Source organism: Myxocyprinus asiaticus, chromosome 6, assembly GCF_019703515.2.
Source record: "Myxocyprinus asiaticus isolate MX2 ecotype Aquarium Trade chromosome 6, UBuf_Myxa_2, whole genome shotgun sequence".
NCBI classification, from domain to species: Eukaryota; Metazoa; Chordata; class Actinopteri; order Cypriniformes; family Catostomidae; genus Myxocyprinus; species Myxocyprinus asiaticus.
In genome coordinates, this window is record NC_059349.1 from 22,110,789 (window position 1) to 22,399,146 (window position 288,358).

Below are 288,358 nucleotides of genomic sequence, written 5' to 3' on the forward strand. Positions count from 1 at the left end.
CTCCTTGTTGATTGGAAGGGCTCTGGACTGGGCTACCGCCATATGGTCTAACGAAGGGGCAAGGTTCACCACTTTCAATAATTTCCTCCAGTGCTTCCGAGAAGTGCTCGAGCACCCCAAGGGAGGAAGGAACGCTGGTGAACTGTTACTTTTACTCCGTCAGGGGAAAGACACCGCTGCCGAGTTTGCGATTTCATTTCGCTCTCTCGCCACTCAGACAGTGTGGGTAGAGGACACACTGAAACTACTGTGCTGAAGAGGACTCAACCCGGAGCTTCAATCTGAGCTGGCATGCTGCAATGAGGGGAAAACCCTGGACCAGTTTTTTGATCTTGCCATTCGCCTAGATAATCTCATCCGCTCACAAAGACCAGTCTATTCCCCACCTGTCACCTCACAGACCACATTCAGCACAGGTGAAACAGAATCCATGTAGATCGGGCAAGCTCATCTGATGATGGAGGAGAGAGAACGCCACATTAAGCAACGTCTGTGTTTGTATTGCGGTCAGGCCGGATATCTACGAGCTAACTGTCCATCACGGCCAACCCAATCATCTAAACCGGTGGTGAGTAACGTCATGACTCCTGTTCTCCTCTTCCCATATTAAGGTGCCTGTCACTATAACAGGTTTTCAGAATATTATCACTACTCAAGCCATGATCGATTCTGGTGCTGCAGGCAGTTTTGTTGATAAAGGGTTAGCCAAGAGGTTCGAGATGCCACTAATCCGCTGTGACTCTCCTTTGGCAGTGGCAGTGTTAGATGGACGCCCTCTGGGGCCCGGCCACATTCATCACACCACTACAGACATCACTCTCCAAGTTGGCACGATTCACACAGAGAGGACACACCTCTACGTCATTCAGTCGCCACTCAACCCTGTAATATTTGGATTACCGTGGCTTCAACAACACATCTCTTGGCGTGAGGGGCAAATTTCCCAGTGGGATGCAACCTGTTTCTCCAGCTGCCTTAAGCCCATTTCACCTGTTTCCATCGGAACCACTACTGTCACGGAGGACTTCACATCAGAGCTCAACCTAAGGATGTGTTTCTTTCTAGGACTTCTGTCTGCTTGTTTACATCCATCGTCTTCAGTCAGTTATTTAAATACTGACAAACAGCCGATTTAAGACGCTTTTTTTTTTGATGGATATGAATCTGGTAGATCGAATTCCTCTGTTATATTTTGGAATTTGTGTGTTTAAGCTTCAGTTTAACATGAATTGAAAGTTCACGTTCAGTCTGCGACACCTGACCATTAAAGCACCATGCCAACAGCTTCAGTATCACCCATGCACGAGAGTTTTCACATTTAGGCTTAAAAAATCTCATAAAAACTCTTTTATATTATATATTTATACATTATATATAATATTTTGCCACGTGTAAACAGGGTTGGGAGGGTTACTTTTGAAATGTATTCCACTACAGATTACAGAATACATGTTGTAAAATGTAATTTGTAATGTATTGTTAGATTACTCAAGGTCAGTAACATATTCTAAATACTTTGGATTACTTCTTCAGCATTGGTAGATTTCTTCAATTGTTTTGACTATAAAAACTCTGCCAGTACAGTAAGACAAAATACACATGTTAAAAATACATTCTCTGAAAAACATAAATATCTTATGCAGTGTTGTTTCTAAAACAAGATAAATCTAACTGATCTTATTTTAAGGATTTTTAGATAGTTTTACAGGAAAACAATACAAAAGTTATACGATTTTTGCCCTAATATCAAAGGTCTTACCAAAAAAAAAAAAAAAAGACATTATGATCACACGTGAATTTTCTTGATTAAAAAAATATGATTGTGCCTGGTAACATGTGCATGTAAAATGGCTAGAAATCGCATTTTAGCTTAGCGTAAATCTGACAATTTACACAAGGTTTATTTCTATTTCTTCTGCTCCAAACTTACTTCAAATTTAATTCTCTGTCTGCTCGTATGAATGTAACACATCATAACAAAGTGTTTCACTGCTGTTCAAATGCACTTTGTATCGCATCATTTATATGTATAAATGTTTTCCATCTGAAAGGACTAAATATTAAATGAAATAAATGACAATAAAATGCAAATTAATCTCTTCAGTAATCAAAATACTTTTTTAATGTAACTGTATTCTAAATACCAATGATTTAAATTGTAACTGTAGTGGAATACAGTTACTTATATTTTGTATTTTAAATATGTATTCCCGTTACATGTATTCCGTTACTCCCCAACCCTGCGTGTAATTAAAGCATTTCACAGTTTTTAACTCTTGATTCAAAATTCTTACGGTTAAATTAACCGTGATATTTTTAATTGCGGTTAATAGTAAAACCGTATAATCCCGTCATTCCTAATTCAATGCATACTCTTAAATATTTGTACACTGTATCATATCAAACATTTAGAAAATGCATTAGGGTTAATGTTTCATAAACAATTTACCCTTTCAGAAAATTACAATTCTTACCTGCTCATCTGAAATGCCTGTCTGCTTTCCTCACCATGAAAAACAACTGATCATTTCTATAGACACCTTTAACATATCCACTGACTCCACATATGACTCATGTGATGTATTTCATGTTTTCTAAATTCATACGAAAGTTTTGTGTGGGTAACAGACCTACAGACCTAAATTGCAAGTTGACAGCCACAGACAGTCTTGGGTGTTTTATTCCTGCAGGGGGCGCTTGACCCTTCAAAACCGAATCTTCCCTTCATCTGCATTTAAATCTAAGAATGCTTTATATCCATTTGGAGACATTTTACACTGGATAGATCTTTTTTGACTTCACTCTGTCTGTCACTACGGTCTAAATAGGATGGTAACCTTCGTTCCGCCTTTCCTCGAGATCTTATGTAAACAAAGTCATGCCCATGACCCCGGAGGTACTTTATATATATATATATATATATATATACACTATATTGCCAAAAGTATTCGCTCATCTGCCTTTAGACGCATATGAACTTAAGTGACATCCCATTCTTAATCCATAGGGTTTAATATGACGTTGGCCCACCCTTTGCAGCTATAACAGCATCAACTCTTCTGGGAAGGCTTTCCACAAGGTTTAGGAGTGTGTTTATGGGAATTTTTGACCATTCTTCCAGAAGCGCATTTGTGAGGTCAGACACTGATGTTGGATGAGAAGGCCTGGCTCGCAGTCTTCGCTCTAATTCATCCCAAAGGTGCTCTATCGGGTTGAGGTCAGGACTCTGTGCAGGCCAGTCAAGTTCTTCCACACCAAACTCGCTCATCCATGTCTTTATGGACCTTGCTTTGTGCACTGGTGCGCAGTCATGTTGGAACAGGAAGGGGCCACTTCCCAAACTGTTCCCACAAAGTTGGGAGCATGGAATTGTCCAAAATCTCTTGGTATGCTGAAGCATTCAGAGTTCCTTTCACTGGAACTAAGGGGCCAAGCCCAGCTCCTGAAAAACAACCCCACACCATAATCCCCCCTCCACCAAACTTCACAGTTGGCACAATGCAGTCAGACAAGTACCGTTCTCCTGACAACCGCCAAACCCAGACTCGTCCATCAGATTGCCAGATGGAGAAGCTTGATTCGTCACTCCAGAGAACGCGTCTCCACTGCTCTAGAGTCCAGTGGCGGCGTGCTTTACACCACTGCATCCGATGCTTTGCATTGCACTTGGTGATGTATGGCTTGGATGCAGCTGCTTGGCCATGGAAACCCATTCCATGAAGCTCTCTATACACTGTTCTTGAGCTAATCTGAAGGCCACATGAACTTTGGAGGTCTGTAGCGATTGACTCTGCAGAAAGTTGGCGACCTCTGCGCACTATGCGCCTCAGCATCCGCTGACCCCGCTCTGTCATTTTACGTGGCCTACCACTTCGTGGCTGAGTTGCTGTCATTCCCAATCGCTTCCACTTTGTTATAATACCACTGACAGTTGACTGTGGAATATTTAGTAGCGAGGAAATTTCATGACTGGACTTGTTGCACAGGTGGCATCCAATCACAGTACCACGCTGGAATTCACTGAGCTCCTGAGAGCGGCCCATTCTTTCACAAATGTTTGTAGAAGCAGTCTGCATGCCTAGGTGCTTCATTTTATACACCTGTGGCCATGGAAGTGATTGGAATACCTGAATTCAATTATTTGGATGGGTGAGCGAATACTTTTGGCAATATAGTGTGTGTATATATATATATATATATATATATATATATATATATACATATATATATACATATACTTACATACATATATATATATATATATATATATATATATATATATATATATATATATATATATATATATATTATACATACATACATAAATATATATATATATATATATATATATATATATATATATATATATACATATTCATATATATATATATATATATATATATATATATATACATACATACATAAATATATATATATATATATATATATATATATATATATATAAATATATATATATAAGCTACCATTGCAATGTTTGCTGTATTACCATAAGCTAGTTATAGTATACTAGCTATTCACTGTTGGTGGTAATTTCTGTTTTCTTTTGGAGTATCCACCAGCAAAAATACAGTGATTTACTTCATTGCAAAGTTTGGAAAGTATTATAGCCCTACTGTGCCCTATATCACTGTTTGCAGTAGATTGGGTTTGATACAGGACTGCTAAGTACGTTCGCGTACTGGTGCGGTCCATTGTCCCGGGGTGGGACAATTTTATCCTTTACCACTGTTCGCAGTTAGTGGGGTTTGATGTAGGCCTGCTAGGTACATTCGCTTACTGATACAGGTCAATTTGTTTGTTTGTTTGATTTAATTGACCCTTTACGGCAGTTTGCAGTCGGTGGACTTGTTTGCGGGGACATCATGGCTTCTCCATGTTGCCGGTTTTGCCAATCAGCAATGGATCCCTGTGATGGACATCGAGAATGCCCCTTATGCCTGGGGATTGTTCACTTAAAGGAGGACGTGGATAATCCCTGCAATGCAGCTTGTGACCTGCCTAGGGAGGAGCGACTATGCCGTGCTACCAGGGTTCACAGCTCTGTGCCTGAGCATGGTAGGAAGAGAGAGAGATCTCTAGACAGGACTGGTGATAAGCGATCTAGCAAGCACACGCATGATCATCGTCATGAATCCACTCACAGGTCAAACCGTAAGAGTGTGCATGAAGTGACTAAGTGTCCGTCTCCTGCTCCACCAGCGGAAGGGGGCAGTGCAGATGTGCAAATTCAGATTCTGACTGCTTTGCCAAACTTATCACAGAGGATGGACAGATTTGAGGCTCACCATTCCTCCTCCTCCACATCCCTGCCCCCCAGCCAGGGATGTGCTCCTCTGCTGGTGCCTCAGCGCCATCTTGTAGAAGATGACACAGATGAGGTTGAGCCATCAGAAAGGGAGAGCCATCGGGAAGATTCCCATTCAGATAATACGGAGGTGGATGAGGAATCGACAAAAGTGGAAGAATTTTATGCAAATACTCTTATTAATAGAGTATTTAGCGCAGCCAAGATTGTTGGTTTACAACCACTCGTGTCTGAACCAGTTCCTATGGGAGGTGTCTGGGAGGGCATATCTCAGACTAATACCCCACCTTCCATTCCGGTGGCAGATGATTACATTCCCATGCTGAGAACAGCATGGAAGAAACCATCTCAAAAGCCCCAATTTAATGCAGGCTGTAGATGATTAGCCAATGCCCATTACACAGTAGAAACCGGTCTTGGGGATATGCCACCGGTAGAGCAGTCAATAGCATCATGGACAGCCCTGGGGCCAGCCCGTGTATCTGCTAATCCTCACTGTCCTGGTAAGGAGTGTGCAAAACTGACCAAAAGATCTCACATTTTTTTAATGCTGCTGCACATGCGGCTGGTATGGGAAATGTTTTGGCTATCCTACTGGCAGCCTTTTGGAAAACAATGGGTGCAGAGGATCAGGATTCCAAAACTCTTATTGATTCAGCTTTGGCAGCTCACTCTAAACTGACACATGATGTAGGGGAGAGTATGTCATCAGCTGTCTTATGTCGCAGGCAAATATGGCTGGCACAGATTCCTTTGCCAGATGCCATAAGGAATGAACTGATGAATTTGCCAGTAATGCCTGGTCAAGTCTTTCATCCAGATTCTCAGGATGTGCTGGATAGGGCTGAGCGCTCCATTAAATCGAGAGAAACTGTCCAACGGGCTTGTTGTAAACCAACCCAGGCCTTCAGACAAAGGTCTAGAGTACCTCAAAAGCCACAGCATTCTACTTGGTCTAGGCATGTGAGTGGTGGTCCTGCTGGTGTTCAGGAGCAGAGTTTTTGTACCCACAGTCAAAATCCCACCACACATTCACAGAGGAGACCTCAGTCCCGAGGGGGAGGATAACAGAGGAAGGAGGCTGTATTGATGGAGGAAGTGCAAGGTCTGCCAAAAAAAGGAGCTATTGCTGAGGTGCCTCCCAGCGCACAGCAAACTGGGTTTTACTCAACCTACTTCATAGTTCCAAAAAAAGATGGAGGTTATGGGCCTATTCTCGACCTCAAGCATCTCAACAAATACCTAAAAGTACTCCCTTTCAAAATGATTCACACAAAGACCGTAATGCAGTCCATAAGTGCAGGAGAGTGGTTTACATCCCTTGACTTAAAAGATGCATATTTCCACATCCCGATTTGTCCAGAACACAGGCCTTTTCTTCGCTTTGCTTTCCAAAGCCAAGTTTTCCAATTTCAGGTTCTACCATTCGGCCTGTCCCTGGCACCGAGGGTCTTTACTCGGGTGGTCTTGGCGGCCTTAGCCCCCCTTCATTTACTAGGTATCAAAATCCTGCCATATCTGGATGATTGGTTAATCTGCGCCCCTTCTCGAGATCAAGTGGTACTGAACACAGAGAAGGTACTGGCCCATGTTCAGTCTCTGGGGTTTACAGTGAACTGGAAGAAGAGCAGTCTCCAGCCTTGTCAGCAAATAATCTTTCTTGGACTCCACTTCTATTCTGTGACAATGAATGCATGTCTCACTCCTCAGAGGGTAGACAAGTTGGAGAGGGCATTAAGACACTTTCAGCCAAGGAAACTGGTGACTACTCACAAGGTTCAGAAACTGCTGGGATTGATAACAGCAGCATCAGTGGTGATTCCCTTGGGACTGCTGAAGGCATGTCCCATACAGCGTTGGTTCAATTTGTTTCATCTCCACCCAAAAAAGGACAAAGGGGTGAGGTTGCAGGTGACACAGTCCTGCATATGGGCCCTGCTCCCCTGGAGAGACAGGGACTTCCTTTTGAGAGGAACCCCACTGGGAAATCTTCCTCACAGAAGATCAGTGATCACTGCGGATGCATCACTGACAGGTTGGGGAGCAGTCTGGGAAGGCAGATCAGTAAGGGGCACGTGGAAGCCCCCTTGGTTATCAGAACATATAAATGTACTAGAACTGAGGACCGTGCATCTTGCTCTCAAGGGGCTGTTACCATTCATACACCACAAGCATGTACTGGTGAGAATGGACAGCACCTCGGCAGTGTACCATATAAATCACCAGGGGGGGAACAAGGTTATTACGCTGTCTCCAAATGGCGAAAGAACTACTAACATGGGCATGGCCCGAGAACCTTTCACAACCCAGGTGTAGCAAACAGAGCAGCTGACGTTTTGTCCAGGACAGGGCCTCTCCCAGGTGAGTGGCGATTACACCCGGAGGTAGTGGCCCAAATTTGGGCCCGATATGGGGTAGCCCAGGCCGATCTCTTTGCATCCAGGGAAACAACTCATTGCCAGGAGTGGTACTCCCTCATGATACAGAGGGGCAGCTTAGGCCTAAGATGCTCTGTCACAAGAATGGCCGACAGGGTTGTTGTATGCTTTCCCCCTTTCCTCTGATTCCTCAAGTACTCAGGAGGGTCAGGGAGGGTCATTACACAGTTCTGCTGGTAGCTCCATGTTGGTTAGGAAGACCATGGTTTCCAGACCTGATTCAGCTGATACAGGGTTACCCGTGGCAACTACCATCACAAGCAGATCTTCTGTCACAAGCAGAGGGACAGATTTGGCATCTAAACCCAACTTCCCTGCAATTATGGGTTTGGCCTCTGCGGAGTGTGTCTCTCAGCAGTTAGACGAGACTGTCCGTGAGACACTGAGCAATGCTAGAGCTCCATCTACTCGAGCTAATTACTCACTAAGGTGGAGAATCTTTTCAGACTGGTGTTTGGGCGTAAAAGTTGACCCAGTAGTCTGTCCTGTGCCACTTGTTCTTCGCTTCTTGCAGTCTCAATTGGATCAGGGCAAAGCAGCTAGTACAATTAAAGTTTATGCTTCGGCTATCTCAGCATTTCATGATGGGGTGAATGGCCTGCCATTAAGTCGACATCCCTTAGTGGGTCAGTTCCTGAAGGGAACTTGTCGCTTGTGTCCAAGCCATGCATTGCGGGCATCAAGCTGGGACTTACCTCTCATTTTGAACTCTCACACTAAATCTCCCTATGAGCCGATTTCTGAAGCAGATTAGAAAGCTTTATCACTCAAGATGGCTTTTCTATTGGCTCTCTGTTCTGCCAGACGAGTAGGAGAACTGTGCGCTCTCTCTGTTAGTGAGGATTGTTTAAGATGGAAAGCATATGGCTCGGGGGTGTCACTTTTTCATCCTGCTTTTTTGCCGAAAGTGCTTAATCCCCAGTTTATAAATTAAGTACTAGAGGTGGTTCGATTTCAACCCTCTTCCTCCTCACGGGCAGAGCAAGAGGGGTTACTCACTCTATGTCCAGTTAGGGCATTACGTACCTATTTGTACGTAATGCCCAATGCGTTTGTCGTATTGGTTGATTGATGTCATCTCCCATGCGTATGTAGGAAAAGGGTTTCCAATTCCTACAGGAATACGAGCCCACTTAACCAGAAGTGTAGCTACTTCATGGGCTGCACTGAAAGGAGTTTCTGTGGGAGATATTTGTGCTGCAGCATCATGGTCCACACCATGTACATTTACAAAATTTTAGAGTTGACGTGACCTGTGCAACACCTGTGAGCAATGCAGTTTTGATGTCTGTTGCCCAGCGAGGTTTTGATCATGTAGATATTTCGGTTCCTCGTGACCCTTTTGGTATGAGTCATCCTATTTAGACCGTAGTGACGGTCAGAGTGAGGTCGAAACAGATAGAAAATTATGAATGTAACTATGGATCTGTAAGACTGAAGGATGACCGTCACTATCCTTGTCGCTCGGAACACTGGGGCATTCAAGGTAAGAGGACGAGCCGGAAGTTCAACCCACTTTTATAGTACGGGAAGTTCCGCCTCCAGGGTCATGGGCGTGACTTCGTTTACATAAGGTCTCCAGGAAAGACGGAACGAAGGTTATCATCCTATTTAGACCGTAGTGATGGTCATCCTTCGGTCTCACAGATCCATAGTTACATTCATAATTTACGTTATTTTTAATAAAAACTGATAATTGCAAGGATTTATACCTGTGAATGAAAATCCGCCTCAGCATTATCTACAAAAGCATTTTTAAAAATCCTCACCCAGTAATAATAAACTACTATGAGTTTATGCATCCTGGCCAGTGCTGAGAAAACTAACAGGTACCACTTGACACCGCCATCTAGCTGGGTGATACCAATTCATACAACGGAGGGGGGTTTCAGTGTTTTGTCACAATATGTCAGACTCTCAGCCACACAGTTGCAAGGTATCTCATACGAAATTATATTCAGCATTGATAAAAATATTTAAACAAGGAGAGATGCATGATTGGGGGGACAAATCACCCCCTTCACAGCATTGGGTGGGATGTGTACCCCCCGTCTCCCCCAATTCTACGCCAGTGCGTATGATACATAAACAAACACATTATGGTGTAATTAAAACCAAGCAGCGCAATGTTGAGAGCTGCGGAACAGTCTCCTCCCCGGAGAGGCCACGCTGAGCGCTCACAGGAAAACAGAGCAACACACTTACAGTACATAGGCAAGAAGATCTATGACTAATGCCAAGTAGATTGTATTGTAGCGGTACAGCTTGTCAAATTTGCCAAACAATGGTGTCATGTCCTGGTACAGTACATCAAACATCAGACATCACAGCGCAAATCGGTGGATTTGTGAGGCAGAAACAGCAGAAGTAAGTTTAACAGCCGCTTCTCCAAGCTGACACTGAGCATGACATGCAGAGCAAGATGCTCATAAGTTATGAGTCATAACTATCAAAAAACTTCTTATTCAAAAAACTGACAACGTAAGAAACCCATGATTACATGAGACTTAAAATTATATGCTTTTGACTTTGAAATGTAAACAGCTTTTTAGAACAACACTTGCGCACATGTTATAAGCCAGTAAATAACGCCGGTAAAGTTTGCATGCAAAGTGAAATGGGGAAGAGGGCAAAAAAAATTAAGTGTGCCAATCAGTTCAAGCCACTAAATAATATTGGGTTATGTACATACAGTATATCGTAAAACCAGACGTCAGGTTCCTCTTGAGTTTTTTATTTTCCACCACTAAATAACACTGAAAGGAATTTTTTTCCCTTGCTGCAGTCACTTCAGCTTGTTCACAGGGGGATTTCAGACAACAAGGCATGATTTACTATAAATCTGCTTTGAAACTATGTGTATTATGAAAAGTGCTATACAAATATAAATGACTAGAGTGTAGACAAACTTCTTTTCTCAAGAAAAATCAGAAAATTGTGAGTTCATATTAGTTTTTCTCAACAATCAATCTAAATAAATGCAGTGCTGTTGTTTAAGTTACTTAGAGCTCTGCTTTTTGTTGCCAGTGTCAGACACTTTTGTGGCATTTATGATTTAAAAGACATTTATGTCGAATCCTCTAAGTTTGAGCAAAATATTTGTGGTTCCTGTATCGTATTTTTTCATATCTTATCGTGAAATTTGTGTGTCATTATATGACACACAAATTCAGAAGATACGCACTAAAGAAAAGCTAATTATTGAACTGGGGGTGGCGCTATAGAGTTTGTTCTAGAGGTCTCAAATTTGCTATGGGGACTATTCATGCCTACCCTTATCAGTGTGCCAAATTTCATAATTTTCCTATATACAGTTCTATTTGCTGCCATAGACTCCCATTTGGAGAGGAATGATAATAATAACATTAACGTATACAATATTTGGCTCCTAATAATAAAGAAATCTGGGACTGATCAGTAGCCAACTGACGTTACTCTGAGAATAATACCTCTGGCACTACATATGATGAACCAATAGCCACTTGAGCTGTTTGAGCACTCTAAAAGTAATGTCAGTCTAAAAAAAAGTCACTGTAAAAGTCTTTGTCCTTGAGCTTGTGTGATACATCTATAAGAGGCATATGTGCTCAACTCAATTGCTATATCAAATCCAATCACATTATGGTCACTCTAGTGTAATAATGATTTAAAATGTTGTGTGTGGTCCACACACACACCGCAGTCATGTATATGCAGGGTTGGGGAGTAACGGAATACATGTAACGGGAAATCGTATTTAAAATACAAAATATTAGTAACTGTATTCCACTACAATTACAATTAAAATCATTGGTAATTAGAATACAGTTACATTCAAAAAGTATTTTGATTACTGAAGAGATTACTTTGCATTTTATTGTCATTTGTTTCATTTAATATCTAATCCTTTCAGATGGAAAACATTTATACATATAAATGATGCAATCCAAAGTGCATTTGAACAGCAGTGAAACACTTTCTTATGATGTGTTACATTCATACGAGCAGACAGAGAAGTAAGTTTGGAGCAGAAGAAATATAAAATAAACCTTGTGTAAATTGTCAGCTTTACGCTAAGTTAAAATGCTATTTCTAGCCATTTTACATGCACATGTTACCAGGCACGATCATATTTTTTTTATCAAGAAAATATACGTTGGATCATAATTTCTTTTTTTCTAGTAAGACCTTTGATATTAGGGCAAAAATCGTATTCTTGATAATCATTTTTGTATTGTTTTCCTATAAAAATATCTAAAAATCCTTAAAACAAAATCAGTTAGATTAATCTTGTTTTAGAAACAACACTGCATAAGATATTTAGGTTTTTCAGATAATGTATTTTTAACGTGTATTTTGTCTTACTGTACTGGCAGAGTTTTAATAGTCAAAACAAGTGAAAAAATCTACCAGTGCTGAAGAAGTAATCCAAAATATTTAGAATACGTTACTGACCTTGAGTAATCTAACACAATAAGTTACAAATTACATTTTACAGCATGTAATCTGTAATCTGTAGTGGAATACATTTCAAAAGTAACCCTTCCAATCCCGTGTGTATGGAGAATGAAATATATGCAGTGAACAGAATAAATACAGAAATATGTGCAATATATGCGTAATATACTATAAACACACAGATTAAAAAATTTGCAAGGTACTTTAAAATGGTTAGGATAATTTACAAATGTGCAAATGTTTAGACAGTTTTCATAGGAATGTCAATAAAGGTGAAATAACTGAGTTTCTTAAAATATAGGAGATGGTGGAAAATGCCCCCTTTAAAAACAATGTGCATTGACTATTAAATTGTAACATACATATTTAGATTTACATTTACAGGATGATTATGCATCATCCAGTATATTATCATGGGAGATAAATAGAAACATTTGCTAATTTAGTAGTCAAAGCACAAAATTATAAATTATGAAAAGGGGCCATCTTTCCCCACCACTAGGTTAAAATTACCCTCTACCTGAGGCAAGAAGCCCCCCAGGATAAAATAAGGTGTCATGTAATTTTTACAAAATTTATAAAATACATCTGATATCATTCTTAATGTATTTTTATCATTTAATATAAAATAAAAAATTAAATATTCTATGTAATTATATATTTTCACAATTTACTGTAGTTTAATAATTTAATAACAGAATCCCAGTCAATCCCAGATTCATCTGAAATGTAAACTTATTTTATTAAATACCGCATGATTGTATATAATTACATACTGTGCAGGCCTATGAACATATAGATATTTAGGCATCCATATTTTCAATTGAAGGGATGTTATAACAGCAATAGTGTAAATTCAGACAGAATTTCACTTTATTGGGTAATAATGAATAATTAAAATGACTGAAGTGTACGTCTAATACATGGAATTATTCAACATTAATCCCATAAATTATAATAATTATTATATTAAATAGTAATAACACCAGAAACAACATGTCACTGGGGGAGCTTCTGCCCCAATTCTCAGGGTGGGCATCTTACTCCAAGGGTCTAACTTTAGCTTTATACTTCAAATTAAAAACTTTTTTTTTTACTCCACAAATCGAGAAAAAAACAAAAACAAAACAAAAAAATATTACTGTGTCCACATCCCCTATTAACAAATAGATATACACATTTTTTTATCCAATGTAGAATGTCAAAGATCACTATTTTCCATTGACATAAAGTTAGATTAACTATAGAAGCCCTGAACAGCAAGGTGGAAAAAAATTCACTAGGTGTTTTTTTTTTTTTTTTAGGTGTCTTGGTGCCTTCCTGTCTTATTTCACTGGTGGCCAAGTGTTTAATGCAACTGCCTTGCATGTTCTGTCTTAAACACTTATTAAAAAGACATTTACACATTCTAAAGATTGTAAATTGTATGCATAACTTACACTTTAATTTAATTAATGAATGAATAAATACTTGGACACCTCCAACTTTTTGGAATTTTTAGACGGTCCCTTACAAGCACTTGTTAATGAAAGCACAGAGGAGCATTTTTAGGCATAATTCTCCAGCTACAGCAAGCGTTGACTGCTTGAGTTCAATGTTTTATGCCTGTATGATGTAGTGATATGTGTTCTTTAACCTAATTGTGCTAATAATATTGTTGTAAAATTGTCGGGTAAGAGAAACCGAATGTCAAATGAATAATGAGCCAACAACTAACTTCTGGAGATAAGATAAAAGTTTCAGTGTTAGTTTTGCATCTTTGGACCTGCCACCTCCAGTTTCAGTTCTACTTAATGTGGATTATACATGCTGGTGTAAATGTAAGTGTAAGTTAAGTTACTTTTATAGCACAATTTCCCACATTATCATCACGAAACCCAATCTAGGGCTGTGTCTCGTTTGGAACGATGCGTCCTCCAGGGTGTCTCGTTTCAGAAAAGCGAGTAGGACACTTCGAATGCAGCCTTCGAATGCGACCTTCTTTCATTGGAATTCGGAGGATGCATGAGGTGTATCCTTCGTGGGCACTCACAACCCACAATTCTTTGCCTCAACGGAAATATCTTAAAAAAATTATGCCAATTTGCCGTAAAAATTATGTTCAAATGCAAGGAATGTTAATTCCCAAGTTGAAGTACCTCAGTAGATGGGTGCAGAGTATATAATATGTATAATTATATTAATATATAATTAAAATAAAGTATTAGACTAAAAGTACACCTGTAAAATCTATTTTCTTTTCTCTTTACATCATTATAACTCTCCTAAAATGTACATCATACATTCCCTTCCAGAGGGACTTTGTTCCCTTCTCACTCAAAGCGCTCGCGCTTGTTAAAGAGTGGCGTGCTATCATAGCAACCATGTTACGTTACGTTTCCGTTTGTCCTACGAAGGCCATCTCATTTAAACAAGGCTTGTTTAAAGGAGGATACTCGGTATACTGCAGCCTTCAAAGGACGCGTCCTACCTAGCATGCAGCCTTCCTAGATCTGATTTTCTGCCTTATTGAATGCACCTGAGCCCAACTCGTTAGAGATCGCTTTTAATTGGCAAGCATTCATTATAAAATATTTTTTGTATGTGTATCTGTCGGGTTTTCATTTCTGGAACAACATACAGTACACACTTATTAGAAATAACATAAGGTATTTTTTTCCACTGTCTTTAATTTAATAGATTTTTTTTTTTTTTTTTTGCACTGTACAATGCAGAAACAAGACAAATGTAGTGCAACAAGTTTGGCAAAACAAACAATGAAGAGACTCTGAAGAAACAGCAGATAGCGTACTGCAAACATGCCCCTTTGGGGCCTGTGAGGGGCCACTGCGGGCAGAAAATTGAGCCCACAGTGGGCAGCCCACTATGGGCCCTGTTACCAGTGTGAAGCCCCAGTGGGACAGCCCAAAGTGTGGGCTGAGTGTGGGCTGCCCACACTAAGCAGAGTATTCCCAGACTTTGGGCTGGGTGTGGGCTGTCCCACTGGGGCCCTACCTGGGCCCCATATTGTGGGACCCACATGTGCCCCATACGGGCCCCAAAGCCCGTGTGGGGCCACTGTGGGCCCGTGTGGGCAGCCACCTGCGCTTTGGGGCCCATTGAGCCATGGGCACACTTTAGGCATACTGTGGGCACACCCGTGGGCATGCTCTGTGGGTCCTTAACAAATAATAAAATTAGTTTGGTCCTACTTTATACCTGCAGAATACCACAACATTACTATTAATGCATATGCAGAATAATTGCACTTGTTTTGAATACTTTTATTCACAGCCAGGTTAAAAGAAAAAATGAAGAAAATATATATTGAAAATTGAGTATAAAACTGAGCATGTGGATTGAATACTGAATAAATGTTTTATAAAACAGAACAATGACTACATACAACCACATTAGAACACAATAAGTACATTATAAATCAATCCCCTCAGGGGCACCAGTGGATCTCTGCCATTTATCTTTTGGTCCTCCTGCTCCTTCCCCCATCCCAGTCTCTAACATTGCGGAGCCACGTTTTAATCTAAGCTTCCACTTTGGATGCTGTGGCCTGGATGCTTTTTGTCACAGCATCTCAGTGAGAAAGAAAACAACAATTGAAATGTAAAAAAAACAAAACAAGGGTTGCCCAAGTGCAAAGTATACACATGTGTTTTCCCTACTGTTAGGGCATATCCACCTGAGGAAGTTTCCTAGGGCACCAAGAATCTTTTGTGGAACTCAGGAACTAAACCTGCATTTTGACTGGAGGAATCTGAGATTAATTTGAGTTCCTGGAGAATAGTTCCAGATGTTGTTTATTAATGTTAAAAACAAAGTTAGGTTTTGTTGTTGGTAGAGAGAAAGAGAGAGAGAGAGAGAGAGAGAGAGAGAGAGAGAAAACGAACAAACTGAGAGCATCATTGAAAGAGACAATGAGAGAGCTGCGGCTGATTGAGCTAGAGAGTGAGTTTAAGGGAGTGGCATTGAGAGAACACAGTGAGTGAATGAGTGAAATAATTTATATATAACATTTTCATATTTATGTTCTGACAACATGATGACTCAGTGTTGTTTCCTCATATATAAAACCCTTTTGTTTTTGTAATTTGCCTAATCTACTACTTCAGAAGCTGTGGAAACGGAAACAGGAATGCACAAAAGGGACTTTTAGTTTCTAATTTAACTCCTGAGTTTAGTTCATCTGGTTCCATAGTCCCTGGAACTTACTGGTTGAAAAGGGCTATATGACAAGCTAAAATGTCAACTGTAAAAAAGGTCTAGCCTGGTTGAGCCACAGATGGAGCCTTTAAACTAGCCTGGGAACAGAAGTTAAGGTCAAGTTAGATTAAGTTAACTAGTTTGGCTAATCTGTCTTTGTGAAATACCACAATGCCTTTATTTTCAAGTATAATCAGAAACACAAAACTTTTATATTTCATAGTCACAAAAATATTCTGTAATTTGGCCTTTACAATTAAATTCAAACTTTTGATTTTGTTCTCCTTCTAAGGTCTTATCGCATATGAACATTACATACTGTACCTATGACTGCTCTGCAGACCACCATATCCCCAAAGGCCAACTTCTGGCCAGAGCCCCGCCAGCACAATTGATGGGCCAGTGGGATGGTTAGCATGCGGACAAGGATGCGTCTTGTGATGGCAGATGGGTTGGGACCCCCAACTGTTTGCCTAAATGTAGGTAGTAATATATTAGTGTATTCACAAGACAGCAACAAACTGTAATGGAAGATGTAATAAACTTGTGATCATAGAATATGATATTAGAGCAAACCAAATGTACCATTTCACTGTAGCATTCCTCCTCCTTAAGCTTATTTTCGACCATTTTGAGGTCCTGCAAGTTGCTCAGTGGCAAACGTATGCCCTCTAGCATGACTACAGCTGGAGAGGTGTGATTTGTCAATGATAACAACAGCTGCTTGATAACAGCCACTTGTTCTTTAACATGTTACAGCTGACTTATTATGTGCTGTTCTGTTGCCACAGTAAGTTATAACATGTTATATATAAAAGCCCACTGTACTACCACAGTAGTAAGCAGCAAGCATAGCATTTTCTGTTGTAATTTGACAAGTTGTTTATAGGCTCTATAGACTGTGCTTATGTCCATGCATCAAAACTACTATTGGGAGTAACTCATGTATGTAAACAGTAAATGCAGTAATTTAATATCTGAGGCTTGCAGGTGCTGAGAGAGAGAGAGAGAGAGAGAGAGAGAGAGAGAGAGAGAGAGAGAGAGAGAGATCCAATGGCAGAGAGAGAGAGAGAGATCCAGTGGCAGTTGGCAGCAAAAAATATCAGCTCCTGCTGTAACATTTTTTTCCAGAAAATGTATGTTTTTATCACTCAAACAATACTTAAATTATTGGAAACTAAACTAAGATCAAAAGAGGCAGAAGATTTTTAAGGTAAGACCTCTAAGAAACGTAAATATCAAATAAAACATTACATATAACCTCAACATCAAACTGTTGAGCACAGCTTGGGCCTGGCTAAGGCAGTAGCATCTTTCAAAAATGAAGATGAGCTGGAGATAATATCCAGCAGAAGTTAAATCAAACAAAGACAAGAAGAAGATGAAAGAGATGATCCTGAGAGAGATCCCAGAGATGCTGCTGTCTGACTACAGTGGACCAGAACCTACCAGAGTCTGGTGTAACCTGCTGTTCTTCACTGATCAGCCATCAGCCTGGCACAGCACTGCATAAATGCCATGAACTGCAGCAGAAAAGGTGGCATCAGTAAAGGCAGACAACTCAGTCTAGAAGGTGAAAAAGAGATAAAGCTGACTGTAAATGTGTATCAAAATGATACAGTCATGGTCCAGGGGTCAGAACCCAACCTTGATATATTCCAGAAGAATATCATGAACTTTAAAATGGAGGTTCAGAAGTTTAAGAAAGATCCTGAGGCGAAGGTCAGTTTAGAGTCCTACAACATAACAGCCACAAACACTGACCTCAGCTCAAGCACCCCTGTAGCACACAAACACACTGTCTCTCCTGCATCTCCAAAGATCAAGGCCTTGAGAACAAATATTGCTGAGCTGGAGCAGGACTACTTCCTGTTTAAAGAGGAAACTACCAACAACCTCTGCCAGCTCCAAAACCAGACAAGCCACCTCAGCATACAACAACTTCAACAGCTCTGCTGTCAGACAGCTGGAGGAGAACAACCAGGAGCTGCAAGAGGAGCTGAAGTGAGTGAGAGAGGAGCACTGATCAAGAGAGATCAACACAGTAATATGCTGAAGAAACACCTGGAGGAGATGAGACAACAGCTACACACAAGCACTGAACACATCACACCCACAGAACAACAGCAACAGTGTTCCAGCACAGAAACACTCAACACCTCTACTCCTGGACACATCACAAACACACAACACCAGCAGTATGTCAACACACAAACATACACCATCCCATCCCCTGCAACCCTGCAAGTTTCTCAGGTCTCTGAAGCTTCTCAGAACTCCAAGAGAAAAGACATCATCACCAGACAGAAATATCCACAGACCACAACAACATCTATCAGCTGCAACAGAGAAGAGACAACACAACATCGTCATCCTCTGTGACTCTAACTGCAACCACCTCGACTAGAGACGACTGTTTCCAGGGAGAAATGTGAGGAAATTCTGGTGTCCAACCTCTCACTCTGCTTTAAAGCTGCTGAGAGAAGGTGAATTGGGCGCACCCTCACACATTATATTGCACACTGGGACAAACGACCTCAGCACCAGGAGAGTGGACCTCACCAAAGCTCTCATTAACGTGGTGAAAACAGCTAGAGCGATCTATCCCAGTGCCAGAGTCATCATCTCTACATTGCTGCCTCACAGAGATGTTCCACAAAACGTCATCAATGCCATTAATGCAGAGATAACAGATGTGTGTGCACTCATGACGAATGTACATATAGCAAATCATCAGTGCATCACTCATGAGCATCTATATGACCGTCTCCACATTCATCGAGAGGGCATGAGAATATTTGCTTAAACAATCAAGGATGTCACACTGAAAAGCACTCATAACACACCCCCTGATCGTGAGGAGAGGGTAAGACAGTATCCCGGCAGATAGACAGACAGCTATGCTGCTGTTGTGACAGGAAGAGGTATTGCAGACATCAGATAAAAAACATGCTGAAACTTTTATGTGACAGTCTATTAGGCTAATTAGCAGTCTGTAGAGGGGTTCGAATAGGATGGACATGGGTGCTGGTTTAACAGTCCACATTAGTCAACTTTTAATGCAGTTGTCATCAGCTTCACAACAAAGTATTGGCTTTTGAGCTTCACAACAAAGTATTGGCTTTTCAGCTTCACAACAAAGTATTTATAGAACACACATAGCATCTCTGGTCTCTCTCTGCCGGTCTGTCACTCTGGTGGCCTTTTAAAGCCCACCTCTGTCATCACTGAAATGAGACACAGGTGTTTAATGTTAACAATCGCCAGGTGATGGCCCTTAATGCTTCCTCTCTCCCCGGTGACAGACACATGACCATGTCCTGCTCCACATACCCCCACCGCCCGACTCAGGCCCGGGCCCCATCCGGCCTGCTAACCCCCCCAATTCCTGGAGAGAGAAGTTAGGAGCATGTAGAAGAAGTCCGCCACAGAGTGCAGATTTCACTCTCGTAAAAGCCTGTTGGCACACCTCCGTCCACTGGACCGGATCTGGCACCCCCTTTTTAGTGAGATCAGTCAAGGGGCTGGTGACATCACAGAAACTAGGCACAAACCTTTGGTAGTAGCCAGCCAGCCCCATAAACTTCTCACCTCCTTTTTGGTCTTGGGATGTGGACAGGAGATCGCTGTGGTCTTATCAATTTGAGGCCTTACCTGCCCATGACCCAAGTGGAAGCCCAGATACCGTACTTCCACCCGTCCAATTGTGCACTTTTTCGGGTTTGCCATGAGCCCTGCCCACCTCAGGGACCTCAGGATGACTCTCAGATGCTACATATGCCTCTGCCAGTCATTACTGTATATGATGATGTTGTCTAAATATGCAGCGGCGCATGCAGCATGTGGCCGGAGAATCTTATCCATGAGGCACTGGAACGTGGCGGGAGCCCCGAACAAACCGAATGGAAGAGTTGGTGTAATCCGAACGGTGTGGAAAAGGCAGTTTTTTCTTGGGATAATGGAGTTAAGGGGATCTGCCAATACCCCTTTGTTAAATCCAGTGTCTAATAAAATTGAGCTGCACCCAACCGATCGAGCAGTTCGTCAGTTTGGGGCATTGGATATGCGTCAAATTTAGAAACAGCGTTGACTTTCCGGTAATCTACACAGAACCTGACTGACTCGTCACTCTTAGGTACAAGAACAACCGGGCTGGCCCAATTGCTGTGTGATTCTTATATTACCCCCATCTCGAGCATTGCCTCTAATTCATCCAGAATCACTTTTTTGTTATGTTAGGGCAAGCTGTATGGCTGACTATGCACTACCACACCCGGTGGGGTCTCGATATGGTGTTGTAGAGGTTAGTATGACTGGGCAGAGGAGAGAACACATCTACAAATGTAATTTGCAATTAGGCCATCTCCACAAGGGACCAGGGCAAATGATTGGCTTTGAACTTCAAAGAGCTCTGGCTCTCCAGAACTACTCTCTCCATATTTTAAGGAGGTTGAGGTGGTAAATTTGACATGCTCCACCTCTATACATTTGTTTAACCTCATAATCAAGATCTGTGCCACTTGGTGAGTAATTTTGAGCTCAATGTACAATATATTTTACGTTTTTTTTTTTTACATTTATATTTGGCAGACGCTTTTATTCAAAGCAACTTACAGTGCCCTTATTACAGGGACAATCCCCCTGGAGCAACCTGGAGTTAAGTGCCTTGCTCAAGGACACAATGATGGTGGTTGTGGGGATTGAACCAACAACCTTTTACTTACCAGTTCAATGCTTTAGTCCACTATGCCACCACCACTCCGTGTGGGGAGTAATACAAGTACTTTGTCTCCCTGTGCAAATTCCCGTAGCTGGGCACCCCTATTATAGAGCCGGCTTTGTGTCTCTTGAGCTTGGAGCAAATTTTGCTGTGACAACCGACCCAGTGTGTGTCGCTTTGCTCGAAGATCAAGGACATATTGAATTTCATTTTTGCTTTGGGAAGGTCCCACGCCTCCCATATGACGTCAAGCACTCCGCAGGGCTGGCGTCCATACAGGAGCACGAAGGGGGAAAACCCCGTGGAGTCTTGTGGGACCTCCCTGACTGTGAATAATAGGGGTTCCAGCCATTTGTCCCAATTTTTAGCTCAGCGAGTAAAGACGCTGACTACCACCCCTGGAGTTCACAAGTTCAAATCCCAGGGCATGCTGAGTGACTCCAGCCAGGTCTCCTAAGCAACTAAATTGGTCTGGTTGCTAGGGAGGGTAGAGTCACATGGGGTAACCTCTTCGTGGTCGCTATAATGTGGTTCGCTCTCAGTGGGGCGCGTGGTGAGTTGTGTGTGGATGCCGCAGTGGATAGCGTGAACCCTCCACACACACTATGTCTCCGCGGTAACGCGCTCAACAAGCCACGTGATAAGATGCTTGGGTTGACAGTCTCAGATGCGGAGGTAGCTGAGATTCATCCTCCGCCACCCAGATTGAGGTGAGTCACTACGCCACCATGAGGACTTAAGAGCGCATTGGGAATTGGGCATTCCAAATTGGGGAGATGTTTTTACATTTGGGGGAGAAATTCTTAGCCATGTTAGATTTAGCAGCGGAGTATGTGTCTTCTTGTCATGATCTGAGGGAGAGAGGGTGACCCCTCACTGTACTGAAAGTGTCAGTTTAATTTACTGTTACTCATTGTTCTCTGTAGTTACTTTTCTTTACAATTTGTGCACTTACCTGTATGCTTATTATTATTATTATTATTATTATTATTATTATTATTATTATTATTAATAATATTAATATTTTATTATTGTACTTTTTTATGCATGTAATACATGTTTTTTTCTGTTTGTTTATGTTTTTTTGTTAATGAATGCTTTGGCAACATTGTACATTGTATATGGTCATGCCATTTAAGCTAATTTGAATTGAACTGAGAGAGAGAGAGAGAGAGAGAGAGAGAGAGAGAGAGAGAGAGAGAGAATATAATCTTTTAGAAATAATTTAACATAAAAACATATGAGTGCTAAATAATTACTGTTCATTTACAGTTGTTGTGTATTTTGTTTCATTTGTGCAATGTAATTTGTTTACTTTAACTTGTGCAACTAATGCAACATATCAAATTTGTTACAGTGATACACGAAAGCCTAAAACCAATGCTTATAAGTAATTGTTGGCCTTCGATTGTTCGATTTGTCAAGCACAGAAGCGGCTGGTGGGGCTGGTGGAGATGGTGGAGATGTTGGAGATTGTGGGACTGGTGGAGATGGAGATGTTGGAGATGGTGGGGCTGGTGGAGATGGTGGAGATGTTGGAGATGCTGGGAATGGTGGAGATGTTGGAGATGGTGGGACTGGTGGAGATGGTGGGGATGGTAGAGATGTTGGAGATGGTGGGGATGGTGGAGATGGTGGGGCTGGTGGAGATTATGGAGATGGGGGGGCTGGTGGGGATGGTGGAGATGGTGGGGCTGTTGGAGATGGTGAAGATGGTGGGGCTGGAGGAGATGGTGGGGATGGTGGGGCTGGTGGAGATGATGGAGATGGTGAGGCTGGTGTAGATGGTGGAGATGTTGGAGATGGTGGGACCAGTACAGAGTGCTTCCGATGTTTGATTATGTCATCTTCTTCAGAAGACTGGCACTCTGGATACTGTGAGTTTGGTCTGGTGTAAAAAAATAAATAAAAATTATGTTACACACAAAATTTTACGATAATGAAATATCTTAATTATGTATGTTAGTGATTGTAAAAGAGTATGTAAGCACAATGTTAATTAGTTTTAGACAGAGAGAGAATGTAACTAAGTACATTTACTTCAAGTACAATTTTGAGGTACTTGTACTTTACTTGAGTATTTTCATTTTATGCTACCTCTACTTTACTACATTTCAGAGAGAAATATTGTACTTTTTACTCACTACTCTTCTGCACTAACTGATTTTTTCCACTTATTTTCATTTGTTTCGATGTCTCACTATGGTGATACTCCATGCCCTCTTGCGTATTCACAGAAGCACTTAGTCTGTCACAATCTGCTCCTCAGTCCCTCCCTTCAGCCACACTCTCTCCCCCAGCCCTCTGCATTGCTCTCTGTCCCTGTCTCCAGCCCTCACTTAAATTAGGTATGGACATGCTCCCACCTTATTGGGCAGTAGGTGCATGAAGTTGTGTCAGGGTACTGAGGTGGAGCTTTATGGGATTAACCTTTAACTCGATAGAGGGTAGAGCCTGTACAAAACAGGGTCCCTGTTTTTGTTTAACTCACAACAGAGGCCCCTGATCATACATTGTGTGTGGTATTTGTGTTAGGGTACACAGTCAAGGGGTTCACAGACAGCTATTTATTGTAGTTCATCAATGATAGATGTGTTGTATGACTGATTGTGACCATTTGCTAAAAGTCTAGCAAAACTAGGTAACAGCTTTTAAAATTCTGTTTCACCTTGCTCTACCTTAGACTGTCTAAGAGTGCCTGAAGAATTTTTCATTTGTAAAAACATGATAACAAAAGTTCAGATCATCATAGTTATGCCAATCAAAACAAGCCAAAAACTGTGCATATTGACTGATGCAGGGTTCCAGGTTTCAGGTGAACAGAAAACAGATAAACAGAACACAGAGGCTAGAAAGAAAAGGCATGAAGCACATGGCAACTTCAACAATCTGGCAAGAAGTGAGTGGGAAAGGGCCGGTTAAGTACTGCAGGGCTGATGAGAGAAGTGGGAACAGGTGTGTAGATGGGTGGGTCAGTCAGGTGATTGGGAAAGGAAGGAAAGTCAGAGGGGATCTGGTGGACAGCTCGAGGATGGCAGGTCTGGGGAGTTGGAGGAAAGTACATGGCCTGGGAGAAGTTATGGTAGGGGTACAAATTGAGCTTGCAAGAAATGGCACTGGCACTACTTCAAAAGAGTACTGTTGCAGTGAGTGCACCTCAAATGTAACAGCAACATTTTCTAAATGACTTAAGTGTTTTGTAGAGTGAGCGCACTTTGTATGTTTCCCAGTCAGCTCCTGGTTTCTCATGCTGCAGTTGAATTCACTTTATATAATTGGGCAGTTTCTACGGAGGCCAATAGCAGGCATCCTCTCTAGCCATCCACATACTGCTTATAACCTCCACCTCTCCCCATCCCAAGAAATCCATGACATGGAAAAAAGGTGAGTTAATCTTATGTAATGAAGAAAAGATAAGACATTGATAATTAGAATGATTATTTAATATTGTATATTGGTAAACACTTTCAAAATATTATATGCAAGGTAACGTGTCAAGCAAGACAAATGAACAATTGCAATATATACAGTATATCTGTGTGTGTGTGATGAAGAGGAGGGCGTGGCCAGATGGAGCATGGCCAGCGCTGAATCAGCTGATCAGCATGAGAGCGAGATAAAGGGCAGTCGGAGACACCATTTGATTACCGCTAATGATTACAAACTCCACAATTTTACAAAAATTGTCAACAGAATGTGAAGAAATAACAGTTTTGACGTTATGTCAAAGATGTTTATGTATTATGTTGCAGAAATATCTACTGAAGTTAGCATGCTAACCAGCTAGCCCCAGCCTGTCGGTTATTTAAATGAATGTTATTTAACCTGCTGCCGAAATGAGACACACAACTTTAGTTAGTCATTGCTGATTATGTAACATATAATAATTAATTACAATCGCTACACAGCTTTTTCCCTTGTAAGAATCCTACCGTTATTTCTCTCAATACTCCTGTTCAAAAGAAGTTGACAAAGATGGTAACATTAATGGTATTTATTGTTTACATTTGTCTTCCCACTGTCCAGTTTTGGTGGGAGTCTTCCTTGTACTTGTTTACTGTTTGTGTGTTTGCAGTTGTTAAAATTCTGACTATAGACTGTATAGTCACCGCGAGACTGGCAGTTCGAATCCCAGCTCCGCCTGTCCACATGTCGAAGTCCTTGGGCAAGACACTGAACCCCAAATTGCTTCCTGCCCTCTTTGTGTGTTGAGGACTAGGTATTTATGTATTCACAACATGATATTCTGAATGTATGTATGTCAACTTATTGTTTACATTTTACTGTCATTGTTGCAGACCTCTGACTTTATGCAACATTCGCATGTAGACCATAAATAAACATTTTTTAGTACACCTGGCCCTAGAGCATCTATAATCTTAAAACGTCTGGGTTACTTGTGTAACCCCTGTTCCCTGGTGGAGGGAACAAAACGTTGTGTCGATGTAGTTAATCACCTTTGCTTAAAAAAGAAAAGGCCAATGAGAATTGGCGAGTGAAATTTGCATGCCACTCTCCGCCCCGGACATACGGGTATAAAAGGAGTTGGCGTGCATCACTCATTCAGATTTATGGAGCCGATAGAGAGTCCCAGCCTGAACCATGTCACGAGGTACGTAAGAGTGGACACGGGAAAGCTGCTGCCTGCCTCGCAGTGAGCGCTCGACCACGTCATGACCTTCCAGCGAGTTTAGGTAAGGCATCTCCCTAGTCCAGTTAAGGGGGGAGGAGGCACTACCCAAGGAGGCTACAGTGGTGGCCTTTCCTGATATTTGCTGTTAAGCAATTCCCCGCTGAGCACCTTCTAGAATAACGCTGGGAAGTGCTCTTCCCTCTCCAGGAGGGAGGGCAATATGGAGACCACATCCTACCGGAGGGAGTTTAACATGTGGAGCATACCTCACATGGACTTACCAACGGGGAAGTTCACATATGGAATGATACCACTGGGAGGACCCTATCTACGGAGAGGGTACACAGCAACAGTGGCCGAAGCAGAGCAAGGCTCTGATGAGGGGAAACACAGGGTTCACCAGAGGGGAAACCGAACAGTGGAAATGCGTCACACGGGATTACCCAGAGGGGAATCACCATGTGTGGAACACTGAGCCCAAGTACACGGGCTCACCTGAAAAGGGGCATACCATGAGTACTGGGCCTGGTGGCGTCACTCCTCTGCCAAGTTCGTCAACGAACAGTGCCTAAGATTTAGAGAGGCATCCAGGTTTCACCAATTACGGAGAACTGTTGTGGACAAAACAATGCACATTATCACCTTGAAAAAGGGGAAAGGCGTAATGCAAGCGGTACACCCAAACGGCTGCCCGGCCTACCTGCTGTTACCTCATAACACTCGGGACGAAACCGGTTCTATGAGTAGGTTGTAAAACCTTGCAAAGGTATTGGGTGTAGCCCAACCTGCAGCTCTGCATATGTCTGCTAGAGAGGCCCCCCTTGCCAGTGCCCAAGAGGACGCAACACCTCTAGTGGAGTGTGCCCGAACTCCCAAGGGGCATGGCAGGTCTTGTGACTGGTAAGCCAAGGAAATGGCATCCACAATCCAATGGGCCAGCCTCTGTTTGGAGACAGCTTTCCCCTTCTGCTGCCCTCCAAATCAGACAAAGAGCTGCTCCTAGCATCTGAAGCTCTGCATGTGGTCCAGATAGATACGCAGGGTGCGAACTGGACACAGCAACAACAAGGCCGGGTCTTCCTCCTCTGAAAGGAGCTCTTGCAGGTTCACCACCTGGTCTCGAAAGGGAGTGGGCACGTAACTTTGTCTCGAAACTTTGGGCACGTAACCGGGCCGGGGTCTCAAGATAACGTGAGTGTGCCGGCCCGAACTCCAGGCATTCGCTGGTGACAGAGAGCGCCTGTAGGTCCCCCACCCTCTTGATGGAAGTGAGCACCACCAGGAGGGCCATCTTCAGTGACAAAGTGCTGAGCTCAGCCTGCTCCAGGGGCTCAAAGGGGGCTCTCTGTAGGGCAGGTAGGACCACAGAGAGATCCCAAGAGGGAATCAGGCATGGTCTAGGAGGGTTCAACCTCCTCGCACCATTGAGGAACCTGGTGATCAGGTCGTGCTGCCATGAGGGTCTCCCATCCAGTGTATTGTGATACGCTGCTATAGCAGCCACGTACACCTTCAGGGTAGAGGGAAACAGCCGTCTCTCCAGACTTTCCTGTAGGAAAGACTGCACAGACCCGACCGCGCACCTCTGTGGGTCTTCCCCACGGGAAGAACACCAGTTCGCGAAGAGACGCCACTTCAAGGCATACAGCCGCCTCATAGAGTGATCGTATTTACCACTGCTGGCGGAAGATTTGCTAGGTCTTCCGCGTCCCGTCCAGGAGCCAGACATGGAGATTCCAGAAGTCTGGCCACAGGTGCCGGAGCGTGCCCTGCCCCTGAGTGAGAAGGTCCTTCCTCAGGGGAATGCGCCAGGGAGGGGCTACTGCCAGGAGTATCAGGTCTGAGAACCACGTCTGGTTGGGCCAGTATGGCGCAATGAACAGGACTTGCCGCCTGAAGGTAGCCGAGTCACACCATGGCAAGATATGTTTGAATGCCTCCGTCTGTTTCCTCACCGTCGAGAAATGTTGTGCAAAGTCCTCGACAGTGTCACCAAAAAGCCCCCCTAGGGAGATGGGCACATCGAGAAAGCGAACCTTCTCGGCATCACGCATCTCCGCAAGGTTAAGCCACAGGTGTCGCTCTTGGACCACGAGAGTGGACATCGTCCAGCCCAGGGCGCGCGCCATGACCTTCATTGCCCGTAGGGTGAGGTCAGTCGCGGTACGCAGCTCCTGCATAAGCCCCGGGTCGGTTCAATCCTCGTGCAGAACTTTCAACGCCTTGGCCTGGTGGACCTGCAGGACGGCCATTGCTTGCAGTGCAAAAGCGGCCTGACCCACGGCCTTGTAAGCCTTCGTCATCAACAAGGAAGAGAACTTACAGGCCTTGGAAGGGAGCCTTGGTTGGTCCCTCCAGGTGGCTGCGCCCTGTGGGCATAAATGCACCGCTACGGTGTGCTCTACCTGGGGAAGCTCGACATATCCCTTAGCCGCTCTGCCATCAAGGATAGTCAGGATGGGCAAGCCCGTGAAGTGTGTACGGGCAGAAAAAGGTACCTTCCATGACTTCGTTAGCTCCTCGTGCACTTCCGGGAAGAAAGGCACCGGGGCGGGGCGCTGCCGTGAGTCGCTCTCCGAGCCCAGAAACCAATCATCCAGCCATGAATGCTCAGGGCAGGGTGGAGGGTTCCACTTTAGCCCGATGTTCGCAGCCGCCCGGGCAAGCACAGCTGCCATCTCAGCGTCAGCCTCATCCTGAGCTCTACCGCCCGTGGGCGGGAGCTCAGAAGATTTTTCCACTTCCGACAGCAGTAGCCCACCCTCTGATGCTGCAACTGATAACTCATCCTCGTCAGGAGCCCCGAACGAGATATTAAATCCGCCCTGAGGTGGACCACCTGCATTGCTCGATAGCTCTTCCATGTAGAACGAGCGTGCTGAGGAATGGGAGGTCCGCTGGGGTTGAGCCGGCGGAAATGCTCCCATGTCCACATCCAGATCGCCCGCGGCGCTCGCCGACCCGGCCGCATGAGTATCAGCCCAGGACGGACCGGGCTGGAAAGCAGGCATGGTGGCTCCCTGCTTCACGAAGACGGAGGTGAGCCGCGACCACAACGTTCTCATGGGCAAGTTCTCACAATGAGAACATGACCCCTCCACAAAAGCTGCCTGGTGTGCTGGCGCTCCAAGCACTCGAGACAGATCTCATGGGAATCTGGAGGGGAGAGATAACGGCCACATCCAGTAGCACAAAGGCGAAAGGCCATCTTTAAAAAGATGCCAATCGTTTGTGCGAGATCTTTTAGAAGAAAATATACTCTTTAGAATATACTCTTTTAGCACCTGCAGACTCGGCCGCCGAAGCGCCCAGGGGAAACACAACACTCGACCGTGCGAGGGTGACTGCTGATATGCGGCATAAATCCAGCAGCGTAAGCGTTGGTGACACGGACGAACACACATGCGTTCGGCTCCAAAGAAAAAATCTGAATGAGTGATGCACGGCATCTCCTTTTATACCCGTATGTCCGGGGCGGAGAGTGGCATGCAAATTCCACTCACCAATTCTCATTGGCCTTTTCTATTTTAAGCAAAGGTGATTGGGGCTCTCAAGATCGAACCCCTAGTGTCACTACATCAACACACGTCGAGTGAGTGACAGACAGGGAACAACATTTTAACTGTCCTGTGATGTTGACACAGGGGGTTGCCCCACGTTATCGTTTTGCGAATAAACCGTTTCCATCACTTTAATGCGCATTTAACTAATGTGAAACTCTAGAAAATCCACCTCCTCCTAGCGCATGAACTTTTAAGCGAATTTAGAAAGTTTATTCGCATATGAAGCATTTCCATTCAGGATTTCTTATGCACAATTTCAAAATTTCAAAAAACCCAGCAAGTGAAAGACATAATAAAAAAAATGCAAAGCTATCTTTTTGGTCACTTATAATTACGATGCATGCAACTTTTTTAAACTCATAGTAATTGAGATAGATACATGCATAAAAAATTTACTTGTTACACTGGACCATTTAAAATGAACTAGTGAATTTAAAAATGTGCTTAAAAATACTTAAAAGAGTCTTAAAGGAAATGATGACTATTTACAAGACCTGTACATGCTGATTATAGCATACTGATTAAATTCTAACCTGAAATCTTGATGTAGCCTATCATTAATTTTACTTAAGAATTTTACTGCATTGGTCATTCTAACTTCATGGCAACATGGCTTAAAGTTTGAGAGTAATACCAGAATGTTAGGGTGTATTGACTTATTGAAACATTTGTAATGAGCCTGTTTGTTTATATATTTTTAAATTAAAATAGTAACATATTTACTCAAATTTGGTGAATCTTTGGTTGTCTTTAAAAAATTGCATGTCCACAAATATTAAAACAGCAAAACAATATTTAAATGTGTGCAGGGGACATTTAAGGTATAATACAGTTTGCCCCTCCAAAGACCCCCCTGTCAGGAAGGCATTAAGATATTTGCAAGAAAAAAAAGTGTTTATCACTGTGAGGGAATGAGGTCACTGGGACAGGAAGGTTCAGGTCTCAGGCGAGCTTTTAATCACAAACTTAGGGATAACACATTCACAACTGACACAGTAACTTCTTCAGCTTTACAAACTCTTTAGCGTCACAGGCTCCTAGTCAATGCCTCTTAATCATCACAAAGTCTTTATCACAACTCTGTAGCGTCACAAACTCAGTTGCTTCACCGTGAGACTCTCGTGCCAGACTCTCTCTCTCTTCTGACGGTGGCGTGGCTGTTTATATGCTGCTCTCCCCAAGCTCACTGGAATTAGAGACAGGTGTTAGACATTATTTATCTCAGGTGTAAGCGCCCTTACCACTTTCTCTCTCTCTGGACGGGCGCTCAACCACGTCCCTGCTGCCACATACCCCCACAACCCGACTCAGGCTGGGGAGCCATTTGACCTGTCTACCACTCCCTCCCCCCCCCCAATTTCTGGAAAGGAAGTCAGCAACAGCCATCTGCGCCCCCGGTCTGTGGACCACCTTGAATTTAAAGGGCTAGAGAGCCAGATACCAACGGGTGATCCACGCGTTGGTATCCTTCATACGGTGGAGCCATTGGAGTGGGGCATGGTCCGAGCAGAGGGTGACGGCCCGCCCCAGCAGGTAGTAGCGGAGGGTGAGGACCGCCCACTTGATGGCCAGACACTCCTTCTCCACAGTGCTGTACTTGGTCTCCCTCAAGGAGAGCTTGCGGCTGATGTACAGCACCGGGTGCTCCTCCCCCTCCACCACCTGCGAGAGTACGATCCCCAGTCCTCTTTCTGAAGCATCCGTCTGTAATAGGAAAAGGAGAGAGAAAATAGGTGCATGCAAACGCGGCCCCCCTGTTAATTTGCATGAATGCCTGTTGGCACTGCTCCATCCACTGGACCGGGTCTGGAGACCCCTTTTTATTGAGATCAGTCAGCGGGCTGGTGACATCCGAATAATTAGGTACAAACCTCCTGTAATAGCCAGCCAGCCCCAGGAAATGTCTCACCCCCTTTTTGGTATTGGGTCACAGGCAGGTCACAATCACTGCAGTCTTGTCAATTTGGGGACACACCTGCCCATGACCCAAGTGGAACCCCAGATACCGTACCTCCACCCACCCAATCACGCACTTCTTGGGGTTTGCTGTGAGTCCCGCCCGCCGCAGCGATCTCAGGACCGCCCTCAGATGCTGCATGTGCCGCTGCCAGTCGTTACTGTAAATTATAATATCGTCTAGATGGGCAGCGGCGTAAGCCGAATGTGGTCTGAGGATTCGGTCCATGAGACGCTGAAACGGAAGCGTCACAAATTGGTGCAATCCAAACGGTGTGGAGAAGGCTGTTTTTTCATGGGAAATTGGTGTCAAGGTTATCTGCCAATAACCCTCTGTCAAATCCAATGTCGAATAAAATCGAGCAGTACCTAACCAATCAAGCAACTCATCAATGCGGGGCATCGGGTACACATCAAATTTAGACACCGCGTTGACTTTTCTATAATCCACACAGAGCCATACAGACCCGTCGCTCTTAGGCACCAGAATAACTGGGCTGGACCAATCGCTGTGGGATTCCTCTATTACCCCCATATCAAGCATCGCATCCAGTTCCTCCCAAACTATTTTCTTTTTGTGTTCGGGCAAGCGATAGGGACGGCTACGTACCACCACTCCCGGTTCGGTCTCAATGTGGTGCTGGATGAGGTTTGTACGACCCGATAGAGGGGAAAACATGTCTGCAAATTCTTGTTGCAAGTTGGCAAACCCTGCGAGAGGTGGTCTCCGCAAGTGACCGGGGTGTTATGATTAGGTTTTATAGCTCTGCCCTCTCCAGAACTACCATAGCCAATGTCACAGGGACCGCCTCCCTCCACAATTTCAGGAGGTTGAGGTGATATATTTGACGTGCGCCCCCTCTATCGGTTCACTTTACCTCATAATCGAGATCCCCCACTCGTCGTTGACCTCAAAGGTTCCTTGCCACTTGGCGAGTAATTTGGAGCTTGACGTGGGTAGTAACACAAGTACCTTATCTCCCGGTGTGAATTCCCGCAGCCGAGCACCCCTGTTATACAGTCGGCTCTGCCGTTCTTGAGCTTGGAGCAAATTCTCCTGTGTTGGTCGTCCCAAGGTGTGGAGTTTTGCTCTAAGATAAAGAACGTACTGAATTTCATTCTTGCTATCTGAAGGTTCCTCCTCCCAGGTTTCGCAGATGACGTCAAGCACCCCTGCCCATACAGCAGCTCGAACGGGGAAAATCCAGTGGAGGCTTGCGGAACCTCTCGTATTGCAAATAACAGGGGGTTGAGCCATTTATCCCAATTCCTAGCATCCTCGTGCACGAACTTACGAATTATGTTCTTATAGGTTTTATTAAAATGCTCCACCAGGCTGTCTGTCTGCGGGTGGTAGACACTGCTGCGTATCGCCTTAATGCCCAATAATTCGTAAAGCTTGCGTAGTGCCCGTGACATAAAAGTTGCACCCTGGTCGGTGAGGATTTCTTTCGGAAGAGTGCCTCCGCAACACTACGTGCTGAGAAGCTGCGCAGAGGCACTGCTTCCGGATATCGCGTTGCATAATCAACTAGGACTAATACAAAGTGATGTCCATGTGCTGACCGCTCTAATGGCCCGACGAGGTCCATGCCAATTCTCTCGAAGGGGACCTCGATCAATTGAAGGGGGCGCAATGGCGCTTTTGGGGTGGCCGGTGGATTCACCAGCTGACATTCACGGCATGCCGCACACCACCTGCGGACATCACCACCAATGCCCGGCCAATAAAAACATGCTATAAAGTGGTTCAGTGTCTTCCTTTCCCCTAGGTGTCCCGCCATCGGATTACAGTGAGCCGCCTGGCATTTCCCGGTGGCTCCGCGGTATTAAGAGCTGGGTTGTATCTTCTTTTGTTTGAGTGTCCTGCATCACTCTATACAACTGCTCATTTATCATAAAATAGGAATATGACAGTGCAACACTCAGCTGGAGCGGTTGACCATCAATTACTCTCACTTGGTCGAAGGCGTGCTTGAGGATCTTGTCTCGCGACTGATCCAGAGGGAAATCCCCTTCGAGAAATCCCCTGAGGATGGGAGGGGCAGGAGCCTCTCCCCACCCTCACATCATCTTGACGTGGAGCTGTCAAAGACAGCCCTGGCTCCACACTCTCGTGCAGGACCCATCCGTGCATATTCCCTTTAATACGTTTCCAAATTCAGGCCAATTAGTCCCCAAACTCAGCGGATGGGTGAGGCTGGAACTAACCGCGGCCTCCACTCTATGTTTTGTTCCCTGAAATTTTATCACCAGGGTCACCATAGGGTATTTGTGAATACCCCATGCACATACCTCACCCTCACCATTTTAGCGGTGCCCAATGCTTCGTGTTGAACCAAGCATTGGTGGACCATGGTTTGATTACAACCTGTGTCCAGCAACGCTTGGTTAGTACCCCCCTTGATTCTTACCAGTATCCAGTACGCTCCGGCTCAGTCGGGGGCAGCCTGCGGGGTGTCGGGGATCCGGACCACCGTCCCCAGCTCCATCACGGGTATTGATCCCGGAAGTGCCCCGGATCCCCGCAACCCCAGCAGACCGGCCCAGACGTCACGCCCTCACCTGCGTTGGCGGGCACTTCCACCTGAGGGGGAGAGCGACATGGCACTGTAGAGGTAGGGGGTGGTGTCCACCTCCTCGGGCGAGGAACTGGCCTTGGTGGTGGAGCTCCCTGCCTCCGCGGGGCAGGAAAGGGCTCAGGGGAGAGAGCAGAGTGAGAAGGATTGGGGGAACACACAGGGGGGAGAGAGAGGAGGGCTCTTCCGCCCTTGGGTATGCCACCAAGTGGTCCTCCGCAAGCTAAACAGCTTCCTTCAGCGACGCCGGGCGGTGGCACTGGACGCACTCCGCTCTCCCCTGCTGCAGTCGATGAATCAGCTGTTCCAGTATCATCTGGTCGATCACACCCCCGATGTCACGATTCCCCGCCAGCAGCCATTTCCAGCACATGTCTCGGAGCCCTTGGGAAAAGGCAAACGGGCGGTTGGTCTTCCCCAGCTTCAAGGTCAAGAACAGTTGGTAATACTGTTCCGGGCTTTGACCCACCCGCTGCAGGATGGACTTTTTCAGGTCATCATAGGCCAGGAGTTTAGCCACCGGCAACTGTTAAGCTGCAATCTGGGCTTCCCCGGACAGTAGTGGGAGGAGCCTGGCCGCCCACTGGTCACGCGGCCAGGCCCAGATCTCTGCGGTGCTCTCAAATAAATCGAGGAAGGCCTCGGCATCGTCCTCTGTGCCCATCTTCAGGAGTGTGGGGGGAGGTAGTTGGCTGCGGTGGTCCGGGGTCGCCGCTTGCTCTCTCTCCTGGCCGAGGAGGCTCCGGATCGCAAGCCAGTCCTCTGCTTGAGCTCGCAGGATCTCAAAAAAACGTTGTTCCTGGTCTTGGCGTAGCTCAAGCAGGGATTGCTGGTTGGACTGATGCAGGCTGGCGAGGGACTGGAGGATCTCGGCCACCTGGGAGGACTCCATGGGGCGTACTTCGATTCCCGGGTTTCGGCACCAGTATGAGGGAATGAGGTCACTGGGACAGGAAGGTTCAGATCTCAGGTGAGCTTTTAATCACAAACTTAGGGATAACACAGTCACAACTGGCACAGTAACTTCTTCAGCTTCAGCTTAAACTCTTAGTCACTCCTAGTCACAGCCTCTTAATCATCACAAAGTCTTTATCACAACTCTGTAGCATCACGAACTCAGTAGCTTCACTGTGAGACTCTCGTGCCAGACTCTCTCTCTCTGTCTTCTGGTGGTGGCGTGACTGTTTATATACCGCTCTCCCCAAGCTCACTGGAATTAGAGACAGGTGTTAGACATAATTTAGCTCAGGTGTAAGCTCCCTTACCGCTTTCTTTCTCTCCGGACGGGTGCTCGACCACGCCCCCGCTGCCACAATCACCATGCATTTTTTTTTTAGGGGGGTGGGGGGGGGGTGTCATCTTACTCCAGGGGTGTCTTCCCCCATCTGCACCTACACAGTATACATAATATCCATGTCTGTGACTATTTATGTGTGTAACATTAGTCATAAGGCTTAGAGAAAGAAGCTGTCCCGCAGCCGAATGGTTTCTAGTTATGCATGCTATTTCCCTACCAATTTTTTTTTTTTGACATCCTGAAAACACACATTATTATTATATATGGGTTAATTATATACTGATGCTTTCAATAGATTTAATGTGCGATTTGCTATTTTTGGTAGTTGGCAACTGGTGCAATGGTTTAATCAGTGTCATTAAAGGTGCTGTGAGCTATATTTTTATTATTTATGCTGAATACCACACGTGTCCCTATTACCTGACAGATAACACTGAAATAGGTGTTCTTAGAAACCATGCCTGTCTGTTTTGATTTACTGATTTGATTTACTTCAGTTCATGATCAGAAATCTTATATATCACACACAGTGAGAGAGAAAAAAGAGAGAAAAGGGAGAGTAACAGATTTAGAGGAGGAGAATAGAGAAAATGAGGAGTCTGTGCACATGACAAGGGTGTTTATTTGTCAACTGTGAGTCACTGCTCTTCACCAAATCTGGAACTTGTTTAATCATCATTAAATTTTCCATTTATTCATGGCCGATATATTTTATAGTAAGCTCATTTCACAGGACACAAGCTTCTGGCAGAGGCTTAACTCACTGTCTGTATTCATCTTGCCTCTTATCATAATTCTTCAAAAAGAAAAAAGAAAAATTCTATCTTGCACTTCAAAATGCTCTCCATCCTTGAGTATTGATGGTATTATTTACCACGTGGAATTGACTAAATACAACATACAATATAAAGCTTTACTGGGAGCATAACAGCAACCCTAATATCCTCTAAAATTTATTTATAGCCAAATGTTCTACAACCAGAAAGTCCATTATCTTTGGCTTCCCTGCCGCCTCCATGTTTGATGTGTCTAAGTGTCTAAAATAAATCAGCAAAACTTATTTGCCTTTATTGAGACCGCTCCTGTCTGAGTAATGACTGGTGAGTCAGTCCAGCTCATGAATAATGTCTGTTTGTAAATGTTCTGTTTTGTGTGTGGGTGTGTGTTAGTGGGTGTGTTGTGTGCCTGCATATGTGTGTGGATGTGTCTGGTGCTCTGCTCGTTGGGAATAGCTTTCATTCAGCTCTATCAGGCAGCAGCTGTGGCCAGCTGCCAGACGCAAACGTGACTGGAGTTAATGTACTAGTGTGATGCAAGCAGTGTACATTTCAACCCGGAGGGTCAGTGTCTCAGTGTGTATTAGCCTCTTTCTCTCTCTGCTTCTCTCTCTTTTATTTACTCTCTCTCTCCTTTAATTCAAGCTCTTTTTTCTTTGCTTTTTTAAGGCTGATAAAACATGAACTGCAATCAAAGGCAGAAGGCTATTAGTGGAGACCTGTTGAGGGAAGCAAATGTCCTGCACTCGCACTGGTAAGATCTCTGAGCATCTCGTGGAATCAAACAGGTGTCAGGGAGGAGACCATTCATTAAAAACCCTGTGAAATCAGAAAGCAGAGTTTATTAACCACAATGGTTGAGATGAAAGTCTCTTTCTTCTTAAAAGAGACGTGCCCTTGCTGGAAGTAACACAGATTCTCCAAAAAAATAAAAACTTTAAGGAAGTGAATATTCACTTAAAGCATAGGCAAAGCATAGACTTTTGACATAATAAAAATACTTCTAAGAACTAAGAATGGAAGCTATTAAAAACAGCATCTTTAACTGGTATAGTGTTACACTGAGACCATTTCTTCTACTTTAATGATACTGTACATTTGTAACACTTGACAATAAGGTTTTATAAGGTTGTTACGCTCATTCAATAGCATTTGTTGCATAATGTTGATTACCACAAAAAATATTTTCTTTTCTTTAAAAAAATAAATAAATAAAAGCAAACATCTGGGTTCCAGTAAGACAGTTACAATGGAAGTGAATGGGTCCAATTTGTAAAAGTTAAAATACTCACTGTTTCAAAAGAATAGCAACATGACATAAGTATCATAGTATAGTATGCGTGTGAACATGATTTCAGTGCAATAAAATCAGTTACTAACCTTTTCTGTGTAAAGTTATATCCAATTTTTTGTTGCCTTGATGATGTAACACTGTAAACCATAAAACCCTAAAACAACTATAAAAATTACAATTTAAACTCAAATAATCAGCTCAAATATAATACAAGTTTTAACAGAAGAATAAATATGTGCTTTTATAAAATTATATGATTCACATTTCTGCCTGTAACCTTTAAGCTCAGATGGGCCCACGAGCAAAAAATAAATAAAAATGGTCAAAATATTAATAAATACAGTCTTGACCAACACAAAATAGGTATCGTTTGAAAGCTTAAAAGCTCTACTTTTCAATGCATGTAGGCATTAAGACCAAAACTGAACAAGTGCTTTTGCAGACAAATCAGAATATTCCGTTTTGATAAATTATAAATAAATTTGCACCTTGCATATTATTGTAATTGGTAAAAACAGCAAACTGATCAAATAGCCATGTATTATATGTTGTTTGAAAGCTCTCAAAGAGTAGAATACAACCATACAACCTATTCGTTTTACTCCCAGACAAAAATATAGCGAGTAATAGCTAAGTATGTCTTTGACAATTATGTTGGTGTTACTTAAATGCCGCGTTTTCACTTATAACTTCACGAAAAATTAACAAAACATAAAATATCAAATACCATTACTTAGAGGAGTAAGTAATTGATTGTCTTTCAAATGAGCCCTCATAAGGTAATATAATTCATACATAGATCATTAGAGAATCTACACAAAGCACAATGTTACATGTGGCCACCAGGAGATGGCACCTAGTACATGACACAGACTCGATGTAGTCTCATTGAGTCAAAAGACACTCACTCTGTGAAATCACATTACTAAAATCATGTCTGCATGCTATAAAAACCTTCAGTCATTGTTGTGTTTGCATGTGTAATCAGTTCTTATGTACAATTATTATGTTTTATTTGTTTGAAGAGGCTTTTGGAAACATGGAGACATTTTTGGACACTATGATAAATGATATTTGTAATTTGTAACTTTTGATTGCTTTGTCGTATCAACACAAAATTTTCTCAGATACAGATGACATGATTGGGAACAAAACAAAAGCAGTTTTTTGGAATCAACTTATTTACACTCAAAGATATATAATGTCAAATCAGAAAAACAAATAATAAAAAAAAGTATATTTATGGCTCAGGTTTTTTTTTGTTTTTTTTCAGCAGTTTCTTAGGCTGAGAGTCTCAGAATGTATCAATATCTATATCATTAAAATATTTTCTTTTTTCTTCTTTACAATGATACCAAACACTTGACCCTCCTTGTTTTTGTTGTCAAGTTATAAGCCTTTAATTTTGGTATGCCACTGAAGCAAGAAATCTTCAAAAACACCTTCAGAGCTTAAAGGTTTAAACTCTCCAAAAATTGGCCCCATTCACTTCTATTGTAAGTGCCTCACTGTAACCTTGATTTTTGCTTCTTTTTTTTTTAAGAAAAGGAGGGACAAGTCGAAATATTATTATTTTTATTATTATTATTAGTATTTTGTAATAGACATTATGCCACAAATGTTGTTGATTGAGCTAAACTTGTATTGAACCCAGAATATTCCTTTAAAATTAGTTAATGCATATAAGGAACTAACAATGACCAGTATTTTATTAAACTCGGTTAAGGTTAGTTTATCAAAAATACTTTTGTACATTGTTTGTTGATGTTAGTTCAGAATGCATTCTCTTATGCTAACATACTAAACAACTTTTAATTTAAAATGTATTAGTATATGTAGAAATGAACATTAACCAAGATAAGTAAATGCTGTAAGATTATTGTTCATAGTTCATGTTAATTTTGCATTAACAAAATGTAACAAATACAACCTTAATGTAAAGTTTCCAATGCAGTTCTGCTCATACATGTTAGCTGACATTAAATACTTTTGGAAAGTTCCTGCAATAACATGCTATACTCCATCTAAAACTGAGAGACTGCATAAAATATTTGCATGTGAAAATGTTAATTTTTCACAACACAGGACCATTTAAAATTAACCAGTGAAGGCAAAAAGGTGATTTAAAAAAAAGACAAAAAATGGTGACCAGTCGTCTTTCTCTTATACTTTCCAAAAACATTTCATAGAAAGTCTTGATGTTGATAAAAAGAAAAATCCATTGACAAGTTATGCAACAACTGCCCATATACTAATGAGCAAGATACTGTAAAAGAGTGTTGGTGTGTGTTCATTGGGGCATGGATATTGATTTCTTTCTCTCTATTCATTGACACATGTTGGCTTGTGGTATGAAGGCGGTCTCTGAGGAGCGCTGTCTGCAGCTTCTTTGAGGTTTGATACATAGCTTGACTGATGTGTACACGGGGGGTGGGCATCTCCTGACAAGACCAAGGTAACTCCTGCAGCTTCTGCAAGTTCTTGTAACAAATAAAGGAGACTGGATTTTCTTTAAATATACTTAGAATGAGTCCTTCAATGTCCTTGACAATCTAAGATTAACTCTTTAAAAGGACTTTGATGAAAATACAAGGTCATAACTGCATTGCTGCAGACACTTTAGAATAGATTATTGCTTTGGATAAAAGTGGCTATTATAAGCAACACACAAAATTTTTTAACTACTTACAAATGTAGACCTAACACGACTACAACACAGGAATACCCTGCTTATCCAACCATGTTCTTCTGTCCCAGCTGGTGTAGTTAGATTGAAATGCAGCCTCCCTAGCTTTAAAATTAAAGTATGCATCAAGTTCAAACCCTAAATACTTTTAACTGCTTAGTGATGTCTAAATGAGGCTCCTCTAAACGACTGTCATTTCACATCATCTACTGTAAAATGATATGAAATTAAAGTACTAAAAAAAGGCTGTCTCTTTTCATAAGGGAACGGATATTCACGTTGCCAAGCAACTAATTGAGAGTGTGATCTACAGAGGTGCAGTGAAGTTTATACACTAACTTCAGATGAGGTAGTTTTAGCATATGCAGGGCTATGTAACCGCAGATAATATGCAGTGATGTTTGTACACTTCTGTAGAGTAGTATAGGCAACACTTTATACAGTATTAGCTAATGTAATAACTAACATTACCGAACATCCAAATAGTTAAAGTTTGATTAATATATATATATATATATATATATATATATATATATATATATATATATATATATATATATATATAGGAGATACTCTGAGAAGCTAAAAAACAAGTTTTCAGCTAACGACCCTGCATCAGTGTGGAGTGGCATGAAACAACTCACAAATTACAGGACTCCTACCCCCAACCCTGTAGCGAACCAACAACTGGCTGATGACCTGAATGTGTTCTACTGCAGATTTGAAAGGCCCAATCTCACACCCCACACCCACTCTGACCTTCTCTTCACACAAACACCAACACCTCCTGCAACCCCCCTCCTGCTACTCAACCTGCACTTAAGATCTGCGAAGATGATGTGAGCTGCGTCTTTCAGAAACCAAAGACGAGGAAGGCTTCAGGTCCAGATGGCGTCTCACCAGCATATCTTCAATCCTGTGCTAACCAGCTGGCCCCCATCTTCACACAGATCTTCAATAGATCACTGGAGCAGTGTGAAGTCCCATGCTGCTTCAAACGCTCAGTCATTATTCCTGTCCCAAAGAAACCAAAAATCACAGGACTTAATGACTACAGACCTGTTGCACTGATGTCTGTGGTCATGAAATCATTTGAGAGACTGGTGTTGGCCCACCTGAAGAACATCACTGGACCCTTTCTAGATTTCCGTCAATTTGCTTATCGAGCAAACAGGTCTGTGGATGATGCAGTCAACATAGGATTGCATCATATCCTGCAACATCTGGGCAGACCAGGGACATATGCAAGGATCCTTTTTGTGGACTTCAGTTCAGCTTTCAACACCATCATCCCAGCTATACTCCAGAATAAATTACACCAATTCTCTGTTCCCATGTCTGACGGACAGGCAGCAGCTTGTGAGACAGGGGAAACTCACTTCTAGCACCTGTACAATCAGCACTGGTGCCCCCCAGGGATGTGTGCTCTCCCCACTACTCTTCTCCCTCTACACCAATGACTGCATCACCAAGGACCCCTCTGTCAAGCTCCTGAAGTTTGCAGATGACATCACTGTCATCGGCCTCATCCGAGATGACGATGAGTCTGCATACAGAAGGGAGGTTGAACAGATGGCTGTCTGGTGCAGTCAAAACAACCTTGAGCTGAACACACTCAAAACGGTGGAGATCATTGTGGACTTTAGGAGGAACACCCCAACACTGACCCCCCTCACCATTCTAAACAGCACTGTGGCAGCAGTGGAGTCATTCAGGTTCCTGGGCATTACCATCTCACAGGACCTGAAGTGGGAGACCCACATTGACTCCATTGTGAAAAAGGCCCAGCAGAAGTTGTTCTTCCTTCGCCAGCTGAGGAAATTCAACCTGCCACAGGCGCTACTGATACAGTTTTACTCAGCAGTCATTGAGTCTGTCCTCTGCACTTCAATAACTGTCTGGTTTGGTTCAGCTACAAAATTAGACATCAGAAGACTACAAAGGACAGTTCGGACTGCTGAAAGGATTATTGGTTGCCCCCTGTCTCCCCTTCAAGAACTATACACTTCCAGAGTGAGGAAAAAGGCTGGAAAAATCACTTATCATGACTTCTGGCCGACGCTTCAGAGCTCTGAGCACCAGAACCGTCAGCACAGGAACAGTTTTTTTCCCTCAGGCTATCCATCTCATGAACAGTTAAATTGCCCCATTGAGCAATAACTATGTGCAATACACAGTTTAGTCTTTTTTGTATTTATCCAACACATCCAACCTCTTCTGCCATTTCATTCCTCTGAAAAAAACAAAAAACATTTGCACTGTACATAACAGATTTGTATTTGCACTGTACATAACAGATTGTATTAGATTTGCACTACCCATGTGTATGTGTGTATGTATGTATGTGTGTGTCTGTACGTATGTGTATAATTAGTTGTATTTTTTATTATTATCTATGTCTTGCTGCTGTTTTTGTATTGTTTTTGTATTGTTGTACACTGGAAGCTCCTGTCACCAAGACAAATTCCTTGTATGTGTAAGCATACTTGGCAATAAATCTCATTCTGATTCTGATTCTGATATATATAGATATATATTAATCAAACTTTAAATATGTTCGGTAATGTTAGTTATTACATTATGCTGCAGAAGTTACCTTGGTTATATTTATATATTTATATGCAATGCGGAAGTAAGCAGCGGCTGCATTTCCGGCGAATGTGTAAAAGTTCAGCTGTTATTGACTGCAATATAAATAAATAGAAGGATAATAATACCAGAATTTAATGATATAAGTTTATAAACTATCACACAACCACAGGATATACAGCAGAATTATGTGGCAATGTCTGATAAATTCTAACGTCAGCATTTATAGTAAAAGAGTAAGTAAATCATTCACTTGTTGCTGTGGTGTTGTATTGAAGAGACGGTAATAAAATCTGCTTTTTACTTTACCGAGATCGTGACGATGCAGTCTTTCTTGTCTCCATGTAAATCTCCATTTATATATACCTGCATAACCTCCAATGATACCTTTATTTATTTATTTCCAAAGGCGATGTTTCATAAGCCATGCTGGATGTGAGATCTGTGTGTCTGTTTACTATACACTGCTAAGAAAGAGAGAATGCTCTCTGACAAACGGAGAGTAAAATAAGTTTGTTAATTTGCCAAGATGAAACAAGATGCAGTTTTGGTGCAAAGAAAGTTAAAGCAGCATTTGCCCAGCAACTTTCTGCTCTCTGCTGGTTGTGTAAAGTGCAGAGGACTGTCCTGTCAGCGCCTGATCTCTCATTCATTCTGCCTGTGCAACAGTGTGTAATTAACGATGGCAAAACATGATATACAGTAAAACTATATGCGTTCAAAACCAACAAGTTTATGAATTTCATGATTAATGATAATAATATGATGACATATATTGCCAGCCTGTAATATAAAGCAGCATAATGTAGTATTTTGTATTGCTAAAATAGCTGGAAGTGGTTGATACCGGAAGTGGACCACATTCAAGGTTGATAATTACGGCGCCCTAGTTTTGCTGAAAAATAAGGTGGATACTGTGTACATATATATATATATATATATATATATATATATATATATATATATATATATATATATATATATACACACAAACACACACACACACACAGACACACACAGTACTGTGCAGAAGTCTTAGGCACATAAAATGTTTCACAAAAACATTTGTCTTAAGATCGTTGTTTATATCTTCAGCTTTAGTGTGTCAATAATAAATAAACATTTTAGACTCCCAAACATTCCTTTTGCCAATAGAATAGATTAGAATAGAAGAACAGGGAGCCCTGCATCAGATGTCATGGCCCCCACAGAGCCCCCCACGGAACATCGAGTCAGTCTGGGATTAGAGACAGAAGTAATTGAGACAGCCTAAATAGATAGAAGAACTGTGGCGAATTCTCCAAGAAGCATGGAACATCCTATCTGCCAAAAATCAAGAAAAACTGTGTCCAGGTGTAAGTAGGAGAATTGGTGCTGTTTTGAAGGCAAAGATGGTCACACCAAATATTGGTTTAACTTGTTTTATGTTTACTGGACTTTATATGATGTTAAGTGATAAATGAAAACTATTTATGGCATTATTTTTTAAGACATCCTCACTATGCAACATTTTTCACAAGTACCTAAAACTTTTGTATAAACTGTATAAGTAATGTATATAGTGTATATACTTTCATTGCACATTGAATACACATGCCAGGCTGTTGTTGTAAATAAGAATTCTGTTCTTAAGTGACTTGCCTGGTTAAATAAAGGTTGAATAAAAAAAAAAACACACAACTTGAGTGTATACAACCTTATCATTAATTTCAAAAAAACATATTTATCATGAATCATGAAGTTATCTTAGGGTTACTACATTTCACTTGAACAAAATATTCCTGTTCATAAAAATGTCAAATTATCTGATATTTAATAAACAGATAAGGATGTCAGTCATGAGGGTCTTGTTTGTTTGTTTGTTTGTTTGTTTGTTTGTTTGTTTTGGTAATATGAAAAAACAAGATGTTGGTAACACCACCTGCCTTTGATTTGTTGGATAAAAGTTTTTCAAAAATGTATATTTTAAAGGTGCACTTAGTAACTGTTGTCTTTGACTGACACCTAGCGGCTTGGATGCAGCATTATTTAAAATCAATAGTTTTCAGTTTCAGATGGCATTGTAGAAATGTAGTATTCACAGACAGCCATGATTACTTTAATCAGTGAGTAAAAGTGTCAAATAACTATGCAAGTAGTATTCGGCTGGTCATGTGATTCAAACATGGCAGCCCCCATGTGCGGACCCTCTCCATGTAGAATAAAACAGCTTTTATAAGTTTACTGATATGACTGGAGTCTTTATTTTAATGTGAGTGCTCATGATTTCCTACATGCATTGCAAAATTACAATTCATGTCTTTAGGAGTTAAATTTTATAAATTGCTGAGTGCACCTTTAAAACAAAATGTTAAGTGCTTACTGTTTAAAATAAGTTATATTAAATATATCGTTTTCAAACTACTTATTCCAAAAAAAATTTTTTTTTCAAGATTCAGCTTTTAATGAGTATTTATTTTTTTTTTTTTATTGTCTCGGTTACAACACTTAGACATTTTTTTTACTTAAACACCAGAATAATGCAGACTTTGAACTTGAAATTTGAAAACATGTTCATCATAGTTAATTGTTTTGTGTTAATTGCATTTTTAATATATTTCTGAATAACTAAATAGATCCAGATAAAAAAAATAAATAAAAAAAATTGTGTTACGACGTTGACCAACAGGTGTATGAACTGTTAAGCATTATATGATGTTTGTTAATGATTTATAAAATTTCTCGTTAGATTCTACCCGAATGAGATGTGTGAGCAGCATCTAATGGATCTTTTACAATGACAAGATTTAAAACCTTTTATCACTAATTCAGTCTCCAGACATGTTTAAGATTGGCTAATTAGTCTGACCCTTGGCAGAAATATTGTTAATGATGTAATATCCGCTGAGAGAGTGAGCACAGATCTCTCAGCGTGAGCTCAAACTTTTCTGCTCAGAGTCGCTGCGCCCGGAATGGCGATGACAGCGCGCACTTTCAGCGGCTCTAGCGAGGGACTGACAAGAAGTTCATTCTGAAACATGAGAAAATAAATCTGATTGCAATAAACAGACAAGGAGGGAGACTCGAGGCAGAATGCGGTTCGTGGTGCTGAAACCGCTGTGTTTCCTCGCGCTGCTTGGCTACTGCCCATCCGTGGTGAGTGCTGCACTGTCTTTCTTTACTTACTGAAAAACTTGACATATTTGAGTCCAACTCGAGTGACTGAACAGGGTATAAATATGAAAGACTACATTGATGTACAAAGTGACATATTAGGGTATGAGTGTCCTTGTATGATGTCTTCTTATTGCAATATTCGTTCTTTCAAATATCATTATTTTAGTGTCAACATCAAAAGAGAGCAAAGGGAAAGGAAATGTACTGTAATAAAACTAAAGTTCAGATACAAAAATGTCGGTAGATGTGGACGAAATTAATTCTGGGACACTTTCACTAATAGAAAAAGTCACATTTTCCATTTTCTCCAACTTCCTCTGGTTTTCTTCTGGTAGTAGATAACATAATAAGGTAATTTGTTCTATTATAGTGAATAGGTTGCAGAATGGGTTAATGTAGGCTACATTACAACATTCAGCATGCAGTCTTATTTTCTGTTGTTGTTTCAAAGGTTGTAAATATGTCCTGTGTCGTGTATTAAACATTGGCTGTGTAGAAACTGTAGGTTTTTTTTTTTTTTTTTTTTCCTGTTATTGGCTTTATAGCTTTTGGTTTTGATTTGTGAGAGTGTGATGAAGATGAAATCCCTTATCCAGTCCTAATAAACCCAGCTGCAGATCTTATTTGGATAAGAAGCAGGATCCCTCTGCTCATTTCTCATAATGGTGGTGAAATAGCACAAAGAGCCCATCCAATCCATTGGATATGTTACAATTTGCTGAAATTGCAGTTAGTTGTTAGTTGCAGCAGCATCAGTATGTGTGTTAGAGTGTGTGGAAAAAGTCTCTTTTACAGCCTGCCTGTAAAAGGCTAGTCCCCAGAGTCGGCCTTTCATAACCCGCTGAGAGAGAGTAAAAAATGAATCTGGATGTTTACAAAGCTCTTTTGTTATTGCAGACAATCTAGGGAAATTTCAGGAGAGAAATGCTGTGTGTGTGTGTGTGTGTGTGTACAGACCATCAGGCCAAAGGAAGGTTGGCAGGTGTACAGTTCAGCGCAGGATGCGGATGGTCGCTGCATCTGTACAGTGGTGGCACCAGAACAGAGTTTGTGCTCCAGAGACGCCAGGAGCAGTCAGCTCCGGCAGTTACTCGAGAAGGTGTGTAAGCACACATTCATACTGAATGCACACACAGTGTGAAAGCCGCTTTATATTGAGATGTTGTAGTTTGGATAACAAAAGCTCTCACTGCAGTGAAAGTCTGTCTCAAAGCATTATGCTAGACTGCTCTCCATTGTCATCTGTTAAGAATGCCACAGGCTTCTCCGCAGCTGACTGAAGAGGAGCATAATGATGTTAATATAAAAAGGCCTGAAGGTCTGATTCTTCGGACTCCATTTGTTCTTGTGCCTTTTAATGTGCTTGCAAGGCAGTGCTATAGTGATATTCCTCAAACATTTTGTTTAGGGGTTTGTTTAAACCAAAATGAATTGAACACCCAAAAATGGAAATTCTGTCATTATTTACATACCCTCATGTCATTCCAAACCCAAATGACTTTCTTTCATCTGTGGAATACCAAAGTATTTATTTTAACCTCCTGAGACCCCTGCGTGACTGCTGTGTGCTTTTTCCAATCCCCTTTTTGATTTGTAACTAGTAGCACCTAAGAAACATGCAAAAACAAAACAATTTTTTTTTTTTTTTTTTTAACCAAATAGATTTCCACATATGTACAGTGGGACTAAATTGTGACATTTTAACTAATATCAAGCTATAAAAAGTCAGAAAATAATTCTAAATATATTCTTTAACATTAGTATCATATTCACTGTACATATTCACTATGAGAATCAATGGGTTCATCCAAAAGCTGAAAAATTATGCTTTCAGAGGCTGTATACAGAGTTAGGATGAAAATAAGGTGGATTTCGAACTGTTCTGAGACCAGTGCAGACAGACAGCATACTGGAGGTCAAGTCACTCACTAAATAGGTAGCAAGAGGAAATCCTATAGCTTTCTATGCAGCTAAGTCTTTCTATGCAGCTAAGTCTGACCAAAAGTTCAGTTTCAGGCTGCAGATTATGTTTGGACCACTCAACATGTTTGGCAGATATGAGACAATGGTAATCAGTACATAGCTTCAGAATTTATAATATTTTATTTTAACGTGGTTGGCAGTGATTGGATGATGCTGTCCATTACTTTGAATCAGAATTAATTATGCTAATTTCTGATGTAATATCTGTAACGTCTCAAAAACATGAATAACCAACACTCCTGGAAACATAATAAACAATTTGATTAAAAAATCTGACTGTCTTATTGGTGTGGACATCAATTTTAAGGAAAACTAATATATATATATATATATACACACACACACACACATACATATATAATATATATATATTTTTTTTATTTATTTATTTATTTTTGATGATTGTATCTTAGGTGCTACTAGTTACAAATCAAAAAGGGAAATGGAAAATGTACACAGCTGTCATGCTCGGGTCTAAGGAGGTTAAAGCTACAAAAGCACCCATAAAATTAGTCCATGCAACTGTTTGTCATATTTCAAGTCTTCTTCAAGTCGACTAAAATAAATGATCTTTTAAGAGATTTATAATTTAAAGTTCCAAAATAAATCTTCAATTGATTTCCATGGACTTCCATGTTCATCATTCAAAATGTAACCAACGGCGGTGACCTAATGACATATTTTTTTTTGCATACTGCATTACGATTTATTTTACGGTTTATTTTTTTTTACATAGATTTCCTTACTAAATTGTGATAGGTCTTGTATTCCTTGTATATTTTAATATACAGTGCTGTGAATCCTGATTTCTTCTGTTTTTGTGTATATCTCATACTAAATTGTTTCAAAAATTAACAAAATCTACCATAAAACAAAGGCAATCTGTGTAAACACAAAATACAGTTTTTAAATGATAATGTTATTTATTGAAGCAAAAACGTTATCCAGTACCAACTGGGCCTGTGTGAAAAAGCATTTGCTAAAAAGTATTTGGTTACAAAATCCCTAAATCTATGAAACTGCATTCATAATGGGGTTCAGTTGGACTAGACACACCCAGGCCTGATTACTGCCAGCTCTGTTCAATCAAATAAACACCTAAATAGATCTTTTTCAGCAGCATGAAGTTGGCTAAAAGGTCTCACCCAGTAGCACACTATGCCAAGGTCCAAAGAAATTCTAGAAATGATGAGGAAAAAGGTGATTGAAATACATCAGTCTGGGAAGGGTTACAAAGCTACTTCAAAGGCTCTGGGACTCCAAAGAACCACAGTGAAAGCCATTATCTCCAAATGGAGAAATCTTGGCACAGTAGTGAACCTTCCCAGAAATGGCCAACCTTCCAAAATTCCTCCAAGAGCACTGCGACGACTCATCCAGGAAGTCACAAAAAAGCCAAGGACAACATCCAAGGATCTGCTGGCTTCTCTCGCATCAGTAAAGGTCGCTGTTCATGACTCCACTATCAGAAAGACACTGGCCAAAAATGCCATCCATGGAAGTGTGGCGAAGCGAAAACCACTGTTAACCCAGAAGAACATTAAGGCTCGTCTGGAATTTTTCCAAAACACACCTTGATGATCCTCAAACCTTTTGGGAGAATTATCTGTGCACTGATGAGTTGAAAGTGGAACTGTTTGTAAGACAGGGGTACGTTACATCTGGTGTAAATCAAACGGAGAATTCCACAAAAAGAACATCAACCTATGATCAAGCATGGTGGTAGTGTGATGGTGTGGGGATGCTTTGCTGCTTCAGGGCTAGGGCAACTTGCAATAATTGAGGGAAACATGAATTCTGCTCTCTAACAGAAAATCCTAAAGGGGAACGTCCGGTCATCAGTCTGTGAGCTGAAGTGCAAGTGCAACTGGATTACGCAGCACGACAATGATCCAAAGCATAGGAGTAAGTCCACCTCTGAATGGCTCAAAAGAAGCAAAATTCAAGTTTTGGAGTGGCACCCGATTGAGATGCTGTGGCAGGACCTTAAACGGGCAGATCATGCTTGAAAACCCTCCAATGTGGCTGAACTAAAGCAGTTCTGCAAAGAAGAGTGGGCCAAAATTCCACCACAGCGTTGTGAAAGACTGATCTCCAATTATCGGAAGAGTTTGCTTGCAGTTGTTGCTGCTAAAGGTGGCACAACCAGCTATTAAGTTTAAGAGGGCAGTTTGTTTTCACATGAGTGATATACAGTGCATCCGGAAAGTATTCACAGCGCTTCACTTTTTCCACATTTTGTTGTGTTACAGCCTTATTCCAAAATGGATTAAATTCATTTTCCTCAAAATTCTACAAACAACACCCCATAATGACAACGTGAAAGAAGTTTGTTTGAAATCTTTGCAAATTTATTTACCTGTTTACTCAGGTTGCCTTCGTTCTCTTTTGAAGAAAACAAGATGCACACTGAATGTTTTGCCAAAAGGAATGGTAGCTCTAAAACTGCAATTCATATACACATAACTAAAACTCCTAAAATTATAACACTATTAATTTCCTGCCTTGCAAGCACTGATATTATTTCTCTCAAGTAATGCAAATCAAGTCTTCTCTGTTACTGTAAGAGGTCTGTAAAAATGAGTGATAGTTATTGGCCCATGAAATCTCTGTGCCCTTTTTGTTATGTGGATGGTAGTGAATTTGGTAGGATGTAGTCAAGTTAAATTATACATAGGAAGACGGAAGACATGTAAGCTTTGTCAGTTTGTGGTATGTCTACAAGATCTATCTGTCATTGCCTTGCAATGTTAATTGGAATTATGGAAATTTAGAAATCCTCAGAGACATGGTGTCAAGGCTGATTTACACCAGTTAGAAATATCATTTAAATATATCACATCTCCCTTTTGCAGTTCAAAGAATGATTAATGGAACCTAACTTCATTTTGGCCTATCTTCCTCTCTTAAGATTCAGAACATGTCGCAATCAATAGAAGTTCTGAACCTGCGCACCCAAAGGGACTTCCAGTATGTCATGAAAATGGAGAGCCAGATGAAAGGACTCCGATCAAAGTTCAGACAAATTGAGTCAAACCGAAGAACGTTATTGACTAAAAACTTTCAGGTGAGCTACCCTTAGAATCATGCCTCTGAGAAAATCAATGGCCCTTTCTCATGTGAAAAGAATGGCCTGAAAGGCTACATTTGTGCCATTTACTCAGCAAGAATCAAATGCAGCTTAATAACTTCTCATCTTTACCCTTCTCAGACTTTGAAAATGTCATGTGTAGTTCAACATTCCAGGAAATCTTGCATACCTGTAAAGGTCATGTTCCATTTTAAGGGAGTCATATCATTCCAAAACCTCCCCTAAGCTATATTTACCAGTCAAGCTGTGCTATTCACTTGCATCTATTGTTAATGCAAGTAAATTTCCTTTAATAACATTTCTACTTAAATGTCTCCCTGTTTTCGCAGGAGCTGAAGGGGAAGATGGATGAACTACAGCCACTGATTCCAGTGCTAGAGCAGTATAAGACTGATGCCACACTCATTTCCCAGTTCAAAGAGGAGATCAGGAACCTGTCTCTGGTGCTGACTGCTATCCAGGAGGAGATAGGAGCATTTGACTATGAAGAACTGCAGCAGAGAGTTCTTGGCTTAGAGGGAAGACTGAGGAACTGTATGAACAAACTGAGTGAGTTTCAAAATTTCTCAACAACATAAAACTTAACATGACTTCAACATTGAGGTATAGTATGTGTATTTAAACTGAAAAGTCTGGGCTAAAAATTCTCTATGGTTGAAGATGTTGACAAGATCATGTAAATTAGTAGTTGACATCAAATATTTTTGGGAAGCTGACCTGCCCTGCGTTGACATGGTATAACCATCTAAAATACATTTTTTACACTCAAATTTAAAAGCTCACCATTCACACATACTGTGGACAGATTACAAAAAAATTGGTCTCATTTTTCAGAAAACATTCCAAATAATAAAAAAAAAGACTCCAATTATTCATAAATAATATAAAGTATATGTTTATAATCTTATAAGCAGAATTTTTTTTTTTGTCCTAATTTTGTAGGCATGTAATTCTGGTTCTGTTTGCTCTGTCTCCCACAAAAAAAGTCTTATATCATTCCACTAGATGGAAGCAAGTACTAGGAAAAATATTTTTCTCCATCACAAAATGCAAATCTGAAATGTGACGCTCTAACGCATTTCAACACTCACACCCTAAGGGAATTACACTGAATGTCCATAGACAATTTTCAGTTCATGCACTACCCCCATTGTTTCTTTGAATATCTCAGCATCTGAGTGGACTAGAAACATTTTATTGAGTAGTCGATAACATATATTTCCTGATGATTTGTTTGACATGCTTGTCCTGCTGGAACGCATATTTTGTTCTGGACATCTAAGATATTACATTGGATTATTCACCCAAGCAAGCTTGGAGACAAATAAAAAATGGCAATTTTTTAGAAAACTGCCTAAGGTAAGATATAGGTAGATATAACGTTTTTGTCTACTTTGAACTTACAGCAGCAGTGATCCGCACATAAAAGACACGTTTGTATTTGAAGTCTTACGGAAATCAAATTTCACTTTGTGATTCTTTTAAAAAAATTGTGGTATTAGGGAAATATGGAATTAGTCACATTCCGGAGAATAAGAGCTTTCATTTGATATATGACTTGTCTATTTAGGTGCTGTGTGAAAGTTTTTATATTAATATTTCTACTACATTACCTCTAGGTGGCGCTTTTTTCAACACAGATTTTATCAGCCATTATTTTGTTATTTTATATAACATATATGCAAAAGTGATGGTGTTCTATGAAAAGTTCAGATTCCAAGCTTTCAAATGATATTGAATATGCCTTTTCTTGTTTATCAGCGGACTTTAACATTTAAGTGTAAACTTAGTTTGCAATATTGTGCCCCCCTTATGACCCTCCAGTGGATCCATTGAGTTAAAGGGTTTAATTCAGAGAATACATGGAATATTTGTACCCAGGACCATTTAAAATGTACTAGTGAAGGCCAAAAAGTAATTAAAAATGGTGAAACACACTTTCCCTTATACATTCATATAAAAAATAAAAAAAATACATTATATGTCAACTACCCAATTATGAAAGAATTTGCTTTTGGCTTTTTTTACATTATTTATAATTCTCCATTCTGTCAGCCTGTGGTAAGCTGATGAAAATCACAGGGCCCATCACTGTAAAGACATCAGGAACAAGGTTTGGAGCATGGATGACAGACCCTCAGGCTTCACCAAAGAACACCAAGGTAAGATATGGATATGCACGTAATGCCACATATAGATCATGTATTTGAGTTATTCAAGTTATTCATTAAATTTGTGATGATCTGATGCAGGTTTGGTACATGGACAGCTATACAAACAACAAGATCGTCCGTGAGTACAAATCGATAAGTGACTTTGTTGCTGGGGTTGAGTCAAGAACCTACAATCTTCCGTTCCACTGGGCAGGCACTAACCATGTGGTTTACAATGGCTCACTATACTACAACAAGTACCAGAGCAACATTATCGTCAGATACTGCTTTGAAAGTGGCCGGATCACGACACAACGAGCACTTGAGTCTGCTGGCTTCCACAACGTCTACCCCTACACCTGGGGCGGATTTTCCGACATTGACCTGATGGCTGATGAGCTTGGTCTGTGGGCTATATATGCCACCAATCAGAACGCAGGGAACATAGTGATCAGTCAGCTAGATCCTCTGACCATCCAGGTCCTGAACTCTTGGAACACGGAATACTCCAAACGGAATGCAGGTGAGTCCTTCATGATCTGTGGAACGCTATACATCACTAACTCCCATCTGACTGGGGCTAAGGTATACTACTCCTATTCCACCAAAACTTCTACCTATGAGTATACTGACATCCCCATTCATAACCAGTACTTTCATATGTCCATGCTGGATTACAATGCCAGGGATCGTGCACTTTATGGCTGGAACAATGGCCACCAGGTATTGTTCAACGTCACGTTGTTCCACATTATTAAAACTGATGATGAGTCCTGAGGGATTTACGGCGAAGTGAGAGTAGCACTTTCTGGAGAGCTTTGCTGACACTATTCTGTAATTACTGTGGTCCTGCTGTGATATGTTTTGTATATTTCAATCTAAAGATGAGTATTATGTGCTTAGTTTGAGATTACATTTCGCAGAATGTGCAGCATTTCTCACTACTGTTAGTGATTAAATTCAAAGCCGTACTCATAACAAGGACAATACTGAACTTTTTATGCTCTATTTAAATGTTGTGTGTACAACTTTCAATTTGGGAAAAGATGTAGAGCAGAATTTAACAAAGTTATCACTGGAAAAAGAGAAACATTAAACGAAAATATCTATATATTATTAGGGATATGTATTGTTGATCCATCAGGCTGCTGCTTTTAGTTTTAGCTAGAATGTTTCAAGAAACTAATGATGCTTTTTATGACTTTTATTTAAAGCTTTCAAATTAGTCCACGCTGAAAACATTTCACAGTGTACAGTGTAGTAATTAAAATAAATATCTGTTACATCAAGTGTTCAAGGTTTGGAGTTGTTGCCTGTAGCTATATCAACCAAATACTGTATATACAAATCATCTAAATATAAAAAATCATTTGTTATAATACTGTTGCAAATGCATTGCATTCAAACACATCTCAGCTTTCACATAGAATAATAGCAGTCACAATCAGATCTAAGGTCTTTTTATCTTTCTTTTTATATTTCTATGTCACGTTACATTATGTTACCTCTGTATGACATCTTCAGAAATAATGCTACAAAGTCTTTGCTCTCTGTTCTAAAATTTACTAAAGCTTTGGAGTTGTTCACTTTCTGTTATTAATGAAAAGCTGCTTTTTATGTTTCAGAACATGTTCACACTTTTCGGCATTAATGGATTATCCCTAAGCATGTGGATCAAAGACTATTTATTTATCAGGCACAATGATTTGAAAACAACAACAAAAATAAAATTCTTGTGTTCTGTTCATACACATTCAAAGTTTCAAAAAAATCTCTTCCTGCTTCATAAAGGCAGTGATGAGTATTCAAAATAAACACATTCACACAAAGCGTTACGCTGGAATTTTCTCAACACATTTGATTCAATCATTTCTTTGCCAGAGGTTGTTCTACCAGTATGAATCATACATTTTAATGAAAATATTTAAAAACACAATCAGTATTGTTTTCCCTAAACTCTTTCGTGTATTTGAATTTCTATCCTGTGTTTCACATTACATCTGCTGATACAGAAACAACCCAAATGACACTGAGGGTCATTGAGAAGTGATCCTCCCAGTGCCCTATTCCCTTCGAAGACTTTACCATCTACTTTGAGAGCTTTGGAGGGCTGAAAAGTGTGAGGTTAAAAACAATGTTCATTCAGAACACCTTTTAAGTAGTTTTTATTGGAAATTCTGTTTGAAGCGATTCTTACAGCATGGATTTCATAATTGTCATAATCATAAAAGTGCCCTTTGGAGGCTGATTTATCCCAATTGGAATGCAGGGTGATAGTCTATCGGAACATGATTACACAGGAAATCTAATTTTAGTCCAATCCAAATTCAGACCTGATGTGCTGAATTCCGGAAAAAGCGTCTCCATGCGCCCAATGTTCATGCCCCGAAAATGTATCATGATGTGCCATTGGCATCACATCCCTTTTGAAACTGTTGTGGTCTAAGTATCTAAGTACTGTTAGGATTAGGTTTAGAGTTTCTTTCAAATAATGTTTGCTCATGGCTAGGGTTGCCAACTTTACGCCATATGAATGCGGAATGCTTGAGCATTTTGAGCGCTTCAATACAGGACAATTAGTCATAAGTATGGGGGGAGGGGTTATCGGCTCTATAATACCAGGACAGTCATGCGTTGTTGTGCTTGTGCACGACTGTAGTTCCAGCTTCGGCCTCTGAGGAGCAGTTCGTAATTTGGGAAAGCAAAGAGCAACTTTAGTAGACAAAAAATAGCAAGCTCCTGTCGCCAATTTTTCAACATTCTATATCTTTGTAGGTCATTATGATTTAGAGAAACATACTGGTCAAAGGGAGAATGTATAAGTTTATCTGTGGATAATATATGTGATATACTCAGAGGTGGAAAGTAATGAATTACAACTATTCTAATTTTTGAGTAAATTTTTCACATTTTTCAACTTTAAGAATAAATAAATAATAGTACTTTTATTTTTACTTGAGTTGATTAAAAATGAAGTATTCAACTTCGCTACAGTTATTTTTCACCACAATTACAAAGTACAAAAAAATACATAATTTTTCAGAATTTTTGGGACGTTTTTTGCGAAGAAATCAGCAAGTTATAAGCGCTAAATCTGTTTATAAGCAAAAACGCGCTGTGACGGAAGCCCTAAGGGCACAGCATCATGAGCACAGCAGCTTGCATAAACTGCCGCCAATGTCCTCTCTTCTCTAGCTTCTTCAAGACTTTCCGCCCAGTCACTATACAAGAACTATAATACTGTGATTTTCTGCATATTTCATTTTACTCTGGAATGGAGCCATTCATTCAGGTACGAGGGAACCGTCTGAACACGTTTAACCACTGATCAAACTTCACTTGTTTTTAAGGTAGGCAAAGTTTTAACTGTACATTAACACAATGTAGTTTGACATATGTGGGGACATCTTGTTCACTTGCTACTATATGTCTAAAACAAACTTTTAGAAAAATACAATGCCAAGTGTCGGAAATTAACGGGGACTCGGGGCAAAAATGCCACCGAAATTGGCAAAAATATCCCCAAAATTCAAAATATGGGGGCAAAAATTGCCCACGCAGCGAGTTCCTATAATTTATTAATAATATCTGATATAGATACAATTACTTACATTGCGAAGCTGCAAGTTTAGGACCTGTGAGGAGTCTGTTTCTCAAACTAGAGACTGTGATTTACTTGTCTTTTTGTTGTGCATCTGGCTGTCCACTTCCCTCTCTATCCTGGTTAGAGATTGTTTTTTCAAAACAGTAATGCATGGAATAGCCTCAGTCTCTCTAAAACAGTAGACTTTAGGAGAAAATAGAATTTCAGGAGAAATGTGTTTCTTTTGCCTATTTCTAAAACCAACATTTGACTTGCAAGTGTAAAGCAATTTGTTAGGACTCGATACACAAATGGGGGAAAAAAAACAAACACTGTATTGTGATTTCCGCATGGTAGCACAACCATTTTCAATTGTTCTAATAAAAAGAACTATTTCTTGAGTACCAAATTAGCACTTTAGAATGCTTTTGTAAGGAATAGGTGAAACAGTATATGTTTGCCATCACGGGTAAAGAAAAAATTGAATAAATATCACTTAAAACAATTATTTCAAAACGTAATAATAATTTGCAATAAAATGATTTTGGCAGTATTTCTGATCAATTTAATGCATCCTTGGTGAAAGGAAGCATCAATTTCTTTCAAGAACAAAAATGTCTTTGTGTTCTAAAAATGGAAGCGTATATACACTGAAAAAAATGGAAAGCAGCTCTGCTGAAAATACTAAACCAGTACACTTAAAATCAACTTAATACATTTATGTTTGAGATGAGAACATAATCATATTGTGTAAAGTCCAAGTAAATGTCTCCAAAAGAGGTGGAAATATTTCTCAGTATTTCTACTTGTACTCAAGTGAATTATTTCTATAGCAGTACTTTTACTTTAAAAAAAAAAAATCAGTACTCTTTCCACCACTGGATATACTACAGTTAAAGCTTAAATAAAAATAGGGATTATCTTTTTCTTGGAAGAGATTGATAGATATCAATACATATTAAATCACTGCCATAGTTAATATAAAGCTTATAGCTTTTACTACAATTTATTGGTGCTGTAATCCACAGTTTTCCTGAGCAACCACTGTGCGGTGCCATGATATTTCGAATCACCTGTTTTCTGTTTCTGGTCTTGAGGATAAGGGTATAGCTGCAGGCATAGCTCCAAAAAGGGGCGGGAGATCCAAACTGCCAGCAAAGATATAGGGAGCCCCTAACCTTAACCATGAGTGGAAGTGATGCCCCCTTTTGGAGTTGGTGCAAACCCCTTTTGAGTAACCAAGCCCCCTTCTGGAGTAACCCCACCCTCTTTTGGAGATTCCGCCCCATTTGGAGATCTATGGCCTGCAGCAATACTACTTGGTCTCCAGACGCAATGTAAAACCAGAGACTATTTAGCAGAGACAGGTCACTTCTTTTAAAATGAATGGGAGAAATTGGAGCACCCAAAGGTCAATGGAAGTAAAAGAACCAATCACCTTTTACATACAGACAGTGCTTGTCAAACGCGCATGTGCATTAGCCATAAAAGCTGGGAAAATTGTGTTTATTAGCATAATCTGAGGTAAATAAGCACAATATATTAAACCAATGTTGTCAGATTTGACTGCTGATTTTAAATATGTTCTAAAATCGTAATCTTGACCAACCGTTTTGGAGGTTTCATTTTTCTCATTCAAGTAGATAGGAGCTGCAATTTCATGTCTGGAAATACCTTCCTGGGAGTGTTCTAAAGATGGCTGCCAGTGGACTGACTTGCTAGAAAGACTTTTGTAAAACTAACCAAAATGAGCGATCCAGACAGAGAACAAAAACAATTTAAGTGTTGTTTGGAGTAAAAATGAATTTCATGCCCAACTTGTGCAGTTGTTGGCTGTCATAAAGACTCAGTGTAGTTAATGATATCAACGTTACTAACCTCCCAAATTCTTGACCAGTCAAATAGCTTTCAGTTTCAGAGTAGTAAGTAGGTTAAGACCCAAGATGTGCTAATCCGAAAATCTGAAGCAAATAAAAAAGTAATTGTCTGTCAGTCAGTCAGTCACTTTTATTTATAAAGCACATTTAAAAACAACAACTGTTGACCAAAGTGTTGTACAATGCCAACGATTAAACAAGACATTTAAAGACAACATCATTTACAAATAAAAACAAAGACGAATATAGAAAAACACTGCTATTTTTAACATTGATCCATAAGCTACAGAAAAAAGGTAAGTTCTTAGAAGTGATTTAAAAGCATAATTTGTAGGACAGGTTCTAATATGGACCGGCAGACTGTTCCAGAGGTGTGTGGGCCGAAACCGAAAGTGTTTGATCACCCTTACATTTCAATCGGGACCTGGGGACAGACAACAGCATACAGTTTGAAGATCTTAAAGCAGTAGCGGATTTAGGCATGGGCGACGTCTTGCCGGGGGGGGGGGGGATTCCGTGCCGCCCCCGGCAAGACGTCGCCCATGCCTAAATCCACTACTGCTTTAAGATCTTCAAACTGTATGCTGTTGTCTGCCTCAAGCTAGAACTGCCACTGCCTTAAAGGCCTTGAGGTCTGATACTGAGAAAGGAGATCGGATTTGTAATGAGGTGCCAAACCATGAAGTTTCTTATAAACAAATTATAGAACTGGATTCTATAATTAGGAGAAATACTGTCTCTCATCCTGGTTCCAGTCAGGAGCCTAGCCACAGCATTCTGCACCAGCTGAAGGCGAGACAACGAGCACTGAGGGATTGCAGTATATATAATATGTTGGAATAATCAAGTCTGGATGAAATGAAAGCATGAACAACAGTTTCCAAATCCTTGAAAGACAAGATAGGCTTAAGTCTGGCAATGGCCCTGAGCTGGAAAAAAAAAATACTTTTGACCACAGAATTGATTTGTTTGTCAAATTATAGTCGTAAATCAAAAATAACTCCTAGATTTCTTGCTTGTGTGCATAATTTAAAAGATAAAGAGCCAAGTTATCTGGTATATTTTCAGTATTGTGTAATACTGCAGGACATAATGTTCAGCAAAGATATTTTTATTAGGCCTATTTATTTTAAAAAATTAGCCAAATGTCTTTCCCTTCCTCATGTGTCTTCTGTGTAGTAAAATTGCATTAATTCTTTCTGAAGCAGCAGAGCTCGTATCTGATTTTTTTTTTTTTTCACCAGTTTGCACCCATTAGTGTCTCATCTATTAATCAATTAAAAATACAGCAATAGAGCCCTAATTCAGTGTTTATTTTTTTCAAGTGATAAAATATTCACTCTACATTTGCTCTTTTCAACATAAAAAGACGACATGAAGTATTAACTTGGAAAGGAAGCCGCAGCTTAATCTCTTTTACAAATTCACTCACACATTGAAAGTAAGGTGAAATTTGGCTTGGCCCCCACTAGCCCATTCAGTTCCTTTCACACATCACATTAAAGATGTCTCTGTGACAGACATTATAATCACTAACTCATTATGGGAAAAAAATTAATGAGGGTCTCCTTGTAATTTGTCATCTGTGACCTGCCGCTGGTTAGCCTGATGCTATGGGGTGTCCTACTCTTGACTACAATGCCCATACCTGCCCGTTTGACAGACAGCACCTGGGCAGATGAATCAGGCTGAGTGTCAACCCATATCAAAGCTAAGGCAGGTGCTGACTGAGACAGGCCAAGCATAGCATATAAGGCCAACACTAAAATTAACTTTCTCAGCAGGCAGCCAAAGATGCAGACTTGAAACGACAGAATAAAGGAAGATAAGGGAGATGGGAGCAAAAAAGACAGAGAAGAATAAAAGTTAGAAAAACAGAGTCAATGGGCTTTACTCTTAGTGACCCAGTAGCATCTCAACTTGACTCATCTCTTAGATTGAGTGCCAGAGTGGATGGGTTTAAATACGTTAGGCAGGGTGCAAAGAGAATGATATCATGTCACATTGCTCAAAATGTGCATTTATTAGTGTTGATCATCATGCTAACAATATCGAGGGAATATTTTAATTAGTCTTTTAAATGAATTGCTATAATTTAGCTTTCCATGTGCATCCAACTGTCTATCAACTAAAATAGCAATACATCGTTCCCAAAAAGCATTTGGACTCTTAAGTCACCCTTAAAAATATAGGAATGTCATTGCATTAGAAAACAAAATATAAAACCAAGTGGCATATGATTTAAAAAAAAGATGGCACAAGCACATTTTCAAAGAAAACTGTTTGTTTGGTAAATGCTAAACTAAATATGAACTGTTCAAAATGAAGATTAAAAGTATCTGGTTGTCAAATTTAGCAGAAAATGCCTGTATAGTTAATGTGATGAACTATATTAGTGATTTCTCTGCCAGGGCTGACTTCATTGAAAAGCACTTTGACAAGTTTAAAAAAAGTAATTGCAATAATGGCTCAAAAAGAATTTAGTTCTGAGAAAAGGTCTAACATTAAAGGGATAGTTCACCCAAAAATGACAATTCTCTCATCATGTTCTCACCCTAATGCCATACCAAATGTACAATTTTAGAAGAATATTTTAGCTCTGTTCAGAACTTTGAAGGTCCAAAAAGCATATAAAATCAGCATAAAAGTAATAAGACTCCAGTGGTTAAATCCATATTTACAGAAGCGATTTGATAAGTGTGGGTGAGAGACAGATCAATATTTAAGTCCTTTTTACTATAAATCTCCACTTTCACATTCTTCTTCTTTTGTTTTTGGCAATTCGATTCTTTGTGCATATCGCCACCTACTGGGCATGGAGGAGAATTTATAGTGAAAAAGGACTTAAATATTGATCTGTTTCTCACCCACACCAATCATATCGCTTCTGAAGAGATGGATTAATCCACTGGAGTCATGTGGCTTACTTTTATGCTGCCTTTATGTGCTTTTTGGAGCTTCAAAGTTCTGGCCACCATTCACTTGCATTATATGGACCTACAGAGCTGAGATATTCTTCTAAAAATATTTGTTTGTGTAGAATAAAGAAAGTCATATACATCTGGGATGGTATGAGGGTGAGAATATGATAAGATAATTTTTATTTATGGGTGAACTATTCCTTTAAATGTTTGCAGATGCCAGGTTTGATATCCTGTCATCTAATGCAATGACATTAATAAATGTTTAAGTATCCAAATACTTTTTGGGGCCACTGTACTGTATATCCATTAAAATATAATATCGTATGTATATTTAATAACATACAGTATGAGGATGGTGTACATGCTATTACCACACTGGTTGTAAATAGTTGTTGTGGATGATTAGCCATAAAATGAAACTGTTAATGTCCAAAAATAGTGCAAGTGAGGCTTTGCTGTCTCTTTTTAAATGCTTTCAAGATTTAAGATTCCAAATACTAGTTGACTCAATAGAACATTTCCCTTTTGGCTAAACCATCTCAGAGCTGTCCTAAATCATTTTCAACATATCTGAAAACGCTCTTCCCCTTTGGCCATAGAAATGAAGGTCAGTTGAAAGAAATGCAAATTTAAATCTCACATATCAAGGCTTCAGAACCATCTGCATTTTATGTGTACACTTTAAATGCAAATAGCTGGACAAATATCTTAGTGGGGTAAAGTAGTCTTAGGGTGCCGTTGACAATCACCCCAGACAGACCCTCTCAGATTGATTCTGATATCAAAGTAATCACTTCCCCATTTACCTATAATCATCCTGGAGATAAATTCATTTTCATTTGCCTTCTTTAATTTATTTATTTTTATATTGTCTTGTGTATTATAGGTGGTAAATTCTGAGTTTAACAGGTTTGCCTTAAATTTTGCGTGTCCTTGCATGGGATCACAAATGCTGTTATTAGAAAATGTAATCAATGTCATCAATATATGCCAAGATACTTTTATCCCCTTTATAAAGAATCTAGGTTGTTGTAATTATCATCAGAAAAAAAAAAAGTTTGCTGATCTGGAATCAGGCTGCTTGTGATATGCTATGTAGCAATATGATAAAATTAATAATTGGTAAATTGATTCTAGATAAACACTCTGAGCCCTTGTCTGTTTAAAGCACCAATTCTGCAACATAAGTGTAAACATGCTGTATTATCATCACACAACAAGAGCTGTTCTGTAGGCTACTGTAAAGAAAGAGTGTGCTGCCTCCTAGCGGCTAAAGACTGCATTAACAAAAATGAAGATCACAGTAAAAAATGATTCTGTTTTCAACAACAAGGGTCATCGTCAGACTTATCCATTTTTTATTTATTTATTTATTTATTTATTTATTTATTTTTAGAAAGGCAGGAAAATAATGCAATAGCAACAGAACAAATCAAGTAAGAAAACCCTGAACTCATCATTTAAAATGTAAAAATGGTCTGGCTTATACGCTGATAAGGCAAAACCTTATGACCACTCACAGGTGACACAAATAACGTTGATCATCTCTTAACAATGCCACATCAATGTCTGGGTAGATTAGATGGTACACGAACAATCAGTTCTCGTAATCAATGTGTTGAATGCAGGAGAAATGGGCAGGAGGAAAGACCTGTGCAACTTTGACTAAGGCCAAATTGTTATGGCCAGAGGACTGGGTCAGAGCATCTCTGAAATGACAAGGCTTGTGGGGTGCTCCCATGTCAGCAGTGGTGAGTACCTACCGACAGTGGTCTGAGGAGGGACAAACCACAAACCGGTGACAGGGTGTTGGGCGCCCAATGCTTGTTGACGCGCGAGGGCAATGAAGGTTATCCAGTCTGATCCAAACCAACAGAAGGTCTACAATGGCACAGAAAATTTTAATGATGGTTATGGGAGGAATGCGTCACAACGCACAGTGCATTGCACCCTGCTGCATATGGGGCTGTGTAGCCTCAGACCAGTCAGAGTGCCCATGATGGCCCCTGTCTACCATAGAATGCGCCAATGGGCACGTGAGCGTCGGAACTGGACCTTGGAGCAGTGGAAGAAAATCGCCTGGTCCGATGAGTCCTGTTTTCTTTTACATCACGTGGACGCTGTTTACCTGGGGCAGTGATGGCCCCAGGATGCACTGTGGGAAGTCAACAAGCCAGTGGAAGGAGTGTGATACTCTGGACAATGTTCTTCTGGGAAACCCTGGATCTGGCATTTCAGACCAGGTACACCCCTTCATGGCAATGGTATTCCCTGATGGCAGTGGCCTCTTTCAGCAGGATAATGCGCCCTGCGACACTGCACACATTGTTCTGGAATGGTTTTAGGAACATGATGAAGAGTTCAAGGTGTTGCCCTGGCCTTCAAATTCCCCAGATCTCAATCCGATTGAGCGTCTGTGGGATGTGCTGGAGCAACAAGTCCGATCCACGGCGGCTCCACCTCGCAACATACAGAACTTGAAGGATCTGCTGCTAATGTCTTGATGCCAGATACCACAGGACACTTTCAGGGGTCTTGTACAGTCCATGCCTCGGAGGGTCGCCACTGTTTTGGTGACACGCAGAGGACAAACAGCATTTTAGGTAGGTGGTCATAATGTTTTTGCTGATCAGTGTACAAATCCGTTCTGCTTGTATTTCATTAACAAGGCCCATTTTGAGTTGTGGCTATAGCTCACAATGTCCAATTACAACAGCACTTCCTGCTTCCTTATACTGGTCAGTCATGTCAACTTTAATTAGCACAGTTGTCCCATTCTCAGCACTTTTTGATGGATGTCCGATTCCTTGACTAATTACCCAGTGTATTGATCACTTGAGACAGCTGTCTGTTTATTTGCAGCTGTGGAGAGCAGTTACTTCCCATTTGACATCCTCATTAGGATTTTGCATGTTCCTGTAGGGGCTCAATACAGCAGGAGGTATTTAGTTGGCTCATAACTTCTCATTCAACAAAGGCAAGGTTAAATGAGGAGTTATGGTTAGTTCAGCTAATATGGACAGACTGGATGAAAACAATGATTCTGTCAGAGGTTGGGCGACTATAGTATGGCATGGTTTTCACCTGGAGGACTGGAGAAGACATGGAGCCATCAATAGAGTTGCCTATTTTGAGGTGAGTAATTGGCTGTTTCTTCAACTACTGTATGGACAATTTTGGACATGTGGAAAATATGTTTAGAAAATAAACTCTCTAAAAACACTTTACATTCCCACTAGTTTATTTATTTCGTCCATTTAAGCTATTTTTTCATTGTTCTGAAAATATTTCAACCATGATTTCCTTTCAATTCTCTGGTTGAAATGTCATTTTAAACATTTTGGAATATAATGGCTAACTTTGTATTATTAAGGCTAACGTCATAGCTAGCATTTAATAGATTCATAAATAGACCCAATTTTAACACTTTTTGCACAATCTGACAGAATTGCACCATGACTGGAAATGTAACAAATTTGATATAAATTGTTTTCACACAATAAATACTGAAATGGTGTATGATTATTTCCTTCTTTGTTTAGGCCTAGATTATCATAGTTTTTAAAATGTAATAATTATTATTATTACTATTATCATGGTGTATTTTCATATTTTATGATTAAAAGTGTGTGACAAGTGTAAAAAATATAAAATGTGTACTGTAGCTATGTAAAATACATTTTTAAAAAGTAGTAAAAATAAATGAAGGTGTGGAAAAAAGTTTTAAATCAAAATTTTTATAAAAATCAAACCCTGAGACAGTGCCCGTAGTTGAATAAACATCCACACAGAAAAATGTGACTAGTAAGATTTATTTAATTTTTATTTTCACAAGCTTTTGCACACATTTCTTTTAAGTAAATCTTAATGGTATAAAACATTCTTTTTTTTTTTTTATTCTTTCATAATAGAATACAAGTAAAATCAACTTAACTTTATGACATAATATTGATTAAAGTGAGTGAGTAAATTTAAATTAAACATTTTAGTAAATTCAGTAACTTTAGCTTACAAATATGATATACTTTTCGTGTGTGACGAGGAGGAGGGCGTGGCCGGGCCGTGCGGATGCACGCCCGACCCTGAATTGTTCTAATCAGTCGGGAGGGGGATAAAGACGAGCTGGAGGTGCCAGTTCGAGAGAGAGAGAGAGAGAGAGAGAGGCACGTGGCCGCTGTGTGTGTGTGTGTGTGTGTCTGTGTGTTGATTTAAGTTGATTTATGTCATTAAAAGTTTTGCTGACTGCTCAGCCGGTTCACACCTCCTCCTTGTCCATCCTTACCTGTTACAAAATGGAACAAACTTAGTAAAATATAAATAAACATCTTAATATAATATGTCACTTTTTGAATATTCCTTACAAACACATTTAATCATTTACTACATGACATGTGGAAGCCTCCTACAGGATAACTTTGTGCATGCTATGTAGTTTTTGAGACAACATCAACCTGCATTACTTATTATTGGCAATAGAAACAATATGTAGAGCTGCGCACACAGAACTCAACAAAACACCACGACGTGACAATGTGTAATTTTGAGTAGAAAAAGAACTTCAGGCTGCACAAAACAAGAAGTTATCAAACATAACAACAAAATTTAATGATAAACTGTGTAAATAAACTTGAAAAACAGATAAAACATGCAAGCTCATTAATTATTAAAGCCCAGTGCATGCTGGGAACACCAGCTTTGAAAAGTCAAGTAAAATGTACTTATTTTATTTACTAGTCAAATTTACTCGAATTAACAAATAAATATAACAAGGTTTTCTTCTTTAGGATTAATACATGATGACAAATGTTAAAAAATACCAAACAATCAGAAATAATATTTACTTATAAGCTAGAGCATTAATTTTAACATGTTTGAATGTAGAATTTACTTAATATTTTCAAGTTCATGCTTTAACTTATTCAATGTAAAAAGTACTTGATCTTTTGTTCTATATTTACTTAACCACAAAATCATTTTATTTATTTTTCAGTGAATATACTTATTGTGATGTTGTTTGTCAATGTGCTCTGCTTTTGTACATAATGATGTTTAAAGGTGAAGTGAAACAGTCTGAAAACGTCCTGGTTACTTTCGTAACCTCCGTTTCCTGATGGAGGGAACCAGACGTTGTGTCGATGTAGTGACACTAGGGGTCACTCTTGGGAGCCCCAAACACCTCTGCTTTTTTTGAAAAAAGGCCAATGAGAATTGGCGAGAGGAATTTGCATGCCACTCCCCCGGACATACGGGTATAAAAGGAGCTGGTATGCAACCACTCATTCAGGTTTTGTGTTGAGGAGCCGAGACCAGGTCCCGGCCATTTCAGCAGGTAGTTCAGCATTGTGGCAAGAGGGACAGAACATCTCGTTCCCTCCATCAGGGAATGGAGTAACCAGGACGTTCACTATCTGTCACTCTCTCGACGTTGTGTCGATGCAGTGACACTAGGGGTCCCTATACAAAACGCCACAACTAGCTGAACTGTGTTACGTGAACTGGCGGTGTGTGACTTCTGTGTGCCTCGTAGCCTGCGCACCAGGCCGTCACGTAACCTCCCCCAACGCTCTTATGAGTGTCGAACGGTCCTTCAGGAACAAGTCGACTGCCCAACTATAGGGACAGGCTAGCCCAGCCGAGGCCTCTTTTCCCTCTCTTTTTCTCCCCAAAAAGAGTGGAATTTGTTAACTGACTGGGAGCCATAAGTGTCTGCGTCGGGGGGTGTCCCTCCCAAGAGGAAGACACCGCGGAGACCACACCCTGCCCAAAAAGGTGGGGGGGGGGGTATTTTCAGTGGAATATGTCACATGGTCTTACCGAGTCTTGTCGGAAGTATGTCATGTGGAGAGGTCCCATGGTAGGTCCTACCCGAAGGGGGAGGAGTTTATACAGAGCATGGCGACCGGAGGCAGAGGGGCCTCTGCCCAAGGAAGACGCAGTTTGCCGACAGGGAAACGATTTTGCGGAAGATATCTCATGGGGTCGCCTTCGGGGAACCAGCACATGTGGAGCACCTGCCTCATTACAGGGGCTCATTAGCGCACGTACTGGGCCAGTCAGTGAGTTTCTCCGCAAACTCAACTGCCAGAGGGCTAAGGAGGAAAGTCATCCAGGGATCACAGTCTGTGAACATGACTGGGAGTCAAGAGCGCACATCTTCACCTCAAGGGAGGGGAAAGGCACTATGTGCAAGTGATACACCCAGCCAGCTTTCCTGGAACTTACCTGCTTGTGCTTGCCAATACACGGGACGAGACCGGCTCAACCCGGATTGTAGAACCTCGCAAAGGTGTTGGTTGTTGCCAAGCCCGCTGCTCTGCAGATGTCTGCCAAAGAGGTGCCGCTGGCCAGGGCCCAGGAGACCGCCACACTCCTGGTAGAGTGGGCTTGTATTCCCGCAGGGGGTGGCACGTCCTGAGCCTGATATGCCATTGCAATGGTGTCAATGACCCAGTGGGCGATCCTCTGTTTGGAGACAGTGCTTCCTTTCCGCTGTCCACCAAAGTAGACGAAGAGCTGCTCGGAGCTTCTAAGGCTCTGGTTTGGCCGCCGCTGAAGATGCCTTATGCCCCAGGAACCTCTGAAAAAGTTTCAGTGGAACCGCTGTCCTCCGTCTGAACACCTTCAGACAGTTCAGCACTGACCGAGAAAAGAGATGCTCTGAACTGGGGAGAGCTTGCTCTTTTCCCAGTTGACCCGAAGCCCCAGTCGGCTGAGGTGCCGGAGCACGAGGTCCCTGTGTGCACACAGCAACTCTCAGGAGTGAGCTAGGATTAGCCAGTCGTCGAGATAGTTGAAGATGCGGATGCCCACTTCCCTTACTGCAAGGGCTGCCTCTGCGACCTTCGTGAAGACGTGAGGGGACAAGGACAGGCCGAAGGGGAGGACCTTGTACTAGTACACCTGGCCTTCGAAGGCAAACCGCAGGAAGGGTCTGTGTCGAGGTAAGACCGAGACGTGGAAGTACGTGTCCTTCAGGTCTACCACCGTGAACCAATCTTGATGCCGGACGCTCGTTAGAGTGCGTTTTTGCATCAGCATCTTGGACGGGAGTCTGTGCAATGCCCGGTTCAGTACTCGCAGTGCAGGCCACAGTCGTCAGGGACGACATAAACCTACAGTCCCTGGATGGGAGCTTCGGACACCCGCGCTAGGTGGCGGCGCTCTGCGGACACAAGTGCACCGCGAGTGCCTTATCCACCTGGGGGATCACCGAATACCCCCTGGCCGCTCCACCATCGAGGGTAGTGAGAGCGGGGGAGCTGAAAGACTGGGACCGGGCAGTAAAAGGTGCCATCCACGATCTTGTCAGCTCCTCATGCACTTCCGGGAAGAAAGGAATGGGGGCGGGGCGTGTCCATGGGCGGCACCCTGAGCCCAGGAACCAATCGTTGAGCAGCGACCGCAACCAGGAATAACACACAAACGGAAAGGCATCTTTAAAAAGACGTTCCGTGTGTGCCGCTCTTTTTGTGAATGAAAATATACTCTTTTAGAATATATTCTCTTATTTTCGCTCTGCCGAAGCACCCAGAGGCGTGAGAAGCCGCTGAAATGCACTATAAATCCAGTAGTTTTGAGGTGCGTCTTTGGAGGGAATTTAATTCAGTGCACTGAATACAACCGCTCGGCTCCGAAGAGAAAATCTGAATGAGTGGTTGTATACCAGCTCCTTTTATACCCATATGCAAATTCCACTCGCCAATTCTCATTGGCCTTTTTTCAAAAAAGAGGTGTTTGGGGCTCCCAAGAGTGACCCCTAGTGTCACTACATCGACACAGCGTCGAGTGATTGACAGATAGGGAACAGTTGTTATTTCTGCAAATCCGATTTGAGACGCTAGTGGCGCAAAAATTGCACTCTTCCCCTTTAACGATTATAATCAAGCAAGAATATCAATGAAAGGCTGCTCAGGATATGTTTAAAGCTCAGTGGGGGGCCATATCCTCTTACCAAAAGGAATAAAATCAAATCACTTGATGATTTGACAGTTGACAGAGTTATGGAGTTTCAGAGGCCGGTGCACCAGGCTGCAGCATAGCCAATCAATCACCCCACTGTCAGAGACAAATTTAGACCAGCCTGCATATCAAAATCCAAAACATGGCCCTCACGTGTTTGCAAGGGTGTGCATCTATGTGCATGTGCCTAAACTGTATGTTGCCTATATGAGCCACATTTGTCTGCAGACATAGTTTACAAATACTTGAAATAGCAAAGGATAATGTACCAGGCCTGTATTCTGTAAATGTAAAAAGTAGGTCAGTGAGCTAACCAGTTTTTTTTTTTTTTTTACACAAATATACCCTGGAATGACCTTGTATGAAAAAGCCCAAAATATGGTAACTTGAGATAGTTTGGCGTACCATGTCAACAAAAAACGCCGGTTATGATACTAAACTCGATATGCTAGTGAGGTCATTATGAGCATGCCATCTCTAACCACGTGGCTGTAAGGGTCTGACAACTTCACCCCCCTGGCATCAGTACACCAACCACCAAAAACAGGGTTAACCACCAAAAACAGGGCATCATGCAATGTCTGGAGTTAAGGGATCTCTTCACCGTAGCCCAATTCATAAAGGCCAGGTGTGATCATGGCTTGAAAGCTGGGCCCACGAAGGATAAGAATTATGTTTTCTTTGAGGTGGAGATACTGGATCCCAAGAACAAGGCACAACTCTGCTACCTGGATAAGGTGCGTCAGCTTGTCAACTAAAAGTGTTTGCATTTGGCCACAAAGTTTATAGCTGATTATTATATCACTATGATATTTGAGTCTGCTAAAACTGTAGGGACTGAAGTGTCTCATGTGAAAATAATTATGGGAGTCACAGCTGAAAACAGTTCTTGGACTCTTTGTCTTAGGTGGAACCCAATGCAACCATTGCAGAGATTAAGACGCTGTTGCACAGGATTTGTAAGTGAACTTTTGGCTTTGTACTACGTATATCAAAGGCTAAATTGTGTGCTGATTCACTAAATACACTAAGCTTACATTTGTGCAATCTGGGTATATGAATAAGCTATAATAAAATATTATAATTAATTTATTGTTGTAATTCCTTCAGACCCCAAGTTTTATCCATCAAGACAGGCGTTGAAGCTGCATCCTGGTAAACCTTTTATTTATTTTTTATCCTAAGTATTTAAAATAACATGTTAAAGTCTTTTCAAAGCTAGAAAATACATTGACCAAAACTTCAAAGGAGAGGGTAAAACACACACACAAAAAGTAAAATATTAAAGCCTTACACATTAGCCAGATGCTATTGCAATCTTAGATCTGGAACAGCTGTGGCCCATATGTGTGTGTCTGCACTTCTCCTGCCAGAATATCAGGCATCATTTCACACCAGGCAGGGCAACAGTCTGAGAAAACTGCAGCTATAGAAGAAAGGCTGTCAAAATTTCGTTACAAAACAGTGATATTTTTGCAATGCATTTTAACTGAGGTGAATTTCTTTAGTTATAGTATTGTTAATGACTTCGTAATGGTGGTCTAAAACCTTATTTATAATACGTTTCCATTAGGGAGGCCATTAGGATTACATTTTAGGCCCTAATTTAAGAGCGCAAGTATGCGCTAAGTCTAGGAGCAAGTGTGTTTGGCGAAATTGCGTGCACAAAGCGCTAATGAGCTGGGTGGGTGCAGTTTTATTCTAAGGTTCTTCTCCAGCACCATCTGCATCCTATTATATAGTCCATTCCCTGTCAAGCACCAGCAATATAAACAAAAACAGCACATTCATAAGTTGGTAGTGTAAATGGACTGTATGCATTGAATTAGAAGAATAGAAATATGGACTTGCGTTCAGGCATATTTCTTTGACAGTGACACGCTCCTTTTTATATGCAGTGAAAAATGTTTTTCTTGTCAGGATTTTGATTACATTAATGTAAGTATTATAAATAATTTTTATCTACTGGCACACAAATCATGGCTAGTATTAACAGTGACTATATCAAAACCCACTTCACTTTGGTTTATTTTGAAAACATACATTCATTTAATGGAACATGAAAAAATGTAACCAAAAATATTTCTAAATTCAAATTGCACATCAAACAAAATGTTCAAAGTACACTTTAAGAAAATAATTACAAATCTAAGCATTTTTCTCCCTCCAACTTCTACCACTGGCCCCTTTTGCAGTGACTTAATAATCACTCTAAGACAACAGGTGGAAAAATACCAATATACAGTAAATTAGATCATAAATACAACTGTAAATATAAATAATAATAATAATAATAATAATAATAATAATAATAATTAAAAAATAAACCACGACCTAAAAATAGTTTAACACAAATCTCATAAATATTTGCTTCATAAAATGGCTACAGCAGTGATCCTCATGGAGCTAATTTGATGTTCCACTATATTTTCAGAGTTTGGACATTAGCTTTATTTCCATCTGCTGGTGGAATCTACAAACTGCAAATGCAGGAACTGTGTTAAAATTTGCACTGAGATCATACGTGCTTTTGAAATGTCTTAGTGCAATTATCTATTTCTCCGGAAAATAGCAAATTTTGCTTTGCGCCACTTCATTTACATATAATACACTCACAGTTTGTGCGCATACACCTACAAAAAGCACAAACACTCCCACCCATGCCCAATTGCACTTTGCGTCGGCACGAAAATGACACTTAGCACTCTACAGAAAATTAGATAAGACGTTGCAAACGGACATAGCGCTGTGCTTTGCACACTCTCAAAAATAGAGTCCGAAGTGTAATAGTTTGTCAAACTGTCATTTTTATTTTATTTTTTCAAAATAAATAAAAAAAAACTGCCTAGGACTATCCCTTTCTTATTCAGCAATTAATGGGTATGCACTTCATGTGTATTATTGTCATATGATCCTAAAATGGAAAAAAATTAAGTTACTTAAAAATGTCTCATTGAAATATACAAAATATCAATTTAAATAATATTAACTAGATGAGATAAAAATAAAAAAAATTAAAAAAACAATATGAAACTATTATGAGGTAATTATAGCTCTAACAGACTTGATTCATTCTCAGAGGGTAAGGCCCTCAAGGATGATGATGTACTGGAAGATCTACCGGTAGGGACAACCGCAACTATGTTCTTCCACGACCTCGGCCCACAGTTAGGATGGACTATGGTAAAGCAATCTGATACATGCTCAATTACAAATTCTGACAATTCATACACATATGATGATAATGTATGTATTAACATGATCAACTTGAAAATGGGTTTTGTGGCTAATTTTAGGTATTTCTAGCAGAGTGTCTTGGGCCACTTTTCATTTATCTACTGTTCTACTGTCGTATTCCATACATCTACAGTCATGAGTATGAATATACCCGAAGTCCATTTAAAGTTGTCAAGTAAGTTCAGAGTTAAAAATTTTATTCAAATGAGCTGAAATGTATGTATGACCATTATAAAAATAATTCTAAATTAAGAAGACATGAAACCATTGGCAAACAGTTTACAGGTGGTTTATATTTTACTCTCGTGATGTAGGTTAGCTTGCTGGTGCCACTCTCTCCATTACATTAAGAGGATTGGAGAAACTATTTTTATCCACCGCTTTTCAGACGGAACTTTACCTTTACGGACCATCATGCTGGTATGTTTATCTCTTATTTTCTTTTTCATAAATAATAATTGTCAGATTTTTTTTTTCTTATTATACTATATATTTAATATGCCCCTTTCTGTTTTTAAGAGCTAAGATAAGACCGACAATAGGTCATATGCTTTCAGAGTGAGCTGAATTATATACTAGGGCATATTTTAAAGCAGCAAGTGGAAGTTTAATGGAAAGAAGCCAAATATCCTTTTCATTATCAAATGTGCCGGGACAGGCAAGATGACAATGACACTTTGGAAAGCATAGCACCTGTTGTCGATTAAGCATGCAAATAAGGGAGCTTAAAGGAATATTCCAGGTTCAGTACAACTTAAACTCAATTGACAGCATTTGTGCCTCACTGAAATATATTTATTTTATTTTTTATTTTTTTAATAAAAGGAGGGACGAGTCAATTTATTTTGTGGTAATCGACATTATGCCACATGCTTTTGATTGAGCCAAACCTGTATTGAAGCTGGAATTTTCCTTTAAAAATCCCAGCAGTTTTGTGGCTTGTATTCTACATCTATTAGCTATTGGCCATCTATATGCTGGTGTACAAAGTTGACAAAGATGAGCTTTTAGTGGATTTACTGTGTACCTGCAAAATATTTCTTTTCTGGAAAAGAGACCAAAAATATTGATGACTCATGTTGCACTACACAGATTGTTGTCCAATCAAATGCTCTCTAAAATACCCCAGTATCACCTGCAACCAGTTCATGGATCACGAGCCCTTCGATATGTCCCGCCCAAACTTCCTGTTTCAACAGGAAATATATCAACACATGGGGAAAAAACATGCTCCAGACAGTTGCATGGGTTCTATAAATCAAGTTTTAAAATATAGAATGGTTTGGCATAGACTTAGGTAGTTTTGCCTTTAAGTCTAAAAGGGATAGTTTACTCAAAAATGAAAATTCTCTCATCATATACTCGCCCTCATGCCATCTAAGATGTGTATGACTTTCTTCCTTCTGAAGAACACAAAGATTTTTAGAAGAACATTTCAGCTCTGTAGGTCCATATAATGCAAGTGAATGGTGGCCAGACCTTTCAAGCTCTAAAAATCACATAAAGGGAGTATAAAAGTAATCCATATGACTCCAGTGGTTGTCCAGTGACTCCTGTTGATGTGCATGCCCGCATATGTATAATTTGTCAACATTATGAAAAATTTTGAACAGCACACTATATAATAAATGTGAACTCATTTAAGCAAAGTAAAGTCAAACCCATGGGTGGGGTCAATGAGCATCAGCAGGTTTAAAATATACTGTATGTCTTCTGAAGTGATGCAATCACTTTGGGTGACGTCAATATTTAAATCCTTTTTTACTATAGATCTCCACTTTCTCTTTCACTTTCAGAATGTGAAAGTGGAGATTCATAGTAAAAAAGGACTGTTTCTGCACCTATCATATTGCTTCTGAAAATATGGATTTAACCACTGGAGTGGTATGGATTACTTTTATGCTGCCTTTCTGTGATTTTTAGAGCTTGAAAGGTCTGGCCACCATTCACTTGCATTATATGGACCTACAGAGCTGAGATATTCATCTAAAAATCTTTGCTTGTGTTCTGCAGAAGAGAGAAATTCAAACACATCTGTGATGGCAGGAGGGTGAGTAAATGATGAGAGAATTTTTATTTTTGGGTGAACTTTCCCTTTAACCAGTTCTTGAGAAAATGAATGAATTATTATTTTGCAGTTACTGTACTATAAGCATGTTATATGAGCCATGATCCTTACATAAATTAAAAATTTCATTCTTTAGCTCTGTTTGTACTACTGGGGGTTTGCAGCATGGCAGGCGTATTACATCAACCATCCACTCTATACACCACCAAGTAAGTGCTAATTATTTAACACATTACAAGAATATGATTGCTTTTTCTCATTTTAACAAATGACTATTTTGTCAGCCTATGGGAGACTCCAAATCTACTGTGCACTTGCAATGTTTTTGGTATGTATGCCAAACAATAACCAATCACTTTTTATTTTATATGGCTCTTTTTCTGTGTCCTCATCTCTTTGTTTGCCCCCATTTTATTCAGGTTTGCGAGATTGGAAACCTCTCAGTTCACCTGATTCTGAATCGAATAAGCTGTAATGGTGAGTTCTAATAGCTTTAATCTCTCCTGTCTATGTGTGGGTGTAATTGAAATAGATAAAAAATGAGACAATTAATCCCAGGGATTGTGATTAATTACCATTTTTATGAAACACAATTGTTGCATGCTTTGTTTCTTTGACAAATGAATGTGTCGGTGTGTGCTGGCTTTCTATGTGAAATTCTCTCAATCAAATGAATACCTGGTTCAACGTCTATGCATTCTATCTGATGCCTAAACTGTTAATTCTTCAGTTACTTAAACAGTGTCCAGCTAAATTAAAGTAGGATTATTCAATGTCAAATCAACCAAATTTCAGAAACTTCCCTGGCTGAAATTTTTTTGTTAACTTTTCTGAAGAAAGATAAACATAAATGATGATGAAAGCCAAAGTATTAAATACCATGGATCAATATTTAGTGACTATTTAATTGTTTTGTAGAGGGGGGTTAAAAATGACCATTTTCACTTATGATTTTAGAGCAAAACTACAGGTTAAAAAATAGCCTTAGAAAGGTGACAGCATCATTATTTAAATTTTACACCGATAGGTAGATTGAGTACTAAAAACTCTTGACTTCAGCACACATTGTTGCATTATATGCTAGTGCTGTGCATCCAAAAATAGGGGGAAAACACTTTATTGTGTTGTTTTTCCAAAGTTGGATTGCCCATAACTCCAGAAGTATTAAATGTATCTTAATATGCTTTTAGATTCTGGTTCAGAACAAACTTTTCTTTCTGTGTCTTCTTTTTTTAAAGCTCTGTATAGATAAATCCCAAAGATATGGGGCTCTAAATGTGACTCAATGAGTAAATTTTACATAATTTCAATGGTCGAAAACCAAATGTGGGTCACGGAGTATGAAACTGGGATTTAACCATATGCTGTAGGGCCTTAAGAAAGAAGATACAAAAAGGAATGTTTGTTCTGAACAAGAATTTAAAAGAATATTAAGATATCATTAATACTTCTGGAGTTATAGGCAATCCAACTTTGAAAAAACAACACAAAATAGTGTTTTCCCATTTTTGGAATCCACCATTGGCATATATTGCAATAAGGGTGCTGAAGTCAACAGATTTAGTAATAGACTTACCCATCTCTGTGTAAGAATAATGTTGCTGCCACCTTTGCTCCAAAATCGTAGGCGAAAATTGTCATTTTAACCTCACTCTACAAAATAAATGGGTTACTCAGTAAATTTTGATCCATGAAATTTTATTTTGGCTTTCATCATCATTTATGTTTATCTTCCACCAGTAAAAAATAAAAAAAAAGTTTGAGCCAAGGACCTCTGAGTTGACATGGGATTACCCCAGTACAGATATTTCCACTACTGCATAACCTCACATTTCTCTGAACTATTCACAGGGTCCAGGCCAACAGAGATCCCTTATCCCACAAATAATCCCTTCACTTGGCTCTTTTTTTTCGTGTCCTGCCCAAACTACACATATGAGGTTTGCTGAGTTTACAAAGTAACTTGTTTCATGTCAAAAAGCAATAAGTTAAACATTTGGAACAACTTGGGTTGTGTCCACACCTATGGAGAGCAGCTATATCTCAAGTTTCTGGAAGCATTCTTGTGGAATATTTGGCTGCTTTACATGCAGTAATGTAAAAATGGCAACCTGTACTTTATTTCCAGGTGGGATCGTGGCTGAGCTTCACAGTCATGACACAGTGTGTTCCAGGTACACAGTGTTCCTTCATACACAGTAAATTCTGCACACACATACTGTATATTTTGATATCTGCTGCACCTGCATGATAACAACAGTTAGTCTTATCTCCACAGTTGGAGTTTTCACATTTTTGGGTTTCGTTCAGATGACTATATGGGCTCGGACAAAGCATAAAACCTATACGCAGGAGGTCAAAGGCTATCCAGAACTGAGAACGGCCATCATTCCACTCTTTCTGTAGAGCTATTGAACAGAGGATGAAACTACATGCACTTTTGCCATTGGATGCCTAACCAAACATCAGCTAAATAAGGCTTATATAATTTTTTTCTCTGCCAGGCCTGGTAATCTTCTTTCAGACACAACTCTTTTTGTGTGATGTTTTCTCTGAAGTGTGAAATGGTTATTACTAGTAATTACAATAATTATGAAGAGTTGAATACTGAGGATAGAAGCTGTACTGCAAGGTTGGGGAAGCTAAGACAAAGTACTTAGTAACTTCTATTTAAAAAGTTTTATGTCCAGATGGAGTACAGTACGTGTCTTGCAATCTTAAACATTTGCTTGATATTTGATGTTCATGATTGTGAAGGTCTTACGACCATCTAGTACACATTTTTTAACACATATGAATGAAAAAGAACACATTTGGTTAGACCAACAAAACTAATTTTAAGAGTTAGATTAGATAAAAATAGCTCCTTAAGGTAACAATTGCAGTTTACCACTTTTGAGAACACCGTGCACAGTGCATTCATGTTTTATTGATGTTGACTGTTCTTTTTCCTATTCCATTAAAACATTTTGCAGATGAAAATGTTTCCAGGAATATTTTGCTTTCAGAAAATTGATTTTCAATTTCTAAATGTCAAGACAATATTTTCAATATTTTCAAGACAAGGTAAAACAACTTATAATAATTATTTTCTAACAGAATAGTGTTTATTAGCCAAATGAATGTATTCGTTGTATTACTGCATGTTAGGCCTACTGAAGTGACTATGTCAGGTGGACAGACACTGCAGTCCACAGCAAAAAACAAAAAACACCTGCAAGCCGAGCATAGCACTACAGTTCCTGAAAAGATAGTCCAAGCAAGCTGACCTTGACAAAACAAAAGTAAATGTAACTATCATTTAATTAATTACTTTTTTTGAAGTAACGCAAAAATATGACACATTACTTTAAAGAAATGCTACAGTACCCCAACACTGAACTGATTCTACTCCTTATTTTGTATGTTCCGAATCCAGTTTTCAAATGGATTTTGGGCACAGTGTGCTATTAATGTTTAAATTTTTCAAAATGTTAACACTATCAAAGTTGTATGTTAAAATTACATTCAAGAGTTTCAGTGAGTGTGCGTGCATTGGCAAATACACAGGCACAGCTTTAGCAGATGGACTTTGAGTCTATAACATAAAACAAGATTTGTACAAAAAAGAAAAATGGCAACACTGATATTTACAAACGTATAAACATTTAAACACACTACATAGTTTAGGAAAAAAAAAAACTAAAAGCAACCAAGGTGTTTGTATCATCACTCAATGTCAATGAAGGTCAAAAGAGGTCATGGAGAGGTCAAAAATATTTATAATATCTATGACATTTTGGAACCGAAATGAGATACAGTAAGTTTTATGTACAAATACTTGTATAAAAGGCTTTAGAAAGCTTTATAAACAATATGGTATTATATGATGTTAGCCGTGAGTTAATTTATCACAGTCTTTTTGCAGCATTTGAGCTTATTTTATCTGCTTTTTTTCATGACTTTTCGTAGCGGTGAGACCTTTTTATCTCGCTTTGGCCCTGATGCTCTGCGAGGAGGGGGGACATTACCATCCTCAGCTGACTGCTGCTTGGCAAAATTCACAAACACCTGTAAGGCAGTGGAAACATTAGCTGTTAGTCCTGTCAACTGCACCTGCTGAGCCAATCAAATTCAATCACAACATGGGAATTTAGACCAATACAGTGGAAAGAAATTATGTGAACCCTTTGGAATGAATTGCATTTATATATAAATTTGTCTTCAAATCTGGTTTGATCTTCATCTAAGTTTCAATAAAGAACAAACACAATATGTCTGAACTAATAACACACAAATTATTAATATTATTGTTCTTGTACATCTTGAATACATCATTCAAAAATTCACAGTGTAGGTTGGAAAAAGTATGTGAACCCCTAGGCTAATGACGTCAACAAAAGCTATTTAGAGTCAGGATTTGGCAAACCTGTCATCCAATTAATGAAATGAAGGTGTGGGTTAGAGCTACTTTGACTTACAAAAAGCACTCAAACATTTTGAGTTTGCTATTCACAAAAGTATCTGCTGACATAAACTAAGCTTCGCAAAAAAGAGATCTCAGAAGACCTACGATCAAGTATTTTTTCTTTGCATAAAGCTGGAAAGGGTTACAAAGTTATCGCGAAGAGCTTTGATATTCATCTGTCCACAGTAAGTCAAATTTCTATAAATGGAGACGATTTAGTACTGTGGCTACTCTCCCTAGGAGTGGCCATCCAGCCAAGATGAGTCAAAGGGCACTTTGCAGAATGCTAAATGAGGGAAAAAAGAAAAAAAGAGAGTGACAGCTAAAAGCTTGAAGGAAACATTGGAACTGGTTAACATCTCAGTTCATGAGTCGGAATATACAAAAAAACATAACAGGCATAGTGTCCATAGCAGGACACCACAATGGAAGAAAAAAATTAATTCCTGAGTTTATCAAGATATCCTACAGGATAATGTCAGGGTCGCTGTGTGCCAGCTGTAGCTCAGCAGAAGTTGGGTGATGCAGCAGGACAATGACCCTAAACATTGAAGAAAATACACTACAGAATGTCTTAAAAAAAGAAAATCCACCTTTTGTAGTGGCCCAGTCAGAACCCAGACCTTAAATAGAGATGCTGTGGAATGACCTCAAGAGAGCCGTTCACACCAGATATCCAAAGAATATGGCTGAGCTGAAGCAGTCATGTAAGGAAGAATGGCTTAAAATTCCTTCTGAACGTTACAGGTCTAATCCACTGCTACCAGAAATGCTTGGTTGAGGTTATTGATGTCAAAGGAGGATTGACAAGTTATTAAATCCAAGGGTTCACTTACTTTTTCCACAGCACTGTAAATGTTTAATGGGATGTGTTCAATAATGACATGAAAGATTATAATTGTTTGTGTGTTGTTAGCTGAAGCACACTGTGTTTGTCTATACCTGTGACTTTGATGAGATCACATTTTATGACCAATTAATGTAGCTAATTCAAAAGGGTTCACATACTTTTTATTGCCACTGCATTTCATTTCCAAATGTCTTTATACTCCAACTTTATGTCATATGGGTTTGGAACAATATGAGAGTGAGTAAATGATGACAGAATTGTCATTTTGGGATGAACTACTCATTCTTGGCATACTAATTTCTTCTATTAGAAAAAAAAAATGTCCCATGATTTGAATGTGGGCCAATGGAAGATTTGGCTTTTTTAGCTGGTAAGCGCCCTCTTGAGGAAGACCCTATTGTGTTGCATAGGAAACAGTCTTTAGGTTGTGTCTAGTTCGAATAAAAACTCAGATTGACATTTATTGTTCAACGCTTTATCGCATTGATCCTGGATAGGACTTAGTGAGAACATTATTTTATATTTTTCAAGTTACCTGGTCTAATGTGGTCTGAGACACAGAATAGTCTTCAATATCCAGCCTCTCTTTGTTGGCCATCACTAGCTGGAAGACTCGCGCTAGTGAGGCAGCGGCAATTTCATATTGCAAAGTGTTGTAGTGTTTCTCTCTCTGCACACATCCTGGGAAACTTCTTTCCATGAAGGACTCAGCAGGAACCAGGTCAGGAGACAGGCCTGCTTTTGGAGCTTTGATCTTCAATGTGACAACATAGCCACCACCAAACCTGTCCACATTATGCAAAATACATGTACAAACAGGCATGCACTATTTGATGGATAACCAGTTTATCTGTGAGAGGCTGGAAGAACATGCAAGCTGATTTATGGTAATACGGCAACTGTATCCTTGACTTATAAAAGGACTTTTCAAGACATATTACATACTCACTTGTATTTCAGATGCTGGATTGTGCCCAAACACTTAAACGTCCCATTGACCATGATGGCCAAGCGAGTACAAAGGGCCTCACACTCTTCCATGCTATTATTGGGGATAAAACCACAACTTTGTTATAGAAAATATAGAGGTAAGCCTCAAATTATCATGAACATTTAAGTCACACTTAAAATGTATGAATTTCATTGCCTTGTCCTCGTGCGACCCTGCGAACACATGTGTGTACATTGTATTTTGGCTTTGCTATACACAATGCATCATTAAAATTAATTTAAACTGACTGAATACTGTTCACAACACTAGACCAGGGCTACTCAACTTTGGAAAGCTCAGGGGCTGCAAAGTAGGACCCCTAAAGCCTTGAGGGCCGCACTCTTAATTTTAGTAATTCTTATAGCCTATATAAGATTTATTTATTCATTTTATGGTAAGGATTTTATAGTAGGAGTTCATTTTTAAAGTATGAAATATAAAGTAGAGGTGTAACAGTTTCATTTTCTCATGGTTTAATTTAAATTTTTCAAAGAGCCACTTTTTCACTACATTCATTGCAATATGGAAAACAGATATGATCAGTTTTTACAAAATAATTAAATATGGTTTTCCAAAGTAATATTGTAGTTACCATGACTGTAATAACCATGGTATTTTGGCAGAAACCATGGATTTACTATAGTAATGGTGTAGTAACCATAACTGTATTAATGTTTTTTTGGGGGGGCAGGGATCATGGTTTTGATACTATTAACCATTGTTTTACTACAGTAATATTGCATTCATACAATAACCATGGTTTTACTATAGTAATATTGTAGTAACAATGACTGTAGTAACCATAGTTAATTTAGTGGTTACTATGGTTTAACTACAAATACCATGGTTAAATTGTGGTTACTATAATAAAACCATGGTTAATTTTCCAAGGAAGACATTGTCAACCAATAGATAAAGAGTGTTCAGCATCACACAAATTTGAGATACATTCAAAAACAAGAGATACATTTTCTGTACTTACTCCAACTGCTCCAGTGACAAATCATTAGGATTTGTTCACCCTCTTTAGTGTTTTGCTGTGAAGCTATGCAGTTCATGAATAATCAATTACATGATTATTTACGTCTCAACGCTGTTATTGTAGGATAAACTATTACTTTTTCTGTTATTACTGTTATCATGATGATCATACATATATATTGAGCTATTCAAACGGGTTTGAAACAGATTCGTCACTGTGATCAGTAACTCTCGAGCACGTGCATGTTTGAATGACAGAGCGCACAAGTGCGCGACTGTGCGCATTCTGACCACCGCTCTCATGTAACATCAACTATACTATATATTCTTTGTTGTTTAATTCATTCGTTACATTCTTGGCAGTTGTTTTTTTTTTTGTTGTTGTTTTTTTTCACACTCTAACTGTTCAGTGATTCAGGGATACAGAAAATTACCGTAAATATTCTTGAAAATGCGCACCTCACAAATCATACACATTTGATATTGATAAATATATTTTTTGATGATGTCATCATAATGTGGGCCACAAAAAATATCTCAAGGGCCGCATGCAGCCCGCAGGCCGCGTGTTGAGTAGCGCTGCTTTAGACTGTCATTTAAGGGTTAAACTTCTGATGCACTGAGTCACGTGACACAACAGCATGCAGTCAATTTCCGTGAAGCGTTTCTACGGGCGCAGAGCCAACAAAAGTGCCTCTGGTAAGAAATCTGTTTACGTTTTTTCATTGAAACCTGTTTGGGTGTAAAGAGTAGCATCTTTAATTTCATTTGAAATGCCGCTTTAAGAAATTAATTTATTTCTCGCATGTCAGCACGATGGTAAACATGAATTCCACATACGTGTATTGTGGGACATTATTCCCACAAAAGTTAAAAAGTTATTTTGAATGTAATGTCTCTAACGTCTCAAAAACATGAATAACCAACACTCCTGCAAACATAATAACCAATTTGATTAAAACAAATCTGACTTCCTATAGCTTGGTATTATTTACAATGTCAAAACTTAGTCCCTCTGTACACATATGTGGACATAAATGTTTAGGAAAACTATTTGCTGTAGAAAACATTATTTCTTTGCTTGTTTATTAGGTGCCACTAGTTACAAATTAAAAAGGAAAATGGAAAATGCACTCAGCATTCATGCTCGGGTCTCAGGAGGTTAAAGATAACAAAGTGGCAATTATTGTAAATAAAGATACCACAAGCATTTTTCAAGCAAAACAAAACACTTTTGTAGGTTCTGCATTAAAATACAATAGATATACTGTTCAAAATTAAGCTAAATATGTTGTGACACCTTCTGGTTGTCAAATGTAGTGGAATATATGCATGGTTAATGTGGTTGTACTAGAGGGGAACTAACTTCATACATACAGTACACTAAAAATCACCACTAACCAAAAATGGTTTTATCATCAAATGTAAGTGCTGGTCTTACCTGTGAGATGTTAAAACGACTGCTCTCCCATCATGGATGATACTCACAATGGCGGTCCACAAGAATCGTCGAGAGTGAGGGTCCATGCCTGTAGTGGGCTCATCCTGCACAGTCACATGCTTGAATTAGACCAATTGATTTTTCATTTTTGCACAATGCAAGAGAATGTTGAGGAAAATCATACCAGGAGCACCAGAGGAGGACAGCCAATCATGGCAATAGCAGTAGATAGCTTCCTCTTGTTGCCCCCGCTGTAGGTACCAGCGCAACGGTCTGCATATTCAGAAAGACCCAGCTTCTGAATACCCCACTCTGCCACCTACAGAAAACATACAGTCATACTCATTATGGCATGAATTATAACCACGCTGAGCCTCAATATGAGTCATTATGACAAGCAAGCTGTCTTGTGTGGAATTTGTTATTTTCCTAAGCAGTCATTTATCATTTAGTCTGACTAAAACACGAGGGGTTCAGCTGTGAGACTCACTCTGCCGATCTCAGACTCGGGGATACCGCGGAGGCGAGCATACAGATAGAGGTGCTCTCTCCCCGTCAGCAGCTCATCTATGGCATCAAACTGAGGACAGTAGCCCATGTTCTGGTGCACATCCAGGATGTTGGTGAGAATACTGAGGAAAAGCATTGATTATGTGTAAAGAATCAGAATGAGCTTTATTGCCAAGTATGCTTACACATACAAGGAATTTGTCTTCCAGTGCACAAACAAAACAACAACAAGACAGAGATAATAAAAAAATAGAATAAAAAAAATACATTGAATATGTCAAAGCATTAAATATTATAAAGTACTTTTATCAGTACTTTTATCAGTATTATCGTTAATGGTTGCATCAGGAAGGGCAACCAGCGTAAAACCTGTGCCAAGTCAAATATGCGGATTACGGATGGTGCGCTGTAGCGACCCCTAACAGGAGCAGACAAAAGAAGAAGAAGAAGAAGAATTGTGTTTGTAGTTTTAATATTTCTGTTTTTAGTTTGTATATTACCTGCATCCAGCTACTGATGCCTCCCCAGAGGTCACATCTGTGTCTCCTGTCAGCATTTTAAAGGTTGTTGTTTTACCTGCACCATTTACACCAAGAAGCCCAAAGCACTGCAAGAAACATTTAGGCTGATTATCACATTTAACTCTAAACGCTGTGTTTTAAACTTTATGAACAGAATTTTACAAATAAGAAACACTGAAGATTATTTTGTGATACCTCCCCTGCTGGAACTCCTGCACAGATTTTGTCCACTGCTGGTCTTTTTCTGGCCCTGTATGTCTAAGATCAGACAGTAGACTTTAGCATGGCAATTACGGCCCTTTAAAATGCTGAAAACACTCAATTTAACTGTGACCTGCAAAATATATGCTAAAATAGATGATGCAGAGTATAGTCCAGTAATTTTTCCTTTTTTTTTTTTTTTTTGCTGGCTGGTCATTTACTTTTGACAAATCTCGGATCAAAAGGATGTCATTCTTGTTTCCTCCTCTGTAAATACGCTCTCTCTCCTGAGCTACATCATCGTCTTCATCTTTGACTGGATCCCTCACATAGTCGGACACCCTACACAAATAATAAAAAATAATAACAGTGTCCAACTAGGAATTTTAATCATGAAGTAATCATACTGTGAAGTAATATTATAACAGATCCCATTTTAAAGCTAACATTTCTTTTAGGCAGTGGCTATTTGCACTATGTGCAAACAGCAAATAGATGCTGTTTACACTAAGTGTAAATAGCAACAAAAAGCATCTTCTTTGCACTAAGTGAAAATAGTGTTAGATGCTATTTGCACCCCTAATTAAATACTAACATACAGTATAGAATCATCACTGTAGCATGTTTATTGTGTTTCTGTAGAGTCCCACAGACACCCTACACCAATCCCTACCCCTAAACCTAACCCAAAATATAATGCACCAGCAAAATATAAATATCTAAATAAAATAAAAGTTGCTCAAATTTATTTTATGTTTTTAAGGTACAGAATGTTATTCGTGTTATCCATCTATTGCTCAAAAGCAAAAAAAATAAATAAACTATTTACTGGCGCAGGTTTGGTGACTAATTCATACAAAATCTTCCTCGAGCTCCATGCGGTGGAAAGTGGCCTACCACTCTGAGGCTAAATGTCTGAGCATGAAGGCAGATCCCTTAGTAGTGTAACAGATTTTACTGCTTTATTAAAGAAAGGTAAATACAAAACTTTGAAACCAACCAAAGGTAAAACAGATATTTTGCAATGTTAGAGAGCTAACAAAACATGGAGGTTTTTTTTTCGTTTCTTTTTCTCTTTCAGTTTTTTTACGGGTGGGAATTGGAAAAAATAGCCTATGACAATGGAGCGGGACAGAATCTTACGGGAGCGGGACAGAAAAATCCACGTAGAACTCTACCTGTGGGCTTATGTGGGTGGGAGCGAGATAAAACGTGAAAGTTGCGGGCAGGAGCGGGACAAAATATGACATATTTTTGCGGGAGTGGGTAGGAGCAGGACAGAATCTCACGGGAGAGGGTCTGAAAAATCCATCCCGCGCAGGCCACTACCCCACGCAATTGCAGCGACACTAGTGGCCACAGTTTGTCTTTAATTTCTGTGTACCAGACTATCTGAGTGCAAATAGCCGCACTGTGTGGAAGATGCTATTTACACCTAGTGCAAATAATCACTCTGTTTCTTTTAACATTTCTTGTGCAGTTGCAGAAAATGTATGGACATGGATGTTAAAACTGAGCAGATGATATACAAAATTTCTACTTTTTCCCTTTAGTTTCTAAGTTTAACTAGAGTTATGTACCACAATGGGTTAAATTCTGTTAAAATGTGCTTTGTGAAAATGCATGACCTTTTTTGTCATTACATTTTTATTTTGTTTTAGATGGCTCAACTCACCAGCGATCAAGGAAAAATTTGTACTGGATGAGTAGATTAAGGAGGAAATACATGAAACCCTCCACAGCCATACAGACCAGGTTCTTCCCCACAAAGTCCCATCTGAATGGATCCATATTAAACTCCTCCCCTGTGCCAAGACATATGACATTTTTTTTTTTAAAGACATTAGAAGGTTACTGACACAAAACTTGATGTATTGCTAATAGATAGATTTCACTGAATCAATTATGATAAGTTTAAAAGTTCACCCAAGAATAAAAATTCTTTAATCATTTGCTCATCCTCATGTTGTTCCAAAAATCGCATGGCTTTATTTCTTCTGTGGAACACAAAAGGAGATGTTTTCAGTCTTAGTCACCCTTCATTTTCATTATATGGCAAAAAAATGCAATGAAAGTGAATGGTGACAGAAACTAACATGCTGCCTAAAATCTCCTTTTGTGTTCCACGGAAGAATGAAAGTCATACATGTTTGGAACAACATGAGAATGAGTAACTGATTGATGACATCATTTTTTATCCCTTTAAAAGTAGTTGGTGCAACAGTTTGTCTGTTATTTGACAGCACAATGACATAAAGGACAGACTTACCAAATCGTGCATAGACGTCAGTCACGGCCTGGTTCATGGCCATATCAATGAGGCCTCGACCGAGACAGAAGTGAGGAAAAACCAGTAACAACTTCTTCAGCACCTCATTAAACATTTGCAGAGACTGAAAAAAGAACATAAGCAAATACTATAAATTAAGCAAATTAAAACCTCTCCAAACAGTTTGATTTATCTGTAAACATGGATTTCAAACAAACATGTTACTCTGTGTAACTTAAAGGCATTTTTGAGAACATCAAATGATGATTTGTATGCGAATTGTGACCCAAGAGGTTGTTGTCACTTTACCCTATTGTTCTCAAAGAGCTCTAGGATGAAGGTGATGGCGCTACTGTTGATACCGATGAAAAGGTTGATGCAGGAAAGGGACACGTACGCTGTGCTGGGGATGCTGAACATGTAGGACACTGGGTACATCATGGGCGTCACTGACCACCTGCATAGAATAGAGTACAAAAAAATCACTGCTGTGCTTTGCTGATTTTCTTCAATTCAGAGCCACCCTACAAAATCCATTAACTGACCCATAGAGACATAGCAAAGCAACCAGCGCTGGGAGATTGGTGGGCGATGTGTAGCACTTCTTATCAAAACCCACAAATATGGCCACAACCATCACTGTGCTGATAGAGTAGTTAATCTGGGACAAACAAATGAAAGGGTCGCAAGCAATCAGATACTCAAAATGACTAATCATTGACAATGAATCGTCCTTGTTAATACACAATGCTGATGAATCTCACCATGTCCCAGAAGAAGTTGGCTACCCAGTAAACCAGAGGGCTGACTCCACTAACAAACTGCAGATGTTTGGCCTTGGTGACACGCTCCTGAATGAGGTAGAGGACAAAGCTGGCTGGAATAAAGGACATGGCAAAGATGACACAGATGGCGACCACTGCATCCACTGATGTGGTGAGACTGTGGGAGAGGAAAATGAGAGAGTGGCAAGAGAAGCGGTTCAACAACACAACTTTCAGCTGAAATCAGAACACATTAGTGTCATTATATTATGTAAATATTATCCACAGGAATTTAAGTGCAAGCGTAGTTCTAACTGGAAGATCTCGGGATTCATCTATCATGCATCTCATCCAATCACAAAACTGCCTCCGCTTTAAAAGCCTTCCAGCTGTCTCTCATTGTTTGCATACTTCTGTGTTTTTACCCCCCATCCCATCCCATCCCATCTCCACCAGTTTAGGCCATGTCCTGGGCGGGGGGTAAGCTCCGCTCCCCTGCCATCATCACCTCCGTCAGGATCTGACGGTTCAAGCAGCATCTGAGCGTTGAACCGTAGGATGGTGCTTACGCCAAATGATACAAGTATTTTTTCTTTTGTATTACTTCCAATAGTCTCGAGTCTTTCTGATAGAACTGTATTTCTCTTTAGGTAAAAAAAAGCAAGTGTTAGGGTGCCAACACTAGCTTTAACGAGAAAGCTCTAATGGAGCGTTTGACGGACATGAATTCAGAAGCTGCATTTTGAGGGTGTGAAAGAGCCAGGTATGTTTGAAATCAAGTTTAAATACACAATTGAACCCACCTCTCTGAAATGTTCAATTGGTCAACAAATATCAACTGCAAAAAATTAGTTGCATGACATAAGTATTGTTACGTATCATCAACATTAAAATCAATGGATTCGCAGCGTTATCTAAAGACGTGTAAACTCTTTTGTGTAAGCGTCATAAAGCTTGAAACTGCCAGTCAAAAAACATCTGAGAGATTTTATATGACATCTGACACTCACACAGTGACTTCAGAGAGCTGCTCTTTGGTGAGGTTGAGTGGGTGGTTGATAACAGTAATGCCATATTCTGATGGATTGGCATGAGGTGGCAGGTAAGCTCGCAGAATGGCATTGTTTGCTACATTCATGAAGGAAACCATGGCGTGCCAGCCTTTGTTATTAAACCATACCTGTGACAAGTGACAGAAAAAAGAGCAAAATAACATCAATACTTAAAGATTATAGATTTATTTTTATATTATTAATACTATTTTTCATTTTTTTATAATTTTTAAACTGTGGTCTAACATACCTTAACATTGTACTCACTCTCCATGTAGTGTAGGAAAGTTTCTATTTCTTTCATAGCTGACTTTGAATAGCGGCCCTAAGGGTAAGCAAGACAGCGTATGTGTTGTGTGAGTTAAGCAGACAGTATTATTGTTAAATGCCCACCTAGTTACATTTCAAGTAGAATAAACACAATAGCATACCCCTGAAATATTCATAATTTGTCCAAGCTGGGAGAGAATGTTCTGGATCTCTTCAGGGTCCACATCAAGAATCGGCAGCTGTCCACCAACAGAGAGTCCACCATACCTGAGAAAGTTTGTTTAATCAAGTGTAATTTTAAAGAGGCCACAGTTATTGTGCCCACAAAGTGTCACTTGGGTATATCTTAAAGAATTGTGCACATGAGATTACTGATAATAGATTATTGTAATGCATTACTGGGAGGATGTCCTACAAGTTCAATAAATAAACTCCAATTGGTTCAAAATGCATCAGCCAGAGTGCTGACTAGAACCAAGAAATATGATCACATTAGCCCATTTTATCATCGTTACATTGGCTACCTGTTATATTTCGTATTAATTTTAAAATTCTGTTAACTACGTACAAAGATTTGAATGGTCTAGCTCCACAGAACTTAAGTGACCTTCTACCATGCTATATTCCATCACGTTCATTACAATCCCAAAATTCTGGCCTGTTAATAGTCCCTAGAATATCAAAATCCACAAAAGGAGGTAGATCCTTTTCATATTTGCTCTTAAACTATGGAATAGTCTCCCTAACACTGTTCGAGATGCAGACACACTCACTCAGTTTAAGTCTGGACAAAAGACTCATCTATTTAGCCAGGCATACACCTAATTTATCCTTCAACTCACAATTAGGCTGCTTTAGTAAGGTCTGCCAGAACCAGAAACATTTATCATGCAAAAAATGTAATGGCATCTATGCTAATATTATTCTATTTGTTTCCTTGTCTCAACAGATACCTTACCTTTGTTCATTCACCCAATATTTGCTCTTCAAGCTGCATATGAGGAAAAACAGCAGTCATTATAAGGAAATAAAAAGAATACAATAAACACTACTAACCCATTGTAGCTTGTATAATATCTCACCTGGTCTTGATGAGACTGGGGTAAGTCTTCACCAAATAGTCAGAGATGTTTCTGTTTGTCATTTCGAGCAAAGTGTCCCCTGTCAGCTCTTTCCTCTACATCAGCGCAACACAAATACATTTCTTATCATTCCAAGGCTCTTCTGCATAGATCAATTTTAAAGGTGTACTCAGCAATTATTTCCTCATTAAAAGTTTTACCCATAAATAAATAAATAGTACTTTTGAAAAATGTTTAAAATCATGCATACACTCACATGAGATGAAGGCTCCAGTCATATCAGTAGCCTAATAAAAGCTGTTTTATTTTACAATACATGGAGATGGGCTGCCTCATGGCTGAAACCTACTCGCTTTATCTTAGTAAACTCCCTGTTATTAGACACTTTTGCTTGCAGAATAAATTAATAATGGCAAACTGCAAATAGTATGGCATCAGTAACTGAAAAGTATTGCATTTGAATAATGCTGCATCTATGTCACTTGGTGTCAGCATAACTCCAAGAAAACTGCCATATCGGTCAGTGCAATATAAACATTATAAAAATTATTGAGTACACCAATTAAAAAAGTTCAGTCCAAGCTGACATCCTGACCTGGCGTGGTGGCAGTCCCCCTGCTCCAGCGGGACAGACCGGCAGCATGGTAAGCTTTGTTTCGGTACTGCACTGACAGGAAGGTGAGGGGTTTCTTGCATGCCACTCAGGACTCAATAAGATGTTGCTGACCTCAGGAGACACTGGAGGAACTTCCCAATCAGAGCTTGTGTTTAAGCAGGTAAAGAGGTTCCTGTGCACACATTTACACACAGTGACCACCCACTTTTTCAGCCGCCTTGGTTCCAGAAGTATTTTTAAATTATTATAATTTTTTTTTTATAGGGAATTCCTATGAAAGAGTTCTAAGCCATGAACCAAACCAACCAGCTCCGAGGTGAATCACAACATTGCAAAAAAAATAAAAAAATAAAAATAAAAATGAATATGAACAATGGATAAAACAAAAAACAAAGGTACAATATTTTGTACTTAAATTATTTTATGAAAGAATTAACTATGCATCCCATGAAGCATTGTGAATGATGTAATTGAATCAGAAATTACAGTATACTATTATTGATCATAAGTATTAAAACAATTCATTTAAAGTTCAAAATATTTAAAGATTTAAGCAGTTTGAGAGTGTAGGGAGACTGACTCAATTATGCCACTGGCAATGCGTTATGAGATTGGCTGGCCACTGCTGAGCTCTTTTGCAGTGATTTCCATTTAACTGGTGACAGCGAATTCCTTAATTAATGTATCTCTCCTCAGAATTATTGGTAGTGTCGTTCTTCACTGGGAATTTGGCAATTAAATACAATCTATTTATTTATTTTTATGAATTTGAAACTACACTGTCTTGTGGCTTCTACAGAAGAATATATCATCAGTTTTATATACGTTTATATTTTATTGTAAAAAACAAAAAAACAATGGAGAAAACTAAAGGGATATTTACGTCCGGAAAATTATAGAAGTGTAAATCACATAAATCAGAATCTGTTTACACTGTGTACAATTATTTTCACTCAGCACTACAAAGACAACTATACAATGATTAAAGCATGCTTCAAATCAAAATTCTACAACTCACTCCAAGGGCTGATTCACCATGCAACGTGTTCCCATGCCAGGGTCACTCAGCAACGCCTGTATAAAGTGCTTCATCTTTGGATGAGATGGCTGCTCATTACTGAGATGCAGAAAAACAGCAAGAAATTAAATTAAATTTTCCAGGAAGACTTACTGATTAATTTGTCATATTTTGAACTTGTCTGTTTATGAGAACATTTCTCACCTGAAGAAGGTAAACTGTGGTCCATACATCCATGGAGTGAGGGTCAGACTGGGATACTCTCCAAATGGTGGGACAATCAGGGTGAAGATCAAAGCAATAAAGACAAAGCTGGCAGGCAAAACAATCTACAAAAAAATAAAAAATAAATAATAATAATAATTAAGAAAACATCTGCTTATTTTCTGTCCTAGTTAAGCCTATAACATAATTTTGAGCTGTTTAGGTCCCAAAACTAAATCTTAATATAATATAATTAGAGTTGTCAAAATTAACGCGTTAACGCATGCGATTAATTTAACATTTAATATTTACGTTTTTCTTAATCATGGTTAACGCATTTACAGTTAATACAGCATAAACCAACATAAACACTGGTTAGAAGGGCAGAACCTTTGCGATGTGTCTGTCTAGAGTCATTAGACTGATGCACACACCACAAACACAACAGCCGTGTCAGTGATCAAATGATGGGGAAGGAGCTCTTGACACTATTTGTTGTACATAACAAGTATTTTTCAGCCTAAGTAAGGTGCATTTTAATTACCACAGAAGCACGGCAAGTCTTAACTATCACCAAAACGCAGAATGAGATGTTTTTGTCTGCAAGAGCTTTTCATGTGGAGCTCAAAGCGGCACTTGACGCTGACGCCCTGACTCGAATCATGAACGTGGCTTCACGATTGCTGCACAAAGCGGATAGCCAATGTCTACCGGCTGATTAATATTGTGGACTTCAGGAGATTTAATGCCTGTTGTAATGAATATGCAATCTATGGGGGGACTAGTTCTTTTAATTATTCAACCTTCCACTTAAACTTTGGGAAATGTTACTTGAATTGGTGCTATTTTTGTGCATTTCTATCTTTATACTGTGTAAGGCTTTGTTTGGAAAATGTTAATAAAGCATTATATTGTTAAATATTGTTTTGTTTTCTTTCCTTAGATGGAAATAAATGCATTTTGACTAAAAAAAGAAGTATAATGTATATAGTGTCAATTTGCAGCACTTTTAAAATCTGCAATTAATTGCGATTAATTACGTGATTAATCATGATTGAAAATGTAATCAACTGACAGCACTAAATATAACATAATATATAAATGTGCATGTTTTTAAGGATTATCAAATAAATAACTCAATATAAATAAATTCTGACAATTGCCATATTTAACGCAAGGGTAACCCTGCTCATTTTTATAAAACGGTGTCTTGTCCACATGCAAACTTCACCTTACCTGTGCAAGGAAATCTTTGTGGCTGCGCGTAGCATGGTGCAATCTCTTAACCAGAAGAGCGTGGAACTGCTTAAGTACTAGAGTAAAGCCTTTAACCTGCCTGGAGGCTCTACCAGCACTGTTGTCAGAGTCTGCTGGGTTCCCCACACCATTAGCATCTGTAAACCAGGGCAAATAATGAGGGAAAATCTTACTGACTTGCAACAGAAAAGCATCACCGACATGCTAGACTTGCTGTTAAAACAGCACAGCAGGTCAACAGCCTAAGTTGTGTTTGGGATGCTGGTTTGATGGTTTGTTCCCACCAGGACAATTAAACTCAAACAACTAACCTGCTTAAACTTCAAAACCTGCCACAAAACATTAGTTCAAATTAGATCAGCACAACTAGGAAGAGCCTGCTACTTCACTAGCTTAACAAGGAACCAGTTTCAACCAGTCAACCAGCATGGCTATGTTGGTTCACCAGCTAGACCAGCACCAAACCAGCATAAACCAGCCTGGACCAGCATGGAAATTCATGGTGATCTAAGCTGGTTTTTCAAGCAGGGTGCAAAGCCACTGCTGTCAAGATCTTTCTCAAGAAGTTTTAGCTCTACATAAAGCATAGCACCTCATCTTTTATACTTGAGAGTTTGACTCTCTGTTAGCCTCTTAACATGAGCGCTAAGCAAAGCTGAGCTCTGGAATCTCAATTCACCTTCAGTTCCAACAGCATTATTCGTAGCCTCCCTGTCTCTCAAGCAACCATTGCCATTTTTCCTCTTTTGTAGCAACCATTGCTCTGAAGGCGTAGGGGGCCACACAGTCAAACACAAGGTTACAGACTACTGGTTTATGAAAAGTGTATGCTGTCATAATTCACAACAGTTGCACTTAACTTTAAAGACCATTTAGCATTACTAAGCATTCCCTAAAAACTTCGACTGAATTCATGTTTTAGTGTTATGGCTGTAGACATTGAATATATGAGGATATTTACCAGGTGTGACAGGGTTGTTGGCTGCCTCTCCGTCTGCAGTAACCTTCAAAAAGATCTAAATATACACAAACACATTCTTCAAATCGGTGAGTACAGACTTATAGTGACAATATTACACAGACAGTCATATCAATATCTATTTATTAATTACAGTTGTATGCGATTTTATGTCATGTGAAGTGTGCTGTGTTATACTGCTTGAAATGTGCAAAATAAATATAAAGTTATTACAGTATTATTGAATTACTGAGTCAAAATTATACTAAAGCACATACATGCTGCACAATCCTTAAAACACAAACAGCATAATTCTAAAAATTACACAGTCTCTGGACTGGTAAAGAGTGAAATTTCTGATTGTTATGGTTACTAGCTTAATTCAGAGAAGAAAAAAAGATTGTCGAACCTCCTCCAGTGATGTGTCGGATATGCCAAAACTACTGAGGCCCATGTCACCCAATGTCTCCTCCAGTTCTCGAAAAAGACTGGCGTAAGCACGATGTTTAAAACCTTTATTTGGCAGCAGGTAGGTCATTTCCTGACCAATCATTTCAATAAGCTTCGCCTCAGGTACATGGTGATGAATCAGACTTGTGATGCTCTCAACGTTCCCTGTGTAGAGTGATGAAAAATAAAAACTTTTTTTTTTGAAGAAATGAGACAAAAAACTATTTTACGTTTTTTTTGTGTGTGTTTTATTCACTGACCGTCCAGAATTCTCTCAGGCTGTATTGTCTGACCCTCTTCTTTATGTCTAGTGCAGGTGGAGCAGGTGCAGGAGCACTCAGATGCACAGTCACACTCATTCTACAAGACCATTAAATCAAATTACAGTAAAGAGCCAAAACAATCTTAAAGAATACAGTCAAAGCATTCTTATTGAGCAAGTCAAAGCTTTCTTAAACATTATTAATTTATTTTATTTTTGGCTCATAATATTGATAACCACAAAAATTATTTACGTATCGTCCCTCTTCTTTAAAATAGTAAAAGTGAAGTGTAGCCTTAAGAAGCACCACTAATTATTGGGGGAGAGAGAGAGGGAATGAGATCAGGAAACTGCAGGCCAGTCTCAAACCTGCATCACCTGCATGAGCACCACAACTCAACGTGTGAGGAGTATGTGTGCTAATAGCTATACCACAGCTCTGACAATCAGGCTGTGGCTTGTGGTACAATATAACATAAAAATGCCACAAACTAGATAAAAGCCTCCAAGCAATTCATCGTTAAAGGCATAGTTCACCCAAAAATGAAAATTCTGTTATCATTTACACACCCTCATGTCGTTCCAAACCTGTACAGCTTTCTTTGTTCCATGGAACACAAAAGGAGATGTTAAGCAGAATATTAGCCTCAGTCACCATTCATTGCATTGAGGGTGAGTAAATGATGACAGAATTTTCATTTTTGGATGAACTATCCCTTTAATTTACAACATAATCACAGAAGTTTCTTCTCACCTCCTTCTTGCGCTGGTCTTTCATGCGACGCACCAGTGTGAGGTAGAAGCCCACTCCAAAGCAGTTCTTCAGGAAGAGAGGAGAGCCACTGCAGTGTAGTTTACCTTTAGAGATGATGGCAATTCTGTCACTTAGCAGGTCTGCCTCATCCATGTGATGAGTGGACAAAATTACTGTGCATTCTGGATAAAAAAAAGTGTGGTTAAGAGAGAGAGAAAGAAAGAATGAGGGAAAGAGAAGTTGATATAGACATTTAAAACAGGAGGACAGTTCTTCAATTTTGCATCTTATTTCATTTGGAAACTGTTCTCTGTAAAGCCTCTAGCTTTGGTTGTCTTTTTATCCCTGCAATATTTTCTTTGGCCAGAAGGTAGCAATACCTGTGCGGTACTTGAGCAACAGGTCCCAAATGGAGCGTCTGGAATAGGGGTCCACTCCTGAAGTCGGCTCATCCAAGATCACCACCTTAGAACCACCTACAAAAGCCATAGCAACTGACAGCTTCCTCTGCATACCCCCTATAAAGAGCATTCAAAGTTTAGGTAGTCTGATAAAATCACAATTCATTAACACATGAAATATATAAAGCAAGCATGGAAAATCAACATTAATGACACACAAGTAAAAAAGACCCCTAAATTTTTACACTACAGGGACAGTCTGAATGTTTTATTGAAGGGTCCAGGTTACCATTGTTGAAAAGGTGCTATTGTTGTCTCAGCAATGAACCTGGCTGTTGAAGCCTGTGTGATTTAAATACAGCTTTGTTTATTTTAGCATGTGACTTTTGGTTATCTGTGTGATTTTTGCGTTATATTCCAAGTCTTCTGAAGGCATGCGATCACTGTGAATGATGAACAGACTATAATAAACTCAGAGTTAATAAACTCTGTAAATCAAACATGGCAACACATCAATAACATCAAACCTTATTGGTTCTTGTGTTAGGATGTTATAACGCTTGGTCACGAGATGTGCAAGAACCAATGAGATTTTATGTTACTGACTGTTTTCATGTTATGTTATTGATTTACAGAGTTAAATAATGATTCAATTTGATTTGAGAGTGAATAATAACTTAACTTATCAGTGTGTTCATCACAAAGTGACTGTATGCCTTCAGAAGACTTGGAATATGATGCCTAAGTTGTATAGAATATTTGTATTAATTAATAATATATTTTTATGAACACTTTTGGGTGCTTTTTTAAACTTTAAAGTGAGTCACTATCAACTGCTTTTGTATGGAAATCAGCACTGCAACATTCTTTAAAATATCTTCTTTTGTGTTCCGCAGTAGAAAGAAAGTCATATGGGTTTGTATGACACGAGGGTAAGTAAATAATGACAGAATTTTCATTTTGGGGTCAACTATCCCTTTAACAAATGTAAAGAAATATATTTTAGTGGATCTGTTGTATGGACAAACATTATTTAAAACTGAGCGCAGAGGGTATACAACCAACAGGGCAGCATTTCAGGATTAACCCCCAGAGAAGATTAATTTGTATCCCTCACCCCACCCAGATCATCCAGATAAGGCTTAGCTTCAGAGTCCCCCTGTCTCTCTTGTTTTTTAAGTATCTTTCTAAAACACCAATCCTGAGTAAAGAAACTCTAAAACCCTTTAATCTAAACAGATTATTTTCTCACGTTTGCATTCAGACCCACCTGAGAGGTTTTGTGCTTCCTCATCTCTTTTATGAGGCAATCCCAGGTCCTCCAGCATGTTATCGACCTCCTGCTCAGCCTCCTTGCACCCTCGACCCTTCAACAGAGAGTAGAAGAGTATGTGCTCCTCTACTGTCAGACTGAGAGGAGGGAGGATTCATACATCAGAACAAGAATGGAACAAACATGTTTAATAAAAAATTAATTTAAACAAATAAGGCAGTATCCTAACTGAAATGGAGCCTTGTAAGTGACTGTTTGGAATGCTGTACATAGGCAACTCTTTGCTTCTCATTCCAGTGAATTGTTCAACTCACAACTGATTTGAATAGGTTGCTATTAGCATGTGGCTAAGCTAACAACAAGATAAGCCAATATGATTCTATTAAGTATAATAGCCTATTTTTACCAATAGTTTTCAGTTTTAAATGAATTATAACTTAAAAGTTTAATCAACATTTATCTCGCTTTGTCCGCCATCTTGGATGGATTGCCTTCTCTGTAAAGCAGGGGTTCTCAACGGGGGTGGTATCACCCCACCCAGTGGGTGTTCAGTGGATGCCAGGGGGCGTTGAGAGCAAATTAGTAGAAAAGGAAGTGTTAGGTTACAAATGGGGGGCGTCTATCAGCCATGTTAATCAAATATATCATCAAGTTCCTGTTTGCATTAAAATGTTTATCTAGACTCCATTATACGGGTTGGTATGCGTTTGTACCACAGTTCATCTGATTCTGAAGTCTAGCGACACATCTGAAGTATCTGGTTTAGCAGCGTCAAATAGATAGGCGAAGTCACAAACTCCGTTAAGCCAACTGTGTGGCTCTGTAGGTGGATACAGCTCAATGGACAGAGCAGCGAGATCGAAAAGCAGGTGCGTTTTTACTCACTCGAGCTCTTAAACACGCACCACTGATCATTGCAGCGCTGCAAGAACCAGTGAGAAGCACAACGCAAGATGTGGAAACCACTTGAATTTGGCAAAGAATTCTACATGACCACCCTTAGTAACACTAACTGTACTTTAGGCAGAAATAGATTCATAATACATATTATCATATCACTACATATCACAAGGATACATGCGATGCTGCCTCAGAATTTGATCAAAAGAAGGTATATTAGAAGGCAGCATAATCATGCTTTACCTTTTGCAACAGCCTTCAATTTGGGAATGTGTCTACGCCTATAATGCTGTCAAGGTGGACATCTTACTACAATAGGTTTATGTTATGACCACTTTTAGAGAAAGAGCACTCACTGGTTGAAGAGAATGTTGTACTGTGGGCACATGCCCAATGATTGTCTTATGGTGTCCATTTCTGTACGAATGTCTCTCCCATATATGTAAGCAGTTCCAGAGGTGGGTGGAAACAAGCCAGTCAGTATAGACCTACAACAGTGTAAGTACATACTGTATGATGTGACATGAAAAATGCATCCAACATGATACAAACTAGATGGGATTTAAATGTACTTATTACATTGCTCTCTAGAATACTTGATTCTTATTGGTCAGTTGCTGCATTCTGCTGTCATGTTTTTTGTATAGTGACCACTAAACTGTATAAATGACCATTGTCCTTGGCAACTGATTTCCCACATAGGTGTGCTAGTTTCATGTCCCTCATTTCACTCTGCCATCTCTTTCTTCTCATAAAATGTAATCATTTCAATTGAATTGTCTATGACAATTAATGTATATTTGGGAAAATGTACCAATAAACCCCTTTGTGTCTGGGTCCTGATCACCCTTTCAGGTTTTCTTTTTGCAATAATGACTAACTGATAGGACATTATCCCTTACATACTGCATCATTAACAATCAACAATAAAGAGATTGTATGGACTCACAAGGTGGTGGTCTTCCCTGCCCCATTGTGACCCAGAAAAGAAGTGATCTGGCCCTCATAGAAGTTCATGTTGAGATGGTCCACTGCAGGCCTTGAATTTCTAGAATAGACTTTCACCAAGTCCTGCACTGAAACCCCTATTAACAGACTCTCTGGCTCCGGTTCAAAGAATGGATTCCCTGCAGGCAAAAGACACGTTAGGACACTAATTCAGCAAGGCAAAGTGACAATATAAAAAGTTTACATCAGGTTCACATAAAGGTACTAGGGGTCACACTGACTTGTCGATTTGTTCGGCCATTAGTCGATGCCTTTTATCTTTCTGTCAACTGAGAATGGTCTGTCTGCGTCCTGCAAGAGTACTACAAGGCACACCACTACATGACACGCCCACTACAAGTTATGACCCTTTCAATGAACTTGTGAAATGCTGAGGTCTTATTTGCTGACACATTTCCTTACCCCTAAACCTAACCTGCCAAATCACTAGGTGGCGACTGTGACGAGATGTTTGAAGAAACTATGCTAAGCCAATAGGCTAACCAGTTAGCTTGTAAGCTAACTGGAGAAAACAGAACAGAGAAATATTTAATTTAACAATTTGTATCTTCAGCATAATAATATATGTGACATATAATTTAAAAGTTATTTTTTTGTTATATTAACATCCTGTAGTTAAGACAACATGAATCATAAAGCAATTGCATAGGAGTTTAAAAGTTCCTTCAGCCAACAGAATAGTTTTGTGTTCCATGGGGGTTAAACTTGTAGTGGGTGTTTCATGTAGTGTGTGTTCCTTGTCATCTTGTGGGATGCAGACAGATACACTTGGGTCAACTAGTCATGAATCACATGACTTCAGCTGCACTTGGTGATAACAGAAAAAAAGTTCCTGTGTGCACAAACTGCATCTTAGTGTATCTGCATAACATTCTTTATGTATAATAACTTGTAACAGCCAATTATATTTGGAATTATGTGAAAATGAAAATAAAGGAAACATGACATGCTTTTCGTTCACAAAGCAGGTTATAAGTGAACCACACTGGTGCTGCAGACATCATAGATGGTTTAAGTGTTGACATACAAGACAAAATTCTTGGGAACCACCCTGAAGCTAATTAAGTGACGCCCACTTTTCTGGACAACTAGTTGACCAGTAAATATGTGTAGCCATGCAAGCTCTAACAGATCCTAAAGCAGCAGACCAGGTTTTTTAATTGTAAGTATTCAGAAATCTGTAAATGCATCACTTTTTAAGGTTGTGGTATCCTTACCGGTCTGCACAGGCTGGGTCTCCTCTTCTTGAATCTGTTCCTCCTCCTGCATTTTCAGCTGCTCCTCACGCTCTCTGTCTTTCTCCAGCCTCTCTCGTTTCTCTCTGTGCTTGCATTGCTTGCTGCTGCGAGAGCCGTTGCATTCCCTGGGCTCCGGAGAAAGGCCACACTCCACATCCTCCTGCTTCTCCATGTTATCTACCAGAGGTTTCTCAGGTTCTAGAGAGAAAACAAAATCTGTTCTCAAAATAAATCTAAAGTAAACTGGGTTTATGATCTATATATAATGTGACAGGTTCAAGTATACCAGTATAAGGGTTCTCTGAGGATGGCGGTGGCAACTTCAGCCAGTACGAGGGCTGCAGGGGAAAGTAAAATGGCCGACCGATGCCATACTGGCCTGAAAATTCCACGGAAAAAGATCATGAGCAATCTTATAATTCCACTTTCAAATTCATGTTAACTTTCCAACAGATTTAGTAACATTCAAACCAATAGGCAGAATAACTGACCTGGAAAGACGTTGTCGAGATACCAAGCCAAAAAACCATAGAGAACTGCGTCTAATAGCATCATGTGAATAGAAGTGAAGAAGGAGTACTCATCACCCTCCAGAGGGCTTGTACCAATATTGTCCCATTGGAGCCCCAGGCCTTGCTCCTCATAACGGGACAGATACTCTGTACCAAAGCCAAAGGCCACTGGAGAAAGCAAGCTCTGGAAAAGAAGTAGCATTTCACAATACATTAAGAACTAAACAGTATAGATGCAAGGAGTCTAACATAGTAGGAGCCATTTTGACCACTCAAAGTCATTCAATTTACTGATATTTGAGTTTGGATGGAATTAAAGGCTATGTTTGGAATGGAATACTAAATTACTATATACTCAATGCTGTGACACACTGAAAATGGAAGGTCAAGACAAGCGTATTTCATTGTGGGTTACAGTATTCCATGCAGTGTGCTCTTTTGTATACTGAACATTCTGGAAAATGTAGTAGGTTAATCGAGAATTCCATGCATACAGAAGATGTGCATACCATGCACAGCGTACATACACTATGTAGTCAAAAGTTGGTGGACACCATATGTGCTTGATGAACATTTAATTTCAAAACCATAGGTATAATTTCCCTCTTTGCTGAAATAACAGCTTCTACTCCTCTGGGAAGACTTTCCACTATACTGTGTCTGTAAGTAATAACATGGATGCAAGGATTTGCTCCCACTAAGACACAAAAGCATCAGTGAGGTCAGACACTGATGTTGGACAATGGGGCCTCGCTCACCATTGGCATACCAATTCATCCCAAACATGTTCAGTGCAGTTCAGGTCTGGGCTTTCTGCAGGACAGTCAAGTTCCTCCACACCAGACGCAGTAAACCATTTCTTTATGGACTTCACTTTGTCCATAGAGGCATTGTCATGCTGCTGGAACAGAAAAGGGTTCTCCCCAAATTGTTGCCACAAATTTTAAAGCACTACATGACCTAGAGTGCCATTGTTTGGAGTAGCATAATGATTCGTCTTTACTGGAATTAATGGATTAAACAAATTAGTTCATTAGAAGGGGATGTCCACAAATTTTTGGCCAAAGAGTGCATTACAGTATATACTGCAGAAATAGAATTATTTTAGTATGCTATTCTAAACATAGCCAAGAAAACTGGAACATTATAGTGGCCTCACCACAGCTATTTTCATGTCCTTTGTAATACGGTCCTGCCAGGCAAAGCAGAAAATGTGAGGGAGGTAGAGAGTGAAGTAGATGATGCCACTGCAGGCTGCAGCCAGATTGGCCTTGTTGAAGAACACGCTCAACAGAAAACACTGCATGATAGTGGCCACAGTGAATGTCAAGAGGAACAGGAAAAGAATGATAGGATTGCTGTAATTGAGCACCTTGCCAACCTGAGAACACAGAAGCAAGAGCACTAAATGTATTATACTCTTCTATTTTCAAAGTGTAAACTAGATTTGCATTTACTGAAGCAAGTCCCAGTGTTTGCAAGTCAGCAAAAGAATAGTGTGAAAGTTTTAGTTTTAGCTTAGGTTTTAGACTTTGGTTTTGTGTAAGCCACTTTGCTCTTGTCATGACAATTCTATTAAAATGAATAGGAGAAATTGGAACTCCCAGCAGTCAATTAATGTAGAAATTGCCGCCTTACAGGTAAAACCTTTTAGATACAGACATTGCCGATCAATGGAGTGGTGGTGGTGTAGTGGATTAAAGCACTGAACTAGTAAGTGGAAGGTTGTTGGTTCAATCCCCACAGCTACCACCATTGTGTCCTTAAGCAAGGCACTTAACTCCAGGTTGCTCCAGGGGGATTGTCCCTGTAATCAGGGCACTGTAAGTCACTTTGGACAAAAGTGTCTGCCAAATGCATAAATGTAAATCAATCAACTTGAGACTGCTCATGTGCATTACCTATACAAGTTGAGAAAATTGTGTTTTTTGACTTTAGATGGTTAAATAGATGCAAGAAAACTACTGATGAGGTAATGACAAAAGAGAGCAGACATCTTTACACAATTGTTGAAAAGCAATTGAAGCCAAAACTGTAGGACCTCTTTAATGTTTATGCTATTCTCCAGAGAGAGAGAGGCTGAGTTTGGAATGCCATACTACTCGTACTATTTCTGCAATATGTAATGCAGATATGGATAAAAATGTAAGCGTAGTATGGCGGTATGCCATTCTAAACACAGGCAGAGGAAAAACCTCCATATGTGTAATAACAACATACATCCAGAAGAGGTCACAATAAAACAATACTGAGGACACAGTTTCGAGTAACAAATGTACATAATGCTCCAAGAATGTGTGGTATGCTATAAAGTCAACACATTACTCCCTCACCATGATAATGCCAGTCAGCAGAGCAGTGCTGGCAGCCATCATGAGGAAGCTGTCAATGAACCAGGTGTACCAGATCACACCATTAGAGACGCCCATGGCCTTCAGAGTCTCCTTCAGCCTCATCTCCTTCTCCAACACAATGCTCTTCACCACCATGGACACCGAGTAGATCCAGGCCAGCACCATGAAGATGGGGAAACAGCGGTTTAGGGTCAGCATAAACCTGGGTGACGGACAAACCAATAAGTTCCACTGCAAGGTAAATACAAGGTTTATATTGAATTTATCTGCATTGTTTTATCTACCATTTGACATATTTCCTAATGTTCTATTCTAGGCCTATCTAGTTATTGGTTTAGTGCCTATACAGACACTGCAGCTGTCAAATGTTTGTATTCACTGTCTCAGAAACAAGTGTTGTTGCACATTTAGATAATAAAATGTGGTTGAGGAAAATATTCACAAAAACTCTAAAACTTTGTGATCAAAATCTGTGATGGTAGACAGTAGAAAGCTGTATAATCTAAAAGGAATAATCAATTCCAGAGGGCAAATATTGCCTCTTAGTTAAAAAAAAAAAAAATCATTTCTGACTAACTGAATCTTATATCACACTTCTTAGTCTAATTGTTCTCACTTTTGCCTTTAGTGCAGTAGGTGAGTTTACAGTATATGGGCAGGGAACACATTTTCTTAGGCTAGCCTGTTTTTGCCACATAATTTCCCCCATCACTTACATGTCGTCCACGTAGCATGGGTAGGGCATTTGCTGCAGGTAAACACCCAGTGGCCAGTCATGACCTGTCTGTAACTTGAGGATGCCATGCTCAATCATGTCCTGCAGGTAGGCAAAACCTCCCCAGATGTAGCGCAGGTCTTCTACAGGGTCTGCCCGGGGGCCAGGGTCCCAGTACCTGAGAGAGAGAGGGGGGTGGTAGGAAACTTTTGATGAGAATATAGACCAGTCAGCCCGTGGTTTATTATTCTCTCCATCACATTTATTTTAACAATGAAAGCATTAATGAAATAAGTTTAACTAAAAAATTTAATAAAAACAGAAGAGACTTAGAACCTGAAAAATCTCTGCCCACTTGCAGAGAAACATGGAAACTTGCTTTTCAAATTATTAAGTTACAGTTATTTGTGTACGTACAGTGGCCCCAAACAGTGTTCGGACACTTAAGTCACACTTAATAATGGATGACATTCATTACTAGACAACAAAATATCAAACAAAAATAACTTTTATTTTAAAGAAATATAGCACAAGCACACTTTTAACGCAAACATTTCATAAAAAGAATTTTGGCAGGTTTTTCTTTTTTAAAACATAGATATACAGTTCAAATTGAGACAAAAAGTATTTTGACACTTTTTGTTTGTCAAACTGTGTGGAATATGTCCATAGTTAATGTGATGAACTAAACCTGTGGTTACTCTGCTAGGACACCTGTGTGAACTTGAGGAGAACTGACTTCATACATCCACTAAAAATTATCTTGGGGCCAGTTAGTTAAAAGTAATTGCCAGAATGGCAAAAAAAAGTGAAGCTAGCATCATTTGTTTCCAAATGCTTCCTAGTTTGTAAATTCTGTTATCTGATTCAATGAAATTCATACATGTTTTTAAGTGTGACTTAAAGGAATAGTTCACCCAAAATGAAAGTTCTGAAAATTCTCTTATCATGAACTCACCCTCATGCCATCCCAGAACTATATGACTTTCTTCTGTTGAACACAAATTAAGATTTTTAGAAGAATATTTAAACTCTGTATAAACTCTGTATGTAAATTAAAATGAAGCTCCAAAATGCACATAAAGGCAGCATAAATGTAATCCATAAGACTCCAGTGGTTAAATCCATGTCTTCAGAAGAAAAATGATAGGTGTGGGTGCGAAGCAAATCAATATTTATGTTTTACTATAACATTTCTTCCCTGCCCAGTAGGTAGCAATATGCATGAAAATGGTGAATCACCAAAAACAAAAGAAGAAATTGAAAGTGGAAAATGATAGTAAAAAAGGACTTAAATATTGATCTGTTTCTCACCCACACTTATAATATCACTTTTGAAGACATGGACTACTTGGATGACTTTTATACTGTCACGGTCCTATCACTCTGTCAGTCTGGGTTTTGGTCTGACAGGACCGTGGCATCATCATCCCATGTCTGTCTTGTGTTTCGTTGTCTGTCCTTGTGTGAGCGCACAGTTTCGGTTGTATTCCCTGCTGTGCACTCTTTGGTCCGTCTTATTTCATGTCGGGAGCATGGTGTCTGGATCCTGACTTCCTGTCTGGTTCGGTTCGGTCTGTGTCAGGATCCAGACACTCGTGCTCCATGTCTGTCTGTTATTGACGTGGGTGCATCGCACTTATGTCATCTTGGCAGCATGCACTTGCATCAATAGTTCGTCTGTCTCTCGTGAACACGGGTGCGTTTCGCGAGACCCGTGCTGGGGTTCGGTCACTTCGGTCTAAGGTGTCGGGTGTGTGGCCAAACTCTCACACAGTTGTCCTGTCTTGTTTTGGTCATCTGTTGCGTGCATCGCAAGGCAAACGCCATGCGATGTACACTCAGGTTTCGTTTAGTGTGAGAATGCATGGCATCGCTTTGTTTGCCGTTACTACTCATTAACTCATCTTGTTTGTCGGTTGGCATGGGCGTATATAGCCTTACTGCTTTGGCGATGTGTGCTCATGCCATTCTGGTGTTTTGTCTTGTGAGAGCATGTGGCTTTGTTTTGTTTCTGTATCGCCGTGTGTCACTCTGTCTTACGTCATATCCTGCCTCCTTATTTGCTTATTATTAGTTCATTTTTTACAACTGCCCTGCATTAACATGTTTGATTTTCTACCCTATTTTATTCTCCTTGTGTGTGCTGTCCAGTGACAGTTCATCTTGTGTATTCAGTCGGTCCTGTGTTATCCAGATGGTCTTGTCTGTTGGTCAGTCCCTGTTGGTTGGTTCGTGTTTATGTTGATTCTCTATCCTTATCAACCAGTTTATTCTCTATCCTGCAACCAGTTTCCCCTGCCCAACCTGGATTGCCTTTTTCCCCTTCGGGGTTGTTTATGTGTTTTCCCCCTCGTGGGAGTTTGTTTTATTTTTGCCTTTTATTTTCTGTATAAATTCCTGTTTTTTTTTCCTCTCATTCCCTACATCCTGACAGAACGAACTGGCCAAGATGGACCTAGCAAAGGTTTTCTTTTTGAATGGTTCTCCTGCTTGCCAGCATGCAGAGCACGCCAAGAGGCTGCACGGGGTAAGGCAGAAGGACAAGTCTCTGTGGGGATATGCCCTAGAATTTTTGTCACTGTCCTCAGGTCTGGGATACAATCAGACCTGCCTAATTGATCTTTTTTGGGCAGTTCTGAATTAACCTAGTAGGTCCTGTGTCCCAGAATGTGGTGAGGATGAGTACTTTCTCGAGGCAGTAAGGCAAGCCCTTAAATGGGAAGAATTTATCACAGCCAGTGCCTCGGGAGACTTCCTATCCTCATCCCAACCCGAGGATGAGGGCACTCCCCACACGTAAGTGGACGCCTCGGCCGAGCCCACTGCTGCTGACCACCAGGAGGTGGAGGCTGCTAAAACAGCAGTACTGCCACGGTTAACGAGCCAGCACCCACACCTGCCATGGTCAACGAGCCAGTTCCTGAAGCCTCGTCCATCCCTAAGCCAGCGCCTGAAGCCTTGGCCATCCCAGTGCCAGTGTCTTCGGTCATGACAGCCACTCCCACAGCAGTGTTCCCGGCCACCCAGAAGAGGAGGAGGAGAAGGGCTCCTGCTCCACAGTTGCTGCCAGCGCTCCCGGCCACGGAGGCCATTCTCCAGTCACTGCCAGCGCTCCTGGCCACGGAGGCCGTTCCCCAGTCACTGCCGGCGTTCCCTGCCACAGAAGCTGTTCCCCAGCTGCTGCCAGTGCTCCCGGCCACGGAGGACGTTCCCAAGTTTCTGCCAGAGCTCCCGGCCATGGAGGCCATTCCCCTGTCACTGCCTGTGCTCATAGCAATGGAGGCTGGTCTGCCATCACTGCCAGTGCCCACAACCATGGAGGTAGTTCCCCTTTCACTGCCTGTGCTCACAGCCACTGAGGCTGTTCCCTTGTCCCTGCCAGTGCTCATGACCAAGGAGACCATTCACAAGTCTTTGCCAGCGTTCACGGCCATGTAGGCTGTTCCCCTGCCATGGCCAGTGCCCAAGCCTTCCACAGCTCCGCCCCTGAACGTTCCCTCCTGACCCCTGTCCAGTGGCCTCCGTCCAGTCCTCTGACCTCTGTCCAGCAGCCGCTGTCCAGTTCACTGTCCCCTGTCCAGCGACCGCTGCCTAGTATTGTTCCACCTCAGCCCTGGGGCTTCCTCCCAGGCCGCCAGTCCCTGCCTTTGCCTGGGTCGTGAGATGTCTTCATGTTGTGCTGGGGTTCGTTCACTTCGGTGAAGGTGTCGGGTGTGTGTGTGGCCAAACTCTCACACAGGTGTCCTGTCTTGTTTTTGTCACCTGTTGCATGCATCGCGTTGCGTTTGCATCGCAATGTACGCTCAGGTTTTGTTTAGTGTGAGAATGCATGGCATCGGTTTGTTTGGCATTGCTACACATTCTCTCATCTTGTTTGTTGGTTGGCATGGGCATATATTGCCTTATTGTCTTGGTACTGTGTTTTGTTTCTGTATCGCCACATGTTTCTCTGTCTTACGTCATACCCCACCTCCATGTATGCTTAATATTAGTTCATTTGTTACACCTGCCCTGCATTAACCTGTTTGATTTCCTTCCCTATTTTAGTCTCCCCATGTGTGCTGTCCAGTGCCAGTTCATCTTGTGTATTCGGTCATCCTGTGCTATCCAGTTGGTCTTGTCAGTTGGTCAGTCTCTGTTGGATGGTTTGTGTTTATGTTTATTCCCTATCCTTACCTATTCCGGTCGGTCCTGCAACCAGTTTCCCCTGCCCCAGTCTGGATTGCTTTTTTCCCCTTTGGGGTTGTTTATGTGTTTTCCCCCTCGTGGGAGTTTGTTATGTTTGCCTATTACTTTCTGTATAAATTCCTGTTTTTTGTGAACTCTGAGCTTGGGTCCTGAGCCTCTCTCATTCCCTACATCCTGAGATATGCTGCTCTAACAGTTCGTGGAAAGGAGGAAGCTGGGGCCGCCTTGACAAAACACATAGACATTTATTGTTGCACTTTTCAACCATACACAATAGCACACTGCTTCACACTATGTTATGCTTTTCAGCTTATCTGCCGCTGTCTCCTCTCCTTAAATACTCCTGCCGCCCCTCACTGGAATGCGAGACTGGTGTGGCACACTGGTGAACCTCATTCACCACTTATCTTCCCAGCCTTGCTGTCCCCAGATGCTGCTTGGGCCCACCCTGCTCACCACATACCCCTATCACCAAATTCAGGTTGGGGAATTCTCCGGCCTGTGACATACTCCACCCCATTTCTAGGGAGGGAGCGTTGATGCGTCAGGATGGTCTCCGGGTCCAACCCGCACATTCCTGGGAGTGGGAACAGGACGAGGGAGAGGAGAGGGGGAGGGGGAGAATAGATAGAGGAGAAAGCAGAGAGAGGAGAGAGAGACAGGTTCACCGGACATGCCGTCAACTGGCCCTCAGCTTGCTGTACTGCTTCCGTCCGCGACACCGGGCAATGGCATTGGACCCCTCAGCTGTCCCTATCGGTTGCCAGTTGATGCAGAGCACCAGCGCCACCGGATTGAGCACTCCCTCAGCATTGCGATCCTCAGTTAGCAGCGAGGACTCCTTGATGGCGCATCCTTCCTCCTTCCTGGATTTTGGCACCAGAGTAACTGTTCGTGGAAGGGAGGAAGCTGGGGCCGGCTTGACAAAACACATAGACATTTATTGTTGCACTTTTCAGTCGCACACAATAACACACTGCTTCACACTACGTTATAATTTGAGCTTCACTACACATAAACTCTGTTGGCTTTTCAGCTCAACACAACACACAGTCAGCTTAGTGCATCTCTCTCTCTCTCTCTCTCTCTGCCACTGACTCCTCTCCTTAAATACTCCCGCCGCCCCTCACTGGAACACGAGACCAGGGTGGCACACAGGTGGACCTCATTCACCACTTATCTTCCCGGCCTCGCTCTGCCCAGACGTTGCTCAGCCCCACCCTGCTTGCCACAGCTACCTTTATGTGTTTTTGGAGCTTAAAATGTTTGATACCCATTCACTTGCATTGTGAGGACCTACAGAGCTGAAATATTCTTCTAAAAATATTCAGCAGAGGAAGGAAAATCATACACATTTGGGGTGGCATGAGAGTGAGTAAATTATTTTTGGGTAAGCTATCCCTTTAAGTGTCCATATACATTTTGTACCTTACACACTATCTTTGTGATAAATATTCAAAGTATGACACTTAAATGTGAACACTGACTTCATGTGTTCAAAAAAGATTCAATAGGAGTGCCAAAGATAAAAAAACACAATTTATAATTCAATTCACATTATTTGTTTATGGTGTCTGCACTCTGCGGTATGCCCACATAATGAAAACACAATGAACCCACAGGCCCACAGAGTCATTCTATCCCTGGCTGTTTTTCTTCTTTTGAATCTCAAAGCAGGACGGCTTCAGTGAGATCTGACCAGACTAACACCTGCAGGACTGTTTTGTGTACCAGAGAGGATCTCAGTAATGAGTGGTGTCACTTTGCAGTGCAAAACACACAGAAGCTAAAGCACATGTTATTGTCCCTGCTCTTTATCTTTACAGTATCTTTCTATTATGACACATTAACAAAAGTGTGTTGAGTAACCACACCTTAGATGAGATTCATTATAAACACTTTCTACCCTTCCCTAAAGCCATAAAATCTCATTATTTGACGGAGAGACAATTTTTACTGCTTTGCTTTACTATGATCTGGCATGGATGTTTGATGGCTGAGGAGGCAGTCTTTCTCCATTGAGGACTGAAATCTTTTTTTTTCTTACAAATTTAGGGAGTGTTTGCCTGGGAATAGTATTAATACTGAAAAGATTCAAATTTACTCAGTTGTTGCTTCAATTGCTTCAGTTGTTTAATGATATCTATTACACTTACATCCAAATAAGCGTTATTTCCTGGCTGCTACACAGTGTGAAGAAAGCAGTACGTCAAATTAGTAGTAAATGTAAGCGTAAGCATAGTTCTAGCAGGAAGATCTCGGGATTCATTCTATCAGGCATCTCATCCAATAACAATACAGCCTCCGCTTTATAAGCCCACTCAGCTGTCTCTCACTGTTGGCATACTTCCAATGTTTTCACCCCCCTCCACCCCATCCCCACAGGTTTAGGTCCTGTCCTGGGCTGGGGTAAGCTCCGTGGTAAGCTCTGACGGTTCAAGCAAGTATCCGAGTGCTGAACCATAGGACGGCGCTTACACCAAATGATATAAGTATTTCTACTTTCGTTTCAATCCCAATAATCCCAAGTCTTTTCTGATAGAAGTCCAAATACTATCATCAGTAGTGTTTATGATACAGTAGGCGAACAATAACATTCTGCAGTGTAGACACTTTGCAATCAACTTTCTTGGTAGAAAGTAAGTGGTGCATGTATTATGTTAACATGTTGGATGTATTATGTCTGGGAATGTAGTTATACTACACACCTGCATACACACCTACAGAATGTACTTCGTCACTGTTCAAGAAATAAATTCTTCATTAAATTTAATACATAATAAATGTATGGAAATTCTGAGACAGCATTAATCTGCATCTCGGGAAGCACAGTAGGCTATATGAGTCTCATTGGACAACCCTTTGTAGATCAGATATAAACTGAGGCGGTCTGTCACCAAAAAAACACTGAATGAATGATGTTTATCACCTGTCTTTGATTTTGTTGGTACGTTCCACTGCATCAATGTCCATTCTGATCTTGAACTTGACGTGATGTGGCAGGTCTGTGGTCCAGGGGTACATGTCCATGAAGACCAGGCCTGCCCAGAACTTATTCTCCTCCAGCAGGTGCAGAGCTTGATGGGTCATCAGATTCTCATCCATGTGACCCACAAACTTATCCAGGCTTATACACTAATAAGATAAAGGCAGAGTGTAAGTATGAGGAAATAGAAGATAATATATGTGTTTGAATGTTGGATTCTGAAGCTGTATGAATATGTTTTGTTATGTGCAAATGTTTGCACTGATATGCGATATGTGTGTGAGTGGGTCAGGGGGTTTTTTAGCAACAAAACAGATTGTCCCTAGATATGGCTTGAGTCCCTCCTTCAGTGTAAGTCTATGGGATTTTTTTCACCCATTATACACCAAGATGTGTACAAATTTCTCAAAAGTTGCATAAGAATGCTTGAGGTAGATACATTTTGTATTCAGTAAGAAGACATACACTACAATGGAAATCATTTCATCTGCATGCTTCCAAACTGCAAGTCATTTATTACATTTAATAAAAAAAAGAGGCTTCCCCAGTGGCTACAACTTTCCATTCTCCATTTCTATTTCGCAGCAGTTTCCCCAGAAGTAAAATTTTTATTCTATTTATTCGCAAATAGTTTTCATGTTATTCCGATATTTCGCATAAATTAAATTTGAAACTTGACTAGTGATGTTTACCTTTGCACACACTAGCAATAATTTATTAATGTATGTGTGTGTTTGTGCACAATGATATGTAAGAGTGTCAAAGTTACAATTGCCGAAGCATTTCTCCATATAGCAGGCCTCTTGTTCTCAAAGCGTTCCATTGACATGGGAAAATCACAGAGCCGGTGCTGGCTCTTCACTGGAGAGCTGCTGTACAATAGCTGAGTGAACAGCTCCGTCTCACATGCCATCGCTCTAGAGCCGAAAGGCCTCCTACTTCATGTACACCATATCCAATGGAGTCATTCACAGTACTGTACAATGCCACCAGAGGTCCTGAACACACAACTGAATGGAAAGACTGAATGGGACCCCCTGCTGAACTCACATGTTCTCCCAGGGCACTACACATGTTCTCAATACATTCAGAAACATTCAGATTCAGAAACTTTCAGAAACACTCAACTTCAAGATCATTGTCCCACAAAACCTCAAACGAACCAAAACGAGACAGTTAGTACATATTTCTTCAGTAACGCACAAGGGCAGAGTTCTTCACAATAACAGTTTACGGTAAGTTTTAGCCAGCCTAAATGGTGACAGCTATACCTAATAGGCTAAACGGGCTGAGTTTGTTTGTAAAGCATGAGGGCTCACCACTCTGACTGAGACAAAGCAAGGCTGAGTTGCCTATGATAGCCCTCTCCCACCATCACCGTCCCACTCTAATCAATTTGCGGCAAGAGGCCTCCAGCTTACGGGGGACGATTGTGGCTCGGGAGGTGAGGTAACAGGGTAACAGAGCGAAGCTGAGTGTTTTGTCCCACAGTGAAGCCACCGTCCACAAAAACATGGCGCTGGCAGAGGGTGGCTCTCCCACCCACTGCCCACTTAATCACAGCCATACAAAAGAGGGGCCTGCATGTTGTTGACAGGTTGCTTGTTCTTTTCCCTTTCACCCATCTGGACCTGTTGGGCTCTATATTGCCATGCTAAGTGGTCTTTCTTGTGGTGATGTGCTGAGAGCAATCAGCACTCTGCAGAAAAAGGGCTGTAGTGCTCAGAGTTAAAGAGACACTTTTTGTCAAGTGAGGAATATCTCAGTGCTGGTTAGAGGAGATAATCTACATCATAGGTTCTTGATGGTGAGATGCAAACCAAAAATGGGTTGCAGACAGTAGGGAAAAAATATGCTAAATGCAAATGATCAAATGCAACTTGCCATATAATTGTGCATTGTTAAGATAGCAAAATAAATAGGCTTTTCAAATTTTAAAAGGGAGGAGAAAATGCTTTCCACATCTTTTGTTGTAGACATCAAAGTCTGAAGATTTGCCAGCATTCAGCATGCATTACAGCATGAATAAATAATGAGGTTAGTGTTTTAGGCTTATTTTTTATTTATTTATTTATTTATTTATTGCGATTTGTGGACTTTATTTGTGCTGTTTTTGTTGTTTTTGTCATAACTGTTAGTTAATAGCTTATATTTTATTTAATGGTGTTTGTTGAGTGTCACCATTACTCAGCTTTGTATTGAAAACTATGTGACTCCCGTTCAAAGGACTAGATGTTCAGCTTTTGTTGGTGTTCATAAAGTTATTTGATAAGAACTTAAACATCAAAAATATAGGTGCTGCAATGCATCCTGAGTACCCTTGTATGTCACAATGGCTGTGTACAAAACCAGGTAAATGCTGCCTCCAGAGGTTGTATACAAAGGTAGGAAGGGATCGAGGTACATTCGGATCTGATGTTCGAGTTACATCCTGTCTAATGAAATGCCTTCATCTGATCAATTTCTGAAGGCAGCATAGATGTATCCTTCGCTGCCTATGAAATACCACAATCTTGTGCGTGCGGATCCACAGCGGTTGAGCTGAAGAAATAAAATGGCGGCCGAAGAGGCAGTTGATAGCCAATTTCTGTTTAATGTAAGTTTTTTCCAACTTTTTTTTTCTAGCGAGAAATGAGTGTTGTAGTTATGAAATATACACTTGGTTATCGCCAAAACTCTCTTGATTTTGTTCTAGATTATTAGATCATTTTGATCGGTTTGATGAATGAAGCAGACGCGTTACCTTTAGTGGGCACCAGATGGCGTTAATCAGTTGCTGGTGTCCTAGCAACAAGGTGAAGTTACACTGCCTCAGTAGCCTGTCCAAAATCAGTTTCTAGAGGTGCCTTCATACACAAATGCTGTTTGTTGAGTGATTGACTGGTAAGGCAGCAAGGCAACAAGACAGCTACCTTTGGTTTCGGATGCAGCCATTATGGAAGTTATTTGAACAAATTCTGTTAAATCCAGATAACTAAAAATAAACAGTTTTGTCAATAGATTAGTTAGTTGCTTGACAAAACTTCTTAAGTTGAAAAAACTTGATACTTTTTGTTAATGTATCTTAACTGAGTCAAAGCAAAAAGATAACTAGCTTAAGTTAGGTTGAGTGAATAAATTGTTTTTTTTTACAGCGAATCTAGACTACATTGCACTACAAAGGCAAAACACAGTAACTACACCAACACTGAAGTTGAGAAAAATAGTTTGAAAGTTTTATGGTTTACTGAAGATTTAGCAGTTACTGCAATTTTCACACTCAGCTTTCTGAATCTGAGCACAGTTGAACCAAACCCAATTTCGGTCAAAACTAAGAAATTGACAAAATGTGTATTTACTGTGTTTTGGTTATGGTTTGTGTTGACCACAATATGTTTTGAGCAGTGAATTATTGGTTGCGGAGAGCATGAAACCATTGAAATTCAAATTTGTACAATAAACAATTTTTGTACTGTGTTGGATCTTCACTTGAGGCCCAATCTAAAATCTGCATCCTGAAGCACAACCAGTTGAGAAGCACTGCTCTACATATTGGAACTTACACTGTTACTATGTTAACATTAATGGTAATTTAACCCTTAAATGCATGGGTGTTTTGGCAAACATTATTATATACTCGGTCTTTAGAGACCCAGCACATATATCTATCACAAATGGATCTACAAAATGCCCAGACAGTGTCACATTTGTAAAACATTTTCAAGACAATTAGAAAAGAATAGAATAGAATATACTCTGATGTATGTTGATGTTTTATTTTTCATAAATCAAAGAGATGATGCTACAGATATTGAACAGGATTCATTATTTCAACACTGAAGTTTCATGAGACGCAACTGGCTGTCAAACACATATTGAGTTACACAACACATAATCTACACATATGTATTTTCTCAGGCACTTATTGAGTCCAATTTCAGTAGTTCACCCAAATGACAATAGTCATATCATATTTTTCATGTGTTACATTTGCTATAGTTTACTTCCACATTGCATCTTCGTCAAATAGTAACGTCAAATATAAATCAAGTCAATCACTGACACATCAGCAATACCTTAAGGGAAGAAATAGTATGTGTAATATGTATGCATAAATGCATATGGAATACTGATAATTCACCATTGTCACACAGAACATCAATTGGACATAGTACTCTTTTGTCTTTTAATAAACAAAGCAATATATTTTCTCTGATGGTAAAATTATATAGATACTGTATGAAAGAATCATAAAAATATGATTTTTGGAAGCACAACTATTACACTGCAAAAAATTATTATATAAGTATTTTTATATTTATTTTCCTGTAATATTATCGAACCATTCTTAAAACGTGATTTATTTACTTGACAAGTGAAATGGGATAAGATATTAAGTCTTGTTTTAAGATAAATCTGACAAAATGTTGTGAACTTTAGACTTAAAACGAGAAAAAAAAATCTGCCAGTGCGGTAAACAAAATAAACTTGTTTTCCCTTTGAATTAAGTTTATTTTGCTTCTCCCATTCTCCCTTGTTTTAAGCATAAATCTCATTAAATATGTTTAGTTTCTCTCAAAACAAGACTTAAATTCTTATGACAGTTTGCTTGTCAAGTAAATAAATCATGTTTTATGTTTAGATATTTTTACTGGAAAACAAGACAAAAATAGAGTGTACACAGACACTCATATATCTATGGTCTTTAATGACTCTATGCACTTTTGGTAATTAAGCAGTTATAAAAAAAATAATAATACATATATATTTTTTGCAATTTTGCCCTTTTTTTTCTTTTTTTTATTACAATATTCACAAGAGAAAGGTTGAGGAATACAAAAGAGGTATTCATAATTTTAAAAAATGGATGAGGTACAGGGGGTGGAGTGAGGCCTTGAGTCACTAAAAACCCGAGGTATGCATTAAAGGGTTAATAAAGTATTGTTGCAAAGTGAGGTAAACATGATCTTCAGAGATTTTCATTGGACTCACCTCACTGTACTGGTTGAACATTCGTATAGTCTGATCTGTCAGGCTGAAGACATTTCTCCAATCAAAGTTTGATGTGTTCATATATCTATCATCCTCTGGGCCATTGTGCAGGAAGTTGAGGATGTCTTTTGTTGTGAAATCTGTCTCTTTAAGACGTCTGTCCAGGAAGTCCATCACTGTGGGGTTTCTAAGTGTGTCCTATGGCCGGGAGGAAAAATAGAGAGATAGGCTCAGAGATACATATGACAGACAGCAACAAACAAGGCAACAAAACATTTCAGCAGTGTTATTTTCCAGTTAACATAAATAGATAAATAAATATTAAAACATCCCTAAAATAAGATTAATTTACCTCTAAAGCTAAACTGCCTGTGATAGAGACTTCAGAGATTGTAGTGTATATTGAATATCAATTAGCATCAACCTCACAAAATTTCATTACAAATATGCTTTGGGTGGTTCACCCAAAAATTACAATTATCTCATGATTTACTCATCCTCATGCCATCCTGACTTTCTTTCTTCTGCAGAACACAAATGAAGATTTTTAGAAGAATATCTCAGCTCTGTAGGTCCATACAATGCAAGTGAATGGGTGCTAAAATGTTGACGCTCCAAAAAGCACATAAAGGCAGCATAAAAGCAATCCATACAACTCCAGTGGTTAAATGAATGAACGTTATATTTATATAGCGCTTTTCTGACACTACACTCTCCTCAACCACCACCAGTGTGCAGCATCCACCTGGATGTTGTGACGGCAGCCATAGTGCACCAGTACACTCACCACATACCAGCTATTGGTGGAGAGGAGAGTACAGTTATGTAGCCAATTCAGGGATGGGGATTATTAGGAGGCCATGATTAATAAGGGCCAATGGGGGGAATTCGGCCAAGACACTGGGTTTACACCACTACTCTTTACGAGAAGTGCCCTGGGATTTTTAATGACCATAGAGAGTCAGGACCTCGGTTTAACATCTCATCTGAAGGACGGTGCCTTTTTATAGTACAGTGTCCCCATCACAATACTGGGGAGTCAGGACCCACACAGACCGCAGGGTGAGCACCCTCTGCTGGCTTCATTAACACCTCTTCTAGCAGCAACCTTAGTTTTCCCCAGAAGGTCTCTCACCCAGGTACTGACCAGGCTTAACCCTGCTTAGCTTCAGTGGGTAACCAGGTGAGAGCTGCAGGATGATATGGCTGCTGATAAATCTATATCTTCAGAAGTGATATAATAGGTGTGGGTGAGAAACAGATCAATATTTAAGTTCATTTTTACTAGAAATTCCTCTCTCTAACCTGTAGGAAGCGTATGCATGAAGAATGTGAATCACCAAAAACAAAAGAAGAAGAATGTGAAAGTTTTTTTTTGGGGGGGGGGTTCCCTTTTTCCCCCAATTTGGAATTCCCAATTCCCTATGTGCTTTTAAGTCCTCGTGGTCGCGTAGTGATTCGCCTCAATCCGGGTGGCAGAGGACGAATCCCAGCTGCCACCATGTTTGAGACCGCCAACTTATCACGTGGCTTGTTGAGCGCGTTGCCACGGAGACATAGCGCGTGTGGAGGCTTCACGCCAAAAAAGTTAAAAAAGAGATCGACTGTACAAGGAGGAGAATTTATAGTAAAAATGCACCCACACTTATCATATTGCTTCTGAAGACATTGATTTAACCACTGGAGTCTTATGGATTACTTTTATACTGACCTATGTGATTTTTGGAGCTTCAAAATTTTGGCACCTATTCACTTGCATTGTGAGGACCTACAGAGCTGAGATATTCTTCTAAAAATCTTCATTTGTGGTCTGCTGAAGAAAGAAAGGGTGAGTAAATGATGTGAGAATTTTCATTTTTGGGTGAATTATTCCTTTATTTATACACATATTAAAGATGCATTCTCTGATTAAAATCTTAAAATCTTTTTATTTATTTATTTTATTGCTGTTCAGGTAAATGTATCTTGTTTTAAGGATGTTTAAATGTTATTATTATTAATTTTAGATTTTTATCTTTTAAGACAAAATACTGATTACTAAATGATTTTGCATTGCAGTGCATATATATATTCAACAGTAGACACAAAAGTAGCGAGACATAAAGTAAATTGAGCCACTTTTTGCATTTATTGTTAATAGTGTATAGTAATCAGTGTTGGGTGTAATCCAAATACAAAGTGTTAAATTCATGTAATCTAATTACTTTTAAGTCAAAAGTAGTGTAATACATTACATTTTAAATTCATGTAATCAGATTACAGTTACTGACTTTCAGTTAATTTAATTACTTTTAAGTACATTATAGGGTTATGCTTATTTCTAATATATTATTTATGTAGAATACATGAATTATAGCCCTGTAATGAGTCATTGTGAAGGAGAAATGTGAGGTGCTGAGTTTATGACTTGTGTGTAACAATGAACAAGAAAGAAATATAGACATTATTTTGAATTTGTTGTGTAGAAAAGTGAACCGTCAGGATGTGATTACTCTTTCAATGCAGTAATTAGTAAAGTAATCTGATTACAGTTTAATATAAATAATTATTAATATGTAGTGGATTACTTTTTTTAAGTATCTTACCCAAAACTGATAGTAACCATGTAAACTAAGCTTATTCATATTTTGCATATGTAGTATCTGTCAAAGAATCGTCAATTGAATTGAACTGAAGTGTAAACAAAATAATCTTCAAATATATGTGGGAATGGATTCACTTTTATAAATTCCATATCATGACAGATAATAAACTCTGAATACCTTAACCCATGAGAGATAATAAGGTAACAAAAAAGTACAATGAACTTGATATGTTCATGATATTGTTGGCTTTGTGGAATGTGAGCAGTGACAAAGAGTAAGAAGACGTCTGTGTATATGAGATGGAGAGAAATATAGAAGTTACCCGTAACATATTCATTTGGACACTGCTTTGGAAGAACTGCCACAGCTGGGGTCCCACCTCCTCCCAGACCTTCCCTATTTTCTGCAACCTCTCCAGCTCTTCAAAAGTAGTGTTGGCCTAGAGAACACACACACACACAGATCTATATGCATTGTCTGATTCATATGCCTTCAGAGCACCTTTGGGGTGTACAATGAGAAAATAACTGACTCAGCAATGTTCCGGCTAATTGAAACAAAAACAACCATCCATGTAACCCTGAATTTTCAAACTTAACAACCATTAATCTCTTTATTCCAGCCGGTTGATTCGTAATCAAGCATTTGATATAATCTAAAATATGTGTTGATGTCATACAGCTCTGCAATTCAAACAAGAGTTGCTTAAGGTCACGTCTACATTCAAGGATGCTTGTGTATGATTAATAGAGTTAGAAATAGAATGACACCTACATTAAATTCCTGCATGTAATTATCAGTGGTTATGGGGACAATGCATGTGAGCGAGGTGGTGGATATTTATGTCTTACACTCTTTAATATCTTCCTGACAGCAGGGGAGTCTGGGGTGTACAATATCTTTCCCATCAGCAGAGGTTTCACTGTATTCCACATAATTTTCGTAACAGGGTTCGACTCCAGATTCTCCATCAATGCATTACAGAATGGAGCTGTGGGCGACAGAGAGAGAGAGAGAGAGAGAGAGAGAGAGAGAGAGAGAGAGAAAGAGAGAGAGAGAGAATGATAAAGAGAGAACCGGAGTAAGAGAAAGTGAAAGCAAAGCAGATAAAGAAAAGGAAAGAAACGGACAGAGAAAGCGAAAGAAAAAGAAAAAAGAAAGAGAAAGAAAAGAGTGTAGCAAATGAAAGAGAAAGAATTGATAAAGGGAAAGAGAAAGTGCAGAAAATAGGACAACAGAAAGCCCCTCTATTCAATATGCACAGCATTTAGCCTATTTTAGTTCATAGTTAACCCTATTCACATGATTCATATGTGAACATATTCTTACATCTGACACAGTGGCCCTGCATTGCATTAAATAGCATCTTATCAAAACAAGTGCCATTTATTTTAAAAGACCAAAAGCCCAAGTATTCTTTTCAAGCAAAACATTTATAAAAAAAAAAAAAAGTAGTTAGGTTAGAATATACAGCTATGTGTGGCTTAAGTGGCAAACTACTTTTGGGGCCACTGTTTGTCATATGACTAGATGACCAAAAGATTAAAAAGCAAACTTAAGTATAAAAGAGGGAGACTGGAACAGTTCTCACTTGCGGTCTTATCATAAATGTAGCTGCCGTGGCCTCTGGTGTTGTTGATGCCAAGGAAAGCCTTGTAGTTGTTGTCTTCGTACCAGTTAAAAGAGGAGACCCGGTTGCCCTCACCCTCAGGATAGCCACAAAACAGATCTGACACAGTGGACATCAGCTGACTGAAGGAAGAGGGACCCCCTGGCTGGAAGATGGAGTACATGACCCGCATCAGGTCTTTGAAGCTCTGCCTCTCTGCAAGCTGTAAGAGAAATGCGATTTTAGTACAAAACTTTATATACAAAATGTAACTACATATAATAGCTATAGTATGCACAGGTTCTTCAGATTTAGAAAAGATAAAGATTTTAACCTTTAAGATTTTATTTGAGAATCTTAAAAAGTATCTTAATGGGAATGCTTTAAGAGAGCTGAGACAGAAGACAGGACTTTCAATAAATAGTAAAATCCTAAAGGAATAATGAGGGAAATTCCACTCCATTCCTCACACAAAGCTACAGTATCATATTGTTTTAGAACACTTGTAATATAGTGCAGAAGTTGCATAAAATAATTTTATGATATTTTTGTCTGACAGCCTGAATCGCAATCCACTTTTGTTGTATGGCTAGGAGAAGCTTGGACATTCTGCTTAATATCTCCTTTCATTATCCACGGAAAAAGAAAATTATTCAGGTTTAAAGAAAAAGACCATTATGGCTTTAACAGTTCCACTGTACCTCACAATATCTGATGGACTACATTTAGCTGGAATAAATATTGAAGCATTGGAGAGGGTTGTTGTTCAAAAAAGGAATATAGGTTTAATACAAGTTAATCTGAATCAACAGCATTTGTGGCATAATGTTACCACTAAAAATATTAAGAAAAAAAACGTAGTTACTGTAATGCATTTAAGTGAACAGGGTTAGTTCATAAACATTCAAATACATAGTTTCAAAAGTATAGCCACAAGATGTAAAAATTATGTGTTAAAATAATTTTAGAGTAATAAAATCACTTACCTTATCTTTGTAAAGTTATATCCAATATTATAACACCATAATTTTACATATCATCAGTAAAACGTAATCTGGAAAACACCGTAACTAGTAAATCCCTGATTTTATCATACTATAGTGTTTAAATCTTGTGGGTATACTTTTGAAACAGTGTGTATTTTAATGTTAATGGACTGGCCCCATTTACTCCCATTACTGTAACAGTGATTTTTGTTGTAAACAAATAAACAAGTAACAACAAGGAAATAATTTTTTGAGCTAATCAATATAACTTGAAGTGCACCTGGAACATTCCTTGAAAGGTTTTTCTTGTTAAAACTCTATTAACAAACAAATAGTTGGCACAACTGCAGAATGTGACTTTTAATCATGTCAGATTTAAATACTACAGTCATTCAGCTGCAATGTGCAATTAAGTGCACTACTAAAAACAACAACTGAGCCAAAGAGTGAACCTCTTCATCGAGGCCAAAATCTCTCATATGCCAGCTCTACTGACACACGGCAGCCTAAAATCCTTGATTAGGACATGCCTAAATTTACCCTTATGCTTAGTTGTTACTAAATTTGGCATCCTAACGGTAAAATAAGGTGATAACTACATTTGCAGTTGATCCGATTTAAGTTCAGCCATATAAACTTGTCTCAAAAAGTATCTGGACACACTTATCAGCCACACTTAAAAAAATATAAAACCATTAAAAAAATAAATAAATACTCAGATACTCTTTTCAGACAAAACATTACAAAATAAATTAGGTTTCAAATGACAAAACAATAAATGTGTTGTTATATCTTGCCATTTCTGGTTGTAAAACATTAGTGGAATAAGTCCAAAGATATTGTGATGAACTACTTGTGAACTTGGGAAACTGACTTCATACATCCAACTTCATAAAAATCACCTTAGGACCACTTGGTAAAAAGTAATTGGCTAAGAAAATGTCTAAGAAAAGTTAGTTCTGAGAAAAGGTGTGCTTGGTCAGGTATTGTTGAATGCAACTTTGGTTGGATTGTTCATGTCATGTTTAGTTTATGTCAAGTCAAGTTTATGTTAAGTCAAGTTCATGTTTATGTTTCACGTTTATAGTTAGGGTTTTTTGGATTTCACGTTTGTTAATAAAATTACACTTGGGTTCTTCACTCCATCGTCTTTGCCAGTGCCAGCAGCCCATCATTACAGAATACCTGACCTACAATGAACCCAGCAATCCAGCTCCTCCGCCTACGTCAGGGGAATCGTCCCCTGGAGGACTATGTGGAGGATTTTTGCACTCTAGTGGATTTGAATGAGGTGGCCCTCAAGGACTGTTTCCGATGCTCTTTGCTGATGCTAGGCGGTCAGAGTACCCACAGCCTGGCTCAATATATCGACCTTGCCCTGCAGATTTTTGGTTCCACGTTCACTGTGGGGGAGGCAGATGCCGAGCCAGAGTTCCACGACATGGCCGCTAAGCAAGAGTTCCACGACATGACCGGCAAGCAAGAGTTCCACGACATGGCTGCCGAGCAAGAGTTCCACGTCATGGCCGCTGAGCCAGCGTTCCTCATCATGGTTGCTGAGCTAGCACCATCTTTTGTCACAGCAACGCCTCAGCATGCTCCATGCCACGTCACAGCAACGCATCAACCTGCTCCATTCCACGTCACAGCAACGCCTCAGCCTGCTCCATGCCATGTCACAGCAACGTCTCAGCCTGCTCCATGCCACGTCACAGCCACGCCTGAGCCTGCTCCATGCCACGTCACAGCCACACCTGAGCCTGCTCCATGCCACGTCACAGCCACGCCTGAGCCTGCTCCATGCCACGTCACAGCCACGCCTGAGTCTGCTCCATGCCACGTCACAGCCACGCCTGAGCCTGCTCCATGCCATGTCACGGCCACGCCTGAGTCTATTCCATGCCATGTCATGGCCACATCTGAGCAGTTGGACCTGAAGATGGTTCCCGCCCTTGTACCCACCCTTAGTTCTCCTGAGCAGGCAAGGGGATCTTTCAACCCTCTGACCCCGTCTGGACCCTCCGAGCCCTGGACTCCGTCTTGGCCTGTCGGTCCCTCGATATTGCCTCAGCTTTGCGTTCCCTCGGCTCCACTGCGGTCCTTCAGCCTGTCGGCTTTGCCGGGGTCCCCCGTCATATTGGATTGTGAGGTCATATTCCTAGCATATTCCTTTCCAAGAGAGTATTTTAAAAAAATTCTTACAACAATATCATGAAACAGCAATTAAAAACATATTCTATATTTGTGGTGGTGGGGGCGTGGTTAAGCGCAGGTTTGTGAATGGAGGGTGAGATCAGGAGATGAGAACAGTAAGGATCATCACCTGGCAATTATTGTCTCTAACAGCTGTTTGTCATTGCAGTGAGAGTGGAGACAGGCTTTAAGAGCGAGCCGGACGCCAGTGAGGGGAGAGAGAGAGAGAGACACACACTGAGTTATGTTTGTGTGTGTATTTTATGTTATGTTGAAGTTCATCTGTGTCATTAAAACTTCATGTTGACTGCTCAGCCGAGTCCCAGCTTCCTCCTTTCCCGACCAAACAGAGGTCTTTTACAATATTCTATATGAAATGTGATGTTATCTCAGCGGGTTGAGGAAAATGCATCAGGGAGATTTCTTGGAAGGGGCAAATATCCTCTCACTGATGAAGAGCACGTCTCCCTGTTATTACGCTTAAATTCATCTCCACACTCAACTACAAAGCTCTATTACAACAGCTAGCAAACGCTGTGTTTCAAAATACAAGGCCAGCAGGGTATCACAGTGAACGTGAGATACAGCACTTTTCCATGTGTTGTGAACTCCAGTGCACACCATGATAGGCTCAGTTTGTCAAATTAGGTCAAGATAAGTGTAGGTGAAAACATGAAGACTTCCATAGAGGCTCTCAAAATGAAGAATGACTCATTGCTCAACCATTGCTAAACTAACACTTTACCTCCCTACATTACTTTCCATTGATACACTTTCATGCAGACCCACACACTCAGAGAAGATGGATTTACTGATGGGTGATAACATTAGTTGGCCAGGCTTTCTGTCACCCAAGCAAAAGGGAAAGAATTCTACTCCACCTACAGGAAGTGACCTCAGTGGAATGTCCTTTCGAAATAATGCTGGAACCGGAGCGATGAAATGCATGCATATATATACACAAACAGAATTATGTGTATAGGTCATATGAATACCTTCAACTTTGCTTACAAACACAAAACTAAATTTTGTTGGCCTGCTTAACCTTATACCTTAGGTTATGATGTGATAAACAACAAAAATGACATGCACTTAAGGATGCAGAACACACACTTTCCTAGCATCACTTTTCAAGCATGCTAAAGAGTTAAAAGGAAGCAAGGAGCTTCCTGGATGCTAAATTAAGGGTCTTGAAAAGGGGGAGAGGAACTGAGCATTCTCAAGCAGATTTACCTCCTGAAGTTTGTCGGATACTGCTGAAAGCACTCGACCCCAGAAGTGCAGGTCTATTCCAGACGAGTGGCTATCCAGCACCATCGGCAACTAAACATGGAAGGATAGACAGATTTCAGTTTAAATAAACTTACTGTATTAACAAACACAAATGTAATAGAAGAGTAAATCTGGATCAAAAAGTTTCAAATTAAAAGATAATTTAACATATTATTAGTTTTATTAACCCTAAAATGCATTCATGGTTCAAAAATGGCCCAGTCGTCTACTTTTTAAATATAATTTTCATCTGAGACTCTAGGAATGCCTCAATTAAGGTGTCTTTGACCATGTGAACTGACTATTTTAACATTTAGTTTGATATATATATATATATATATATATATATATATATATATATATATATATATATATATATATATTTAAATTATTATTATAATAATTGGTAATATTGGTAATAACTCCTGTAGTGCGTTTTAACTTTATTTGCAATTTTTCTTCAGTCCCAACTACACATAAAGCTTTTCACTGTTTGACAATTGAGTAAGATTGTTTTTATTAGTTTCTTAGTCACTGGTACTTCTGACTGTGTATGTCTTTGTGTGGAAATGGCCCATTTCACTGTAATACAGCTTTCTGTATATTATCATTTAAAACTTCCACTTCATATATATCTATACACTGTGTGTGTGTATATATATATATATATTTAAAAAAAAAAACACAAATGTTGTGTGTGTGTGTGTGTGTGTGTGTGTGTGTGTGTGTGTGTGTGTGTGTGTGTGCTGGTTCCGCTAGAGGCTGGAGTTTGTTTTGTGGAGGAACACACCTTCTATGTGGATGAATCTACATGTTCTTTTTGTATAGACTATTGGCTGGAGTTTGTTTTAAAGATTATTTTCTGTTGTGTAATTCTGTTTTACAGAATTTGTATAGGAACTGAGCAATCCGACGGCAAGGTTGTCGCGGGGGCTCTCGTTGGCGTACATGGATTGTTTGAGCTTAGAGGGATGATGCCGGTTGGCGCTGTTGTGCGCGGGGTTAATGCGCACGTTTTTCTTTTTTCTGTTTGTTTGGTTCGGGGGGAGGTTCGGGGTTTGACTGTTGCACTAATGTGGAATTTGATATTTATCATTTTATTTTTTACACACAATCTATTTTTTCTAATATGTCAAAATGTCAAATGTTAGTATGAGTGGATTGTCTCTCTCCATGTGGAATGTGAATAGGTTGAGGCACCCCATAAAAAGAAGGAAAGTTATTTATCTTCTTAAAGAAATATCATATAGTGTTTCTTGAAGAAATACATCTTTCCCACAGGAAGCTGAAAAATTTGGGAAGATATGGGATGGACATATTTTCTTTAATGCTGGCTCAAGTAAGAGCAGGGGAATCATTACACTGATAAGCAAACATCTACAATTCAAATGTCTCAAACCGATTAAAGATAAATTAGGAAGAGTCATTGATGTTTTAGTAGAAATTCAGGGGCAAAGGTTGATTTTGGCTAATATTTATGCACCTAACGCTGATGATCAGGGCTTTTTTATAGATCTTGAAGGATGTTGCAAGATATAATATTAGGAGGAGACTTTAATCTTTTGATGGACTCAGTCCTTGATCATAGTGAAGCAAAAGTGTGTAAGTCCCCTAGAGCAACATTAATGCTTCACAGGATGTGTACAAATCTTGGTCTTACAGATATTTGGAGACTTTTAAACCCATCCGGTAGGGACTATACATTTTTTTCATCAGTCCATAAGATTTATTCTAGAATATATATTTTTCTATTTATATCTAAGTCCCTCATTTCATCTGTTGTTGATTGCTCAGTTGGAAACACCTTAGTCTCAGATCACGCCCCGGTTAGTTTAGAGGTGTTGCCACATATGGAGAAAAAGAAATCATGTAGTTGGCGCTTTAATGTATCCCTTTTGCAAAATCCTTAATTCCAACAAATGCTAAAGGCTGAAATCAATGTTTATATGGAGACCAACTGGTCCTCAGTATCCTCTGTGGGCGTGGCTTTGGAGGCACTTAAGACGGTTCTTAGGGGCCGGATCATACAGTATGCCTCATTTACCAAAAAATCCAAAGCACAAGAACTTGTGGAGTTGGAAGGAAATATTAAAAGCGCTGAGGCAGAGCTGAAGCGGCGAATGTTGTCTGATGGCCTCAGAGAATTGACCCAATTGAAATGCAGATATAATACTATTTTGTCACAGAAGGTGGAGTTTTGGTTATTCAGGTAGACAGTCATACTTTGAGTTGGGGGACAGAGCAGGGAAGCTTTTGGCTAGATCTATTAAGCAGAGAGAGTCTTTTTCTACCATTCCCTCAGTGAAATCTGCTGGTGGTGAAATATATACCTCGGTCATTGATATTAATAATGCTTTTAAAGAATTCTGTCTTGAAACCTATAGTTCCACATCTTCGTCTACTGATGAAGATATTTGAAATTTTGTGGAACCATTAGAACTTCCTAAACTGACAACTGAGCAAAAAAATTCTCTAGATTCTGAGATCAACTTGGAGGAGCTTGGCGAGGTAATTAAGGCCTTGCCTACAGGCAAGGCTCCGGGGTCAGACGGCTTCGTCCCTGAGTTTTTTAGATCTTATGCTACAGAACTGGCTCCACTTTTGTTAGACGTTTATACGGAATCATTAAAGAATGGTGAGCTTCCGCCAACCATGACACAAGCCTGGATCAGCCTGATTCTTAAAAAGGACAAAGATCTAAGTGAGTGTAAGAGTTACTGTCCAATTTCCCTGATCCAGCTAGACGTTAAAATATTGTCAAAAATTTTGGCTAACCGATTAAGTAAAGTTATGACATCTCTTCTACATATAGATCAGGGGGAGGGGTATAATGTATATAACTGATTCCGTATTTTATGTTATGTTTGTTTGTCTTATGAATGGAATCAATAAAAATTGTTAATAACAACATTAATCAAGAGAAAAAGCAAAACTAATGGAAGATTAGCAACTAGTTTCATAGCTGTCCTGGCCACCTTAATCTAATTAGTAAATGAGGCCAAGTAATGTGTCCTGCTACCATCTGCTTCTGCCTAACCTAGGGTGAACCTTTAAGAGAGCAAGAGAGAAGGGCTAAGAAAGAGAAAGCTGATAAGCAGTGTTGTTTCAGCAATGGTATTCATAGTCCTCCTAAAATCTATCAGCAGGTAAGTAGGTCTGGCTCGAGATATAGGTTCCTAGTTTAATACACCACCTGCTAACACGTATTATGTGTTTAGAACAGCTATTCCATAATTCCAAAGCACATGACACATTGTGCGATGGCTGTACAGCTCTCTTATTGCATACTGTAGTGGACACTGGTCATGGCAAAGACATATTTTGCTGTTATGTCTATTTCTGTAGAATCTGAGCTAAATATTTTAAAACTTAACAATAGTACATTTTCTACAACAAATTCATTTTAAAAAGTATTAGGCAAACAGAAAAGTGACTTGTACATGTTGTTACAACACTGTCTATAACTGAACTGAACGTTACATGTCCTAAGGAACCATTTAACCTCAGTCGGTCATGCATGAACAGTACATCACAGCAAATCACAAAAAAAAAAGGGTACACTTTATTTAAAAGTGTCCTTGTTAAAGTGTAATTACACACACATGTACTGAATAATATTAATTAACAACATGTAATTACTATAGGTTTAGGGTTTGGTTTAGGGTTAGTTGCTTATTATTATGCATCATTTACTGTTATTACTATAGTCATTACATGTAATATGTATAACAAGAACACTGTAAAATAAAGTATTACCAAAAAAAAAAAAAATTTTTTTTTTTTTCAAAAACATTCAGTTGGGCAGGATTTTTGGAATAGTCATATTTTGTGGCTAAATTACATATCTGTACTTCCGGTATAACACATGAAGCCCACATAAATAGAAAGTGCCACTACTGACCAGCCGGAAGAGTTTGAAGAAGTCTATGTTGGCATAGAGCACATCCTCGATCTGCTGCAGCCTCTCCTGAGAAAGGGCACACATTGCGTTACGGACACCGTACAGCCCTCTGCGGCTGGGGAAGATGAGGAATCGCTCCAGAAGAGCCTGACTACAGGCAATCTGCTTCAGAGTTAGATCCGGGACTCCATATGCAAACTGGAAACACAGGAGAAAGAGATCAGAATGTTTTCAAAAGAATATTCACACTGGTTTTGTGTTGGGGCCTCAATTTTGTTCATTAAAAAGTTACAGATAAGGGGGAAAAGACTGCCTTTGGACAGCTGATTAAAAAGTCTGGGTTGTGGCTTTAATTGTATTTCATTGACAGTAAATAAAGGCAGAAGTAATTTAAGATATGTGGTACATGTATACAGCAAAACAAATGATACAAAAATGTATAAACGTGCAGGTGTGTAACAATTTGATAGAAGAAAGAGAGAGATCTAGGATGAAAAGACAATAAAGTATGAGAGAAAGTGACTGAAATAAAAGGAGGAGGTAAAAAACAATTTACACTTTGAATGGAGAAAAGAGGAATAACTGTTGCACATTTGTAAATAGGTAATGATTCTAGTAAAAAGACAATGGTTGCCTTTGGAAAGCACTTTGCTAGGCTTTTGCATTGCTTACCACACTGTTGTGTTTTCAAGCTGTTATTCACTTCCAACATCACAACAAATTATTTGGCCCACTTCAGTGTAACCTGACAGCTCCCATCACTGAACACAACATTCTGAGTATGTTCCTGCAGAAATATTCTCAGTTTGATTAAAATTTCCTGCTCTTTCAGACATGGATGAATTGAAATTCTTAGATCAATGAAATTATTAGGTGGAAATCTGTGTTGAAGCAATCATTCAAATACAGACTTGTATTTGGATGTACCTCTAAACATTGTTGTGTATGTGTTACAGGTACACAAAACCCCACATCACAGAATGTAATGGTGTCCATAGTAAATTGCAGGGTCAAAGAAGACTACTTTAGAGTCTATGATTTGTGATTCTGCTCAGACAGTGGAGCTGCAACTATAAATAATCTTTTGTGAGAGAGGCCAGCGTGAAACAATATAAGGCATACATCACTAAAACGATGACATAAAACCTCAGGAAGGGCTCATAGAGCCAGTGACTGCTAAATAAACATCACATGAACCTACTAGATTTTGCTCTGTGTTTGAAAACATCTAGTGAGTCCCTATAGAAGTGTATGAGGATGTGATTTTGTGATTTCGTCTTGCAGGTGCACCAACAACATACTGGTTGAAGCAGTAATTCATGACAAAATCAGTTATTAGTTGGGTTTCCATCCAACTATTTTAATGCGCATTTTGGAATTGCGCATAAGATATCCTGAATGGAAACCCTTGACATGCGAATAAACTTGCATAATTCACTTAAACTTAATGCACTAGGAGGAGGTGGATTTTCTAGAGTTTCGTATTCGTTAAAATGTGCATAAAGGTAATGGTTTATTTGCAAAATTATGATGTGTTTTGAACATGTGGATGTGGAGAATGTGTTGTGAGTGTGCGATAGCTTGATGTGACTGGCCCAACGAACGGACAGACATTGGCACACAATTCTTCGACATAGCCCTTGACATTCTGAAGTGTTGAACCCACAGATGGTCTTTAAAGTGAGTCCTCACAATCCGCCAGAACAGTTGGAGGCTGGCGGTGCATGGGCATCGCAGCCCATTTCAGCCCTCATTATATCAGATATTAAACCTATACCACGGTGTCTCCTGGCAGCATTTAAAGGTAAAATTGCTCCAATCCTGCAAATTATCCTCACCGAAGCAAGGAGGTCATTCAGCTGCTCCATCATGACAAGGCGGCTCCCTAAAGATAATGCGCATGACGTAGTGGATGGAAATGCGCTACGATTTGTATTTTCCTTAGTCTAATTTTTAGAAATGCGAAACATTTCGATGGAAACCCAGCTACTGTGGTTTTGACAAAGCAGTAGTCTATAAAGCTAGATAAAGGAAGTAGTAATACAGAAGTATTGCTATAGCTTACTTGCTCCACTCGCACTTCTGCATTTGTGAGATCCTCTACCACACCCTGTGAAAGTCCAGCATCCCTCAGTAGGAATGACGTCAGAACCTCATCATCCTTTAGAATGTACTCAACTTTCAGCCCTTTACCTGATGGAAGAGCAAAAGTGACATGATATGGGGAAAAGTTTGGATTAAACTGTCAACAAGAGTGCGAAAAGTGTAAGAGAGAAACCTTAATACTGACTGTCAGTTATGATTAGTAGATTTTTACATTTTGGGGAGAAAAAGTGGTGTTTTGCTTGTGCAAAACTCACAGTCACAAAGCTGGGGGTTGCCAGGGCATTACTATGCAGGTGCTAAGGTATTCCTAGTGGTTTTTAATTTGTTACTAGTTGGACGCTAGGGTACTCTGGAATCTTGCTAGGCCGATGCTTACTGACCCTCCCCCAGGTCTCTATGATCTTCTGGTCTCTAGATTTGGTTTCGGCCCCTCTTTAAACTTAAGTCTATGGGATTTTTCACCACTTTAACATCTACCAGTTACTTGAAAAGTGAAAGCACTCCTTTCCACACCAAGCCACATATTTTGAGGTATCATTCATTTTTGGAGCACTAAAAGGTACAGGACGAGTTACATATCCTAAGGAGCCCTGAAGTTTAATACTTTGTGTAGGGATTTGTTCAAATCCTTAGTAATAGTGATGCTCACCTCAATCAAAGGATTAACGATTTAGAAATTAAATCTAAAAGATTTGTTTTCTTAAACAAAATCTTTAAAGCTTATTCTTGAGATAAAAAAGAAAAAACACAAATATTTCCCATACCCCAAAAAGCTGGTTTTGTGGGGCCTAGACACATGTGGAATTGAAAGAATGCATTCCACTCCTTCTTAAATGAAGCCCTCTTAACAGTGCAGCAGTTCGGTGAACAGCGTGTATAATGACTTTGACGTATATTCACTGTGAGGACAACTGTGCTGACAAAGTGCTTCAATGGAATACTTGATCACTGAATTCTTTGCTGAAAATTTTGTCGCTCAACAGTGCAGAAAGATCACAACATGGAAGTCGTGTTTGGAGTAAGTGCTGACAGATCCCAGCTAACCCACTCCAGTAAAAGGTGTTCAGGGATTAACTGCAGGGCTGTCACTATAAATTATACAACAGAACATTAAAAAAGAATGATGGAAAAGGATATTCTTGAATAAACATCCTTGTTGGTCCTGGAACATCATTCCAATCAATAAATTTGATTTTAGGGTTTAGGCTTAGGCCATGTCCACAATAATCCATTCTGTTTGAAAATGCATTCATTTCACTATACGTTTATGCCTCTCATCCACACTAGAATAGCCTTTTCCTCCACCAAAAACACCACATCATACTTTAGAAATAAGTTTATTGTCAGGAAACAGAAAATGGAGATTTCAAACTTAAATGGATTAGTGTGGACATGGTCTAAGTTCTGGGTCTCCAACTGAATTATTTTCAAGTTATAATTTTCCTCTGATTTTAGGGGTAGTCAATGGTTAGGGTCAGGTTGGGGAAAGAGTTAGGACAATGTTTGTTTCATAAGAATGTTGTTCCAGGACCAAAAGTCTGAGACCACACTGAAAATCTGGGATTCAAAATCTATTCATCACATAAATTTGAGGTCAGATTTTATTGCTTTCATTAAAGCACACAAGATGCTCTTTGGATCATTCTTAAATCAAGCTGGAATAACATGGATTATCATGTTTTGTCCTGTCCATGCCAGCTCAAGTGCATCATTAAAGCAAATGGATAAATCAATTTTAAATTAAACATTTCTCTGAAATTATGCTGATATATGCGAATATTAAATAATCATCTGATCGCAGTTATTTGATCTAATCGTTGTTATTTGAGATAACAGCGATTATTGTGCCAATTTCAATCACATTTTAATGTCCAAATAAGGGAATTTTAAGCAAATATATATATATATATATATATATATATATATATATATACAGTATGCCATGAACAGTGCATTTGAGTGTCTCATTCAATTGAACTCTGACCGTCTCACTGAGCCTTGCCTTGGACTGTATTGAGTGCAGCTCCTGAGAGCCCGTGAAGATTAACATGAACCGGACTTGAAGCTGTGATGCTCGCGCCGTCTACGGAGGTTTGCACCAAACACCCATAAATATACAAACAAGGATTTTAGTGAATCATTTAACGATCATGTAATGGCAAATATTATTTGTCATTGTGGGATCATACACGCAGTGTTAATGACACGCAGTGACACAAAGGAGCTCTGTGTTACACCCGAGACGACAAAATGATCAAACACAGAATCTCAAAAGACTTTCATCGTATAGGTTTCATCAGAGAGCCTTAAAGTAATGTGTGAAAGTGAAGAATTTTGGAAAGCCCTAAAACGGACATAGGTCATAGGCATCATAGGTATTAATTGCCATAATCGTCTTAATCGTGAGAGCCCTAAAACAGACAATTAATCACCATAATCACAATTATTTGTTTGACAATTAATCGTCAGCTAAATGTCATAATTGTGGCAGCCCTAGCTAAAATAGAAGCATTTTCACTAGGATTTCGCTCTAAGATTTCAAACGGCAATTTATGTTAATCCAGTAACATGTCCTGTTTGACAATATCACGGTCATTGAACATTTTCCTTAAAAACCTCACCAAGCAAAAAACAATTCACCCCCGACACTTCGGTTTGCATTCACTCAGTCATCAGCCCATTAGAGGGAGCAGGAAAAGGAAACAGGTATGAGGGGAGTTAAAGTACAAGGGAGGAAAAACCCACTCTCTCCATCCATCACTCAAATCCATTAAAAACGTCCATCCATCCACTCTGAGAACAGGATTAGTGGGTCAGAGCACAGAGAGTGCCACTGCCCTACATACCTGCCACTAGTGCAGGGTTGGTGCGTAGAGTCTCCATGAAGTTGCTCATTATGGAGGCTTCGCGCCACAGACGACCAAGCTGATGGAACTCAGTGTCATTAAAAAGGAGTTCCTGAGAGTCCGCGTAAAACCGCGCCAGTCTAAGAAAGGGGATAGAAAGAGGCACTTAACATAAAAATGTACAGTACTAAACAACAGAGCTACGATAGAATGGGTTGCTGGAACTTGGATTTATACTTCAAACTAAGACCATAACATGACCAAAAGTATGTGGACAGGACACTCAAATGTGCTGTTAAACATTTAATTTCAAAAACATGTACATTAAAGGTCCTCTCTTTGCTCCTAAAAGAGCTTCCATTCTTCTGAAAATGCTTTCTACTAGATGATGTAACATGGCTGCAGTAATTTGCTCCCATTCAGATACAAAAGTATCAGTGAGGTCAGACACTGATGTTGGGCGATGGGCATTCATTGGGATTCAAGTCTTGGATTTGTGCAAACCAGTCACGTTCTTCCACACCAGACTCAGTGAATAATTCTTTATGAGTCTTACATTTTACACAGGGCCATTGCCATGCTGGAACACTAAAGGGCCCCATTTGACTAAAGTTTGTTGATTAATTTATGCAACTGCAAGTAATGGATGTAGCTGAAATACCCAAACATGTTAATTAGAAGGGGGTGTCCACATACTTTTGGCCATATAGGCGATATCTTAAAATTAAAACTGCTATCTAATGGCATAAGACTATAAATGTACCATCCTAATTGTTAGTTATTAGGCTGTTGACAGTCCCACTAGCATTCATGCTATAAAAACACCTTTGAGAGTTTTTTTCAGATTTTTTCCTCCCAAATGAGATGTGTCATATTTCTATCACTGGATGCCTATGATCCTAAAAAATGAGCAAGATAGGACAAATGTAAAATACTTCTAGAATGATTTTGACTCTGGGGGACTGGTTGACTCACATGGAGTTGTTGTAGTTTGATACGACTCCAGGTGACTCTCCTCGAGTTTGGTAGCGAAAACATGGGTTATTAGCATTGCAGAAAATCCCTTGGATCCAAGGCAGGATTCCCGTAGAGGGCATAGCCTTGCTGGGAAAATGACCTGTATTTACAGATAAAGAGATGATGAGCAAGACCTCAGGCACCAAAAACAATTGTTCACTGAGACTTTAAAACTCAAGTGCTTATCACAATAAATGTGTAAATGTCCAATTTAAAGAACACTGTCAATATTTTAATTCTTAGTTAAAGGTGCTCCACAGAATTTTAGTCATTTTAGCATTTTGTTAACTTTCACCAGACTCTCCACACCCCACCCTCCAAAGACCTGTCAGCAAACCCAATGTCAGCAAACCTGAACCTGCAAAATAATTGTCAGGCAGAGTATGAAGGTAAATCATACAGAGAGCATTCCTAATTTTTCTGGCTGATATGTTTTCTGATTGGTTAAAAATAAGGGCAGGCTGCTCCCCTTATTTTATTTTTTTCCTGTTTACAGAATCTCAGCCTGTCACAGAGACAGGTGTGATACCTCAAGACACCTATGTCAGTGATATCTGTTAAGTGGTAGGAACATTTTTTGAGTGGAATTTAAAAAAAATAAAAATAAAAAATTACACCACATTTAGGATAGGATTGCTAATTAGGCTAATGTACTGTAATATTTTATCAGTGAGCACTTCCAAAGGTTTTGCATTTAAATCTAACCCACCCAACATGTAAGAACCTCTAGAAATAATGATTGTTACACTGCATGGAAAAAAGTGGAATTTTGGCAGTATCACAAAAGCAAGAATAAATATTGAAGTGATATTCAGTACAACACCATGACTGCAAGTGTGACATCACTTTTATACAACAGGTCTATAAAGTTCATTAATCGTAACTACTGTATATAATGACCTTGAGCCTCAAGCCTCGAAACTCACATTTCACAAACAAAATGGGCCGCATCTCCATTGAGACGTTTCAAATGTCGTCTCATCTCTCAAAATTGTTTTGCCCTTTCTTAAAGGGGTAATAAAAACATTTCAAATCTACAGTATGGCACAACAAAGACACGTTACATACAATACATACAGTAGCTATATCGTTTATTTTTGGCATGCCAACAGAAATAATTCAGTAACAATGTTTTGAACTATAAAATTGGAAATCTACGTACAAACACATCAGAGTGATACAGTATTAAATTACACTGCTATTTTATTGGCACCCTTGGTACATCACTTGTTGAATAATGTTTAGTATATTCTTACATTCATGTTGACGATACAGGGGATTGGCTTTTCGTAGCCACACTAGTCCAAAGAATAAAACCACAGGCCACAGAATCTCAACCAGGAAGCGAATCTGTGAACACATAACAACAGAGGGGCATATTCAGAAACAAAGAACAATGCAGATCTGAATGTTTGATCTTGGCTATATCTCATCAAAGGCTTCTGTGTTCAGATGTTAAACAAATAACAGCAGATATAAATTACAGAAGAGATTTACAGAAGAAAATTTTTGCAGGAAAACAAATACTCTGGGATTTCAAAAGATGCTAAACCCATCTTTCAGCTTCAATCTCTTACATTCCAGTTTTGTCTACTGGTCACACATCACTGTCTAAATCCTGCACTTGCAACCAAATTTCTGAGGTTAGTATCTTATGATATAAACAGTGCACTCAAAATATAAGCTGTGTTGAAGCTTTGGAAAATACAACCCATGATGACTGTTTTGCATCCCTGTGAACCAGCTAATTGTACCTTTTGTCTCTTGCGGAGTGTCCAATTCTTCCACAGCAGCAGACGGATCTTGCTGCCTGAGTTCATTGTGGCAGAACTTAACCCCTTGTAGGGGTCACCAAGGTGTGACAAACCTGACAACACAAACATAAGGGCAGCACAAAACTAAAAGGTAAAACATTTGCAGAGTTGGTGTATTTACACTGGCGGCCAAAATTTTGGAATAATGTACAGATTTTGCTGTTTCGGAAGGAAATTGGTACTTAATTCAACAAAGTGGCATTCAACTGATCACAAAGTGTAGTCAGGACATTACTGATGTAAAAAACAGCACCATCACTATTTGAAATAAGCAATTTTTTATCAAATCTAGACAGGCCCCATTTACAGCAGCCATCACTCCTACACCTTATCCTTGAGTAATCATGCTAAATTGCTAATTTGGTACTAGAAAATCACTTGCCATTATATCAAAAACCTTTTAAAGCTATTTGGGTCGTTAAATGAAGCTTAACATTGTCTTTGTGTTTGTTTTTCAGTTGCAACAGTATGCAATAGACTGGCATGTCTTAAGGTCAATATTAGGTCAAAAATGGCAAAAAACAAAAAACAAAAAAAAAAAACAGCTTTCTCTAGAAACTTGTCAGTCAATCATTGTTTTGAGGAATGAAGCCTATACAATGCTTGAAATTGCCAAAAAACAGAAGATTTCATACAAAGGTGTACACTACAGTCTTCAAAGACAAAGGACAACTGGCTCTAACAAGGACAGAAAGAGATGTGGAAGGCCAGATGTACAACTAAACAAGAGGATAAGTACATCAGAGTTTCTAGTTTGAGAAATAGACGCCTCCCATGACCTCAGCTGACAGCTTCATTGAATTCCACTCGCTCAACACCAGTTTCATGTATAATAGTAGAGAAATGACTCAGGGGTGCAGGCCTTATGGGAAGAATTGCAAAGAAAAAGCCACTTTTAAAACAGAAAAACAAAAAGAAAAGGTTAGTGTGGGCAAAGATATTGGACAACAGATAATTGGAAAACAGTGTTATGGATCTTAACCCCATTGAGCTTTTGTGGGATCAGCTAGACTGTAAGGTGTGTGAGAAGTGCCCGACAAGACAGCCACATCTATGGCAAGTGCTACAGGAAGTGTGGGGTAAAATGTCACCTGAGTATCTGGACAAACTGACAGCTAGAATGCCAAGGATCTGCAAAACTGTCATTGCTGCACGTGGAGGATTTTTTTATGAGAACTCTTTGAAGTAGTTTAAGAAGTTCTGAACATTGTTTTCAAATTGTAATAGTCATTTTTCATGTTATTAATGTCCTGACTATACATTGTGATCAGTTGAATGCCACTTTGGTGAATAAAAGTACCAATTTCTTTCCATAAGAGTAAAATCTGTACATTATTCCAAACTTTTGGCCACCAGTGTATATGTTCAGATGTCAATATTGAAATTCTAGATATATCTGTTAAATAGATCTGACCATATGTATCATCATAAGAGACATTAGCATAGAGCTTTACAAGTGTGGCTATGGCTATTTATCTTCACAATGACTATGTAAAACCAATTCATTTAATGAGATTTCACAGACAGCCACCAACAGGCTGAAAAGAGCACCAATACGCTGTTTCTTAAAAAAAAATATATATATATATATATATATATATATATAATATTTGCTAATGTAATTTGGACATTTGAGTTAGTCATGTAAAATCGGATAACCAACCTTTAAATGAATATTTGGGCCTAGCAATGAAGCACAGAACTATATTGAGTCTTCTACGTCAAGACAAAAACAGCACACCTCAGAGGTACAAAAGAGGAGAAGAGAGCTGTTATTATGTGTCTGTTAGACATCTAATTTTCCACAGTAGTTTTTCTACATAAATATTAATTAAAGCTCTTTGAAATTAGGTTCAGATAGAAATCTTGGCTCTTACAGAGCCTCTTATGACAGATAAACTTCTAAAGTATATGGTTTATATATTGTCTGCTCTTGAAGCATATTGTAATAATGTGAGGTCTTAATTCTGTAGCTTAAAGAAATGTTCCAGGTTCAATATAAATGAATCTCAAAAGACTGCATTTGTGGCATAATGCTGATTACCACAAAAAATAATTCTGACTTACATAGAAAAAGCAAAAATAAAGTGTGCATTTTAATGTTTATGGACTGTCCACATTCACCTCCATTGTAAGTGCCCTGCTGTAACCACGTTTGCTTTTTTATATAAATGGAGGACGAGTAGAAATTATTTTATGTGGTAATCAACATTATGCCTCAAATTCTGTTGATTGGGTTGAACTTTTTCTGAACCCAGAACATTCCTTTAATTATGTATATTTTGTATCTGAAACCATTTGTTTATAACCAAAGCAATTCACACTTGAGTCATGACTTAATAGAATAGAATGATATTGGTGGCTTACCTCAGTGTAGAAAAAGTTTGATTCCCTCAACAGTTGCATTGAAAAGTAAATAATTACAGTCCACGGTATTCACTGAAACGCAACAGTCAGACTTGCTGCTCCTGACAGATGCAAGTGATAGCACTAATCTGATTGTCTTAATCTGCTGGGTTAATGTAGCCATCAGCAAATAAACAGAGTCCTCCATTTTTATTGACCACCACTATGTATGTTTGGGACTGAAAAGACATTATGAGATTTTGATGGTTTGTGTTTTACTATGTAACCACTTACATTTGGAGTGTCAGTCTTACACTTTATATGTGTTATGTCTGTTTCTATGTCTTTTGTAGGTTGAGTCAGAGCTGAGAAGCTCAGTGCTGGAGCTTAGATGACATGACTAATTAGGGATGAGAAAAGACAGTCTGTCAAAGACAGTTTTAGCCAAGCGGAATCACAAGGAGTGAGTGAGAAGAATAGGCTAGAATAGACTCTGTAACTTGAAAGAAAATGTAACCCTACCTTACAATCCATGAGCAAAATACTACATTAGCCTCTGCTGGTTCTGAAAACTATCTGATGAGTTCATAATGAATGGCATTTAAATTCACCAATTAACCCACTTTTAGATATTAAAGGACAAAATAAAAAAATTAAAGGCTGAAAAAATGTAACATTAGTTTTTTTAAGTATTTAATTTGCAAACAAGTCTTCAAGAATTGTTTGTATAGTCAGATGTTTATGGCAGTGGGTTATGTGTACAAAATGTAAACAAATGCATATGACTTAAAAATAAAAAAGAATCAGATGCACTTACTCAGCCTAAAAACATGCATGAGCAGCACCGTGTTTTCAAGAGGCGAACTATAAAACAAATAAAATAGCTGGCAGTTAATGTATTATATCAGCATGAGATGGCATGGATTAAAAGTAGAGTACGTTAAAAATTCAGGTCACATATATCAATTAGGCATAGCAAGTGCATCACAATGAGCATGACTGCATGAAATTAAAGACAATACTATACAAATCCCATTTGAATTTATAAAAGGATATTTAACATGTAACATCTTTTTAATAACACATTATTATAACCGATTACTTATATAAGCAGTGTCTCTTGAAACCTCTGGATAGTCATCTTATCACAATAAAGGGGAACACAGGTTGACATTTGGCATAAAAGTACAGACATAATACCCCCCCCCCCCCCCATTTGAGTTAACTAAAAGTGTGCTCACTTATTAATAAGTGAATGTCACAAATATTTTGGACCTTTGCTGCATTTTCTGGCTCAAATAGAAGCTTAACAGTATATTAACAGACAATAGCTCTTTATCCAGAGAATCTCCATTGAGACGTTTCAAATGTCGTCTCATCTCTCAAAATTGTTTTGCCCTTTCTTAAAGGGATAATAAAAACATTTCAAATCTACAGTATGGCACAACAAAGACACGTTACATACAATACATACAGTAGCAAGAAAAAAGTATGTGATCCCTTTGGAATTACCTGCATTTATGTGTAAATTTGTCTTAAAATCTGGTTTGATATTCATCTAAGTTACAATAATGAACAAACACAATCTGTTTAAACTAATAACACACAAACTATTGTACTGTTCTTGTAGATACTGAATACATCATTCAAACATTCAAAGTGTAGAATGGAAAAAGTATGTGGACCCCTAGGCTAATGATGTCAACAAAAACTAATTAGAGTCAGGAGTTGGCAAACCTGGCATCCAATTAATGAAATGAGATTGGAGTTGTGGGTTAGAGCTACTTTTACTTATAAAAAGCACTCAAACATTTTGAGTTTGCTATTCACGAGAAGCATCTGCTGACGTGGACCATGCCTCGCAAAAAAGAGATCTCAGAAGGCCTACGATCAAGAATTGTTGCTTTGCATAAAGCTGGAAAGGGTTACAAATGTATCTCAAAGAGCTTACATATTCATCTGTCCACAGTCAGACAAATGATCTATAAATGGAGACGATTTAGTACTGTGGCTACTCTCCCTAAAAGTGGCCGTCCAGCCAAGATGGCTCAAAGGGCACACTGCAGAGTGCTTAATGAGGTAAAAAAGCTAATAACTTGAAGGAATCATTGGAACTGGTTAACATCTCTGTTCATGAGACTACTTTACGGAAAACATTAAACAAGCATGGTGTCCACAGCAAGACTCCACGAAGCAAGCTGCTGCTTTCCAATGAAAACATTGCTGCATGCCAGAAGTTTGCCAAAGACCACCTTGACGCTCCACAACACTACTGGGAAAATGTTTTGTGGACTGATTAAACTAAGGTTGAATTGTTTGGGAAGATCACGCAGCACTACATATGGTGTAAACAGGGCACCGCATACCAACATGAAAACATAATTCCAATGGTGAAGTACAGTGGATGGAGTATCATGATATGGGGATGCTTTGCTGCTTCGGGGCCTGTAATGATTGCCTTCATTGAGGGAAAAATGAATTCCCAAGTTTATCAAGATATCCTACAGGATAATGTCAGGGTGGCTGTGCACCAGCTGAAGCTCAGTAGAAGTTGGGTGATACAGCAGGACAATGACCCTAAACATCAATGTAAATCCGCTACAGAATGGCTTGAAAAAAAGAAATCCACCTTTTGGAGTCCAGACCTTAAACAAACAGAGATGCTGTGGAATGACCTCAAGAGAGCCGTTCACACCAGATATCCTAAGAATGTGTCTGAGCTGAAACAGTTCTGTAAGGAAAAATGATCCAAAATTCCTTCTGAATGTTGTGCAGGTCTAATCCGCTGCTACTGAAAACTCTTGTTTGAGGTTACTGCTGTCAAAGGAGGATCGATCAGTTATTACATCCTAGGGTTCACTTACTGTGAATGTTTAATGGGATGTGTTCAATAAAGACATTAAAGATTATAATTGTTTGTGTGTTTTTAGATTAAGCACATTGCGTTTGTCTATACTTGTGACTTTGATGAAGATGAGATCACATTTTATGACCAATTAATGCAGAAAACCAGCTAATTCCAAAGGGTTCACATACTTTTTCTTGCCACTGTACATATGAAATAAGGCATTGATAGGTCTATTAGACTTAACCCAAGTATGAAAATTCTGTTATTATTTACTCGCCTTCAAGTCATTCCATCATGGATTTGGAACTATATGTGGTGAGTAAATGAGGACAGGATTTTCCTTTTTGGGTGAACTAGTCCCTTTAAAACATGCTATTAAAATGACCAAATGACCATAGTCTGGATTATCTAGTCACTTGCAGATTGTAATACTTGAGGGGGACATTGTACCAAGCATGACAAAAACTTAACACCAAGAGGATATGTTTAAACAAAGTGGGCCTCTCTGTGCTCCAGTTCATGCATACGGCGATTTCGTCTCTGGTACAGCGGTTTGTTCTCTGTGGGGCTGAGCTCCTCAGCACTGGAGCTTGGAGACTGAGGGGGAGAGAGCGTGATGGGGCTGAGTGAATCACACTCTGACTGTCCCTCCTCCACTCCTCCTGTCTGCACTGATACAGTGCCTGCTGACAGTGTCATTGTAACAGTCGGTTTGGCTACCATTGTAGCTGTAGTCATTGAAATTGTTGGCGTGGTGGGGGGTGTATCCACTGTTCTAGAGACTGTTGCAATGGTTGCTGTAGCCACTGTTGGAACTATGGTAATGGCTGTTGTATAAACAGTTCCCGTGGTAGTGGTTGGTGCCGCTGAAACAGTCTTTGTCATAGAGTCAAATGACCTGAATTGGCTTCCTGACTGAGGTTTATAGAAAGTTCCAGGAGGGGGTTTCAGCATTCGTGGTGCTCTAAAGTTTATTGGAGCCATGCTGGACTGGCCAGTACCGTCTTTCCTAATGACTCTGTCAGGGCTGCTGGTATAAGGGCTGCTGTGGGGTGTTTCATTGATACTGCTTGTTCCTGGAACAGTCGCAGCTGATTTAACTTTATCCATCACACCAGAGGGCGGAAGGTTGGCTACTATCATTGCAGTTCTGGGCGTCACATCATAATGCCTATACTGTTTGTCCCAGGTCCTCCTCAGTGTCTGAGTGTCAATGAATGGGTTCCTGTAGTAGTTGGTGAGTCGTGGTGTCGAAGGCTTCTCTGGTTCGGTGGTCTCCTGAATGGTAGCAGGTTCGTGGTCTGCTGTGTTGAAGCTGTTATGCTCGTTAAGCAGTCGATCCACGGGCATGCTGATGGGTCGAGACACCTGTTTGGAGCGCTGGGGACGCAGCTGCACCATTCGGCTGCTGGCACCGGACCGGCTGAACACAGATGTGGACTTCTGCATCTCCACAGGAGCCGAGCCAACCCCGTTCATGTCTGATCCCTCACCTGCTGGGGATAAATACTCTTAACTCTAATAAGCTATTCATTCAAAAATGGCACTCAAATGTGACTTTCATTATAGTCAACATGAAACAACATTTATAAACTGCTGTCTTTCTGAGTGAAATGGGATATATAAGGAGGATTTTTTTAAATATAGGGCAGGATTTTACCTTATCCATTTGGAAATTATTGGATTTAAAAAAGTGAGCATTCCAGACCAAAATGGAGCTAGACTAAAATGTGAGTTTGAAGTTAACTGTGGATGATTATTCTCCTCCTGAAACACAGCTGGCACCCACTTTTGGTCAAGTTCACTCTCGAGAGCATCTTGATGTATCCCAACAGTAATGCTTCAAATCTACTGTTATTTGCCATTATTGTCGTATCCTTTATTGCATTAATGCTAAACCTGCATTAAATTATTGCATTATTGCAACTACTGGCATTGATTTCAGAAAGGCTGCCTTACTTATCATAGTGGCCTAAAACAATGCTTATATAGTTGTTTAGAAACATTCTTTTCTTCAGAATAATGTGCACTGATGAATCATGCATAATAAGACCAGGAACGTGTATTAAGAAAGTGATAGTAAATTTTTATTTCATACTAACCAGGTGTTTGTGCTCTGTTTTCCCCTGTCTTTAACTCCTCCATCAACTGTGCAGACGAAATTACAGATGAGTGTCTCTTGAAGACCTTAGCACTCTGTATGCAAAATAAACACCGATCACAAATTGTAATCATTCCAAAAAAGATTCCAAATGAGCTCTGTGAGGTCTAGTATATCATAGCTTCCATTCTCCTCCCCATCTCACCTCTTTGATATCCATGAGTGATCTGGAGTGGCGGCTGAGTTTTGGCTCTTTGTCCTGGATGTTGGGAAAAGCCTGTGGTGCCGTTGGACTGGTGGGAGACACGGAGCTGAGGGGGACATCAAAAATCATCTGATTGTGCTTGATGAGCACTTCCACCATGCGGGCCTGGTGTGGGTAGTCAACCAGTGAGGACAGGGACACTTCTGCCTCCAACTGCCTGGGCTTGATGAGTGTGGGACCGAAGATGATACCCAGGTTACTAGATGTCATCTTGTTCTCTTCAGCTTGCTCTGTTACTCTGTAGACCAATAAACAGCACCGTTTTTCAGATGTGTTGATGCTGATAAATTGTTGTGATAATTCTTAAACACATTTCAGGGCAAGGATGAGTATACTAAGGCAGAGGTTCTAAACTGGTGGGCCAACCCAAAAATCAGTTGCAGGTCTGTTTTGATAGGGAAAAAACAATGCTAAATGCAAATAAAAAAATTCTATTAACTATATAACCAAGCAAAATAAATTAACTTATCGACTTTTAAAGGGGAGGAGAAATGCTTCCCATATCTTTTATTGTTGACGTAAAAAGGCTGTTGGCAAATTTGAACTATACCTTATTTTAGCACAAATTCAGCTAAATTGGGACATGACATGACAAATCCAATGTAATATCTGGGTCCTGAAGCAAAACCATTTGAAAACCATTGTCCTAAATATTTTAAACTACTAATACACAATGAAAAATGATTCTGAATAATGGATTCATGCTTCTTTGCTACACAAGCTGCATGACACACACTTATGTATATAGAAAAGTGTGGTTGTTTGTGTACCTGTGCAGATGGGCAATAAGGAACTGCAGGGTTTTGTAGTGGGCCGCAGGAAGCTGGCGAAGCAGATCTCTGATTTTGAAGATGACTCTCTTGAGCTCAATGCTGAGGCACAACTGCTCTCCTGATGATTTACCTTTAGGTGAGTCAGTCTCATCCATGTTCTGAGTCTCTTTTGCCAGCCCGATGACATCATTATAATACCGATACAGAATCAATGGCTCTGGCAACTGAAAAAACAAATTAAAGAGTTATTTTGATTTGGAGGTAATGTCAATCAACAGAAGGGTTGAGCCATAAAATGTACTTGTTGCTAAATAACAGTGGAAACAGAGCCCTATTAAACCAAGTTTCAGAAACCAAAGCTTTTACATTCAGGCTAGGGGTGGGCGATATGACCAAAATCTCATATCACGATATTAGTAATTTTATACTTTTGGCTTTCATAATATTTTTTGCGTGCTTCACTAGAGGAGATAAAACAAGCTGCTTGTATAACAAGTGATTATCGTCGTGCGACAGTTTGCAGATTAAATTTTTGGCTTTTGTAAACCTACACCACAGATGTCACACCTGTTTTTATAAAAAGCTCCTCTTCATTTTCTTGACTTGTTTTGGAGTTGTCCCATTCTGTGGAGATGTTTTTTCAGGGTTTTCCTGGGTCAAAAATGATTGAGTAGTGCGAGTGATTCTGCTCTGCTGTACTAATGAGATAGCGCACGACACGCACATGAAACACATATGAGCGTGTCAGATAAGAAGCATATTAAGTTCTTATGAATCGCCGAACGCAAGATGAATGTCATTGAATTACCTTGGGTGGCTGCCAAAAAGTTTTTAATGCCATAAAAATCCTTTTCGTGTTTCTTAAATTCTCTCAGTCTCACGTGAAGCCCTGTCCACTGATAGATGGACACAGAATATACACGATATAGCAAAATCTCTATCGACTGACACTATATCGTCACAACAATATATATAGTCATATTGCCCAACCCTGGTTCAGGCATTATGAAACTGGGATCGATTTGTCTCACCACACCTGTCTCAGGTAAAGCTTGAGCACGTTGCTTATGTCATGTGGGTGGAGATCAGAAAGCTCCACTAAGTCTTTTCCATTCTCGAAAGCCTGGCACAGCTTTTCCACACGAGACTTTGCCCCATTCACCCGGTAAATGCCCTTGAAATACACCGAAAGTATGCATTACACACAAGATGACTCACAAACCTTCAATTAAACCTTAAAGCTTTTAATTCCATTTTCAGTTGCATTTCTGGTTCTTTACCTTAATGTATAGGGCACGACTCTCAATTTCAGATGTGCATTTTTTGATGATAAAGGGGATACCGTCAGGACTGTTCTTAGCCACCTGGGCGAAGTCAATCCCAAACAGGTGCAGTCTGCCCTGGAGCTTCTTATGACCACACTGAATGGCAAGAGTCTCCAGGCATTTCTTATGACAGGCCAAGGAACACTAGGTAATAACAGATCAGAGCAATGACAACCAACTCTACTCAACAATGTGAACAGACTCAGATAATGATAATGATTACACTGATACCTCCTCACACTCAGCCCCATGGAACACTACCAGACTGTCACACTCTCTGCATTTGGAGGGGGCTCGCAGTTTCCGCAACTTGTGGGTGTGTGCTGCTTTTGACATCTGAGCATTTCGGAATGGCCCGGGAGAACTGGCTGTTTCCATCACCATCTCAGCAAGACCTAGGAAGAGAGAAGGCATCATCTGTCAGGTAGTTTATAAATATTGTTAAAATACTCACTATAGCCTCAGCCAGTTTGATCAGTAGTGTGCATGGCCTACCTACTGATCCCAACAGGAAAACAAAAAGTTCAGGTTTGGCCATCGCATCATCAAAAGCCTTATGCCAAAGTGTTAGGAATCATAAGGAATTCAATTATACTAATTCCACTTTACAACTCTGATTCCCTAACCTATCCATTAATGATTCTTTTGGTAGTTTTGAGGAAGAACGCCCCTCTCCCTCTACATAACCGGTCCTAACTAAATACTAAAATACACTAAATAAATAAATACTATTTTTGTATTTCTTTCACATATTTTAAGTATAATTTATAACAATAAAACTCTTGAATAAACTTCCTAATTCAAACACGTTGTTAAATTTGAATAAATACTGACTAATTGTTAATATAACTCTCACAAGCCTTAAGTACACACCAGAGTCTTTCTGACTGATTCATAAAAAAATAAAAAAAATGGTTTATAGGAAACATTTATATGTTAATCCGACTTTACTGGTCTTGCTGTATGCGTGTTGTTGCATGCAACCAGAGAGGACACCGCAATATAAAGATGTCTTGTCAATTTATTGTCTTTGAATTATTTATCAGCGCCAATTACTCAGACTGCAAGTTCACAACTGAGCTCAAACATAATTTATTTGGCCAAGGCACTGTAGGTTTAGTTGTGGTGCAAGGTCAGCAAAAGAATACAGGCATTCAAAAAGCGTTAATGGACTGAACACCATAAAAATAATTTGGTTCCTGTATTCTTTTTTTTTTTTTAGAAACTCTTTCTGAATAAGAACTGATTCTCAAATCCCAACCCTACATGTGAGACTGAGAATCTGAGCCAAGGAAGCTAAATTTGATCAGCTCTCTTTCCATTTCCTCAAATGTATTTCACTCCTTTTAACATGGGCAAGTGATATCATTGAAAAATAAATAAATACAAAAATATTTTTATCAGCACTCAGTAGCTATTCAAAATGAAAGCTCTGTAGTACTCTAATTGGTGCCTCAAAAAGCAATTATTACAGAAATATAACACATTTAGTGAAGAGGTAAGCTGAGAGACAGGAACTGTTAACTGAGGCATTTTGCCAATGTCAACATCCAGCCCATCTGGGCACCTGCACTGAGAGCAAAAACATTAGTGTGAGCAACTCAGCACTTATGCAATGAACACAAACCTATGGTGTGTCACCACACACTTAAGTGAACGCACAGACAAACACGCACGCCCTTCATTGTGTGCAACCAACCATTATCTAATGGGGAAGATGGCTCTCTCTCATCCAGGTCATCCGCTGAAGACATGGTACCAGTTGAAGGAGTTCTGGGAAGCCTGCGTTTGAAATCCCCTACAGCATGAATACACACATACACACACACATTAGACTCTCACTTCCATCCCCCAGGGCACTTCTCCAAACTGCCCACTGAGAACTAGGTCAATCACTTTGCAAACAAAACTTCCAAACTTGCTTGAACCAGAACTTTTTTTAGAGGATGTTTAGCGAATCCTAGATTAGATTAGATTTAGATTTATTTGCCATTTGCACAGGTACAGGGCAGTACAGGTAGATTGGAATTCTTGTGCATATCTCACAGAGTCAACTTTGTAAACATAACTTAAAAAGAAAAGAAACACACTATATATACATAGTAAATTTAATAATAAAAAAAAAAAAATAGAATAAAATTTAAATTATTCTGGGCCTGGGTAGCTCAGTGAGTATTGACGCTGACTTCCACCCCTGGAGTTGCGAGTTCAAATCCAGGGTGTGCTGAGTGACTCCAGCCAGGTCTCCTAAGTAACCAAATTGGCCCGGTTGCTAGGGAGGGTAGAGTCACGTGGGGTAACCTGCTCGTGATCACGATTAGGGGTTCTCACTCTCAATGGGGCACGTGGTAAATTGTGCGTGGATCGCAGAGAGTAGCATAAGCCTCTCGTGCTGTGAGTCTCCTCAGTGAGTGTCCTCTGCCACCTGGATTGAGGTGAGTAACCGCACCACCAGGAGGACCTACTAAATAGTGGGAATCGGGCATTCCAAATTGGGAGAAAAGGGGATTCAAATTTAAAAAATAAATAAATAATTAAATAAAATAAAATGTAAATTATTTCATAAAACATCTGAAATGTTTTTGAGGTGTTAAGTGATCATGATGTGAGTGAGGTGACGGGTGTGGTATCTCCCTCCAACCTTAATGTCCTTAGAAATCAACCTGACACTGGCTGGAAAAAAAACTATTGTAAAAGCGTGCCTTATGAGTGGTGATACTCTCTGGCCTGTGGTGTCTCAGGTTGTATCCTGAATTCTTCCACCTGAACAGAGAATGAGCTGGGTGATGTCGATCACTGAGGATGCTCGTTGCTTTTCTCCAACAGTATTGTGTGTAGTGTGTGTCCATGGAGGGGAGGTCAGAGCTGATGATTCTCTCTGCAGTTTTGAACACTCGCTGAAGAGATTTCCTCTCAGCCTGGGTGGTTTTGCCAAACCACACAGTGATGCCGCTGATGAGAATGCTCTCAATGAGTCCTCTGTAGGCCTGGGTGAGTGGCCCACAGCAGAGTCTGGCCATCCTCAGTAGCCTGATGAAGTAAAGCCGCTGCTGTCATTTCTTAACTGTGGCCATGGTGTTTTCGGCCCAGCTCAGGTTTTCTGACAGATGAAGGCCTAGAAACGTGTGACCATTAGCCCATTCCATCTCAGTCCCTTTGATGGTGAGAGGCTGCAGAGGAGGAGTTGTCCTCCTAAAGTCCATAATTATTTCTTTGGTTTTGTCTATATTAAGAACAAGGTCATTGTCCTCTCCATAGACCATGATTTTGTTCACCAGTTCCCTGTACAATGACTCATCCCAGCCCTTAATGAGGTCAAGGATAGTCGTGTCATCTGCATATTTAATTATGAATCTGTTGTCCTGGGTGGAAACACAGTCATAAGTCTACAGGACATAGAGTTTGGGGCTGAGGCAGCAGCCCTGGGGGTTCCTGTACTGATTGTGAGCTCAGCAGAAACCTTATTCCCCATCCTTACCACTTGTGGTCTGTCTGTAAGGAAATCCAAAATCCAGTTACAGGTGGGTGTTGGCACTCCAAGGTCTGCCAGCTTCCCAATCAGCTTCACTGTTCGGATGATGTTGAAGGCAGAGCTGTAATCCAAAAAAAGAATGTGTGCATATGTTCTGTTAAAGTCAAAGTGTCCAGTGTAGAGTGAAGCATGACATCCACTGATCTGTTCGGGCGGTAGGCAAACTGTAAGTGGTCCACCGTATCTAGAACCACAGAGTTTATGTATTGGAGAACCAGCTTTTCTAAACACTTTATGGCGACTGGTGTAAGTGCAAGTCGTTCATTGTAGATGTGTTTGGTTTTTTAGGGACCGGTACTATAATGGAGGACTTAAAAGACCATGGGACTGTTGCCTTAATGAGAGAGGTGTTAAAAATATCTGTGTACACACCTTCCAGCTGTTCAGCACAGGCCTTCAGGACTCTTTGTGGCACTCTATCAGGTCCTGCTGCTTTGCAGGGGTTTACCTGCTTCAGAGCCTTAAGAACCTGTGTGTGTGTGTAACCTGGAGCACAGAGTGATTTTGAGGGAATGTCTCTGTTCAGTCCATCAAATCTGGCATAGAAACTGTTAAGGTTGTCTGGTAGTGTAATGTCTCGGGTCTCTAACCTGTTTGTGTTTCTCCTGTAATTAGTGACAGATTGAATTCCTTGCCACATACTACGTGTGTTGTTATCCAGGTAGCAGCTCTCAAGTTTTTGGGAATATACCGTTTCTGCAGCTCTGATGGAATTTTGTAGCTCATATCGGGCCCTTTTATATTCTATAATGTCCCCTAACTTGAAAGCTGCGCACCATTTTCTGATCTTCATACATATATCTGTGTTGAACCAGGGTTTTGATTGGGAAAAACACGAAAAGTTTGGGAGGGAACACAGATGGGAGTGCACCAGTTAAAATAACAGTATGTAATTGTGAATATTGTTTGTGGCTTCCTTAAAAATGTTCATGTCTGTAGCCTCTAGGCAACCCTGTAAATCTGCCAGTGCACTGCCAGTCAATATCTTAACAGTTCTAACTGTGACTGGATTAGCTTTCATCCTTGTGATGCAAGTGGGCAGTAACAGGATTGCCAGGTGGTCTGACTAACCAAAGTGGGGTTTAGAGACACTGTGTATGCATTCCTTATGTTGCTATAACAATGGTCCAAGTTGTTGTTTCCCCTGGTGGGGAAAGTAACAAACTGGTGAAGTTTTGGAATATTTTTCAGAAGATTACAATGATTAAAATCCCTCAAAACAACAATAGAGGCATATGGATAAGTATTCTCATGTCCATGAACTCAAAGAACTGATCATGTTGTGCAGTTCTTTGAGTGCGTTGTCCTCGCTGGCAGAGGGAGGGATGTACACAATACTCAGTATAATGCACTGTAGTTCTCTGGGTAAATAAAATGGCCTACACTTTAAAGTAATATATTCAAAATCCTCGGTACAGGACTGGGATATTACCCTAGTGTTGGTACACCAGGACTGTTTAACGAGAAACACTCTTCCTCCCCCGCGGGTTTTGCCACACTCTGCTGCGTTGCAGTCAGCTCTGAAGGCCGTGTAGCCTGCCGGTGTTATGGACTAATAGGGGGTCCTCTGTTCGAGCCACATTTCACAAAAGCACAGCACGGAACAGTCCTGAATATACCTTTGTGTAGTCATCCGACTGAAAAGGTCGTCCATTTTATTTTCTAAAGACTGAACATTGGCAAAAAGTAATACCAGGAAGGTTAGCCTTCCTCTATTAGCCAGGTACCGGAGTCTCCGCTCGGCACCAACCCACCTGCCACGCTTCCGTGTCAGCCTCCGGCTGCCAGGAAGGCCCCCTGCTGCGGCCTGGCTCGGCGTCATTCCGTCATGGCGATGTAAATCCGGGAAGGATTCGAGCACATTGAGGTTAAAATATCCTCTCTGACCCAGTTCTCCTAGTTGTTTTAAAGTCGCCCGATCATATTTAACATGACCCCTCTCATAACGTACATGAAAAGACAGTAGTGAAAAAAATAAATAGCAAACTAAGTAAAGCTTGACTCGGCGAACTCCGCGATGTCGCATGCAGGGGAGCACCATCTTATCCAATAGAGAATCCTACTGAATTCTGCTAATGTAAATATGTCGCCACGGTAAAGTAATTTAGCCATCTAACACAGATGAGGTATTTTCTAAGCAGTATTATTTAGCATTTTATTCCATCATCTTCCAGTGAATGAATAGCTGTTTTGGAGTTACAGTGGCAAGAACATTTATGTAAACCCTTTGGAATTACTTGGAAAATCTGGTTAAGACAAATTTACAATAATGAACAAACAAAATCTGTTTTAACTAATAACACACAAATTATTGTATTGTTCTTGTACATACTGAATACATCATTCAAACATTCACAGTGTAGATTGGAAAAAGTATGTGAACCCCTAGGCTAATTACGTAAAAAAAAAATGCAATTAGAGTCAAGAGTTGGCAAACCTGGCATCCAATTAATGAAATGAGATTGGAGGTGTGGGTTAGAGCTACTCTGACTTATAAAAGGCACTCAAACATTTTGAGTTTGCTATTCACAAGAAGCATCTGCTGAGGTGGACCATGCCTTGCAAAAAAGAGATCTCAGAAAACCTACGATCAAGAATTGTTGCTTTACATTAAGCTGGAAAGGGTTACAAAGCTTAAATACTTAGATACCATGGCAGGACACCACCAAGGAAGCAGCTGCCTTCCAACAAAAACATTGCTGTGTGCCTGAAGTTTGTCAAAGACACTTCGCATTGCTACTGGGAAAACGTTTTGTGGACTGATGAAACTAAGGTTGAGTTGTTTGGGAAGAACACACAGCCTTACGTATAGCGTAAAAATGACACCGCATACCAACATGAAAACGTCATCCCAACGGTGAAGTATGGTGGAGGGAGCATCATGAGTTGGGGATGCTTTGCTGCTTCGGGGCCTGGACCAACTGCCATCATCAAGGGAAAAATGAATTCCCAAGTTTATCAAGATAACCTACAGGATAATGTCAGGGTGGCTGTGCACCAGCTGAAGCTCAGTAGAAGTTGGGTGATGCAGCAGGACGATGACCCTAAACATCGAAGTAAATACACTAAAGAATGGCTTAAAAAAAAAAAAGAAAATTCACCTTTTGGCCCAGTCAGAGCCCAGACCTTAAACAAACAGAGATGCTGTGGAATGACCTCCAGAGAGCCATTCACACCAGATATCCAAAGAATATGGCTAAGCTGAAGCAATTCTACAAGGAAGAATGGTTCAAAATTCCTGCTGAATGCTGTGCAGGTCTAATTAGTAGCTACCGGAAACACTTGGTTGATGTTATTGTTGCTAAAGGGGGATTGTCCATTTATAAAATCCAAGGGTTCACTTACTTTTTTCCACAGCACTGTGAATGTTTACTGTGATGCGTTCAATAAAGACAAGAAAGATTATTATTGTTTGTGTGTTGTTAGCTTAAACACACTGATGTGAGGAGATCAACATTTATGACCAATTAATGAAGAAAACAAGCTAATTCCAAATGGTTCACATAATTTTTCTCACCACTGTATATTACAGCTGTAAAATGTCCTGCTATTATTGCAAATTACAAATATAATAACTTATTTGAAAACTGTTTAATGAAAATTCTAAATACATTTTCCTAAAACTCATGTTGCTAGAAGGAGCATTTATAAGTTTATGTGGTCAGGTTTGGCCTAGGCTAATGTCTGAAAATATTTGCAGGGCATGTAAAGATCTGAACTACTGGTTAGGAGAAAAAAATTCTTATAGTTGAGCCCTTATGTATATTACATTTTTATTTGAAAGATAAGACATTTCAAATGTTATGATTCATTGAAGTGAGAGGAAGTACCTGGACTGGCTGTGGGGGAGTCCATTGAACGAGACTCACTGCTTCCTCCAGCACTCTCTGAGTCACTGCACATCCCTCCTCCACCAACACTGCCTGAACTCCAGCACCGCTGTGAGCCCTGTGGCCTTACTGCTACAACACACACACACACATGTTGGTGCAGCTATCGTTATGAGGACTCTCCATAGACATAATAATTTTTATACTGTACGAACTATAGATTCTATCCCCTAACCCTACCCCTAAACCTCACCCTCACAAAAAACTTTCTGCATTTTTACATATAAAAAAAAATAAAATAAAAAAAACATCATTTAGTATGTTTTTTAACCGATCTGAATTATGAGGACACTAGAAATGTCCTCATAAACCACATTTATAGCATAATACCCTTGTAATTACCAGTTTGTAACCTAAAAAAATGTCCTTGTAAACCACAAAAACCTGCCCACACACACAACACACACACAATGACAATTCAAAATGACTGCCTTTACTATCTATGACTCAAACTGGAGAAGATAATAATACATAGAGTGCTTGTGATGGGCAAAATCTGTGAATGGAATGAAACGGCAGCCCAATGTTTTGTTTCACATTGAAAAGCTCTTAAATGGCCACTTAACATTACTTAACTTGACAAGCTATATATTTGCATGATTCAGACTGTTTAAGACTTGAAGTTTCTGCAGTTTCTCATCTATATTCATTGCCTTTTTACACATTTTATCATTAAGCTAGACCTTTGCCTGGACTGAGACCACACTAAGATAAATATTCTTAAGTGGGAGGTATTACTCTTACAGAAATGTACTCTTGTTAAGTATCTTCCTTAAATGATGAGTCAAAATTAAATTCAGAGTTATCAAAATAAAGTTCTCCTTCATATCTCTTAAATCATGAGCAATAAGGTTCCACTTCCCATTCATTTTGAATACTAAACCAACAAGGCATGAAAATCAAATGTGTCATTCAGTTTAGAGCACCACTCTCAGAGACCGGTTTCCACCTGGTATTAAGATGCGTTTTGGGTGATCCGATCACATGTGGTCAGCCTTAAATACAAGTCTAAACAAGGTCTAAAACGTTTTGTGACTGGATCACAAAAACCACAGACAAATGTGGTCAAAAACGCATGTGTCCACATCACATTTGAGGTGTAAACGCTAATCTGTCCCGTATATGTTCCGGCAGCAGTGAAGCACCACCCATCACCTGTAAATCAGCCCCTGCTCTAAAACAAGAGTTTAAACTTTGCCATTTACAAGCAGCTTTAAAAGGAAATAACCATCCAATTGGAAAAATTTTAAAAAGCAGATACATACAAAATCATGAGAGCTTCACAGATCTTCTTTAGTGTGTCTGATATCAACACAAATGTCAACCAAGAACACCAACACAGAGTTTCTTTCTAGCTTTCTTTGTCTTTTCTAACTTTGTTGCACTTTAATATCATGCAGTAACACACTGACATAGTGATTAATGTATGTCATCATGAAGCAGAGACCCTCCCTTCCAAATGGTCAAAGGAGATGCATTAAAGTGACCAGGTGTAAACTGCGATGTCTCACCTGACCATATGTGATCCGATCACCCGAGATGCATCGTAATACCAGGTGGAAACAGGGTCTCAGCAATGATTCTTAAATCTGGATATGCTGTAATCCAGCAGGCTGATGATGTCACAGCATAAGGGGCTTTTTGGAAGCTGAGGAATCCTGAAAGCTGGTAGCCTTTGTCCAGGCAGTGAAAAGCCAGCACTGGGTTAAAAACCTACAGCTGATGTGTCAAACTACAAAACTAATGAACTGGACATGATGACAAAGTATGCCAAACAAAGTGTGTCCCGTAGTGCCAAACACCTCAGGATCTTGTTTAAGTGGGAGAAAAGCGAAAGTCTTTGAATTTTAGAGTCTAACAAATGCTTGATTATCGCCTTTAACACTGTTATGTGTAATTTTATCGATGTAAAATGCTGTCTCCTATTCTAGCTTAATTTGCATTGACAACTATAAATAAGCCATTTGTAGGTCGATTTCCCCAAAAAGTGTAAATAATGTGGTGCTTTTAACCAGGGGCAGACTGGGAATTTTACATGGAAACTGGCCCAAAAGTGACCCCCTTTGGCATGTCGCGGCACCGTTTTGCAGCCCTCTTCAGTCTGTCGCAGCTCATTCAACATATCATAGCAACCCTACCAGGAAAAGTTCTTTCTATGACCAGTCCGCCCCTGCTTTCAACAATGCTTTGTTTATTTGAGCCGGCTGACACAGCAACACATCTTTAACCACTAGTGTACACTACCTCCTACCTTGTATGTCTACACTGCTATTGGAGCGTCTCTCTGCGATCTTGGCCTTGCAGGGTTGTACAGTCCCCTCGACCTCATCTGCACTGTGGTTATCCACAGATGTAACAGAGCCCTGGGACAGGTTCCCATGGGAAGAGTGGGCACTGCTCAGAGACCTCTTATGAAGGGACATTCTGGAAGGGATAGACATGCTTTAAAAAAATACTGCAGGCACAACAACAGGAGCAGAAATTAACCAGAGCTTGGGGCAAAAATGGCCAAACATTTAAAATGTGGGGTGATTTTAAATGTTAGATTTTCTAATTTATCTGTTATTTAACATTTGACAGACTTCATATAGTTCTATTTATGGGATTAGTGCCTTTGCAGACACTGTAGTCACTAGAGGTCGACCGACAGTGGATTTTGCCAATACGATAACTAAGGTAGTGGAAAAGGTCGATAACCAATTAATAATCAGGAAAATTAAGATTTGGTGCATAACGTGGGACTTTTAACTATTAAGAAACCCAAAATACTCCAGGGACTTTTATATTAAGAGACTCAGCTCCATTATAATGCTCTATATGTAAGTATTTAACAAAATCAAGCTTTTTATGGCTGCTTTTACTGTATGTGTATATATATATATATATATATATATATATATATATATATATATATATATATATATATATATATATATATATATTTCACCAGATGAGGTTTATTGATGAGGAATAAAAAAACAAAAAAAACAAATATGGAATAAATATTAAAAAACTATTGGAAACTATTGGCATAGATTTTTGCTGATAAACGACAGTTCCAAAAAGCAATTATTGGCACAGGTTAATGAGTAAACAGATATATCGGTATATCTCTAGTAGTGACCAGCAGCAGACAGATATCTGTATCCACCATTTCAGAATCAAGTGTTGATAAATTTGTAGCTAATATGAAATTGTTTTCATGGAAAAAAAAGAAAAAGAAAAAGAAAACACAGAATCTGAAGAAAGCTTTCCCAACAACCTAAAAATCTTTAAACAGCCTTTACAAGATCTACAAATCTACAAAATTTGGGCCTGCTGCATAAATAGTAGACATGTTTTGTGTTTTTTTATGGTTAGTAAAAACATATGCCCACAATAGGGTAAAAGGCCCATGAAAATGAACTACAGGGGGTAAATATTGCCCCTTCATTTCAGATACTATGTGTTACGTTTACAAATTACATAGGGATCTCACACTTTTTGACCTGTTAATTTCAATAATGTTTATATATTAGGTAAAATTATACTTTGGAACCAACATGAGGATATTAGTAAATAAAAGAGGTTTTTTTTCAGATTATATGTTGTTGTTTTTTGAGTCACACTTTTATAGAGTTTACGCACCTATTTTGGCCCCACGTATTGAAAATAAGTTAACTGAATGAAAAAGGTACATTTCTACCTTTGTACAACAGGCTTTAGCCAATATTTGTTACATACTTTGCAATGGGTTACTCAACTGGCAGGCGTGAGATCTTAATGCACAGTAAAGAAATGTGATAGCACTGGCCAGTATCTTTGTATGTGGGTTTAAGTGCAGCTGATGTGATTCAGAGGTTGAGCTGAAATGAGTTTAAAAAGAACAGCGATTACAGAAACTAGAAATCTTGTGTAAACAGCACCATCAAAACTTTAGTTTCATTCATCATTCTTCCTGAGGAAAATGCAAACAATACACGCCTCTCTCTGCCACGCACGGAAACTAGAGCACTGCTGTAAGAGCGACTAACCCAGTTTTTGAGGGAGCGGTGATGTCCTGAGACAAAGACTCCAACCACACACGCTCTTTGGGAAGGCTGCACACAAACTCAGAATAGCGCTGACCAGGCTCATACTTTTTGGCCTGTTCACACAGAGATTGGTAGTTGACTGGTAGAGGTCCAGACTGAGCCTGTTGCATCTGGAACCAGTTCACTGTCACCTACAGAGATTTCATAAGAATAGTCAGTATGCAATAATTAAAAAAACAAAAATGTAATTGTTTTGCTTGAAAAGACTGGTTGTTGAATGAAACTTTAAAATATGACAACGTAACTATGTTTAACTACATCTAAAGGGCTAAAAAAAAACATTTACGAATGACCAATTTCCATTACTTTCCAGTCATTTGTGACTACTGGACAAGGATTATAAAGGGATAGTTGACACAAAATGAAAATTCTGTCATCATTTACTAACCCTTATGTTGAAAGGTATGATACCCATTCGAGATTGGTATTTCAAGTAATTTTGTAGTCAAGTACTCTAACACATAAAAAATGAGTAATCGGTTACTTGAAATTTAAAATTCAACCTTCAACCTTTGAACCTGTTTTTCTTATTTAAAAATGAGCACTATGCATAAACAACAACATCAAGATTAAAAAATTACAATAAATGATAAAAAAACAAAACATTTGCACTCACACATAGAAACATACATTCTAAGTCATCTGAAGCGATACAATCACTAAATAATGACAAAATATTTCTTTTTGTGTGAACTATTCCTTTAACAATGTCATTGCATCCACAGCACCAACCAATGCACTGAGTTGTAACAACAAGATTTTGGTGAGAGAAGCATTTTCATTGCTACCCACAGAAGGCAAAGGCACATAGAAAAATCTAATTGCAATATTCGAGTAGTGTTTTTACTAATTGAATATTTAAAGCTGAACAAGTACTCGATTAATCGTTTACTTGTGCATATCCCTAATGCCCATATTACTTTTTCAGTGTAACACAAAAGAAGCCGAATTTTCACTTTCACCTTTTCATTCATAAGATGAAATGAAAAAGAATGGTGACTGGGACTAATATTCTGCTAAACATCTCCTTTTGTGCTCCACAGAAGACAGAAAGTCATACAGGTTTGGAACAACATGGGGGTGAGTAAATGATGGCAGAATTTTCATTTTTGGGTGAACTATCCCTCATAAAAAGAATTTTATAGACATTGTATTTATTCACTGTACAATTTCCATTATGTTTTAAAACTGTATTAATTACAATGACTTTTCCAGGCCTGGAAATATATATATATATTTTTAAAGTTTATTTACATTTTATCTGTGACTGTGGGAACCCTGTATATAGTAATGGAGTGGAGGGAGGGATACAAACCGCTTTGAGGGTCAGGTCACATTGGAAGACCAGCTTCCGGATCTGAGCGAGGATCTCACTCTTGACGTTAGACAGGCCAACCTTCTTTGCCTCTAGATCAGCCACACAGGCTTTATACTGCTCCTGTGCTTCCTCTGCCTAGAGTCACCACACAAACAGACTGTGAGCCAAGCAAAATATAACAGCAGCACAGTGTTTTTAGTAAGCTGATTTAGTATAAGCTACGGTGTGTAATTTCTGTACCACTAGCAGCACCAAATGGAAGAGTCAAACCAATGACAGTTTTCAAACACACACCAATCTTGTATTGGTTGAAAAACTTAGCAATGATTAAGCCAAAACAATTCTACAATTCAGCAATTCAAGCTTTAAATATTTTTTTTATCTTGACAACAAGTATACAATTTAAAAGCCTTACAGTCAAGATCTGATATCTGAAAACCATTGGGCTTACGTTTTGGAAAGAGTAAATTTAGATAAAGATGTTAAGGAAATTAAAACAAATTCCCAAAAAGTCTTCTGTGCTTTTTGTGTCGCCACTTTGATGCCCAGTAAACAAGGACAATAAAGACAAGGGTGTGTGTGTTTGTGCAGTCTATGTCAGTAATGGAATTGAATTCCGAGCTTTAAAATTCTTTATAGTGTGTTTCTACATGTGCAGTACCCTCTGTAGGGCCTCTTCCTCCACCCTTCGTTTCTTCTCAAGAGTCCTGCCTCCCGTTGCCGGCTGCTCCTCCTCAGTGCGGCTGGTGGAACTGCGTGCCTTCTCATACTCCTCCCTCTTCTGCATCTTCAGCAACCGAGCCTTCTTCACCGCACTCTCCGCCTCGCTCTAAACGCACACATGGGTTATTAAGAGAATCGTTCTCCAGAAATGTTAATGATAAAATTCAATCATCAGTACCATTTTCTTCAGCTCTCTTTGCCATTGTTCTTTTATCTCTTTCCTTTGCTTGTCCAAATCATTCTTACGGACAAGCAGCGGCTGTAGGAATTATGGAAAATATGTAAAATTTAAAACAAATATTTTGTTGAATAGTTCGCTAAAAGTCAACAGCAGAAGGAACTGATTTTACCTGTACGAATTTGTTGGTTTGTAGAGCTGCAGCTGTTTGGAGCAAAACCTGATTGTACTCAATCTCATTCTTAAACGCAGAGACATAAATATCCCGGAAGGGCATGTAGTCCTTCAGATAAAGTCATGAAAAAGTAACACATTTATGTTATGTTGAGCCCCAGCTCTGATTGACAAAGTTAGACCAAATATATACCTTATTTTATTAAAGCAATGTACTAATAAGGCCAGCACCTGTTGACTTGCCACTGCCTTTGCAGATTCTGCCATCTTGACAAAGCTTTTGGAACATTCCATGTCTGTCAAATAAAAAGAGTTCAAATGAATAACAAAAACTCAACAGCAGAGATTCAGAGCAAGAGAATGAGAATGGACTGACCCAGACTGAGGCGTTTCTCCATCCAGGTAAGCACGTCTTTGGTGTATTTGGACCAGGCCTTGGCGTAGAGCAAAGCAGACTCTACTCCACTGTCATTCCTTAGCAGAAGCAGATCCACCTGCTCCACAGGGGACAACTCTGGAGTGGACAGAGGTGGATCTGGTCACATACAGAACACCACATATAAACATACACAAACAAAAAATACACAGACGTTCCACATTGTTTAAAAAAAAAAAAAACTGTTATCTTTTGAACACAAAATGACGTGTATAGTTCCTCAACTTCCTCAATAGTATTTTAAAAACTACTATTAAATTTTACTGCATTATACAGTTTACAGGCCAAAAGTTACAAGGCAAATTTTAAAGTCAGCCTAACTAAAAGCAGCGACAGCTCTGAAATTGGTGGCAGACTGCTCGTAATATGGCTAAATATGCTTCACCATCCCCATCGCACAAATGACAAAGAAAGAGATCTCCTTTTAAAATGAACACTCCTCAGCATCTGTACAATTTGAGGTATGTACATATTGCATCGGCAAGGTGCACAAGATCATCTTGCAAAATCTGTCCTTAACCTTCACCAAATCCACTGACATGCAGCCTTCTGAAGACACGCATGCACAAACACACACACACACACACACACACACACACACACACACAGCTGCGCTCCATATGAATCCAAGCACCCCACCCAATAAGCTACATGTGGTTCCCATTTTACACACAAACATCCAAAAAAAAGAATGTAAACCATTTTGCAAAAAAAAGAACGTGAGGCTAAATTAAATAAAACAAGTGTGAAGGGACAAGACTTATCAATCTGTGATGGAGCATGACCTATGTCAGGACTGCATAAAGGCCTCTCTGGAAGACCAACACCTTTCATGTGCTGTCCATTTGAACATGATTGATTAAATTTTTATTTCTGTTGCCTGAAGGCACATAAAATATCTGTGATGAAATTTACTGGGAAACCTAAATGGACAAGTCTGCTTTACAATGTAAATGAGCAGGAACAAGACAGGAGAAAAGGAAAGAAAATCCATTTACCTTCCAGATCATTTCTCTCTTGATTGCATCCCTCTGAATCTTCAGAGAGGTTTTCAAAAGACTAGAGGAGATAAAGGGAGACATGTTTTCACGCTGGATGAAAAGTGTGATTACAGGGTTGAGGGATGAGTGTGTGCTTGTTTTCAATGCCTCTCTTTTATCTTATCTCACAACATCTCAGTCAATCAAAGCTTCAAACAACTTGCTCTTTAAATCACAGGGGCCAAACAGAGGTTTCATTATTTTCAAAACAGATGTCTAGTTTTAAGGAATGTTTAGTCTGTTCTCAAAGGTGCTGTGATGTGAACATTTGTTTTATCAGTGATACATGTGTTCTGAGAGATCACACCTGTCTCTAAGACAGTCAGTTATAATCGAGCTACAACAGGTTTTTGGCATAGCTGGGCTACAGTCATCATCAGTCTTTCACATAACACAATGCATGCTTAATCAAAAATTTGTGGTCCTGTGTGACATTTGAGCAAATGTGAAATTTAACTTCTCATAGAAAGTACTCATTATCAGTATATCAAATCATGTGTGTGTATAATCATAAATCCCTGCAAATAGAGCCCAGACATTTTTCCAGTTTAGATCAGGAAATGAACTTGCGTTATGGATGAAAAAAAAGGGAAAACTATCCAAAATGCTTTGAAACCTGCAGACTTTGACCTTTAAGACATCTGTATGATATCCATTAAGGCTGCAAAATTGATTGAATTAAGACTGAAATCAAGATATGGCTTTGTGCGATTACCAGATCACAAAAGACTAGTATATAGTCTTCATTCAACACTTCAGTCAAAGGGAAGGAGCAGCACATGCTGAGCAGCAGCAATAGTAGATTGTGAATGTTTATCAGATTACAACTGCCGAGCTACAATCGCATTATCTAGGTTGGTTAATCTGACTTCGCAAAAATCTGACTGATGCAATTTCAGTTGGACTAAAGCGTTTACATTACATTTTAAAAAGATAAATAACTGTTTTACTCTGACTGAAATCAAATCTTTTTAAGTGCATGAACATCATAGGCTCTGTAAATGGCAAAGTGTCTGTGGAGTCCAGGGGTACCTTTTTTTCCCCCTAATCTGGAAACTTGGCCAATCAGAAATGCTCTCTGCCTGTTAATCACTTTACACATTTGACCATTGAAAAAAAATAAACATGGAGGTGAAGACTTACACGACTTCTGGCTTGGGGGTACCCCAACCTGGAGCCACTGTCCACATCTCCCATAAGGAAGTCAGACACTCTGAAAGGAGGAGAGAGAACATTTACATGTTACTACCAATTCACATGCAATATTTTAATCATAGATAATAATTTCACAATATTATGTTAGTTTTCTTAATAGGGTAAGATTAAGTATCACTAAAACATGACACCAGCAAATTTCATCAGCGGTATGAGAGTAAACTAATGTGACTACAGGATTCACAGCTGACGTGCGTTGTAAAATCAGGCCATGGAAACTGAAAGTGAACATTTCAGCTAGATAGTTTAATTCTGTTTCACTTTTGTGTGATAAGTATGATAACAAAGACAGGGAGGGAAAAGATAAATAATACTTACACATTGCCAAATGTGAATGCCAAAGTGTCGATCGATGTGTATATCTCGCCACAAATTGTGCCTTTGTTTTCTTTATTTATGTCCTTGAAGTTCACGCCTGCAGGAGGTGATAAACCATGTGAGAAATGCAACCAAATGGAATCAGAGTTTGCACCAAAATTACAATTCCTCCATTCAATCATTTGTGAACTATGATTATGCGATGATACTCTTTACCTAATATAGCTATCAAAGATAGCTTTGTACACATGGGTTAAAACATAAAATCTTTTCAGATACTGTAACCTCAATTAATTTGATTCATCCATTTTTAGAGAGAACAGACCGTATTACAGAAACGTCCTATCTTAATTGTTAATCCTTATTTAACATCAAATGCTATTCTGTACACAGGAGAATGTGTTTTCCTAGAGCGGTAAAACTGTTTCCACAGTAACTATTTCTTTATACACTGACTCTATTGTTTCAAAAGGATAGTGACAAAGCATGTCAATGCTAATTTAGCTTCCTATGTTTTGAGCAGTTAGATGAGAAATGGATATCCTTTTGACGTCAAATCTTCAGTTTAAAACTCAAAAGGAAATAGTTACACAAGAACAAATATGTGACAGCCAGCAAGTCAAGTCTTCAAGAGACGAAACGTTTACCAAGGTTTTCCTGTCTGCTAGCTGTGCAGGAAGCACTCACCAAGCTTAAATTCTTAAAACATTCTGAGTATATTCAAATAAATTTTGCACAACTTACCAACTCCTTTAACTTGTACCTCATTGTAGGACCAATCACATCCATGGTAAAGCATAGATTACAGATCAACCGAATATCAAATTTGCCCCATGTTTTTGGAAGTAATGCCACAGCCTAGTTCCGAAAGATTCAAGGGAGCTTGACTTCCACTTTTTCCCCCACATACAAGAAAAAGTTACAAGGGCATAAAAAAACAAAATCTTCAGCTGTAGTTTCCAGTTCTGGACGCATTTGGTTGGATGTCACGTAAAACGTACAGACTGTGGACAGAGGTGGGAATCCCCACTCTCAGCTACCCCCATACTCACAGCTATAAATGGAGGCAGAGGAGGAGAGAGGTGCACGAGACGAGAGTGAGAGGTGCATGCCTCTCTGCTTCTGAATACAGGCAGGCTGCTCAGTGGCCACTGTAATGGAACGCTGACTTCTTCCTCAGGACATCCTGCAGTTCCAAAACACAAAGCTTCCACTTCTGCCCCCATCACAGTGCAAATATGGGAATGGCTACATTCAGCCAGAAAGAATCTTCCTCAAAGAAAACCACTCGAAAGACAATAGATATTTCTGAAAGTTAAGACCTGACTGTTGATAGACACAGATGAAAGTGAAGGAAGTTTCAAAACAGATTTTGAAAAAAATCTGACGATTAGAGTGAGAGAATTGTTTTTAGATTACTACCAGATCATAGGATCATACCAGTATTAAAAAGGGATAGAAATACCAAAAAATTTTATTTGAAAAGAGAAGAAGTAAATCATTTACTCGTCCTCTTGTTGTTCCCGTATTACTCTATTTTTTTCATGGAACACAAAAGGTAGGCAAAATGTTAGTCTCAGTCACCATTCATTTAGATTGTATGGGATAAAAATGCAATGAAAGTGAATGGGGCAAACATTCTGCTTAACAGCTCCTCTTGTGTTCCACATAAGAAAAAGTTATACAGGTTTGTAATATAAAGAGGGTGAGTAAATTATGGTAGAATTAAAATTTTTATGTGAACTATCCCTTTTAACAGATACTTGCGACGTTCAAAAAGTAAAGCGTTTGATATAAATCTCGCCACCTCATTTGTCGTGGTCAATATCACTATGCAGTTATCACTTTATCAGGGTGCAATTCGTCATATGGTAAAATAAAATACCTGAAATAACAGAGACTCTTCCAGATGAGAAGCAGAGATAAAAATACAGTGAGTCAGATGCCACCGACTTGCTCTAGACATGAGCGGGGGAAGAAAGAATTTCAATAACTTGAGACACTTGACACTTTTATTGCTGCGCTTCTGAGAGATTCTTCAGCAAAACTATGCAGGATTTTTTTTAAAAAGAGAGGACTTTGTGGATTGTGATCAAGAGAAAAAAATGTGCATCTGATTTCCTGAAGTTAAAGGACTTCCTTCCAGAGAAAGACAGTACGCTTGGATGAGAGTAACTTGGATGTGTTGTGTTAAAATGCAAGTAGAATGTCGTTAGAGTGGGAAGCTATCACACTGGAATGTGGGTCTAACAGGTAACTTGAGGCGTTGTTGAGCAGGTATCCAAGCCATTCAGCCTTTCTTCTCAACTTCTCCATTCAAAACAAGTAAATAATGACATGCAGCAAGCAATTTCAAAGCAAGAGCCTTAAGCATTTTTAAAAGAAGACACATATACACAATCCATTGATTCTCTTTCTCTGTTAAACTCTTTTTAAACTTCCTGTTGACAAAAACAATGAAAAGTATCCCTGTACAGGACACACTGAAGAACCGAGGGGTCACTGGCCTCCAGTGGCAAAGACAGATACTCTAGTGACCACTCTGAAAATAAAAAACACCTGGGAATAAGAGATATCCAAAGTACGATACTTAAATTAACAGTCAATACTAAAATGAAAAAATAAATAATAATCATAACATTACCAGTTTTTCTATAGTATCATATTAACAGACTCAATTTGGTACCTACACAACGTAAAAACACGAAACAAATAAAAATCAGATAGGTGTTAAAATATCCAATCCATGCATTAGGCTCACAGAGTAAACGCAGCCTAGTAGACCTGTTGCTGTCTATTATGTTGTTAAATATAAATCAAACTATCTTGCAAGAAAGAGAGAACTTCAAGCACTGCTTACTTTATTCATATCTTTGGTGTTATATTAATTTGTCCTGTTGCTTGAAATTTGTTATATTGTTCTTTGTTTTATTACTGACTGTTTCATTGATTAATTACTTGAATGCTAGAAGGCTACATGACATTATTTAATTGAACTTTTTTAATATTTGTATTATTTTTCTTTTACCCTTAAACAAAGCAGTGTGATAATTAGCATATTCGTTTTTGCTGAGGTATCTAAACTGGTACTGAGAATTGTGAAATTTCACTGGTATTGTATCCAACACTGACATTTTGGTATTGTGACTATCCTACTGGGAATTATGTGGATAATAATAAAAAACATTTAACCTATGTCAGTATGGCAAAGATTGCAGCCTCAATCTGGCCTGCAAACTGCACTGATGTACACTTTGGACATTTTTGTGCACAAGCCAAGAGGAGAATTATCCCTTTATTTCAGATAGAGGAAATTATGTCTCCTCATTTGCATGAAGGATACTGTGCACGCTAGGATTAGAGAACTGTCTAGCAAGTTCCCCTATCATATGATAGTCTAATGTGGTGTGAAAGCATTAACCTTATTTGGTTTAAAAGTACTGCAAAGTGTCAAACACAGTACAAAACACTACTATATGAGAATGAGCCAGCAATCCTATTTTTTGTTGCAGATCTGAGATCAGTTTTGGGTTCTCGATTCTTATAAGTGGGGCGGAGCTGAAGAAGGATGCTCACCTTTGACTTTGGCAATAACGGTGCCTGCAGCACCGAGAATTTCTGACGAGTTGAGTGCCTGGTGCTTGCTAATGACAGCCTTTAACATGTGTACCAGCTCCCCAAGTCGCTCATCAACCACGTGCTGCAAGCAATTTTGATTTTCTGTGGGAGACAAAAAAAATAGAGACATAGACCACATTAGCTCAACTTCCTCCACTTGTTTTTGGGCATGCTTCAAAATTAAAAATTATTTGGGTGCAGCAGCAACGTTGATATCTTTGAAACCAGAGTAAGTTTAAAGACACACTTAAAGTCACTTGTAAAAATGTCCCCAAATTCAGATTAGGAAGTGACATTTCTGATGATATTCAGTGGCACCTGTAAAACCTAACAGCAGGCTTATTTTTGGCATGCTCAAATAGAGGTAGTGTGATTGCGCAAGCCCCTGTGGATAGAGAAGATGAGCAGATCATGAGGTCGCGGCTTGGCTGAGATGCAGGCGATGCACACGAGAGATGGTTTGCAGCAACTTCAACATGATAAGACAAGAGGAGACGAACATAACAGCAGTGCACAGCTATCCAGACATGGTGTAATAGCAGCTTTTTATTCTGTTTGATGGTGAGGTGTATATGGAGAGTGAGGCACACTGGTCAATTACTGCTGACTAAAAGCACTGAATTACTGCTCTCATGGTAAGGGGGATCAGGGAGATTTGACTATCTCCTGTTTTTTTTTTTTTTTTTTTTATATATCAGCAGTTACAGAAATACTCAAACAAGCCCATCTGGCACCAACAATCATACCACGCTACAAATAACTGAGATCACATTTTTTCCCCATTCTGATGGCTGACGTGAACATTATCTGAAGCTCCTGACCTGTAGCTGATGATTTTGTGCACTGCACTGCTGCCACATGACTGGCTGATTAGATAATCGCATGGATGATTGTTGGTGCTAGTCGGGCTGGTTTGAGTATTTCTGTAACTGCTGATCTCCTGGGATTTTCACGCACAACAGTCTCTAGAATTTACTCCGAATGTTGCCAAAAACAAAAAATAACCAGTGAGCAGCAGTTCAGCAGACGGAAACGCCTTGTTGATGAGAGAGGTCAACAGAGAATGGCAAGACTGGTTCGAACTGACAAAGTACACGGTAACTCAGATAACCGCTCTGTACAACTATGGTGAGAAGAATATAATCTCAGAATGCCATTCTCAAATGCAGGTTGGCGCTGTTTTGGCGGCACGAGGGGGAATCTACACAATATTAAGCAGCTGGTTTTAATGTTGCGGCTGATCGGTGTATATACACAATATGTGTGTGTGTGTGTGTGTGTGTGTGTGTGTGTACTAAATCTTAGAAAAACTCCCTTTGGAGACATTCCTCATTTGGAAAATATGATTAATGAAGAAACTGATGTGTTGTTTATTTCTAAAATGCAAAAAGCTTTCTTTTTCTAGAGGGTTAGTTCATAGTATTTAAAATATAAAAATCAAGTATATGGTACTGTATATCCTCATTTAGATAGATGAGTAAATGTGTCTTTAAATGCATGCTTGTATGCGTGTATACAGAGTGAGACGTTGCCAGTGATGGAACTGTGTAACAGTTTTGGGAAGTACCTGAGTCACTAGTTCCATATTTCTGAAATACCAGAAGTATGCTAATAACAGTGTAGGACTATTTGCAACAAGTCCGCTGTGATTAATGTCACAAAAGTATAAAATATTCACAATTTTTCACACCAATTCTAATGAAGATTTTTTTATCTACAAAAAATTTTGATATGTAAATTGATTAAAATCTTAATTATTTTGTGCATATTTTTCAAATAAAAAATGTACTTGGCGTGAATAGGCATTAAAGTTAAATTGTTAGTTAAAGCAATGGGCCTCATTCATGAAACTTTCAGAAATATATGAGTAAATTTGGAGTAATTTGCGTGTAAAATGGACCTTCCTGAAAACTTTTCGCCAGATTTACAAACGTTTCGTATTCCCTAGATTTGTTAGTAAACTTGTGTATGTTAGTGAATTCCAAACATTCGTAAAGAGGGGGTGTGTGCACGTTCATTTACAATTATCATAATCCAGGCCCATGAAAACGCCATATAAGGAATGCACCAGACTCGCAAGTAAAAATATCTCTGTTAGCCTCTATGTGGAACAGTAATGAAACTGTTTTTATGAATGAAATGCATTCACATCGTAAATTTTGATTTAGCAAACACAACAGCGTCTCAAAGAAAGTGAGGACTTACTGTCATCACATGTTTTTGCTGTCATATGATGCTCTATTGTGAATCAAACAGTTCAAGAAATCAAAAAAAAAAAGGGTTTAACATGAGTGTAAAAAAAATTCAGTTCACGCCAGGAGGAGGATGTCCACCAACATTAACCTTATCTGGTTCAGTTTGCAGCGCATCGCCAGCATAATTTGTGAATAGGGCTGCAACAAATGATTATTTTGATAATCGACTAATCTAATGATTATTAAAACGATTATTCTACTATTCGGTAGGGATGGGCACGAGTACTCGGATGTGGCAGCAATGATCAATCATGCAAACAATGATCGATAGTGATCACACATGATGTGACTTTTCACTTAATTCAAAATCCAGTGACAATTACCTGACAACTAAACACAAATGTGTCAAAGAGGGAGCTTATTTTTCTCATAGCAAACAAACTGATACGACCCTGCAATGCTATTGTTACGATCATCAAAAGAGAGTGTAATTAACCGTGTTTTGAACACCTGTCTCTACAAAACGTTTGATAAACACTTTTTATCATTTAATGTAAGAACTTTGACTCGTTAATGGATATTATTTAATAAAAGTGAATGTTTGTCACTGACTGTAAACATCCCTGCCCTGCATGACGTAACACACACCTCCATCTCGACGAAATGAATGAAGATTTCCGCACAAGTTCCCAAGTTAGAAGTCTGATATAAAGTGTCATTCTGTTGCACTTTCCCCAGTTGAAAGGTGGAAATTCAGACTCTCCAAGTTGAATGGAATGCTTCATGAATCACAGCAACAACAACAGAACATCGCGGCTTTCCTCACAAGAGCGAACATTTGGACACACACACACACACACACACACAGTTACACACACACACACCAGGCAAGGGTGGCAGTGTACAGCAGTCGAGTATTTCAAACAGCTAGACAGAGCACAGCTAAATGGTACACAATGCAGCGTCTTTAAAACTGAACTTCAACTTAACACGCATATTAAAACGCAATGGTTATGGCATCTCCTGTTATTTGAAAATAGACGGTTCAGACAGTCACTAAAAAAACTGGTGCGCGCTTACTAAGATTATTATGGTAACCTGAAGGAAGAACAGACAGACGCGCGTGCACATTCTTTCAGAGTTGGGCAGCGAATCTTCACATAATGACAAAATACGATGCATGATATTTTAATTATGCAATCTTTTGTACATTTTGTAACATATTATTTTATAACAGCCTATAATAATGAATAGACAATACAACAAGATGCAATGCAGCAGCCATAGACGTTTGTCAGACATGTTATTATATATACAGTTATGAACATGTAATTGCCCCTCGAGTACTTGACTCGAGTAATTAGACCGAGTACTCTTGTAGACAAAATGACCAAAACGCCCATCCCTACTATTCAGGCGATTATTGCAACGATTAATCATTAGCTCTTAACCGACTTTGACTTAAAATGTTGTAATAAACATGCTTACTAATAATAAAGAAGACAAAATCATATTTTAAAAATACCCCTAAATGACATTCATTGAATTGAAGGAAAAAAAAAACATTTATTCAGTTTAATTCAGTAAAAAAAAAAAAAAAAAAAAATATCACTGCAAAAAATCATATTGTAATCAAGTTGTCTTGTTTTCCATTTAAAAATATCTAAAAATCTTTAAAACAAGATACAATTATCTGAGAAACAACATATAATATATTTAGACTTTCAGAGAATGTACCTTGAATATAAGGGAATTTTGTATACAAGTATATTTTTTCACTTGCTTATTCATCTGCCAGTGCAGTAAAGAAAATATACTTATATTCAAGATCTATTCTCTAAAAGCAATTATAAATATATATTATATGTTGCTTCAGATAAATGTATCTTGTTTGAAGGATTTTTAGGTATTTTAAAATATTTAACATAACATATTATATTCAACATTCTCAGACAACAAATTTGTCTTCTGCATTATAGCTCCTAAAGTAAATGTATTTTATTTTAAAGGAGTTTTAGATATTTATATTGGAAAACAAGCCAAAACAAAAACAAATCAAAAAAGTGTTTAGTTGCAGTGTAGATAATGGACGAAAATCACCCTCTCACCTTTTTGTTCACATTGATCCACCTTTAACTCACAAAAAACAAACTCTCTCTTCTTAATAGAGCTGCATATCGCCAATTTTCTTCACGATAAGATACACACTGCAACACATATGTATTATGATTCACTTCGTGGCGAGCCATCACGTTATAATCTAGCTGCAGCAAGCGTGCGCGAGGGACGAGCAGGCCCTCCCCAGAGTGTGCCTCAGCCGGCTGCAGATTCAATCTCTCCCCCTTAGATTGGGTCACTTCATGCAACTCATATAAGCTGCGCTGACCGCACAGAAATATGCCAGTTTCAGAGTTTATACTTATTTACATGACCTGCTTTCTTATTATTTGAACTTTAATAAAGGATGCATTAAAGATATAACTGCGAGGTGTTTCCTTTAAAGATGCTCTGACAAGTTTTGCTTCAGTGGGATGGCTGCTCTGGCTCTGCTGTATTTCACAACGGGAGTGCTTCTGTATTTAATTATTTTGTATTTTTGCATTATAATTTCCTCATACTTTGTGATCTACACCACCTGAAGCTGTTTGGAAAGTTAAGAGTGCGTCTGGAATGTGAGCTGTTTTCTTCCTCTCCTCAGTCAGGTGCATACTGCAGTGCTGCTCTTGCGCACCATCATTAGAGTTTAATGTGATCTCATGTTACGTTAAATTAGATCAAATGACTATTCGACAACGAAAATATCTGTCGACTTTTTTTTATTGTCGACGTTATCGATAACATCGACTAATCCTTTCAGCCATATTTGTGAAACTTCTCAAGTAAATCATGAAGGTAACAGTGATATAATTGCAACTAGAAGAATCTTCAGAGAAATTAATAGAATGCCTGAAAAAGATCTTTGACCAAAACGCTGTAAGAAATCACAGATTTGCAACCTATACAACAGTGCGCAGGCTTTTTCTATTTTCTTCCATTGTATTGTGTACGCACCTGCCCACAATGTGTTTATTTATGGATTTAACAGCATTAGCATTGACCATATATTATTAACTGAACACGATTTACTGATGTCTATACAAAATTATGAAACCTAAATTATAGAGCTCAGATCAAATAAAAAAAAAAAGTCCAACCAGTCACGCTAGAGGGCATTCATTTTTCTGAAAAAAAGATAAGCAGAGTTGTGAAAAAATAAATGCAAGAAGCAAAGAAACGTTTCTAAATAAAGTATAGGCTATGGTTTAAAAAGAAAAAAAGCTTTTTTTTTTTTTTGCTTTTTTGCTTTTCATTCATTCTTTTTTCTTTTCTTTTTTTCAGTTTTTGCTTTTACTAATTTATGTAATTTTTAAATGTTAATTTCACTCATTTATTTATTAGTTAATTTTTTCATGACTTATTAATCAAAATGTAGTCATGGCAGTTTGCCTGAAAGAACACAAAACATTCGGATGTCTTACGCACGATTTACACATGGTTGGGAGAAAGGTGTACATTTTGTTTGTATTAACTTAAGTTTAGAAAATACAAAAACTTGAATGCAAGAATTTACATTAGAATGGCTTTATGAACATTTTACACAAAAATTCGGTCTGCTCGTGTTTCATGAATTAGGCCAATTGTGAACTGATAAATGAACACCACAATCTCTCCTTACCACAGGGGTGTTTGCATTAGGATTAAGTGGGTAGTTGCTTGGATATGTGCAGTGGATGAGTTCATATCCTATTGAATGTTATTAAGGTTTTGTGGAGTTTTGATAGAAGGAGCATCTGTTTTTCTATCCTCACTTTGCAGATGTACATCATGCAACAGGGATGAGACAGAAGCTTTATGAGTGCATTGTTCCAATGTGGAAAGTATGTGGAGAGAGGATGACTACTCCTGCTGTAAAAATAAAAGAACAAAAATGTAGGAAGCTCAACTTGTTCAGCTAACAGTTAAACATCTATAATATGCCATGCTGCATTTCCCACCCCCAATTCCACTCAGGGTGAAAACAAATGAAATAAAATACAAATGAAACAATTCCAAAATAATAATAATAAATAATAATGTGAGAGAATTCCCAATCCACCAATCAGAGTCCCTGATTCTCTGTGCAAGCATGGAAATATGTGATGGGCTGTTAATTGCCTCCTCACCTCTGCCATGAATCTCTATCATCTCTCCTCTTCCTCAAACCCAGTTCAAACAATATATGCATAATGCACAATGACCAGCTTTGGCAGTGAGCCTGTGTAGCATGCAGGTACAAGTTCCACATGCAGTGACAGTGAACAAACACTTTCTATTCAATAAAACTTAATTAATCCATACTATTTAAGCAGTTTACAGCTAGCTACGCATTGGGGTTGGCGTTCCCCTTATCCCATCTTTTGCGGCGTGCGTTATTTTGTCACCTTCAAAAATGTATTTATCAATATCAAATGTGTGTGAACTGTGAGGTGTCCTTTTCAAGAGTATTTACAGTAATTACACAGTAATTACATTACAATTCTGCAGAAATACAGGTGCATCTCAATAAATTAGAATGTCGTGGAAAAGTTCATTTATTTCAGTAATTCAGCTCAAATTGTGAAACTCGTGTATTAAATAAATTCAATGCACACAGACTGAAGTAGTTTAAGTCTTTGGTTCTTTTAATTGTGATGATTTTGGCTCACATTTAACAAAAACCCACCAATTCACCATCTCAAAAAATTAGAATATGGTGACATGCCAATCAGCTAATCAACTCAAAACACCTGCAAAGGTTTCCTGAGCCTTCAAAATGGTCTCTCAGTTTGGTTCACTAGGCTACACAATCATGGGGAAGACTGCTGATTTGACAGTTGTCCAGAAGACAATCATTGACACCCTTCACAAGGAGGGTAAGCCACAAACATTCATTGCCAAAGAAGCTGGCTGTTCACAGAGTGCTGTATCCAAGCATGTTAACAGAAAGTTGAGTGGAAGGAAAAAGTATGGAAGAAAAAGATGCACAACCAGCCGAGAGAACCACAGCCTTATGAGGATTGTCAAGCAAAATCGATTCAAGAATTTGGGTGAACTTCACAAGGAATGGACTGAGGCTGGGGTAAAGGCATCAAGAGCCACCACACACAGATGTGTCAAGAAATTTGGCTACAGTTGTCGTATTCCTCTTGTTAAGCCACTCCTGAACCACAGACAATGTCAGAGGCATCTTACCTGGGCTAAGGAGAAGAAGAACTGGACTGTTGCCCAGTGGTCCAAAGTCCTCTTTTCAGATGAGAGCAAGTTTTGTATTTCATTTGAAAACCAAGGTCCTAGAGTCTGGAGGAAGGTTGGAGAAGCTCATAGCCCAAGTTGCTTGAAGTCCAGTGTTAAGTTTCCACAGTCTGTGATGATTTGGGTTGCAATGTCATCTGCTGGTGTTGGTCCATTGTGTTTTTTGAAAACCAAAGTCACTGCACCCGTTTACCAAGAAATTTTGGAGCACTTCATGCTTCCTTCTGCTGACCAGCTTTTTAAAGATGCTGATTTCATTTTCCAGCAGGATCTGGCATCTGCCCACACTGCCAAAAGCACCAAAAGTTGGTTAAATGACCATGGTGTTGGTGTGCTTGACTGGCCAGCAAACTCACCAGACCTGAACCCCATAGAAAATCTATGGGGTATTGTCAAGAGGAAAATGAGAAACAAGAGACCAAAAAATGCAGATGAGCTGAAGGCCACTGTCAAAGAAACCTGGGCCTCCATACCACCTCAGCAGTGCCACAAACTGATCACCTCCATGCCACGCTGAATTGAGGCAGTAATTAAAGCAAAAGGAGCCCCTACCAAGTATTGAGTACATATACAGTAAATGAACATACTTTCCAGAAGGCCAACAATTCACTAAAAATGTTTTTTTTATTGGTCTTATGATGTATTCTAATTTTTTGAGATGGTGAATTGGTGGGTTTTTGTTAAATGTGAGCCAAAATCATCACAATTAAAAGAACCAAAGACTTAAACTACTTCAGTCTGTGTGCATTGAATTTATTTAATACACGAGTTTCACAATTTGAGTTGAATTACTGAAATAAATTAACTTTTCCACGACATTCTAATTTATTGAGATGCACCTGTATGTATATCTTTCTATAGAGTTCTGCAGGCACAGATTCTGTGAGGGCCTGGTCAATGCTAATCCAAATGCTTTTGTCTCTCAACAAATATTAATATCCAACAAAATATATACAATTTAACTGAACTTATTTTGAAACACAAAAAGATATAAATGGGAAGCTCTGCATTTCATTTTTGGGGTACCACACAAGTATTTGGATAGTACACAAAAATAGAGACAAATGAGCAGTAAAAAGCCAAATCTTAAAATCATGCAAGTCACTAAAAGATAATTCATTAGCAAAACAACAACAACACAATGACCTTCCCCCTCCACCTGGTGGAGTTAGGTGCATATCTTCAGGATTAGGAGATTCCAGCACAGAAAGCGGTGAAGAGGCTCTAGCATCAGGGATACTCATTGTCCTCTCTCCTCCCTGACTTTGAAGTGTCTTTCACTTAGAGCTCAGACAAAAGGCCTCCATAAGAAGTTCCCACCCCTGCTGTAGGTCTTCCTCCCTGTACCCTCCAAATTACTGGTGAGGGGGTCAAGTCCCAAACAGCAGGCCAATAGCCACGTTTCCACTATCGGGTCAAATGAGGGCATGCTAGTGCGTGCCAGGGCCATTTGCGTTTCCACTGTCACTACCGGGGCTTCATTGTGCCGCCTCGGGGCTTCCTCTGGGCCAACAGCCAATGGCCTTTGGCCCACCGATTACCTTTGGGCAAAACAAGGCCAACTGGGGATTGAGGTGGGGTCAATGTCAAAGGCAGAGTCAGATCAGAGGTTTCAGCACCAAGAATGCAGAACTTGCCGATTGTGTATCTAGCGCACAACGGTACAGGTTCAGGAAATTTAAAAAAAAATTGCTGGCATAATACAAATCTATTAAAAAACACAATAGACAAAGAGGTGCCCAAAGATCATGGTTTGAGATAATGGACGGTGTGCTGGGACATCGTCCCACCAGGACACCATGGAAGTTACAGTCGGTGATTTGTCAATGCTTACTTACTTTGCTAGCTAGCTAATGTTTACATATGATATAAACTCGATATTCTAGATAACATGATACCTCAGCTTGAGCTTCCCTCTTGCTTGTAAAATGGGCGGGGTGTGTGATGTAGGCACCAGGGCGGTGTATTAAGGGCAAGATTTAGGGCAACGCTGCGGGGCTATTGGCCCAATGGTCTGAATGCAAACCGACTTTGGTCTTGCAGTTTGAGGTCCGAGGCTATTGGCCCCGGCTGGCCAGTTGATAGCCCTGGCTTGCACAGGACCGATAATGGAAAAGCGGCTAATGAGCCCATTTACATGCACACCAATAAGCTGATAACTCCCAAAGTTCAGACAAAGCAAGAAAACAGTGTTTGCACAAGATTTTAAATTTAGTTATTCTCTACTTTTGACGTCAAAACGTGAAGAGGCAGGCGCACAACACTTGCACACACTGGACAAGCCAGTAAGAACACCGGTAAAGGTGTTTACATGCAACTCGAAATCTGAGTAATGAGCATAAAAGTACCAATCGGTTTATTCTTACGCCGTTTATGACCTTTTAATTTTTGACCAATTAAACCACACACATTGTCCCGTTGTTCCGTCAACCATTTGTGTGGGCATATTTTTAAACCACTACATTTTATGTTGGTATGGATGACTGAGGAGCAAAACTGAAGTATTTTACTACTTGTTAGTTTCTAAAAAATATTTGATTTGGAGCTCTGTGTTTATCAATGTGTGGTCCAACAGGTAGGAAAGTCCTGTTTCAATGATAGGGAGAGATCCACCCCCCAAAAGACTGATGGAATGTTTCATCTGCCCCAACAGGGGCCCAGCACACAGGGGACTATGTCATGTGTCAGAGCTGATTGGGGACATCTTCATGCCAGCATAGCAACGAGCGAGCTCCAAAGCCGCTCTCACTTTGTTATGAATAATGCATCATCTGGGCCCCCAAACACTTCAGTGCTGTCAAAACAATGGGATTAAAAAAGTATGCATGAAAATTGTTTAGGGGGAACTGAGAGGGCATTGTTTCGGTAGGGATAATGCCGTGGAGGCACACAACGCATTGTTCAGGGTGAACCCCCTGCTGATGGTCCTCTGTCCTGGGTCTATTTCACTATGAGAGCTCCAGCAGCGAGTCGCTGTCCCTCCCACGCTCAGCCAGCGTGCTGGTCCAGCCACGCTTCACGCTCAGTCTCTTCATGTTTCACTTTTTGCTCTTCGCCCGCCCCTTCGTCTCTGATCAGAGCTGTTTAACATAATCTCACCCAACTGCAAACAAGCCTCGCACTGCAGTGTGAGAATGAAGTCCACTAACAGCCCCTGTCCCACGTTTCTGTCACATCCACTTGAGACTTCACCCAGCTTTCTCGTGAATACACATTTAGGGGATTGGTATCACTACTAACACATCTGACACTTTCCTCTGATCTTAGCTTGTTCAAATGAAAAAAAAAAAATAATAATAAGTGGATGAACTTCAATTGGAGGAATTTGTCTTTGAACTCATTTGTGAACAAGTGTCGTCAGCGCACAGGAACAAAATGCAATAGGTCTAATGCAACTTCCAGTCTAAAGGTTCCTCAAATTGAAGACACACTGCTCTACAATGTATTAGTCACATGCTTCAGCTGACAGTAGTCTAAATCCCTAAATTCCATAAAGAAACAAGACTTACACTCCTTTTTTATAGCAATTTCAGAAGTCCACCTAAATTAAGACTTTCAGTCAAATTTCTGTGCTAATTTTGTGAAATATTTCAAAATCAAAAAAATAAGGATGGGAATTGTAAGGAATTTAATGATTCCGGTTTCAATTCCGCTTAAAAATTCCTGTTTCTTAACAATTCTTCTAGTCCTTTGTGGAAGAATTATCTATGTGGAAATAAGAAATTGATTTCTTATTTGCATTTACTGCCCTCAGCAGCCTGTTGCCAAATGATGAGAATACATTCAACACTATTTTTGTAAAAGGTGTGTATACTCAGACTTTCTCAAGGCATAATTCTAAACAAACAAAAACTGTGATAACATTTCATTCATTTTTTTATTATTTTATTAACCTGTTGATGTGCATGCCCCCCTGATGTCACTTTGCTTAAATTAGTTCACATTTAATATATAGTCTAGTCAAAAAAGAGTTAATAATGTTGACAAATTATAAAGATGTATAATTTGTCAACATTATGAACAATTTTGAACAGCACACTATATAGTAAATGTGAACTCATTTAAGCAAAGTAAAGTCAAACCCATAGGTGGGGTCAATGAGTATCAACAGGTTTGATCAGGTTCCACTGGTTAAATCAAAACTCGTGTGTATCTTTAACTACACATTCTTATATGAACAACCCTGTCAGTAACTGCACTGCTTGACTGAAGTCTCACAAGCCTTAAGTATAACATTTAGTGCTGTCAGTCGATTAAAATTTTTAATCTCGATTAATCGCACAATTTTTCATAGTTAATTGCGATTAATCACAGAGTGCTGCAATTTGACTCTATATATACTTCTTTTCCTACCTGTAACAATTCAAGGATGGGTAAGGAGGAGGCGGGAACCGGCTGAACAGTCAACATAAACTTTAATGATATAAATTAACTTCAAACAATATGAAACATAAGGACACAGACACATATGCAGTACGGCCGCGTCCGGCTCCCCTTTATCTCGCTCTCCCGCTGATCAGCTGATTCAGCGCCAGCCGTGCACCATCACTGCCTGGCCACGCCCTCCTCCTCATCACACTGTCAAAATGCATTTATTTACTTTTTAGGAAAGAAACCAAAACAATATGTAACAGTATAATGTTTTATTAACATTTTCCAAACAAAACTTTCCACAGTATAAAGATAGAAATGTGCTATAATAGAATAATTTAAATAACATTAAACTTTTCACAAAGTCTAATTGGGAGTTTGACTAATTGAAATAATTAGTCCTCATAGGTTGAGTATTCATTGCAATGGGCATTAAATCTCCTAAACTCTCATCCTCCACAATATTAATCAGCCAGCAGACTTTGGCTTTACGCTTCACAATTGTGAAACCATGTTCACAATTAGGCTAAGGGGTTAAGACTTGACGTGCTTTTGTGGTATTTAAATTGCGCCTTACATAGGCTGAAAAATACTTGCTTTCTATCACGTCACATCTAGGTTTGTTTTGTACAACAAATACGTTAAGAGGTCCTTTCTCCATAATTTTATAACTGACATGGAATCGCCGTTGAGTGTTTATGCTGTTAAGTTATACTTTATTAATGGTGCATGCGTAAACGCGTAAATTGTGACAGTTCTAATAACATTAAATTACAGTAAAACAGTAACATTTCTTTTTCATTTCGAGTAGGACATGACGAAAGTCATTACTTGCAGTTCCTATTTCATTTTAAGTTCAACAAGATGAAAATCATTACTTGCACATCAATAAAATAATTCAGTAACCACTCCGACTGATGTATAAGTGTTTTAGATTTACTAAAAGTACCAGCTCATTAGTGTCAGTCATTCAGAAACCACACTACACTGGTCATGCTGTATGTTTTTAATTTACTAAAAAGAACCGGCTCATAAGAGTTATTTGTTTGAGAACCACACTACACTAGTCGCGCTGTATATTTCACAGTAGATTAATTGTGCCTTCACATGCTATCATAATTATCGTAAATACGAGTTTCCCATTCGGAAGTTGCACATGAACGACCCCTCAAGTCGTAATTACGACCAACAATCATGCCAAGCTCCAAATCACTGAGATCATATTTTTTCCCCATTCTGATGGCTGATGTGAACATTAACTGAAGCTCCTGAGCCGTATCTGCATGATTTTATGCACTGCACTGCTGCCACATGATTGGCTGATTAGATAATCTCATGGATGATTGTTGGTGTCGGACAGACTAGTTTGAGAATTTCTGTAACTGCTGATCTCCTGGGATTTTCACACAAAACAGTCTCTAGGATTTACTCAGAATGGTGCCAAAAACAAAAAACATCCAGTGAGCGGCAGTTCTGTGGATGGAAATGCCTTGTTGATGAGAGAGTCCAACAGAGAATGGCCAGACTGGTTCACACTGACAAAGTCTTCAGTAACTCAGATAACCGGTCTGTACAATTGTGGTGAGAAGAATAGTATCTCAGAGTGCTATTCTGAGATGCGGGTTGGTGTTGTTTTGGTGGCACGAGGGGGACCTACACAATATTAAGCAGGTGGTTTTAATGTTGTGGCAGATTGGTGTATGTCAGCTAGATTTTAAAGACTGCTACTTCAGTAGGAAACTAAAATGTCACTCTTTTCCTGAGAAGAGGTTGTGTATTTTTTGTTCCAGTATACGTTCCAAGTGTTTCCTAGAAAATTAGCAGGTTGACACAATGTCATCATGCACTTCAAAGCTTTTGTGCACAGCTCCTGGCATTTCCTTCATTGCTAACAACAGGTAATCAATAAGCATGTCTCAACCTGCCATAGTTGCATTTTGCCCAAAGCAGCAGCCAAGCTTAGTGACGCTCTGTTGTGGTTCATTGGTGAGAAAGCGCCACTGAGTTTGCCGTTGTGCCTGTTGGCCTTCCCCACACCGTCCCACTTCTCTTTAATGGGAACAGAAAGAGCATTCTTTGAAGTGCTGGAAATTAGCAGAGACTGGAGTGTTCCATTAGCATATTAGGAGAACTAAAAATGCCACAAGCACCGCTCGATACTAATCAGTCTCATTTTATATGTTTAATTTCAGTTCATTGATATAATTCATCCAGCCAAACCAAAACAGCCTCTCTATCAAGAGGCCTTCATTTGACCTGCACCCCCCCCCCAAAAAAGCACTCTTTATCCAGCAATAATGATGGCTCTACACTTTGCTAGGTTTTTATGGGCCAACTGGCACATCACAATAACCAATCTGCTGAACTGTGGCTGTAAATCCACACCCCAGGAAATGCTACCCAACCGCAGCCCTTCACAAAAACATCCCTCACCTTCAGTGGGAAAGTTAGTGCCCAACAAATCTCTCTCCTCCACTTCAAAAGCGCAGCGAGCCATTATATCGCCTACCACATGGGCTTCGACAATGGTGCTACCCGCAAAACTCTTGTTACACAAGGGCGGGATGTCTTTCTTTCTCGCTTTTTCAATTTGGAGGGTTTTGTTCATATCCCCAGATTAACACCACTACAATATGCCAAAGGGGCCTCCACCTCAAGACCTCCAACAGGCTGTTGCATTCATGCAAACAATTTCTCAACTGAGCCCAGCTATGAGAAAATAGACCATAAAATCTAGTTCCTTTTATATTTTGCCCCAACTGTGCATTTGCTTTACACCTTTCAGCACACAGCGGTAAAGAACTTGGAAATTGAAATCTGGAATGGAAAAAGCTGAATGAAATCCACCAACTGTACAACTGTATTCTTTTTCTTTAGAAATTTAAAACGTACCACCTTAAGTCCATTTCTGTGTGTACAATCCTTTGGAGCCATAATAAGAACTCAACAGCTGGAGGAAGATAACTCTATTGGAAGACTTTCAAGACAGCTCAGAAAAAAGAAAGAACTGAGTTCATTTTAAACTAGAGAATGTCCTGCTTGGTTATATGTGGACTCATATGAGTTCCCATTGTTCAGGGTTGAAGAAGTCCTATAAAATCTAACCTTTTCATTATGAACTAAAGAATTTTTAAAGCTCTCACAATTATCAGAAAAAAAAAAAAAAATTACATTTGTGCTCCCAGCAAATAAAAAAGGTAACATTTTAAAATACTCACTAGCTATTTTATACAAAAAGTTTAGATGTTACAAATTGAAACTGGAATGGTAATACACTGCCATTAAAATTTTTGGACACAGATGACTGAATGTATGTTTCTTATTATCTTTAAAACCTTTTGATCTAAAGGCCTATGTTTAAATGCTTGAAATCAGCATTGTGGTCAAACATTAACTGTATGTACTGTACTGCACAATGTTGTAAAGTAAGGATGTTTTCTGAAATAATGGCATGATTTTTTATTTTTTTATCAATTAACTTCATACAAAGTGCAGTAAATATAAAAAAGAAACTACATAAATATTTGGTGTAACCACCCTATGCCTTTAAAACAGCACCACTTCTCCTAACTGGTTACAGTTCTATGTCTTCATTGCTTCTGTCTCTTCATGTAATCCCAGACTGAATCGATGTTAAGATCTGGGCTCTGTGGGGGCCAAACCACCTGCTGAAGGTCTACTTGTTCTACTTCTATTCTATTCTGTTTTCAAATTAAATGTTTAGAAATCTAAAATGTATATTTCCTATTAAGACACTAAAGATATAAAATAACCATTTTGAAACAAATGTTTTTGTGAAACATCTGATGTGCCTGAATTTAAGAATTTGAATGAACTATGTTGAATTTCTTAACAAACCTAATTAAGTAACTATACTTAATAACAATGGATGGATAAATAATGGATGTGTTGGACTGGATAATTAAGGAAAATCAACCATCAAAAACCCACCATACATGGGATCTCCCTTCAATACTGTTTAAAAAGCATCCCAGGTGGATACCTCATGAAGTGACAATAAAAGTGATTTGATTTTGATTTGATGAAGATGGTAAAGGCAATTGTAAAGAGTTTGTAAAAAGGCAAAAGAAAGGCAATTTTGAAGAGGCTACAATATAAAATTGTTTTGATTTAAATTTAAATTTTTGATTCCAACATAATTCCTATACTTTTCTAAATTGTGGAAAACAGTAATAGTGAATAATGAGTAGCTGTGTCCAAAATTTTGACTTGTAGTGGAATATAGTTTATTTAAATAAGTAAAACAAACAAAAAGGACAATGCACCTTAAATCGATTCAGTTGGATTCATTCAACTAAATCAATTCTGATTCAAGGCCTCGATATTCTTCCTATGAAATAGAAGAACAAACAAGTGGGACATCATTTAGAACAAAATCTGGCCAAAAAGAACATGTTTTTACATTAGTTTCGGTGGTTCGGAACAGCTTGCTGAGGCAAACTTTTAGGAAAACTTCTGACCAGCTGCTAAACACCTGTGACCTAAAGCTCCACCTAACTTGCTAATTCTGTTTATGTTGTTCAGTCAGTCAAAATTTGTCAATATGAACACACCAGCGTGTAGAGTTATTAGCGAGCTACTGCAAATTTACCTGCATCTGACAATCGTTCGCTTAGAGACATTTTCCAAGATCATGTCATACGATTTTTTTGTTGCTATTGTTGTTTAATTAGTCTACTAAAGGAATCAAATCTTCTCAAATTCTCTCAAGTGCCCATTCACTCATGTGCCATCTGCAGCGAAAGCCATTCACACATCTGCCCAAAGTAAGATATGCCTCTATCATCATACTTTTGTCTTTATTCTGTACATTAACACTTTTATACAGTTATCTTTGCAATAGTATCACTGTCATCATAAATCACAATAACAGAGTGTAATCGGTGCATATTATGGTCACGTATAACATGTTAGCACATTAGCGTCATTAATTCAGAATTAAAACAAGACAAATTAAATGTATTTTTATGCATATATATGACTTGAAATTAGGGCTGCACAATTAATCAAAATAAAATCAAAATCACAATGTGACCTCGTGCGACATTAAATCGCAAAGGGCTGCGATTTAATTAAATATTAAATAATAATAATTAACTAATAAATCTGCTTGCTTCGAAGTTTTCTTGCGCTGCTCTGTCCAGTCTATAAGTTAGAGCATTATTAGTGTTTTCAGAGCGGTTCTGTGCTCCACAACTCCATCTCAAGCTTAGAGGAAAAGAAGTGCTCAGAGTTTGGTTCTGTTTGCTTATGTGTGCTAAACACTTTATTTACACTAAACAGGTGCGTCCTGGGAGAAGGGGTTTTTATTATCATCTGCGGTAGCGGCATCTCAGCCTCCGCAAGGCACAGGTATCATAATAATAACGCGGAACACAAGATGGGGTATAATTCAAACAATTGTATTAAATGATTGCTGAGCAAACAGCATTAACAGTAGCACCTGTAGAGTCCAGAAACATGCACTCTTCCTCCATTCCAGTCATTTGTTTACCTCACAAGAGAGTATGTCACCCAGTGGCAACAAGTGAAAGTGGAACTAATATTACTAACATCCAACAAAATGAAAAGGAAGGAATGTATATATAATAAATCTATATAAAATACTTACATACTATAATATAATGCATTGTTAAATGGGAAATTCAGTTAACAGTGACATTGAGCAGAAAGCTTACATATAACCAGTTTTAACAGAGCTGCTGATAAAAAGTTAAACGGTCAGCAACAGATGTTTAGATGAAAAGAAAATTGGAGATAGGTATCGGATGTTAAAATCCTGATTGGAGCATCCCTAATATTCAAGTTGACTGGGTTTCAAAAACTAGTGATGATGATTAGTGGGCTGAGACCCCATCACAAAATGGACAAAAACATGTGTACAATTTGAATATGAAGAAGACAGTGTTTTTTCTTTGTTTCACTTTTTATATATGTATTTGTTTGTGGGTGAATTGAAAAAAATCTTTTTAAAAGGACTCAAGTCGCAATATTTTTGTCCATATTTTTGTCAAAATTGTGTAGCCCTAATTTAAATCATCATCGAATGGTTAAAACAACTTCTTTTACTGACCTCCATGTAAATTCTACTCACAGAATGAGGCATGAAGTCACTGATAACACATTTTAATGTCACATTAGTTAAGGTTTTACATGTAGTGTCCTCATATTTAAATGCTCCTCTAAAAGCCTCCCTCAATGATGTGGCGGGTGTCTGAATATTCGGGAACAGTGTACCGTTGCATGACTCTTTAGAACTTCTTTTTACCCCTAAATGAATAAAGAAGAACTTATCGGGGCCATCATAGTTGACAGTAATCCAGACTATTTGATCAAAAGTTTTAACCACAGAACACTAACTCAAATAAGAGTCCAGAACTACACAGTAAGCCTTAACGGCAAGATATACTTCAGTTTTCCACGTGCAACTATGCGTCACAAATTTTGTCACCCACACATCACATGCAGACTATCCGCGTGCAGCCCTGTATTCTCAACACGCAGACAATACGTGTCTGTGCACATCACCTGGACATGTGCCTGGCATTGATTGTGCTACAGAGTATCTCAAAGCATTCATAGTGTGCATACGTCAAATGCGTCTGTACGGGCTAATGGTCAAAAAACTATACTTTGAAGGCTATAGCACTCTACTGTGTGCGAGACGAAACGGCATGTGGAAAAACATAGTATAGCCAAGCCTTAAGAAAGACGCACAAAATCACACAGTGCTGCTATCTTAACTATCAACTCAAGTCTATAGACTGAAACGTTCAAACCACGTGGCCTCTTCCTGTTATCACAAAACTTTTCTAATTCCGAGCACTTAAGAGAAGCCATGAAATTGTTGCACGCAACAAAATAGCACATTCTTTCAGGTACCCACATGATGAGCGCAAACAGGCCACGATACACTTCCACACATTCTGAATGTGGTTCACGCCTTACACAGGGGAAATTATTTGATATTTAGACCTTCCAGTAAAAACACCCCACCCTTCTAAATCTCCAACTGTCACGGGAGTTCAGCGTTACACTAAAAACATCTCAATTTTGGATTCAAGGAAAATCATGCTAGGCTTGGCTCTCTGGTGTGATTTGACAAAAGAAACAAAAGTCACAGACATTTCTCAGAGGATGTGTACTACATCTAAGAATTTTACTGGGAAAGATGTCAATCAGAGGGAAGGAATGTACAAAACCATACAGATAGAAATGTAACTATCAAAACACAGCAATTTACACATCACTTCTTAAACAATTCACTGACTGACAGGAAGTCAATCAATCATGCCAGTGTGGACAAGTGGCTTAGGCAACATTTTGAAATTTCGGCTAGGAAGTCATTTTTCACATGTCATGCACCTAAAAACAGTCAATCGAAGCCAAAGCAAAAGCAACAAGTGAACATTTGTTCTTTAGGAATGCGGGGTATGCAGGAGGAGGGAGGGGGCTTCATGGCGGAGGAGGAATCACTGGAGTTAAGACTTTTGTCACAACGATCTAAGTGATGAGCCAAGTTTATAGTCAACACAACCACTAAAAATAAAAAACAGAAGTGCTGTGATCGCAGCTTTTTATAGAAAACATAGCAACATGGTTAAATAAACACTTAACAACCCGACAGTTTTTGTAACTTAATCGACCACATTGTGTCTACAAAGGCTGCAACCAAACATCTGTTGTGTCTTGAATTTAGACTGCAGAAGCAAATAAGCACAGAGATGAGTTCTCTAGCATTCCTCCAGTCTGATCTGTAGATCTGATGTAAAATAAGAGCCAGGAAGTGCTGTGATTATCAATTTCAATGCAGAAAGGATGAATACATAAATTTAGAGGGTCAGTGAGCATCTCCTCCACTGAGAGGTAACAGGGCAGGGGGAGAGTGGGGAGGTCAAAAGTATGTGCTTGTGGGAAGTGTCACCAGACATAGGGCAGCTTGACAGAAGGTGGTCTGGTGGGGTCATAAGGAGAATCTCTTTTATTAATACTTAACCACACAGCCAACAGATTACATAAAACCAGATAGAATTCCATCTATTTTTAGGCGGCCAGCACTGATTGAAATAAAAGGCAACAGTTGCTCGAATTCTGCACACCAAACCTTTACACTTATTATTGATTTTATTTATTCATTTTGATTTGTTTTGTTGGTATTTTGTCTGTATAGAGCATAAGAGCGTGCACTTTTTCAGCTGTCCTGGTTCCTGAGGTATTTTCCCCATTTTTTTTTTTTTTTTTTTGATAGGGGATTTCGTGAAATAATTCATAAAAGAGTTTGAAGCCATAAACCAAACCAACCAGCATCCACTACAAACTTTGATTTGGAGCAAAATAATTTGATAATCAGATGAAAAGACAAAGTTACAAGAATGCATACTTAACGTCTTTAATGAGGGAATAAAAACAATGGAAAAATATAAAACTATTGATTTAAAGCTGTTGATTATAAGTATAGAATTAATTAGATTTAAAGTTTATTGCAAAATAAGCTATTTAGATATACAAATACAAGCAGTTTGAGAGTGCAGGAAGTAGTGTTGTCAAAAGTACCGGTACTTCGGTACCAAGTCGATACTAAAATAAAAAAGATGTAACGATACCAGCGTTTCTGCAGTACCGGTAGTACTGAACACCGACTCAATCCGGTACTAGCGTGCAGTATGACTGACACACGACAGCTTTAAAATGCTAATTTTGAGCATGTGCTCTGTTACTCCTTACATTGAAATGGACAATGAATCATATTAAAATCGTGACATTCCCAGTGTGATTTATTAAACTGCTAAAGGCTGCAATCTTCATGTGGAAGATACGCATACTTTGAATGAATGTATAAATCTGAACGCTTATACACTGGAAACTCCACAGACATTGAGAATCATTCACGACACGTTGTTTCAGATAACAGAGCAGAGCACTAATCTACTGTGAACCAGCACATGTAAACTATATATTTATATAATTAAATCACAGCATTTGCAACTTTTGTTTTTTATATAGCATTTAAAACAACAGAGTTGACCAAAGTGCTTCACAGTAATAAAATTTAAAACATAACATTTCAAAATTACCATACTCACACCAGTAATCTAAAACACAAAATACAAACACTCCAAAACATTGTCCTACATTTCATTTGTCTGACTCAAAGGTCAGTGTAAAGAGATGAGATTTCAGAGGTGATTTAAAAGTCTCCATGTTGCAAACTGTTTATCCAGAAAGTGAAGATTCCGGCAAAAGATACACGTCATAATAAAGGCACGTTTCAAAATATAAGCTAGAGCCCTGAAATTCAAGAAATTGTGACAGAAATATATTACAACTGTATAGTAAAATCTAATATTTACTGTAATAATAATAATAAATAATAATTAAGCAATATATCACAAGCAAGACTGCTGTTGAATAAAAGTTTAGCAGTAAAATGCAATGACATGTTGAAAAGCTCTATTTTCAGTTGATAAAAGTTTTAAGAATGAATTGATTTGACACCATTTTGAAGATGGAATCAAATTAAACTCTAAAACACATAGTTCTGGAAAATAATAATAATAATAATAATACAGGGCTCCAGACTGCGACTAAAATGGATGCAAATGTGACCAAAAATAATTGATTGTGACAATAATCTAGTATTTAAATGTAATCCTAGTCGCCATTGGCGACAGTCGGGTTGTGTGTGTTCATATGCAGTTTCGTCAGATATCATCTTGTGAGTTACTGAATACATCTTTAAAGCACGCACCACCAGTGTGTCTCACACCACTTTTCACCCGTTGTGTTATCACAACTAGCTCGCTAGTCGCTACACTGCACGCAACAACAAACCCAGCGTGAGAGAGTCGTGAACAAATGACTCTTTTGAACCGGGTCCTTTTCATGAAACACCCGAAAGAACTGAGAGTTTGAACTCAGGAGCTCAGGTTAGCAGTTTGAATCAGATTCACATCTGGGAGTGCAGACATTTCAAAATAAGAGTCCCAAGTATATTTAGGGCTTCTTTATAATTAAAAGTCCCATATCATGTACCACTTTTTTTCTTTCTTCTTCTGGTAATTATTGATTGGGACTGGAGTAGCACAATAAACTGCATCTGTAATTTCTTATAATTTCTAATTATAATTTCTAAGGCAATATGTTAAAAAAAAAACATATTGCCTTAGAAAAATTATAATTATATAAATTATATATATACAGTTCTGCTCAAAAGTTTGCATACCCTGGCAGAAATTGTGAAATTTTGCCATTGATTTTGAAAATATGACTGATCATGTAATCATGTATTTTATTTAAGGATAGTGATCATATGAAGCCATTTATTATCACATAGTTGTTTGGCTCCTTTTTAAATCATAATGATAACAGAAATCACCCAAATGGCCCTGATCAAAAGTTCACATACAGACACATACAGGCCTTGTTACAGACACACAAGGTGACACACGCAGGTTTAAATGACAATTAAAGGTTAATTTCCCACACCTGTGGCTTTTTAAATTGCAATTAGTGTCTGTGTATAAGTTGTCAATGGGTTTGTTAGCTCTCACGTGGATGCACTGAGCAGGCTAGATACTGAGCCATGGGGAGCAGAAAAGAACTGTCAAAAGACCTGCGTAACAAGGTAATGGAACTTTATAAAGATGGAAAAGGATATAAAAGATATCCAAAACCTTGAAAATGCCAGTCAGTACTGTTCAATCACTTATTAAGAAGTGGAAAATTTGGTCTACCTGACCAAGCCAAGGTCAGGTAGACCAAGAAAGATTTTAGCCACAACTGCCAGAAGAATTGTTCGGGATACAAAGAAAAACCCACAGGTAACCTCAGGAGAAATACAGGCTGCTCTGGAAAAAGACAGTGTGGTTGTTTTAAGGAGCACAATACGACGATACTTGAACAAAAATGAGCTGCATGGTCGAGTTGCCAATGCCACAAAAAAGCCCGGTTACAATATGCCTGACAACACCTTGACACGCCACACAGCTTCTGGCACACTGTAATTTGGAGCGACGTGACCAAAATAGAGCTTTATGGTCACAACCATAAGCGCTATGTTTGGAGAGGGGTCAACAAGGCCTATAGTGAAAAGAATACCATGCCCACTGTGAAGCATGGTGGTGGCTCACTGATGTTTTGGGGGGTAGTGAGCTCTAAAGGCACAGGGAATCTTGTGACAATTGACGGCAAGATGAATGCAGCATGTTATTTAGAAAATACTGGCAGACAATTTGCATTCTTCTGCACGAAAGCTGCGCATGGGACGCTCTTGGACTTTCCAGCATGACAATGACCCTAAGCACAAGGCCAAGTTGACCCTCCAGTGGTTACAGCGTAAAAAGGTGAAGGTTCTGGAGTGGCCATCACAGTCTGCTGACCTTAATTTCATCGAGCCACTCTGGGGAGATCTCAAACGTGCAGTTCATGCAAGACAACAAAAGACTTTGCATGACCTGGAGGCATTTTATCAAGACGAATGGGCAGCTATACCACCTGCAAGAATTTGGGGCCTCATAGACAACTATTACAAAAGACTGCATGCTGTCATTAATGCTAAAGGGGGCAATACACAGTATTAAGAACTAAGGGTATGCAGACTTTTGAACAGGGGTCATTTCATTTTTTTCTTTGTTGCCATGTTTTGTTTTATGATTGTGCCATTCTGTTATAACCTACAGTTGAATATGAATCCCATAAGAAATAAAAGAAATGTGTTTTGCCTGCTCACTCATGTTTTCTTTAAAAATGGTACATATATTACCAATTCTCCAAGGGTATGCAAACTTTTGAGCACAGCTGTATATATATATATATATATAGAGAGAGAGGAGAGAGAGAGAGAGAGAGAGAGAGAGAGAGAGAGTGAGAGAGAGATCAAGTTTTTGACCCTTGGGACAACTGAGGGACTTGTACACAACTATTACACAAGGTGCAAACATTCAATGATGCTCAAGAAGGCAGCACACTACTTTATGCATACTATATGTAATGTAGATTCTGAAGGGCAGTACTAAATATACAAATCTTTTGTCTCTTATATTTGTATAAATTATGAAAGGGGTGAGAACATTTGAGACAAAAGGGAATGCAAACGTATCTTCTCAACAATATATTCTGTTTATTAAACCTCTGATTAATGGGTTATCAGCTGTCTTCTTTTTCTTCGGCTTTCTTTCTTGTTTCTGAACAGCAGTCTAAATCGAGCAATTTTGTGATTTGGCAACTAAAAACAGCCATTTGGCTCCTTAATGTTTCAGTTTAGGAGCCAATGGCTCCTAAGTCATTTTTTTAGTCTGGAGCCCTGTAATAATAATAATAATAATAATAATAACAAAAAGGAGAACATGACTTGGTAAAGATAAAACAGATTTCAGTAGGGTGCTACTTAAAAACACTTAAGCAATGCATCCTTGATTGAAAAACACTTGAAGGAAACATGCATTTCTTTTCATTTATTATTTACACTGAAATATAACTTTTTAAATAGGCTAAAGGGGTGTGTTCAATAGCACATTGTCATATTAGCATATTTATGCTGTGGTACCGAAATTGGTATCGAGAACTGTGAAATTTCACTGGTATCGGTACCAACAACTGAAATTTTGGTTCCGTGACAACACTAGTAAGAAGACTTGATTGCATAATTCGCAGTGCACCATGGGAGTAAGCGATTGCTGCAGAGCTCTTTTGCAGTGATTCTGTGATTGATCAGTCATTTCCCTTCAGGTTCATACAGTTGAAGTCAGAAGTTTACATACGGCCAAATACAATTAAACTCAGTTTTTCACAATTCCTGACATTTAATCATAGAAAACATTCCCTGTTTTAGGTCAGTTAAAATCATTATTTTAAGAATGTGAAATGTCAGAATAATAATAGAGAGAATGATTTATTTCAGCTTTTATTTCTTTCATCACATTCCCAGTGGGTCAGAAGTTTACATACACTTTGTTAGTATTTGGTAGCATACCAATTGTTTAACTTGGGTCAAATGTTTTGGGCAGCCTTCCATGATCTTCTCACAAAAAGTTGCTGGAAATTTGGCCCATTCCTCAAAACAAAACTGGTGTAACTGAGTCAGGTTTGTAGGCCTCCTTGCTCGCACATGCTTTTTCAGTTCTGCCCACAAATTTTCTATCGGACTGAGGTCAGGGCTTTGTGATGGCCACTCCAATACCTTGACTTTGTTGTCCTTAAGCCATTTTGCCACAACTTTGGTGGTATGCTTGGGGTCATTGTCCATCTGGAAGACCCATTTGCGAGCTTTAACTTCCTGGCTGATGTATTGAGATGTTGCTTAAATATAGCCACATCATTTTTCTTCCTCATGATGCCATCTATTTTGTGAAGTGCACCAGTCCCTACTGCAGCAAAGCACCCCCACAACATGATGCTGCCACCCCCTTTCTTCACGGCTGGTATGGTGTTCTTCGGCTTGCAATCCTCACCCTTTTTCCTCCAAACATAACGATTTTCATTATGGCCAAACAGTTCAATTTTTGTTTCATCAGACCAGAGGACATTTCTCCAAAATGTAAGATCTTTATCCCCATGTACACTTACAAACTGTACAAACTGTTTTGGAACAGTGGCTTCATCCTTGCTGAGCAGGCTTTCAGGTTATGTTGATAAAGGACTTGTTTTACTGTGGATATATATATACTTGTCTACCTGTTTCCTCCAGCATCTTCACAAGGTTCTTTGCTGTTGTTCTGGGATTGATTTGCACTTTTCGCACCAAACTACGTTCATCTCTAGGAGACAGAATGCTTCTCCTTCCTGAGCGGTATGATGGCTGCATGGTCCCGTGGTGTTTATACTTGCGTATTATTGTTTATACAGATGAACGTGGTACCTTCAAGCCTTTGGAAATTGCTCCCAAGGATGAACCAGACTTTTGGAGGTCCACAATTTTTTTCTGAGGTCTTGGCTCAGAATTCTTTGATTTCTTTTGATTTTCCCATGATGTCAGGCAAAGAGGCACTGAGTTTGAAGGTAGGCCTTAAAATACATCCACAGGTACACCACCAATTAGCCAATTAACCTATCAGAAGCTAATTGGCTAATTGTCTAAAGGCTTGACATCATTTTCTGGAATTTCCAAGCAGCTTAAAGGCACAGTTAACTTAGTGTATGTAAACATCTGACCCACTGGAATTGTGATATAATCAATTAAAAGTGAAACAATCTGTCTGTAAACAATTGTTGGAAAAATTACTCATGTCATGCACAAAGTAGATGTCCTAAACGACATGCCAAAACTATAGTTTGCTAATATGAAATTTGTGCAGTGGCTAAATTTTTTTTTAAATGACTTCAACCTAAGTGTATGTAAACTTCTGACTTCAACTGTAAGTAGTGTAGTTCTTTTGCAGAAATTCTGCAATTAAACATGCTTATTTCAATTAAGTTTAAATAATATGGACTGATGGCTTTAACAGAAGCATATACCATTGATTAACAACCTCTGAGCTCATGGTATGTCTGTCTTTATAGGTTTATAAGTTATCATCACAATCAATTATCCTATGGAAAAACTGAATGGGAATTTTTACTTCTGGAACTCAACTGTTGCGTACTATAGCCTCTTCAGAGAAGTATAATACACTTGGCTATGAGAATAACAAAGTAGAAACAACAAATCTATAGCTACCACACTTGTTTTGCTGGTGATCACCGTTTTACAGTGCAATCAGAAAGTATTCAGACCCCTTTATTTTATTTTTTGTTCATTCATTTTGTTATGTCACATTAATCTACACTCCATACCCCTTAATGTCAAAGCAAATACCAGATTTTTGATAACTTTAGCAAATTTATTAAAAAGAAAAACTGAAATATCACACTGACATAAGTATTCAGACCCTTAAATCAGTACTTAGTTGAAGCACCTTTGGCAGCGATTACAGCCTCAAGTCTTTTTGGGTATGATGCCCAATTTTTTTCTGCCATTCTTCCCTGCATATCTTCTTACGCTCTGCCAGGTTGGATGGGGACCGTCGGTGGACAGCCATTGCTGGGTCTCTCCAGAGATGTTCGATTGGGTTCACGTCCGGGCTCTGGCTGGGCCACTCAAAGACATTCACAGAGCTGTCTGTAAGCCACACTTGTTGTCTTGGCTGTGTGCTTAGGGTCATTGTCCTGTTGGACCAGGTTTTCATTAAGGATATCTCTGTATTTTGCTGTGTTCAGCTTTCCTTCAACCCTGACCAGTCCCCCAGTCCCTGCTGCTGAAAAACACCCCCACAGCATGATGCTACCACCACCATGCTTCACAGTTGGGATGGTATTAAGCAGGTGATGAGCAGTGCCTGGTTTCCTCCAGACATGACGCTTGGAATTGAGGCCAAACAGTTCAATATTAATTTCATCAGACCAGAGAATCTTGTTTCTCACAGTCTGAGAATCCTTTAGGTGCTTTTTTTTATGTGTCTTGCACTGAGGAGAGGCTTCCGTCTGGCCACTCTACCATAAAGCCCAGATTGGTGGAGTGTTGCAGTGATGGTTGTCCTTCTGCAAGTTACTCCCAACTCCACACATGATCTCTGGAGCTCAAACAGAGTGACCATCGGGTTCTTGGTCACCTCTCTAGGAAGAGACCTGGTTGTTTCAAACTTCTTACATTTAAGAATTATGGAGGCCACTGTGCTCTTGGGAACCTTCAATGCAGCCAAAATCAAAATCTCTGAGCTCTGCAAGCAGTTCATTTGACCTCATGGCTTGGTTTTTGCTCTGATATGCATATTCAGCTGTGAGACATAATATAGACAGGTGTGTGCCTTTCCAAATCATGTCCAATCAACTGAATTTGCCACAGGTGGACTCCAATCAACATGTAGAAACATCTCAAAGATGATCCAGAGAAATGGGATGCACCTAAACTAAATTTCAACCGTCATAGCAAAGGGTCTGAATACTTATGTCAATGTTATATTTCATTTTTTATTTTTTTTTTAATACATTTGCAAAGTTATCAAAATCTGTTTTTTGCTTTGTAATTATGGGGTATGGACTGTAGATTGATGTGGAAAACATATATAATTTAAAGCATTTTAGCATAAGGCTGCAACATAACAAAATGTGAAGAAAAAAAATGAAGGGGATACTTTTGGATGAACTGTAGGTGGGGAAACGTTTTCCGAAAAAAAAAAAAAAAAACACTGGAATTCCCAGTGGAATGGGAAGAGTAACCAAACCTCCAGTAAATCCCATCATCTCTGTTGGGGATGGGACAGCTTGGCTATTCTTAGATGGGAAAGTATTTAAATGTGCAAATGCCACAAACCATAATTGGCCAGTCATTATCTATACGCCACTGCCCTGTCATAAAGTTAAATGTTTTAGCTTTTTGACTTCATAAACATAACAATAACATAATGGCTTTCCATTCTTTCACTGTGAGTCAAAAATCCACAGAGCAAGCTACCATTTTTCTAAAAGGGACAATCTAAAAGGAACATAACCTTCTAGCTGTAGCAAACGGCACAGAACAAGAGCACCTGAGAAAAAGCAAAGAGAGGAATAGCCAACAACATGCACAGTGGGTCATGTGCAGTCATATCTCTTTTAGGGGGGAGATTTTCTACCACAGGGAGGCAAATTTCACAGATGCCTTGTGCAGCAGAAAAGAAACACTCTCAGCAGGAGTTTACCCATGGCATCCTCACAGACATGGCACTCCTCCAGTAATCGGAACACTAACACTAATATAACATCACACAAGCATTCTGCATCTGTGTGGGCAGAGACAGCTGACCCATAGGCACACTTAGTAGAAGCTGACACATCATGAAATGAACAACGATACCATAGGATCGATCACAGCTGCTATTTATCAAAGCACTTGCTTGACCCTATCATTTCAAATAACAAGCCTAAATGGCACAGAATCCCACCTTTGGAATGGAAAGCCTCCTTAAGGCTCAGCAGCACGTCAGAAAACTTGCGCACATCATTGACCAGTTGCATGATGTATTCAGGGTCTCCTCCAGGGGCCGTGATGGTGTAGTCTATTCCCATAGCACTCAGGGGGTTCGTCTTAGAGCTGCGGCCCATTTCTAGCGTTTTGTTGGAGCCAGGAGATGAGGGCACGATATTGGGGTAGGAAAGACGAGCACCGCTTGTCACGCGCTTATTGCCACTGTTGCTGCCTTGTCGGAACATTCCAGCAGCTGCTTCTGCCGTTACTGAGCCACCTCAGCCGCAGAACCAAGCTCCCTCCTGACGATGGAGAGCCGGGTACACTGTGGAAGAAAAGACTGATGATGAACAGCTATTGACAGCTTATAACATCAGATGCAGAACAGAGAGTCCCACCCAATAGTGATCGATAGATATGGGTTTTTTTATGGCCGATGTTGATATCCAGAGAGCAGGGTGTCCGATAAGCTGATATATCACACAATTTAATATAGTAAATAACAACCATAAAATTGCTAAAAAATTTATAAACTCTTATTTAGCACTATATTTACTCAATTTCACACTAAACTTTAACTTTGTAAAAAAGAACCTAAAAAAAAAAGTGATCCAATTTTAGTAATTTATTTGCACATGAAAAAAAAGTATATATTAGGAAGATGGAAATAACAGTACATACAGTATATAATTTAATAATTAATAATTAATTATAATTATAATTAATAATTAATAATTTAATAATTATAATAATAATAATTTTAGTCCAGCAACCATGGATGGCATGTATGGCATGTACATTTTAGCAATCACATTTTCTCAAAAAATACCAAATCAAACCAATTGTACATACAGTGCATAGTGAATAAGACATTTACACATAGCACACATGAAGCGCTTTTACTTTGAAGTTGCACTCACATGCTCATGCAGATCCAGCATGAGCAGCAATCTCCTGACCATTTAAACGGCTTGGATCGCCTGCTTGAATTGTGACAGACTGACCCTCAAGATTTGTGAATCAGAGGAAATTTTTATCCTGATCCTTAAGTTTTTTTATTCTGGCTGATGGAATAAGCGCTTCAGAAGAAGTTATTAGATAAGCGCTCGACGAGAAGAAAAACGCTGGATTTGAGAGGTTCGTGAATTACATCTTTTTAAACAAGACATCTGCATATTTGCAGATGGTATATAATAGAAGGTTTATTGATATTTGCCTTTTATCATTAGAAAAGTTACAGGAAACTGTTGAGGAGTGACTATTAGAATACATGCTTTAGAGGTAAATAAATGAGCACTCCACAGGATGCTGGATCTGCTGAAGTTGTGTGAGGTTGGTTTATTACATCTGTTTAAACGAGATATGTGCATATTTGTAGATGGTATATGATATTTGTTTTATTTATATTTGCTTTTTTATCATTAGACAAGACAGTTAAAAGTTACAGGGAACTGTTGAGGAGAGAGAGGGAGAACGAAACAGGCGAGCACTATAACATTATGAGCTCAAACGCGTCTGCTGCGGCTCTGATATGCGGACCGTTTAAATGACACTGTGTTGCACTGTGTTGTCTATTATTGTAGTAACACGATGGCACATAACAACAAAACTAACCGTGACTGGTCATTTACATGTCTCAGTCGCTTCACATGCAAGCAGGCGATTCTTAGCGCCCTCAAGAAACAAATCGGCCGATGCCGATAATTTAAAAATTTGGAATATCGGCCGATTTATCGGCCTCTGCGATATATTGGTCGACCACTACCACGCAACACATGTTTGTCCTTTCTTTTGGGAATGGTGAAGCCTTAATGGTTAAAGATCTGGACTGGACTGGGATAGTTCACTCAAAAAAGAAAATTGTGTCATTACTAACTCACCTTGTTGTTGCAAACCTGAATTACTTTCTTCCGTGGAACTCAAACGGAGATATTAGGGAGGATGTTTGCTTCTGTCTAACATCTTTTGAGTTCCACGGAAGAAAGAAAGTCATACAAGTTTGAGGGTGAGTCATGAATACAGAAATTAAATTTTTGAGTGAACTGTCCTTTAAAGGTGCACTAAGTCATTATTTCCAAAATCAATTTATTTAATCTATTTATATGCATTTTTTGTAATCAGTGACCTTTTTCCTTTTTCATTGTGATTGCGTGCCTGCTTTCGTCTGTAAGTGAGGTATGTCTGCTGTGGAATGAGAGTAATGCACAGATCTTTAGCACTCAAAAGGAGTTTGACACCTGTCACTCAAAACAAAACCTCTAAACTGCGTTCTGTGTCATGAGAGGAAATGGATAAATTAATATGACCAGCTATTATCTGTGACAGAATTAAACGTCAAAGTTTGGCTTATGGTCCCAAATTAACAAATTTGAGACTGAATTATAGATAAAAAAAAAAAACTCTATTATTACAATTATGTAGTCTATCTTAGTATTTATTTTCAGCTTCCTTAGGACCATCAGAAAACCCTTATGATTTGACAAATCTAGTAAAATGGCTAATTCAGCGCAATACTAAACAAAATTCTTCACTTCATAGCTGCTTCACATTTTAGCGCAGTTAGCTAACCAATTTACCTGTTAACTTAAATTAAACTTTTAACATGTAACTGGTGTGTATCGAACGTCTCAAATAAGGGATACTTACTTGAATAGCTCATAAGGAACATCATACTGCAGAATTATGAAGGTAAATCCCGTGTAAATCCATGAAAGAATATCAAATGAAGCGCTCGCACACGTACAGCGCTTCACATCAGAACTAACTAGAGAAAAATGAGGGTCTGTCTCAAAACCCACTCACGTGATCTCAAAGCAAACTTCCTATTGGCTGGCGGAGTCCGGCAGCAAGATCTGCTTGTTTTCCTCGTCAGAATCGCATGTGCTGCAGTGGGACTGGAGCACAGTTATTTAAATGGAAGTGTACAACAACAACAACAACAGTTATACTAATTTTATTTCAGTTAGAGATAAAATACGGTTAATATGTTGACCATGAGGTCCAGCGCAACTTTCAGCATATAACTGTACAGTTTATGGTTATATTATTGTGATTAACCGATTTTTGAGGGGGATTGTAACGAGGGACTGGGAGACTTTGGTACAGAGATGTTGATGTTGATCACCGAGGACAGCGAGTTATAACTGGAAATAGATGGGGGAAAATGTGAATTATAAAGTTTATCAAAATATCAAACCAGTATCAAATCATGATAATTGTTTTTTGAGTTATATATATATATATATATATATATATATATATATATATATATATATATATATATATACAATTTATATATAAAAAAAACTTTGGCTTACCAAAAAAATCAACAACAAAACGTATTCATAAAAGCGCTGCTACATTTAAAGCACAGGTATTATCTGGAAGTGTATGCAGATTGTTGCACCTTTGAAGAAGGACGTGACTCTGGCGACACCTCATGGTTGAAAGTGGAACTACATGCGCGAATATACATCCGTTTGTGTAGTATTAGGTGTGTTTGTGTGTGTGTGTGTGTGTGTGTGTGTGTGTGTGCGTGCGTATGTAGTATTAGGTGTGTGTGTGTGCGTGCGTGCGTGCGTGTGTAGTATTAGGTGTGTGTGTGTGCGTGCGTGCGTGCGTGTGTAGTATTAGGTGTGTGTGTGTGTGTGTGTGTGCGTGCGTATGTAGTATTAGGTGTGTGTGTGTGTGTGTGTGTGTGCGTGCGTGCGTGTGTAGTATTAGGTGTGTGTGTGTGTGTGTGTGTGTGTGTGTGTGTGTGTGTGTGTGAGTGTGTGTGTGCGTGCGTATGTAGTATTAGGTGTGTGCGTGCGTGCGTGCGTGCGTGTGTAGTATTAGGTGTGTGTGTGTGTGTGTGTGTGTGTGTGTGTGTGTGTGCGTGCGTACGCGCGTGCCCCCAGAAGCTTCACGTTAAAAGTCTCAAGTTGAAAATAAAAAGGAGGAGGACTGCAGAAGCGTGGGCCCTTCACTGCCCGCCGTCGCTTCCTGATTGGTTTTACAGTGAACATGGCGGCTGTTAGTAAGTATCTGACAGCCGGCAGTTCCTCAGTCGCAGGTGCTATGCTGTTTGCCGTGTACGTTTTAAAACAGAGACTGTCTACGGAAAGCAATGGGTAAGAACATTGCGTCTTATGTCTTTTGCCTCTCGTGTCGGTTGTAACCTTTCCGACATTGAAACATCATTGACATGATGTGCAGGGGTGACTGGTTATTCATTTATTCAAAATGGTAACATACTTCTGGAAATCGGATACATTAGCATTCACAGTGATTTATTTCAAGGCTGATTTATTTATCATGCTTTACCCACTGTAATTTATAGAGAGAAGAAGGCTTCAGAACTACTGTTTAACAATAATGTAAGTATTGTTTAATCTAACTTTAATGAAATATTCCGGTTTCAATACAAGTTAAGCTCAATCGACAGCGTTTGTGGCATAATGTTGATTATGACATAAATACATTTCGACATGTCTCTCCTTTTCTTTAAAAAATAAAATAAAAATCTGAGTTACAGTGAGGCACTTACATTGGAAGTGAATGGGTCCAATCGGTAAACGGTAAAATACTCCAAATTTTAAAATGATAGCCACAAGACATACACAGCATGCCTGTTAACATGATTTCAGTGTGATAAAATCGCTTAATGACATTTTCTGTGTAAAGTTATAGCCAATTTTACAACTTCCATGACGATGTAACACAGTAAACCTTAAACAACCAGAAAAACAATGATTTAAACCACTTTACTGCTGAAATAATGCATGAGTTTTAACAGAAGAAATAATGTAAGTGCTTTTATTAAATTATAATCTTCACATTTCTGCCTTTAAACCCTCAAAAAAATGGCCCCATTCACTTCCATTGTAAGTGCCTCAGTGTTGCATAGATTTTTGCTTGTTGTTTTTTTTTGTTGTTGTTGTTGTTTTTTTTTAAGAAAAATCTAAATAATTTTTTGTGCAGTCAACATAATGGCACAGATTCTGTTGATTGAGCTTAATTTATAAGATATTCCGGAATATTCAGGGTTTTAAACATTTATATATACTATGAATGTGTACACTAATACAGTTTAAACTTTGAACGAAATCTTCAGAAGGATGGCAAGACAGACAAGGCTGCAGTGGACAAGGTGTTCTTTAGGCGCATTGGGCATATCATGAAAATCCTGATGCCACATACCTTTTCTAAAGAGGTGATTGCTTCAATCTATATAGGAAATATACAAAGTCATTTGTGTGATTTCATATACAGTATATTGGTTCTTTTTTATTCCATTTCAGTCGGGATATTTGCTTCTGATTGCTGTCATGCTTATGGCCCGAACCTACTGCGATGTCTGGATGATCCATAACGGGACCATGATTGAAAGGTGCGCAAGATCATAGAGCCTTGATCACTATAGACCTTTAACACATACTGTTGTAAGATCACAAGTAGCCATGCTCCTCAAATTATTCCTAAACATTCTAAGCATTTTCTGTATATAATTGAACATATTCATCTTATCTTTTGTCATGACCATGAATGTTTATGTAAGTTACAAAGAGGCATATCCTCAATCTCTTCTTATACTTGTTGTAGTTGCAGTCCAGTGTGATTTCTACCTCTGCTGGCACAGACACTTAGAACATGCCTGATCACTTAAATGCCGTCTGTCTTGTTTTTCTTGTACTGTGTATAGACTACAAGCACAAAAGTACTGTTCTTGAATGTGTGTGTTTGTGTGTGGTGGTGTGGTTTGCAGTGCAATTATTGGACGTTCAACAACCACTTTCAGAAGATACTTGCTCAACTTTATCACAGTTATGCCTTTTGTAAGTGGACTAAAGTTTGCAGAGTTACTGTGTCCTATTTTACAAGTCTGTTGACAAGGCAACATCAATAGCATGTAAATCTATTTTATTCTCAGCATTAAATATAGCATTTATTTACATATTATTATGTACAATTATTTCTAGACCATGGTGTCCCATAAAATGTGTCTAAAATGTAATTACTGTATTATAAACAGGGTAATTATGCATTATTTAGAGGTAATATAATATATACAACTATTTTGTTTTGTAATTTTGGTGTTTTATTGCAATTTTTGAAATGTGATATCTTTAATTGTAAAAAAAGATTTTTTTGAGTTTTTTTAGATACTGGTGAACACATGGTTCTTATGTGTTTTGACTCAACAGATATCACTAGTGAATAATTTCTTGAAGCTGGGACTCGATAAGCTGAAGCTGTGCTACAGAGTGAGACTTACCAGTCACCTTTACAATGAGTACTTGACGTAAGTTTTATTCACTCATTGATTAGTGATAATTAAGTGAATCTCCTTTCATGGGTTTATTGAATTTTTTAAGCTGAGTCTTTACCATTTTTGTCTTGTTTTGTACAGTTTGCTCATTATTTATTTAATGATCTTCAATACAATACAATATCTTTCAATAGGGGGTTCACATACTACCAAATTGGCAATTTGGACAACCGCATTGCTAACCCTGACCAGCTGATAACTCAAGATGTAGAGAAGTTCTGTAACAGTGTTGTGGATCTCTATTCCAATGTCAGCAAGGTAACACAGTAACGGCACCTATTCTGTTATAGCTTATAACTTTCACATACTGTCTCATTTATACAGTCCAGAACAAACAAAGTATTTCCACTCATTTTCATTATGAGCCTGTTTATTTATTACATTTTTTCTGCAGCCTCTACTGGACATATTGATCTACATCTGCAAACTGAACACATCCATTGGTGCACTTGTGAGTATCCCTTTTAAAGAATTTACCAACTAATCAAGTGCCTCAGTCTCCACAGTGTTAAGATTCCAACATGTGCATTCTCCTCTACAGGGCCCTGCTACTTTGCTGAGCTATCTGGTCTTCTCTGGTCTCATTCTGACGAGACTGCGCAGGCCCATTGGCAAGATGACTGTAACAGAGCAGAGGTATGAGGGGGAGTACAGATATGTCAACTCTCGTCTCATCACTAACAGGTATCTATGGGTCTCTCTCCTGCACTTTTTCTGGCTATCTGCTTTCCTGAGATATTTAATGAAGGAAATTATTTTTGTTTTCTGCATATTGTTTCAGTGAAGAGATTGCGTTCTACAACGGGAACAGGAGAGAAAAGCAAACAATTAATGGAACCTTTCAAAAACTGGTGAGGGGAAATTAAGATATTTTTTACAGTAGATTCATATAAACTCATCCACACACAATATGGATGAAACCTTTAATCTTACTTCTTGTATTACAGGTTGACCACTTGAGTCGCTTCATACATTTCCGTTTCTCGATGGGTGTCATGGACAGCATAATAGCCAAATGTAAGCAGATATGAATGAATGTTACATTTATATTGTGCTTTTCTGACACTACACTCAAAGTGCTTTACACAGTGAACAGGGGACTCTCCTCAACCACCACCAGTGTGCAGCATCCACCTGGATGTGCCAGTACACTCACCACACACCAGCTATTGGTGGAGAGGAGAGAGTGGAGTGATAGAGCCAATTAATGGATGGGGATTATTAGGAAGCCATGATTGATGAGGGCCAATGGCAGGAATTTGGCCAGGACACCAGGGTTACACCCCTACTCTTTTCAAGAAGTGGGATTTTTAACGAGCACAGAGAGTCAGGACCTCAGTTTAACATCTCATCCGAAGGACAGTTTCTTTTTACAGCAGCCCCATCACTATACTGGGGCATTAGAACCTACACAGTCCGCAGGGTGAGCATCCTCTGCTGGACTCCCTAATACCTCTTCCAGCAGCAACCTTAGTTTTCCCAGAAGGTCTCCGTGGTACTGCAGCCTCTACTGGACTCTTCCAGGGCTCAGCCCTGCTTAGCTTCAGTAGGCAACCAGTCTTGAGCTACAGGGTGACATGGCTGCTGGCTATTAGAGGGGAAACAGAATCCATATGAAATCCATATGAAATATTTATTTATTTATAAGTAGACTTGCACAGAGAAGGAAAACAACTTAAATATGACCAATTTAAAGTCTCTCTCATGGAAAACACATATTTTCTGATTCTCCAGATATAGCCTTGGTGGTGGGCTACCTGGTTATTAGCCGGCCCTTCCTGGACCCCACAAACAAGCGGCATCTTAACAGCACATACTCTGAGCGGCTTGAGGTGAGAAACTGTTTCAGACCAGAGGAAATCAAAATTGGAAGTTTTGTCACTTTAAGTCTATGTGTATTATCTCTTACGCCATCTATCTGTCAATGCAGTCCTAAATGTTGACCGAATTAACTTTTGTTTTTACACACATTTCAAATTTAATGTCTTTCTCTTCTGGAAAAATTAACCAAAATATCGATGACTCATTTTGCACTCCAATGAAATGCTCTCAAAAATGAACCAGGGTTATTACAGGTTTGAAAATATTATTCATTTTTATTTTTATTTAGTTTTGTGTTTTGACTTTCAGTTTCATTTTAGTTCATTTTAATGGTTCATAAATAGTTTTTTTTTAATTTGTATTTTTTTTTAATGGCTATTTGTAGTTTTTGTTTCATTTTAGTATCTTTTTAGTTTTCTTCCATTTTAACACCACAAAATATGATCTGTAACACTTAACAATAAAGTTGTATATGTTAACAATGTCTTTTTTTAAACTAACAATGAACAACACTTAAAGCACTTATTTAAATGGGTTAATGTTAATTCCAAAATATACTTTTAAATTTTTTACATTAACTTATGTTCATATACAGCACCAGAAAACAAGTAGTTGCTTATTTGCCAAACTTTATGAAGTTCATGGACTGAAATATATTCAGAATTTCTTTTTAGATCAACTAAACGAAACTCTGCCGTGTTTTCTTTGCAGTGTTTCACAGACGGTAGCTGCATTATTTGCTGTCACCAGTTTGTCGCATGCTGATTTATTGTGATGTCATCCAGAGCCTTTCCCACAGATTTATGTGCCTTTAAACATCACGTGTGTAGGCGAACTGTGGAGTACATCAAGAAATCAGGCTTGAGAGATTATTTTAATCCGATCATCCACCATTGATTGAAAGTACCAAAACTAAAGTAATTTTATCTGATTCTATTTAGTTTTTGTTCATATTGTAGACAGTGCACTTTAATAGTTTTTTTTTTTTTTTATTAGTTTTTGTATTTTTATCCCTTTTCTCCCCAATTTTGCATGCCCAATTCCCAATGTTCACTAGGTCCTTGTGGTGGCGCAGTTGCTTACCTCAATCCGGGTGGCAGAGGACAAATCTCAGTTGCCTCCTCTTCTAAGACAGTCAGCCCACGCATCTTATCATGTGGCTTGCTGGGCGCTTTGCAGTGGAGACTTATGCGCATGTGGAGGCTCACGCTATTCCCCGCGATATCCGCACACAACTTACCATGCGCCCCATCGAGAGCGAGAACCACTATATGACCAAGAGGAGGGTAACCCATGTGACTGTACCCTTCACACCCTGGATTTGAATTTGCGACTCCAGGGTTGGGCCGTGTCATACAAAGTCCGCGTCATTGCTCACTGAGCAACCCAGGCCCCCTGCACTTTAATAGTTTTAGTTTAGTTTTCGTTTTTAGAAAAAAATAAAACATGTGTTTTTGTTTTTATTTTAGTTTGGTTTTCGTCTTATTAATCGTTTTCGTTTACGATAATAACCTTGGAATGAACATGCCCCTTCCTCTAATAACACCTGTGTCTGACTAGCAATAGCAAGTAACGAATAATAGTCCATGGCTGTGATTTATATAAAAAGGCCGATATGTCCTGCCCCAACTTCGTGTTTCAATATGAAATGCGTCAAAACGGGAAAATCGTCAAGGAATTTCATGTGGTCTTTAAGACAATGATATTGAAATATTGAAAATGTGTTTGATACCACTTGATACAAGCATTTCAGAGAATGATATCTGAACATAATAGTAGTAGTAGTATATAGTAGTTTACATAAATTATGTAATTCTGTCACACTATCACTATCGCACACTATTCAGCTGAGATTTGCTATGCAAATCCTATGTGAAGGAAGGAATAGATAATGTTTCACTTGGAATTACCAACCTTTGAGCTCTCCAAATCTAATAGTTGTCATTGCCATTGTATAATGGGTTTATTGGGTTATTAAGGATTTCCCAAGATAAATGTTTGCATAGAAGATAAAGTTCTTCTGTGTATGTTTTTTCGGTGTAGGACTACTACCAGACCGGGCGGATGTTGATGAGTTTGGCACAGGCCTTGGGAAGGATTGTCCTTGCAGGCAGAGAGATGACCAGATTGTCCGGGTGAGTGTTTTGCCTCCAGTATAGCCATTCTTTGCTTGTTCTCATGCCATCCATCTTCTTTGAATCTTATCAGCCCTCATCTCTTTTCTGTCTTTCATGTGCATGAGTATTTGTGTGTGTTTCTCTGCGGGGCCTGAATCCATTTATTAGGTTCACTGCACGGATCACAGAAATTCAGGAGGTTCTTAAAGAGCTGAATTCAGGCAGATATGAACGGACCATGATCTCACAGCGATCCAAAGGTCTGGAATAGTATGCACTATGTGTTTTATTTTTTTGTAACTTGTCATAAGAGATGGTACTTCCAGTATCTCAATAGATTGATGGTTTTGCTTATATCCTTTTTAATTTATTGTTGCTTTTTACAGACACTCCAGTTGAGAAAATCCCTCTCATCCCTGGGAGAGGAGAAATCATCATTGCAGACAACATAATCAAGTAAGTTACACACAACCTAAACAAACTAAAGCTATCAACACAACCAACCTATCACACTTAGCTAGTCAGCTACAACACATTTGTGCAATCCTTATATTCAGAGAAAAAAAATGAAATTTTACACTTTCAGTTTTTGTAAACGCTTTCTGTGAAGTCATTTTTGTCATAAAAGATGGAATCACATGCAGCATATTAAAGTGTTTTTCAGTATAACATATTCAGTACTTTAAGTAATTATACATTAAGACAGTTAATGTATAATAGAATATTATATATAGTAGTATTTATTAGGTGTCTTTATCTTTTTGTAGATGCAAGCTTTTAGGTTTAGGTTTCTTTTTTTGTTTTAATTGACACATTATGCCTTACCCAGAGTATATCAGCAGGTTAAACTGTATCCTCTCATCCACAGGTTTGAACACATACCTTTAGCGACGCCCAATGGTGACATTCTCATCCGTGACTTAACCTTTGAGGTTGATATTTCAATGTTTCCATGTTTCATGTAAAGTTTTCCTTGTCTAAATATATTTAGATTGTAAAGCAAGGTTTGGTCATCTGGTTTTGATGATTACCATCTGCTCTCTCCTTTAAATTTCAGGTGTCATCTGGGACAAATGTGTTGGTCTGTGGTCCCAATGGCTGTGGAAAGAGTTCACTTTTCAGAGTGCTGGGAGAGGTTAGAACTAGTTCTCTGTGAAAGTTTGAAACTGATTACAGTTTCAGTTGTTTTCATTCCCTTGCAATGTCTATTTACTTCCCAGCTTTGGCCCCTGTGTGGAGGACGCCTCACAAAACCAGAGCGAGGGAAGCTGTTCTATGTTCCTCAGGTGGGGTGAGCTGAAAGGCTCTTTCACATTGAGGTCTTTAACTGATTTCATGACAGTTAGGTTAAATTTGAAAATGTGTGTGTGTGTTTTTTTTATAGATTTATTTGTTTGTATTTTTCCTCAGAGGCCATACATGACATTGGGTTCCCTTAGAGATCAAGTGATTTATCCTGATACAAATGAAGACCAAAAAAAGAAAGGAACATCTGATCAGGTAGTGACATTGTTTTTTAGCAGCAGCAAAATTTGATTTGTTATGTGACCCACATTTTACTCTTAGTGTTTCTGAACAATAGTATCTATCTGACATCATCTTTATTACCTCACCAAAACTGAGTGGGCCAAGTTTAATACCAAAAGGCATCATTGGCATCTACTTATGAGCAGACATGTGTTTAGGTGTTCATCTAAATGAAAGTTGCAGAAATTTGGAATGAATCGTTTTTGCTGCTTAGTTTTAATAGATGGCTTTTTAGACTGGAAATTTTGAGTTCTGTAAATGTACAGTTTCCATAGTACATTGAATAAAGGAAATGTTTATTTCTTATGATATGACCATTTGAATTATGTTGGCTTGACGAAGCTAACGTACTGTTATTCTACAAACTTTTTTCAAAATCCCTAAACTGAGACCAAAAGTTCTAACTCGAACTCATACTTGTGATTTCAAGCTACATCCACCAAACTCAGCACATACATTCCGACTGTTCTGGAGTAGTGTGCTACACTATATGGCCAAAAGTTTGTGGACACCATATGTGCTTGATGAACATTTGATTTCAAAACCTTAGGCATCAATTTCCCCCTTTGCTGTAATAACAGCTTCCACTCTTTTGGGAAGGCTTTCCACTATACTGTATGCAGTAACATGGCTGCAGGGATTTGCTCTCATTCAGACTCAAGGCTATCAGTGAGGTCAGGAACTGATGTTGGTCGATGGGGCCTGACTTACAGTTGCTGTTCCAGTTCACCCCAAAAGTGATCAGTGGGGTTCAGGTCTGGGCTTTGTGCAGTCCAGTCAATTTCTTCCACGCCAGACACAGTAAACCGTTTCTTTGTGGACCTCACTTTGTTCACAGGGGCATTGTCATGCTGGAACAGAAAAGGGCTATCCCCAAACAGTTGCCACAAATTTGGAAGCACACAAAGCCCAAACCATTACATAAAAAAACATTACGATTTTTCTTTACTGGATTTAATGGAGTAACCAAATTTGTTAATTAGAAGGGGGTGTCCACAAACTTTTGGCCATATAGTGTATGTGCAACAGCAGATGATCACAAATGGGAAAAATCCCATAGACTTACATTGATGGAATGTTCAGATGGCCAAACGGAGTAGTCGTTAATTCAAACTCGCAACTGTCAAAAATTCTAATGTAAACAAACCCAAAAAGGCCTTTGATCTGCTTTAAGTTGTGCTGTCTCTCAGTATCTGACTGACAGACAGACAGACAGACAGACAGTTAGTTTACTGGATTATCTAAACATTCAAACATTCAGGCAAGGCCTTATAAGCCAACATCAAAGTTTGTCTTGACAGACTTTACCTATCTATTTAGTAATAAAATACAAATTGTGTTTTATATATGTACTGTATATACTTTATTATTGCTACTATTATATACTTTGTGACTGTGGTCAGGTGCTGAGGGAATACCTGGACAATGTCCAGCTGGGGCATATCCTGGACAGAGAGGGCAGCTGGGAGAGTGTGCAAGACTGGATGGATGTCCTCAGTGGAGGGGAGAAGCAGAGGATGGCTGTAAGATCTGCTCCTAGAACCTACTTGAATCATTTCAATTGTAACACACAACTGACACATTACTCTCTTCAGGATAATCCAGATATTATTCTGGTCTGCATTTAATGTTTTATATTAGAAAGGGTGGGATGCTTTCTCATTCTTTATTTGATTGCACAGATGGCTCGCCTGTTCTACCACAAGCCCCAGTTTGCTATTCTGGATGAGTGCACCAGTGCAGTCAGTGTTGATGTGGAGGACTTCATCTACAGCCACTGCAGAAAGGTAAACAGATCTCTTTTTTTATTCTCAGTGAATGCAAAAAATGTTAGTGTTAGAGAGAAAATTTCAAGCAATGCTCCTAACGTATACAGCTGGAGTGCTAACATACGGTGGAGACCTGACAGATGGCCATCACCACCACGCTCTATTTTCTTTGTCAAAAGTGAGGATGTCAAGAATGTATTGTCTGCTTCTCTGGGAGTTTGCTAAAGAAACATCTTGTCTCCCTGAGCTCAGTTGGATTCTTCTGTTTCCTCTTTTTAGGTTGGCATCACACTGTTCACAGTCTCCCATAGGAAATCACTGTGGAAGCACCACAAGGTAGAACTTTGCCCTTGACTTTCATCAGAAGGTTTCTAGAATTAATTAAAACATTCCATGTAATGTGCCATAGAGTATGAAAACACTGTTTATTTTTATTTTCTCCAGTATTACTTGCACATGGATGGAAGAGGAAACTACGAGTTTAAACCCATTACACAGGAAACCGTGGAGTTTGGCTCATAATGTTGACATGGGCCTTAAACATGAGCCAATTTGTGTGTAAATTGATTTTCAGTTGATGTTCAGCAATTGAAATCAACTGAATTTAATGCAACAGTTTTCATAAGAACAGTTTTACAAACAATTTACACAAAAATGATCTGCTTGTGTTTTATGATTAAGGGCCATTGGTACTAAATGTCTGGACTTGATGCAGTTAACACCATGTAACAAAATAGTTTTTTTTTTGGTTCCTGGTTAGTAAGTGTTATTTCCACCTCAAAAGTATAGAAATTGGCTATTATTCCCCATAAACTTTGCTTTTGCGACCAGGACAGTGATATTTTGGAATGTACCTATTTTCTAGAACATTCCAGATAGATTCAGTGCTGAGTAAACTTGGAGTAACTTCTAGAACATTCTAGAACGTTCCAGTAATATAAAATTATAAATACAGGGGCCTTAAGCCCACCAGTTCAGTTTAGTTCCAGCTGCCTAAGTGGATACATATCTGCATTTTCTGAGATGGCATCAAGAGGCTGCAAGCATCAGGCAGACACATTTTGCTATGTCTGCAGGCAATTTATCAAGACAAGAGCAAAAAAGTACTCCGTGGAAGCATCTGCTAAGATGTGTGAGGCCTGTAAGGCATATTTCGGCATGCCTGTCAGGGATCAAGACAAACCCTGGGCACCTCATTTCACCTGCGAGCACTGCAAAAAAACGCTGGAAGATAAGATGGACAATTGTTGCTCAGAATTTTATGTTATAAAATGTGTTAATTTTTAAAATGGTAAAAGTTTTTAATTTTAAAATGTTTTACAATTTTCAATGTTATTGAAAAAATATAACATATATGAAAAATGTTGCGAGAATCTCTTACACACTAGACATGGGTGAAATAAATGTATATTTTGTAGGATGGTACAGAGGGGAAAAGAGTGCCATGAAGTTCGCTGTCCCAAGAATTTTGCAGGAACCCACTGACCACTCAAGCAACTGCTACTTCTGCATAGTGGACCCTTCCAAACTTCGGACTGGCAAGCATGCACCTGCTATCTCGTATCCGGACCTTCCTTCATCCATCGCCCCGGTGCCACACTGCCATGAGCTCCCAGTACCCACTCCTCTGGAGAGAGAGCAGCCGTCTTATGAAGAGAGCAGCAAGTCAGAGAGCAAGGAAGACGTTGTAGATCCAGATGACAATTTCTGAGGTGGAGCTGAGGAGAGAAACCCATACTTCCCCAACCAAAAAGACCTCAACAACTTGATTAGAGATCTTGGTCTCACCAAGTTCAGTGCCGAGCTTTTGACGTCTAGGCTCAAGCATTGGAACTTGTTGGATGAAAGTGTGCAAGTCGCAGATCAGAGGAAGCGTCACCAACCTTTTATCAGCTTCTTCACCCGTCAACATCCTGCTTCTGCCACAATGTGACCAGTCTGTTCGAGGCAGTCGGAATCGCCTGTGACCAGAATGAGTGGCGCCTCTACATTGACAGCTTATCCAGGAGTCTCAAAGCCATGCTGCTCCATAATGGTAACAAGTACCCGTCTCTTCCCCTGACTCACTCGGTGCACCTCAAAGAGGATTACAACAGCATCAAGACCTTGCTGGACGCCTTGAAGTATGATGAGTACATTTGGGGGCTGATTCGTGAAAGTGATTTACAGTATAATTGTAAATCTCGAAAAACTACTCACTTCTAAATCTTTTGTAGTCATTTTTGTATTACTTTAGTATAAATACATGTTAATTTGGATTCATATGTTGTTTTTTTCTGACTTTATGTGAACAAAAAGACACAAATTCGCCCGTTTTCTCATTGGAAATAGGTACATTTCAAAATATCACTGTCCTGGTCACAAAAGCAAAGTTTGTGGGTAATAATAGCCATTTTCTATACTTTTGAGGCATAAGCAATTAGGAAATAACACTTACTACCCAGGAACAAAAACTGTGTTACAGAGTGTAATCATTCTGTACTCCATGGAATTCTTCTTTCTTTATATAATGTAAGACATTTTTGTTCAAATAACTTTACCTCGTTTTAGGGGAAGGATTGAAACTATATCTCTTAGGGAGAGGTACTGTGCATTATCTGAAAAGATTTTTGTATGGAATAAGATTAGGTTTGATATCTGTTTTAAGAATCAAACATTTGTAAGTAAAAGATGTTTTATGTTGGTCCTTGATTGTATTTGTAGAGTGAAACTGGAATATTTAAGTCACTGGGTCTGGGCCATTTTGTCATCATTGTCCTGAACATATTGTTGCATGCCATTGGTGTAGTTATGAGCTCACCTTATCTTCATGTTAGCTGTATTATTTTAGTGTAACAGGCTGTATTTGTAAATGTTATTTTATGGGAAATTTGTTTTAGACAATAAATAATCTTGCCTAACAAGAGTATTTATACCCTTTACTAAAAAAAAAACTAAATTTTCAAATGTATTCTGATATTTTAAATTCAAACCACTTAAAATTGAAATATATGTTCTGTCTCATTGTTTCATGTCAGAATTAATTAATATAATCAATATTTAGTCATTTTAAGGTGTCTTTATTTTAAGTTTAGGTGGCAATTCTGTAGATTTGAAAACCTTAGAAGCTGAAAATCTTTACAGTGGAAAGTCTTCACCAGTTTGCAGTCTAAAGCAGACTTGCACAGTTTGAAATATGACAGGACTTGGACAGCTCTACTCCGTTCTTGTAAGGGAATCCAATGTTGTGACATTCACATATGCACAATTAGTTGCATTTATCAGTTAATTTCACAAATTCCATCAGTGATTAGGTCTTCTGTTGAAAGATAAAAACATTTTTTTACAGTTGCAAACCACAAGGTTGAACTACGGAGACGAGGAGTCTGCAGGACTTTTGCTGTGCCTACAAAAAGTCAGTCGGTTTAGTCAGCGGGTATCTTAATCTAATATTTTAAATGATCAGATTGTTTAATCAGAATATCTGAAAAACCCTCCAGGATATCTGGGACTTTTGTAGAATTTATTAAGTACTGCCCCTGTCATTACGGGTTACCACCTCCACTCAAGGTAAAATTAGTGATATTTGGAAACACCATTTTTGTCACATTAAAGGTCATTGTCATAAACATAATCCAAACACAGTGAGGGCATTTAAGGGATTCCAATTTTAGTACCCATGCAAAGTTTTGCTTTAAAAAAAAAAAGTTAATTTTTCTTTTTTTTTAATCCATTTCAAATATACATTTATTTATATTTGTATAATTTACATTAAAAAAAAAATATATATATACATATAAATATATATACATATACACACACTATATAATTTAATGATCTTTCAAGACATAAAAACTATATACACATATAGCAGCTAATACTATACACCCACGCATTTCTGAATAAATAAAAATAATTTAATAAAATATACAGTTGTATTCATCCACATAAAAAAAAAAAAAAAAAAGTTTGATTTGTACAACATATTGTGTATGGTTTCACAGAAACCAGTCCATTTCTGCACTGCTGGTGTGCTATGCATACACAAAACAACACAAGAATGGTTAATACAGTTGTGCGGAATGTCTCATTCTGCACTTGATAAGCAGAAATGTTCTCTTCCTCCGTGTCAGAAATTTAGACCAATTCTTCCTTGGCCATCAGAGTTTGTTTTTGTGTTCGTTTGCAGCACAACACAATCAAAATTACACCAATCAAAAAAACCAGGATAATGAGTGCTGCTGCTCCGATCACTGGCAGTCCATACTCTGAGGAAAAGAAAACAGGAATTTAAACATGTTAAATGTCATTATTACTATTAAATACGACTGACAACAAATGTAAGTTATTGCACAGTTGTAGATCAAATCCAGCTCAACTAACAGTCCTATGCTAGTTTGTGTTAAATATTGGCAGGTTTGAAACTCCAGGTTTACAAATGGAGGTTTCCACACAACTAGATGAAGTCAGTAATGGCAGATGGCAGAGTGTATATCATCCCTCCTACTGCAGTTTGCTGAATCCAATCTGGCCTCTTTATGCTTAACCATTTAAACTAAGCTTGCATCTTTTTAGACAACCAAGTTAGTCTTACCCTCAAACACGCTCTTGTTAACCCCTGGGGAGCATTTGGGGAGGCTCCACACCCCAACACTCTTGTCTCCTTTACGAGAGGGGATGTATGCCGCCACACTGAAACAGTAACTCTGATCCACATCTAGTGCTTTAAACTCGACTTTGCTTCGTTCCGCAATTTCTATTTTCTGTAAACAAGCAGAGCAAAACACATGAGGATTGCAATTTTGAGAGCACTCAAAAATTAAAAACATGGTGTGAGGCATGCAATCTTATTTTTTTGCCAACACTTACTTCTCCTGTGCTTCCAGCCTTGTGGTACGAGACCTTGTACTTGAGGTTTTTCTTGAAGATATCACGGATGTTCAGAGATCTCCCATTTTTGTGCAGAGCTGTGATTGGGTCGATTATGAGCAGCGTAATACTCTTGTCCTCACGCACAACTATTTTGAACTCGGGTCTTCCAATCAGAGCTGCAGGTCAAGATAAAAATTACTATATTATATTTTTGATAACAATGAAACAGTATTCATTGCTTGGCACAACATTGAACTTATGACCTCTTATTACAGTAGCCAAGATGCAAGGTTGGACACTCACTCTCATTGTAAGGGCAGAAAGTCTTTGATCTGGTAAAAGGAGGTTCATCTTGGCTAGTCGTCATGCCGGGCAGCGGTTCTGAGACTACCACAGCAGAATAGACTCCCTTCAGTTCCAACAGTTCATTGGTCAGGTCACACTCGGCTTCAGAGCTTTTAATGCAGTGAGGGTTTCTCTGTGCGTTACCTCCAACTCTGTAGAGACAGTGAGAGGTATTGGTTAGAATCAAAAGGTCATTTTGGAGACAAGGGCTTTAATCAGTTATACACACACACACACACTATGCAGATTTGAGTTTTGTGTTGAAAAAGAAAGAGCAAATCAAATGCGTGACACTTGAATAGGATATTTTGTGTACTTGCCTTGAGAATTCAACTGTGTATGTATAGTTGACAGGTTCAGGTCCCCATGTTAGAATTGTTTTGAAATTGTAAGATGACCATGTCAGATTTGTTGCTTTGGGAAGCTGGTCCACTTTTACTGAAGCTAAATGGGAGAGAAGACAACAGTCAGATCAGTACAGCATGAAACACCTTGTGAAATTAATGCGTACTTCATGTGGCTTTTTCTCTTTTATGACTCAATAAATCTACTTATCTTAAGTTCATATAACAGTGCTGTACTTGTACTGTTCTGCACTATACTATATACACTATACACTACATATACGACACTATGGTAAATATTGGCACTCTCAGTCATCATGAAAAGTAAATAGTTCACATCTGGTTTACATCACTAAAACACCGTTATCCTACCTGGGGATCCGTTAACGTGCGCAAGCCAGGCGAGAAAAAGTGCTGAGAACATTATAGTTTTGCTTTCCATCGTTCTGACGGTAAATAGTCCAATATGAGCGTGAGAATATTTCGTTAGACTAATTCCTCTGTGAATCGTTTGTCAATTAAAGTATTATGCAGACGCCTGACTTTATAGAGTGCGAGGTGCCCGCCGCGGAGGATGCGTCATTAGTCATAACTAGCGCTCCGCCTCTTTCTCCACTTTGGGGTTTTGTCACTGGCTGGGCATCCACAGACTCGCGGACCTTATGACCATATATGGTTATCCGGGTACCGGGCTAAATGCAGATCGTCCAAGTTTTAGGACTTTTGACAAGTAGGTTATAAGCCTAATTGTAGAATTGTGCTGTCTTTTCCTTTATAATGTTTACTCATTCATGTGTTTGATATTTATTTTATGTACATTAAGGCTGTATGAGAGAGTTGGATAAAATGAATAATACATTTAAGACTATGTGTTTAACCATGATCCATCCAATCTTTGACGTTACATTGCAGTTTTATGTATTTATCAGTTGCAATTCAAAAGCTACTTTACATTTACACACATGAATCTGTTATTTATAAACAGAGTGCTCTAATGCTAAGGCAGCAAAATATATCTTCATATGTTTATATTAAAGGGTTATTCCTGTTTCAATACAAGTTAAACTCAATAAACAGCATTTGTGGCATTATACTGATTACCACAAAATTAATCTCGACTTGTCCCTCCTTTAAAAAAAAAATAAATAAAAAAAATAAAAAAGCAAAAATCTGGGTTCCTGTGAGGCACTTATAATAGAAGTGAATGGGGACAATCCTTAACAAATGCTCACTATTTCAAAAGTATAGCCACAAGAAATAAACAGTATGCGTGTTAGCATAATTTTAGTGTGATATAATCACTTACTGACCTTTTCTGTCTAATGTTATATCCATGACGAAGTAACACAGAAAACTCTAAAATCCTAAACCGATTGTAAAAATGCCCTTTTGAACAATATTAGCAACAGCTTAAATATTTCACAAGTTTTAATAGAAGAATTAATGTAAGTGCTTTTATAAAATTATAAGCTTCTCATTTCTGCCTTTAAACCCTCCAAAAATTGGCCCCATTCACTTCCATTGTAAGTGTCTCACTGTAACCTTGATTTTTGCTTTTTTTTTTTATTTTATTTTATTTTTTTTAGGGAAAGGTAGGAGTAGTCGAAATTATTTTTGTGGTATTCAGCATTATGCCACAAATGCTGTCGATTGATCTTAACTTAGATAGTGAACCCGGAATATTCTTTTAACTGCACTATGCAGCGAATCCCTATTTCCCACTTCCCATTACCAGAAGCAGTTCTTCACAAAAAAGCTTCATTCATTTCATCTTGTAGGAATGATTTGCTCTTAAGTAACTCTGTGGCAAAAAGCTTCATACTAACTGTTGTATGATTACTGTGGCATATAGTGTAATCACAGACAGTACTTGGCTTGTTCATGACTTTTTGCGATTTTTGCATCCACACTGGAAAAGTGGAAGCTATGACTCAACTTCATTGTGGGCGAATTACTTCATCCCTCTAGCAGCTTCATATATCAGTCTGTATTTTGCATTTCACTTGCAAATTTTCATCAAATTGAATTGAGTTATCTTTAAATGGTGTACATATAATGACTTCACAATAAATGTGCAATGTTTGATGAAAATTAAGCAGGAGTATGAACTTTTAATACTTAAAAAAGGAAATTCATACATTTTAAACAATAAAATGTGTTAAATGGCAAAGCAACTACATTTGAACTTATGAATAATCGAACATTCAAATAAATCTAATTTAAACCATTTACTAAAATTGTACTTTTTTTTTTTTTTTGAGTACAGAGGAAATAACATAATAAGAGTATGTGGAAAAAGAGGTATTCCTCCTGAAAAGCCAGTCAAACCGAACAGGGAAGGGATGGCAGTAAAAAAAGGCACTCCTTCTGGCAAGTTTTTCGTGTCAGATCTGTCATCTGAATTCACAATGCAACATTTTTGCTGCCTCCTTCCCAGTCACTGGCACTGGAGCTGGACCAGGGCCTAGGACAATCATCTTGGTTGTCCCTCCTGTCAAAGGCCCAATGTAAAAGCCAGCATGGTCTGTGTTATCTGTCACAGACAGTGAGAACGATATTCCAGCCTAGACATAAAGCCAATAACATTATTTAAGGTTTCTGTACTTCTGAATGACTCATTACTGTAAATGATGATTCGTTCAGTCTTAATCACTTATTACTACTTACCTGGCCCAACTACTAAAATACACAATCCAATGTGCAGTAACAACTTCTTTTCAAAACATGTCCTTCTTTAACATGGATGATGATGAGGTAAAAGTCAAGGGACACTTTTTTGTATATTACATAATTTATGGAAAGTTATTTAAAACTTTTAGCAGCTCTGTTGAATATTGGATTGTGTGCATTAGGAAAAAAGCTTTAGATGATCTCTATCATTTGGAACAATTTATATAGAGAAAATAGATGGCAGATGAGATAAATGTTTGTCTAAAGCAAAGAGCATCTGTTATTGGCCATTAATGGTCTCTGTTGTCATACCTACACATGTGTACTAAATAAACTGGTCACCCCGCTGTGAGAGTGTGTTGCCCAGCCCTAATAAAAATAATTACGCTTTGTGATAATGTGTTTCGCTTATTAAGTTCAGGATAGTTGGCTACAAATATAAACTCACCACTGGAGATGCCAGGGTTGTTTAGATTATTATGTTAAACTGCAGTGTCACTTTGTTTATTTATAAATGGTAAACATTTACTGTTTGAGTAATTTTGGAATTTACCTTTTGCGACGGTTTAACTGAAATTTAAGTGGAAGTCCTGTCATTCTCCTTGCATGACATTTAGCACAAGATTTGTGCAACTTGTGAAGTTGCTTGCGACTAGTGAGACAATTGTGGTCAGACAGTCTAAGACATTATAAAGTAATTATTTTGCAGTTGTTAACCTAGTTATTTCAGTAATGAATGTAAGTCATATTTCACTCCATTGTTTGGAGTTAACTATGGTAAACAGAACATCACTGGTTTTAAAGGTTGTAGCAAACTGGAAAGCCCTGGAATAAAAAAACAGCAAATTAAAAAAATTATTTTAATTGAGAATTCAGCCTCAAGCCGATATTACAGTCTATTTAAAAAAAGAATAACTCAGCTCTTCTTTGAAAGCACATGATTTATGGCTTAAGTCAAAAACCAGATTTATTGCAACACAATGGAAATCAAGATAATAGCCTTAAAATCCTCTTTGTACAAACTGACGTTGTACTGTACTGTAATTTCCCCCGTAATAGTTGCCAGCTGTCATCAGTGTGTAAGTTCAGCTTTCAGTTTCAACTGTAGAATTACGCCATAGCAGTGACTAGAGAGTCCCTCATCACATTTTGTTTTGCCTTTGTTTTGCCATCACCTGTTAATGCTCTCAGCAGGACGTTGTTGGTATTGCTAAGATTCATTCAGTACTTAAATGTTATTTTGACAGTCAGTTTCATGAACATAGACTTTCTTTTACAGCTTTTCTTAATCGCTTTAGCTCAATTCTCAAATGAGAATTATTTTTTTTCAAAACATTGTTAGAACTATTAGATTCTTGTTCACACCAGATTTGAATTTCTTATTCATTTAAGCAAATTGCACGTGTTTTGGCACATGTGTGCAAAAGAGTAAGTACAATTTTCTACAATCTGCACAATAACTAAATGTCAACAAAACCGATGAGTTGATTCTCAGTGAAATTGTCACTCTTCACAACTTCTAAACATTCTTTCATCATGTGAGCCATCACATGCAATATCATCCATTCAATTATCAAAATCTGTCAGACATACATGTTTTTTCATTGTTGTGTTTTTTTTTTTTTTTGAATGGATGTCATTTTGTGGCAATTTTTGTTCACTATATACGACTTTACATGTAAGTAATGTGTAAAAATGGACATGCAAATGTGCATCTCCATTTTCTGTGTACTATAGTATTGTACAGTATTGACTTTTCCCAGTAAACTTTTACCTACTTTTGAAATCGGTATCTAAAAAGCTCAGTGTGATACACAATAGCATTCAGCTAGACAAAACTGACATCTTTGTATAGCATAGTAAGCAGTCAATGTCAACAAAAAAGTAGAACAAAAATGAAATTTGTACATAACAAACATTTCCAGGGTTGACTGCCATGGTGAAAAAACATCTACACATTTTGACCAGTATGGCTCACACGATGACAAAAAAAACCTTTCATTTTGGTTGCATTGGCCAATTTACTGACACAATAACTGGGTTTTGAAGCATGAATTAAAGGTTTTGGGTGAGTTACTACATTTTGCAGACATGCAATAGAGTTGTGATGTCCCATAAAACAGTTGTGACAATTGCACTTACAGTTTAGAGAATGTTAAGACAGTTTCAAAAAATGAGCCAAAGCGATTGAGAAAAACTGTAACAAACACTGCTGGTTGATAAAACGTGAAAGGCAGATATTTCGATTATGTCCTTCAGAGCTTTCATATTTTAGCTTGTAAACACGAGCCTGTGAAAAGCAGAGAATAATTTTTATCCAGATAAATGGAATAGATGTAAGGGAATCATTTTGCCAAAATGACGCATTTGTTGCTGTGGTTTCATCACGAAACCCAGAGGTCGGACACAGAGGAATTAACAGTTCCTTTTTAATGGGGTCCTTCAAATTTTTTCTAAATATAACATTAAGAGGAAGGAACTGAAGGCAGTTATAAAATGCTAATTAATTTGAAATTACATCAAAAAGAAAGACATTTGTGACAAATTAAGAAATTATGACATAATGGGATGAATAAACACTGTGAACTAAATATTGTTGACTGTGGCTGAAATAAACAACAAACGTCAAACTCACTATAAAAAAAATATGTCTAACAAACTCTATTTTAAAAGATGATTGATCTATCTAATGTAGATTTTTTTTTTTTTTTACAAGGTCAACTTATATGTGATTCAGTGTGATCAACTTAAAATGTAAACAGTTTGGTCTTGAAGGTAGAACTTACAGGCTTTTGATCATTCTCAGTTTGATCCCTGAGGAAGCCATTTGTGGCAGAATAATTCTTCTCCAGTAGTCATGAACATTTGTTAAAGTCATTGAAAGATCCTGAAAATTCATGCGTCAGAAATGTGGGAACCCTGTTAGGCTAAGCACTATAAACTTCATATTGTTGTATCTGCTGTATACTGAGCATGCCCAAGCAATTTGTCTGGAGGCGATACCCATAATCCCTTGTGCTCGAATTTATTTATGTGTTTAGTCAAAGCATGGTGACATATGAGGACATGCAACTAATTGTTGTTTAGAATTAATTGATGGTTTTTTGCTCTATGCCGTATTTTTAATGATGTCTTGCTGTAAAAAGTTGTGTTTTTGTTTGTAGTCACCATAAGGGTGATCTGTGTCCTCAAGTTTCTTCAGTTTTAAGTTGATTTAACTCCTAGAATGTATTTTTAGCGGTGATCACTTACTCAGCTTTTTAAGTTAGCCCAACTAAGTGTTATTCTGTTGGGGCTGACACAAGAGCCTTAGTGGAAATGGAAATCTGCTAAACAAATAATATTTTATTACAATCAATCAATTTTCTGGACCAGGAAAACACTAAATTATGCTCAGCTAAACTTTTAAATGCAAGCTTTGTTGGACTTCATTTAACTATTTTGACCTTAAAAGTTGAGAAAATTGAATTGTGAATTATTTACTTACAGAACACAGATTTAAATTCTAGACCCATAAATATGTTGTTTATAGTTTATCAGCTGTTGAAATAAAAGCTATATGAAAGTATGTTTGAATTCATAATTGTATTGGATTCTTCATTTTCACAGCTACAGTCTGGACTTCCCTTTAGCAATGTTTATGTCCCACTTTCTGTTGAGTTTTGACAGTTATCTGCTTTTTTGTGAGAGATAGATAATTTCCATAAATCAGTTCATGTCCTCTACACTGCAAAAATAATTTTCAACAGGTTTTTTTTTATTTTTATTATTATTATAAAATGTTAGTTTCCGGTAAAATACCTAAACATACATTTACTTGAGAAGAGAAATGACATAAAATATTCTTACTTAGATTGTTTTTAGGATGTTTTGAAATTTTTCTGAAAAACAAAACAAAAATAGCCTAGTAATTTGGATCACTTCATGACCTTGCTCATTTGGAATATTGACTCATATTCCTGATTTGACTTTATTTTTACGCAATGGAATAAGATTGTACATGACAGTTGGTCACAACAAATTTGTAACCACTTAAGATTAAACAGTACAAAAGGTTCAGAATCATTCAAGAAGGCATTCATGCAAAAACGTTCCATTTCTGGAGATGGAATGACGACCACAAGTGCGGCAGACTTGTGCTGTTGTCCATGAACACTCCTCATAGTCTGGTCTCAATTTTTTGGAAGGAGTAAGAATGCCAGCCTTTATGGGCTGTCTGACTTCCATTTTAGGTTATGGGCCTTGTATGTGTACGTATATGACGTTATGCTTCTGTGCAGCAGTCTTGACCTGTAGTTTGAAAGTAAACCACATGAGCATATCAACACAAAGGCTATAAATAGACAGCGTTTCCATCATTCAACAGTGCTTAAAAAAATAGTTCACCCAAAAATTCTCTCATCATTTACTCACCCTCATGCCATCCCAGATGTGTATGACTTTCTTCCGCTGAACACAAATAAAGATTTTATTTTATTGAATATCTCAGGTCTGTAGGTCCATACAATGCAAGTGAATGGCGATCAAAACCTTGAAGCTCCAAAAGCACATAGAGGCAGCTTAAAGTTAATCCATAAAATCCAGTGGTTAAATTAATGTCTTCAGAAGCGATATGATAGGTATGGGTGAGAAACTATAAATCTCCACTTTAACTTTCACAATCTTTTTTTGTTTTTGGCGATTCACATTCTTCGTGCATAACGCCACCTACTGGGCAGGAAGAAGAATTAATAGTAAATAAGACCTTAAATATTGATCTGTTTCTCACACACATCATACAGCATTGCTTCTAACGATATTACCACTGGAGTCTTATGGATTACTTTAATGCTGCCTTTATGTGCTTTCTGGAGCTTCAAAATTTTGGTTCCCATTCACTTGAGCTGAAATATTCTTCTAAAAGTCTTTGTTTTTGTTCAGCAGAATTTTTTTTTTTTTTTTTTTTTAAGTTATATACATCTGGGATGGCAAGGGTTAGTAAAGAAAGAGAACTTTCATTTTTGGGTGAACTATCCCTTTAACTAAAATTTCTGAGAAATAAAAGGGATAGTTCACCCCAAATTTACTCACCATCATGCTGTTTCAAACCCATATGACTTTCTTTCGTTTGTGGAGCTGAAAAGGAGATGATATCCAGAATGTTGGGAACTGACAGCCTCAGTCACCATTCACTTCTACTGAATGGAAAAATATGCAATGAATGATTACTGAGGCTATCATTCTGCCTCAACATCTTTGTTTATCTTTGATGGAGGAAAGAAAGTAATACGGCTTGGAAAACATGAGGGTAAGTAAATGATGACAGAATTTTCATTTTTGGAGGAATTAACCCTCAGCAGCTTTCTTTCTTAAAAAAGAGAGATTAATACGTTGTGAAAAAACAAAACGAATTACTGTCTTTACCCAATGTTTGCAAATGCAGTGTCTTGTGAAATAAATAAGCAAAAAATGCATATAATCAGCATATAATAAACCATTTCACTTAATTTTAAATACAAATAAACTACTAACATAATAATCTGAATTTAATTTTGAATGAACCATGTGAACTTTAACATTCTGCACATTTAGTATGGCTTATATGAACATTTGCTTATCATAAACTATTGCTCACATAATATTTAGCACATTAAGTTACACAGTAAAAAAAAAACAACAACGAAAAAAATGTGGCTCTTTTGAATAACAAATGTGAACAATTACTCCAAATTCAACATTTATGGTGTTAACAACACATGGTGACTAATGATAAAACAATGTGGCTTGAATCTCAAATAACTTGGTCACTGTCATCACCATTCTTTTCTTTCAATGAGCTTTTCTGATTATTGTCTTACTTGGTAATTTTTCACAACCAGAGAAAGAGTAATCAAGTCTGTGGCAATGAAGGTCTGACTGAATGTTATATTTAGAAAACTGTAAGTTTCTCAACTCTCTTCTCTCTACTGCCTCAGGTCAAATGTATACTGCAAATTCAATTGAGTCTAATCCTAAACAGACTAAAAAAATAACCAGATCTCAATTTCTATTGTGTCAGTTCATGCTGTGATTTTGCCTCAACAAAACTCTCCCATGACTGCTCAATAGAACATTCTCAGACGTCCCCTGATGCTCCCCCTCCCAAACACACCCCAGGAGACAGGCCTGCTACAACACCCCTCTCTATGCAGAGGAATTTTACTTTGGAGAGAGGAAATTACAACACCCCAGCTCTCAAAATCCCAGATGCCTTCCAGACTCCAATAAGTCGGCCTCTTATCCAATATAAACACAACTATCAGCACTCACACAAGTATACTGATCCAATCAGGCCAATACAAAATATGTCCATCCCTGGTTTAGCATGTATTACAGGTTGAGTAGTCATCCTGTTTACCATGGGTCTCCATTTAAGATAACAGGAAAGAGTGAACACATGGTCTGGGCATTAGTTCAAATTCAGAGACGATGAGTGGGTGTCTGTACTATCTTGGCTTCAGTATATCAGTGATTATACCTGTCAACAGTGCCAGCCTGATCTCCACAAATTGTCCTTCCTCTGTTTTGGGATATAGCCTGTTCTAGATCAAGTAACGACCCAACACAATACCAAACCTATAACCTGTATTTAATGTAGTTGAGTCATATTTTCTTAACCTTGCATAGTTTTGTTCATGATTTTCAAGCATAAGGGCATGCCACACAATCTGTCCATGTTGGAATCAACCTAATTTGGCTTTCTTCTACCAAGAGACATGAATTTGCGGCAAAATACTGCAGTTTAATTGGATTCAAAATGGAAGCTTAACGTTGAGAAGTCTATTTATTTAGCTATATGCTAAACTCATGATTATATATACACTCACTGAGCACTTTATTAGGAACACTATGATCCTAATAAATTGTCCTATGTGGTCTTCTGCTGTTGTAGACCTGTTGTAGAGTGGTTAACTGAGTTAGCTCCCATAGCCTTTCTGTCAGCTCGAACCAGTCTGGCCATTCTCTGTTGACCTCTCTCATCAACAAGACATTTCCGTCTGCAGAACTGCAGCTCACTGGATGTTTTTTGTTTTTGACACCATTCTGAGTAAACTCAAGAGACTATTGTGTGTGAAAATCCCAGGAGATCAGCAGTTACAGAAATACTCAAACCAGCTCGTCTGGCACCAACAATCATGTCACGGTTGAAATCACTGAGATCAAATTTTTTCCCCATTCTGATGGTTGATGTGAACATTAACTGAAGCTACTGACCCATATCTGCATGATTTTATGCATTGCACTGCTGCCACACGATTAGCTAATTAGATAATCGCATGAATAAGTAGGTGAACAGGTGTTCCTAATAAAGTGCTCAGTGAGTGTAGTTCATTGTATTGTATTAATTTTGTTTAAATATTTTATGTTTTTCCCTGCTGTCCTTGACCCTATCAGAACAGATCTGTGACCCATTTGTGGGTCAAGATCTACTAGTTGAGAACCACTGTTCTAGATGACTGCCTACACAATCTTTAAATCATTTAGCTGTTAACCTCATAATAAATCATCGCTTACAAGAGCCTGAAGATTTCAATATTTAGTGTAAAGTGAAAGAAAACAGATTAATCACTCTCTAAAAATATTTTCTAGAGTGATCACCAAAGAGCCTGTCAGCCATTTCTGCTCCACACCCTTTATGATTAATAATCTTGAGGAAAATTGTTTCAAATTACAAGAAACAAGTTTCATTCATCAGTGTAACGTGTTGACATCTAATTAAAATTGTGGTAAATCTATCCTTTAATGGCACATCTGTACTGAATTATATGACTGTGGCAACATTTATGCAAAATGATATTGCGTGGTACACAGGCCCGGTTCCAGATCAAAATCACTGAGGATGCTTCTGAAAATAGTGGGGGTGCTCTGTATAAAGTGGAGATGTATCATAATTACATCTTTTTTAAATATATTAATCATGTTTAAATGCTACTAAAACAACATAAAGAAACATTGTTTTTTTTTGTGTTTTTTTTTATGTTAAAAAAATGTATTGCTTGGTTTGTTTTGTTTTTTTCACATGATCTGTTGCTGAAAATGACAGCAAAATGCTGCGCCTGCAGATCAGGACATACTGATTTGCAAAATCATACGCATTTATAAGATTTGATGCAGCATTTTGTGTGTTCACAAACTGCAGGGATTTTTGTGTGTTTGCTGGTATTCAAGAAAATCTGCTTGCCAATTTACAGTATTCAGTTGAGCAGAGGTGTGCAATTGTTTTGGTACAGGGGCCACATTAGCCGTTAACTAGATCCTGGAAGAGAGAAGATAAAAAGTTCTACATAGTTGTATCTTTTAAGCCCAGAAGTAGTAGTGCACTCAATGAATGATGCAGTTTTCTGAATTGTATACAAACTGATGGGACCATTCTCTGATTGCTTGAAGTTTTGCTGCTACTTTTCTATCATGTGGTAGTAAAACTGAATAAAGGCTGAGAATAATTATTAATTGTTTATTTTACCATATTTCAGTGCAGTGGTAATTTAGTATTCAATTTAACACTCTACATCAGGAGTCTGGTTTAATAGTAAAATAAAATATTCTGAAATTATTAGATAATTATATAAGCTTATTTTAATGTTTGCGGCAAAGCGGATAAAGTTGTTTTATTCTCAAAACATTATCAACCCGTTTACACGTTGATGGGTCATCATGTGGGTCTCGTCAATGGTTTTTTTGGCATCCCATTTAGCACACAACTGAATAAAACAGGCTGCATGACACTGATAAATGATTACTGCCAGAGTAACATTCACATACAGGTGTGAGGGACTTCAGCATTTCACAAATAACACAAAGAACAAACATTATCCTCTCTCAATTAGTTTTGCTCGCGTGTCCCTTCCATGTGCAAAAGATGCTTAGATCTATTGGGATTTTACTAAAGTTCATCACTGAAAAGGTTTGCTCGCAGACATGGCACTTAACAGCACATGCAGCCTCATTAATGGACACGGAGGGGCTGCATCACACTTTTCTTTGAGCACATTTTTCAGACTGTGATGACTCCATTCCGACTTATTTTTCAGAGTAAATCTCACAATTTTTATATATTATATACAGTGCATCCGGAAAGTATTCACAGCGCTTCACTTTTTCCACATTTTGCTATGTTACAGCCTTATTCCAAAATGGATTAAATTCATTATTTTCCTCAAAATTCTACAAACAATACCCCATAATGACAACGTGAAAGAAGTTTGTTTGAAATCTTTGCAAATTTATAAAAAAATAAATAAATAAAATAAAAACACATGTACATAAGTATTCACAGCCTTTGCTCAATACTTTGTTGAAGCACCTTTGGCACCAATTACAGCCTCAAGTCTTTTTGAGTATGATGCTACAAGCTTGGCACACCTATTTTTGGGCAGTTTCTCCCATTCTTCTTTGCAGGACCTCTCAAGCTCCATCAGGTTGGATGGGGAACGTCGGTGCACAGCCATTTTCGGATCTCTCCAGAGATGTTCAATTGGGTTCAAGTCTGGGCTCTGGCTGGGCCACTCAAGGACATTCACAGAGTTGTCCCGTAGCCACTCCTTTGTTATCTTGGCTGTGTGCTTAGGGTTGTTGTCCTGTTGGAAGATGAACCTTCACCCCAGTCTGAGGTCCAGAGCGCTCTGGAGCAGGTTTTCATCAAGGATGTCTCTGTACATTGCTGCATTCATCTTTCCCTCGATCCTGACTTGTCTCCCAGTTCCTGCCGCTGAAAAACATCCCCACAGCATGATGCTGCCACCACCATGCTTCACTGTAGGGATGGTATTGGCCAGGTGATGAGTGGTGCCTGGTTTCCTCCAGACATGACGCTTGCCATTCAGGCCAAAGAGTTCAATCTTTGTTTCTCATGGTCTGAGAGCCCTTCAGGTGCCTTTTGGCAAACTCCAGGCGGGCTGTCATGTGCCTTTTACTGAGGAGTGGCTTCCATCTGGCCACTCTACCATACAGGCCTGATTGGTGGAGTGCTGCAGAGATGGTTGTTCTTCTGGAAGGTTCTCCTCTCTCCACAGAGAAACGCTGGAGCTCTGTCAGAGTGACCATCGGGTTCTTGGTCACCTCCCTGACTAAGGCCCTTCTCCCCCGATCGCTCAGTTTGGCCTGGCGGCCAGCTCTAGGAAGAGTCCTGGTGGTTCCAAACTTCTTCCATTTATGGATGATGGAGGCTACTGTGCTCATTGGGACCTTCAATGCTGCAGAAATTTTTCTGTACCCTTCCCCAGATCTGTGCCTCAATACAATCCTGTCTCAGAGGTCTACAGACAATTCCTTGGACTTCATGGCTTGGTTTGTGCTCAGACTTGCTGTGGGACCTTTTATAGACAGGTGTGTGCTTTTCCAAATCATGTCCAATCAACTGAATTTACCACAGGTGGACTCCAATCAAGTTGTAGAAACATCTCAAGGATGATCAGTGGAAACAGGATGCACCTGAGCTAAATTTTGAGTGTCATGGCAAAGGCTGTGAATACTTATGTACATGTGATTTTGTTTTCCGTTTTTTATTTTTAATAAATTTGCAAAGATTTCAAACAAACTTCTTTCACGTTGTCATTATGAGGTATTTTTTTTTAATTTTTTTATATATATATATATACCGGATGCACTGTATATATATTTTTAATATTGTGTGTAAATTTATAACATTATGAATTAGTTTAAAAAAATGAATTACCACAACTGCGAGGGGGTTTCTATTACAGCTACTGAGAGAGTAACAGTTCTCCCAATTGACTTGCTTAATCCACCGCTCTCTATTTTTTTCCTCTTCTGGAAAGTCATTCAAATGTAATAGTGGAGTTTCCCTTTTGGTCTTGGAGCAAATGGGTAAGTAAAAATAATATTTCCTGTGGTCTCCCATCCACTCCCATTCACCACTGTCAGAGTTTACCCTGCAAACGTTTACTTCCGCGTTCCAAAACCCGGAGTGTGAAAAAGGTCTATATTGCACTACTGAGTGCAAAGTTTGTTTGTATTTTTTTTTTAAAGAAGAGAGAGAAAGCACGCGCACTCGCATTTATGTTTACCAGATTGCATAAATTAAGAATTAAATATTTCCAATTTGTGCAACTATAAATCTCTGACTTGGGTGTTGTATCTATTTTCTGGTAACCCTGAGCATATTAAAAGTTTGTGGATGCGCAATAGGTCCCAAAGCCAGATAATTGAAAGATCTGATAAAAAACGTTCATGATAAATCGACCTGCGGGCAGTAGTTTGTCCTGGTCTGCAATTGAGGGTGCTCTAAGGCAGTGTTTCTCAACCACTGTGCTGCGGCACACTAATGCATGAAAAACAAATATAATTTCAGGGATCCGTTTTGAAACCATAATCGGTCACTTTTGTGATTGTGAAGAGCCATGATTAATGTGCAGAAGTGACTGTATTTATACGCGTTAAGGGTCTTTCACTCGCGTCACCGCTGCAGAATACATTGAAGTCTATGAAGTGACGTCACTTTACACCAAAGTGTTTTCCACACACGTTTTTGCTTCACCAATAATGTCTTTGAGAGTACTAAGCAACAAAAAATATTTAATCTCTTAATTCCTTTTAATTAAATATTACCTTATCGTTTACGAATATCAGAGACCCCACTTACTGAACTAATTTAAATTCACCAAGAAAACGCTTAGACCTAAACATAAACGAGTCCTTTTATTACTTTCTACGATCAAAGCAACTGTAAGCTTTTTATCTCTCTTCCAAATACATGTTTTCAATGTTTATTGTGCACATCTCCCTCTTTTTTACGTGGCAAACTCGTAAAATCGCTCCTCTGTGACGCTTTCTGCAACTCCTCATGTGGAGGGCAATGCGGCGCATGACGCTGGCGTTGAACGGAGCGTTGACGCCTCGACTCAACTCATGTGAAATGCGCTTTACAATGACGAAAGAACATTATTGAAACTCAAAATTATTATTATTTGTCTATTATTGTGGTGTTTTCTGATAAAAGCCATGTTCAGCAGTTTAAATAGGCTACTGTAGGAAAATGATACGGTAGATCTGCTTCCTGTTTATAATTCTTATACTGAAGTCAGCAGATTTGTAGCCATGCAAGTTTGAATAAACGGAGAAGGTATTATTAGACTATTATTGTTGTCTTTTTGGATGAAAAATAATGCTCAGACTGAAGGAAGACTATAGATCTGCTTTGTTCTTTTAATGCTTAAACACTATAAAGTCTCTTGGGAGATTTCGGTCATGAACGACTCAAAATGATTCACTGACTCACTCGTAGCACATAAGACGCTCATTTGTCGCCACCTAGTAACATTTCCAGAAGGGGTCACTGAACTAATCAGTTAATAAAACTGAACAAATTTGTGAAACAGAAGCAAGCCTCACCAAAATACTCTTTATTTTGCAGCTAATTCTGCACAGTTGTAAACTTGAATAAACTTGAATCACTAAAATAGCTGGAATTGGTGCTTTTAGCTTATTCTTTAAAAAAAAAATATCCCCAGAATTTTTTTTTCGTGAACCAGTGATTGTCTTACCTTTTTCACCCCTCGAGTTTGCATCCCTGTAATTTGTTGTGGCATTGCAAGAACAAATCTACAAATTGGAAAATTAGCAAATTTGTTGTTTTTTCATTACCCATTTGCGCTCTTGCCACCTGTGACCTCACACAGCGTAGCCTACCTATGTGACTTGTTTTTTTTGTTTTTTTTACACATTACAAGTAAACACGTTACTAAGACGAACAGAAAACATGGACAAGTTCTTGAAAAGGAAAAATATTGACGATGGTTAGCCTATGTTGGACAGTGGTGTGCCGTAGAATTGTTTAGTCATAAAAAGTGTGCCGTGGCAGAAAAAGATTGGGAAACACTGCTCTAAGGTTCGGCCTGGTTACCAGATAACAGATGCAACACCCCAATCAGAGATTTATACTTGCACAAATTGGAAATATTTCCTTCTTAATTTATGCAATCTGGCAACCATGCATGCGAGTGCATGCGCTTTCTCTTTCCTCTTCAAAAAAAAAAAAAAAGAAACTGCTCGGTAGTGCAATATAGACCTTTTTCACACTCCGGGTTTTGGAACGCGGAAGTAAACGTTTGCAGGGTAAACTCTGACAGTGGTGAATGGGAGTGGATGGGAGACCACAGGAAATATTATTTTTACTTACCCATTTGCTCCAAGACCAAAAGGGAAACTCCACTATTACATTTGAATGACTTTCCAGAAGAGGAAAAAATAGAGAGCGGTGGATTAAGCAAGTCAATTGGGAGAAGTTTACTGTTACTCTCTCAGTAGCTGTAATAGAAACCCCCTCGCAGCTGTGGTAACTTATTTTTTTAAACTAATTCCAGGGTAATATAACAATAAGCATAATGTTATAAATTTTCACTCAATATAAAAAATATATATAATATATAATATATAAAAATGGCAAGATTTACTCTGAAAAATAAGTCGGAATGGAGTCATCACAGTCTGAAAAATGTGCTCAAAGAAAAGTGTGATGCAGCCCCTCCGTGTCCATTCATGAGGCTGCATGTGCTGTTAAGTGCCATGTCTGCGAGCAAACCTTTTCAGTGATGAACTTTAGTAAAATCCCAATAGATCTAAGCATCTTTTGCACATGGAAGGGACACGCGAGCAAAACTAATTGAGAGAGGATAATGTTTGTTCTTTGTGTTATTTGTGAAATGCTGAAGTCCCTCACACCTGTATGTGAATGTTACTCTGGCAGTAATCATTTATCAGTGTCATGCAGCCTGTTTTATTCAGTTGTGTGCTAAATGGGATGCCAAAAAAACCATTGACGAGACCCACATGATGACCCATCAACGTGTAAACGGGTTGATAATGTTTTGAGAATAAAACAACTTTATCCGCTTTGCCGCAAACATTAAAATAAGCTTATATAATTATCTAATAATTTCAGAATATTTTATTTTACTATTAAACCAGACTCCTGATGTAGAGTGTTAAATTGAATACTAAATTACCACTGCACTGAAATATGGTAAAATAAACAATTAATAATTATTCTCAGCCTTTATTCAGTTTTACTACCACATGATAGAAAAGTAGCAGCAAAACTTCAAGCAATCAGAGAATGGTCCCATCAGTTTGTATACAATTCAGAAAACTGCATCATTCATTGAGTGCACTACTACTTCTGGGCTTAAAAGATACAACTATGTAGAACTTTTTATCTTCTCTCTTCCAGGATCTAGTTAACGGCTAATGTGGCCCCTGTACCAAAACAATTGCACACCTCTGCTCAACTGAATACTGTAAATTGGCAAGCAGATTTTCTTGAATACCAGCAAACACACAAAAATCCCTGCAGTTTGTGAACACACAAAATGCTGCATCAAATCTTATAAATGCGTATGATTTTGCAAATCAGTATGTCCTGATCTGCAGGTGCAGCAAAAAAAAAAAAAAAAAAAAAAATGTTTCTTTATGTTGTTTTAGTAGCATTTAAACATGATTAATCTATTACATTTTTTTATTTATTTTTTTATTATGATACATCTCCACTTTATACAGAGCACAACCACTATTTTCAGAAGCATCCTCAGTGATTTTGATCTGGAACCGGGCCTTCTGGTAACCCTGAGCATATTAAAAGCTTGTGGATGCGCGATAGGTCCCAAAGCCAGATAAATGAAAGATCTAATAAAAAACATTCATGATAAATTGACCTGCGGGCAGTAGTTTGCCCTGGTCTGCAACTGAGGGTGCTCTAAGGTTGGTTTGAAGGTGCTTATATCGAGCAACCATGCATGATATTGCTCTGTTAAGTTTAAAATCAAGAACCTCCCTACCCTAAACCTAGCCGACAGTGCCATAAAATGTGAGATGAAAAACACAATTGCCAAAAACAACAACGTGATTTTGTATTGCTTCTATAACACTTTTGGCTCATGTGTCAAGTTGCGTGCTCTTTGTGACTCGTACCCCAGTCCTTTGTGTTGCAAGTGCAATGCTCTTTCAGTTATGCTAGGCTATACTGTGCAACTTATTTGTTTCTGAATAAGCTTGTAAATGTAGTTGGTTATGTAATGCAAATGTTCAAATGCATCACCTTACAATTCATACGCTATAATAAGTGTTTTGATGTCATATGATAACATTTTGTGAGGAACAGAGTGAAAAGTAAGTGTTTATTTAATTGATAATCTTCCATTTTACATTTATGCAAAAGTGAATAAAAGTTGTTGTTGTAGCGCCTCTAGTATTTATTTCACCAGGAAACTGCTGCGATATGACAATGACCCACGTAAAAATTATTTTTGCAAAAATGTAGGATTAGTAACGTGATTCTATGATGTCAGGTTGCAGTATACATATAAAGTCAACTATTTGGAATAGGCCAGTAGAACTGTCTGTCCTGCTCAGCTTGATTAAAACATTGTAACAAAATATAGACATGTAAGAAAGTCCCTTTCTGAGGTTCCCATGCTCTTATGTGCATCGATCGCACCCCTGCTGACCATTCCCATTTTACTAACTCTGTGATCAGTCCACTCGAGGGATTGTGCTTTTAATAGAAAAGGAACATACGGAGCATTTAAGGGTAGAGACATTTTTGCCTGTTCAGTTCATTTTTGTGTATCATTCTCTGAACCCATTAACCGTTCTCAGAATGGTTAGGTAACAGCTCTTGTGAAGGGGAGTCACTGATAAAGTCAGATGATGGAGAAATCAACACTGTCCCGGTACAACTTCCACATTCCTTTGCATTCCACCCAAGCTGCTCTCCATCACCAAGAGATTTTTTTTACTGACCTGAAACCATATATCATATGGAGTATGCTTTACAGTTTACATTTTGTAATACGTGAATGTGTCATATCAGTATCGCTTCCTTTTGACCCTTGGTGAGTGACAGGCTGGTCTAGCAGTGGTTAAAAACAAAAAAGTCAGCTTATTCACTCTTTTAAACACGTAAAAGATCAGAATTAAAGGAATATTCCTGGTTCAAAACAATTGACAGCATTTGTGGCATAATGTGATTTATCTTGCCCCTCCTTTTCTTTAAAAGTAGCAAAAATCTGGGTTACCGTGAGGCACTTACAATGGAAGTGAATGGGGCCAATCCGTAAACATTAAAATATTTACTATTTCAAAAGTATAGACACAAGACATAAACAATATGTGTGTTAACATGATTTTAGTGTGAAAAAATTGCAAACTAACCTTTTCTGTGTAACATTATAGCCAATTTTACAACTTTGTTGGCATGTCGGCTTAACGTAAACCCTGCAATCCCGCAAAAATTATGTTTATATAACTTTACAGCTCAAATAATACATGAGTTTTAACAACATAATTAATGTAAGTGCTTTTCTAAAATTATAAGCTTCATTTCTGCCTTTAAACCCTCCAAAAATTGGCCCCATTCACTTTCATTATGTTTCTCATTGTAACCTTGATTTAAAAAAAAAAAAAAAAGATTAAATATTTTATTGATTCATCTATTAGAAAGGAACATCAATATATATATATATATATATATACAGAATCAATATTTAACCCTAAATATACCCCCCCCCATTCCCCCAACCGACCCCCATCAACACCCCGGTGGTCACAAAATTACAGACACGCAACAAACAAACAAATATATATATATATATATATATATATATATATATATATATATATATATATATATATATATAAATAAATAATAAACTAATCACAGACATTCCCTACACCTCTCTCCATTGTCCCTCCCCGAGAGCCCTCCAAAAAAGACAGATATTTACCCCATTTCTCCCCAAACAGGTCTAGACTCCCCAGTCTTCTGGATATCCCCTCCTCAAGAGCTGCCACTCTGGCCACCTCTGAACACCGCTCCAGCCGACTTCCAACTCCTTAACATAATCTGTCTGGCAATCATAATATAAGTTAGGACCCAGTTTTTCACGTGCTTATTCTCCAAATTAATAAAAGATACAGAGTCTGGGGCAGAATAAAATTTGAGAGGCCAAAACCTTGCACATTAAACTCTAAATCCTCAACCAGAACTCTTGAATCTTAACACATCCCCAAAAGACATGGGTTGTGTCTCCATCTTCTGATTGACATTGTCAGCAGGTGGGTGTGTCTTTAAGACCAAGCCTATGCAATCTAGAGGGGGTCCAATAGACTCTATTTAAAATCTTAAATTGCATAAGGCAAACCCTTGCATCTCTAGATGCAGATTTTATGTTTTTTTTAGAATCCTAGCCCACACTCCCTCCTCCAATACCAAGTTTAGATCTTTCTCCCATAATCTCTTAAAAGAAGCTGAAGTTCCATCCCCCAGACTCTGAATTAACAGGGAGTAATACACTGATGCCTCATGACCTTTTCCAAAAGCAGTAATCACCACTACTAATGGACGCTTTCCATTCCAAATGAAGGACTTCACTCTGCTATCAAATTGCTTGAAATAAGAGAGGGGGACATCTATAGGGAGAGACTGCAGCAAGTAATTGAATTTTGGAATGCAATTCATTTTAATAACATTAACTTTCCCGATCATAGATAAATGCAATGAAGCCCACCTGTCCACATCGCTCGAAAACCGTTTTATTAAGGGGTCAAAATTTACTCTAACTAAATCACACAATTTTGCTGGGAATAAAATGCCCAAATACTGAATGCCCTGTTTGGGCCACTGGAAAGCGCCCGGCTGGAAAGCCGTTACTGGGCAGTACACTTTCAAAGACAAAGCTTCGGATTTAGACCAATTGACTTTGTATCCTGAAAATTTAGAAAATAAATTAATAATTCTGTGGAGGCAAGGCATAGATCTAGTAGGGTCAGAGACAAATAATAAAATATAATTTGCATAAAGCAAAAGCTTATGCGCCATACCTCCCGTCACCACCCCTGGAAAATCATCCTCCTTTCTTATCGCAGCTGCTAATGGTTCCAGGGCAAGACAGAACAATAATGGGGAAAGAGGGCAACCCTGCTGAGTGCCCCTATCCAGAGTAAAATATTCTGAAATTAATCCATTTGTTTGTACCGCTGCTACAGGGTGTCTATAAAGTAACTTAATCCAACCAATAAATGTACTCCCAAACCCGTATATTTCCAAAATCTTAAAAAATAATCCCATTCTACCATATCAAACGCCTTTTAGGCGTCAAGTGAGATGGCAGTGACTGGAGTCTGATCATTCGCCACTGACCACATAATATTGATGAAATGCCTAATGTTGTCAGAAGAGCTATGACCCCGAATAAACCCCACCTGATCTATATGTATAAGAAATGTCATAACTTTACTTAATCGATTAACCAAAATTTTGGACAATATTTTTACATCGAGCTTAATCAGGGAAATTGGACAGTAACTCTTACACTCGCTTGGATCTTTGTCCTTTTTAAGAATCAGACTGATCCGGGCTTGTGTCATGGTTGGCGGAAGCTTTCCATCTTTTAATGATTCCGTATAAACCTCTAACAAAAGTGGATCCAGTTCTGCAGCATAAGATCTAAAAAATTCAGCAGCAAAACCATCTGGCCCCGGAGCCTTTCCAGTAGGCAAGGCCTTAATTACCTCATCAAGCTCCTCCAAGGTTATTTCAGAATCAAAAGAATTTTTTTGCTCAGTCATCAATTTAGGGAGTTGTAATGGTTCCACAAATGTTCTAATATCTTCATCAGTAGACGAAGACGTGGAACTATAGAGATCAAGATAGAATTCTTTAAAAGCATTATTAATATAAATGGCTGAAGTAAATATTTCACCACCAGCAGATTTCACTGAGGGAATGGTAGAAAAAAAACTCTCTCTGCTTTATATATCTAGCCAGAAGCTTCCCTGCTTTGTCCCCCAACTCAGTATGACTGTCTTGTCCTGAATAACCAAAACTCCACTTTCCCTGACAAAATAGTATTATATCTGTATTTCAATCGGGTTAATTTTCTGAGGCCATCAGATGACATTTGGCGCTTCAGCTCTGTCTCTGCACTTTTAATATTCTCTTCCAACTCCACGAGTTCACGTGCTTTGGATTTTTTGGTGAATGAGGCATACTGTATGATCAGGCCCCTAAGAACTGCCTTAAGTGCCTTCCCAAGCCACGCCCACAGAGGATACTGAGGACCAGTTGGTCTCCATATAAACATTGATTTCAGTCTTTAACATTTGTTGGAAATCAGGATTCTGCAAAAGGCATACATTAAAGTGGCAACTATATGATTTCTTTTTCTCTATATGTGGCAACATCTCTAAACTCACCATGGTGTGATCTGAGACTAAGATATTTCCAATTAAGCAGTCGACAACAGATGAAATGAGGGATTTAGAAAAAATCTCTTCTAGAATTAATTTTATGAACTGATAAAAAAATGTATAGTCCCTACAAGATGGGTTCAAAAGTTGCCAGATATCTGCAAGACCAAGATTTTTACACATTCTGTGAAGCGTCAATGTTGCTTTAAGGGGCTTACACACTTTTGCTTCACTATGATCAAGGACTGAGTCCATCAAAAGATTAAAGTGTCCTCCCAATATTATATCATGAGGGGTGCCAGCGGCTTGCAACATCCCTTCAAGATCTTTAAAAAGCCCTAATCATCAGCGTTAGGTGCGTAAATATTAGCCAAAATCAACCTTTGCCCCTGAATGTCAGCTAAAACAATAATGACCTTTCCTATTTTATCTTTAATCTGTTTGAGAAATTTGAATTGTAGATGTTTATTTATCAGTATAATGACTCCCCTGCTCTTACTTGAGCCAGCACTAAAAAAAAACATGTCCACCCCATATCTTCCCAAATTCCCTTTCTGATGATTCCAGATAATCAATTCGTTTCTCAACATCTGTCACTCTTGTGACCAATTTTGTTTCCGATCGACGTATTACAGCGAGATCCTCCAAGTCAGCAACAACCTTCGTCAGCATCACTGAGATGTTGGAGAGTTGATGCTGGATTTCATCTCTTGACGTGCCATCCAAATAGAGACCCCGGCTCGCAGGGCCGCCAGAGGCCTCAGCTTGAACACGTAAGTGTCTTTTAATGTCTCCAGAGTATGAGGATTTTGACTTCTTTGCCGTGTTTACCTCAAAGAGCAAATATGTAACTGGGTGTTTTGAATCTCACCGGTTATAACATGAAATTAATCAAAAAACCAGCAAAGTGCGCAGAGCTAGCCACTCACACATCTGCTTCTCGCATTGCGTCACTTGACCCTCTTGATTTTTTTTTTTTTTAAAGAAAAGGAGGGACGAGTCGAAATTATTTTTTGTGGTAATAAACATTATGCCACAATGCTGTTAATTATGCTTTATTGAACCCGGAATATTCCTTTAAGGTAAATAAAGTATATGGATGTGTGTAATGCACACATTTCTTGGCAATATTTTGAGATATAAAAAATAAAATAGTGATCTAACTTGTAAAACTTTAAATGTGTTTGTTCAGTCATCTACTGCGCTTGAACTAGATTTACATCTGATTTAATTCTAATTCATTATAGCTACTTAATAGGGTGGCATAAACTGATATTGTGGAGAGCAGATGCATTTGTTATGTTTTCTGACTGTGTAGCACTAAGTGACGAAAGCCCATTTGGATTGGAATGTTCATGTCTGGACATTCTCAAAGAAATCAGCAGTACAGTAGTTTCATGTTGACTTTGCAGATAAGTTAATGTTATAAGTGGCAACCTTCCTTGACCAACTGAAAATCATCTTGTAAGCAAAACATGATTGTGTTTGTTGTGCTAAATTCTTTCAAAGAGTCCTTTCTAACCTTGCTATGTGACTGAGTGCCACCTTCTGGTTGTTATGCACAAGCTCAAATTACAAATGTCAATAAAAAAAGCTGATAATGACAGTTTTATATTAAATATGCTTAATATTTTGTATGCTCTTTTTTACTGAGATGCCTTACTTTGAAAATAATAATTAATACACTCATACAGACAACATACTGTTGGAATATTCATGATTTGAAGCAAAGCTTAGTGTAAAGCTCTCAGGATTTACCTGTAACATGAGCTCCTGAGAAGTTTAGGATACACTTGACAATGGTGCAATTCTGCCATCAGTCAGCAAATGTCTCTGCAATGGGCAGCATTCAACTCACTTCTACCTGACCATATGATTTCAACATATCTCTTGCACTAACTGATTTGGATTCCCATCACCACAAATAAAGTAAAATTAAATAAATAAAATCCTATATCATCAGCAGAGATCTTACCCAAACCACAAACATATTGTCTTCAACATGGTGTCTATGTCACAATGTAATTCCAACATCCTTCTGAAATGTTATAAAGGTGAAGTGCATTCATCTAATTAAAGAATCATCTGAAACAAGCTGATAACCTTACACAACAGTCATCAGGATTTCAGTTCCCTCTTTATGGCTTTAAACAATAAGGCCCTTGTTGATATAGTTGAGGTATGCACAATGCACACTATACCTAATCCGTAAGGTGACCAGATCACTAAGACAAAAAATTGGAACACGGGAACTCAAGCCTTTGACAAGCACCATTTCTGCTATTCAGAAGTGTGTTAAACACACTTAGCCTGATAGACTCAACAAAGATAACCACAAAGCAGTCTTTATTCTAACCTATTTTCTGCATTTCTATCAAACGTGAGCATTTTTTAGCTATGTGTGGAGCATGAATAAATTATACAGATTGTGCACTATTCATTAGTTTACTTCTTGCCTATTTTATATATGCTCCTGTTGTATTTGTTGTTACCTTCAGTTATTTATATGATGATTATTGAGAGCTTATCAAATACTTGTGTTTTTTGTGACTGTTATTATGGGGTTGAATAGTTATTGAGATCCATGTGCGTTTATAAACAAGATAAAAGGTAATTTAATTAATTAATAGACCAATCCTTTGGCAACATCACTGCTTACATCACACGCGGAAGTGGTGGCAAAAACCGTGCTCAAACAGTAAACTTTTATTGGATTCCATTGTTGAATTTTTTTTGAGGGCTCTTGGAGATGGCTGTGGCTTCAAGCCATCAACAGAGCTGACTGGACTAAGGAGATCATTTTAATGCATGGCTTTGCAGCACATTTATAGGAACATTATTACAGGTATCTTATTAACCCATATCATTATAATAATTGTATAGCTATGAATATGTTTGTATTTATGGTGGTTTTGTGTTGTACTTTTGTTTAATCGTCTAATCTGTCAAATCTAACACAATAGTTTGCCAGCTTTCTGCCACCACTTACTGCACATGCGCTGGAATTTTTGTAAACAATGGGACTGGTCTATAAAAACATTAGAGGATGCCTTCACATCGTAAAGCATTGAAATTAGTCCTGATAATTAATCCTTAACCTCATTAATTTTACAGAGTCTGAACCTGCTTAAGCGCGCACACACACTTCTGTGGCACCTATATTATGGAGTAATAGTTGTCATGGAATTTGGAATGACTGCCCCTTTGAAACATCATAAATCTTGACATTTGAGATGGAACTTCCTTTGGCTCTACATAAAGCCCATGTTTCTCCAGGTTTGCTTGTGTGAAGACTCGCTCGAGGCCACTCTGGGGTAAAAGTCTTGTGAGGCAAATGAGTTGGAAACAGGGCGGCAATTAAGGTATCGCTGGACCCCAGGGATCACCGTTCCTCGTGGGGCTTCTTTGCCAGTCAGGGCACATGACAGCTAACCGCACCTGTCAAGATTATAGACTAAGTTTCTCTTTCTTTTTTTTTTTTTTTTCTCCCCAATTTGGCAAACCCAGTTCCCAGTGTGCTCTAGGTCCTCGTGGTGGCGTAGTGGCTCACCTCAATCCGGGTGGTGGAGGACGAATCTCAGTTGCCTCCACGTCTGAGACTGTCAATCCGTGCATCCTTACCACATTATAGTGACCATGAGGAGGTTAACCCAATGTGACTCTACCCACCCTAGCAACCAGGCCAATTGGTTGCTTAGGAAGCCTGACTGGAGTCACTCAGCACATTTCTTTTTATTGAATATTGATGGAGAGACATAAATTGTGTGAAAAGAAATAATGAAAGAAGGTTGTTTTGATTAAAATTCATTAAAAAAAAAAATTAAAAAATAGTCAGAGGGATAATAGAGATATTGTGTAAATATAGGGACAATATTTATAGTGCAAAATTTGTCAACTTACTTTTGAGACAGCAAGATGCTTTTTTGAGTAACAAATTATGATTATGCTTATTCAAAATAACCACTTTGGAAAAGGGTTAACCATTTTCTGTTAATTTCAATCACATTTGGCATTTCATAAAATCTCAAGTATTCTATAAAAAAAATTACTTGTGGATCAGTCAATTTGAGCCCACTTTGAACCTTTTTCATAACAAATCTATTTGCCCCACTCAATAAAAACAATGTATTTAACAGGGGACTTTAGCCCCTGCAACAGGGGGGCCTTTAGTAAAGAAACATCCTTCCCTCTTTGCAAACGATACCAGAGACGACAGCTAGAAGGACATTGAGCAATCAATGTCAATGGACTGGCTAGCTCACAAATTGCTGACCCAATTTTTTTTCACCAAGTAACAGTAACAGTTGAGTAATTTTGCATCACATAGTTCTTAGTCAAAAAATAAAAAATTACATATATTTTTTTTCCATGCTGCTGAGCAATTGTGAGCAATGAGGTTTGGCCATTTCAACATACCACTGTTACTCACTAGGTTAGGGTGTAGCATGAAAAAGAAATAGACCACCTATTCACAGAAATGTTGTATCTGTCATGGTAAAAGACAAGTTCTGCGTCCAAATTTGAGTACTGTCAGAGTTTGTACAGCATTTGATAAAAAACGTACTTCTCAGCCATTAATAAAATACGTAATTTATGCAGCTGAGTAGTATAAACACCTTCCCCAACAAACTTCATACAGTAACATGGGCATAGTCCCATGACCTGAACACATGATATAGTAACAACAACTGCAAAAATAAAGGGATAGTTCACCCAAAAATGAAAATTCTCTCATCATTTACTCACCCACATGCCATCCCAAAATGCAACACAAACAAAGAATATAGAAGAATATTTCAGCTCTGTAGGTCCTTACAATACAAGTGAATTGTGGCCAGAACTTTGAAGGTGAAAAATCACATAAAGGCAGCATAAAAGTAATCCATCCAAAAAAAATTGTTTTTACTATCAATCTCCACTTTCCCTTCCACATTCTTCTTTTGTTTTTGGCGATTCACATTCTTCATGCATTAGTAAAAAAAAAAAAAGACTTAAAAATTGATCTGTTTCTCACACCTATGATATTGCTTCAAAAGATATGAAATAAACCACTTAAGTCTTATGGATTACTTTTATGCTGCCTTTATGTGATTTTCTGACCTTCAAAAATCTGGCCACCATTCACACTGTAATGGTCGGAAAACTCCAGAAGAAGGTTGGGCCTACTCCAAAAGGGGGTGGCACTTCCATTCACGATTAGGTTTAGTGGCAGGTGATATTTGAGAGAGGGACATTCTTATTCTACTGGTTCATTTTCCTGAAAAGATTTTAAATGTGTATAACATGTCTTTTTTTTTTTTTTTTGACATACAAATGCATATTGATGCTTGAAAGCTAACAGACATGGGGACTTGTCTGTTAGCCACAAAACTCCAGTTTTTAATTCATGGATTCTTTAATCGAGTAGCCAAGGTCTCAAACTGAAATCTTGTTGTAAATTTTTTTTTTAATGTACACTGTCCTGAACTATCGTAAGACAGTATTGTAAGTGCTATTGTAAGACGTTTAATCCAAAACCCTCAAGCCTAAAATTATGTGAAAAGAGGTGACACAGAGAAAGCAATGGAACTCAGAATGAGAAAGATTTTCCAACCTCTGTCCCTCAGCAGCTGCAGTGTCAAGCTGAACACTGACAGGAATTCTCTTTGAGCCATGAGTGGAAAGTATTCAGAAGGTAAAAAACCAATCCACCCTCATTTACTTCAAGCCAAGCCTGCTGTGATGCAAGTATTCACATACTCTGTGTAAAGCCTCTCCTTGAAATGGCTTTAGAATGCAGAATGGTTGGCAAATGTACACTGTCCCACTTGTGTAATTGATGAGAGCAGCTAATACCACAGGTATTTCAAAGTTTAGAGTTACCCCAGTGTTTTCACAAACTGTTCTTGATGTTTGTGCAGCAAAATGATGGTGATTTCTTTAAGGGTGACACATTTTCAGGAATTCTTACATGAGCTCATAGCTCTGAGGTTTCCTTATCACCATTTATCTACTTTTTTGTGATGTTTCACACCACAAAAACATTATTAATGTAAAACTGTATATAAAAGTTAGGTCTAGAATAAGTAGAATGTTTAAAATAGAATAAGTAGGATATAATAAATTATAATAGAATACAAATTAAACTATAACAAATAGAATAAGTTCTAGAAATGACTGTTCTCTTCTGCTAAGTGCTTTCCCATACAATATATATATAAAAAAAATGATCCATTAGATATGTTGATGTCTTCAGCAGATGCTTGCAGGGTCGCTCTACATTATTCCTGAATTTCTTCTTAATGTGCACATTTAAACCTGCACAGCTTGTTTGCATTGACTTCACCTCACCATGAGTCTCTCTATTAATTAACTGGGTGTCTAAACAATCAGTGTTGACTAATCTGCTTTTTGGTCTTATTCGTTAAGTACAGACAGAAAAAAGTGGCCTTTAGTTAGCTGCATGCCTCTCTCCAAAGGGTTTTATACCCAGACATGGGGGTGGGCTCTTTTGATTCGGCCTAGAAAATAGACTTTGTAGTATCACCCTGGTAACTGCCTAGCAACCATCCAGAGAACCCTAGCAACCATACTTCAACACCAATTTCTGTGCATCAGAACATCTTACAGACATGGGGGTGGACTTTTTCAACAGAGGGAAGTGTTGTGAGGCTTTTGGTGGGATATTGTGGTGACGAGTTTTGCCACAACTCACTTTTTTTTTTTTGTTTTTTTGTTTTTTTTCCCTCAGGAAATGAACCTGTCAAGTATCACCTGTTTTTTCTTTTTCTAAAAATGGGTTTCCTGTATATCTACTGTAAAAGAACTGTACCACCAATGAGATATATATATATATATATATAGACAGAGAGAGAGAGAGAGAGAGATGCATTTGCAGGTGGAAATATAATTGCTTGCTAGGAAACAAAAGATGTGTTAACATTTAAGTAATTTTAGGCTTTAATTCTTTGTAAATGAAGTGCACAGTACACAACTTCAATTTTATTACACACAAAAATCATGGTATCACTCTTGGATAAATTTAGCATGGCAAACATTCAAACAGTCAATGGGTTTGATTTTCAAAATGTTATCTTACATTTCTTGAAAAACAGTTTATAAAAGCCAAAATAACATAAAGGCTTAAATTGTCTTTTTTTAAAAAGTCTGAATTATATCTGTGGCTTCTCAAGCTAAATTAATTGCATAAAATTGTGGAGAACAAGATAAAAATCAATTGAGAAATATCAATACAGTGCTACCTTGCACTGCAATTGCACCTTTTCAGTACGTCTTTATGGAAAATCTCTACGTCAAGCACTTGGAAAAAATTAATGAAGCTCTTCCCAAAACAGGAATAAGAGTTCAAGCTGTTTATGGAGTCACACTTGATACAAAGGGAACGTTGCTAGGGGAGACCTGCACTGTTCTCTAAGACTGTCTAATTGAGTGCTGCATTATCAGAGCCAAATTCCACAGGCACACAAAGCAGGGATTATTCCCCGTCAGTGTGTTTGCGGGAAGAGGTGGAGGTTTCACTCAGAGACATAACGCTTTTCTCACCAAACCTTTAGACTGGCTAGTCCTTGTCTTTCAGCTCTGAGATCAGCAAGACTGGGATGTTTTCACTCTGTAGTTTTTGGTTTCACCCTCCATACTTACAAAGGCAGCATTCAGACTCACTCATGCCCCTTTGTCCAAACGCAAGGGCCCATCATTTCCGGGATGGTTCAGCCAGGATATAAAGATTACACTGGTGGTGCTTTAATCAGAAACTATCTCAGAGATCATTCTCTGATCAGTGGAAATCCTAAGATCAAGTAATTACTAAGATACAACCTACTGATGCTTTAAATGGAATACTTCATTAAAAAAAGAAAAAAAAAAAAGATTTTTTTCAGAATTTACTCACCCTCATGTCTTTCCAAACACATTAAACTTTCTTCTGTAGGAACACAGGAATTTTAAAGAATGATCAGTTTGAAATTTCATTCGGTTTTTACATTTCAGTTTTGTTTTTCACCTGAAAATATCCTATGCCTTCAGAAAACGGAATATGACGCACTAGCCGCATGGACTACATTGACACTTTGGGGTGCTTTTTAAGCTTTAAAATGAGTCAACATCAACTGCTACTGTAAGAAAACCAGTGTTCACAGAATTCTTTAGAATATATCCTTTTGTGTTCCACCTAAAAATAAGTCATATGGGTTTGGAATGACATGAGGGTGAGTAAATGAATACAGAATTATATTTTTGGGTGTACTAACCCTTTAAAATCTGAACCGCTTCTTCACTCAACCAGAATAACAACAGACTTGATTGGAAAATTAAAAAAGTTATTCATAAAAAAAATAAAAAATAAAAATAAAAAAAGAGCCATTCAACAGGACTGGGGTCTCTTGAGTATTATTGGCAATAAATACAAGATGATGGGAAAAGAGGGAGCAGGGAACAAGGTGATAGGAAATAGGTGGTCTAAACATTTACAAAGCACCTATGGCACAATTTAGGAATACATTGCTTGGTCATGATTTATAGGCAGGAAGTAAAAAGAAGAATTACATATATATATATATATAAATACTTTTCAAAAAGCCACAATGCTTCAAAAGCACACAATCTTTTTGGATGTCTTCTTGCTTCCTACAACACACTGTAGTTAGTGTTGGAACTTAATTCTGCATACATGAAATGCTAAAAGCATTTCCCATGCTGAAACACATCCTTTACACTTGATTTAGATGCTACGTACAAAACCAGTTTAAATTTAGCGAGTCACTGAAAAAGTATGTAAGCAGATTGTGGTTAAAGAGATCACCCAAAAATGATATTGCTTTCAACATGTACTCACCCTCATATTGTTCCAGTACTGTATGTCTTTCGATTTTATCAACTAAACACAAAATTAGATATTTTAGGCAGAATGTTAGCCTCAGTCACCATTCTCTTTCATTGCATCTTTTCCCAAAACAATAAAAGTGAATGGTGACCGAGGCTAACATTCATCATCTTTGTGTTCCACAGAAAACAAAGTCATACAGCTTTGGAACATCATGAGGTGAGTAAATGATGACAAAACAAACATTTTTGGGTGAACCATTACTTTAAGGTGCCATGATTGACTTGATGAATAATAATACTGCTCCTCTTACCCATCTCAACTTTTAAAAACAATCGTTTAAAAAAACAAAAAAAAACAAAAAAAAACTCTACAGTCTGTTGTCAAATAAAATACTGTATAATCAATAGAGGAATTATGATACAGGAAAGACTCTTCTTTTAACATCATTTTGTTTTGTCTTAAAAAATACTTTTTTTTTTTAAAAAAAAGGCCAGCGAGGGAAAAAAAACAATGCCTCACTCTGTTGATGCAAGGATCCAAAAATATTTATCTCTGCTGTACGCTTGACCCAGCAGTTTAATAGTCAATGCCGTGGTCATACTGGGCTCTGTACTGATCGTGGTAGTCTGCCTGGTATTCATCATGATAATCACCTTGGTATTCCGCCTGGTAGTCGCTTTCGCTGATCTCCGAGCCGTTGGTGCCGGTGCCCTGGCTGCCATTGCTGTGGATGATTGGTTCAGTGGGGGAGGCGCAGTATTTGGGGTCATACACTTGCCTGCCAAGCCCGTACACGCTCATGCCCTTTTGAGAGGCCACCTTGTTGGTGCCCATCTGCAGTGAGATTGTAGAGTTGTCCAGAGGCTGGATAGCCACTTTCTGGTCAAAAATATCCCTCCTGGTGCCGGGGGCCGCCATGCCAGCCTGAGTGAAGAAATAGGGTGTTAAGGTGAACAAGCCATTCTGAACGATTCTCTTATAGCGTTGATGAACACACAATGGATTTCAAGCTTTTTGCTGAAAACAACTTCAATTTAAGTAAATTGAATGCCTTCAGAATACTTGGAATTTGACGCATAAGACACATGGGACTACTTTAATGATACTTTCCCAAAGGGATAGTTCACCCAAAAATGAAAATTCTCTCCTCATTTACTCACCATCATGCAATCTAAGATGTGTATGACTTTCTTTCTTCTGCAGAACACAAAGATTTTAGAAGGATATATCAGCTCTGTAGGTCCATACAATGCAAGTGAATAGTGACCAGAACTCCAAAAGCTCCAAAAAGCAGATAATGTCTGTATAAAAGTAATCCATCAGACTCCAGTGGTTTAATCAATGTCATCTGAAGCGATCCAGTTGGTTTTGGGTGAGAACAGACCAAAAGGAAACTCCTTTTTCGATCATGATTTCAAGCCCTATTACACTTCCTATAGCGCCATCTAGTACTGCGCATGTTTGAAGAACTAGGAAGTGTAATCGAGCTTCACGCCATGATCACGCCAAGAGACTGCAATGGCAAGATATACAACGATAAAGCGGTTACATTTTGGTCTGTTCTCACCCAAAACCAACTGGATCGCTTCAGAAAACATTGATTAAACCACTGGAATCTGATGGATTACTTTTATTATCTGCTTTTTGGAGCTTTTGGAGTTCTGGTCACTATTCACTTGCATTGTATGGACCTACAGAGCTGATATATCCTTCTAAAATCTTTGTTTGTGTTCTGCAGAAGAAAGAAAGTCATACACATCTGGGATGGCATGAGGGTGAGGAAATTATGAGAGAATTTACATTTTTGGGTGAACTATCTCTTTAAGCTTTAAAGTGAGGCATTATCCACTGCCATTGAATTTAAAATACAGTCTGCGATATTTGTTAAAACATCTCTTTTTGTGTTCTGCATATAAAATAAATTATGACAGAATTGTAATTTTTGGGTGAACTGTTCCTTTAAAATAAGAAATATACTAGCGTATTTGGAGCTGTGGTGCCAATTTGTAACAAACTCTACAGTAGGGATGTCCAAAATTACACATTTTTGAAAACGACAAGTCAGTGGATTGCCTGAATGACTAGTCGACTAAGGATGCCCTGTATAATTAGGCTGCTTTTGGGTTCACCTGCCCCTGATCAGACGCTTTTCTTACGGGGTATTTACATAAGACGTTTAAAAACAGCTAGATGGAGCACAAGGAAATGGAACAGAAAGGGGTCTTAAGACGCATTTTAAAAGTTGGACTACTGCAAAGCTCACAGAAAACAAGAGTGAGACGTCATGCAGCGGCCAAATATATCTGTCTGAATATACATGTCTGTAGCGACAATGCTTAAAATAGATCAAATTAAAAGATGTAGCTTTTCTGAGAGAGTTTCTCACTGAAAAAAACAAACAAACAAAAATAGTATTCAGTATTCATACAAGTGCACACTCACCTGGCTTGCTCCTTTATTAGTACCCATCTGCAAGCTGATTGTGGTTTGGTCAAATGGTTTGTCTGTTTGAGTCTTTGGGTCATACAAGTGTCTCCTGGTGCCATAAGAGGTCATCCCAGCCTGACTAGCACACTTATTTGTACCCATCTACCAATTATGAAACAAAGGATAAACATAAGTATGTAATGCATGATAAGCAGGTTTGTGGATCTTAGACAGATCTACACTGAACCTATTGTAAACCAACAACACATTGAAAAGGAAGAAAAGGTGAAATAATGAAATTAATAAAAAGGTCCCTCAAAGCCTCAACTGATACAAACTAACTGAAGTCACATGGCAAAGCACCTCACCTGCAGTCCAATCACACACTGACCAGCCTTCATTTTCTCATTATCAAAGTTACGGGTTTGCTTGTCTGCATACTTCACACCAATGTCCACCTTTGTATCCATACCTTTGGTTTTTGCCTTTGATTGAAAGAATTCATGAAAAAAAAAAAAATGGCTTATACCAGTAACATAACATGTTAAAACAAGAACAAAGAAATTATTTCTCCAGGTGTATCTCAAAGAAACAAATTGACACTTTTTTCTGACCACATAAAACCTTTTAGCATCTCCATCCAAGATTTATGCTCTATACTTACCATGCTGGCCAGGGCGAGGAGTGTGGTCTGGACTTGAGTCATGTTGCCATTCTCAAACAGATCATTAGCCTCAAAGATGTCATTAGGCTTCAGGCCATACACAAGAATGGCTTTGATGAAGTTGCCCAAGTTCTCAAGCTTTAATGAAAAATATCAGAAAGAGAGGCTTGTGCAGGGTTGCTGCAGACTTAAGACCCTTTTCAAGATCTGAACAAATAAAATTAATACCGTATCCCCATACCAAAACAAACCAACACAATCTCAAAATAAATCATGTATCACAGACTCTTACTTAAACAGGCAGGGGCACACATTCAACATGGCCTTAACATTGTTTATCAGTAAAACAGGGTAGGATATATGCAAGTTTTAAATACTCAAGACGTTTTCCACATATAAAAATAAATACAATTTACAGGTCGACCGATATTGGATTGTGCTGATTCGATAATGTGTTGAAAGAAAGCCAGTTAGTCTGCCAATAGTTTTTTTAATTGGTAGCCTATATTAAATGTTCTTAGTCTTTCCTTCCTGTGATGGGGAGGGCCAGACAGAGGCTACAAGTGTCCAAATGGGGGGGGGAGGGGGGCGGAGAGACTTTCATAGAGTGGAACTTTTAACTTTAAAAGTACATTAACTTTGAAATACATCGGGGACTCTTATTTTGAAATGTTTGCACTTCACTGCTTCCAGCTGCTCATTCAAACAAGGGATATAAAATGTGCTCTCCTACAATAATCTACAACGTATTACAATATAAACAATTAAAAGTAAACATTGTCATATTTCGTCAACACTATATCATCATCATCAACAGTTGATCTTTAGTGATAGTTTGTCATAAATTTCCAATATGATTGTGAACTGCTCTGCAACAGCTGGAAACACTCACAAGCCCCCGCGTGCTTGGAGAAAATATTACAGTGCTGCGTTTTCACAATTATTTAATTAAATCATATTCTTTTGAAGTTTGATAATCACATTAGGTCATATTAAGATTCCTGTCTTTCCGTCCCTAAATTTAAGACCTCTTTAAATAAAAATTAAGACTTTTGTTGTATCATTTAAGATATTTAAGACATTTATGACTTAAAATTTTGGAAAACTGAATTTAAGACAAATGTAAAACTTAAGGATCCATGGGAACCATGTAGTGTATTTCTACTTAAAGACTTCAAATAGAAAAAAACTTTTTGAAAACTTAAAACAATTCAACATTTCTTCCTCACCTTGTGCCAATTAAGTTTGGAGTTGTTGATTTTCTTAACAGAGCCTGGCTGGAGTTTATTTATTAGCCTACAAGACAAAGACAAATATTACATATTCTGGAAGAGATAAATTCAACAGACTGATTTTGCATTGTATGCATAGGAAAAAAATTTCACAGAAAGTTCCTTCTTCCGTTAAAATGGAACACTCTGGAAGTTTTCTTAAGGGTAACTTGCAAACAAAAGAAGGTGTGGAAGCAAGACTAGGTGGTTATAATTGGAGCAACATAATGGTTTGGGCATGGCAGGACTGTTTTCAGTCCAACATGCCCTGACATTTTGGGACTCAAGCCTGGATTAAATAAAGATCCCTTAATTCAGGCAGCTGTAAACAACAATAAAGAACACAGTCACATGTGGCCTGCAAGCCATTATTTAGAGCCAAACAAACACCCAGTCCTTACAATGCTGTGGTACAAAAAAGAATATTTATGTAGCAGTATTGTGTTAGGAAGAAGAGAAACCATGCACAGGTAGTTCATCAAATCCATCTTAAACAAAACATTAGCTTTACAGCATAACTCACTCGCAAAGTATGACACCATCCTTCAAACCCATTTGGAAGTTTTCGCCGATTGGCATGCCAGTTACATCCTCGATCCAGTATCTTAACTCCTCTTCCTTCTGCAGGTCATACTTCTGAGCGATCTACAGGGACCAAAACAGAGATTGTGAATGCTTTCTTCCTTTCACAATGTTGTTGGGGCTTCGTTCAGGGACAGGTTTGGTTATTAGCAATAATTAATAATTATCAAAAGATAGTTTTTCATTATTAAAATCAATAGAACATTGATTAGAATCAACATTAGCTTATTAATCCTTCAAATCAACAATCAAAGCTAACTATCAATTATCAAAATCAATAGAATATTAATAAGAATTAATATTGCCGGGGCACCACCCTGGAATCAGGGACTAATAACCAGACAGTATAACGGTCTCAATATTAGATTGTTCTCTTAGGAAAGTCGACATCCGGAGAACAATGAAGTCTTGAATCAGAGCACTGACATACACTGCCAGCCCTTGGCACAGGTGCATGCAGAACAATGCCAAAACACTTCTCTTTAAAGTATAACAAAGTTTATTGATGCATTAATATCAATTAATAATCAATACAATGCAGTCAATAAACTTCCGACTTGCAACTACAAATTAAACAGTGATATGATTAGATATAGTAACAGATAAGCCTATAATACATGAGAGCAGGGTAGAGGTGTGTGTGTGTGTAAGGAGAAAAAGAGTGCACAAAATGGCGGGTGTGGCTCTCGAGGAGAGTGCGTCATGCGAGGTTTCCGGCAAGAGAATGTGGCCGCGAATGTGGGCGGAGAGACTGGTTAATGGCGTCTGCCCGTTTAGCACGTGTCTGCACTGGTACGATAACTTAGGAACAAAGCTGGGCTCTATTGCCAAGTTATCTGTTTGCCAAATGTGTGTGCGGGTTTGTGAGGGGTTGTGTGTGTGTGTGCGGTTAGTACAAGAGAGAGAGAGAGAACAGAGTGACGGCACTGAAGCCAGGTTTAACGATCGTGGGAGAGACGGCAACCGTTAGTTTTATCACTCAGGATGCGGTGAACGGCTCGTAATCCATCTGCCGTGGTCGTTGGTTCTTTAACGAATAAACTCAGTGTGCCCAACGTGGTTGGACGACAACACAGCAAATCTAATGTGTTAACAGTAAGTTACAGTAATACCTTGAGTATTATTAGCACCAATGAGTGGACTCGGTGATCCGTAAACTGTACAAGCAATAACCTTGATACACAAGAATAACACACTATAATAATCCATCTCTGCCCAGATGTAAACCTTACTTGAGTCACGTGTGTACGCGGGTAGAATGTGCGTTTGTCTGTCGTTTGATTCCTACTCGGTTCCTCGAAGCTCGGGTGATGATGGGAGGCCGTTTCCTTGCTCTGTCGGCGGGCAGTATGGCGGCTGATTCTCTGTGGGTTAGCAGAGATATCAGCGAAGTCAACTCAGTCGAAGAAGAGAAATCTTCTTTCTTCACTTCTGCAGGCAAAAGGGTGAGATGTGAATTGCTCGGCGGTCTCCTTCAGATCCGTTAACGTGCTCGGTGAAATGCGGAGTATCTCGGCTCGTCCAGCGAGATGGAGATTGTATGGCCAAAGTTGAGGTACGTACGTTACTTCCTTGGGCAGCGAGGCTACACCTGGGAGCAGCAGGGCTGCAACTAGATGCGGCGAATACTGTCGCTGGAAGCCAGGCTTAGGAGGGATTTATACTCTCGAAGACATCGTGGTTGAGGGATGCGTTCTGTTGTGCATTTCATCCAATAGGAATTGAGAGTTCGATCCTTCAGAATTTCACACCTAGGAGTAAAGTGAGCAAGGCTTGTTTGATTTTGGTGCAGACTGGCTTTGAGTGTTCCTACAGGCCTCAGTCAGGTTTATGACTGTGTGTAGGCCTGCCTTTGTCTCCAATCTGAGCACATGAGGCCCAACAATGTCATAAGTGTGATTCTCACAAAACCCGTCAAAGAAATGTCCTGGTCCTATACTATTTTTTCCCAAAATTAAAAAAAAAAAAAAACAATTATATTTTGCATATAGAAAATGAAGATCATTTTAAGATTTACCACACACACATTAAGATTTTTTTACATTGTGACAATTTTAAGAAAATTACAAGTAACTTATCCTCCAATTCTCATTACTGCAACATCAAAAACGATGGTCACTATTTTATTCCCATTACCGCAATGTAAACAAATTATAATTAAAATGTAAAGTATTTATACATCATAGTACTGATTATTCCTTTCATTTTCACAATTATGACATTTGTAAATTATTTCCCTTGATATTGTAAATCGCGATTATTTTTATTAATAGAATTTACATAATTAAAAAAAAAAAAAAAATACATATTTTGTTTAGGGAAACTACATGCCATATTCTTTATTATGGCTACACATCCAAAACAAGCTGAGAATTGTGTTCATGTGAAACAAAACTTGCATGATCAGACCATAATTAGCCATAGCCATGATTTCCGCAGCATTGGAACACGCATCATTCACAAATTTCCACACATTCCTTGCCCCTTGTATGTTTTATTACATTTTTTCACTAATTTGATAATACTGTTAGACTGTACCATAATGGTGTGTGGTGAGCATACTGGCATACTATGGCTGCCGTCGCATTATCCAGGTGGAGGCTGCACACTGGTGGTGGTTGAGGAGATTCCCCCTATACTATATAAAGTGCTTTGAGTGCCTAGAAAATACCATTAAGACTGTAATGTAGTACCTTCAACTCAGTTTAACACATTTTGCCATGTTTAAAATCCATTCCAATTGTTGTTGTTTTTTTTGTTTGTTTTTTAGATTTTCCAAACACACAAAAAAAAAAAAGTCAGATTCTGTCAGTGTTAAGACTGACCTAAACACACTGATTCATCATTACATTCATGTGCAATGATGCACATGTCTCTGATTGGTTACAATGCTCATTGTTGCAAAAAATTATGTTGTAGATATAAAATTTAGACATGGCCAGAGTATACCTAAAGGAAATTCTGTAACTGACACTTCACGATCAGCTGTAATTGTAATCTTGATTATTTTTTTAAATTAATTGTGCGGCCCTAGTAACGGTATGAAAATCTAAATCATCACTGAAGACAATGGAAATAGTAAAAGTAAAATGTTCGGGCGGGTTGCGGAAATGAAAATTTAGTGGTAAAATGCGCCCAAGTTTCCTGAAAATAATGTCACAATGCAAAAAATCTCAATGGTCATAAATGTAGGCTTCATTTTTATTGATCTGAGGTTATAACCAGTTCATTTTCTTGACAGGTTTCATGAGAATCACCCACTTGCCGTAATCCAAGTTCTGCCATATAAACGGTTAGTTCCAACAGTTTTTCCTTTCCTTCCAAATTATGAAATTATGTTTTTGCTGGTAAACATTGTAGCCAATGTTACGTGTCATCTCTTTTTCCACTTTTAATAAGAAACAAAAATACAAATTCAGGTATCAGAGACTTTTCCTGTTCCACTGTGAACCTAAATAAATTTTTACTGAGAACACATGCATGACACTTTCCCTTTATGTTTCTGCATGGGTTTAATCTATGTAGCTAATTTATAAAATTCAGAAATTTCTGTACAAACGGGTTTGATCTTTACAGTAGAGGTGCTGTCATGTTAAGATTTGTTGTAAAGAACCGTGCCTCTTCATCTCATTCTTGTTTGAGCGGGCCTGGTGCCAAGAGCAGTAAGATGGACAGGAAATTGCATGAAGCGTTGCCCCATAAAGCCAAGTGTACACTACACGAATTGCAGTCTACATCCTGCGACTCAGTCTGGTTATTCATCGTGCTGTGTGAACACTTCAGGACTGTAGTGTATCAACTACAGGACCATTCGTCCCTGACTGAGACCATGTGTACACCTGGTATTAAGATTTTCCTTAATATTCCCAAAGATTACGTTTAGAGTGGAATTCAGAGTTATTTTAGGGCAGACCTGTAACTAAGCTTCTCGTGTGCATACCGCTCATATCTGTGTCCCTATTGTATGTTCATGCAGTTGCATTTTAAACATTTCAGATGGTACGCTTTTTCCCTTGAAATCCGCACGGAACCGGCAAAAAATAATAATAAAAAAAAAAATTTCTGTTACAGCTGCTCTAAGCATCGTCTCCTTTCAAATGGATCTTAAAATTAAGATAACAAAATTCTTTCACAAACTCATGCAGTTTATACTAGGGATGCACCGATCCAATACTGACGTTTTTAAACGAATCAGGTATTGGTCCGATGAGCCCGATCCAAATCCGATACTGTGTGTTTGTCATGTTCGTTACTGTCCAGCTCCAAAAATGACATAAAAGAACCATAAAAACACCATTAAAAGTTATTCATATGACTCATGCAGAGATATGAACTCAGTAGCAGGGTTTATTGAACAGATGATTGAAACAGTGATGTAAACATTGTGAGTAAATCCAGCTGAGCAGAGTGGCAAACAGCAGGTGAGTAATATCCAGACAGGGTATAGACACGATGAACAGATAACTCACAACCGTCTTATGATACTTGCAGGCAATAATGAAGACACAGGTATGTTTGACATAGTAGAAAGGTGTGGAGTCTCAGAGATACTGGCTGTGTCTCGTTTGGAAGGATGCGTCCTCCGGAGGTCGCATTTATCGGCCGCATACGTCATCGAGGCTGTCTCGTTTCATTTATTTATTTATTTTTTTTTTTTTATTGGGAATGCAAAAAAGGTTAACAATTGTATAAATGTAAGGGCAAATACATAAGGCATTGACAATAGATAAATAAGAAAAAAGACAAAAAAAAAGAAATATTAAAAATTAAATGAGACAGCCTCGATGACGTATGCGGCCGACAAACGCGACCTCCAGAGGACGCAGCCTTCCAAACGAGTCACAGCCACTATCGATGAGAACAGACAAAGAGTGTGTGTGAAAGCGGGGTATATATGCGGTTCTTGATTAGCCACTAATGATATGCAGGTGCGTGTAATCAGAACTCAGGGGAGAGCGAGCGCTGGCGACAGTGAGGAAGAGAGAGAGAGAGACTGGTGGATCCGTGACAAAAGGTGCACGACTGAGATATATTACTATTATAATATATTATTATTACCATTTGTTTACAAATGATAATAATATTTAAGTTGAATGGGTTCCAAAAAATAACTGTGTGAATGAAAAAGTGAGCTGATATCTTACAACTAAGTTGAACAAAAAAAAAAAAAAAAAAAAGAGATCTGAATCCTTTAAAGTCCAGATACAAGTTGAAAACATTTTGCAAAAAAAAAAAGATTCTTTTCTACTGATGACTTATACTGGAATTACTGTTAATTTTGCTGCTATTGTTAGAGGTTTGTGTTTCTTTACATATTAAAGAGTACACCCAATTAGTTCCACAAAATAATGTAAAGATATTCTAAACTGATTATGCAAAAAAACCACACTGGTATCGGATCGGTATCATCCGATACTGAGATTTCCGATATCGGAATCGGAAGAGAAAAAGTGGTATCGGTGCATCCCTAGTTTATACTTGATACATGTAAAAAACACATGAAAAAACAGCTCTCGCCTGTTTTCATGCTTTATTTGCACCATTTGCAAAGGAAAAAAAATTATAAAAACATGGCTTCACGCCATCCTCCGCGGCAACCGCGCTCAACTCACCACACGCCCCACCGAGAACGAACCACATTATAGCGATCACGAGGAGGTTACACCATGTGACTCCATCTTCCCTAGCAACCGGGCCAGTTTGGTTGCTTAGGAGACCTGGCTGGAGTCACTCAGCACGCCCTGGGATTCACAGATTCTAATAATTAAGACAGAGGGTATAGGGAGATGTGGGTGAAGTTTAATTTGATTATATTAAAATTATTTTTTGTCTTCTGCTTCCTAATACCTTGCCCTCCGCTTGCGCTCTCTATATTTCATTGGCTGAGGCGTATTGTCATCTCTCACTCGTCGGGACAGTGCGCAGACAATAACAATATGTCTAGATATCAGGTAGTTTTGAAAACAGTCAAAGCATCTGGGACCGGTCTCGGCCTGTCGCAGTAGAGCACACACAACAAGACCTTTCGCGAGATCCAAGACTTCTCGTCGCAGACTCAAAACGAGCTTCAGTCGTGTAGTGTCCACTAGGCATAAGTAACACCATTACTGCTATTTAGAAAACAAAAAAATATTTTTTTTACTTATTGTGCCTGCAAAAGCTTGATAATTTTTCATATAAACTTTAAAATGTATATGAATAAATACGAGAAACAGTATATTTGATGTGCTCTCACTAGTAACCATTTTAAGTTGATCACTATTTTTAAAATCAACTTTTTGTCTTCAGTAGTTTCTTTTTATTGGTCCTGCTGTGTGGCAAATTAATTTTAACAAGTAAAAATATTCCATGAAGTCTCTTGATTAATATGAGGTCATAAAAAAAAAAAAAGTTATAATAGGAGTATAGCATGTGAGTGTAGGACAAGTCAACTACACATATGCATAGACAGAATAATAATAAAAAAAGTAAATTCATGTTTGAAAACAAGGAAGTCCTTTTTCACTGAGTGAGTTTACATGCATTATCTTACACCGATTATGTTTAATAAGCCAACATTTTGTGTGGTCATTTAAACACCTTAAATGGCTTTCCTTTATTGGGACATGGTCATAAATAATTTGAGCATAAACCAATCTGCACACGGATTTTCTCCAATTTCACCAGCGTTCTTACGGTTTTATCCAATGTACACAAGTGCCTGTTTGCGTCAAAAGCAGAGGAGATTATGATGATTTAAAATCTCATGTAAACGCAGATTTCTTTGCTGGATTGTTTTAAATAATCTGATTTTTGGTTGTGATCAGTTTATTGCTATGCATGTAAACATGCTCAGTGTCACAGAGGCTCTTTAATATGTATGATCTTAAAATAATGCACAACTTTTCAATAAATCATGTCAATTCTTGTTTGAATAAAAAGGGATAGTTTGTCCTTTCATTGTCACACCAAGGCTTTTTAATTTCCTTTAACAGGTCTGATCTTGATATCAATTGTAATGTTTGAAAAGGATTTGTAAAACATGCCCCATGTACAACCACAAAAAATGTGAGGGTTGGCTCCTGTCTTCAACAAAATGGCATATCTGAATGTCTGAGCCTTCCTAAGATGTGGCAGGTTTGAGCATGTATTGTTTTATTGACAATTCTACTGTCCCCTCTTAGAATATTTATAGCAATGGGGGAATTTCCATTATATAACAATTTATTTTAAAGCCCTTAATATTTATACAAAAAAGACCCGACTTTTCAGACCTTTCAATTAAACAAACTTTGTCTAGCCCTTAAATTCTGCATTATAAGCGGACAAATATAATGTTATGATCTCTTCTGCTCCAGCTGTATGTCAGCATTAGAACAACAGAAAATGGCTCTGTGACAAAAGCAAACAGCAGAGCAAACAAAGCTTTCCATGTAACACTTTGAGTACAGCTCATCACTCTTTCAGGTTTCCTGGATGAGGTGAGTGAACAAGAGACGAATGGCAAGTGGAATTTAAATGTAGACCAAAACCCTTATTTTTTAAAGTGACAATTGTATAGTGACCTTAAGCAGAACAAAAGAGAAACATATCACTTATGACTAAATGCCTTGGGTGTTTTTCATGGTTAACAATTTGTATATCCTTCAATGCCAGAACCTAAACAAATAAGACATAACTGAGTCTGTTGAAAACTCCCTTATTAGAGTGGGACAAAGGTGAAAAATAACCGTAAACATATGTTTCTTTCGCCAGGCCCCTTCAGACATCACAGTCTTCACTACACAGAGATAAATGACTTCAAAATATGAAACAGTTCACAATATAATTTATTTCGTAGTGTATCCTATTTTTTGATATTTCTTAGTGAAACAGAATATTCAATTGGGGGGGGGGGGGAGAATGTATGACAAGACTTCTAAATAGGGAAATTATTGGACTGGTCTCTATATAACTGAAAAATAAAATGGTTAAGTCAGACAAAAAGAAAATTGTTTCAGAGCAAATTATAACATTCTTGCCCCATTTACCCCAGGTATTAGGATGTGCTTTGGGTGACCCAATCACAAGTGGACAGGTGTTACACCTGGTCGTAATAGTCTCTTTTGACCACTTGTTTTGGGATTTTGAGGGGAGGGTCTCTGATTTCATGAGAACATACAGTTACTACGTCAGTGTATTACTGCATGATGATGAAGTGAAAAAAGTAAAAGAAACGGAAAATGCTAACAAAATAAAATGGTGCATTGATTCTCTTAATTAGACTTGAATTTAGTCCAAGCACAAACATTAAAGGAATAGTTCACCCAAAAATGAAAATTTGCTGATAATTTACTCACCCTCAGGCCATCCAAGATGTTTCTTTCTTCATCAAAACAGAATTTAAGACTTTTCTGATTTCATTTCAGGCCTCCTCCTCTAAACAATGCAAGTGAATGTACTCCATTTTGTGACGGGTCAAAATGCATATTTAGGGTGCATCAAAATAATCCACACGACTCCTGTCGACAAATAAAGTTCTTCTGAACCCACACGATTAATTATTATGATTAACTGATGAAGAAAGAAACTCTTGCTGCCTTCGCGTGCTATCGGAATTATCGTACATACGTGTTTCCCACTCGGAAGTTGCACATAAACAAACCCTCAAGTCGTAATTACACCTGTGAAACTCAAGAGATAATTTTGATACCAGAGTTTCCAAGTTGAGATGAGATGTAAACTTTTAACATGGCGGAGGACAGTACGATTTCTGTAGTGAAGGCCAGGTTTTATTTTTCTAAACACAGCTAATTGTTAGCGCTTGCCGTTTCGGTCATATTCATTTATATATATCAGCAACCATTTGATGCATGTTGTACATTTTCACACTGAAAATAGCTTGTATTTGACCAAAATTCGGTTATCATCAGCAAGCTAACACATTAATATGTATTAATTATGTATTATTAAAAGTTCCTCAAGAAATATGTATGAATGAACCTGGCGTTGTCCATGTTTCCTGCTCTTCCCGACAACAAAGCACTTGAACATGACATACTCGTAATTACCACTTCAGAAGTGGAAAGAAGGATAATTCCGATAGCACATGAAGTCAGCATAAGTTTCAAGCAGTGTTTTCGACCACCTCTGAATGTGGTTGGGCAAATCTTAAATTTTTGGACCCCATTTACACCTATTTTTAGCAAAATGGCATAACCAAAATATAATGCATCAATATTTTGTCATTGTGAAGACTCATGGGCCAACTCAATGAAAGAACGCTCTGTAATTGCATCTCTCTTCTATTCCTTAAGGTTATCGTAATTATCTTTACAAGCGCTCACCACCGTTTTCGTCATTGCTGGCTGAACAGTGTATTTTACAAAACCGTGGTAGGCTTGACTGGAGATGCCATAACCATCACGTTTTAAATATGGCTTGTTAAGATGAAAATAGTTTTTAATACCCTGCGTTCTGTTCCATTCAGCTGCGCTTTGTCTAGCTGTTTGAAAGGAAGAACTTGCCTGGTGTGGGTGGGGGTGTGTGTGTGTGTGTGCTGCTTCAGAGTGTTGAGCGCAATCTCTGCCCCGGACAGAAAGCCACTGTGTGTTGTGTTGGAGCTTGTTGCCATGACGATTCAGACTGCAAGGTACTGCCGAAAATCATGACAATCAATTTTTACAATTAAAAATAATGCACCTCTTCGACACATTTATGTATAGTTGTCATTGAATTTCGTATTTAGTGAAAAGTCCTGTCAGACATGATTGTTATTGATCATTTTTGTTGTTGTCACTTCAGAGTACTCGTGCCCATCCCTAGACACTACAAAATGGTGTGGATGCAGCATTATGCAACAATTTTGGTTAACAATTGCATTGTAGAAGTACTGCTACATGCAGTCAGCCATGCTTGCTTTATTTTGTGAGCAAAGTGTCCAAAAATAGGGGGTGTTATAGATAAAACAAGTCATATTCGGCTTGTCATGAGATCTCAATATGGAGGCCCCCAAGAGGCAGCGTCAATGTAAAATAGAACAGCTTTTATTAGGTTGCTGAAATGACTGGAGTGTTTACAGGTGCATCTCAATAAATTAGAATGTCGTGGAAAAGTTCATTTATTTCAGTAATTCAACTCAAATTGTGAAACTCGTGTATTAAATAAATTCAATGCACACAGACTGAAGTAGTTTAAGTCTTTGTTTCTTTTAATTGTGATGATTTTGGCTCACATTTAACAAAAACCCACCAATTCACTCTCTCAACAAATTAGAATATGGTGACATGCCAATCAGCTAATCAACTCAAAACACCTGCAAAGGTTTCCTGAGCCTTCAATATGGTCTCTCAGTTTGGTTCACTAGGCTACACAATCATGGGGAAGACTGCTGATCTGACAGTTGTCCAGAAGACAATCATTGACACCCTTCACAAGGAGGGTAAGCCACAAACATTCATTGCCAAAGAAGCTGGCTGTTCACAGAGTGCTGTATCCAAGCATGTTAACAGAAAGTTGAGTGGAAGGAAAAAGTGTGGAAGAAAAAGATGCACAACCAACCGAGAGAACCGCAGCCTTATGAGGATTGTCAAGCAAAATCGATTCAAGAATTTGGGTGAACTTCACAAGGAATGGACTGAAGCTGGGGTCAAGGCATGAAGAGCCACCACACACAGATGTGTCAAGGAATTTGGCTACAGTTGTCGTATTCCTCTTGTTAAGCCACTCCTGAACCACAGACAACATCAGAGGCGTCTTACCTGGGCTAAGGAGAAGAAGAACTGGACTGTTGCCCAGTGGTCCAAAGTCCTCTTTTCAGATGAGAGCAAGTTTTGTATTTCATTTGGAAACCAAGGTCCTAGAGTCTGGAGGAAGGGTGGAGAAGCTCATAGCCCAAGTTGCTTGAAGTCCAGTGTTAAGTTTCCACAGTCTGTGATGATTTGGGGTGCAATGTCATCTGCTGGTGTTGGTCCATTGTGTTTTTTGAAAACCAAAGTCACTGCACCCGTTTACCAAGACATTTTGGAGCACTTCATGCTTCCTTCTGCTGACCAGCTTTTTAAAGATGCTGATTTCATTTTCCAGCAGGATTTGGCACCTGCCCACACTGCCAAAAGCACCAAAAGTTGGTTAAATGACCATGGTGTTGGTGTGCTTGACTGGCCAGCAAACTTACCAGACCTGAACCCCATAGAGAATCTATGGGGTATTGTCAAGAGGAAAATGAGAAACAAGAGACCAAAAAATGCAGATGAGCTGAAGGCCACTGTCAAAGAAACCTGGGCTTACATACCACCTCAGCAGTGCCACAAACTGATCACCTCCATGCCACGCCGAATTGAGGCAGTAATTAAAGCAAAAGGAGCCCCTACCAAGTATTGGGTACATATACAGTAAATGAACATACTTTCCAGAAGGCCAACAATTCACTAAAAAAATTTTTTTTATTGGTCTTATGATGTATTCTAATTTGTTGAGATAGTGAATTGGTGGGTTGAGTTGTATTACTGAAATAAATGAACTTTTCCACGACATTCTAATTTATTGAGATGCACCTGTACATGATTTTAAGCACACTTTAAAAAAATACATTAATTCTTTAGTGGTAGCCTAAAACATTAGTGAGTGCACCTTTAAAGTCAGCATGAAATCAAAATTGACCCTATTTATTTTATTGATGCATGTTACTGGTCTTATTGTAAAGGATTCATCTATGCATATTTGCTATTTTATCAACAACAACAAAAAAAATTCACCTCATAATCTTTAAACAAAATATTATAGCTTGCTTGTGATGAGGAGGGTGTGGCCGGGCTGTGATGGTGCATGGCCTGTGCTGAATCAGCTGATCAGTGGGAGAGCGAGATAAAGGGGAGCTTGAGGCACCATTTCTAGAGAGAGAGACGCACGCAGCCGCGGTGCATGTGTGTGTGTCCATGTGTGTTTTATGTTGTTTTAAGTTGAGTTTTACCATTAAACTTTTATGTTGACTGTTCAGACGGTTCCCGCCTCCTTGCACACCTTTACCTGTTACATTGCACTTCTGGTGAAATGACTAACTCTTCTCTGCTGATGTATGCAAGGGGTAGTCAGTTTTAACCCTGCCCCTCCAAAGGTCTTGTAAACAATCCTGCCATCAAAGCAACTAATGTAGAGATGGAAAGGTGTATTTTTGGCTGTTTTCCCCCAAAACTCCCATTCCTTACCCCAAACTTCCTTGGTTACATTCTCGCTGGCTTGAATTTACATTTTGAAGGATGAATAATGGTGAATTTGCGGTTCTGTTCAAGACATTTCACACTTGAATTGCTGAGGTGACAACTACTGAATACAATGCAACTCTGATGCCTATGGAGTTTATTCATATTTCTAAATGCAGATACCTTGGAATGTACAGCACGAGTAAGTGTTTTTCCCATTTATATTTAGTGTATTGTGATTCAAAACATTGAACTACTCTGATCTTTTACTCACTTGTTTCTCAATGGCTACAGCTTCTTCGTAAACAAAGACTGCAAAGTGCTATTATGAATGTGTTGAGATCACTGCTCAATTTCCCCGGTAACCGGCTCTGGCTCGAGCAGCATGATGTGTGTTCAAGTATGCATGTCGACTACAAACTCACATTCAGATCTGACTCCACTCTGGTATGCAACACTCATTTTTCCCAATCCAATCAACAACCAATGGATAAAATTAAGTCCCCATTTTAAATTTTTTCCTTGTTCGATAAGCTGTTTCACTTGGAAATACGTCAAAATATGGGAGTCGGTCGCAACTTCTGTTTCATGCCGATTTTAAGATCCTAAACACGGTCAATACTGACTTCACGTAGTTGACTTCAAGAAACATTAAGCAAAACATTTGGCCTTGCAGAGAGCCTTCAACTAAAAAGTAAGGGTTATTTCAATCCAGCTATCCACCTTCACGTCCAACTGATATAGGAGTCCAACAATAAATGGAGACCCAAACAGGGTTTAAATCCCACACACAGCATCTTAAGTCTGATGAGAAAAACAGAGTCTCCTCCACAATCCCTCCAACATTTCGCAGCTCAGACTCTTTCATCATCTCAGGATGTTATATACTGCTCGCAACTAGGACACTGGTACTTGCGTCTTCACATCAAGCTGTACGCTTGACATTTTCTGCACAACAGCATTCCTGGGCCTGATACCAGATAATTTAAGGAAAAGGGGGGAAACCATGTAGGAGTCCATTGATTCATTTTCTGACTTCCAGACAGAGACCCTCTTTCCACAGTGCAGAGAGAACTTCCTATTGACAGAGAATACAGGGAGAACATCTGTATTCAGTCCTGTGAGAACCGATCAATTATTTATTATTTTGAAAATGTCCAAATAATATGGGAGCTAAGGTATATTTACAGACTACAAGGTGTTTGTATAACAACTAGTTAATTTGACCACTAGACCACATTGAAAAACTGATGCACAAGGACTTAAGAACATCGTTTGTGTAAGGGTGGTAGACCTGTATACAAATACTGTACAATATGAACGTAAATGTTTAAATTCTCATATATATGAGAATTTAAACATTTATATATATCAGCCACAACATTAAAACCACCTGCCTAATATTGTGTAGGTCCCCCTCGAATAGACTTTGTCAGTTCGAACTAGGGCTGGGCGATATATCGAACATTAACGATATAATCAAGATAATTTTGCTGACAATGTAAAATTGACCAATATCGTGAATATCTTGATGATTTTAATGTGCTTTCATTTGGCCATTAAGTTTCATAAAAAGTGCATCAGTAGACTAATTTCATGATCCTTCAGGGCTGCCAATTAAACAAAATAACATCAAAATGTCAAATTGTGATTATTAATCCACCAAAGGCTGTGATTTAAAGACAGATAAACATGGTCTGTTTGTGATTCAGAACAAACCAGTGACGTGCTGATCTGTGTGCACGTGCAAACAATGACGTGCTTTCTGACTCCTCCTCCACGTGACGCGTGACCTTAACAACGAGCTTACGTCATCCCTCTCATGCGCGCACGTCACAGATGTAGGGAAGCGAACATTTGTAGTTAAAAAGTATATAAGTATTGTTTTGTTTCTCAAAATAATCAATCGTTTGGGTTCAGAAGAACATTTTGTCAACTGGAGTCGTGTGGATTATTTTGATGGACCCTAAATATGCATTTTGGACCGTCAAAAAATGGAGGACATTCACTTGCATTGTTTAGAGGAGGAGGCCTGAAATGAAATCCTATAAATCTTAAATTCTGTTTTGATGAAGAAAGAAACTCTGATACATCTTGGATGGCCTGAGGGTGAGTAAATTATCAAAAAAAAAAAAAAAATTCATTTTTGGGTGAACTATTCCTTTAAGTGATTTACAAAACCAGGACATAAGGGTATTAAAGTAACAATTTAATAGCGGTTGTGACAAAATGTTCTCTGCTTCAATCTATGCAAAAATGCAATAAAGTTGTTAATCAAATATATACATTTAAAATGTTCCAAGTCCACAAGGAGGTGCAACGAATACATTATAAACCAAACAGCACCTTGTGATTATTGCAAAAAAACAAAAAAAAAAAACAACTGTATAATAACTAAAAAAACCATTTAACCTGTTTCTCACATGCGAAGTAAAAAGCAAAACAAGCAGAAAAAAATCTTTATTAACAGTTCTGTTAACTTGGTATTGCACTTGTAAGCAAATATGCAATACTGTTATTTTACAAAAGATTTTTTTTAATAAATATTAGCAATTTAAAGCAATGAGGCCTTCAGTGTTTCTCTTGTAAAACTTGCTTCAAGCTTGTAAAGGAATTATTCAAGAGCCAGTAATTAAATGGAGAACAGAGTAAACAGTGCTTTTTTTTTTTTTTTTTTTTAGCAACAGTAGCATTTAAACATTAATAAAATTACAATATAAAAACATTAAAAAATACTTAAATATTTGACACTCTTTACTGTGTGATTATTAGATCTACATTAATACTGATCTGATGCAGTAAGAATGCCTTAATGCCTATAACAGACAGCATGCAGCTTATATACATTTAGACATTGCACAAATCTAATATTTTGAAGAATTTGTCCCGTCTGCTTATACATTAATGGCTGTGTTTGCTTTAATGTCTCATCAAGACAGCGCAGATTTAATCCCGTCTGTTTACACTGGTAATTCATTAACAGCTGTGTTTACATTAATAAAACATAAAGAGGGGTATTTTTATTAAAAACCACACACAGTCTCATCCAGGAGCGCTGCATTCATCACAAGACAAAAGTGGATGGGCAGACACACGCATCTGAGCATTTAAAAGCAGCCGGCTGTGATCAAACAGTGCACGGGTACTGAATTTAGTCAGATCTTGGTAATGCCGGTATTTTTGTAGCATCGGAGGCTATTAAAATACTGAACTGAACAGAGATTATGTCACACTCCCAGCTAATCGTGGCTGCACCCTGCAGTTTGTAAAGCACTGTGCTGGACAAACGTCTTTGGCCGTTACATTTTAGTTTATTCAGTGTCTCGTGCAGGAGCGCTCTGTTTTGTAGATGCCATATAAAGTTTATCAACATTTAAAAACGCGTCTTTAAGTGAATTTCAAATTTAAATTTGACCGCCTTACACATGCTACTGGAACGTTAATATACATTGCAGAATCTTTATCATTTAGAAATCAGATCGCGTGGGTGTCTGAATTGAGATTGCAGTCTTTTAACAATGAATCGTGCAGCTCTAATATATATATATATATATATATATATATATATATATATATATATATACACACACACAGCCACAACATTAAAACCACCTGCCTAATATTATGTAGGTCCTCCTCGTGCCGCCAAAACAGCGCCAACCCGCATCTCAGAATAGCATTCTGAGATGCTATTCTTCTCACCACAATCGTACAGAGCGGTTATCCGAGTTACTGTTGACTTTGTCAAACCAGTCTTGCCATTCTCTGTTGACCTCTTTCATCAACAAGGCATTTCTGTCAACAGAACTGCCGCTCACTGGATGTTTTTTGTTTTTGGCACCATTTGGAGTAAATTCTAGAGACTGTTGTGTGTGAAAATCCCAGGAGATCAACTGTTAAAGAAATACTCAAACCAGCCCGTCTGGCACCAACAATCACGCCACAGTCCAAATCACTGAGATCAAATTTTTTTCCCATTCCGATGGTTGATGTGAACATTAACTGAAGCTCCTGACCCGTATCTGCATGATTTTGTGCACTGCAGCCACATGATTGGCTGATTAGATAATCGCATGGATGATTGTTGGTGCCACACGAGCTGGTTTGAGTATTTCTGTAACTGCTGATCTCCTGGGATTCTGCGGCAGTTCTGTGGATGGAAACAGCTTCTTTTTTTTGGGGGGGGGGATTTTCTCCCCTTTTCTCCCCAATTTGGCATGCCCAATTCTCAATGCACTCTAGGTCTTCATGGTGGCGTAGTGACACCTCAATTCGGATGGTGGAGGATGAATCTCAGTTGCCTCTGCATCTGAGAGAGTCAATCCGCGCATCTTAACACGTGGCTTGTTGAGCGCTATACCGTGGACACCTAGCGCGTGGAGGCTTCACGCTATTCTCCGCGGCATCCACGCACAACTCGTACGCACGTGTAGTAGTCAGTGTCTTTACTTGGTGAGCTACCCAGGCCCCCTGGAAACGCCTTGTTGATGAGAAAGGTCAACAGAGAATGGCCAGACTGGTTCAAACTGACAAAGTCTACAGTAACTCAGATAACCGCTCTGTACAATTGTGGTGAGAAGAATATCATCTCAGAATACTATTCTGAGATGCGGGTTGGCGCTGTTTTGGCAGCACGAGGGGGACCTACACAATATTAGGCAGGTGGTTTTAATGTTGTGGCTGATCAGTGTGTAATATATTAGTTTGGATTGTAAAGAATGCATTTAAAAAGTTGATACAGACATTAACTGAAGAGTGATCAAATTCAGAAGAAAAAAAAAAACACATTTACATGAGATTTGAAATCAGAGTATTCTCTGCTTTTGAGGTGAAATGTAAACAAGTATGCACAAAAACCTTTTGCACATTGGATAAGCCGCTAAATGCATTTACATGGAATGGAAATTGAGGTAATGGGCAAAAATGTATGTGGGCCAACTGGTTTTTGCTTAAACCATTTATGATTTACCCTGATAACCTTACCCTGACCGCACACACATTGTCAGCTTTTTGAGCATAATCGGTGTAAGACTGTGCATTTAAAGAGCACCTATTATGGTTTTTAAACGTGCCTAATTTTGTTTTAAAGGTCTCATACAATAGATTTACACGCATCCAAGGTCAAAAAACACTTTAATTTGCTCATAATTTAAATTGCAGCATTACCTTTTTTCCCCAGTGTCAAAAACGACTCGTTCAATGATCCATTCTAAAGGATTCATTCTAAACTCCTCCTTTCAGAGCCTACTCTGCTCTGATTGGTCAGATGTCCCAGTCTGTTGTGATTGGTCTACCGCTTAGTGTAGTGTTTGAGGGCAGGTCAAAGCTGTTCGGGAGCAGCCTGTGAACACCAGAGGCGGGTTTTTTTGTTACCAAATTACGTAGGTTAGTACAGGAAGTAAGTCTGGAATTACTTACGACTCGTTTCATGTGTTCAGAATCGATTCTTTCTTTTGGGAGTCAATAACTCTATAATTTTTCGTGCACTTTGATTTTTGAAACTTAGACTTTTTTATATTCACAAACAGCTATATAACACACTACATGAAAGGTAATATTTGAAAAACCATAGTAGACGCTCTGTAAACACTCTCTATATTTTGGATGGACCACTAGCTTACTAGTTTCTGCACAGTACACAATATAGGCCTATACTGAATGATGCCTACTGCTTTTTAAAAAGTGAGTTAAATTAAAGGTCAAGTCAAGCACATTGCATTCTGGGATCAAGTGCCCAGTGCAGTATGCATTGGGGATCCTATGCATACAGAAAACTTGCACAGTATAAGAGTAGTAGGGCTGCACGATTAATCAAAAGAATTGAAATCGCGATATGATGTAGAGAAATTATTAAACCGCAAATGCTGCTATTTAATTAGATAAATAAATAGTCTGCAAGCGCTTCCTGCTGCGCTAACTGTATGCTCTCTGTAGCGTTACACATACTCAAAGCACACGTGAGGTTAATAAGCAGAGCATGTTAAATTAACAGCGCTCTAGGTTCACTAATTGCACATAATTCCAAATATTCTTGGAAACACTAAATAGTTTTTTTTGTTGTTGTCGTTGTTTTTTAATTTTTAAGTCAATAAATCATATCGCAGTTCAAATCGCAATCGCCATTAGATTTTTTTCAAAAAAGTCCAAATTCTTCTGCCGTTCTTTTCGGAACATAGCCTCATTTCCTATTGGAGTCTGTCCAGGTAATGTTTGTTCCACGTCTTCTCAGATATATTTGCATTGTTCCATTTAAGTGCTGATGAAAGTCTGCTGGGGGTAAATGTTCTCACACTACTGCAGATCACACAGGAATCAAGAAAATGTCACCTCACTGCTGTGGTTTACATTGATTTCTCACCCTCCCACTCATTCCGACTAAACATACACACTCACACGCACATACACATGCTATAAATCATGTGGTGTGATGGGAAATTTTCTGAACAGATCTAAAATGACCAAACACTGACACTAGAGGGGTTTTCAGTTTGATCTCCAAACTGAATTTAAGCAATTAGACAATTGGGGAGAGTGTAGCTTAATGGTTAAAAGCCTCTGGAACAAACATTGCAGGTTCAAACTCGAACTCTAAATTCTAACTGACGGTAAACAGAGAACTGAAGACTTATAACTTTGCTCTATTAACACTATGCATGACCTTAAACCTTTTGGTTTTTTTTTTTAGAAACAAATTGCTTTAAACAAACTGCTACAAGTGAACTAGTGCCCTGGCTACTGAATTACAGTCATCAACTTTGTTTGGGGTCTACATCTACTCTACAAGTTTTAAGATATATAGTCTTTATGATAAAAATCGTGAACTGTATAAAATGATAGTGTGCAGTTACATGCACATCACTGAAGCACAGGAAGAAGAAAATGAAAAATGGTGTTCTGCTCATAAAACTATACATGAACTCCCCAGCAGCTGCAGAGAGAACATTTTCAGTTAAATAAAAGTGCATGTGTGATCTTACTACACAACTTGTCCAATGAGGGACTGTAAACTACCGTTTTAAATGATTATTTTTTTTAAAGTATGTGCCCATCGTCATGAAAGTAATTTAATAAACGAAAGAAAACGTTTAAAATCCCAGATGGTGCACAAAGCTTGACAGATGTTTCCAAAACACATTTCCGCCCCAAACTTTCAAGATTAAAACTATTATTATATACACGTTTTCATGTATTTATGCTCAAAATTCTATTTTAATTGATTTGTTGTTTCTTTGTACACATATCGGCCGCCTCAAACCTCGGGAGCTCCACCCAGAATTCAACAAAAGACTCACGAACCACCGACAAAACAGACTGCAAGGGCAAGATTTACAAAAAAAATAAAAAAATAAAAAAAAAAAATTAATTATATTTGCAATGATAAAATGGCAAGTTTTGTATCTTGCAAATGGCCGACAATATAAAAAGAAAAACGAATACACGTCGCTTTTTTTTTTTTTTTTTAGGTTTCATTCATTGATCAGACCTGATATGTTCTTAGTGCAAAAGTATGCTTCGTGGTTTAAATAAAAAAATAAGAAATAAAAAAAAAAAAATGGGAAGTTGGACAAAGAATGCATAAACCCATTCAAAACCAAAATCTCTCAGTTCTCTAATCTAGAAAAGAAAGAAAAAAACTCAGGAACCTGGTGAAAAGGAAAACACAATGGCTGTTACTTGGGAAAAAAAAAAAAAAGTTGCGAGCACTATCAAGACAGTGTGTTTTGGGCATCATAACCGCGTTCGGTTCTAAATTCTGAATTCTAGACAGCCTTTTGGGCAACTAAAATGACTTTGAAAGCGCATATGGTGCCCAGAAATCCTGCCTAGGTAGTTAACACACTAGTGTTTAAAGCACACCCACACTGATATTTTAAAACATTTTCCCTGCAGAGAAACAGTAAGTGTCAACGATAGATGAATCAGTCAGCTAAAATACACAAACTCGTGCAAAATCACTCTTACCTTACTTCTCACTTCAGCAGATAAACCATATGCAGGGCCCTTGTTAAACTGAGTCATTGTCTATAATTTCACGTCGATTTGCACTAAAGAATCGATCTGAAACCTTCCAACTCCTAACTCCTTGTTTTCTCTGATTCTGGTGAGAAAATCCTTTGCACAACTTAAGATAAAGCCAACAAAACCGTGTGTTCAGGCAAGTCAAATATAACTGCCGCTTGCCTCAGATGAGCGGATAAACTATATAGCTGGGAGTCGATTCCAAAAAGAGTCGATTCCAAAAGAATCGATTCATCGATTCTGAGGCGTTGGGAATCGAGAATCGACTCGAAACGTTGGTATTTTCGGGGAATCCGGTTGATATTTTAGGACTGAGTTTATTTCGTCGACCACTGAACTACTACACATTTCAGAAGCCTAATACAATTTACAAAAGTCTTAGAAAATGACTGACTCTTGAGTCTTTTGTAGTCCGTCAGCATCTGTAAATCCGCTCCGTTTGATCATCTGTATGAAGCAATCACACAAGCCCTTCAACACATCTGCTTTCCAGTACAGTCTGCTGATATTTTACTTTGGATTAAACTTTTAATCAGTTAACATGTCAAATTTGTGACAGTAAATTGGCATACACTAACAACTCTCCCGATGTCACAACAAAGTCTACAACAAGGAGATGGCAGAGTTCACATCAATAAATCGGTATGTTAAAGTTTAAATGATCAATGTGCTGCACTTATAAAAGCGAGAATGTTCTCAACATTTTTACAGTATTTTAAAACCTTAGAATATATATTATATATAAATATATATTAATTAGCCTACATTTTACACCATTTTACATCAATTTCAAAGACAACATTTTTTAAATACACGTTATAATATATATATATATATATATATATATATATATATATATATATATATATATATATATATATATATATATATATATTTATATTGTATGAAATAAACCAGTATAACCACCTGGATTTTTACATAAAACTGAAGTGTATTGTTTGGACATTTTATTCAGTGTACAAATGGTAGAGGGCAATTACTGTACATTATAATTTAAACCTTTCTAAACAAGAACACGTGGGTTATAGACAATTTCAATGTAGCTTAAATGGTGCTTTTAAGACTATTTTCGGTAGTTCTTCGAAATACAGCCGCATCTACTCTAACTTCCCTCAAAATTATCTCATGGGATTGAAGCATCGTCCTTTATGTGCATAGAGGCCCTGATTTAATTTTAGAATGGACCTACTAATAGTAAATGTCATTCATGCTATTATAAACAGTGTAAAGAACACTTTGTAGTGAGCTGTTTATTATGAGATTTAACTTCACCTCCCGTTTTTTTTTTTTTTTTTTTTTTTTTTTTTTTTCGTAATCGAAAAAATGAGTCTGGAATCGACTCTTAGAATCAATTCCAAAACCAGGAATCAGAATCAGAGTCCATTCCCAGATTTCTGGAATCGAACAGCCCTAATAAACTAAACTCTTGCAGCAGTCAAGTGTGCAGCAGCAACCAAAGACTGTTTAGGAGCAGTTCTGTTAAAATGAATGGGAGAAATTGGAACGCCTAATATGGCGGATGTAGAAAAGGACGTCCCGCCTTACATGTAAAAGAGCCAATCACCTTTTAGATACAGACATCGTCTGTCAGTCAACTCGGCAACGCGGATGCGTATTAGCTGGTCCAGCCCGAAAAATTGCGCTTTTTTAGCGTGTTCTGAGCTAAAGAAGTACCATTTATGATACCATTGTTGTCAGATGTATCTGCTGATTTGAAATATGTTCTCTGATCGTAATGTTGATAAACCGTTTTGTAGAATTCGGTCTTTCCTCATTCAAGTAGATAGAAGCTGCACTTTTATGCCATGAGCGTTCCAAAGATGGCCGCCAACCGCAGCCTCGCAGCACCACTAGTTTCATGGCAGCAGTCTCAAGGCTGGCTACAATAAAATTGTAAAGTAGAAACACAAAGAATGAGGATTCGGCAATGATGGGGATGCAGTATACTTTATTAAGCTCGGAATAATATGCAGTGATAACAATTACAATATTAAGTAATTTCTTCTTAAAAATGTAAATTGTTTAGCAGTAAAGACAATGGAGAGAATGCTGTCAGCTCCATCTACATTTAAACAGGCAGGCTAAACAAGTGAATCTGTATATAAGCGAAATTCTGTGCTACGAATATAAATCAGTACTTACAAACAGCTTGAAATGAGCATAAATTCATGAAGAATCAATTAATAAGTCTAGTATAATTTAAGCACACTATCTGAGCAAAAACATGTGCATTGCGATCTGAATCGTTATTTATTGTGTATTTTAAAAGAAAAAAATACTCAGAACTCATAAATATTTGTAAACTTGTTGGAGTTTTACCAGCAAACTTCTGTACTAAACACTTCGCCAGTCCAAACGGTAAACACGGTATCCTTGGAATGTTCGACTCATTAAATCATGACAACAAATACAAGCATCCTCAACATTAACAGAAAACATACAGTATCAAAGCAGTTAGTCCACCAATCAGAGAACCACGGCCAACAAAGCCCACCAAAAGAGTCAAGCAGCGAGCACCCACTTCCATGACGCACTGGGAATGACACAATCAAGACGGTCTCCCTACACCCTCAAACTACATATATACAGTATGTGTACATATCTGAATATTTTGCAGTAAACTTATACATAACTTATAAATATATTGTTTCTATACTTATAATACAACAACATAAAGTTTTATATATTCTACCATTTTTTATTTGATTGCGATATTGGCAGTGCTTCATGAGATTGTAGTTAGTATCCTTGTGAAAGACAGTAAGTAAACAGTCTCGTACCATTGTCTTTTTGGAAAAAAATGAATGGGAAAAATACTTCTGGATCCCAGACAGATGAAAAGGTGACCGGGCACTGTTGCGCTCTCTTGGGTCAACTGGCAAATTTGTAACAAATTTAAGTATGTTGAATGTTTATCTTATAAATATTTATGCATTTACGTGCTGGATGCTCCAAGAAAGTAACCAAGCAACGTCAGAGCAATACATTTTCATAATCTAGCCTAACGCCTTTGCCGTAGGACTAGTAATTTTGCAGATACTAGGCAATACGTTTTAATGGGCAGGCAGATCCGACTGTTTACTATTAAAGCAAAGTTACAACAGACAAATTGCTGACATATAAATATGAATTAAGAGAATAGACAAACTTTTTTCAAAACAAAGTTTTTTTAATTATAGCCTACATTTATTTCAAGAACTGTCCACTAAAGCCCTTTTATTTATATTTTGAGAGCAAAAACATTAGGGGATTTCCTTTTTCAATATAGCCCAATGTTAGTAAAAAACAGGCAATGAATGTCAGGAAACATGTTGAATACTATTGACTATATAATGGCATCTTTAAGCTGTGACATGCTAAAAATAGCAAGTGGCCAAGGCCATGATTTCATTATAATGTTCTCTCTGGGAAATCCTACATGAGAAGACAGAAAATCTTAGCCCACTCTCAATATGTGTTTGCTGAGCCTCTGTTATCAGGGGACACTGCTGTCCGTTAACAGGAAACTTAACAATAAAGACTCATTGCCAGGCAGAATTCATCCCAAATATTAAGGAGGAAGGGTTTTCAATGTCATCTCTCACCTTTTGAATTCCTCCTTGATGACGTTTTATGGGTTCAGCATTCAATGCCATGTCATGTAATGGTGTGATTAATTTTATCAACATCTTTTCATGGCATTTCTACCAGTTCTAAAAGATGATGTGTTGATAAGATATCATGTCATTATGCACATACAAAAGTGTTTTCAGTCCCTCTGATTTATATTCAAAATGGAAAGTACCATCATGGCTGTAAACATGCAGTTAATTAAGGGCAAGCCAAAACATGAATTCTAATGATATGGCGGGCTCTTGTTTAGTCCATCACTATAGTGAGGAAACAAATTAAGTATAAGAAAACAAGGTGTGTTTGCCATTGCAAGAGATTTTCCTGTGTCTCCAAGTAAACCTGTCTGCTGTCTGGAGTATTTTTCATATTTGTTTCCTGTGCCCCTTTATGCACTGCCAAAAAAAAAAAAAAAAAAAAAAGAGAAAAACAAAATCGTATTCTTATTGAGGATTTTTGCCTTGTTTTCCAGTAAATATATCGAAACAGTCCTAAAACAAGATAAATTCCCCTGATGAGCTTAAAGGTAATACACTCAGTAATTTTTTTGTTTATCATCTAGACATACACTGAATTTAAGAAAAGGATATAGGTGCAGGCATAGCTCCCAAAAGGGGCGGGAGTTCCAAACTGCCATCAAAGAAACAGGGAGTAACCCCGCCCTCGTTTGGAGATTCCACCCCCATTTGGAGTTCTCCGGCCTGCAGCTTTAGGCACTGCAAATAAATAAATAAATAAAAAATCATATTCTTATTAAGTATTTTTGGCTTGTTTTTCAGTAAATATATCGAAACATTCCTAAAACAAGATACATTCACCTGATGAGCAACACTGCTTAAAGGTACACATTTTTTTGTTTGCCGTCTTTAAGACTTACACTGAATTTAGAGGCATGGATACAGCATCATTCAAATGCAATAGTTTTTAATTACTGATTCCACTGTAAAATGTAAAATGTAAATTATATATATTTTTTCCCCCATTTTATTTATTAAAGATTACTCAATTCAATTTGAAAATGCTTAAAACTTAGAATACTATTTTTTAAGTGTATACAGTCAGCCATGACTAATTTAATCCATCCAATAACAGGGCGGTTACTAAAATTATGCAAGTAGTATTCGTCTTGTCATGTGATCCAAACATGGCAGCTACATGAGGGAATCCTCTCCATGTAGAATAAAACAGCTTTTATAAGGTTACTGATATGACTGGAGTCTTCATCTCATGTGAGTGCTCATGATTTTATAAATATGTTTCAAAATTACTATTGATTTCTTTAGGAGTAAAAGCTTTTTAAAGAGGAAAAAAATTACAGAGTGCACCTTTAAGAAAAAAACTTGTTTTCATAGAATAATATATATTGAATAAACATGTATTTTACTGGCATATTTCAAGCATAAACAAGTGGGGAAAAGGTGAAAAAAATAAAATAAAATAATCTGCCAGTATGAGCAAAACAAAATACACATATTCTCTGAAAACAAGCCTAAATATCGTATTCGGTGTTGCTTGCAGATATTTGGATATTTATACTGGGGGGGAAGAAGAACTGTGCAAAAGAAGTCTATCTTTAAGGTTTGTCTCCTAATATACAGTTAATATATTTAGGTATGACATCTCTTACTTTCATATGCAATTAACAAAACTCTACTGTGGCAATCGGTTCATCTAATAGGAATGCCCTGTTGTTCCACTCCTAATGCTGGTGGACTCAACAACAACAACAACAACAGTGCAGAATAGGGGGATGGGACTATTACCTAAGGCTTCAGGGCAAGATTTCAACTACTTTGCCCTAAATTTAAGCATGCCATCCACTAGTAAAATTCTGCACTGTTGTCATTGGTGAGATTTCAAACAAGGTGGCTTAGGCTAAAGTTAAGGGTTAGGATTTAGGATATTGAGAAAGACAGGGCTGCCTGTGCTAATTATACAATGTTCTGACAGCACAAACCACCCCCATCCAGCCTAACCCATTTGTCCTAATAAAGACTGGAATTCCTTTGATACCTTAGAGAAAAACAACTTACTTCAAAAAAAAAAAGAAAAATAACATAACTGTTTGCTGTTTGGACTTCAAAGTTGAATGTCTCACCCCATCTAGTGGTTCGTCTATGCAATGAAGTTCGTTTAGGATTCAAAGATATTAAAAAAATACATTGGACAGCTGCATACAATAGAAAGCTCTTACTGAGAGACTGATCAGTAGAGAGAGAAAGAGAGAGAGAGAGAGCATGCCTGAGGCTCAGAGGTCACTTGCATTCTCATAAACGCTGCATTAATTCCCTGTGTTCAGCTGTGTTCATGCACACTCTCTATGGCCAGTTCAGCATGGATTTTTCATAATGGAAAGGGTAAGTCTAATCTTTAGAGTAAGTATTTTTCTGTATTTGTTGTTGTTTCTTAAGGAAGCATGCAATAATTTCTGTATCACCAAGATGCAGGGCAGGTTTCTGTTAGTCCAGGTGAAGTGGTTTCCATTCCAAGTATTGATGATTAACCTGAAAGAGTTCTGTGTATCAAATGTATCGCATTCATTTACAAAGTGAAGGATAAGTATATGTGATAATGATGGCTTGTTCTTGATTATTTGTCCATTTATAATCATTATTTGTTCTCAGTTCTACATCAGCTTCACTTCCTACCACTATCAGTTACCAAAAGACTTGAAGCTTGATGCCTTTTTTAAGGGTATGAGGGCAAAATAGGGGAGTGGTCCTATCCCAGTGGAACAGGACAATGCTACATTGATCACGTACATTGATTTTTCTGCCATTTCACTTTGATTGGAATCTTATACTGCAGAAATGTATAGATGAAGTAACAGTGCTCCCCCATTCTTAACCATTATTTACTCAGCACAGGGAAATTTGTGTATGCGAGTGTAACAATGGCCAGCTGATAGATAGCTGTGCAATGTGTATAAAACTCACTCTCCTGACCTCAAGAGGTGCACTAGCGACTGACGCTAGGGGCTGTAGCATTTAGCCTCTGTCAAGGTTCACTAGCGTCTGGAGCATGCTGCTGAGTAGTGCGGATGTCAGTCAATATATATTCTTTAATTTTATTTATAAGAAAAAAACAAAACAAAACAAAAAAAACAATAGCTTGATAAAGCTGATAAAACAATTGGAAATGTTTACATAGAAGGTCTTTTGGTCTAGGGGTAGTGTGTATGCTAACCATGCATACAGACCTGGGTTCAATTCCTTTTGAGTCACTGCATTTTTATTTAAATTGTTATAATAGCATCTTTTATTTTTCAAAGGTTCTGTGCATGACAGTGTCTTATGTTTGACAACCAAGACACTGTCAAAAGATGATCTTTCAGAACAGCGCAATATTTTTGGTGGAGAGCAAGTACAAAGCCCAAATTGACCAATGGGTAAGAATAAATGGTACTCTGAGAAAGCATGAGAAAGTTTTTCAGAAACATAATGATTTTGTTTCTTAGGCAAAATGTTAAGATTTTCAATCTTAAATCTTAAAATTGTTTGACAATTTTAAAAAGCCTGTAAACTTTAGAAAATGTAGTTCACGCTTTTTTTCTCAGTAATTCAACCATTCTCAGAAAATTCAGTGGAGAATATTGTAATTACTAGCTGTTAGATTCAGTTGCAATTTTGATTTATTTAGAATCAGAATGAACTTTATTGCCAAGTGTTCTCATGTACACAAGGACATATTTTGGATGATAGGAGAAACAAGTGCACACAGAACATTACATTGAGACACAGAATATAAAACAAGGTAAGAGAATAAATAGACATACAAATAATAGGACATATAACAGAATGGCATATGTACATGTGCAAGTGGTAATGTATGTGCAAGGTAGGTTTATGTACAGTTATTGAATTAAATATGTGAATTTACATTATTGCACTATGGGGGAGTCCTGAGGCAGTTTAATTGTCCATGTGGAAAATGGCCTGAGGGTAAAAACTGTTTTTGTGCCTGGATGTCCTGGCGCTGAGTTCTCTGTAGCGCTGGCCAGAGGGCAACAGTTCAAAGAGGGAGTGGGCAGGGTGTGTGGGGTCCAGAGTGACTCCACTGTTGCCACAGTGCTCTTCAGGATGGTGAGGGGGGATTTCTCCTGAAGTCCACTATCATCTCCACTGTTTTGAGCTGTTCAGCTCAAGGTTGTTGTGACCGCACCAGACAGCCAGCTGTTCAACCCCCAGTCTGTATGCAGACTCGTCACCGTCATGGATGAGGCCGATGACCGTGGTGTCATCTGCAAACTTCAGGAGCTTGACAGAGGGGTCCTTTGCAGTGCAGTCATTCATGTATATGAAGATGAGCAGTGGAGTGAGAACGCATCCCTGAGGAGCACCAGTGCTAATAGTGAGGGTCCCGGCTGTAAGTTTCCCCAGTCTCATTAGCTGCTGCCTATCTGTCAGAAAGCTTGTGATCCATTGACAGATTGGGGTGGGCATGGAGAGCTGGGTCAGTTAGGCTTAGAGAAGATCAGGCATGATGGTATTGAAGGCTGAACTGAAGTCCACAAATAGGATACTTGCATAAGTCCCAGGTCTGTCAAGGTGTTGCAGGATATAACCCATATTGACAGCATCATCCACAGACCAGTTTGCTCTGTAAGCAAACTGAAGGGGGTCAAGCAGGGGTCCAGTGATGTCCTTCAGGTAGACCAAAACCTGTCTCTCAGATGACTTCATGACCACAGACGTGGGAGCGACAGGTCTGTAGTCATTAAGTCCTGTGATTTTGGGTTTTTTGTGGACCAGAATGATGGAGAAGCGTTTGAAGAAGCAGGGAACTTCACAATGCTCCTGTGATCTATTGAAGATCTGTGTGAAGATGGGGGCCAGTTGGTCAGAGCAGACTTTCAGACAGGCAGGTGAAACACCGTCTGGGCCTGAAGCTTTCCTAGTCTTTTGTTTCTGAAAATACCTGGCACACATCCTCCACACAGATCACATGTGCAGATTGAGTAGCATGATGGGGGAGGAGGGGGGTTCCAGGAGGTGTTGGTGTGTGTGTGAAGTGAAGATCAGAGCTGGGGAGGGGTGTGAGACTGGGCTTTTCAAACCTGCAGTAAAACACATTCAGTTCAACAGCCATAAGTTGACTCTCTACAGAGCGACAGGGAGGTGTCTTGTACATGGTGATGTTTTCAGGCCTTTCCACACAGATGCAGGATCGTTAGCTGAAAACTGTTTTTTCAGCTTTTCAGAGTAGCTTCTTGTAGCCACTCTGATTTCCTTAGTAAGTGTGTTCCTGGCCTGGTTGTACAATATTTTATCCCCACTTCTGTAATCATCCTCTTTGGCATGACAAAGCTGTTTTCCTGTAAACCATGGTTTATCATTATTGAATAATAAATGTTCTAGTAGGGATGCACATATCCTCACAGAAACTGATATATGATGTCACAGTATCTGTGAGCTCATCCAGGTCTGTGGCTGCAGCTTCAAAAACGCACCAATCAGTTCAGTCAAAGCAGGCTTGTAGTTCCAGCTCTTCTTCATTAGTCCATTGCTTTACAGTCCTTACTACAGGCTTAACTGATTTTAGTTTCTGCTTGTAGGTCAGCAGAAGATGAACCAGACAGTGATCATAGAGCCCTAAAGCTGCATGTGGGACAGAGCGATATGCATCCTTTACAGTTGTGTAGCAGTGGTCCAGTATATTTCTTTCTCTGGTGGGGCATGTGATGTGTTGTTTGTATTTTGGTAGTTCACGGGAGAGGTTAGCTTTATTAAAAATCTCCCAGAATAATGATAAGAGAGTCCGGGTGTTGTTGCTCCATGTCTGTGATGTGTTCAGCCAGCTGTTGCAACACTGCGTTCATGCACGCTTGTGGCGGGATATCATCACTCACCGGAATGAATGAAGAAAACTCCCGAGGTGAGTAGAAAAGCTTACAGTTGATGAAGAGCACTTCTAAATTAGGACAGCACATCTTCAACGCTGTTACATCTGTACACCAACTTTAGTTTATGTAAAAGCATGTTCCACAGCCTCTTGTTTTCCCCGATGATTTTGGAACGCGATCCACTCTGAACAGCTGGAAGCCCGGCAGATGAAACATGCTGTCCAGGATGGCTTCATTCAGCCAGGTTTCCATGAAACACAGAGCAGCGGAGTTAGATAAGTCCTTATGTGTTTGAGTGAGCAGAAGCAGTTCGTCCGTTTTGTTGGTGAGGGAGCAGACATTTACCAGATGAATATTCAGCAGCGGAGTCCTAAAGCCGCGTTGAAGAAGCTTCACAAGCACTCTGGCTCACTTCCCTCGTGTGCGTCTTTTGGATGTCTTGTAGAGCACCACTGCGCCTCCAACTAAGATGTCTAATAAAATGTCCAAATAATCAAACACCGGCAAAAAATTATGAGGTATGTTCTGCCGAATATTCAGCAGTTCCTCCTTGGTGAAACTGATTGGGAAAGAGTGACAAAAAAATTACAAACAAACAAAAGTAAAAAAAAAAAAAACCGCTAGAGAGCTTACGCTAGACGCTAGAGAAGCAGCCATCTGCGGTGCCACCTTGAATCAAATCTCTGTGTAAATTGTTTTCAATAGACCTGTTAAACATACATCATAATCTTCAGCAAAGCTTCAAATTTGTCTTGATTGACCATGATTTGAACCCGGGTTGCTATGTTTACTACCAATATGACTTACCACTGGATTAGTGTCCCATCTAAATTTATTCATTCACTTTGTCGGAGAAAGTTACTCAAACTATCAGTTCATCAAGCCATTATTCATTATAAAGAAATAAAAGCAATTGAAAGTATATTATTGACACATATCAGCATATGATGCTTTAGTGTTGCAAATAAAATAATTCAACATGTGATTTACTGCTCTGACAAATGTAATTGCCAGTTCCCATTCAAACCAATGTCCCACGTTAAACTCTTAAACTATGTCAAATTCATTAGAACAGACATTGATGGAAAAAAAAAACGTAATTTAATAATGATATTAAAAAAAAATTATAATGTGCAAAACATCTTTTCTTTGGTCCTTGACACATCAAATCTGCTGAAAAGGCAAGTAAAATTATTCACGTGCACATCCCCAGTTAACACGATCCCCTGTTGATCCATAACACCAGAAGCCTCAGGAGTTTTGTTTACATTCACTGCATGTTATTACCATATGATTCTTGTCTTTTTTTAATCATGACAAACATTAGAAATGTGAATTAGAAGGGGGCCTGAGTAGCTCAGTGGTAGAGACGCTGGCTACCACCCCTGGAGTTTGCTAGTTTGAATCCCAGGGTGTGCTGAGTGACTCCAGCCAGGTCTCCTAAGCAACCAAATTGGCCCGGTTGCTAGGGAGGGTAGAGTCACATGGGGTAACCTCCTCATGATCGCTATAATGTGGTTTGTTCTCGGTGGGGCGTGTGGTGAGTTGAGCATGGATGCCGCGGTGGGTGGCGTGAAGCCTCCACACGCACTATGTCTCCGTGACAATGCACTCAACAAGCCATGTGATAAGATGCATGGGCTGACGATCTCAGACGCGGAGGCAACTGGGATTCGTCCTCCGCCACCCGGACTGAGGCGAATCACTACGTGACCATGAGGACTTAAAAGCACATTGGGAATTGGCCATTCCAAATTGGGAGAAAAAGGGAATTTTTTTTAATTTTTTTTTAAATCCACAAAAAAAAAAAAAGAAATGTGAATTAGCTATTCCAGTTTTGATATTTAGCCACTGTTTCTCGATAGAAATGTTACTGCGAGAGTAATTTCTTAATTTGTCAACATATCAAAACATCAAAGCATGAGTTTATGAAAATGAAACCGTTATAAAGACACATACTTATTTAATGATGTAAACTCCATTGATTTGTCTCCAACAGGCTTCAGCGAACAATCCTTATTAGTCCAAGGGTGTGAACATTAAGAGAAATATTGATGTAGCTATTCTAATGTTTACTTCATGAAGAATTATTATGTATATTTTTACAATATTATGCGTTAAAAAGGTCTAAAGTGTGCTAATATGCTGGGTAATAACTTGTGCTCTGAAGAGAGTGGTCAAAATCTATGCCACGTAGCCTTATCTGGGTTTGAGAACAGCTTTTGACAAGCCCGGTTTGACAAGAATGGCTTTTGACGGCTTTTGACAAACTCTAAACAAGAGTCATCGACCGATAGTGCTTGAAGGTCCCAGACACGTTTAACTGAAGCCAAAGCGAGAAGCAGCGCAATCTTTAATGAGAGTATGTGTAAACTCACTGTATCCAATGGCTCGAACAGCGGTGCTGTGAGTGTTTTTAACACAAGCGCTAAGTCCCAAACCGGATCAGTAACATGGCGAGACGGTCTCAACCGCCTCACGCCACATAATAATTTAGCAATAAAAGGATGTCTGCCAACTGACAGACCACCTAGTGGGACGTGTCCAGTTGCTATGACAGCAACATACACTTTAAGTATAGATGCTGTAAGACCCGCATCCAAGCGCTCTTGCAGAATGTGAAGTATGGGCTGTACAGGTATTTTGCCTTGAAAGGAACACCAACCAGCGAACACTCGCCATTTCAAGGTGTATAAACGTCTCATCGAAGGGGCTCTGGCCTATAATATGGTGTCGAGCACTGGTTGTGAGAGCCATTCTGCATCAAACGGGCACCGTTCAGGGACCAGACGTGAAGTTTCCACAATTCCGGTTGTGGATGCCAAATCGTTCCCCCTGCCTGCATGAGCAGATCCCTGCTCAGTGGAATCCTAAATGGAGGGGCACTCAAGAGCTCTATTAACTGTGGAAACTATGGGTAGTTGAGCCATTCTGGCACAAATAGCAGTACAGTTTCCTCGTCCTCCCAGATTTTGCACAATACTTGGCGAAGTAATTGGGCGGGCTAGAGTATCCAGGCGCAGCGGAGCATGAGTCAGGAAATACCATAGGTGACAATGCTTTGTCTCCAGGAATGCAAATACAGTAGATCTATTTCTGCTTCCCCGAATGATTATTCTTGTATAGCTCCCTGTCACGCGAGCAAATCAGCGCCGGGGTTCAGGTGATCCGGAACGTGCGTTGCACATATCGATAGGAGATGTTTCTCACACCACAGGAGAAGTTGATGTGCCAAGTTCATCAAAGGGTGTGATAGAACACCCCCTTGGCGATTTATGTAACCCACAACCGCCGTGTTGTTGGTTCTGATCAGAACATGATAAACCCTTGACGGCTGGCCAGAAAGCCATTAATGCTAGAAATACAGCAAGTAGTTCCAGACAGTTTATGTGCCAGGTTGTTTGAGCACCTATCCAGGTGCCAAAGGCTGGGAGACAGTCGCACAGGGCTCCCCAGCCCATGTTCGAAGCATCCATCATGACCACTTCACGTCTGGATACTTGACAGAGTGCCACGACCATGTGGTAGAACGTGGGCATTTTCCAAATGGTCAGCGTGGCTAGACAGCGGTGTGATACCAAAAGATGTAAGCGACCGTGACGCCATGAATGATGGGGCACCTTTGATCTGAGCCAGCACTGAAGGGGTCTCATTCGCAGTAGTCCTAGCGGAGTGACTGCTGCTGCAGAGGCCAAGAGGCCCAGAGACTGCTGAAAAAGCTTCAACAGGAACTTTTTTTTAATAGCTTGAATGTTATTAAACACCAGTGAATGGAATGAATGCATTCTTCTGTTAGGTGCACCAGCATAGACACAGAGTCGAGATTCATAGCAACAGGTCTCTGTGTTTGCAAGCTTGTTCCGCTGACTGTACTAAATGTAACAAGTTGTTGAAGTAATTCATAATGCAAACGCCTCTCAGCCTTAGCGGAGTGAGTGCCGCATTGACACATTTCGTGAATGTGCAAGGAGCCAGGGACAATCTGAAGGGCAGGACTTTGAACTGGTAAGCAGTCCCCTCTTAAGGCGAATCTCAAGAAGAAAGCCACTTTTAGATGGAGAGGAGAAACGCAAGGCCAGTGACAAATTATCCACAAATTCTTTGTGTTCTATATCCCATTCCTCACGTGCCGACTTCGTGCAGTCTCTCGAGAGCCACAGGAGGAGTATGGCGGGCAAGGAGGGGACTCTTCGGCTTTCAGAACGAGAACTGTCAAACTCGGTGAGTGCTGTGTCAGCGTGGGCTCTGCCCAGGCAATCACAGCGCTTTTGCTGAACAGGCAAAGACACTTGATGTGGAGGGGGAGGCACGAAGGGCTGAGCTGGCGATGAATCCTCCTCAAATTTCCGTGCTTTATTCTGTCCTCATGCGCCTCCCTTGTATGTATGGCGGGAGGAGAGTGGACCAGCTTTGGCTTTTAGAACGAAAACCGAGCCGAGAGCAAAGTGTCTTGAAGTTCATGCATTCACAGTGAACAAAATCAGCCTCAGCGAGCACCGCTTTACATAAAACAGCGCTCGTGCCCAACAGACAGAGAGAAATGTGCTTGTTTTCATGTGCTTGTGGAAACATTTACAAAACACCATCTTTATAAAGACATTGTTAAGCAAATGGCTCTTTTACGCTTGTGAACAGTATACAAATACTCACAAACACGATCAGACTGTAGCACTTATGTTACACGCTACAGAAAATTCCAATGAAATTCCAATAATTCAAAGGATACTTTTCATTGAGGCCCATGGGCCATAAAAAATCCAATCGCTGTGAAGCAAAGAAAGCAGCGAAGATGTTTTGTCCATCTGCTGTCCCACAGGAGGAAATTCCACACGTGTGACGTTCAACAGCAAAGGTAGGATGTAGGTGTAGAGCCGAGGAGGGCGGGGCCAGGCTGGAATGAGACACACCGGGTCCCCAATCAGCCTGATGGGGCGCGCGAGGGATAAAGGCAGCCGGGGACGACAGTTCGAGAGAGAGAGAATGACAGGCAGCTGTACTGTGTGTTTATAGTTGTGTGTTTTGTTTAAGTTGTTTATTAAATTATTATTTAAATTGTCAAGCCGGTTCTCGCCTCCTCCTTTCCACTGAACCCCTTCACACTGGTGCCGAAACCCGGGAAGGAGGAGGGATTCCCGTCGCAGAGTCCTTGACACTGCTGTCCACCCAGGGCAGCGCCGCTGCCGTCCGACGGGGGACGGAGTAGCCCGACCACCCGGCCGCGGGGAACGGCCGCTGTCCGCGAGGCGAGTGGGGACGGGACTCCCCGACCGCCTGGAGCGAGGGAGCCGCTGCCGGGGGGGAGGAGGGAAGCGACTCCCCGACCGCCTGGAGTGGTAGGGCCGCTGCCAAGGGCGGAGGAGTGTCCCCACGGGATGCCGGGAACGCAGATGGGCGTTCTGTCCGCTGGGGGTCGGTGGTCTGACTCCGGTCCGCCCGGGGAGGAGCGGCTGCAGTCCGCCTGAGAGGGTGGAGTAGTGATCGAGGACCACGCGACGGCGCATCAGAGAACTGGTGAGTTTCTTTTTCTCTCTCTCCTCTCTCTCTCTCTCTGTCGCTCCGTGTTGGCCTTTCCCTCGCCATTTTGTGTTGTTGTTTTTCCCTTCCTGTCTCCTCCTCCCAGGTCGAGGAAGGGCGGGGGATGTACATCATGCCAGGGGCTCCCCGGCCTGAGGCAATGCCGGGAGGAGTGTAGAGCCGAGGAGGGTGGGGCCGGGCTGGAATGAGACACACCCGGTCCCCAATCAGTCTGATGGGGCGCGCGAGGGATAAAGGCGGCCGGAGACGACAGTTCAAGAGAGAGAGAATGACAGGCAGCTGTACTGTGTGTTTATAGTTGTGTGTTTTGTTTAAGTTGTTTATTAAATTATTATTTAAATTGTCAAGCCGGTTCTCGCCTCCTCCTTTCCACTGAACCCCTTTACAGTAGGCAATCGCCGGAGCACCACGGGGAGTAGATGTAAACTCTGATCCACCAGCTGTAAAGGTGCAGATCTTGATGGCGATTCTGTAGAGAAAAATTCAGTAGTAGTGCAGAGTACAAAGGAGAGATAATGGTACCCTGAAGAAGATAGCGCTGTGCGTCACAGTATATACGCCTGATGATACGCGCGGGGAGGTGGAGCACAAAGCTATATCTTTTAAAAAGTTTCAGAGATTGGTTTCACCTGCGGAGATAACCCCATGGCATCAGCAATGCAGCATTGAAATGACCGACTTGAAGGGAACTCTCCTCTATGTGTGATGTGATGTATTCTGCCATTGTTAAATAGACAGTACAATTTTAGAACTTGTTTGTAAAAAAAATTTAAAACAATTACAGATCATATTAAGTGATGAATTAAATATTTCTAAATTTCTAAAAAGCTAGAATGAGTTAATAGTAATTAAAAAATATATCAAATACTGGCATACACTTTCACATACTATATATAGAGCGTGTTAAATTTCCTGGCCGGTTACATTTTTTATACATTTGTTAATGGTCTGTTTACACAATACTCTAAATATGACTATCTGACTAGTAAATACCATTCATGTGATTCGTAATTCAAAATTGGAAACTTTGAATTGTATGAAAGCAAGTTATCTCATTTGTATGAAGTCCTTAAATGAAAAATGAATGCTGTAAAAAGTACATGAAAGACTTGTATTTTTACTCAGTGATGCCTGTATGAACCCTGCTTAGTCTGTTCAAATCGCGAGTTACACAGCTCATTAGGACCGGTTTTGTTTTTGTTGTTGATGAATAAACATCATCACCAACATTTCATCTTTCCATTTTATACATCAGGGATATTAAAATATTAACGATTAAATTTAAATGTTATTTAGTCTTTGGTTTAGGATTATAATTTTAGGATCAAATTAGATAGTAGATATTAAAGGGATGGTTCACCCAAAAATGAAAATTCCATCATCATTAACACCCTCATGCCATCCTAGATATGTGTTACTTTCTTTCTTCTGCTGAACTCAAATTAAGATTTTTAGAAGAATATTTCAGCTCTGTAGTCTTTTATTTAACAACTGGAGTCTTATGGATTACTTTTATGCTGCCTTTATTTGCTTTTTGACCTTCAAAGTTTTGGCACCCTTTCACTTGAATTGTGAATAATACAGAGCAGAGATATTCTTCTAAAACTCTTCACATCTGGGATGGCATGCAGTGTTAATTTTAATATTTGGGTGAACTATTCCTTTTATGTAAACTTTTGTTGTATTTTTTCACTGTCGCATAACCTTAAACCAGCAAGCATTTTGTGGGAGAAATTTCTCTCGTTAATTCTATTTTGTACTCTGACTTGACTCGACTTGACTTGCTTGAGGTGAACCACTGACTTGACATGTCATGCTTGACTGTAAAATAATTTTTTCTAGTACTTGCTGCCATCTAGTTGAATAAAATAAGACTTTTTGCAGGGAGATAGAGTGAACAGAACCAGAATTGCTTACAAAGTTAGTTCAACAACACCAAATATATATATTAATATATACACTCACCAGCCACTTTATTAGGTACACCTGTACATCTACTTATTCATGCAATTATTTAATCAGCCAATCGTGTGGCAGCAGTGTAATGTATAAAATCATGCAAATATGGGTCAGGAGCTTCAGTTAATGTTCACATCAACCATCAGAATAGGGGAAAAATGTGATCTCAGTGATTTAGACCGTGGCATGATTGTTTGCCAGGCGGGCTGGTTTGAGTATTTCTGTAACTGCTGATCTCTTGGGATTTTCATGCACAACAGTCTATAGAGTGTAAAGAGAATGTTGCCAAAAACAAGAAACATCCAGTGAGCTGCAGTTCTGTGGGCGAAAACGCAATATTAAATACAATATTATTTATGAATAATTGTCCTTTTTTTATTTGGTGGGTTTTCTGAAAAATTAGACCAATTTTTGGCAATTAGTTCACAGAGCGAAAATGCAGATCCAGAGTTGAAGAGGTTAAAAGGGTATATGAACTTCCACACAGAATGTTTCTACAACCACTGTGATGTTAACAACAGTACGCTGGTTGTTTCATTTCAGTAATTAATTCAGTGGGAAATTTACTTGAAAGCAATACCGTTTAAAGGTTTTTTATTAGGTTTCCTGCCTCCGTAGGAAGTCACTGATCTAGAATAACAGTACCAGTGGGGGAACACAAAAGCTTATGTATGAATTTTGTAGCGCTATTTTGTAATTTACTTTCTCGGGAAGAAGTAAAATAATTAAATTAAAATAAAAAATAAAGCTCTCCGATTCTATAGAGGGCAGTACTTCACTGTCCGTGCGTACCATACACATGGTGTGATGTAATGCACCAGAGCATCGTGGGATTTGAGGCATGTTTTTAGTAAACGACATTGACAGTAGAAGTGGCAGGTAAGTATGCTTTGCTGTTAAATAGCGGTTATACTTTGCACATATAGCGTTGATATAGAGCAATTTGAATAGTTTGAGCAATTAGTTCGCTACATTGACTAGCTGGTATCTGCTATCTGCTGTACTGTAAGTGAGGACCATTGTGTAACATTTGTTACTTAACTATTGAAAGCATCAAGTTATAGTACATGCTGCAGAAATAAAACAATGTTTGATATCGAGACACTTAGACTGGGTTAACCTGGGTTAAAGGAAAACAGATGTGATTGAGTGGTCTTCACTTTGCATTGACAGTATATTGACGGCA

The 288,358-nt window shown here is 38.8% G+C and overlaps 8 protein-coding genes across 19 annotated transcripts in view; 4 read left to right on the forward strand and 4 right to left on the reverse strand.

Annotated features, from left to right (window-relative positions):
- The first annotated feature begins 45,393 nt into the window (after nucleotides 1-45,393).
- On the forward strand, nucleotides 45,394-54,602 carry LOC127442268 (noelin-3-like). The gene is made up of 6 exons (XM_051700153.1): nucleotides 45,394-45,626; nucleotides 46,603-46,746; nucleotides 50,542-50,697; nucleotides 51,051-51,270; nucleotides 52,777-52,883; nucleotides 52,974-54,602. Exons 1-6 carry the CDS (start codon nucleotides 45,564-45,566, stop codon nucleotides 53,649-53,651), a joined length of 1,368 nt encoding a protein of 455 aa, XP_051556113.1. The 5' UTR covers nucleotides 45,394-45,563; the 3' UTR covers nucleotides 53,652-54,602.
- A 15,187-nt stretch (nucleotides 54,603-69,789) lies between these two features.
- On the forward strand, nucleotides 69,790-76,943 carry LOC127442698 (very-long-chain enoyl-CoA reductase-like). Its single transcript, XM_051700895.1, has 12 exons — nucleotides 69,790-69,954; nucleotides 70,125-70,176; nucleotides 70,328-70,372; nucleotides 72,297-72,400; nucleotides 72,514-72,629; nucleotides 72,769-72,874; nucleotides 74,659-74,731; nucleotides 74,807-74,850; nucleotides 74,942-74,999; nucleotides 76,374-76,462; nucleotides 76,651-76,696; nucleotides 76,801-76,943. Exons 1-12 carry the CDS (start codon nucleotides 69,790-69,792, stop codon nucleotides 76,926-76,928), a joined length of 1,026 nt encoding a protein of 341 aa, XP_051556855.1. The 3' UTR covers nucleotides 76,929-76,943.
- A 72-nt stretch (nucleotides 76,944-77,015) lies between these two features.
- LOC127442394 (retinal-specific phospholipid-transporting ATPase ABCA4-like) lies at nucleotides 77,016-139,116 on the reverse strand. The gene is made up of 52 exons (XM_051700385.1): nucleotides 138,666-139,116; nucleotides 137,962-138,039; nucleotides 136,239-136,351; nucleotides 135,741-135,834; nucleotides 134,443-134,584; nucleotides 133,468-133,607; nucleotides 130,581-130,708; nucleotides 128,516-128,713; nucleotides 124,576-124,665; nucleotides 120,146-120,386; nucleotides 119,406-119,545; nucleotides 118,877-118,993; nucleotides 115,970-116,167; nucleotides 110,942-111,147; nucleotides 103,823-103,999; nucleotides 103,086-103,308; nucleotides 101,912-102,133; nucleotides 100,732-100,936; nucleotides 100,527-100,619; nucleotides 100,220-100,438; nucleotides 98,944-99,121; nucleotides 98,351-98,482; nucleotides 97,092-97,231; nucleotides 95,801-95,938; nucleotides 95,421-95,602; nucleotides 94,665-94,764; nucleotides 94,364-94,569; nucleotides 93,958-94,012; nucleotides 93,676-93,759; nucleotides 92,976-93,133; nucleotides 91,740-91,864; nucleotides 91,536-91,634; nucleotides 90,497-90,689; nucleotides 89,902-89,996; nucleotides 89,778-89,810; nucleotides 88,981-89,086; nucleotides 88,800-88,874; nucleotides 88,508-88,677; nucleotides 87,498-87,675; nucleotides 87,279-87,394; nucleotides 87,043-87,190; nucleotides 86,734-86,857; nucleotides 86,140-86,269; nucleotides 84,686-84,806; nucleotides 84,459-84,521; nucleotides 84,243-84,349; nucleotides 83,723-83,864; nucleotides 83,417-83,551; nucleotides 83,233-83,336; nucleotides 80,769-80,861; nucleotides 80,355-80,604; nucleotides 77,016-78,572 (listed from the first exon to the last, which is right to left on the reverse strand). The coding sequence occupies exons 3-52, from the start codon at nucleotides 136,302-136,304 to the stop codon at nucleotides 78,444-78,446; spliced, it is 7,008 nt and encodes a 2,335-aa protein (XP_051556345.1). The 5' UTR covers nucleotides 136,305-136,351; nucleotides 137,962-138,039; nucleotides 138,666-139,116; the 3' UTR covers nucleotides 77,016-78,443.
- Nucleotides 139,117-139,315: 199 nt separating this feature from the next.
- LOC127442397 (rho GTPase-activating protein 29-like) lies at nucleotides 139,316-198,054 on the reverse strand. 8 transcript variants are annotated; one of them, XM_051700398.1, is made up of 24 exons: nucleotides 197,933-198,054; nucleotides 195,264-195,611; nucleotides 166,430-166,573; nucleotides 162,854-162,950; nucleotides 162,464-162,533; nucleotides 161,279-161,339; nucleotides 160,221-160,358; nucleotides 160,076-160,140; nucleotides 159,843-159,953; nucleotides 159,671-159,751; nucleotides 159,431-159,598; nucleotides 158,767-158,904; nucleotides 157,392-157,582; nucleotides 157,122-157,223; nucleotides 155,630-155,802; nucleotides 153,319-153,450; nucleotides 147,656-147,754; nucleotides 146,188-146,351; nucleotides 145,912-146,100; nucleotides 145,668-145,805; nucleotides 144,629-144,855; nucleotides 143,799-144,096; nucleotides 143,595-143,688; nucleotides 139,316-142,988 (listed from the first exon to the last, which is right to left on the reverse strand). In XM_051700398.1, the coding sequence occupies exons 2-24, from the start codon at nucleotides 195,529-195,531 to the stop codon at nucleotides 141,979-141,981; spliced, it is 4,158 nt and encodes a 1,385-aa protein (XP_051556358.1). In that variant the 5' UTR covers nucleotides 195,532-195,611; nucleotides 197,933-198,054; the 3' UTR covers nucleotides 139,316-141,978. The 8 variants fall into 8 exon arrangements, with proteins under 8 accessions (XP_051556358.1, XP_051556357.1, XP_051556356.1 ...); XM_051700397.1 differs by having other exon boundaries at nucleotides 153,319-153,447; nucleotides 160,221-160,379; XM_051700396.1 differs by having other exon boundaries at nucleotides 139,316-142,985; nucleotides 160,221-160,379.
- Nucleotides 198,055-199,151: 1,097 nt separating this feature from the next.
- On the forward strand, nucleotides 199,152-211,761 carry LOC127442403 (ATP-binding cassette sub-family D member 3-like). The gene is made up of 23 exons (XM_051700411.1): nucleotides 199,152-199,398; nucleotides 199,608-199,644; nucleotides 200,382-200,480; nucleotides 200,569-200,657; nucleotides 201,033-201,102; nucleotides 201,472-201,569; nucleotides 201,731-201,854; nucleotides 201,991-202,047; nucleotides 202,138-202,280; nucleotides 202,378-202,447; nucleotides 202,544-202,613; nucleotides 203,331-203,428; nucleotides 205,461-205,552; nucleotides 205,703-205,794; nucleotides 205,921-205,990; nucleotides 206,403-206,466; nucleotides 206,592-206,669; nucleotides 206,755-206,820; nucleotides 206,945-207,034; nucleotides 208,465-208,584; nucleotides 208,744-208,848; nucleotides 209,110-209,166; nucleotides 209,275-211,761. Exons 1-23 carry the CDS (start codon nucleotides 199,292-199,294, stop codon nucleotides 209,350-209,352), a joined length of 1,974 nt encoding a protein of 657 aa, XP_051556371.1. The 5' UTR covers nucleotides 199,152-199,291; the 3' UTR covers nucleotides 209,353-211,761.
- Nucleotides 211,762-212,516: 755 nt separating this feature from the next.
- Nucleotides 212,517-214,873, reverse strand: LOC127442411 (tissue factor-like). Its single transcript, XM_051700428.1, has 6 exons — nucleotides 214,743-214,873; nucleotides 214,347-214,470; nucleotides 213,985-214,178; nucleotides 213,679-213,857; nucleotides 213,404-213,572; nucleotides 212,517-213,077 (listed from the first exon to the last, which is right to left on the reverse strand). The coding sequence occupies exons 1-6, from the start codon at nucleotides 214,810-214,812 to the stop codon at nucleotides 212,947-212,949; spliced, it is 867 nt and encodes a 288-aa protein (XP_051556388.1). The 5' UTR covers nucleotides 214,813-214,873; the 3' UTR covers nucleotides 212,517-212,946.
- A 28,303-nt stretch (nucleotides 214,874-243,176) lies between these two features.
- LOC127442409 (calponin-3-like) lies at nucleotides 243,177-270,357 on the reverse strand. The gene is made up of 7 exons (XM_051700424.1): nucleotides 270,150-270,357; nucleotides 249,971-250,092; nucleotides 249,406-249,472; nucleotides 248,177-248,314; nucleotides 247,881-247,997; nucleotides 247,528-247,674; nucleotides 243,177-246,009 (listed from the first exon to the last, which is right to left on the reverse strand). Exons 1-7 carry the CDS (start codon nucleotides 270,204-270,206, stop codon nucleotides 245,662-245,664), a joined length of 996 nt encoding a protein of 331 aa, XP_051556384.1. The 5' UTR covers nucleotides 270,207-270,357; the 3' UTR covers nucleotides 243,177-245,661.
- Nucleotides 270,358-287,964: 17,607 nt separating this feature from the next.
- Nucleotides 287,965-288,358, forward strand: part of LOC127442412 (holocytochrome c-type synthase-like) — a 10,696-nt gene continuing 10,302 nt past the window's right edge. For 2 of the 5 annotated variants that reach the window (XM_051700429.1, XM_051700432.1), the window contains exon 1: nucleotides 287,974-288,051. The gene's annotated coding sequence lies outside the window, so the exon portion shown is untranslated. The other 3 variants (XM_051700433.1, XM_051700430.1, XM_051700431.1) reach the window with 2 other exon arrangements.

Bases quoted from the DNA above. Each gene is read 5' to 3' on its own strand.
- LOC127442403 (XM_051700411.1), top strand. From the start codon at position 199,292: ATGGCGGCTGTTAGTAAGTATCTGACAGCCGGCAGTTCCTCAGTCGCA. The intron at 202,281-202,377 runs GTATCTATGGGT...ATATTGTTTCAG, and splicing joins TCTCGTCTCATCACTAACAG to TGAAGAGATTGCGTTCTACA. The intron at 203,429-205,460 runs GTGAGAAACTGT...TTTTCGGTGTAG, and splicing joins CATACTCTGAGCGGCTTGAG to GACTACTACCAGACCGGGCG.
- LOC127442268 (XM_051700153.1), top strand. From the start codon at position 45,564: ATGCGGTTCGTGGTGCTGAAACCGCTGTGTTTCCTCGCGCTGCTTGGC. The intron at 50,698-51,050 runs GTGAGCTACCCT...CTGTTTTCGCAG, and splicing joins TATTGACTAAAAACTTTCAG to GAGCTGAAGGGGAAGATGGA. The intron at 52,884-52,973 runs GTAAGATATGGA...GATCTGATGCAG, and splicing joins CTTCACCAAAGAACACCAAG to GTTTGGTACATGGACAGCTA.
- LOC127442394 (XM_051700385.1), bottom strand. From the start codon at position 136,304: ATGAACTCAGGCAGCAAGATCCGTCTGCTGCTGTGGAAGAATTGGACA. The intron at 119,546-120,145 runs GTGAGAACTGTT...TGTCGCCCACAG, and splicing joins CATTTATGATAAGACCGCAA to CTCCATTCTGTAATGCATTG. The intron at 80,605-80,768 runs GTGAGTATGTAA...TAATGTGGACAG, and splicing joins ATCCAGCATCTGAAATACAA to GTTTGGTGGTGGCTATGTTG.
- LOC127442397 (XM_051700394.1), bottom strand. From the start codon at position 195,531: ATGTTCCGACAAGGCAGCAACAGTGGCAATAAGCGCGTGACAAGCGGT. The intron at 146,352-147,655 runs GTTGGTTGCACA...CTCTCTTCCTAG, and splicing joins ATCTTCCCCATTAGATAATG to GTCTTGCTGAGATGGTGATG. The intron at 145,806-145,911 runs GTAAAGAACCAG...GTGTATTTCAAG, and splicing joins GTCGTGCCCTATACATTAAG to GGCATTTACCGGGTGAATGG.
- LOC127442698 (XM_051700895.1), top strand. From the start codon at position 69,790: ATGCAATGTCTGGAGTTAAGGGATCTCTTCACCGTAGCCCAATTCATA. The intron at 72,630-72,768 runs GTAAGTTCAGAG...CTCGTGATGTAG, and splicing joins AGTCCATTTAAAGTTGTCAA to GTTAGCTTGCTGGTGCCACT. The intron at 76,463-76,650 runs GTTTGCTGAGTT...CTTTATTTCCAG, and splicing joins GCCCAAACTACACATATGAG to GTGGGATCGTGGCTGAGCTT.
- LOC127442411 (XM_051700428.1), bottom strand. From the start codon at position 214,812: ATGGAAAGCAAAACTATAATGTTCTCAGCACTTTTTCTCGCCTGGCTT. The intron at 214,471-214,742 runs GTAGGATAACGG...TCTCCCATTTAG, and splicing joins GCACGTTAACGGATCCCCAG to CTTCAGTAAAAGTGGACCAG. The intron at 213,858-213,984 runs GTGAGTGTCCAA...CTTGACCTGCAG, and splicing joins TTTCTGCCCTTACAATGAGA to CTCTGATTGGAAGACCCGAG.
- LOC127442409 (XM_051700424.1), bottom strand. From the start codon at position 270,206: ATGACTCAGTTTAACAAGGGCCCTGCATATGGTTTATCTGCTGAAGTG. The intron at 248,315-249,405 runs GTGAGGAAGAAA...TTTTCATTAAAG, and splicing joins CCAAACTTAATTGGCACAAG to CTTGAGAACTTGGGCAACTT. The intron at 247,998-248,176 runs GTAAGTATAGAG...TTTCAATCAAAG, and splicing joins TCCTCGCCCTGGCCAGCATG to GCAAAAACCAAAGGTATGGA.